General features: G+C 32.9%; 6 protein-coding genes and 2 long non-coding RNA genes across 9 annotated transcripts; 7 read left to right on the top strand and 1 right to left on the bottom strand.

The window, feature by feature from the left end:
* Nucleotides 1-9,817: 9,817 nt before the first annotated feature.
* On the top strand, nt 9,818-13,115 carry LOC146993330 (uncharacterized). Its single transcript, XM_085808228.1, has 4 exons — nt 9,818-9,933; nt 10,689-10,796; nt 11,305-11,492; nt 12,592-13,115. Exons 1-4 carry the CDS (start codon nt 9,887-9,889, stop codon nt 13,113-13,115), a joined length of 867 nt encoding a protein of 288 aa, XP_085664354.1. The 5' UTR covers nt 9,818-9,886.
* A 67,602-nt stretch (nt 13,116-80,717) lies between these two features.
* LOC146993329 (peroxynitrite isomerase THAP4-like) lies at nt 80,718-83,765 on the top strand. 2 transcript variants are annotated; one of them, XM_085807406.1, is made up of 5 exons: nt 80,718-80,880; nt 81,652-81,813; nt 82,508-82,570; nt 82,843-82,908; nt 83,407-83,765. In XM_085807406.1, the coding sequence occupies exons 1-5, from the start codon at nt 80,728-80,730 to the stop codon at nt 83,482-83,484; spliced, it is 522 nt and encodes a 173-aa protein (XP_085663532.1). In that variant the 5' UTR covers nt 80,718-80,727; the 3' UTR covers nt 83,485-83,765. The 2 variants fall into 2 exon arrangements, with proteins under 2 accessions (XP_085663532.1, XP_085663531.1); XM_085807405.1 differs by having other exon boundaries at nt 82,843-83,765.
* Nucleotides 83,766-90,136: 6,371 nt separating this feature from the next.
* LOC118201514 (uncharacterized) lies at nt 90,137-111,469 on the top strand. The gene is made up of 2 exons (XR_004760262.2): nt 90,137-90,484; nt 105,215-111,469. It is a non-coding gene; the product is annotated as an uncharacterized LOC118201514 (long non-coding RNA).
* On the bottom strand, nt 101,503-213,667 carry LOC146993328 (uncharacterized). The gene is made up of 3 exons (XR_015038749.1): nt 213,121-213,667; nt 190,334-190,500; nt 101,503-101,931 (listed from the first exon to the last, which is right to left on the bottom strand). It is a non-coding gene; the product is annotated as an uncharacterized LOC146993328 (long non-coding RNA).
* Nucleotides 213,668-267,909: 54,242 nt separating this feature from the next.
* On the top strand, nt 267,910-270,036 carry LOC118201959 (uncharacterized). The gene is made up of 3 exons (XM_035374111.2): nt 267,910-268,829; nt 268,932-269,060; nt 269,168-270,036. The coding sequence occupies exons 1-3, from the start codon at nt 268,797-268,799 to the stop codon at nt 269,747-269,749; spliced, it is 744 nt and encodes a 247-aa protein (XP_035230002.2). The 5' UTR covers nt 267,910-268,796; the 3' UTR covers nt 269,750-270,036.
* Nucleotides 270,037-272,920: 2,884 nt separating this feature from the next.
* Nucleotides 272,921-273,541, top strand: LOC146993327 (uncharacterized protein F54H12.2-like). Its single transcript, XM_085808227.1, has one exon. The coding sequence runs from the start codon at nt 272,921-272,923 to the stop codon at nt 273,539-273,541; it is 621 nt and encodes a 206-aa protein (XP_085664353.1).
* A 4,015-nt stretch (nt 273,542-277,556) lies between these two features.
* Nucleotides 277,557-278,390, top strand: LOC146993326 (uncharacterized protein F54H12.2-like). Its single transcript, XM_085808225.1, has one exon. The coding sequence runs from the start codon at nt 277,557-277,559 to the stop codon at nt 278,388-278,390; it is 834 nt and encodes a 277-aa protein (XP_085664351.1).
* Nucleotides 278,391-282,480: 4,090 nt separating this feature from the next.
* LOC146993325 (uncharacterized protein F54H12.2-like) lies at nt 282,481-283,314 on the top strand. Its single transcript, XM_085808224.1, has one exon. It carries the CDS (start codon nt 282,481-282,483, stop codon nt 283,312-283,314), a length of 834 nt encoding a protein of 277 aa, XP_085664350.1.
* Nucleotides 283,315-288,358: the final 5,044 nt, after the last annotated feature.

Genomic DNA, 288,358 nt, shown 5'->3' with positions numbered 1-288,358 from the left:
ACTGAAAGAATCAACAAGAACTTTATATTTAATTGCTTTTGATTTTTATAAGTCTGGAAAAATACTCCAATAGAAAAGACATTTTATCAAACTCTTTCCTTAATGAAGTATTCATCCAGTATTTTTATTATGAGCACACAATTACAAAAAACAAGAAATTTAAGATATAGAAATAATATTTACATAATTAGATTTGCTGTTACATAAAAAAATCATATAACTATAGATGATTTTATTATGAAAAAAAAAAAAAAACTAAAAATCTGTTTGAACACTAAATTAAAATTTTCCCACAAAAGTGCACACAAGTACAGCATTTGTTCCCCCTCCCAAGTTTGCAAAATTTATTAAATATATTCAGGATTAAATGAAGCATCAATTCAAATAAATACACGAACTAAAACATTTTTTCAATTTTCCCATTATATCTTAATAATTTCTTTACTTTAATTCATTAGAAATTGGCTTCTTTATTTTTTTGAATATGTGTCGTCTTCAGAAGAAGCAACATAATCAGCAACTTTACTTGCAACATTTAAAATTTCACCCTTAATAAGATCCATTTCATTCACCAATGGTTTAGAAATTTTATTTCTTCTAGTTTTGGGTTTCTGTTTTGTAGGGGGGGAAAACATGTTTGGCTTTTTATGCTCATAGTTTGACATGTTGGTGAAGGCAGTTTTAAAAACTGGCACATCTAGCTGAGAATTTAAAAAAGTGCTTAAATCATTTAATATTCTGTTTGTTTTAACTATAGCATTATTTTGAGTCACAGGATCTAGTTATCTTATTTGACTGTTAACCTTCTAAAACCGGGCCGAAATTCTCATAATATAGCCTTCAGACCGGCACGATCCGAAACAGTTTTGCCCCCTCTTTGACATTTTCCTAATGAGAAAAGTCGTTAGTTCCCCTCCATGGATGAAGTAAAATTTACATGTTTGTCAACGCTTACGTTCCATGGTAGAGGGGTTGCTAGATTTGCAATTTTTTCAATGATTATTTTGCTTTCATTTAAATGAAGTTATAAATAAATATGCAGTACTGGATGCATATCCAGTGCACACTTTATTTAGAACAAAATGTATGCAATGTTTATATTTCACTCACTATTTCTAATCAATCTCAAATAATTTGTGAATTTTTTAACTTTGTTTTCACTCTTCATTTATATTCGCGTATTTTCGTATTAGAAATTAGAAAGCGAGAACAAAATTTAACAAAATATAGTAAATACGGACTAGATTTGTAAGTCTGCAGGCTGGAATGCGATTTTTAATAACATATTTTCATTAATAAAATAATGGTAATGACTAATTTAATGAAATAATAATAAAAATATTTATTACCATTAGATGATTAGAATGAGATTCAATACAATTAGATTTTGAGATGAACTTACAGCAATAATAAAGCTTTACATAACAATAACAGAGATTTAAATCTGCTTTTTTCGATAATTTTGTTGTTATAATATAAAAATCAAAATCCGAGATACATTGGTTGCGTTTAATAATTTAAATTTAACAAATATTACATTGGACTATCAGGCAAAGAAGGTACAGTCAAAAGTCGTTAATCCGGACTCATCGGGACTTCGGCGATTCCGGATTATCGATTTTTCCGGATTATAGATCATCAGTTTAAATCTCGTAAGATGGCACGCAGAAATTCTAAAATTAAAAATATGAAACCTTAATTTATGAAATAAAGAACAATTACAATCTAAAGGGTATCAAAATTTACAAAAAAAAAAAAAAAAAAAAAAAAAAAAGCTTAATATTTATTTGTTTACTAAACATTTCTTTCAATGTAAGTTGTTTTAACCCTTTCACAACCAGTTTTTTCTTTTAAAAAAAAAAAGATAAATTAGGGGTTTATTAGGTAAAATAAAGTAGAAATAGCAATATTCTGCCCAATTATAAGCAAAAATTTACTGTAAGGGCCATTTTGGAGGTGGGACATATGTGTCCCACTGGTCTTTTTAGTTGGGACACGTGTCCCATTGGGGTTGAAGTGACAATATAAAACATAGTGAAAAGTTCAGTTTTCTAGTTCTAAATGAATTTCACAATACTTTTGAAACAGTTTTATCAGAAAACACCTACCTACACAGCATTATTTATGAAATTTCTATGTATGGTACATTGCAAAACAGTTTTTACATAGTGCAATTTTACACATGGCGCAAACAGTTTTTGTTCGGGTTTCTTTATTTTGTTTGGCACAGTGGGCACATCTTCTTCTTGTTGGCCCTTCTAATGGCAAATGATCTCCAACATTCAACATCAGTTTTGTTGCATTTGACGGTCGACCTGATTTCTTCCTCTTGACAATTGCATTTTCTTTGCCATGAGCAATCATTAATTCGGCTAGGGGGACAATGTACTGCAAGACAGGTATTTTCCTATGTTTGGTTTCTTGAAACAATATGTGTGCATTCACAACAGCTGTCATCAAAAGTTTATAAAATACTTTTTTCCACCATTTTGTAGATCTTCTGTCAAAATCATATAGGCATATCTTTTGATCAGACAAATCTACTCCTCCCATAAATCTGTTATAGTCGGCAATAGCGGTAGGACAATTTGTCATTACTTTTTCTCCATCTTTCTGCTTGCGTTTTACTTGTATGACATCAGGTCCGTGGCAATTACTCAGAATCAGAACTTCCTTTGAATCTTGCCATCTTGCTGCAAGAGTTCCTCTTCTATTCTGGAGAAATTCTGAATCACCTTTTTGAAGTTTTTCGTCAGAGAATTTTGGCATGTCTTTTCTACGAGAAATACAAGTACCAACAGAAGGAAAGGATATGTTATCCAATAAGTTTACACTTGTAAAAAATCTATCAAATGTAAGTGTAACATCTGGGTTACGTATTGTTGAGGAAAGTTTTAGAACAACTCTTTCTCCAAGTATTGTACCCTCATGATCTGTATTATCCATGTCTTTGCCAGAATATATATTGAAGTCATAGGTGTAGCCCGTAGCAGCATCACATCTCTCCCACACTTTGATTCCCCGTTTTATTGGCTTTAGGGGTAAATACTGCTTTAGGCTAGAACGACCTTTGAATTTAGCCATGGATTCATCGATGCTTTGAAAGGGACTATCTTCGCGAGCTTGCATAAATGTCCTTTTGAAACATGCCACCACTTCATCCATATAATATGTCTTTGGAGCATTCGCATCTTTTTCTGGATCATTGAAGTACATTTTTGCAAAGAGCAATAGGCATCTGTTACGGGAAATCGCATTTTTGATAGCTTCGTTTCCCAATGAAGAATTGCTGGACCAATAATCTGAAAAGTTCGGTACTTGATTATACGACATGACAAGCATAACTCCCAACACAAGCATAATTTCTGAAGGGTCTGTGTCAGGAATATCTACTTTTTTTTCATGTCTCAGTATTTCAAGGCGCTGGTTGGTACATTGAGAAATAAAAATAAGAAGACTTCGTGGAAATACACATGAGAAACATTCTAATTCATTAGAGGATCTGTTGATTTTGGCCAGTATTGCAGTTGGACGGTCTTTAGATACATGGAGCCGTGGCTCAAAATTTGGACCAACATTTGACCAAATGACAGGATCAGTAGGTTTTGAAATAGTTTTTTTTTTATGTTTATTTTTTGCCTTGCACTTATATTTTGATACCTGCTCCGCTTCATCGGGTGAGAAATCATCAGAGTCCGAGTCAACGGAGGGTTCTGATGAATGCTCAAGACATGACAGCTTTCGTTTCGGTGCCCTTGATGTTCCTGAATTTTCTCTCAATTCTTCACAGCTATCACTGTCTGAGGAACTAGGGACATATTCCTTGTCTATATCTGAATCGTCCAATTCATCACTTGAATCCGGTTCATTCAATAATTTAATTATTTCTTCCTTTGTCAATCCCTTCCTGCGATTCATGATATTGCTATGCCTAAAAATACAGAAATGACCACTTTGAGAATGAGGCATAGATATATTTCAATAACCACTGGGACAATAATGTCCCAATAAAACAGACCATTGGGACATATATGTCCCATAATATTATTTTTTTTTCAAAATCTACAATGAAAATTCACTTACTTCAAATAAACTGCTTGATATGGCAAAAATAGACGAAAATCACATACAACGAAAACAGCACGTGTGTCCACTCATGTATCTTCACCTAAAATGGCTGCCAGAATGTCCAAACTTTCCCGCTTGTCAAAACTGTTATGATAAAACAAAGAGCTCACAGGGCACTAGTGTCATCTATCGAGAAAAAATTACACTAAAAGGTAGATGTAATCACAGGAAACCAGTGGGACACTCGCGGCAATAAATTTTACGCTTGTTTTCCCATTGGGTGATTTGGAAACATTTGCGGGACATATATGTCCCGGTGGGGCCGAAAGGGTTAAGTTGCTTCGTTTTATGTGATAATACTTTCTCTTTAATTCTATAAACAGACACAATTTCTTGTTCAGTTACAAAGTTCCGCTGTTAAAGTCCCGTTAATTGTTGTGCCGAGAATACCGACTAACTTGTCAATCGAAATTTTTTCGTTTCCACTAACCTCTCTGTCACATTCTTCATGTCTTTATCCATATTTTGCAGCAATTCCACTTTTTGTTTGATGGACATTGAAACATACTTTCGTTTTGTACGATCCTTTGGGAGCTCCAGAATCGGAAATTCTATTTGGCATAATCGAAAGTTCAAGTTTACTTTTATAAAATTGCTCTTACAGCCTGCAAAAAATAATAAGCTGGATCCAATTCGAAGATTAAGGAACAACGCAATCATCAACATTAACTGAAATAGATAATTAGATAATTTTAGATTATACCGTCCATTATACATAAAACACGCACGCGAAAACGTATTCTGCGCTTGTGCACACACATATGCGCAGTGGTAAAAGGTCTTACGCGCACGCGTAAACGCCTATGCGCATGCGTCAACATGGCGCATGCGCAGAAAGTTTTTAGCTTTGAGGTCTGGATTATAGATCATTCCGGATTATGGGTGTCCGAATTAACGACTTTTGACTGTATATCTTTAACGAGAATTTTTCTTTGTAAAATTGGCTTTTGTTTATGTTAGCAGAGAAAAAAATCCGTGACTTATACATGCAATCATCAAAAGAATTTTGGGAAGTTTTAAATGTTCATGAAGAATTAATTATACGTCAATTTCTTTTCATAGGTAGAAATTTCGTCTAAAACCATCGTTATATCCAAAAGTTGAAGTCTATTTCATTTTCAACGAATATTCTATTTGCACATAATATATTTTCTAATTTATTTTAGAAAGAGTAATCTTTCACCTTTTCAAAATAATAAGGAAATATTGGGTGTTGACACAATGTAGTAAATCTGTTTTTCATATTTCTTCCAGTAATGAAAACGATTACCATGGAATATTTTCAAAGCAAAATTAAGAAAACCGTTTACGCCAAATTTTGCATAAAGTATCTTCTCATGTATTTTTTTATTTAAAGTTTGGAATTTTCTCTTTGAAAATATAAAAATCATGAAGAGCAAAATTAATTCATGAGAAATAACTCTGAAATACAATAATTCCATCATAATATGAAATAGTGGAGAAAAGTGCAATACAGTTTATTTATTCACAAATAATCCCCTCATATGCGTAATTTATGTACTGTCAATTGAGAAATATAGGTTAGTAAATTAAACCGATTATTTCAATACTTTTCCTTTATCAATATCAGTAGAGCTTTATTCAGTAGAGCGGTAAAGGTGGCTGAACACTTGTAGCTCGCTTGAGTTTAAATCCCGGATAAATAGTTGGATTCACGGTTTTTGTGTAACGTAAATGCAAGCCAGCTTCTCTTAGAAAGTCCTCTGCGAAGGCATAACTCCCCTTATACAGGTAATTGTTGTGTGCTTTGATGTAATTCAGTAAGCGAACAAAATTAATCCAATCAATACCAAAGAACGGGTTGATTACATGTGAAGTTTTCCACCAGGAACGTAAATGCGAGCAATTTTCTCTTAAAAAGGTTTACAGGAAAGCATCCATCCCCTTAAGCAGATAGCATTCGCGTGCTTTTCCGTAATCCAATCCTAATTTTCATACATTTAATAGTAAGTTGACATACACCTTATTACAGACAAAATAACAACCTCTTTTAAAGATATTTTTTTATCAACTTGTCTGAATTCCCTTTATCTCTTGAGGAGTATAAGAATTTCAGCAAATAAAACTGGCCGAAATTTTATAAAATGTAACTGATGTTTTGATTCAATTTAGAAGTAACGTGAACTTTATTGATATTTAAATACTTTTTGGCAGATCTCATCCTAGAAGAGGGTCTAAAGATAAATTGATTTTAATTTACAATCAATGAAAATCATTGAAAGCAATCACTGAATGAATGAAAATCACAAAAACTAGTATGCATACAATTGTCTCTTATTTATCTCCTGATAAATCAGACAAAATTGCCTGCATAAAAGAAGCACTTTGAAAGAGTTAACAGTTCTTAAGGGTTTTATGCACTCCACAAAAAAATGTCAAAATAAAATCTTATTATTCATAAGTATGAAAAGGAAGTAAATGATAAAAGTGGTTTTACCTATTTTCTAGAAGGGCATTAAATCTAAAATATTAATCTATTCTTATTTGTTATGATTAAAAAACATTAAATATGGTAAGCTTAAAGAGCGTGCAAAATCGCTGACGTTTTAATTATAGCAAAAGTCAGTACTAAAAAATTTACCATTAAAATTATAAGACAGATTGAGAAAGAGATGGCCTCTACTTAATTTTCAAGTACATTGGCACGAGACGAAACCTGCGGTTTTTGCCAAAATGATAAGAAGAGGGAAATAATGCGTAGCCAGCGGCTACTCTGAGCAGCGACAATGGACCACCCAAAGATCTACAGATAGGCGATTCTCTAAAATGGGGAGGGCATGGATGGTACGACAGTTATACCAATGCCGGCATCTGAGAAAGTCATTCTCCTGGTACAACTGCTGTACCAGCCGGCTTCGAGAGGTTAATCTTCTGAATTAATTCAACAGATTTATTAATCTGAGAACTAGGTGTGCTTTGAATAAGAGTATGGATTTTTGAACTGCCTTAGTGAATAAATATTTGAAACAGTGTGTACAATAATGGTGCTTCCAACTCACATTCTCTACTTGAAATTTTTGATTTGGTATCAAATTTAGGTTCACACAAACTACTCTGCCCGACTTTTATTTTTTGCACAAGACATGTGTTTGCATATGACATTCCTAATTACAAAATATAAGCAGTTGCAACTTACATTGTGAATACAAATTTCACAAGATATGCATTGCATGACTGTATCTGTGCCCATTTACTTTGTTTTAATATCGCTGACTCTTCTGTGTGTATTTTGTGCTTAACTGAACAAGATATGACCACTGCTGATACTGACAAATGCTCCACAATCATTTTCATTGCCTTGTTGAAAAATACTGGAAAGCATACAGCCTGATGACCTAGTGGCCAAAAGACTGGCCACTAGGCTATTTGATAAATTAAAAATAAAAATAAAGTTCTTAAAACTATTGCCTATTTGAATAATGCTTATAATTTTCAGCAAAATCATATGCAAATTTGAAAATATTTTAAATTCATTTTTAAACATTTCTTGAAGACCAATTTCCTGTATTATGAGTTAACATTCTTCTTGACGTCTTGTGTAATTCAAGTGTGAAGAATCACAATATTAAAATAATATCACTCCTAAATTTTTATAAAGCAAATCTTGCAATAAACTAATATGTTTTTAATTTTTTAAATTGATTTTCCAAATTGACAAAGACATCAAAGTTGTATCAGCTAAATTGTTCTAGTATCATATGGAAAATTAAATTTCCATATGGAAAATATATATAACTTTTTTTTTTTACTTTCCATTTTTATAATTTTTAAATGAGAATTATTTTAAGGTTTTCCAAAACCTTTTTGCTTTAATGTAATGTTATTTGAAAACAAGTTAACTTTCTAAACTTTATTAATTTTAGACGAAATTTTAAAAGTGCTATTTTCAAGACTAATACCAAGGTTGGTTGATTACAAACGTATACTAATAAGATTGGTAACATTTTACATTTATAGTATAATCGCAAAATATCATATACTGCAAATACATACACAAAAATTACTTTGCGAATAATCTAAATTTATGCCAAAACTGTAGAATTCTTTTCTTCCGGTTACTTCTAATTTAATACAATTTTAATAATAATAGTAATAATATTAACGTATCACTAGCATTACAAGAGAAAAATCTGGCAATAGGCAACATCAGATGCCTTTCCTGTTAGATTATGTTGAGTCATCAGCACTTTCATTTCAGTAATGTTTTTCTGATGATATTAAACGAAAGTCATTAAGTCAAAGGATTTAAATAATTCCATTACTTGGCGAACACAAGTTTCACGATATACTTTCACGAAAGCTCAATTTTAATATGCTATGAAATCTTATGAGTTTTATTTTCTGATATTTAAGAACTAAGTCCTTCAGTGAAATTAAAAACCAGATTATCGATACTAAAATAACTTTCATCACCTCAAAAAATTAACAATTCTGCATTAACATACTGTCAATCTCTCTCCTGTCTTTTAACGATACCATTTCACGGAGCTTCCTTTCTGGTCTTTGTTTCTGGCGTGGCGTCAACCAAGAAACAAATTCATGCCAAATATGCTCGCCACAGTTGCCAGAAAAACACAGTGGAGCTTCCTTCATTTAACGCAGGCCGACGACAAACGCTGAGAGTTTACGGAAGTTAGCGGGTCTCATGTGACCGATGGCAACACTAAGAGGTTACCGTAATTTGCGCCAAAATTGAAAAATAAAGCCAAATGTAATTTTTCGAAGTAAGCAATACACGTTTTCGCCATTTTGCTTGCACGTGCTGCTGTGGGGGAAGCAAGGTGCGTAGTATTAGCGCTGATATTTTGTGTTTTAATTATCTTATTTTAGTTATGTGTTTGTCTAAGCAATCTGAAAAGATGAAAATACTCATAATCGGGGATTCTATGATTAAGATTAAGATTAAATATTTACAAGAATATTTGTCTGCGAATTTACCTGATTACGAAGTTGATTTTCGTTGCTTTCCAGGAGCTAGGATTGAAAGTTTGACACCTGAGATTGCCTTTATGAACAACAATTTTCATTTAGTTTTTGTCCACGTTGGTACCAATAATTCAAATGACGATTTAGATGAAATTCATCGTAAATATGGTTGTCTATATAAAGGAATTGAACGATTAAACCCGAAGGTCATTCTGTTTTCAGGTGTTCTCCCACGATGCCCGGATTTATATCGAGATTATAACACGTATCACCTACAAGAACTTAATAGGAAGATACTAAACATAAATTCAAGATTTCTCGCAACATACGAAGGTAAAGATGGGTTTTTCTTTTGCAGCTCTTTTGACTATTCTTAGAGTACTTGTTTATCCAGAGACGGTTTACACCTAAATCGGAGAGGTAATCAGCAGCTGGGGAAAATTTTTGTAAAAGATATCAGGATAAGTTTGACTGTTGCAGAGGTAAGTGCACCATTTTGTTCTACATCCCTTAGCTGTTTCCCAGCATTAACCAGTATTCCTTCTGTTCTGAGTACTCATTTGGGTAGTAATCAAAGAAGCTATAGTGAGAAGAAGTCAAGCTTCGACTGCACAGCAACGCCACGGAGAAAAACTTGAGTCTAAAATGTGTCTTTTTTGACAACTTTACAGGCGTAAATTCAGGTTCCCTGAAATTCATTCACGCATGCGCGCTAGAGCCAGAGAGGTTGTCAACAACATCGTAAAAGTCGTCATAGCGCGCCATATTGAACGCTAAGCACGAGGATTTCAGCAATTTTGAACATTTGGAAATGGAAAAAAATAATGAATCACGCTCTAGTGATCCTGCGTGTGAAAGGTACGTAAAAATATTTAATTCTTATACCTTTTCATAGTAGAATTATTTTTTAATTACCAGAGTTATGTTCAAATCCATTCCATAACATGGGATGGTAATCAAATATCATATGTAATGAACGATTATTAATTAAGTTGGCAAAAGTTTCATTGGAACATTTTATTAAAAAATTATAATTCCTACTGTTAAAGAAATCAGAAGTATTTCGAAAAATCTCTATCAAAGCTTCTTACGCAAAATTAGTATATTTGTATATAATTGCGAGGATAAAATCAAGCAATCATGGATGATTTACTGATTGCTAATGAACATTATTTCAGTTCTTCATATCCGATCTTTTCTGCAGTTATATGTAATGTATATTGCAACTTCTTCTATTTTCGTTTAACCAGGTATCAATTTTTTAGTTCATGATATTTTCTAATTCTGTACATTGAGCATTATTTATAATCAAAGAATCTTTATAATAAACTATTCACAGATATCAATTTTTTGCTACTAAGAACTGCAATCTTATCCCAATTTTTAATTATTTTTTAAATTAATTTTTTAATAATTTTTCCAGTTTTAAAAATAAAATTATTAAAGTAAATTAGCTGCATAATTCTGGTGTCATGATATTCATTGGCTCTTTTTTATTTTATTTCAACCTTGCAACTTAAATGTATTCTGTAAATTAATTATTAAATATCCATATTTCATTTTTATATTCTGTACTGATGTGATTTAAATCTTTATAATAATAATTCATTTAGGTTAAATGATCCTTCACCAAAGGCTTATGTGTGTTGTGTGGTGTGTAATGCCAATTCTTGGTATTTTCCTGAAAGAAAATTCTTTCGATTTCCTAAAAATCCAGAGAGGTAAAAATTTTATTTTTATTTTAAGTTATAAGTATTTAAAATGCATGAAAATAAGTACAGTATGACAGATGAAGAAATTTTTTTAACTTTCTGTTATTTAAAAAAATTATTCCTTTTCAAATGAAAACGTTATATTCATTAACATACTTTGTGTGATATTCAATATTGCCTTATCTGTTTAGCCTAATTCTATATACAATAGTAATAAAATATTTATGTAAATATTACAAAATCGTAGAAGCATTAGTTAAATATATGCATCAGCTAAAATGAATTTTTTCATAAGCAGAATGCTTAAAAATTTAACATTAGTATGAGTAAAATGCATAAATATTAAATTTTTTGTACATAAATTAGTACTTAAATGTTATCTACATGTCAAATTTCTGGAAAAACTAAAATATGTATTTGTTTTGCACAGTAATAAGTTACATTTTAAATGAATGCTTAAAACTAGTGTTCCCTGTGTAAAGTAGGTGTAAATTTCATGTTGTTTTAACTTTTATAGATCAGCACAATGGCTTGAAGCATGTAGAATTTACTTGATTGGACGTGACAAGGAAATATTAAAGAAGCCACCTTCTCTTTTATATCGAAGTCGTCTTTGTTCCGCACATTTTGAAGACAATGCATATTCCACAACTAAGAAGCATTTTTTGCATTTGAGTGCTAAACCAACAAAATTTGGTGAAACAGGTATGCATTAATTTCAAGTTTATATATTTCAAAAATTTTTAAAAATTTAACCTCTTATATATTGTACTGATCAACAACTTAGTATGTTATCTTAGAAAGAGAGTAGTCTGCTGTCTTTAAAAAGAGTGATAAATCTTTTTCTGAATGATAATTTAGTTTAATTTCCCACAGAAATTTCATTTCTTTACATAAATAATATAATTTATTTATTATAAAAGGACTCTTCTGCTGTTTCTTACATAGTCAATTTTGGTATGAGAGAATGTAAAGTAACCCTTTTTTAAAATCCATTAAATTTTCCTTAGTAAATCCTTTATGGATATAGCAGAATGTTCTTAGAATATGATATAGCAGAATATATTTACGCAAAGTATAATTTTAGGCTTTGAATCAGATTTACAAACTCAGGATAAATGAAATTAATGATAATTAAAAATAAAATTAAAACTTCGGCTAATCTTTGGAATATGGTAACTGGTAGTTTGGCGACATTTTGGTAAGGCGATAAAGTTTACTAGCTAGGACTTTAGCAGTGTACATGGATAAAGTCAAGAGTGTGCACAATGCCATTTTTGTGCAATTCTGGGATGTTTTTTTAAGTCAAAATAGATCGACGTATACATGGATGATACCGTGTATGTGCAATTCTTAACGCTGCAAGCAGTGGGCGATTCTGCACTTTCTCCCAATTTCGCACCTAATCTTCGTCATGATTAAGCACTTTTGTTCCATAAAAGTTCTAGCATAAGCGTAATTCGGCTAGCAAATTGTTGGAAAAAAATGTTGAGTAGTAAAAAAAAAAGCCTTTACTTTGTCAAAACAAAATGGCGTCCAAAAAAAAAACAACCAGCAGGTTGCTGTAGCAGGGTTGGTCGCCAAAAAATCGCCAAGTTACCATAATTCGAAGATTAACCAAAACTTCTTTTCTTAAAACTAAATGTCAAACCGTGTTAAAGGTTAGTTAAATATTTATTTGTTTAGAGATGAAATATTCATAAAATAATTAATTCATAATGATTATATGAATTATTATGCATTAGTCTTGTTGTATATGTATATATATATATAAATAAATATAAATTTTCTTTTTCCTTCCTAGCTGATGAGCTGTCCAGAAACGACAGAGTTGTAAATGTTCATCAGCTGTCTATGAAAATGTGCTCGAAATTGCAGCAGCATGCAATCAATATCGATGATAATTCAAGTCCTTTGGCACAAACAGATTCTGGCACTTCACAAACAGATTCTGGCTCTCTAGAACTTGGTTCACACCAGCACTCCATAGAACTAAATAATATCACCGAGACGCCAAAAAGATTAAAATGCAACAAAAATTTAACACCAAAATCTTTTAAAATAAGGCAGTTAAGTCATAAGCTGGCATATTTAAAGCGAAAACATTCAGCAAAAAGGAAAGCAAACAAAGCTGGAGTCGAAAAGGCACTCCAGCTGATTAGCTCATTAGTTAGTTCTGTAGTTTTCACTTTTATAAAATCACAAATAAAAGCATCAAATGTGTCAAAACATGGACGAAGATGGTCACTGATGGATAAAAATTTGTGCCTTCAGATCTATCTTAGTAGTCCAAAATCATATAATATAATCATATATATAATACACTGAAGGCTTTTTTGCATTTGCCCAGCAAGCCTACATTATTGAAAGCTGTATCTGGTATAAAAATGGAACCTGGATTTTCAGTTGCTGTGCTCAATGCCATAAAATTAGTTGCTAGCAAACTGAAAATCCATGACAGGTATTGCATCTTATCCTTCGATGAAATCACTTTAAAGCAAAGCTTATCTTATGATAAGAAAAGTGATTACATTGTTGGATTTGAAAACTATGGTTCCTACACTGAACTAAAAACGTTTCCCGAATATGCAACTCATGGTCTTGTTTTTATGGTCCGCGGGCTGTGTAAAAAGTGGAAACAGGTCATTGGCTATTTTTTTTTCTTCTCACACTATTCCAGGTTTTATGTTGTGTACTTTGGTCATGGAAGCCCTATCAAAATTATTTGATTGTGGTTTGATACCTGTGGCTGTTGTTTGTGATGGTGGTGCAAACAATGTAGTTTGTTACAAAAAATTTATGAAAGTCACAGAAGAAAGACCATATATTATATGTCAAGACAAAAAGGTATTCACACTTTTTGATGTGCCTCACCTTTTGAAGTGCTTGCGAAATAATTTTAGAAAGTATGATGTTAAATTTCAGGGTGGCAAAATTGCTAGTTGGAACCACATCGTATCTTTGTGGGAATTTGATCGTAAAATGCCTCACAGATGTGTTCCGAAATTAACAGACCGCCATGTAAATGTGGATTACCTTAGTGCTATGAGTGTAAAATTAGCAGCTCAGGTCTTCAGTCATTCTGTGGCTTCAGGCCTGTGTTACCTTAGTGCGCTAAATGGCTTACCCGCATCGGCTAGTCTTACAGCAGATTTCTGTTCAAACATAAATATTTTATTTGACAGTTTGAACAGTAGAACACTTAAGCACTCTAATCCTTTTCTTGCAGGAGTTACCAAGTCATCGATTCACTTTAATGTGTCGTTTCACCCAAGATGCCTTGGAAAATTTTTTCTCTGTTGTTAGACGCAGAGGTGGAAATAATGACCATCCAACTGCATATGATTTTCAACAGAGGATGAGAATACTAATGGCACAGAATATCATAAGCACAAGTAAGCTATCAAACTGTGAACCTGATAACGATACAGTTTTGATACCTACAGAGTTGCTGACAGTTATCGATAACACTGAGCCTGGAAATGGCAGTGATGTAAATGATATGGAAATTGACTTTGATGATCCCTTATTGGTAGCAAATGAAAATTCTGATACTAGTGCTTGTATTGCAAGTACATCATATGATGTATTTTCACAAAATTCAGCAGCTTATGTTGCTGGATATATTGCTGGAAGGGCATTGAAGCAATTTCCTTGCACTTTATGTAAGAATATTCTTCTTGTTGATAAATCTTTGGGTGAACACACTTACTATTTTAAAGAATTTGATGTAGTGAAAAATGGATTGTGTTACCCCTCACAACAGTTTACATTTACTGTTTGTGAGATGGGTGAAAAATTTGTAACTTTGTTTGATAAAATATGTAGCCAAAAAGATGTGAAATCCAAAATTATATCCCAACTGAAACTAATTGATCATGAATGGCTTACATGCCATTATCATGCAGTAAAAATGTGGGAATATATTGTCAGTTCATATGCTCAGCTTATGATATATTATAAGCTGAAAAGTATAAATAACAGCTTGAAAAACAGACGTAGAGGAAAGAAAGAAATTATTAAATTACACTAAAAAGTCTTATTTGTATATATTATATGTATTATTTGTAAGAAAAATATATTAATGTAAGGAGTATGTGTGAGAAGTTTTTGATTTTGTATTTTTGCTATATTACTATTTGTTGGATTTTAATGTTTTTGTAATGTAATGTAATTTGTTGAATTTTACAAAAGTTCATGTAATTTAATTCTCTCTCTCTCTGTATATATATGAAATTTCTATTTATGTATATATATATGAAATTTGAATTTATGTGTGTATCTTCAAATGTAACTTCAGTATCTAAACTGTCTCTAAGTACAGTGAAACCTCAGTTAACGAATATAGTTTGTTCCTAGAGGTCATCTGAAATCTTTGTAAACCAAACCTAATTCTCCTTTAGGAACTTCTGTAAAATATATTATTGATTCATTCCTTCGCCTCAGATGATTGCAGATTTTAAACTTTTGCATTGGTAACATTTGCACCAGTTTACAATTGAAAAACCAGTGCAAATCATTAAATCTAAACTAGAAAGAAACTAGTTCAGTAGTAGAGAAATATACATGTATAAAAAAGAGTTGGTGATATAATTACAAGATAATGAGAAATGAAAAGGGAAGAAATATTGTTATTAATCTTTAAAATGAAATAGAAATAAATCTTGCTGATAGAAAAAAGGGTTACTTTTACATTATACTCCCGCAAACTTAACAAATATCCTGAATTAATAGAAAATTACGAATTTTAAAAAAAAATGTATGTAAGAATTGCATTATATATAATTTTTTATTTAACATTATTTTACAAGGTAAATCGTCAGAAAAATTAAAAAAATTAACATTTATGTAATTTTTCTGTAGCAGTGAAAATATAAGTACCTACATAATAAGGACATTTGGCTAAATGGGTAAAAAAACTCAGTAAAATAAGGATTAAAAAAATAATCAGTGTTTTTGTTTTTAAATTTCAAAGAAAAAAAAAAATTGTGACACTGTTCAAAGCATGTTTTGTCTTTTTGGTACATGCATAGACTCACATTCCACGTTTCACACATGTATCTTCTATGAAGTTTCTTCCTTGTGCTACAAAATATACACTGCCTGGATCTAAATTTCACTGGTATATGTCCAGTGTTATTTAGTTTCTTTTCATCAGATGACATTTGTGGTTTTTTATGTTAATGGGGAGGGCTTTGGTACGGATCATTCGTTTCCCATTCATACTTATTTTATTCATATTTCATCCCAAAATATTCAGAAAATATTTTTAATTTAAATAAAACTTCAAGCGATTTCAATTTTTATTATAGCAAAGTATATTTACATTAAATTTAAACCACAGGAAATAATTTATAAAATCACAATACTAGCTTGGGGAGCAAGTGTGTTGAGGTCAGAGAAAACTCGCTGGTAAAAGATCAGTAATCAATCAATTTTCATTCAAAAATTTCGGAAAGAAGAAAAAAAAATTCGAAAATTGGTGGTTTCAGGGCACGACCACCGCGCGTCAAAGGATTTAGGCATTATATAGAAACAGAAAAGTCCTTAACTGTCAACTTCTTCAAAATTTCTGGTAATAATTTCTTCCAGATTGAATTCATTGTTTCATTATTTATGTATTACAAGGCTTTGTCCATGAAAACTGAATAATAGAGAATATTAAAACTGCTCATTTTTGTTAGAAGTGACCTCAAAACATGTAGGAAATTCATTTATTGATAGCTTGTATGTTTGTCTTTCGAGACGGTTCTTTTTTTTTGGTTAGGAAATTTGTTCATCGTGAAACATATTTGTAACCTGAGGTTCCACTATGCATTGAGCTGTGTTATGGTAATAAATTTTGACAATAACAATGTTTATTTTTTTTTTAATTTACATGTGAAAAAAATTCTGAATGCTGTATTTGCTAACATTGCATCCTGCTCTGTATTTTCTTCTCAAGTTTTTTTTTCAACGTATTTAGACACGTAATTTATAGCTATATACAAAGTATAGAGAGATAAAAAAGTGCATTATGTAACTTAAAAGAATACAGTAGACGCTGCTTATTGTGGTCATGGTTAATGTTATTAATTGGATATTGTCATCGATGTGGTGAAGTCTCACTCATTTGTATATGAAAACTTGGAAAATACTTTGTTTATTGTGTTCAACAATTTAGTTAATATGTTAAGATTCATACAGAATGGATTTTTAAAATTTAACATTGCCAAATTAGATTAAAATAGATTTTAAAAAATTGTCAGGTGACACAGAAATGTTGCGAAGTGTGAGATTAGGTTTCCAAACACCTTGATTTCAACTTTAGTCATTTATTTAAAATCGGGTTTAAAAAAACAACTTTAGTTTGACGTATCCTATGAGGAACTCTATTGATTTTAAGAACAATCACACATAAGTCCTTTCTTTTTCAGAAGCCACTCCCCCCCCAAAAAAAATCCTGTAAACACTGATGGCAAATAATGGTTGCATTTTTGCTTAATTTTACACTGGCAGTCTTCAAACAAAGGATGCATTTTTAATTTTAAGATTACGTGTACAGAAGCAGTAAAATAATATCCAGGAACATTATGAGCAGTTCACAAACACATTTTTGCATTTTCTAATTAAAATGCTATGAAAATACTTGTGTTCTTGATATTTTTTTATTAAATTAGTTAAATTCCATTTCCATTCCGAAGTGCTTTTTTAAAATTAATGTTATTATTCTGCTAATATTATGAAAAAATATGATCACATTAAGTGGCACCTACTATGCAGTGATTTGAAAGTAATATTTGTATGTCTTCTTTGGAAATGTAGTATTTTAATTATTGTTATACCTCTTCATGTGTTCTTTTAAAACTGCTAAATTAATCACTGAATAAATTATAAATAACCATTTGCTTATTACCTTATAAAGTTAGAATTATCTTAAGCAGTATTTCTCACAAATTCTAAAGCATGATGAACAGGCAAGTCTTTGAACTAATATGAAAATGTGCAGAGGTTTTCAGATAGTTTTTAAGTTACATTTTAGGATTGGTAAACAAAGAATAATCTTATCACATATCTTACTTCTTTTCCTTTCAATATGAAATACTTTGTGAAGTGCATAATAGGAAATTTATTGCTACAGTATCTCATTCTATACAAAAAGATTCCATTATTTGAGATTCTATAATAAAAATTTCCTTCTTTTACTAGTTATGCAAATCATTTGAAAATTATCTTAATACAAAATGCATACCAAGCCATTTGTTATGGGTAATATATTAAGATATTGTTTTCCATGTAGATGCTTTTATTTGTGATTTGATGAATGGAAATGCATTATACTGCTCAGACGCCTCAGTTGATGATTTTTCTCATACTCTTACAAATGTGCAGTTTTAAGATTCCTGCATTCAGCACGTTAAAAGATATATTTATTGACATTTTTATGAAAATTTGCAGCATTGCTGTAAGCATTGAATAATGGTGCTTTAACATCATGCATTATTATCATTGGTACAGAATGATTTAGTTTGCTTTTCTTTTTGTAAAATATATTTTCTTTTCAAATTTGCCACCCCCTCCTTTTTTGGGGGGAAAGCAAACAATGAATTTAATATGGAAAATAATCCCAAAATTTTCACATTCTCTCAAAACTGTTTTTAGTAGCCATAAGTGACAAATTCAGATTGTTTCCAAAACAATATTGACTGAATCTAAAATTTTCAGTCAGATATTGAATATTTCTTAAAGAACTAACATAGATTGTTTGTTATTATATAGAAGTTATTTTTTAACTATTATCTCTTAATCTCTAATATGTGCTCCTAAACATTGGGTATTACAGAGTTTATTATTTTATGAAAATTACTAATTTACAGAAATATAACCTGTGTGAGATCTAAGTATTTAAATTTCAGAATAATTTGATTTCTAAAAGATATATTATTGTTGTAGTTTCTGCCATTAAAGCTATGCTAAGAATGTATGGTAGTATACATTCTTAGCATAGCTTTAATGGTTTCTCTCCTTTTTTGTCTTTGCTGTTTTTTCTGTATGATAAATCTAAAATTTTATGTATCTCTAAAACAAAAATTTATGAATATTTTACCAAATTTTTTGTTTAAATAGTAGAAAAAAGAATTTCTAATAAAACACATAAATTACAATAAAATTTTAAAATGTATTATTCTTAAAAAACACGAAAATAATTTCATCTAATTATTGTTATACTGTGTTAATTGATATATCTTTAAAAGTTAGCTCAGAGAAAACTTATTTGAAACAAAAGAGGGAAAAAGTATCAGCGATTGTATGAAAAATCATACATTTGCTTGTTATATATTATGTTATAGTGATTTGATAATTGTGTATCTTAGTATGAAATTTTGTGTAAATAAATTTTTTAATATCTTAATTTATATGTGTTGTCTTTATTTCTTTCAAGCTGAATAAGCAAAAATCTTTAATAAAATTGTATTGAAGAGTGCATCATTTATTTATTTTAAAATTGCCAACGGTTGATATGTATTTCAGACTATTAAATATATAGCCTTTGTGTGCTTTGCCATATCTCAGTAATTCTGTCATATGCAATAACAAACGTTACATTTATTAAATTGCGTACATACGTACTACGTGGCATTTAAAATTAAATCATATTTTAAAGCCGTAATTAAACGAAGTATTAAACTAATAGTAACCATATATGTTATGAAATATTTAAGTATTAATATGAATAATTATGAAACAAAAAAGTGGATGTAAAATAAAAAATCATATACTGCAAAGCAAAATTTTCAAAAAAAAAAAAAAAAATAGTAAAAGCTAATTATCAAATAAAAGATTTACGCTTTCTGCTTCACGAGCGTTTAAAGTAAGATCGATTTTCCGCCTCGACTACACCCTGCGTGTTTGCTTCACCGCATACTGACTTGGATTCGAAATTTGCCTGAGGGCGAGCCAACTGGTTTACATTGTGTCTACGAGAGCTTGCCTTCTTTTCCCCTAGAGATTCTTTGGTAGTAATCTTGGGAATTCGTTGTTGACAGGTTATCTTCACGAGAAAAATGGGAGGAGTTACGAGATTCTCTGGGTTGCATGAAGATCTACTAATAACTTTCTCGCCAAGTAATTTGGCGTCATCGGCTCATTCTTATTTCTGGAACTGTGGTTGAAGAGTGGTCTGATTTTGATCCGTAAGTATGCTAAAATTCTACCATAAATTTTTAATACCTTGTTTTCCAAATTTACACATTTTGCTTGATTAATTTGAAGTTGTTTGTTTTTAGATGTGCGCAATGGCAAATTTCAGGTTATTCGTCAAATAACCAAGGTTTCTATTTCTCTGGTAAGTGTTTGCTTTATATCTTATATTTATTATTAAATATTAAAAGTAATTTTTGCATGCGTATATTTTTTCATGCTCATTTTCTGTTTTATGTGCTGGTAGATTTCTGGCCGATTACCGTGTTTTTAGATAAATGCACCATTTTCATTTAGGTCGTGTAGAGATTACTTTTTCCATTTTTTTTAAGTAACCACGAAAATTCTAACACATGTAAAAGCTCTACTAGTAAACTTTTGATTGAGAATATTTCAAGTAAATGTGCCATTTTTACTGAATTTGTGTAGAAGTTGCTCTTCGTTATGCCTTTTTTGAGCCAATATGTTAATTAGTTGTATTCTTTTAATGTGTTGTTTTGCAGATTAATGCAGTTTATTTGACAGATGTGCCATGCTGTTTGTTGAAAAATGCATTAGAACCAATGATGGTAAGATCTTGGCCTAGCAAATTGGTAAAATATTACCTGCTGTTAATTACTGAATCATATTGTAGGATAAAATCTGCTGTTTATGTATGAAAATTTGTACTTTATCTCTGATTATGTGGTATATGCCCAGAATTTCATTATTAATGATCGATTCATTAAAATTACTATTTTTAATTGTCTACTTTGTTTTGTGTTGCTGCTGCTCATTCTGCATCATTTTTTTTTTTTTTTTTGAGTAGATATAAAAATTAATTCTTGTTTTTTATTTTTTTTTCCATCCATGTCTCTTTTTATTGTGCTGGTAAATTTTTGAGAAAATTTCAAGTAAATGTGCCGTTTTTACTTAGTTTGCGTAAAAATTGTTCTTCTTTATGCCTCTTTTGAATAAATATGTCAATTCTTGTTTGTATTATTTAATATCTTGTTTTGCATATTAACACAGTTTATTTGACAGATTGAGATGCGATTTGTTGAGAATATTCATTAAAACTAATGCGGGTAAGTTCTTGGCCTAACAGATTGGTAAAAGATTTTCTGATCTTAATTACTGAATTTTTTATTATATTCTAGGATAAAATTCTGCCTTTTACGTGTGAAAATTTTTATTGTATCTGATTATGTGCCAAATTTAATGATTCAACAAAAATTCCATTTCTGTGTGTAGCTAGTTCGTTGTTGCTGTTCGTCATGCAGTTCTTTTGAATATGTATCAGTTTGAAAATTTATTCTTACATGTGTATTTTTCTCGTCCATTTTTGCTGTGCACTTTTCCTGTGAATATTATTTTTATTTAGTCTATATAGAATTTGCTCTTTCTATCTTTTTTGAATAAGTATGATAATTAGTTCTTGTTTGTGTTATTTTAATTCCCAACAATTCACTTTCGAATGTTTGTTTATTATAGAAGCTAATTTTACTTTTTGCTTGCAGTTTTTAACTCTGTACATTTTTATCCAGACATAAATAACATCTGCCTTTTCATTTCTAAACTTAAAATGTCGCAGTCGGGAAAAGGTTTCAATTTGAAAGGTAGTGGCTTTTCTAACTCCAAGAATTTCTCTTCAGAATTATAATTAACATAAGCTGTGCATTCTCTGCTAAGTATTTCATTTCTCGAAAAGCCTAGTAGACCTTTTAAATCGCAATTTTAATCTTTAATTTTTTGGATATAATTAAAAACGAATTCATTTGGAAGCAATTTAAAAAATAAAGGCATTAAAATATTTCTGTATAAATCAGTATGGTACTTTTCTGTTTCGCCGGCGCAAATCTCGCCAAGCGCACTTTATTGGCGACAACACATAATACACATAAAAATTGTCAAAAAATGTTAGTTCTAAGATTTTTTTTATTTTAAAGGCATAAACATTTTAATATCGTTTAAAGTTTTGTAAAAAAAGACAATAAATTTTTTAAAAAACATTAATTTAAGAATTTACTATGCTTTCATGGTACAACATCCTGATTCGCAGGTTCGTATCATGTGAACCCAAGTGATTTCATTTCACGTAATTCTTTGCTCAAACTACGCTACAAAAATCTTAATTCTCTCAATGATTCAGTAATTATCTACAATAATTTCAAGTTACATTTTAATATGGAATACAAGTTTAAATGCAAGTATTATTTCAGATCGTACGAATAGCTTACTTAAGAATTATGTAAAACCCAGTACTTTACTTCGCTAGTGCATTCTCATTAGAATTGATGAATTTAACCCTTGATTTTATCTTTTCTATATTTTCGCCTTCGCTGAGCTGTGTGATTGCATCCTAATTGACTTAAATACCGCGAATGGCATTAGGGCATGAAATTGAACTTTCTGGTAAAAATTCTATGTAATTGTATGCCAGTATTGAAAGAAACAGTGGCGTAGCCAGGGTGGGGCAAGAGGGGACATCTGTACCTGGGTGCAGCATCCAGGGGCACCAAATTAATGCTACGAAATTTTTTAATGAATGTTTTGCATTCTTGACACATAAAAAGGGGCGTAAATTCTTCAGTTGTCCCCAGGCGCTGGAATCCTAGCTACGCCACTGGAAAGAAACAATCAATCTGATAAAAAAAAAATGGCAGCGATATGTTTTGAAGATGAGCATAAAAGGTTACCAGCAGAGATATTTTGTTTGGCATCTGTTGTACCATTTTTGGCGACTTTATCACTTGTGCCGGCAAAATGGAAAAGTACCATCAGTATATTTTTAATGTTGCCACGCAGCGTAAAAGCATCTCTACTTTCTCCCAAAAGTCTTGCTATTTTTCAGATTTCAAGTTTGACTTCTGTGCCTTGTTTTGCAGGTTAACATGCTTTGTTTGATTGCATAGAAGTTAACTTTTCGTAAAAAGGCCTTAATTATAGTATCATTGGTAAATTCAAGTCTTAAACAGACCTTAACTACTGTTTGACCTTAACTACTGAATTCTGCTAATTATATGGGATATCTCCATAATTTAAATTTTCTCCTAGTAAGTCGATCAATTGGAACAAAATGTGAAATGAATTTATTAAAGAGTATGTCATTTGCTGTATTCATAAATTTCCAGCCATTTGTATCATTTAATAATTATTTGTTTTTAGTATAAAAAAAAAGTAGTACCAGATTAAATATGTTAGTGACATTTAAGTGTTGGTTTTGATTATCATGCAATACTGAAACTAAATTCAGAATTTCATTATTGACAAAAAAAAATCTTTTTTATATATTCTGGGTATGAATGTCTGAGCATGTGTGTAAATTTTTAGTCATTCTGGATTTTCTTTCGTTTGATTAATTCGTTAAACTTGCTGTTATTTGTAAAAGATTTTCCTATTGAACTTTACCTTTCATTTTAGTGACACAGGTGATAATAGATTTTTAACCCCCCAAAAATGAAAATTTCCAAGTGTGGCTAAAGAGAGTATGCTCAAGTTCATAAAATAACTTAGTTTTTCTTTATCATCACCTTTCTGTTCGAGAAGCTTTTCTGCAGCATACAGTGACCACCCCTTTTCTATTATAAGAATACAGTCAAAAGTCTTTAATCTAGACGTCCATAATCCGAAATGATCTATAATCTGGACCTCAAAGCTACAAACTTTCTGCGCATGCGCATATGCGTTTACGCATGCGCATATGCGTTTACGCATGCGCGTTTAATGTATAATGGACGGTAAAAGCTAAGCTAAAATTATTTAATTATCTATTTCAGTTAATGTTGCAGATTGTGTTGTTCCTTAATCTTCTAATTGGATCAGGCTTATTATTTTTTGTGGACTGTTAGAGCAATTTTATAAAAGTAAGCTTGAACTTTAGATTATGTCAAAAAGATTTCTGATTCTGGAGCTGTCAAAGAATCTACAAAGCAAAAGCATGTTTTGATGTCCATCAAACAAAAAGTGGAATTGCTACAATTCCTTACTAAATGTAGTATTTCATCTCAATGTACTCCGTTTTTGATATGATTTAAATCAAATTCCTCGTCATTATAAATATCACGAATACACATGCGTAATGTATGTCCACTATGCCTAATGTATTCTTTACGCATGTGCGCGTTGAAAGAAATGTTTAATAAAGTAAACAAATAATTTTTTATTGTATATTTTAATACCCTTTAGATCATAATTGCTCTTTATTTCATAAATTAAGTTTTCATATTTTTAATTTTATGTTTTCTTCATGCCACCTTACCAGATTTAAATTGATGATCTGTAATCCGGAATCGCCGAGGTCCCGACGAGTCTGGATTAAAGACTTTTGAGTATAGTAATTTTAGAAATTTACCTGTGGACTTTCTTTTAATAGATAACTAAAGCCAGTATGGAAATTAGGACATTTTGATATTGAAGAATAATTCATTGCTGCCTACTCTCCTTTTTTTAATTTTTAGTCTTAACAAAGGAAAATATTTCTCAGAATAAATGGAATGTATTTAATTAATTAAACTTAAATTAGGCAAATTCCATTCCCTCAATCTCTAATGATTTTCAGAATTTTTAAATTCTATTTCATTTGAATTGTACTTGTTACATTTTATTGACGTTATTAAATTTCATTTGGTCAGAGTTGTCTTAATCTGTAGTCATTTCAAAATTTTTATATGAAGATTTAAAAAATGGAATTAGCCAAAGAATATAAGAATTAAATGTTAATATATTTTAAAACAGAATTGAATTTCAAATAGTTCAAAAATCTAGTCCATGTAAATTTGAACTGAATTTTAATTTGATTTTTCTATTAATTCATTACATTTATTTAGGTGCCTAGAATGTGAACATGGTAAATAAAATGGCAAGTACCCATTCCTCAGTATATTTTGGTGGGGGAAAAACTTCTGAAATTTATGTTCAGTTTGTAGTAATATTATTCAGTTAACTTCATATTTGTTTAGGAATTTCACAGGGTGGGTGATCTTCTGTGCAAGATACTGAGAAAATTTTGATATTCTTTATGCTAAGAATAATTTCAAGAATTAATAAATTTCAGTTTTTTTATATGATAGACTGATTATTCAAAGTAATATACACCAAGGTCACCTTGGATGATCAAGAGCTTGTATCATACATGCATATTAACTGTTATAGGATAGCTATAGACTTTGGTCCTTCAAATTGTTTTATTAATATATATACAGTATTCAAAGAACTACAAAAGGGTGGAATGTAGTAAATAAAACATTTTTGCTTCTGATAGAAGTGTACAACTGACTGAAAAATGTAACAGCCATCATTAAAATTCAACATCATTTGAGAGATCTTTCTTAAGTATAGTACATACTTTTAAAAAATGAAACTGTATATATGAATTTTTGAAATAATGTAACATATTAAAAGAAGATAAATTATGTATTGAAGTGAATTATGCATTCAGTATTCCAATAAATTTTCCATTTTATACATTCTTAAATCAATATAAGAATTATCAGTATTTTAAAAATCATTAGTGTATGTGTTTTAGGAAAACTTTGGTTTAAATTCAGGCTTAGATACTAAGAGTTCTGTTTTATGAAGCATAAGTATCTAATATTTGTTTTGCAATTAAGTTGAACTCAAATCATTAAATGTGAATGACATAATAGAAAAAAAAAATCAGAGTTATTTTAATGACTGTAATGATGATATGTTATCTCTTATCACAGGAAAATACTTGGTATTTTATTTCAAGGAAAAAAAAACCAGCTGGGATGTTCTGTGGAGCAAGGTTTTTAAATTTTTAAATCCTGTTCCTAGAGCAGACTTGCTAGTTCTTGGTTGTAGGTAAAGTTCAAATGGTATTTTAAGAACCTGAGGTTTAAAAAAAGGGGGGAATAAATAAAGGTTTATTTTTTATAGAAAAATTCATTTATATTTCAGTTATATTTTGTGGCTATTCATTGAAAGAAATGTAAGCTTTTAAATATTAAGCTTTTTTTTCGTAAATTTTGATACGGATTAGATCATAATTGCTCTTTATTCCATAAATTACGGTTTCATATTTTTAATTGTATATTTTCTGCATGCCATCATACCAGATTTAAACTGATGATCTATAATCCGGAATCGCCAAAGTCCCGACGAGTCCGGATTACGGACTTTGTACTGTATAACAGACTTATAAAGGGCCCCATATCTCAAATAGCTTAGGACCTTATTAAGTCTAAATATGGTTCTGCATACTGTTAAGCACGAAGTTGGAAGCAAAATGGTTTATATATTTCTCGCTGCTCCTGGAATGGGAAATTTACCTTTGTAGGTTTTTTTTTTTTTTTTTTTTTTCCCCACCTACAACTCCCTACCAAAATGAATTTTCAAAATCCCGTTTTATATAAACGAGGTGGAACCAGTATTTAATAAGAAGTCTCAGGGAAAAATAATGACCACGTCAATTTTTTTTCTTCTACGGAAGTTACTTCCGTGGAAGAGGTTAGTAATGCATGTCTTCCTTTCTGGCCATGTCATTGCTTTAAGCTAAATCTTACTACGTTCAGCCGTATTGTTACGTGGCTGTTAGTATTCGCCAGTGAGGTTTAATTAAGGGCCAACTCTGTTAGTTATTTCTGTACAGCTTTTTCTAGTTTTTGGTTAGTTAGCATTAGTTTCTTATTTTCTATCTTAAGTTAAAGCCCAAGTGGAGACTTCATGTAAGCCCAGGATTGGCCAACTATAAATGGTCTCAAGTTAAATAAAAGGATATTTAAACCCTACTTTTGACTTGTCGCTCTAGACTTTTAGAAGTCAATGAATAGTCGCTACACAGTTCTCAAGTATTCTAGATACCAAAGGCAGCCAATTTTACTAGAATCTTGTATCATTTATAGTGGAAAATTATATAGATCAGTATATAACTATTATGAAAATTTGAAAGCATCTGCAAGAAAATTGGAATGCAAAATACATTCATGTTTTATCAGGATAATGATTCTAAACATGCAGCCCTAAATGTTCACATGTGGTTTTCATACAACTGTCCGGAAGTTATCACAACTTCTTCCTTCATTTAGTCTTCAGACTTAAATCAAATTGAACATGTATGAATGGAACAACAGTTACTCAAAAAATATAGATAAATGCATGTGAAAAGTATAACTTTAGCTTAAAGATATCTAACCATTATGAGTATTGAATGTCCCGTTATTTTATTAATTTATTTATTTATTTTATTGACTCTTTCTTCAAAGTATTCGAATACTTATATGAGTTCATTTTGAATATCTTTTTTTAACCAAAAACGCTTAGACTATTTTTTTTTTTTTTTTTTTTTTTTCAAAATAATGAACAGTAGTACATGTGAAAGAAAAGTCATTCTACTGATTATTATTAACTGATATTTGGAAATAAAATCAAAGAATGCAAGTGTTACAAAATTAATTTCATAGGTTTTATAATTTCATGAGTTAAAACTGATATTTTAAATTTAAAAATACAAAAACATGAATATTTCTTATTCAAAACATGTTTGTAAGTGCAAGTATATATGTTTAAATGGCTGGCAGTTACATAAGGCATAAGAGCTTTTAAAGACATACGATATGTTAGACTTCATATCTTAAAATAATTTGCATTAATGTCATAGTAGAAAGACAATTTGACTGCACTATATGTGATTTCTTTATGGTAATTAAAGAAAATTACACCACATGTGCTCTTTCCCACCTTTCCACCTTATTTTGCAAATAAATTGAGCAGAACGTAATTTTTTTGGCCATATGATACCTTCGGCTCTATCTAGTAATGCTGAAGTGGCACTTGTAGTAGTTCATTCAGGAGAAGGAAAATCTCGTAGAAGATTGAAGGGGGAAAATTGATCGCAATCAGGCATACTGGTGGTCCTGGTACGTACGATGAGACAACAGTTCAGTGATTCTTAACACAAGTTGATTTTTATGTTATAATGTACCCTGCTTGTAAACAAGATTTTTCTGGAGCACAAAATAAATATAACAGCACAGAAGGGCTATTAAGTCCCAGAAGTATGTTTTTCATTCAATCTTAGCCATTTGGTTAGGTGAACGGATCAACAGATTATCATGGAGAGAGAGGAGGCTTTCAGAAGGACCGAGGAATGGTGTTTAAATCATACTATAGAATTACGTCCATCTAATCTTATGCTTATTATGCAAAAACTAGAGGAAGAATATTACTCACTTAGAGATGTTCTCAATCAGTCCGAGGAATAATTAGCTTATCTTAATGATCTCAAAAATCAAATCGCAGCACTAAGCCAGTACGTTATTGAACTCAAACTGAGGATGAACCCACTAATTACTCCCAGCTACCATGGAAACTAATAAATCTACCAAATCTACTAACACTAAAATTAAACGTAAGAAAAACATAACGGATAAAGAAGGTTTTACTACACCTCGCATAACACATAAACGCACTCTTTCAAACGCAGAGGTTAATGAGCCAGCACAGAAAAACAAATTCCAGGTATTAAATCTCGAAGACAATATGGATTCTACTAACGAGCAAGGTGATTTTATCCCCCTCCCACTGTCCTAGCCGACTTTGCAGGCGACTGGGACAAATTAAAAGATGCTATTGAAAAAAAGTTACAAATCAAAAAATTCCGCGGAAATTTATCCGGTGGAACTCTTACCATCAGAGTTTACGACTCTGAACATTACAGAATGCTCACTGATTTTTTAGATAAACTTGAACTTCCCTACCATACTTTTAAAATGAACATCGAGAAACTGCCAAAGACTGCTGATATTGAACGTATCAAATCTGAAATAAAAGAAATGGAAATACCCATCCAAAAAAAACCGTTAAATCACTCATGTTATTGAGGGGAAAATTATCCATTTACCTGTATACTTAGCTGAATGCACCCGCAATAAAGAAGGTAAAGCTATATATGACATAAAGAAGTTAAGAGGACTCGACGTGTTCGTGGAAACCTTACAAATCTCGCCCTGGCCTCATGCAATGCTATAAGTGCCAGCGGTACGGGCATACACGGGATCGCCGCAAATACAAAGCATGCTGTTTAAAATGTGCAAAACCTCGCGAGACCTAAACTTGCTCCCAAACAAAAAATTATAAAGATAAACCTCCAGTCTGTGCCCTCTGCGGAGCAGATCACATTTCTTCTTTTAAAGGTTGCCCTGAGCACCCATTTAATATACAGAAACAGATTGAAGAAATTAAAGCCAAAATAGAAGCGACGAAGAATCAACTCCATTACGACAAAAACGAATTCCAGGCGCTCAATCCGAAGGAGATCCCTAAACGTAGTCCTGCCTGGCAACAATCATCCAGAGATGAAAACCAACCGAAAGGATCAAAAACTAGCCAATTAGGATTTTATGAGAGGTTAAAGTTACAAATTAAAGATTTCTTCTAAAAATTTAAAAATGCTAAAGGAATATTTGAAAAATTAGAGGTCGGCATGGCCGTCTTTGATTATCTGTCAAATATTGATTATGAATTTTAAGCCGATTCATAATATTCCTAATCTTATTTTAGCTACCAAAAGCTTTATAAAAATTAATTTCTTCAATGCTAACGGTATCCGTAAGCAACAACCTCAGCTCATCTCTTACCTCCAAAAATAACTCTTACAGGTCCTTAGGGGATGGATAAACATGTAGTGGTAAAGGCCTTTGGGTTGAACACCACTTAACGAATGATGATCTCCGATCTCCGACCTCCAAAAACATGACATTGATGTCATGTTAGTCAATGAAACACATCTTCGAGCTTGTGACAGATTCAGAATTCATGGCTATCAGAGAGGATATACCGCACAACAGAGGAGGCGAAAATGCTATCATAATTAAAAGCCATAATAAAGCCTCTAAATTATCAAAAAACGTAAAGTCAAGGCTTTGATAATATCTCAAATGAAGGGCTACAAGCACTGCCTATCACCAATATTTTCAACGCATGCATTCGTCACTGCTATTTTCCCTCTCAGTGGAAGCAATCAATAATTATTAACATCTTGAAACCTGGAAAAGACCTTAAATATGCCAAAAATTATAGACCCATCAGCCTGGTACCGGCTCTCTGCAAAGTTTTTGAACGTATCATCAGTACAAGACTTACCAAATTGGCATTGATAGGAACCAATTTGGTTTCCGAAAGGGACACTGTACTACTCATCAGATACTCCACCTGGTAGAATTTATCGCCCAAGAATTTAGAAAAAAGAATGGTGTAGCAGCATGCTTTCTCGATTTTGAGAAGGCTTACTCCACAAATTGTCAAATTTCCTTCTGCCTAATAGCTTCATTAAACTTACCTACTCTTATCTCTACTGTCGCACGTTTCAAGTAAAGATGTGGAGAAATTCTCTCATCAAGAAAGATTTTCCGAGGCGTCCCTCAAGGGTCTGTTTTAGGACCGAAATATTTTTATATTTTTATAAATGACATGCCTGTCCCACTACACTCAAGTATTTATAAATATGCGGACAATACAGTTATCTTAACCATCTCTAGAAATCCACAAAATGGTCTTGACAAATTCCAAATGCAAGCTAATCTAATCAACAAATACTGTGAAATTTGGAAAATTAAACTTAACGAAGATAAATGTTGGGTTGTTTTATATCGCAGATACAGAAAAAATCTTCCAGTTAATTCCAATATTAAAATAGATAATTCACCTGTTCCAGTAGCAAGCTCATATAAATACCTAGGAGTGTACGTCGACAAAGCTTTAAATTTCAAGGACCATATCCAGTATACCATCAATAAAGCTAATGCAGCATTTATGTCTCTTTACTCCCTGCTTGGAAGGAAATCTAAATTAAATCTGAATACTAAGAGAAATCTTTATATCACCCTCATCAGACCAATTCTACTCTATGCAGTTCCTGCATGGGCAACTGCCGGATAAACTGAACGCTAGAAAAGAAACGTCTTACCTAATAAGATTCTCCGTAGCATAGCAAATGCCCCTTGGTTTGTGCGGAACGCGCAAATCCAGAAGAATTTAAATATTCTCCCGATTCATGATCAAATACTAACTACAGCACACAACTTCTTTTAAAAACTGAAAAACTCACAATACCTAGCCATTAAAGAACCCACAGATAAAAGACCGCGAACTATACATCATAATGCATTATGGTGGTAGTGTACAGTGTATATCTTTTATTTCTACTTATTTTACGTATCTTATTACTCTTTATTACTCAAGATCAGTTTACGTTATGCACAAAGCTTATGGACTTTGATTGCAACTTATATTTCTTACTTATTATTTTCATTTAACCAAGAATTTATTTAGTACTGTGTAGTGTTTTAAAGCAAAGACTTTGCTTTCAGTGAAAATTTTAGTTCGCGGTCTTATGACGCCTTCACTCGCTATTGGCCACCTCGCATCACGTGGTGTTTACTGTGCAAGTTTAAAGAAATTAATTTTCTAACATGATTATTTAATTTTACTGTACCCAAATTGTGCTTCTGAAGAATAAGAACATTATTAAATCTTAAAATTCACCTTTTTTTTTTTTTTTTTTTTTTTTTTTGGGGGGGGGGGAACTCTACAGACTTATTTGGGCTACAATGAACCTCTGGTTGAGGCGATACCCCCATTTTAATGGATAATAAAGAGCGAAATAATGATATATTTCATTGGGGACTCGCATGCCATGGCTGAAGCCATGGCAGCGGTATTATAAATATAACAAACTTGCTAATACTTCACGGACATAATTGATGTTTTCTAAAATCAAAGTTTTTTAGGGTACTTGAAAAGAATCTTTATTTAACACGTGGGTGTGTAATCTTTATTTACCACAGTGCCACAGCAAAATCTGGTAAAATAGTCTGTCGGATCATTTTTTTTAATTCTAGTGGTTTCGTGTCTCCTTTATCCTAAAAATCAGTTCAGTACCTAATCTGAATATATTTTTATGAATATTTAATAAATAGGTAAACAAATAACAGGTTTAAAACAATAAATTTACTACATTTCAGTTCATTGTTTATTCTTTCAATAAACAACACAATCCCATTTAATTATAACTTCGTTGTTTTACTTCATAAATAATGATTACTTATTGCAGCAAAATCTATATTAAAATCAGATAATAATCTATGAAAAAATGCTTCCAGAAGCCGAAACCAAGAATACGAACAACTTTCTGAATGTAGAAATAATTTTAACCATATAAATTGATCCATTTGTGAAGCACCGATGACTCACACAGCTTTAAACAATACAAAATTTGAGTCACACTCGATGAGCATGGTTCCGAAAAGTAAGGCCGCTATGAATCATCGATGATGTACAAGGCAGTCAATGTGTTAAAGTGCATGTAAAAACTCAATTACTGAAATAAAATAATTTTTGAGCTAATCATGCATAGTTTAATATATGTACAGCTTAAAAAGAACAGTGTAAACTGTTTCATTTGACTTATGAATAATTTAGTGGACAGTTTTTCTATTACGCACATCGGTGCTACATAAACTGCCATAAAAATCAGCTAGAATAAGCTAATGTTTGGTCTTCATGACAGCTGGACGTGCTAGTCATGAGAACAGGCAAAGGCCAAATGCGATAATTCTTTATATCATGACCTGCATTCTCAAATATAATTTTTTAAAACTGTTTTCGATAATTCGAATAATGATATATACCAAGTTCGCAATGCCAAAAATGAAAAAAGTGGCAAGCATATTAAAAAAAAATGTGTTTAAGTTATAGCGATTTAAAAATCTGGTTAACTGATAAATGTACGAATTATTTAAAATTTATAAAAAGTATTGGCAGTCTGTTATTGAACAGTTACATTATTTATTATATTTGTGAGACGAAAATGCATAGTTTCTAGAGATTCTTAGATTCAATAACGGTAACTGTTAAAAGTTAGCTTTAAAAAAATATGGATATTGTCTTTAAATATGATTTAAAAAATGGCATAACATTTGCATCATATTCAAATATCACACGAAATAATTTTAAAAAAGTTTCCCTTTATTTAATTAACAGGGCATAACATGAAATCATTCACAAATATTCAAACGTGATGAAATCGTTCATCACCTTATTTGTGACGGAATAAAACAAAATGCAGTAAACTCTCTAGTTGCGTCCATCTCTGAAAAGAACAAAATATGTCTAAGACTAATATCGGTACTGAAAATCACTTTCGCACGAGATCGAAATCATATGGAACCTTGAGAAGTAGAGAGGATCACCTCAAAAACAGGTAAGATATACTGTTAATTTTGATACTGAATACTGTTAATTTTTAAAAAAGTTGAAATAACTTAATTTTTTAGAACTATCCTGAAACTGAAAGCGAAACTAACGATATATTATTTCAGTTAGCTATTGCGTTGTTTAGAATAAAGACATAAATATAGGAAAACTTCATTAATGTTTCTTAAACTTTCTATTTACACAGGAGTTCATCTGTCAAATTTATTGTAAATCACTTAAAATTGCTGAATATGAATTATTTTAAAATTACGCTATGAATATACATTTATAACAGAGAAAGGAATGTGACATTCCAAGTCATTTTATGTCTCATGATTATCAATAAAGCTCTAAATAAACATCGGTAAAATAAATTAACATCTCTCTAAGATCTAATATGAGGTATGGTCTTTTCTACAGCCAGACAGGTCGTGTATCGTGACGGCATACTAGACAGGACGCAGATGAAGAGCCCCTATGGCAGTCGGTCTCATTCCTGCAACAAGACAGTTTTCAACTCCAGGATGGTTCTTGGAGGGGGGGGAAATTGCCCTCTTAAGAGCGTCCCAGACATGCTTTATAGGGATATATTATTTCAGTTAGGTGTTGCGTTGTTTAGCCAGGTGGTAAATATCCTCACTTTCCAGGTTACTGTTGACCAGCTGAGCCCTATGTGGACGAGCTTTGTCATCCATTAACAGGAACACCGGACCAACTGCGCTCCTGAAACATACGATCTAAGATTGCCTCTCTATACCTCAGAGAAATCAGAAAGCCTTTGTCAAACACATGAAAGGGATGTGGGGCCGTTCAGCATAATACCTACCCAACTATTACACCTCCACAACCATAATGCTCCTTTCCCATGATGAGGGGAGGGATGGTATCGTGTTCCAGGCTCTTTCCAGATGCAGACACAATAAGAATCAATGGCCAGGCATATCTCGGCTCGTGTAAAAAGCACGCACTGAAGTCTGTGTATTGAAGTGAGCGGAACGCAAATAGCAGGTCTTTTTGCATACAGCCCTATCTCATGAAGCCTTCAGACAACTGTAAACCGTGAAACTCGGATTTCAGCGGCAGCATATAGCTCAGGTGAGAGTTGTGAATCTGTAGCAGTTCTGCGTCGCAGCGCAGAAAGAGGCAAATAGTGAGCTTCAATCGTCGTTTTGGATTTTGGTCGGCTTTGGACCTTGGTTGTGGATCTTGGTCGAACTTTTCAAAGTCCTGAAAATGTTTCCATAAATTGCTGACGACACTGGGTGTCACATTGAACTCTTTAACTACCTCCGCTTCTGATTGATCTGGCGACAATCTACCGTTAATCGCCGAGCGTGACTTTGAAACAGGCATGTAACTAACTGGTTTTTACCCGAATCTGGGGGAACTCTTCTAGGCCATTGGCTTTATATATACACACCGTAATCGGCAGAACTCTATAGCAAATTTTCCAACATGTAGATAGGTGATTTACTGTAAAGTGGTGCCAACTAGTGGTTATAGAACACATGAAATGGAGGGTTGAAAAAAATCCTCGAAGTCTCTGATATACACAGCAAAGGGGCAATGAAATAGGAATACAAATGAAGTGTAATATAATTTAGATATTAAAAAAGGAGATATCAAATATACACAAATATATACAGGTGCAATCACAATGCAGATTAATATCCAGTATTGTAATGAATTGTTGAAAACCCCTCGTGCGCTGACATTCTTTTCATGATCATAGCTCCGCAGATACGCACATGTACGATTACGTATTCGACTCTGAATATTTGCATAATTCTTTGGCGGCATAATTAGTACCTTAGATTCAAAACTTTTCTTAAAAATAAACATAATTTGCAAATTCTCTTAATTTTGCCCACGAGTGACTTAATGAAAAGTTCATTGAATTAAATTCAGTAATTTTTTTTAATTCTCTGTGCTATAGACATTAAGTTTGTCAATTAAGGATGCAAAAATATCATTTCAAACAATTAATAGTAATCAAAGTGTTACGTAATTCATGAAACTTTTCATTAAATCAGGATATTGTCAAGTCGAGGTTATTTTTACTTAATCATATTTTAGGAAAATGCTAAAACTTTAGTGTGTGTTTTCAAATTGCCCAGGTCTTTTATGCATGCAAATAAAAATATTGTTTTTCTTTTTTTATTTTAATATAAGATTAATTTTCATACACTTCAGATCAAATTAATAACATAAATTGTTAATTTAAAGTTGAAAACAGCATTCAAACTCTGGAGCTTAATGAAATGACAATTCTCTTTCAGTATTGTCAGTGTATGGTGTCTAAAACACAGGACTAGTCACCTGGTGAAGTACAGGTGACATAATTTTTAGAATTCAGGAAGTTACTTGATGGCAAAATCTTGAAGATATATAGATTACATTGGGAAGCCAGTCAGAACGTTCTCTTCCTTTTTTAAACCTGTTGCTACTGGACAAGGACCAAAATTCTTATGCATATATGACATGTTCTTGTATTGCCTTCTTTATAGATCTTAATAAATTTTAAAACAAATTGCAGTTATATTCCTTTGAAGACTACTATCTCTTAATTATTATAAAAATCAAAATGAAATAAAAATATAAAAAAGGATGCTCATTATTTTTGAAGTTTTCATGTGAAAGATAAATTAAATATTACACTACACTGAATTATAACTTCTGAAAACTGGCAATTACAGTCAAATGTCGTTAATTCGGACACCCATAATCCGGAATGATCTATAATCCGGACCTCAAAGCTAAAAACTTTCTTCGAATGCGTCGCGTTCACGCATGCGCATAAGCGTTTACGCGTGCGCGTAAGACCTTTACGATTGCAAATATACATGTGCGCATGCGCATAATACTTTTACGCATGCGCGTTTAATGTATAACGGACGGTATAAGCTAAAATTATCTAATTATCTATTTCAGTTAATGTTGCAGATTGCGTTGTTCTTTAATCTTCGAATTGGATCTGGCTTATTATTTTTTGCAGACTGTTAGAGCAATTTTATAAAAGTAAGCTTGAACTTCCAATTATGTCAAATAAAATTTCCAATATATATTTACTAATATGTAAAGGATCTACAAAGCGAAAGTATGTTTCGAAATCCATTAAACAGAAAGTGGAATTGCTGCAAAAAATGGATAAAGACGTATCCTTTGATTATCTAATCATTCCCAAATATGTTTATCAATTTCACGCTGCTCTGCGGGGAAAGGAAACGACAAGGCGCGAATGAATTGGAAGTTAATCTGTTAGCACTAATTTATCTTCAGGGCATATGTTTTTATTTTATTTGGCTTATAATTCTTTACTAAATGTAGTATTTCATCTCGATGTACTCGGTCTTTGATATGATTTAAATCAAGTTCCTCGTCATTATAATTCGCTTCCGATAGTGAAGAAAGTGACTCAGAGGTTATTGAAAACGAAAAAATTTCGATTGACAAATTAGTCGGTATTCTCGACACAGCAATTATAGGACTTGAACAGCGGAACTTTGCAATTAAAAAAGAAATTATGTCTATTTAATAGAATTAAAGAGAAAGTATTATCACATGAAACGAGGCAAATTAAACAACTTACGTTGAAAGAAATGTTTAATAAAGTAAACAAATAAATATTTAGCTTTTTTTTTTTTTTTTTTTTTTTTTTTTTTGTAAATTTTGATACCTTTTAGATCATAATTGCTCTTTATATCATAAATTACGGTTTCATATTTTTAATTTTATAATTTCTGCATGCCATCTTACCAGATTTAAACTGATGATCTATAATCCGGAATCGCCGAAGTCCCAACGAGTCCGGATTAACGACTTTTGACTGTATTATGCAGCAAGGATGATAAATACTTAACATAACAAAGTGTAGCCCAATGAAGATTCAAGAAAAAGATTAAGAAATGCTCATGTTTTTTATTACATTGTTCCTTAAGCTAAAAAAAAATTTAGAACGACCGCGAGTGATTTGTTTTCTCATAAGCTCAAGATTTGATTATCTCTGAAAACAATCATCTTGCAGAGGTAAAATGGCAGTATCGAATTAAAAATTCTAGTGAATCCAAAGTAAAATGAAATAAGTTTTGTACACACACTGCAGTTAAAAAAAAAAAGAGTTGTGGTTGGATAAAAATGCACTTGAGTTACATATGCGGCATTAAACTGACATTTCAAGTTTAATAATTAAATGCAAAAACAAATTTAGATGGAAAAATCAAAATTTTATGCATGCATACACACACACAGGGGGGAGGGTAAAGATGAAACTTATTTGTTTATTTTTATTAACAACAATTTATCCTTGCACTCTAATACATAAGAATTATAACTATCTCTGCCATATATTTACTAAATGGAAAAAAATGAATAAAAGTTTAGATTAGGATATTTGAATACAGCAAAGAACACGAGGGCTATCTACCTCCCCTAAGGAAAAATGGCTCACATTTACATTACACGCAGGAAAAATCATACAGCCAGTACTTTCACCTATGATCAAACTTCCAGCATTCAGCAGTCTTAACTACTCAGCTACGTGTGGAACTAAATCAATAATCAGAATTAATATTTAGATATTCTATGACTTGAACCTAAGTATAATATATAGTGTTCATTAAAATGTTTTAAATAAATCTAATATATATATAAAAAAAAAAAACTTTAATGTGTCATTTACTGATATTTTATGTATGAAATATATGTCTTTTAGAAAAATTTTAATTGCTTAGATAAGGAGAAGTCTTTTGAGTAAAAAAAATCAGTATGTTGGGGTTCTCCATCCACACATTAATAGTTCAAAGCACATTGAAATCATTAGAAATGGGCTAGCCGTAAAGGTGGCTTTGTGGTTTTTCTGGATCCTAAATAGAATACCAGCCATAAAGGTAAATTTTTATCTTTAGATAGTTAAGTCACTGTGTGCTTTTTATAATCATTAAATGTTATTTTACAGAAATTTAGTTCAGTTATCTAATTTGTGATTATATTGCTCAAATGTGTAAAGCTTAGTTAAAATTTTGATGTAAGCACAATATCAAGATACCACACTATCTTGAACTTTTAATTATATCAGTCTTTGGAAGTTTTAAGGTATTTATTTTTTAAATGTGTGAGTAGTAAACTAATACATATCCATGTCATAATACATTTTAAGCTAATAATGAAATGCAAGATCATCACAAAGAAATTGGATTATTTTTATAATTTAACTCAGAAACATGAAATCATTATTTAGCATTTTAATGTACATTTTTGAATAAGAAACTTGACTGTACACAGATCTGATGCTTTTTTAGAATGAATTATAAATAATTAAGGACATCAGCATCTCCTCAGCTGGAAATGGAACCAAAATTAACGAAATCATAGCACTAACAATTCTGTTATTAAATCAGCTATTAAATAGCAAATATAATTACTAATTTTTCAATAATTTAAAGTGATTATAAAAATATTTCCCATTATAATATAAATGTTTCTCCCTACAAAATGGCAAAAGCATTAAAATTATTGACTAGCTTTTGAACAATTAAGTACTATGTGACGTCCTTAGATTATTTTGAAGCAGGAAGTGTGAAAAATGTGCAATGTTCTCACAGGAACCCTGGAACTCTCGAATATGCATCGAGTCTGTTTTCAATTACACCATGAAGACATGTGGAAGGACAGGAGAAAATACTTTATTTTATAATTATCTTACAAGTAAATGATCAACAAACATTTTGAAAGGAACAGAATACATCTACAAAGAATATATCAGGACAAACTGGTAATATTTGAGTTGATCTTCATTACTAAAATAACCTTAAAATACAAGTTCTAGTAACCCAGTAGAAACATAAAATCATTATTTACCATCTTAATGTACATTTTTTTAAAAAGAAAATTAACTATACAAAGACCTAATGCTTCCTTAGAATGGATTATAAATAGCTAAGGATGTCAGCATTTTCTCGCCTAGCACAGGAACCCATAAATTCAAGAAATCAGTGTTACCTACTCTGCTATTAATTCAGTTGCACGTTAAAGTTTTAATCTTTAATTTGCACAGATTTAATCAATATATATACTAATTTTTCAATAACTGGAATAAAATCTTTAAATCTGTTTATTTTTGTATTTCTTATATCAAGTGCCCAGAAAATATCCAGTATGATCATTATGTATTAGTTTCTATACTATATTAACTTATTAGTTGTATTTTGCTGTTTAACTTGAAGAGAAAAATTAAAAAATTAAAATAAATGATAATTAGCTTTTAGTTGCCTTTCATTTTTTAATTAATCTCAAATCAAACATAGTTCAGTTTGCTTTATAAATGAAGCTAGCTATTCAACAGAAAATTCTTCAGCAAAGCATGTGAGTGCTATTTGTCAAAAGGGAGGAGTGCTTTTGTGGAGGACTTTCTAGAGAAAACTGGTTGGTATCCAAGTTACACATTGGAAATTTGCAAAAATGCTTATGTAGCCAACCCTTCCAATTGGAATCCAACTCAGGTCAAACTATTAGTATTCAGTAACTTTACTGCTTGGCCACTGATGGGATCCAAATCAAACATATGTTTAATTATTAAAATGAGCTATTGAACAGAAAATTCTAAAAGAAACGATAATTACTTATCCAAAACAAAAGTAACATAAATTTATCCAAACCATTTTTTAATTTGCTAATTAAAGGAGATTTAAACAGTTTATTTATAATTTGAAACCATGCAATATGATTTCTTAATTTTTTACAAAGTTTAACCATATACAACATGATACACCATTTACTTATTATTAACTAGTTGTATGAGGTGCATAGAAATTTGATGAAAATCTCAATTACAAAGTATAATTTATATATCACAATGACAAGTTTACATAAGTAACTTGAATCAAGGATATTTTGTCGTTGCATATCTGTTACAATATAAAAACAGATCAAATTAAATTAAGATAAATTAAAATTATTAAACATTTATTATTATACTTGTTTTGTGTTATAAAAACCTCCTGAAATCGGTGTAGAGTAATAGCTATTCTGATCATACACAATTTACGAATTTTATTTGAGAAAAGATAACGTAAGTTCAAAATTATAAAAGATCTAACTATGAGATGTTAGAAAATAAAATTAGGACTAATATTTTGAAACTGCATTTGTTCAAAGATTAATAATCATGCTTAATATCGAAAGACTTTTGATGATCCTGATAAAAACTTAATTCAGGAAATACTGAAAAATTATTTCAGTGACACGAATTATTGTTATAGTATTAAGTGATTAAAAAATATTTCAGAGTATACTGTAAATGCTTCTCCTTATAATATAGCGTTTAATACGTTAAAGCATTAAAATTAGTGATTAGCTTATGGAAAATTTCTGTCTGCATACGAACAACAACGAACAAAAAATTAAAAAATATTTCAGAGTATACTGTAAATGCTTCTCCTTATAATATAGCGTTTAATACGTTAAAGCATTAAAATTAGTGATTAGCTTATGGAAAATTTCTGTCTGCATACGAACAACAACGAACAAAAAATTTCAGTAAAGAACAAAGAAAATGCGCGAAGATCCCAAAATCACGACAAATTGGCGATATTTCAGTTGCTCTTCATTACTATGACAAACATAAAGTACTTCTTCTAGTAACCCGGAGCCAAAACTCTTCATTTGAACGCCTGTGTGATTGACATTCATTATAACCAATGAGAGGGTTCCATTTAGTGGGAGGAGCGAGAAGAGGTCCGGTTAATAACGTGTCCCATACTGGGATTAGTATTCAAAACAGAGCTAGTAAAACAATCATGCTTTAAAACATCTGAATAAAGCGGTTTAGAAGAAGAAACATGGCACAAAAAATCTCTAGAATTACAAACTCGAACACTGGAAACTAAAGAATGTTTCACAACATCTGAAAAGAGTGGTTTGGAAACAAAAGCGTCCCAGTATTCCGAGTTTATCATTTTCCACTTCGTGAATATTCACTTGGCACTAGTGTAAATTTTTTGGATCCACCTCCTAAACCACTTTATATTAGTATATTACTTACTCAGATGTTTTAAAACATGGATTTTCTAAACTTTTCAGCTAGTTATATCTTTCGTCACAGCTCCCAGATGCTTTTTCATTCTACATACCTTTGTATTTGCTTCAGCTTCGCCTAGTAGGCGCGGCGTTACACGCCCATTTTTGCAATCATATATACCAACGCCTAAAGGCATTTTTTCAAAAGCGGTGGTTAAAGCAGCAGAGGCTGCTAATTGCCTCCTAACCATTCAAAAGACAAGGCAAGACAAGTATGATTTTGGATAGCAGTTCCAGTGTTTTGGATATATTGGATTTTCCAGCTCTCGAATGTACTGTCCACACTACATCAGGTGTTTTAAATTCTACTGGATCTCAACTTCCTGATACTGCAGCTATTTCTGAACTTCCTGGAAATTCAGTGTCTAATTCTCAACCTGCAGGCTCTTCGGATTCCAATTCATCATCATCTCATCTTGGTATCAGTTTCAATTCTTGTACTTCCATGTCGAATTTTCCAGTTTTTAAGGGTTCATTTGTTTGCTCTGATTCAGATTTGCAGAAGGCTACTCTATCTGTATCTAAATTTTCTTTTATGTCGTTAGTCACTTCTCAGCCTACTGGCTTTTGAGGCTCTGTTTCATCTACTCAGCTTGTTACCAATTCCAATACTTGCCCATCAGTTGTTGGTTCTTGTGCAAATTTTAATTCTTACCATCCATATTTTCATTTTAACAAGTTTTCTATTCTTAAAAATTATTCAGAATGTTCTAACATTAAGTTTGGGGGTGCAAATGATTCTAATCAGGGTGAAAGTAATGTACAGAAATCTGAAAATGGGTATGTTGAAGAAAACTGCAAAGTTATTACCTCTGTTAACCCAAATATAAAGACTATAATTTGTCCATGTTGTAAGAAAGATTTCTCTTGTAAAGAAACTTTATCAAGACACAAATGTAACTGTAAAATTTTAAATAAGGATAATTTATGTACTACCATAAAGAATGATGAAATAGAAAATAAATATCCAAGAACGTGCGAGGTATGCATGAAGTCATATGCTTCAAGACAGTCATTTTTTAATCATAAAAAAAGGTGTAAATCTGTGTCTTCTGAAATTGATTTAAAATCATATATTTGTGACAACTGTGAAATAGACTGTAAAACCTGCAGTAACCTTTTTCATCATAAGAAGTTTTGCTGTTCTAAAAATAATTTAAATATTCGTAAACCGTGTGTTTTTCCTGATTGCAAGGCATCCTTCCAGTTTATTAGTGATCATAATAAACATTTGGCTGAATTTCACAATTCTGAGATGGATGTGAAGGAGCTTACATTTTCATCAATGGTGGAGTTTCAGCTGTGGTTAGAATGTCATTCTAAGGAAACATTCAGTTCTTTAAGAAGTGTTCTGGGAGTAAACGTAAAGTTAATAAAGCATACCATTATTATTGTTGTCACTTCACTGTAACACAAAAAAAAAACCAGTGCCAATTTCAAGTAGAAAAAATCTTAAAGGTTCTTTACCATTAGGCTTCAGATGTCCATCCAGAATTTTAGTTTCTGAGGAACAAGATCTTGCGACAGCTATTTTTTATTCAGGTCACAATCATGAGCTGTCGTTTGAAAATACCAAATTTCAACAGCTTAGTCAGAATTGTCATGATCAAATCAAAACTTATGCTCAGTTAGGTGTTTCCACCGATCAAATTCAAGAATTTATCTGAGATGGAAGTGGATCACGTGATAATAGAGAGAGCTTAAGTATTAAAGATAATTTTGTAACATGTAGGACTATAAATTACTATGTAAAGCGTGTAATGATTTCTTCTCTTAGTGATGATTCACTTTCTGTTGCTGCCATAGTTAAGAAACTTAGGCATGAATCATATGACCCTATTCTTATTTACAAACCTCAAGGAAAACCAACATTGTATGGTCCGAAAGGCCTTGACAGACTGTCTTTTGCACTAGGATTGCAGACAAAGGAGCAAAAAGAAATGATGATTAAAGGTTGTAGCAGGATTTTATGTATAGATTCTGCTCACAAAACAAATCAGTATGATTTTTATTTGCTAAATTTAATTGTCCCAGATGAATTTGGTAGTGGTTACCCCGTAGCACATTTTATTTCAAATCAGTTGGATCAGGATACGATGTACAATTTATTTCTTAGTATCAAATGTGTAATACCTGAGCTTAATATTAATTGTTTAATGACAGATGATGATAAAACTACACATCCTGCATTTGAAAAACCATTTGGTCCAGGTTATAAACATATACTATGTAAATGGCATGTACATCGTGCATGGCAACGTAGTTTATTTCGAATGGTTTCAAGTCAAAAACTTAGGGATGAAATTTATTTTAATTTAGTTATATTGCTTGAAGAAACTAATTCTTTATTTATTTCTATGATGGATAATTTCCTTCAAAAGTTTCGAGCTGTTGCACCATCGTTTGTAAATTATTTTGAGGAGTATTATTATTGCCGAGCAAGTCTGTGGTCAATGGCATACAGAAACTTCCCTCATGCATTCACAGATACTAACATGTATTGCGAGTCATTTCACAATAAATTGAAAACTATGTACTTAAAACGTAAATTTAACAGACGCCTCGATAATTTAATTAATGTGCTTTTAAAAATTGAAGAAGATATTTACAGGGCTTATAAGTATAAAGTTGAAATTAACTGTAAAGAGAGCATCTACCAGCCAACTTATAATAAATGACATGAATCTGGAATGAAAATACCTGATAGTGATGTAACAGAAACACATCCTTGTTTGTGGTCTATAAAATCACAGACACGTAAAAATATTCAATATACAGTTAAGCGGTTGCATGAACTATGTTCCGAAACAGATCATTGTTATTCAAAGTGTATTAACCTCTACTGTCTAAATCTGTGTTATCATTTATATAATTGTAATTGTCCAGACTTCAGCACACTATGTAAACACGTACATAAAATACACTCAATTATATGCAGGCAACCAAGTCTTTCTGTAATTGCAACAGATATCCTTAAAGCAGAAAACTCCTCCCCTCTAGAATTGATTAAAAAATCTAATGCTATTTTAGATACTGTTGTGTGTAACACTGAACCTAAAATTAACACTTGTAAGACTTTAATGTCTGAATTATTAGTTATGTTGTCGCATCCAACAATCCAAAAGATATTAATACCTAGTATAACAAAGAATTTAAAAGATATGGTTTCTAATTGTAAAGGTGCAATAAAATCAAACCATTTGACAGATTTTTCTGATAAAATGCCATTTACTCAGGTTGCTCCAAATTTAAAATTATCACGTCAAACTCTGTTTCGTACAACATCTGTGAAAGGTATAAAACGTAAAATTCTAAATTATCCCGATACTTATAATAAAAAAAATGTCAAGGAAGGTTTGTTAGGGTTATCAAATAATATTAATGTGAATGATCATAAATCATCACAGAATACCACAATTAAGGTTAAGGGTAGCAGTTTACTTAAATATAATTCTTTTACCTCTGAGCTTAATGTATCCGATATTTCAGAATGTGTTCTGCGAGCTGGGGAAACACTTCTAACATTTCTCGATATAAAATCTCTTGATCCTTATATTTCAAATGAAGAAATTTTAGCCCTGAAGGCTGTAAATAATAATTTTCAGCTTGGCTGGCTTAGTGACAATATTATTGATGCTTTTTTTTTTACCATTCTTCATAATACTTCTTCCATAGCTGCCAGATGTTACCATACACCATTTTTTCAGTCAGGTAATAAAACTCAAAATGTATGGAAAAAAGCTGATTGGTTGATCTTTACAATATGGTAACTGGTAGTTTGGCGACATTTTGGAGGCAATAAAGGTTACTACCTGGCACTTTGGTAATAATGTGAGCAGTACTCAGTTCCGATTACGCATTATTTTGTGTGGGGGAAATGAGAGATCATGGGATATGTCATGTGATATTAATGGACGAATTACGGTTCTTTAATCGGAAAAGGGGGGAAATCGGGAAAAAATCTGGAAATTTTGTATTTCGCTTTATTCTGTGTTGTGTGAAACAGTGTTCGTGAATTTTTGGATCCCATGGCCGTAACTAAAGTGAATTCGAAATGGGTATTTATGTATGTATTAATTTAATGTATGTGCTCATTTATATTTTAAGTAGTGTTTTTGAATTTAATTATATTTTAATTAAATGATAGTTATTTTGTGAATTTTATGTTTGTAGGAATTTGGTATACGTTTTAGTTGAAGTAAACGTGCATGGAAATAATTTAAATATCTGACACTAAGTATTTGTAATGGTTGCGGTATGAATTCGTTGGTGACGTGTATAATGTAACAGATGATTTAGAGGTAAAAGTTTTTGGATATATTATTTATTTTATATGTGGAAATGTTCATTACTTTTTCGCGATCAGGTAATTTATATATGTTCTTTTTACCGGGTTTAAAGATTAAGAAAATTGTCATGTATTTTCGTGAAATTTTTCTAATTTATGAGAAAAAAGCAGTGTACATGGATATAGTGAAGAGTGTGCGCAATGCCATTTTTGTGCAATTCTGGGATGTCTTTTTAAGTAAAAATAAGTCAGCGTGTACATGGTTTATGTGTATGTGTTATTTTGAAAAACGCGTAAGGAGTGTATGGTATTGTGCACTTTTTCCCAATTTTGCAGTGAATATTTGTCATGATTAAGCAGTTTTGTTTGATAAAATTTCTAGCATAAGTGTAATTCGGCTAGTAGATTGTTGGAAGAAGTGTTCAGTAGATAAAAAGAAAAGAAACATGTCTTTACTTCGTGAAGACAAAATGGCGGCGGGAAAAAAAAATAGAGGGTTGCTGTAGGAGAGTTGGTCGCCAAAAAAACGCCAAGTTACCATAATGTAAAGATCAACTAGCTGATTTTGCATCTGTTGATTTCTTTTTTATTCCAGCTCTTATCAGTAATAATCATTGGGTTTTACTTGTTGCAAAGATTAAAGATAGAATGTTTCAGTTTTATGATCCATTTAATGCCGTTCAAAATTCTGTGTATTCATTAATTCATTTGTGGCAAAGTATCCTTAATAATGTTTTAGATATATGTGATAAATGGTATTGTTCGTTTCCCAATCACGCTATTCAGAATGATGGCATGAGTTGTGCAGTATTCATTTGTTATTATGCCTATCAGATTAGCAGAAATTTAGATGTTAAACAGGCTTTCAATTCATATGAATTTAGGAAGTTTATTTTTACACAATTAGGTGGAGAGATTGTGAAAATATAGATGTTAAATATATAATTCATTTGTTTTAAATATTTAATTTTTGTTTTCTGACCTATTGATATGGCATTAAACTCAGATAGGTAGTATTTTATCTTGTGTTTCCTGTGCCCTAAGCTTTTTTATATATTTTACTGTCGTAACTTGTAAATTCAAAGACTGCATTTAGTATGAATTTTCTTTTTTCTTGCTTTAAACCTTGAATTGAGTGTTTGTAAAATTTAATTCCGAAATGTATTTCCCGTATTAAATTGGTCTTGTCTTGTTATTTTTAGTAACACTTGATGGTACTTAGCTTCAAAATTGGCTGTTTAAAGCCTTGTAACATAGTTTTTATATAGGCCTTAAATTATCATTTTTCTTTCAACTAGCTGATATAATTTTCTTTGAATGTTCAGAATTGACGTTACCAAAAGAGCAGCTATGTAAAAATGTTAGTTTAGGGGAACCAGCATGGTAACGAGCTTGCACAGTACCTCTTGGGTGGCATGGAAACCTGTGTATTTTTATATTGTCTAAATGGATTTGAAAAAAAAAAAAAATTTAAGTATTCTTTATAGTTAATGCTTAAGTTAGATTTTCACAATGTGTTATGTGTTAAAATACTGTTTTTATGCTTTTCTAGTACTTTAACCTTTTAACAGTGACGGGAGGATAAAAGCACCAAAAATAAACCCACTGCGGTTATTGCCTATGCGACAAAAGTAAATTCTTCTAGCTATTGCCTATGATCTAAAGTGATACTTCGGTTCCTTTGCAAAGTAGTATAAACACAAAGTAAAGATCCAATTGTAATTCAAAAAGTAAAAACTCAAAATATATGAAATACTAATTAAGAAAATTAGAAAATGGTGAAAGCTTAACTTGATTCAAAGTTAAAAGTTTATATGTATGTAGAATAAAGTTTAAGCTATCTCAAAACATATTAGAAAAAAATACTACAAAAAATGTTGAAAAACAAAAACTACTACTAAGCAGCGGTAAATGGGAAAATGCAAGGCGACGCTGCTTAGCTGTAGTTTTTTTTTTTTTCGGGGGGGGGGGGTAGTATATTTTCTAATGTGTTTTGAGATAGCTTAAACATTATTCTACATATTAACTTTTAAGTTTAAATCAAGTTAAGCTTTCTAATTTTCTTAACTATTATTTCATATATTTTATGTTTTTACTTTTTGAATTAGAATTGAATCTTTACTTTGTGTGAACCAAAGTATCACTTTAGCTCATAGGCAATAACTAGAAGAATTTACTTTTTAAATTTTACTTACATAAATATATTTAATGTACATGTAAAATTTCTTTTTCATATATTCTTAATGTTAAATTTTCATTTTTGTCTTATGAGAATATGTTTTTGTACACTTGTTTTTACAAAGTTTGCATTGTTTTTAAACAATCAAAGGCAGAAGTGTCATAAAGCAATTTTTTCAGGTAAGAAAATAAAACTTGCTCTTATAAGAATTATATATTCTGATTTGAAGATTGCATTTCAAGTTTGATAGAATGACCAGTTTCTGTTTTTTTATGAGCAATTTGAATAATTTTACTAAACAGCTTTTTAAATCTTGATTTTTACTGGAGAAAAAGACGAAACTCTTTCACATCTATTAATTATAAAAGTCAACTAATTTCTGGTCAGGACAATAATTACTTGGTTTGTTGATTGCACTTTGCTTTTAATTCCATTTTAAATATGTTAATGAGTAAATTCATTCCTTTTAATAGAATTCTATTTTTATTTTTCAAAGAAGAAAATGTATTCAATAATCCCCCTGAGAAAATTCGTAATATCTCAATTTAATTTTTATTATTAATAATATTGGGAGAGTCAACGGTGGTCCTAAACTGACTGAGTAGTCTTAATTTTTCACTTGTCAGATATACTTTCTTTACTCATTAGCAGATGTTATTTCGTTGACATTTTTAAATTAAGACAAGTTGTGAATCAACTCTATTATTTATAGCTATATATCAGAAGTGCATATACTAGTTTCAAATTTTCTGTTTTAAATGAACCATTAAAACCCAGCAGGTAATCGAATATATGTTTATCAGTAGCTATCTGTAGAGTGAAACAGTAACTGCCAGCAGTGTGAAGCTAAAACACAACTTTTAAATGTTTTAATTTTAATAAAATACAATAAGGTATTCGTATTTTCATAGAGTTGGGGATTATCATCAAGATAAAAAATTTGGCAATTAGGGCATTAATGTTTTAGAGCTTAGGATAAAAATGCAGATTTAAAATAGTTAATTTTCATGGTGTTTCAAATGGAGCAAATGTAGATTGTATTTATAAAACTACCTTTTAATACATTTTTGAATTTGCCACAAGAAGACATGCAGCTTCTCTTAAATGATCACAAGATAAACTATTTCGTATTTCAAAATTTCACAAAGGACATTATATGACCTGTAATGCAAAAGGATATTGTCTGATTTTGACTTAGCAAGAAAGGAAGGTAAGAAAACAGTTATAAAGCAATTCAAGAAAGGGCCAGCTTACCAAAAATTTTAGTTCAAGGAATTCGACTTTCAAAAAGGATGACTCTTAGTTTGTAATAAGTACTATTTTCACAATAAAAACTTCTTAATATTCAGTTAATTGATTAAAAAAAAAGCATACGACTGCTGTCACAAACATCCTGAGGGTAGTTGACCCTATCAGTTTCACCTGTGGCTAAGTGAATAAAACAGCTCTAAACTTTTATCACTTAACAAAGGTTTGAATGCTGGCAAAGAGGCTAGTTTCACACTGCTTTTATAGCTTTGCTCATACTGTGTATGTAAATATGAGCCAGTCTTTATGAAGTCCTCCATGCTGTGACGAATTCAGAAGGCAAGAGGTAGTGTAAATAAATTTATTGGGGTTCTTTCTAGGCTATATGCAAAAATAAATAAACTCACTGTAGGGTAAGGGGGGGGAGAACTATAACAACCAGATATTGTGAATAAAGTTTCCATTTAGCACTGATTCTAGATGAAAGCTCTTGTTTCAAAATAATTCAAGACGAGGCTGTGTAGAATTAATCGTCTCTCCAAGTCAGTGGTTCCCGGACTGAGTTGGATGCTGTCTGGTAAGGTAACGCAAGCCCAGCTACCTCACTGTAAACTCTTGGCAGAGATACTAATGTCACTCTAGGCAGAGTGAAATAAAATTTGCGCATGGCCAAGCTGGAAAAACCAAGATAAGATTTCTCTCTTCACTTACTGTAACTTACTCTCACTCCTCTAAAACTGTGTTCCGTGATTTTGTTCCAGTTGTCCTGAGCATGTTGAAAAAATATTGAGGATCCTCATTTGTTCGTAATTTTAAAAGTGCCTCTTGACTGGCAAGAGAACCTTGATTAAAAACCGGATATAATGAAGACAGCCTGGGGACTCAAACCAGGTGGTCTGAGACAACACACCTATAAACTGATGAAAGGGAACAGAACAATGTCTCCCTTTAGACAACTATAAGAGGAACAAAAACTTGAGTTTGTTTTATGGCTGCTGGTCACTTTCTTTCTGAGAATTCGTTAAGAAATGCTCTGTCCATGGGAACTTTCAAAGCCGCCATTCTTTTTCTCAGAATGTTGTGGTGGTCGATACAATAGCTTAAGCTGTTACAATGCCCTGTTCTGTTAATCAATTAAACATTAACTTTTGCAAAGTTCGAACATAGATAGAATTTTTTTTAACAGATCAGTGCATATTTTGCTGATTGGAGATTTTTCTCTCTGGGAGCTATAGAAAAAGTTATTCTTTTAATCAAAATCCTCAATGTCTTGGAGTCAGTCTTCATCTTATTTTGAAAAATTCCATAAGTGGAAGAATGTATATTGGATCAGTTTTTAAGCTAATAAATCAGTTCATGTATACATAGGGTATGAAGAAATATGCTCTGTGTAAGTAAACTGAAAGCATTTTTCCAAATAACTTTAAAATAAGAATCGTAAAAAAATGCTTCTTGAAGTGTTACATAGCAATAGGTAAAGAAGAAATATTAAGAATTATTTCCTTCAAGATTGAGCCAACTTGAATAAAATGTAAAATTATTTACTTCCAGGCATTCTTCCTTTCAAAATAAATCTGAGCATGTAACTTAAGTGAAGATTGAAATATCAAAAAATTCAGTACATAAATGAAATAAAATTTGTATATTCAGTAAGCATCAGGGATGTAATTTTTAAGCTTTCTCTTTTATGTAGGCAACAAAAAAAATCTATCCCTAACTAAAATATTTTGTGAAAATAATTAAATTTCAATGAAATGGTAAAATTTGGTTTAACTGCAGTAATTAAGTTTGTATGATTTTATTGCTATTTTATTTGCACATTTACTAAAAATTTGTATATTCAGTAATCATCAGGGATGCAATTTTTAAGATTTCTCTTTTATCTATCCCTAACTAAGGAACAAAAAAATCTATCCCTAACTAAAGGAATATGTGAAAATGATAATAAAATTTCAGTGAAATGGTAAAAATCGGTTTAACTGCAGTAATTAAGTTTATGATTTTATTGCTATTTCATTAGCACATTTACTACTATAATAATACATATTTTGACTCTCGTATATATTACACAGTAAGAGATGGACTATGAAATGCTTGGGATATGCAAATTCTTGATAAATAAAATTTCCGGATAATAATATATAAAATGCAATTGGCAAAAAGTCCTGTTAATGGAGAAAGAAATTTCAGGTCTAATACTATAAAAACTGTCTTCTTATTTGTTATCAGCTTCTAATCAAAAGCCTACAATTAATTATGTAACGTTTAAAAAAAACTTCACACATAAATTTGTATGTATTTGCTATGCTTTTCGCATATGAAATTAAAATATCTTCTTATTAAATGTCATCATGAAAATTAAAGGAGATGTTGCCAAATTTGCACCATTCATTCCAGTGGGAGCTTAAAGAAAGTGGCCAATTTTTATTTAATATCATGATTCAAGTTAAGGATATAGCATATCAAAAACTTAAATTTTGTATGATAATTTTGCACTTTGTATCACCATTGTTCATTCATTTTTCCCAGTTTAATGTCATAAATTATAATTAATCCGATGCTAAAGTCTTTCATTAAATTTTGCTTGTTTTCACCTTTTTCAAAACTTAATTATTTTGTTTTTTATATGTTGAAGGATCTTCCAATTTTGCAGTCAAGTTCTGGCAAAGATTTTCAGTCAGTAGATGGATAATTAATCAAAATAGATACAATATTAATTTCCTGTCACACTAAAAGATGTTTAGAAATTGTTACCTATAGCCTATTCAACTTGAGGACCAATTTAATGAAAAATCTGTTAGTAAAACAGGTGAAAACAATTTCTGATAGAACACCTGTGTTCAAGTGCACTTCCAAATTCCACTCTATGCAGTGACCTTGGTCCTTTTTGCTCACCACAAGAAATCTATGTTCCCCTCTAGTAGTAACAAAGGACTTCTAATGGGAACTGAACTGTGTAACTTCCCACAACTGGTGAGAAGAATCAGAGCCAACAATAAGGACTATTATAGTTACTGTTAGCCTTGGGTGAGGCCTATTCTCTGGAGGAATTCTTAGAACAGTATGATGGATATAACAGTGGGGAAGAGGGAATGTAAGAAAGGTGTGTAAATGTAAATCTGTTCACAATTTAGAAGTTATCAGTAGGGTTTCTGGAGGCCTGTCCCTGCTTTATATGTCACTTAAATTTTCTGAAATTAAAAATTTTCCAGTTAGTTGATAGTCCAGCTTTTACTGTATTTTAACATTTAAGTGTTATGGATATATAATATTGCTGTATTTAATAATTATTTAAGTAAACTATATTCATAAGTGTGTCACTGGCTGCTATCCACATAGGTATTTGTTGCAGGGGCAAGTATCACAATGGGATTTGTCCAGTGGTCTTTTATCCGGAAACCTATTTTAACTTGTTCTGGAATTTTCAAATATATTTTAGGAAATGACTGAAAAGAATTAAGCATAATTTCCTGCTTTTTATATGAAAACCAGATTTTTTGTTTTTTCGGTAACTTATTGGGAATTTCTTCTTGTATGACTGGTTTCATAAAGGCTGATTACATACAAAATATACAGATGATTGATGAATTAGATATTAATGAAGTTTTTAATGTAACAGGATATTTAATCTTGATTGTGCTGTTATTAAGGATTTAAATTTTGTGTAACATTAAAAGTGAAATTATAAATTTAAGTTTTATTGTCTTTATGTAACATATTTTTTTTATGCTTTAAAACACTTTTTTTTTGTTGAAATAATTTTTTTTTTTTTTTTTTTTTTTTTTTTTTAGTTGCATGGTAGCTGAATGATCTCTTATATGGATGGATGCCATGCCAGTATAAGAAGAGATTAAGTCCCAATGGCAATTGTTTTTGTGATTGACTGTGCAATATATTTGTAAAGCTTTCAGAAAATAATTGCTTTTAGGACATATAAAAATATGTTCCCCATATAGAATTTAAAGAACATCTGGTAAAGTTACATTTGAATTCTTGTTAATTGTTAAAAAAGCAGATGGTATATTTCACAGAAGATGGATGATGTTTCACTTGTTTTTATTCCAGATTTCTGTTATTTTCAAATATTAAAATATTTGAAATAATATATTTAAACTAAATATTCTTCAGATTTAAGAAATGTGGCCAGCACATCTCTAACCATTTTGAGACGTGGAATTGACAGAATAGAAACGAGCTTTAAGTGAACTATCAGTATCTAGTTGATAATTTATAAATGAAATCTAATTAATTTGTTAACTTTATGGCTCAGTCTTAATTATAAACACTAGTCATTTTTTAGTATTCATTCCTCCCATCAAATATAAAAAAAAAATTATACATGAAGTCATCCTGTGGTCATATATGGTTTCGGATTCACAAATCAATGACTTAATCATATATTTTTTTAAATCTTTAGAATTCTCAATATAGTGTCAACTATGTCAGTCCATTTCTTTCTATAGTTGCTAAATTGTATCCTTAAAAATAACACATAACAGTAACATTTGGTGGAAGCATTTTTATTGGAAAAGTGAAATAAATATGAAATTATGGACTAAGGCTAATACATTTAATTGCTTCATAATGAATTTATTCTCATAGCATTTAGCACAATTCCAAAATACATTTAACGCTTATAAATATAATATGTTGTTCTCAATCACGTACCTATTTTAAATACCAAATTTCAGAAGTTTCACTTGTCTTTTTACAAAAGCTTGTTCCAAGTGTTAAAAGTATCACTTCCAGTGTATTAATATTAAGAAAAATCTAGTTGTTCCCATTGATATAAAAGTCTTAAATGCCAAAACTGGAAAGTAAGAAAATGCAGATTTGATAAGTATGGAGAAAAACTGTAAAATTAAAAAAGATATGAATGGGTGCATTAAATACAAAGTAGTGGTTTTTGCTTATTATTAAAGCAAAAAGCATTACTTTGTATTTAATGCACCCATTCATATCTTTTTTTTACTTTATATCTTTTTGTATACTAAGTTCCAATACAGCTTGCAAAAGAATTTTTTTCCATTAAAAGAAAAAAAAAGATAAGACCGGATTTTAACCATATTTAGGCATAAAACTCTTGAAGCAGTTCTAATTGAAAAGTTAAATATAATGGGAAAAGAAACTTTATTTAAAAAATTCCATAATTTAGAGCTTAATCTTACTAAGCATGCTACCTATAAATATTTATATTCATTATTTGTAAAGAAATTATAAGTAATTTTATGATCATTATATGTACTATTCTTCTGTATCTAAAATTCAATTTTTTTTTAATTTTATTTTTCTGTAGAAATCAGAATTCAGAAACCTAAATATATGATTTATGGATTCTAATTTTCTCTATGATTATTTGTGATTTAAAATATTTGCATCAATAATGTTTTAGTAAATTTTGATATTTCTGCTTTAATAAAAGGAAAATTTCTAATAAAATATGCATATAATTTATAAGATTTTTATTTATTCAATTTTATATAGAGAGATATTTTAAGCTAATCTAATTAATGGATTACAATTAATGATTTAATTAAAAATTAATAAATGGGTAATAAAAATATGCTTTATATGCACATTTTCAAATTTGTAAAAATGTCATTCACACATTGACTGCTGACAAGTTTTGCTCTTGGTTGGAGTATAAGTAGTGTAAACAGGCCTTATGAGCTTCAAGCAAAGTACCACTTCTAGTTGTCCAATTTTGCCCAAAATCTAATCAACTTTTTATGTACGAATGTAGAAAGCTTAAATATGGAAAATGGGAATTTTTGGGAGTTCCAGCAAGCGTTATTGTTGATGAAAAAATTTTCACACACAAACAGACATCATTCTAAAAACAGCTGAAACATGTTGTTGAGTTCCCTAATTCGCGCTTTTTCGTGGAAAACATGATTTAGAACAGCGAAAAAAAGGTTGTAAAGCCCTTTAGAAAGGCACGATCCAAATCACTTTTCTGCCCTCCTTTATTACTGTTCCCTAATGAGAAGAGTCATTATAGGGGCCCACCAGCGGCCGAGCGCTAACGCCGCTGAACACTGGTTGTTCGGTCCGAGGCTCGAATCCCGCGAACGGGCTGGCTGCATGGGCGTTTTCGTGGTTTTCCTTATGTGTAACGTGTGTACGAGCTAGTTTCCCATAAAAAGTCCTCCATGAAGGCATCCCTCCCTTAAGGCAGATAGCCCTCGAGTGCTTTGCCGTAATCTAATAAACCAAACCATTATAGTGGTTATTTGTGCCCTCCTCATGAAAGTAGTAAAATTTACAGAATGAAAAACATTCTAAAATTTTGTAACATCAGTTTGACACCTGAAGAGATATGTAGCTAGCCACTGCTCAGAAAAATAAAATGTAAGTGAAATATAAACGCATAAGCATAGGGCCCGTACGCACTTGGGGCTATAGGGCGTATGCACTTGAGGTTACGCATGTGTTGATCAGCGGACACATGCGTTAAGACGGCCTTGGCATAACTACACTGAAGTGCAAAATTAAGAAAATTTGCAAATTATGTCTATTTTTACAAAAAGTATTGAACCAAAGATACTAATTATGGCTCTAAAGAATTATGATGAAACATGTCGAATATAAAGCGTACGCATATCTGCGGAGGGTATCTAGGCCGCACGAAGGGTTTTCGGCGATTTGTGTACTTGTACTTCTTCACAACATTTGCTGTGTTTCTCGCAAGAGTGGGGGTAAATTTTATGACGTATCAGGTAAAATTAGTAGCCAAGAATGTATAGATGATGGAATAAGGGGGGGATTATCAATAGATTGGAGATAGGACAGTCAAAAGCGCAGATGGCTGCAATGTAAGGTCCAGTGTCATTTGCAATTTCCGGAAGTAGTTTCAGTACAATGGATCTATATCGTTCCTATTTTATATGCACTTCCGAGAAGTACACAATGGATCTATATCAAGAAGACCTGGACAAGGTCCACAAACATTTCAAACGATGAAAGAATCATAATTTAGCACATTCAGGGTGGCGACACTGGGGCACTGATTCTTAGCGTATCTTTATCTGGAGAGAGTATGCAACAAGATACCACCCCCTCTTCATCAGAAAAAAGATCATTATGGTTGTGGAAGTGTAATGGTTTGAACAGGCATTATGTTGAATAGCCACACACCCTGCATGTGTTTGACAAATGCTTCCAGACTATTACAAGGTACAGCATGGAGGTAGGAAAGGGAGGAGGGGCCATTCCGTGCTAGAAGTGAAGCACTGCTTTGAAGCTTGGGTCACCAGACGGGGTGTTCTTTGTTTACATTATGAAGCTCGCTTGACAAGATTCTGATAGTATTTCGACACACGACAGTTCCATAGAAATCGAAAAAGGGACACTCTCGCATGAAAGAAACATTCATAGTGTGATGGATAATAGTAATTTGTATAGTTTACTGACATTTACACAAAAATCACATCTTGGTTATTTTTCGATAACTAACAACAGCGATTTTGATTATGAATTTGTTTTATAATTATTCTAAGCTGTTGCACTACAAAAATATAAATTTTAAGAAAATTGCTAAAAGAGATCTGCCAAAATTTATTTTCTAGAAGATTTGAAAAGTTTGAAACTTGATGGCTAAACGTAAATATAAAATTATGTATGTTAAAATATTTGTAATTAGGCACATAGGTCAGATTAAGTTTTTATTAAATAGAGTAACGCATGCAAGGGCTATCTGCCTAAAGAGAGAGATTCCATCGTGGAGGAATTTTGAAGAAAAACTGACCGTTGAGTGGGTATTAGAAATAATACTTATAATTTTCATTCAAATTATATTCATATATATTTTTTATGTAAAACTTTCGGGTGTATGCTAAATTAGAGTAAATTACTTTACACGAAAAATATAGTGAATGCACAGAAATTAAAGATTTGCACATGCCGGAAATGATAAATAGGAAATATGTATGGGTATTTATGCATGTGCTTGCAAAAAGCATGTATCTGCCTTTGACAAAATACTTAAATATTCATTAAATTATTTATAAATGTATTTGAAATGAAGAATTTATTCACTTATAAACAACTGTGAAAGTACTGTGAAGAAATCTAATGATTAAATGTATCTAATTTATAATGATTATAAATGTTATCTAAATATATAATAACCTTAATATTGAATTGTAAACATAAATTGAAATCCTGTTGACAAATACGTTATAAAACTATTTAAGCAAGAATTGTTCGTATTGGAAAGCAATCTGTTAAAAGGTATTGTAAAGTAAATGCTATGAGATGCGCACTTAAGAACGTAATAAAGAGTTTTGGAATATGTATTGTTGAAATGAAGGTTAAAAAAAAATCTGATAAGTATAATTAAAAGAGTTATTCCCTTTACATTTTATAATAACTCAGTTACAAGTTTTAAATAATACTTAAAAAAAAAAAAAAAAAAAAAAAAAAAAAAACTTATTTTACTCCCTTTCAGAAATGTTCAGAGAAAGTCAAATACTATTTAATACCAATTTAATTATTAGGAATTAGCGAAATACTTATTTAAAGTATTTCGCTTATTCCTAATAATTCTCTAATTTAAAATGAACCGAATAGAGCATTAATTATAAATTGACTTACATTTTTCGATTTAAAAGAAGCCAAAAAATCATGTCATATTTAAGAAAGTATTTTAGGAAGAAGCTCTATAAATAGAAAAGAAATAATGCATAATTTTAATATTAATAGTACAATAAACTTTGATCTTAATTTTTGTACCTTAACCGAATGAAATCGAATTACCTTAATTTTTTTTTCTTATGTAATTAACGAAAACTTGTGAAAATATTTCATTCAAATTAAACCATTCTGAGAAAACTGTCCTGTGAAAAGTATAGCATTTAATTCCGTTCAGAATGAAATGTTGTTTAAAAATATGTTGTTTTCACATACTTAGGACTCTGAAGTGTTGTAGAAAAAGAAAATATATACATTTATATGTATATTTGCGACGTAATTACAAAATATTTACACCCGAACGCGTCAAATCCCATAGAACTCAATGGTAAATGACCCAATGTTTTGGTCACCACGTAGGGATCGCCGGTGCTTCAGAGCAGGGTACGGAGAAACTTGTTTAGGGCGACTCCATCTTACTTCCTACCTCCATGAGGTACAGAGAGACCTTAGAGCTCTCTTTTCGACTTTCCAGGAGCGCAGTTGGTGGTGGGTTCCCTTTAATAAACGATAACGGTCGTCTATAAAGGGCTCAGCTAGTCAACCATTACTTGTAAAGTAAAGTAAGTATATTTGTCAACATAGACTGGCCAGCTAGATGTCCTCACCTTAATCCTATAAAACATGTCTTCGACGACGCTTTTGGTAGTCCAGTTTAATCTCGCCATTTCCCCCTCCAAGAACTAAAGCGAAGTTGAAAACTGCCTTGCTGCAGAAGTGGGATCGCCTGACACAGGGATTCCTTAACTGCCTCATGTCCAGTATGGCGTCACCTTGCGCGACCTGTCTGGCTGTGAGAGGGACACATAGCCCATATTACACTTATTTTTAGTTCGATGTCACAACGTGGATTTTCGACATCCTTGCATCGTGAACTTTATTGACAATCGCGCATATATGATATGATTTTTGAATAATACATCTCTTTCTCTGTTATAAATGTATATTCTTAGCAAATTTCGTTAAAATCTGCTCATTAATTTTCAGAAGTTCATTGCTAGTTGCCTAAAATATGGATACTTTTGTGGAGGAACCCACCAGCGAAAGAGTGGTAAGATCGCTGAACACTGGTAGGTCAACCGGAGTTAAAATTCAGGCGAACATGAAAGGTTTCATGGCTTTCCTCATATAAAACGTGAATGTGTGCCTGCTTTCCTTAGGAAGTCTTCTACGATGGCATGTCTTCCCACACAGATAGTCCTCGAATTTCTTTAATTAATTAATTTAACTTTTAAGTTCGTCGAAGACTTCGAGAGAAAGCGGCTTAATAAATCACGTTAGACACGAGGGAAAAGCAACAAGCTGCAATTTCGAGTTTTGACTTCCCAGCAGCTACACTGACTACCAATAAGTATTTGGACACCTGTGATAGAAAAGAAAAAATAATTTTATTCAAAATCAATAATTGGTAGAGCCTCCACGAGAGGTAATTACAGCGTGGACCCTCCAGGGCATACTTTTCACAAGTCTTTGTATGACAGCTAGTGGTATATTCTTCCACTCGGCTTGGAGAAGACATAGAAGTTCCTTCGCCAATTTTGCACGGGTAGTGCACCCCTGAATTCGGCGATGCAACTCGTCCCAGAGGTTTTCGATAGGGTTCAGGTCTGGACTCTTGGCAGGCCAGTCCATTCGATGAACTCCATTGGCACCATACCAAGCCTTGGTTAACGTCGAAACATGACAACTGGCATTGTCGTCCTGAAAGTAACAGGGGTCCAACCCGTAAAACTGCCACAACGTAGGAAGCACATTATCATCCAAAATAGTGCAGTAGGCATCGGAGTTGAGCTTACCATGAATGGGGACCAAGGGTCCCAGCCCATACCAGGAGAAACACCTCCAGACCATAATTCCACCTCCGCCGAACTTGACTGTTGGCACAATGCATTCTGGCAGGAGACGATCTCCAGGTAGACGCCAGACCCAGACCCTGCCATCCGAACGGTAAAGGGTGAACCTTGATTCGTCACTCCAAAGAACCCGTTTCCACTGATCTACGGTCCAATTTCGATGTGCTTTGCACCACATTAACCGAACAGCGCAGTTGGACTTTGTGATCAAAGGCTTATGGGCAGCATCACGACCATTAAAACCAAGCAAATGTGCTTCCTTACGGATGGTATTCACTGAAACAATACCCCCGGATGCCTGTAGAAACTCCTCGCGGATGAGGGACATTGGTTGGGTGTGGTTCTTCCGAATTTCTCTGGACAGCACTCGTCGGTCTCTATCTTCCAGTTTCGTTGGTCTGCCGACTCGGGGCACATTCCGACAATCATCGCACACCTTGCACTTCTTAATCACATAGGCCACTGTCGATGTACTTCAGATCATTAGATATGTCCCTTAAAGATCGGCCACATTTGTGATACCCGATAATTATACCTTTCTCGAAATCAGAGAGCTCCGAACTGCGAGCCATCTTGCACGCGACTAAAGCCGATGCTGTTTCCTACACGATATATACCTGCGGAGTCCGTGACGTACCTTAGGACCGCAGATATCATCATTTGCATAGGTGTCCAAATACTTATTGGTAGTCAGTGTATAACCACTAGATTATGCATATGAATCAACATGAAAATGTCAAGCTTATTTTTCCAGCGTAGAGTTGTCATCCCATTTGTGAAACGCACTGTTCGTTTCTCCTCTATTCAGATATTTTTTCCCTTATATCATTTTGGATATGCTTCCTATACAGAATAATAGTTCAATATGCATTTGTTTTATTTTCATTTAATAAATTTAAAAAAAAGTTTGGGGGATGAAAAGAAATTACCCATCAATAATTTATGGCCTTTGTTTTTAAGTGCCACTCCTTTCTTTCACGACATTATAAGATACCAACAAAATGCTTCGTAACTTGCCCAGAAATATTATCAGTAAATTTGCCAGCATACTTAACGCCTGTTTCACACTAAATTACTTTCCTGATCTCTGCTATCAAGCAAAGACCTTTCTTCTCCCCAAACCTGACGGATATCGACCTATCAGTCTGTTATCCAGCCTAGGAAAAATTTAGGAACGAATTATACTTACAAGAATCGAGCCATATTTTTCATCTTTTACCTAACGATCAATAAGGCTTCAGAAAAAATCTTAGCATGACTTGCCAACTCGTGAGAATTGTTGAATTCGTCGGATCTGCATTTCACAATAAGTGTTGCGCTCCTTATGCTGGACGTGGCAAAAGCATTTGACCGCCTCTGCCATGAGAGGCTCATCTTCAAGCTTATCAAACTAGGACTTCCTAGAGAACTTATTCTTCTGATCTTCTCCTTTTTGCAAAACTGTACATTCTTCGTTGCACAAGGAAATGAAAAGTCAACTCCAAGACCTATAAGATCCAGTATCCCACAAGGCAGTATCCTTGGTTCTGAGCTTTACCGCCGAATTTCGTGTTTTTTTAGGGATGCATGCCGCTCCAAATCTGCAAGAGTAACGATGATTTTCGCCAGCTAAACGCTTTTACTTACTGCTCAACAACGGCCTGTATTCCCTCAAAGCACACATATTCCATTACAAAATCTCTTTATTTCATCCCCTCTATATGCCTTTCATTTTTGGCTGATATTTTTTAATCACTTTGTATATGTGTATGTTTGTATAAGATAAAAATTCTATTTTTATTTCAGGCCCTTTAATTTTTAATATGGAAATTCTTCCTTTTTGAATTGCGTTATATACCAGGCTCTGTTTTATTTCAAATAAAATTTAAGAAGTAAACATTATTTGCCGATAGCTTTGAGGGAACGCTTTGATGATTAAAAATGTCTTATTGCAACATAATCTCTCTCCAAAAATTCAAAATATTTTAAAATGCGGCAAACTCTTCCAAGCCCGCATCTGTTAACATAATTAGTACCTAATTTACCTGCTGAAATCTACATGTGTGTGCAAATTAAATGCCCATCACTTGAAACTGTACGTTGCTAAAAACGAAGGATCAAATATTTCGAATCATAAATTCGTCACAATCAAGAATAACGCCATAATAAAAAAAACTGAATGATTTTTTTTAAAGTACAAATTTGGTAAATTACTTTAGAAGTTCCAAAAACTCTTGATTTGGAAAATTATTTTTCGTCCTATCTAACGGTACAAAAATCGAAATTCTGCACTGTTTAAAACAAGGACATGAGAAAAATACATTACCCAACATTGGAAAATGCAGCACTAAGCAGGACAGGCCTAAAAATTACGCAAATTTCAGCGTAGACGCACCTCACCGAATTATGCGAATGATGTGAGATGTGCAGCTCTCCAACGGACGTTGAAAAAGATATAAGGGAAGGAACCTGCAGAATGTTCGACTTTAGTGCCGTTATTTCTGCTAGAGAAATCATCGTACAAAATCTGTTGTTATCTTAGAGGACGCGTCTAATAGCACAGAATGCCAGGCCGTCAACGGAGGCAGTTACAGCAGAATTTAAGAGGGGCATGGTGATCGGACTGAGAAAGGCAGGTTGGTCCATACGGCAAATCTCAGCTGACACACACCTTGATGCGTCCACAGTACCAGCTGTGGCAACGATGGTTGGAACAAGGAAATGTCCCAAGTTCGACGGGTGCCGGTGCAGCCAGAGTGACGTCAGCACGTATGGACCGACGCATTCGACGACAGGAGGTGGTGCACTGGCAAGTCACTTCTACTTCCATTCTGCAGCATGTTCAAGACAACCTGCATGCTCCAATATCGACCAGAGCTATTTGCCGTCGATTGGTGGCTATTGGCCTGCATTCGTGGCGTCCGCTAAGAAACTGCAATTGACCCCACATCATACACTCCAACGTCTGCAATGGTGCCGTGCTCGAGCGATGTGGACGACGGAATGGCACAAAGGTCGTGTTCTCAGGATGAGACAAGCTTCTGTTTCTCCAATGATAGTCTCCGCGTACGAGTGTGGCGTCGATGTGGAGACAGGTTCAATCCCGGCAGCAATTGTGGAACGCTCCACTGCGCGACATCATGGTTTGGGGGCCAACTGCTTACGATTCCAGGTCACCTCTAGTTAGTATTCAAGGCACTATGACGGCCCAATGATACGTGGATCATGTGCTGCGGCTGCTGACACTTCTGTACCTCAGGGAGTGGCCAATGCCCTCTATCAGCAGTACAACGCCCGACCACACACTGCTCGCATGAGCCAACGTATTCTGGAAGGTATCTTTTTGTTAGTCAAATTGCGCTTTGCGACGCTGTCAACAGGCTCACAGGCCACAGAACAACCCTCTTTTCGGCCTGTGTTATTGAAGTAAATCCACTTTTCATCACAAGTGACGATCCGGTCCAGAATTTTGCCATTGCGTTGATATTCGAGCAGATTAGTGCAGGCCCGAACACGTATATCCTTATCCTTTTTAGACAGTTCATGTGGCACCCAGCGATTGAACTTATACGTCAAGTTTATGCGATGTATAGCGCGGCTAATGGATATGGGACTAACGTCTAACTCCTTAGTAAGCTCTCGATGAGTTCTATACTGATTTTCTTCTACAAGTTCTCGCAAGCGGGCCTCATCAACGTCAGTAGGCCTGCCAGAGCGCTCTGCTTTTGAGCCCAGTCCTTATTTTTGAACTTTCGGTTCCAAACCTTCACAGTGTCATATGTTACGACATTAGTACCTAAAGGTGTAGCACATGATTTGGTGACATTTTGTAGCTGATTTTTTGAAACAGAATTGGAAGTAAATGATGGTTCTAATCTGGTAGCGTGATAGTTCTATTTCAGACACCTTGTACTTAATAGTAACGAAAATTTTTCACAAATTTCACAACACAGTGTATAGGCTAGTTCTCCCGCCTTATTAGCATGCATTCGCAGTTTAGTGGTCAGCACGCTGGGCGCGTATTCCATAGGTCAGTGGTTCGATTACCGGCGAAGGTGTTGCTGATTTTTAACTTCTCCTGCTCCCAAAACATACCTAATATCTCTACAGTGGCGCCCGAACTAAAAGGGTGGTTGATGATGATTCTCCACACCCAGGATTTGGCGATTGGGTTAAGATGGCATGCAGAAGTTATAAAATTAAAAATATGAAACCGTAATTTATGAAATAAAGAACAATTATGATCTAAAGGGTATCAATATTTACAAAAAAAAAAAAAAAAAAAAGCTTAATATTTATTTGTTTACTTTATTAAACATTTCTTTCAATGTAAGTTGTTTAAGTTGCTTCGTTTTATGTGATAATACTTTCTCTTTAATTCTATAAACAGACATAACTTCTTGTTCAGTTACAAAGTTCCGCTGTTCAAGTCCCGTAATTGCTGTGTCGAGAATACCGACTAATTTGTCAATTGAAATTTTTTCGTTTTCAATAACCTCTGTGTCACTTTCTTCACTATCGGAAGCGAATTATAATGAGGAGGAATTTGATTTAAATCATATCAAAGACGAAGTACATCGAGATAAAATACTACATTTAGTAAGGAATTATAAGACAAATAAAATAAAAACATCTGCCCTGAAGATAAGGATAGTGCTGACAGATCAACTTCCAATTCATTGCGCGCCGTGTCGTTTCCCTTCCCCCGCAGAGCAGCGTGAAATTGATAAACATATTTCGGAATGATTAGATAATCAAAGGATATGCCTTTATCCACTTTTTGCAGCAATTCCACTTTTGGTTTAATGAACTTCGAAACATACTTTCGCTTTGTAGATTCTTTACATATTAGTAAATATATATCGGAAATTCTATTTGACATAATCGAAAGTTCAAGCTTACTTTTATAAAATTGCTGTAACAGTCTGCAAAAAATAATAAGCCGGATCCAATTCGAAGATTAAGGAACAACGCAATCTGCAACATTACCTGAATTAGATAATTTCAGCTTAGCTTATACCGTCCGTTATACATTAAACGCGCTTGCGTAAACGTATTATGCGCATGCGCACACGCATATTCGCAGCCGCAAAGGTTTTACATAACCTTTACGGTCAAAGCGACGCATGCGCAGAAAGTTGAGGTCCGGATTATGGGTGTCCGAATTAACGACTTTTGACTGTATATAAAATTGCATAATTAGTACAGCATTTTTTACATTGCTATCTATTCTGTTTCTTTGATATTTGCTATTTTTTAAACATTTCTCAGTTTATAAATATAGATCATTAATTGTAACATAATTTTTCTGAATATATAAAGCTATGATTGAACATATTATAAGTGTTAGAATGTTGTGATTTGAAATATTTATCTTCAATGAATATGAAAGCGTATAAATATCATTCATTTCAATAAACATAGGGGTATGCCTCTGCTTAAGGCAAAAAAATATCTACGTAATGCTCTACTTAGTTAGAGTCAGCATTGCAATATATGTTTTAAAAATTCCTCAGTGTAACCTCAAAAATATGTATTGATATTTATAATTATAAAAACACATAATTTCTAGACCTTTCACCAGAAAACGTTGTGGTATTATTTCCAATTCAATCAGTTCTTATGATTCAGAGAATGTAAAGAGATAATATAAAAATCAGCTCTGTGCTTCAAATCCCTAATGCATTATTTATGGAATTCCTAAATGTATTCTTTTCATGTGGTATCTATTGTCATGACTTTGAGCACACATGTTTGGGACAAGAATATTTGCATCTGATAAATGTTTGTTAATATAAATATTCAGTTTAAATTGAATTTTCAGAATATATTTTCATATGTGAAATTTTCAGAAATTTTTATACATGGAACATACCTTCATCCACATTAAGAAACCTTATAATGTATTTTGCTTATATCATTTAATGACTATTATCTAAAAATATGTCGCATTACTTAGCATTCCTGACTGCATAACTTTTCTTCTGTTTTATCTTCTCAGAAACAAAATAAATCATTATATTTTAATGCTTTTCTGCATAAATTATTTTCTTTTATTTAGTCCCAGAAATAAAATAAACCAACTTACTATAATGTTTTTTTCTGAAATAATTTAAAGTAGTCTTTTAGATATTTTCAGTAACAATTTGGATATAAAAGTTCAGCTGAACTTTGGGAAGTGGCCATTACATGTTTTGCTATGCTTTTGTACACTAAAGCCTACATTTAATAATTTTATTGCATCGAATCTACTGTCTCTTATTTTAGATTACAAGTGAATCATTTCTTATGGGATTCACGATTAGGCCTTTTCAACACTAGATTTTTTTTCCACTTGTTGTAATCTCAAATTTTCATTTCTAAATGTTAGGTTAGGTTATTTAACTATGGCAAAGCCTTGAGGGCTATCTGCCTAAGGGGAGGGATGCCTTTGTGGAGGACTTTCTAAGGGAAACTGGCTCGTATACACGTTACACATGGGTAAAACCACGAAAACGGGCATGCAGCCAACCCATTTGCGGGATTCGAACCTTGGACCGAACTACCAGTGTTCAGCGACTTTACCGCTCGGCCGCTGGTGGGCCCCTATTTCAAAATAATGTCATCTGGTGTGACCGCACAGATTCTAGTGCCAGCTCTCATGAGGTTTCAGGTGGTTTTTAGACGTCTTTTATTTCTTTTCAGAGGCAGATGTAAATGCTCCAAGTCCTTATATGCATCATAAGAGAGTGATTTTTTATTACTGAAAAACAGCTAAAACAGAAGCAAAATGCATGGTTTTTTCTTCACTATGATTAATTAATTATGATCTCCATTGTTCAAGTCCCTGATGCAATGATTTGGTGAATATTTTCTAAAATAAAATAATTATCCCCTTTCTCTAGGAGATCTTTCAGTTCTTTGGCATCACTTACAGAAGGATTCTATCTTATCACATCAATGTTGAAGTACATTACTCAATTTCTTTTATGAAGAGAAAAATGCTAAAGCAATGCAATTATTGCTCTCATTATTACTAATGTCAAAATTACTAGGATAACACGTCCTGATTTTGGTGGGACAATCCTGCTTTTTGGAGGACTATCCCGTGCCCCACAGATTTTTAAAAATGTCCCGCTTTTTTAGAAAACATCTGCATTTCTTATTCTAAATGTACTGTTAAAATATATTACCTATTATTTATTAATTATTATAGTAAATATAAAGAAATAAAAAATACATAAATAAAAAAAACACATAAAATGTATGCAGAGTACACTAAAATAGGCGATGTAACGAGTTAGATTTACTCGGTGGTGTTCGATCATTGTCGTTACGTCTCGTCAAGGAATATCTATTGTTAATGAAGGAACAGCTAGCATTAGCTCAAGGGCTATTTGCTTTCCACACTATAAACCACAATCAAAGTTTCAGATCAATTGATTGTACATCGTAAATGAACAAAACATTGTACGACAAAAAATTTGCAGAAGCAATGACAAAAACTGAAGCAATTATTTGTAATGTTTTTCACTATATTTGTTTTCACAATTGCAGAAACAATTAGATTTTAAATGCACATTTATATCCATATATTATGATGCTTCCAACCACAAAAATTTAAAATTATTTTCCACAGTTGTTAAACTTTTTGATCTAGAAACAGAAATTAAAATTAGAATATTGGATTTTATTTCACTGCCGGGTGAAACTTCAGAAATAATTTTTGATTCAATAAGTACTACTTTAAAAAATAATAATTTGAACTAGAAAATCATTGCCTATTATGAGGATAACACTAATGCAAATTTTGGTGGAAAAGCTAGAAGAAGCATCAATAACGATTTTATGAACTTAATGAACATTTGAACCACAAAATTATTAGAGTAGCTTGTTGGAAAGAAGGAATGGAAGACACTCAGATGTATCCCCAGGGGTGTTCTCTATCAAAATTTGGATGGCTGCAGCATTAGCGCAGTGGAATTATACCTGTATGACCAACAGTTTAATTCGCATATTCCACCACACGATGAAATGATGCTTGGTACTGAATTTGGAAAGAAATGAAGGACAGAAGATATGCTTCTAGTTCCATATAATTTGATATTAGTCTAACACTGACATACAGTGTGTTCATTTTAAAGCAGGTAAGAAACAAAATCATTATTTCAGTCTTGTATCTCTATTATTACAGTTGTTTTAAAGGGAGAATCAAGTAATAGAAAATAAAATAAAAAATAGAAATGCAAAACTCAAATAATGATTTTTTAAAATGATCTGTCTTATAATAAATGCACTGTGTTATGAATAACACAACATATTGCATTACACTTTACTCATATCTCATCACAAGCAACTTCAGTCCCGTCTTCCCTAGGATACTATGTTCAGCTGTTTCTTTGTAATATACATGTCAACAACCTTATATTTATGTTAGAAGATAGGGATGTAAATGTATTGATGTATGCTGAAAATTTGGTGACATGGTCTTCCATCCTCAAAAAAGGTACACAGAAATAGTTAATTAAATGATGTCATGAAGACTTGAGTACTTGGTGCCAATTAAATAACATGCATAAAAACAGAAAAGCCTGCCTGTATAACTTTTGTATTGAGTCACAAGCCTTTTGACTTGGAGTTCTATATAATAATATCCATGTGCCTCAATATTAAACTTTTAACTAAATGGGAATTGTCTTAAATAGAAATTTGTCTTGGAATTAATGGATTGGAGGAATTATCATTGAAATAATTGTTTCTAAACTTTTAACTACATGGTAATTGTCTTAAATAGGAATTGGTCTTGGAATTAATGGGTGGAGGAACTAACGTTAAGGATAAATAATTTTTTCAATGTAATTAAACAGGAGTAAGGTGGGGATATGCGACTTCCACTTTATTTACAACTTACAAACCTACTTACTGTTATGAAATATTCCAGCACTCAATTAATAACTGCCTTTGAGGATTTGAAGAACAATTTGGAACAAATGCAAAATCAGATTCTTCGCCTTGACTGGCATTGAAAAAAACAACCCTAAGAGTTACTTTTATACTGAACTGGACAATTGTGCATGTCTCATGAGATACAAATTTCCAACTCAAGTTTCAACAACATTCTTAGACTTTCATAGATGTCTCAGATAAACTTTGAGCCACAAAGCTTAAAATTCAGCAGGGTTTTGTTTAATTTACATTGAGGGAAAAACTCAAGGATTTTGATGATTTACTAGACTGGTGCCCTTGTGAAGAAACAATAGTTGTGTTTTGATTAGCAGTGGAATATCATTGCTGGGCTGTCCACATGAGTAAGACTGGAATTTTTAATAGTCTTGATTATCTCTGCCATTCTGGCTTTATGGATAGTGATCACTTCCTTCTTTGTCCTGCTCTAACAAAGAATTCTCTACTTAAACATAATTGGGAAGCTCGAAATAACATGAGACTTTTTTCACACTATTTTAAACTTTAGTAATTTAAATTTAGCATTTTAAACTTTAGTAATTTAAATTCTGGCTTGGCTATTGAATTCTAATTTTATGCTTATATGCTATATTTTAATATTGTTTTATCACCTAAGGACAAATTTTCAAAGGTTTTTCTTTTTAAGTATATAGTTTACGAAATTTAACTCATCCTAAAATATGATTTCAACTAACAAGGAATAAATAACATTTTTATGACTTGAGTATCAAGTATAATAACTGAAATACAAATATTTCTTATTTGTAACATATTTTACTTGTATTCACTATCAAACATGCCAAACTTGAATAACACTGAATCTTGAAGGATCTTAATATCCAGTGCTGTAAGCCTGAATACAGATGATACTGTAAGCAGCTTCTGTTTTATTACTTGATAAATACAAAGTTCTAAGATTGAAAACGAGGGAAAAAAAAAAAAAAAAAAAAAGATTAAAAACCTAGGAATTGAAATACCACAACACATAAGGTAGAGTTAAATAAGCACGTAACTAAAAAAATAAGAAAACTGTAGCATGTTTTTCTTTAGTTCTACTACTTTAATACATTTTATTACCTGTTACAACAAGTTTGATTGTTATGGCATTTGGATTTACAAAGTAGATCAGCTGATTTGCACAAACAGATGTTCGTAGTACACTTTTTTTAACAGCTGCATTTTCTAAGTCCTTGTCCCCCAACTAAAAATTTTTTTTTTTTTTTTTACTATTTCACATACACTTACTTCTTCTATACCAACTTCTTCAATGTTCAAAAAATTTTTCTTTACAAAAAATAAACTGCTTTCCTGTTTACAACGATTTTAATTTACCGAACTTACTATCAAAAACATAAAAACTCATCATCTTAAATATCTCTAATAACGGCTATTATTGATTTTGGATCCATTTTTTATCTATCAATATCAGGTACTTTTATTTTAACATTTTTCCAAAAGTAGGTTTCGGAAAGTTTTTAGTAGACACAGTCTTCATCTTCTTTGCCTGCTTCTGAAGTCCTTCCTTAACTGTCTCTCGAAACACTTTCACATTTTGAGTTTTCTTGATAATTGCACCCGTTGTGTCAGATCATATATCTGGTTCTTTCATTTCAATTCAAACTTTAGTATCTGCTTCCATTGTTATGTCTGATTATTTTTCATATGCATTATTATTATCTTGCAAGTCTAAATCAACTGTTGATTCGAGATTAGTTTTCCCATTTTCTGTATTAACCACACATTCATTAGTAATACATACTTATAACTTTTTTCTAAATTCTGTTCAGTGGTCATGTTACTAATCAAATTATGTGGCAAAACTGAGTTAGCAAGTCCTAGCTTCATAAGACAACTTTGCAGGACATCACAGGATAGCTTCATTAAGATGAACATTTGAATCCCTCCTGATATGCTTTGTTTTTTATTTTTGAACAAATTTTAATCCTTCTGACCAATTTCCTATCTTATTTGTTTCCAACATGTTCTCAACATCTTGGTTCACCCGTTCGACAGAACTTTGCGACTGACTGTGTCTCGGTTTTCAGTGAGCTATTTTTATATCACTCCACATTTCACATAAACTGTTTATGATTTGATTTGGTTGCAAAATTCCCTCCTATTATCAGAATGAAGAATGCTCAGGGCTCCAAAAGCTAGGAAAATATCCAGAAAGTGATATGCTACTTCAACAATTCTTTTACTGTGTAAACTTCGGAGTAGGACAAATTGTGTAAGATGATCTTGATGCACTCAAATGAATTTCATATCATGATCAGTATTGGACTGCATATCTATTAGGTTGACTTGGCATTGAGAATTCATTTCACTATGCACAACTGATTTAATTACAATTCCATCTTTCACAGTTTTTTGTTTCTTCTGACATGGTTTGCATAGTCTTAAATATGTGAAAATAGGTTCTACTGTTACATTCTTGTACTTGCGATTCAGTTCTTTAATCATGCAAGTTCTTTCAACATGGCCATTTGCAATATGAGTGCTGTGTTGAAGACTTCATCAGTTGTAACATAATATAGGATTTTTGCAAATAGTGATATTATAAGTTTGTCCTTTCCTCCAATTAGAATACGACAGCGTTTCAACCTTCTGTAATGAACTGTTTGTTTCTCCATCACATATTTCTCACTTGTTAAATAAAAGCAGTTATCAGGCTTATTTTTTACAAATTCAGACAAAATGTCATAATCTTTTTCTGCATAACATCACTCATTTCCCATCAGCAAAATAAAAAAAGCAAAGTATGTAAAAATGGAAACAAACTTCAGGGAAAGTGCAGAATCACCCCTGCTTAGCGCATTTCTCAAAATCGCCAACTTGAAAATAACAAGTCTAAGAATTGCACAAACTCAGTGTCCATGTACACAACGACCTATTTTTGCTTAAAATAACATCAGAGAATTACACAAACTTGGCACTACGCACTCCCTTGACTTTGTCCATGTGAACATCGATAAGTGGGCGATTCTGCACTTGCGCCCAAACTTCTTCTTTTTTAGATCGTAGCTGCTTACACTTGTTTAAATTATGTCCAAGTTAGACTGCGAATGGTGCAAATAAGGAGAGGCAGGAACAGAAAAGTGTCATGACGGAATTTGTGTGCGGAGGCTTATTCAAGGTTGATTTAAATCCCTTGTTTCAGGATTTTACCAGAAGGCATTGGTAACTCCTCGGTTTTACCTCAAAGGCTGAAGTGGAATCATATTAAAGCATACTTCGAGCTTTTAACAAGCTACTTTGGTAAAAGCTAGGTTTTACTGGTAAAACCTAGGATTTACCAGACTTTAGGATCTTACAGTAACATATCTCCATTCATACTGCGTATAATATTTTACTTGTAAAATGTATACGATTCTCTTATATTCTTATATATATTGATTCAAATAATGAATAAAACTTAAATGCAATAATGAAAAACAAGTGCAAATGATTTTTTAAAAAGTACGTAGCTTTTTCATAATATTTATTAAATTATAAAATGAACAAATATAATTTTTCACAATTTTTATTTATTAAATTATTAAATTAACAAATATAATTTTTCACAATTTTTATTTATTAAATTATAAAATGAACAAATATCATTATTTCACAATTCACAAAATTACACATATATACAATAGTTAATATGTATTATTAGTAAACTTCCTTTTACTTACTGTTTATTCCTAACCTACTTTTTTTTTTCTTTATTACAGATACTTTAATAATCCCATTAAAATATTCTCGTGCTTTCATGAAAAGCAGTATTCAGCAGAATTACTAGATTTTATTTTAAATGATGTTATGATCATCAGTTATGTTATGATCATGTTATCAAAAACAGCAGTAATATTAAAGAATATGAAGATTTAAAAATTCTTAGGGTTTAATCCTAGTATCCGGTGCACACGGGATTTGGCTACTTTTGGCGACTTTGTGATGAGCAGAAAAACGCGACATATACGATGAGTAGTAAACAGGTCATTCAAAGAATATATATGGTTATACATAATATATACTATATAGACGTTCTTTGGATCATTTTTGGTGTTGGCGATAATTTTCAAAATCGCGCCAAGGCTGCACCGTATACTAGCGGCTCAAAACAGGGATGGCTGTGAGCGGCTCCTTACGGAAGGCCTGTTATGCGCATGCTCACGGACACAGTGAAATGTATTTATTTTCAAATGATCATTGGGCTACTACATTTGGCTATTATGCGCCACTTGGCGTTGTTTCTATCAATTATCGGAAAATTCGAATGTGAGAGTGGTTCCTTTTTCACTTTATATATAAATAATATTTTTCACGCATATGATAACTGTTTTAAATGTTGAAAATGAAAGATCTGCTATTTAGACAGAGTTCATTGCGAACAATGAAAACTGAACAGTTAAATATTAAAATTCTTTCCGTGAAAACATTCACGTTCAGCTTCTGAGCCATCACTAGGCAGAAGAGACATTTTTCGAATATTATGATAGTGCTTCTGAGAACAAAATAAGAGAAATTCCTGTCATAAAAATAAATATTTTGGGTTCTAGTTTCCCTAAGAAAGGTCCTCCATGGAAGCATCCCTTCCCTTAGGCAGATAGTCCATATGTAGTTAACCTAACCTGAAAGTAATAATTTTATTATGGATTGATTTGAAGACATCTTTAACAAACTAAAAAAAAAAAAAAAAAAAAACCTACAAATTTCAGAATTTTTAACCATAATCATATTTATTTAGTTTTGGAATAATTATTTGAGTATTTTCCATTCATATATAAATAACTTTAATGCTCATGTAGATTACAAAAAAATATTTTCCTAAATTTTAAAATGTTCTATGGGAATCAAAGCTATTACATTTAAAGAGGTTTGCTAGTTTAATTGAGAATGATGAAATGTGTGCTAGCTACCTAACAGAAGGAATACCTTCACTGAGAACTAAGGGATTAGGATTATTTGGATTATGGAAAAGTATTTTACAGATATCTGCCTTAAGGAGGAATGCCTCACGACCAACAATAGAAACTTCCACAGAAGCTCTAGGGTTATATCAGAATCTCCTTCTAAACAAACCTTCCAACTTTATTACTGAAATTCATTGTTACATAATATAGTAAAATTAACTTTCTTACATCAGATTTCAACCGCTTTATATACCTATTATGCAGTCATTTTATTTCTATTGTTATATTATTTATGCCCCATTTTAGAGAATTTTAAAAATGCAAATTAAAAAAAAATAATAATGAAATAGTGGCAATACATGTTTACTGACTTTCGTAAATGTTTCTCTTATGTAGTGTGATTAATTGAGTATGACGTACTTCTTCATTTATACTTTCATCACCTATAAATTTAGATTTTAGAAGTATTAAATGTTTAAACATTATTTGTAATAAGATGTTCTTAAACGAGTTTTGTAGTTCTTAAACAAGTTTTGTGATTTCATAAAGTAAGAAAATTGCACAAATCAAAAATAAATTTTTATTTTACTAAAAAATCAATTATACCGCAGAAAAATTTCATATAGTATTCTAACACTTGAAAAATAAGGAAATGTAAGAACTCAATAACAAGTTTTAATAGAATGGTATAAAGAAAAGTACATAATAAATTACAAAAAGGGAAAAAAGAAAATTATCTTGCAGTTTCGGATACAAAAATTTTATCATAAAATGTTTTTACTTGATTTTCAGCTACACCGCATACTAATAATAGTATCAAGTAATAAATTTCTTCAGTTTCATTTTCAAATAAACTGACTTAAATCAAACATCTGAATGTTAGACATATAATTTGAAAAGATTCTCTCTTTTTTTTTTTTTCTTTTTTTGCATATAACCATAACTTGATTTTTAATGCTGAGAACAAGCATAAAAGATCTAAATTATATATCCTAAGTTGTTATACGATTACACTTAGATAAAGCAAACTTTGTAATACTAAAGACATAGTTTTTAAGGTTTGAAATAATTTTCAAAGCAAAAACTTCAAACATCCAACTTCTAACACAAATGCGAAACACTTTATATTAGCTCTACATACAATAGTAATAAATAATTACCTAAGTTTGAAATATTTTTTCATGAATATAAATAAAGAGGTATTTAATGATGTCATTTTCAGGAACAACATGCATGAATAGATTCACATAAACTCTACATTAAATAATAGCTACATTATTTGAAAGAGTATTAATGCTATTAGTCAATATCCAAAACACTTTCTTCAAAATTAGAAAAACTCCATATATTAGAATCAAACTTGTGATTAAATTCACATCAATTATGCATTTGGACATGGCAGATACAATCTGAAAAGGGCCTAATTGATTTAAGTGAATAACCGCAGCCTTGTGTCAAATGATATAAAAACCCTTTACATTCAAATTTTGTCAGAATCATACAACATTTTTTATAATAATTCTATTTACATCAGAGTTCCATTATTACCTACATTTGAAATTACCAACATATTTATAAATAAGGAGGATAACAGTTTTCTGATTTTATTCTCAGAAACATAATGTGCATGAATAGATTCATATACGGCGAATCTTGAACACACTAATTTAAAGAACCTTAATGCCATTAACTAATTTCCAAAAAATTTTCTTCAATACAGCAAAAAATCATGAAACACTCAGATCAAAGCAGAATCAAATTTGTGATTGAATTCACATAAATCATGCATTTGAACATAGCACATACAATTTGAAAAGAAACGACATTCTTTCGACTGCTATAAAGGCCCTTATATCCAGATTTTACCCGAATCATGAAACATTTTTCAAAAGTTATTATTACTTGTATTAGAAATATACCTTCATGAATATAAATAAGCAAGCAATCTTTTTTTTTTTTTTTTTTTTTTACTTCACTCTTAGAAACATCATGTAAATAAATAAATTTTTATTAACAAACATTTTAAACTATAAATATACTACTTTGAGGGATTTTTAATTCTATAAAATTATAACAAAAACACTCTTTTTCAGTAGCGAAAAGCATTTTAAACACCACGATTTTACAATAATTACATATATGATTAAGTTGACATTAACTAATTATTTTAAATTAGACATAAACTTTTGAAAAGGGCCTTATGACTTAAGTAAATAACTGCAGTATGTATTTTTATAGATACAAAGGACTTAAATAACTAGATTTTCATTTAAAAATACGGTACAATTCCGTTATAGGGACCGCAAAAAATCACCAAAACTATTGTTGATGCCAAAATAATTATAGTAACCTTAACTCAAGAAAAGCATAATAATAAAAAATAACTATCTAAGAGTATTATTTTAATTTAGATGAAAGTTTACTTTCACTAATACTTTACACTTTATTATTATAATTTAATATAAACAAACGGCTAATTGTAACTGTAAGAAAGCATTATTGTAACTAACTATCTAAGATTATTAATTTAAGTTGATGGAAGGTTAGCTTCATATATTACACTTTTTTGTTAATTTAATTTATTAAAAAAAAAAGGGTTAAAAATAAGTGAAATTAAACGGGAGGCATAAAATTTTTATGATCCTGCAACATCGCAAAAAAAGATTTCAGCTATTTTTTTTTTTTGCAAATGTCTATACATAAACTCGGACAAATGAGAATTGAAATGTGCCCCAATGGTGTTTATTACGGCATTTAGCGCTGCCCCACAGTCGCTGTATTGTTTGCGTATGGTCCCCGTTTCGGGGTCCACAAAATTCTAGTTGTGGTTGACAGTAAAATGTTCAATGCCGGCATATCGCAGTTCATCCAACTTATATGATTTCTAGTAGTCAGTATAAATAATGCTTCCTTCTGTGACATTTTCCTTTATGATGTTCGAACATCAGTGGCCGAGCGATAAAGTCGCTGAACACTGGTAGTTCGGTCTGAGGTTTGAATCCCACAAACGGGCTGGCTGTATGGACAATTTAATAGTTTTCTCTATGTGTAACGTGTATACAAGCCAGTTTCCCTTAGAAAGTCCTCCACGTAGGCCTCTCTTCCCTTAGGGAGATAGCCCTCGAGGCTTTGCTCTAATCACATAAACCAAACCAAACCTTTATGATGTTCCATAAGGTTTTCACCGATCGATCTGGAATAGCGACTAAAACATTCTTTTGATTCTCTGCACAATCCACCAAAAACCCATTGTGGCAGAAGAAGACGTCCAATGTTATTCTTGTTTATACTGAAAAGGCTTTTGTCTGCTTCATAATTTTTTCCACATCCGCCGAATTTCAACTTAGGCTGAGAAATTAAAGCTATGGCACACACCTCACGCATATCTTCCAGTCTACAGTTATATTGTGGTTCATCTTCAGTTGGAGTTCACAAAATTCAATAGATGTCATCTCTTGATACTAAAAATAGGTGAGCCTGCCTATCAGTTATAAGGAAGGGGATTTTTGTTCCTTCGATCCAATATCTGACTTCTTTCCTTTCTTCAGAATACAGGTTCATTCCTGCACCTCCATTTTGCTATTGAGTTACCGCTAAAGCATAATTTCATCTCGTGGTTTTTCGATCATAATATTCTATAGTGAATGATGTCTTTTCTTTGGAAAAATTATATTGCAGACATTTTGTCATTGGGCAATTCCCAAATTGTTAGATCCATATCATAATCAAAAAAGAATAAAAAAAAAATAAACCAGTATTCCAATGGCGACTTACAAATATTCCCCCCCCCAACAGCGGGCCTTCAGCTTGGCCACAACTAAGGCCAGGTGGTGGTCACTTTATTATGGAGGCACCTAATAAACCAATAGGGGTGTGCGGAAAAATCTATGAAGGAACCAGCAGTTATAACCATGCCTTCTCCGGAATTTGAGCCTAGGCCTTGTTGTATCGCAGTCAGCTTCCCTAATCAATATATCGTGTGGGCGGTGACTTACAAATATAGAACTATTTAAATTTACGTGGTGTGAAATCGCCGCTTTCGTTAGATTTTGCGCATATATTTTTGCTGCAATTTGCTACGGCCCCTATAATGGAATTATACCACAAAATAGTACTTTTATTTGAATCGTGATGTTTTATACGATAAATAACACCAAGATTGAAAAATTCTTAAGCATACAAGTCTTGCACAATGAAAATATTTAAATTACCTTTGCAAACCTAACTTAACATACTATGTCACTTTATGTTTCTCTTTATATAAGTAATGTACAATTTTCATTATTTATAATATAATAAATTATGTTGATTTAGGGCCACTTTAACCCTGCAAGAAGTATAAATGTATACTTAAAACAAACAGTTTAAGAAATTGTGATTTTAAACATAGCATTAAGAAAATATCATCCAAATATAAAAAAAAGTTGCTTTTTACTGATTCTTGAATTTTTTCAGTTTCGTTTCATTTCTTTCAAGTGAATTTGAAGGAATGTTTTGAACATAATTGTTCAAACATATATTTAGAAATCCTAACGACACTCATGTTTATTATCTTGTACAGCAAATTACATTTACAGCATCTTTTATTAATACACACATACTATATTACAAAAATAACTGAGATGAGCCTCAGTTATTTTTGTAAGAAGCTGATGGTGTAGATGAAATGCTTTTCGTACTTTTCAGATATAATAGTCTGGAAAAGTAAACATGCAACTGATATCAATGCCACCATATTTTCTGCTGGGTCTTTGAAACCTCCCAAATTTTACAGTATCAATATATACATAATTTGTTTCCACTAATGTTCCATTTTTTCCGCCAAGATGCAGAAATCTATGCAAACACTTTAGTTAGTTTCAATATTACTTGCACAATAAACAGCAATTGTATGTGAAAACTTCTGCAACAGTGTCTGAAACTGCAACCAATTTCACCGACCATTGGAAATAATTTCATTGATTAATACTTTTATGAACTTCTTTTACATCTGAAACTTCTGTAATAAACTGTTTTAGAGAGATGTATCGATAGGAATTAGAATAAAGCTGAAGAATAGACTTCAATTAAATTTTTTTTTCTTTTATATTCCAGGATTTGCTGTACTGAAATATAGTAACTGCCTTCAGACATCTGATGAAAATCTGTACTCAAATTTGTGAGTTTGAAATTTACACGTTAAAATTAATTTTGACCTAATTACTAAAAGTTCTTAATTCTATCGATGATAGCATATATAGTGTGAAAAAGAGCAAAAAATATTTACTGGCGTAAACATTTGAAATGACTTTTTTTTATTATCGTTGTTATTAATCTCACTGATAACACCTACGCTAATTCAAATGAAAGGCGAAACGCTGGCGAGAAATTACAATATGTTTACCATCATTTGTTGGCAATAAAAAGAAACGGCGCATGCGCAGTTCGTTCAAAAGATTTTCTCATAGGGAGCCGTTCACAGCCATCCCTGTTTTGAGCCGCTAGTGCGTCACCATCGAGATAGATAAGGCCTGCGCTCTGAAACGAAACTGGCTTGTGACGTCACGGTTAAGGGACCCTCAGCAAACTTTTTGTTGGCTTTTATAAGTTGTAATTTTTTATTCATTATGTTTTAAGAATTGAATTTATGTTTACTTTTGACATCTGAAGCATCATCCCTTGTAATAATTACTAACACTAGTAATATAAAAATTGTCAGCAAAATTTATGATTATTTATTTTAATTGGAAACTAATTTTATATGAAATAACTGTCCTATGGGGTTAAAATCATAACACTTATTTCATTACATAATATGTAGAATATCAAATGCAGAGTAAATTTGATTCTTGACAGAGTACTGTGTTCTTAAATTTAAATATCAATGTTTTTTGCAAATCAATAAATATCATTTTATCATGAAGAAACTTAAATGCATATGTTTAGCTAATATAGCTTCTGTTCACTTTTATATATGTTATTATCATGCAATCAGTTTGTTTAAAATTTGTTATGCAATATAAATCTTTCTGAGAATGATAGAAAAGTTTCTAAGTAATGTATATAAGATTCATATTAAGGTAATTAAATTGCGAAACTGCAAAATGAAATTTTAAAAATACACAGTAATTGAAAAAGCAGTAGTAATTGAATTCATATGTAGACATACTTGTTTCCATTGTATTTCAATTCAATGCAATTTTAAAAACAATTTTTTTAATTATCTTTTAAATTACAATCTTTAATTTGAGTACGTGGCAGCACCAAAAGCTATGTAAGTTAAGTTAAAAAAATTGCTTACATTATACAGAAAAGTTTTGAACATGATGTTAGGATTTATGTTTTCTTTTCATGTGGATATTAATAGAAAAAGTATTTTCAGAACAGAGGTAACGCTTATAGTTAAATAGGTATGATGTAAATATTTGCAAGAAATTTCAGTTTCTAAAAGTTTTTTAAGTATTTCGTATATTTTAAAAATATTTTCAAAAAAATTGTGTATAACTTTATTTAAAAAAACTTTTGGCCTGTCTTATTTGGAATTTTAATATTGATTGTCTTCAGAGCTATGTAATAAACATTATCTCAATTTAACTACAGATTCTGTCGAATAATTATGTAGCATTAAGAGGAAAACATTAACTGTAATACAGATGAACATACAATATGTAAGTAAGAAATAATTTTAAGACTACACTATTTAGTAATTTATTACATTCAGAAAAATTTTCTGACTGATATAAGGCATTTAAATGTTAGTCTAAATATTAAGTAGTCTCTTGCATTCGTTTGATGTTTTATAATCCTGCTACATTAATATGATAGATATAAAAAATATGCAATAATTATAAAATGAGAGATAACATGTGTTCCCACTGGCAAACATTTTGTTAAAGTAGTGGGTGAAACAAAAAAATTTGATGCGGTGATGAGAATCAACGAGAGACACAAAGACAGTGCAGAAAAATCAAAGTAAAAATTTTAGCTACTTGAATTTTAAAACCAATTTTTCTTCAAAGAAATTATTTGCTTTTAAAAGCACCACACCATTCTCAAATAATTTTGTTTTGAAAATAAATACTAACGAAAGAAAATGAAAATATTTCATATTCGTATAAGCTTTGTAAAACATTATATTGCCGCTTGTAATTTTGTTTTAGACTGATTTTATAGTATGAGATACCAATTTCATAGAATAGGTTTAGAAAAACGGGTGTTTAGCAAGGAAGCTAAACTGCGCGAAGACCGGTCCCCTAACAGTGACGTAGTAACTCAGCGCGCAGGCCTTATCTATCTCGATGGTGACGGCTAAGGCTACTATAAAGGGGAGCTGAATCATCATCCATTTTGAAGCTAACTTGTTGGTATTCGCTATTGGATTAGCACTGATTTCTTGACAGATTTGTGGATCGATTTCGACCTAATTTTCAGAAAAATGGGTGGTTGTGCTGCACCAAATTGTTCGAATCAGTCTAAAAATAACTTTAGGATGTTTCGTTTCCCTAGAAATGAAGAAAGACGAAGAAAATGGATAGTTAATTCTCGTCGAGATCAATGGATCCCGGGCCCAGGAGCGTATCTTTGTGAGGTAAGTTCAGCTTCGTATTTTTCCATAGAATGTTAGAAAAATTACTCTTCTTGGTACTTTAAAATATTTATTTTCATTTAACTGTCACTTATTGACGATCAACTGATTTTATAAGTACAAAATCAACTGCGGAATGTGTATGTGTTTGTGCAGTAAAATATCGTTGTTTCTTTTGTTATCGTGAAAAGTTTATACCGTTTGTAAAATTTGTATCATACATTTCATGTAAACTTTGTGCTCAGTTAGAAATGTGATGTGCCTTTTTCTTTTCTTTAATTTTACTGTACGATTGGTGATTTAAAGTAGCATTCTATGTTTTGATTCTGATGTATTGTCGCCAAATCGGATAGTTGGCGCCAATGTTAAAAACTGGATGGTATGATCCAAATAATAAATGATTTTGTTTTTTCTTTATAGTAAGATAAATATATTCTGTATTTTTAGACATTTTTAAGAAGTTAAATATTAATTTAAATATTCGATGAATCGTTTTGATCCCATTATTATCCTTTATTGTAGTAGTAAATCTTAATGTTGTATTTTTAACTATAGGTACTTTAAATTTATTTTTAGTGTGTAAGCAGGAAATATGTTTTAAGTAGTTTTACAAACATGATTACTTTTTAAAAATTTTGTTCTATTTTCATAAAAAAATTTAAATTTATCAGAAAATTACATTCTTAAATTATTATAATATATGTAACTGTAATTTAATACTAGTGCTTTTGATTTTAATGTTAAATTTCATGCATGCTTTTGTTAAATATGCAGGTACATTTTGAAGAAAATCAATTTGAATGCTCTAGGCAAGATGGGCGTAAAAAACGCAAGCCCAATGCTGTGCCAACTCTTTTCACTGTGCCTAATCCCCCACAGCGTCTAAAAGGCATTGGTTTACCAAAGCACCGTTCAGTTACATCCAATTTTTGTAATGTATGTTTTTTATTTTTATGGTTTTTCATAAAAAAATATGTTTTTATTACAAATGGACTAAATTGCTTTATAAAAGAATCAAAATATTGAAATTAAGGCATTATGTGATAAAGCTGTAATTACAGTCCCTAAGATTAGATTAAAAAATTAAAATTTTGCTGTTGTTATATATATAATTATGTACTTTATTATAATCATATATTGAAAATTAAGCATAAAACCTCAATTTGATGTAGTTTTTGGATAAAGTTTTTGTAGTTTTTCGAGGACGGTCACACATGGGTCTGGTTTCTTCAAATTTGCTCCTAAAAGAAAGAAACCGGTATCTGATTGCCTTCAAAGTCAAAAGAGTTTAAATCAAAATTTGTATTAAACTAAAGTTGCTTTTTTGCTTAATTTTAAATTCCAGATAAATAGAGAGAAATATGTATGGAGTAAGTAAAAGAAATAATATTGAAATTAATAACTTTAATCTTGAGTAATACAATAATATAGTTATAATACATTGATTTAAATGTATATTTTAATGTCTTATATGTCTTGTCTGAATGTTGTTATTTTTTGTTTAAAGATTTACAAAACTTATTAGGATTATTTATATTATTTATTATTAAAATTACATTAAGTATATTTTATTTATCAGCATTTTCAGGTATCCTTACTTATATGTGTTTCATAATTTTTGCATCTTCAGGGTGGCTTGCTGCACGGTTTACCTTTATCAACTGAAGCGATTTCTGTTGCTGAACCATCTGTTGTAAGTCTTCATTTGAACAGTTATTAAATATTTAGTATTATAAACTTTTTCTAAAAAGTATTAACACTGTTTCTAAAATTAAAAAATATATTAACGTAATATTTACTTATGTTTAAGAAGTATGAATGCTATGAACAGTCCAATGTATTTATGCTTTTTTATAAGTTGAGTTACTTTGAAAATGGTAATGATTATTTGTATTTATTTTTATCCGATCAGAGTTTATAATTTCTTTCACTTCCACATATTTCATATATTATATTTTCTTTTAGGTTCATTTGCCACAACCTTCAGCTTCATATTTTGGAGAAATAAATTTTGCTGCCGAAGTATCTGATGTAAATTGCCATTTTGCACTTCTAAAAAATTTTAATAGTTTTTTAACATCTATTCGTAAACTGTACTATGTTTTTTTAAATGTTTCCATCTTCATAATCATGCACTTTATTTCATTTCACCAGTGGTTGCAAATGTGTACATTACAGTACATCTCAGGTGTGTTTGCAACAACATTTAGCATTACCTTCTGATTAAATAACAGCTGCTAGTAAAGAATCTATTCTATGTTTTCATTTGAGCAGCTATTAAATGTCATATGTTTTACATATATTAATGAATTTTTATACGATTTCTGAAATATGAAATTGTTTGTCTTATGGTTGCTAAACAGCTGTACTATATCTGGCTGTTGTGCTATGGAATTATTTTTGAATTTTGAGTGTTAACAATTTATTATCTATTTATGAATTATAAAATGTTATGTAAAATAATTATTTCTTAAAATGAATGTAGTTTATATTATCTGTATTTCTAAATTTCTTATATATATATTTCAGGTTTGTTTGCAAGAACAAGCTTCAACTTCATCTTGTGATAAAATGCCATCTATTTGTGAAGGATCTCATGTAAGATAATTAGTGTATTATTAAATTGCTTGCTTATAGAAAACGTTTCTATTAACTTTTGGGGGGGGGGTAAAAGGAATGTAATTAATTTCATCAGCATTTACAAATTCTTTGTGTACATTTCAGGTTTGTTTGCAAGAACAGCCTTTAGCCTCATTTTTCAATGAAATACCATCTATTTGTGAAGGCTCTGATGTAAGTTGATAACTAATGTATAATTAAATCACTTTTTTGTATGCATTTAAAATGTTCTATAAAGTAATTTTTTGGTAAAAGGAATGTAATTAATTTCATCAATAGTTGCAAATTCTCTATGTAAATTTCAGTTTTGTTTGCAAAAACAACCTTTAGATTCATCTTGCAACCAAATTGTAATTAATTTTAATTAATTTCATCAGCATTTGTGAAGGCTGTGATATAAGTTGATAATTTGTGTTATTAAATTGCTCATGATTATGGAGATAATCGATCCCTTGAAAAGCTGGAAATAAATTTTAAAAATCTATTTTTAAGTGAAATAAATTTTAAATATTAGAAAATAAAACAAAAATAATCTAGAAAATGCTGAAAACAATAGAGTCAAATTTAAAAACCCACCACAGTATAGGAAAAGAGACCTGGAACTTGCATTTTTATTTTGTGGATTTATTATCTGTTTAAGTTTGACATTTAATCCAAAGGGGCTTTGTCCCTGAAGGACTATTGTTTTCGTTTTGTATTGAAACACTATAAACGGCTGCATCACTTTTCAAATTGTTGCCACCAAATGTTATCACCCTGAACTATATTTAAAGAAATTATATAGTGAAGAATCTGCATAAATGCATGTATGTTTTTTGCATTCTGATAAAACAACGGTACCTAGAGCCATCAAATTTTGAATGACTTAATTCTACTGTGAACATGGACATCTGGAAGACCGAATTTGAAATTCGGAATTTGTTTTAATATATATTTTATATGTTGTAAAACTTTAACGAATTTTTGATTAACAAACTTGAGGATTTCAAAGCGAGCAATGGCAATGTTGTACAGAAAAGACACTTTTATCTCCAGCGTGTGAGACAATGAATCGGGAATTCTGAAGATATGTTCATTTTAAAATTACCTTGCAATATTGCTGTTGAACTGAATTTTATAGTTTAAGTGTGAAAAACTTGATATTTAATAAATAAAGGTAAAACACAAAATGTTAAAAAAAGGCCCCTTTGGGTGTAATTTAAAATCTGAAACCTTTCAGATCTTTTTTGTTTGTTTGTTGTGTTCCCCCCCCTTCTTTGATGATTATTCATATAGATTTTTTCTTTATTCCAGGATGTTCTTTTAAGGAATTTTATAAAACAGCAGACTGAATTGATCTCGCTTCTGCAATGCCAGAACAAAATATTACTGAAAGAACTTACAGCAACCAAAAAAAATGAAATTAATGTTTTAAAAAAATGGCATAGCACTGAAATTCAACTTCATGACCTTCAAGTACAGCATGAGGAATTGCTGAAAGGAGTGAAAACATTTCTTTCAGATGAACAAATAGCAATGTTGAAAATTCCTCGTAGAAGCATTGCAAAATGGTCTAATGAGGGAATAATAAAAGGCCTCAAAGTTAGATTTGCCTTGGGCAAGCATGGTTATAATTACTTGCACAGAATAGGTTTTCCGTGCCTTCATACAGCACTTTAAATAAAAGACTTCAAGGTCTTGAAATGAATTTTGGAGTCATCAGTGAGATGATTGAACCTTTGAAAATTAAAGGAGAAAAAATGAATGCTAGTGATAAAGACTGTATTTTATCATTGGATGAAATGGAGATTTCTGGCAATCCTGATTTTGATATTTCAAAACATAAATTTATTGGTAAATGTACATTAGGAAATCAAAAGGGTGCAGGAAATCACTATTTAGTTATTTTACTAAGAGGTTTGAAGCTGAAATGGAAGCAAGTGGTTGCCCATGAGATAACTGGACATGTAACAGGATGCCAGCTCAAACAACTTGTTGTCAATGTTATCGAAGCTGTCAATTCTGTTGGATTTAATGTTGTTGGTATTGTTAGCGATATGGCAGCAGTAAATAGAAGCCTGTGGAATTCTTTGGGAATATCTGTTTCTCGAAGCCAAACAAATAATTTCACTACTGAAATTAAGGGCAAAATTATTTATGTATTTGCAGATGTGCCACATCTTTTAAAAAATCTCTGGTCTGCAACTCTTAATCATAGTATAAAACTGCCCAGTTATGTTTGCAATAAAGAAAATTTGGTTACTTTGCATGTATCTGCAGGATTTATAAAAGATATCTGGATTACTGAAACAAACCAAAATTGTGGTTTGAGAACTATGCATCATCTCAGCAAAGAAGACCTCTTCCCCTCACATTTTGATAAAATGAATGTTGCTTCTGCTGTGAGGTTTTTTCCAATTAAAACAGCTGTGGGATTGGAGAAGGCAGTAGCTTTAAAAGAGATCAGCCCTAATGCTCTTACAACAGCATGGTGGATAAGATTTATATGTCAGTGGTTTCAAATGCTATCCTCTAGATGTAGAAAGAACTCAATTTCTGTGACAAATAAAAGCAAAAAAATTGAGTTACTTTTTGAATTTATTAATGTTATACAGCTTATAGAAATTGGTAAAGGGTGGAAACCATTACATACTGGTTTGATTCTTTCTGCTTTATCAGCCATACAGTTAGCAGAGGCATGTTTTCTGAATGATTTTCAGTTTATTTTGACGAGCAGATTGACACAAGATGCTCTAGAAAATGTATTTTCTCAGATACGCAGAAAAGCTGGTTTGAGGCCAAGTGCTTTGCAAGCTGTGAAAGCATTAAAGCTTATCTGTTTATCTCAGTTTATATCTGACATTAAGAACTCCAGTTATGCTACTGATTCAGATATTTACTTATTAAACTATGCGAACGATGAATTTGAATTTCTGAAGGAGAAAAAAAGCTTTAGAGCCTGTTACCATACCAGAAGTTTCTGATGTATCTCTACAGAATCTCACCCTTAGTGAGGAAAATAACGTCTGTTATATTGCAGGAGCTGCAATATATTCTGTTTTGAAAAATGCTTGTAATTCATGCTCACAGTTTCTCTTAGTTTGTGAGCAAAATACTCCTTCCATTGATGAAAATAAGCAGTACATAATTAATTTTGCAAATTTAGGTGGGCTTAAATGTCCTTCTCCAGAAATTTTTAAATTGTGCCTTCTGTGTGAAAAAATAATTCAAAATTTTCGAGACTAAATAATACATGGAAATGTAACTATGGATGTGGAATTTGTTAATATGATTTGTAAGAAAGCAGGCGAGGTAAATATTCTCTCCTGTTGCAATATCAAAACAAAGATAATAAAATATTATTTGACTGCCCGTGGAATTGGTCCCAAGAAGCTTCTTCAAAATAAAAGGCAGCAGCGGCAAAGTTTTGCATCTCCTGCTTTTAAAAGGAAGAAAGTAAACTAGAATCTAATCAAGAGTTTAAGAAGTTTTTGCTGTTCAATTCTGTCTGTAAAAAAGTAGAGTAGTTGTCACTGAAAAATTGCTGTTTGTCTCTTCGAATAATAATTAGGCCCACCAACAGCTGAATGGTTAAAGTTACTGAATGCTGGGAGTTCCATCTTCTGTTCTATTTCCGAACAGGCTGGCTGCATGATTGGTTTTTTTGTGGTTTTTTCCCATGTGTAATGTGAATACAAGCCAGTTCTCCTTAGAAAGTCCTCTACAATAGAAGATCTCATAGTCAGCTAAATCGGATTTACTTTTGTGTGACCTTAAATGAGGCATCAATTGTGAATCTGTTTTGGCATGTTATTAGGAATTTTAAATGAAACATTTATTGCTGTTGTGAAAGAATGATCAACTGATGTTTACCTTACTAATTAATGTCTTATAGTATTGTAATGGCTTGCAGGATTTTTCATAACGGGATGTTGCATATGTTTTACTCTCCTTTTTTACCAAATAAATAGAGTATGTTCCTAATCAGACATTTCTTCTTTTGTACCAGGGTTATATAGTATGATGTGATAATTTGGATTTGTTTATAGAATACATAACAGTATTTTTTGACATTCTAATAGAACCAGTGTATTTTATTTATTTACTTATTGCTTTAAAACAGATTTTGAATCAAGGCTTACTTCCCACCCCCTTTGGGTATGCACATAAAACATGTTTAAGCTATATTTATAATATATCAATGAGATACAGTGGATGGACAAAAATATGGAAACACCTTGTGAAATGCATGTTTGAAAAGAAAGATTGATTTTAATGAAATGTAGGTGGCGCTGGCGTTTTTGACTACTGACGCCACCTATACAACTTCGTAAATTTGCTAAACAGTTCAGTTGTTGTCGGAGTACTGTTATGTGAGGTTGTCATTGCATTATGTCAGAGTTAACAGACTTCGAATGTGGGCAAATTGTTGGAGCACGTATGGTAGGTGCTTCCGTAAGCAAGGTAGCCGAGGTGTTTAGTGTTTCAAGAGGTACTGTATCGAAGATTTATTCCGCATATTTGAAAAGCGGAAAAACATCATCTGCTAAATCACAGGGCGGACGAAAGTGTGTCCTGAGTGATCGTGACAGACGATCATTAAGGGCAATTGTGACGAAAAATAAGAAGACCACAGCTGCAAAAGTTACTGCTGAAATGAATGTTGTGTTACCGAACCCTGTGAGTACCAAAACAATTAGAAGGGAGCTTCATAAACAGGGAATTGCTGGCCGTGCTGCAATTGAGAAGCCACTCATCAGTGACGCTAATGCCCGTAACAGGAAAAGGTGGTGTTTAAGTCATAAAGCCTGGACTATAGAGCAGTGGAAGCGAGTAATATGGTCTGACGAGTCTTCTTTCACATTGTTTCCCACTTCTAGCCAAGTTTACGTCTGGAGAACGCCATCTCAAGCCTATAATACAGACTGTTTGTTGCCAAGAGTGAAACATGGCGGGGGTTCTGTTCTGGTTTGGGCAGCAATATCATGGTTCTCTGCTAGCCCCAAATGAACTGTGTCAGGGCACATGACTGCCAAGACTTATGTGAACATTTTGGCCGATCAAGTTCATCCCATGGTACAAACTTTGTTCCCCGATGGTGATGGTGTCTTCCAAGACGACAAAGCCCCTGTTCACACAGCTCACATTGTCCAGGACTGGTTTTCTGAGCACGAGGATGAGTTGTCCCATCTCCCCTGGCCACCACAGTCACCAGACCTGAATATTATCGAACCTTTGTGGTCTTAGGTTAGCTCCTTTAATGGAAAAAGAACAAAATAAAAATGATATACCTTGAAAACAAGAATACTATGTGAATAGTGTTGGCTAAAATTTATTCAGATGGTTTTTTGCATTTATTCAAACATCTCCGCATATAAATGAGAATTAATTATATTATATTAGTTTTAAAAGTAAAACTAATATAAGATCATTCTATATAAAGCTGTTTGATGTATAATGGAAAAAATTCAATTACTGCAGTATGTTTTAATAAAATTTGAATATAATAGACTGAATTGCACTACATTAGACCAAAAAGCAAAACATTTTTATTTATTTATCTTTATTTTCACTATATGTGTTTGTCATATGTTTGTTACTAGAGGACTTATTTTATAGATTTGAAGCTAAATAATATTTTTATGTTTTTACTTATGCAAATTAATTAATAAAAAGAACTGTGATTTAAGTATTGTCTTTGCTGTGATATAGATTGAATCTTATTATGTTATGGAATTATCATTTAAATATTCAGATATGTGTAATATTAAGAGCATATGTATGTAAGTATAATTTTCCAAGTATAATAAAAAGTAACCATCAACAACAAATAAACTTATAAGTAAATAGTATCTGTAAATTCTGTATGTAAAGGTATTATTTTTATTTTTATTTATTTGTGTGTGTATTATTTTAATATTGTTTACAGCTAAATAAAGTACAAAAAAAAAAAAAAAAAATTAATGGAAATTTTTACTCTATTAAATCTATGAATCCCACAGTCATCTGAGCATTGAAGTAATTTTTATAGCATTCTGCACTTCATTCTAAAAGCATTATAATTTAAAGGTGTATATCTTGAATCAGTATTTAAAATCATAAAGTGTTTAGCAGCTTTTTCTGGAAACACACACAAAATAACATTTTTAACAAATTTGCTACAGTAATAGACGTTTGATTCCATGTGGGCAAAATTCAAATAACATATTAAAAATAAAAAACAAAAATTAAAGATTAAACCTTATCCTAAATTAATGGAGGTTGAGGGATTTCCCTCAACCATATTAAGAATGTGGTTGAGGGAAAGCTCTTGTCAAAAAATACATTTTGAGATAAATAACATTATGCGTGTATTTAAAAGAAAAAATTGAAAATTCAATAAAGGAATTCAAAAAGAAAGCATTTTTAACTAAAAATACAAATTTGAAATATGATATGTGAAAATGTTTTAGAAACTTTTAAAATAACTTGAATCATACGAGAAATTTGGCAATTAAAAAAAAAAAAAATACGAGAAAGAATCTGTACTGCAGACAAAAGAAGGGGAAAAAGCCACACATCTTTATACGAGTGCAGAAAAAAGCTGAAATTCGGATTCTCTAGAATGTTAAATTTTAGCGGACAGCGCTAAAGAGCCAAAGTTGCCGCTCCACACCGAAATTGCAACCCTAAAGCTTAGATTCAAAATGGCTGACGAGTCAGCCTGTATCTCTAGTAGCTCTAGTGACGGCTAGTGTCGCATAATTGTAACGGACTTCGATAAGTGGACATTCCCAGTATGACCGCCAAGGAGATCGTTTTATCCAATCAAAGCAAACCGCAAAAGGAAAGGTCTTGTAGGCTTTGTAAACATGCATAAAATTAACGAAAATTTGAATTCTGTGCGTTGTCTCAGTTGAAAGTGGTAAATATTATGTTTATAAAGATAGATGAGGTGTTAGGATGGCAGGTTTTGTATAAGAAATATAAGAAAGTTCAGTGTTCGTTTCATGTGAGAACAAATCGTTTGGTACGGAAGTTTAATTTCCTTTAGTAAATACTTGATTACAGTTTATCTGACGCTGTAAATATTTGTCTAGTATTTGTGTGTATTGTAAATCGATAAACTCTTTGCGATCAGAATTAATTTTATGACTGTTAAACTTCCTTTTGCATTGCCAATTCGCTAGTGACTAAAAATATTAAATGCTACAGTGTGAAGTATTCAAATTAAAATTCGTGCAATGACTTCAAATTTTGTATTTTTTATATTCGTGACTGCCTGTACTGTACTTTTGGCATTTTGCAGTCTGCCATTAAAAATGAAGCGCTTTGAATTCGAGATATAACTCTGATAGGTGGCTAAACCAGCAGTGTATATACATATAATTTTTTTCATTATATGTATGTAGTATGTAGTATCTTAAGAAATAAAGCAATTGCAATAATAGTTCAGTTTCTGCTAAATAGCGCATGATTTGTTAAGTAAGAACTCTGCCATTCAAACACATATGTGACCAATTATGTTGTACGGTATAATTAATGATTCATGACTGGTTCTTATGCATATGATAGTGTTGCTGAAATTCAATTTATAGCATGGTACAAAAAAAATTCTTAATTATGCAAATACACAAAAAAGTTGAGAATTTATTCATGCTTCGAATTATTAAAATTTCATTCGTTTTGCTGACATAATGCATGCACACAGTATGAAGTAGTCAAGATGTTATTTGATTTTCACATTAGGAATGAATTCATACAAAAAGTTAATTTTACTTTTAGTGTGTGTTTTGGTATAGTTTAAATGCACAGTATTCAGTAATCTTTTAAAATTTCAAGTGTGAAAAGTCATGTAAATGATTTTTTTGTGTGTGAAATTTTAAATGGATAATTTTTAAATTTTGTGATATAGTTGTTGTGGTATTTAGAAATTATTATATTGACTGAGGCTTATGAATTGCTGAACATATCCATTGCTTATGAAACAGATCTATTTGCATTTTTACAGCGTTTGAACTACTTTTAATTATTTAATTAATTAATTTGCTATAACACTATATTATCAATTAAGCATGAACTAAAACTGAATGGGTATGGAGCAGCCCTTTTTTTAATCCTTATGTTTTTAATTCTTGCAAAAATTCCAAAATTTTGTTCTCCTCAAGTGTGATACAGTAGCTGTTAAAGTAAGTAACTATAATTTAACTATAACTGTCTGAATAAGGGAAAGTGAATCAAAATATGATTTTAATCTGAAAGCTCTATAGCTCTGCTTGATATCCGTAGAAAGTGTGATGGGCTTTAATATAATCAGGAATATGAATAATACCTGTTTATGAAAGATCTAAGATAATTGTTTATGAAAGATGTTATGAAATAATGAAAATTCTATTTATATCTTTTATTTATTTATTTTTTTTTTCTAAGCATACTGAAGAGAACTCAGGGTTGATCTTTACATTATGGTAACTTGGCGATTTTTTGGCGAAAATTTGGCGACCAACTCTCCTACAGCAACCCTCTATTTTTTTTCCCCGCCGCCATTTTGTCTTCACGAAGTAAAGACATGTTTCTTTTCTTTTTATCTCCTGAACACTTCTTCCAACAATCTACTAGCCGAATTACACTTATGCTAGAAATTTTATCAAACAAAACTGCTTAATCATGACAAATATTCACTGCAAAATTAGGAAAAACTGCACAATACCATTCTCCTTATGCATTTTTCAAAATAACACATACACATAAACCATGTACACGCCGACTTATTTTTACTTAAAAAAACATCCCAGAATTGCACAAAAATGGTATTGCACACACTCTTCACTATATCCATGTACACTGCTTTTTTCTCATAAATTAGAAAAATTTCACGAAAATACATGACAATTTTCTTGATCTTTAAACCCGGTAAAAAGAACATATATGAAATTACCTGATCGTGAAAAAGTATTTACCCTTTACAAATATGAACATTTCCACATATAAAATAAATAAAATATTCAAAAACTTTTACCTCTAAATCATCTATTATATTATAAACGTCACCAACGAATTCATACCGCAACCATTACAAATACTTAGTGTCAGATATTTAAATTATTTCCATGCACGTTTACTTCAATTAAAACGTATACCAAATTCCTACAAACATAAAATTCACAAAATAACTATCATTTCATTAAAATATAATTAAATTCAAAAACACTACTTAAAATATAAATGAGCACATACATTAAATTAATAAAAATTACCTTACAATCCTAATTACTTTAAACTAAATCATTGCTAATAACAATTTTCCCAATAATACCAAATTCCTTTCCACCTTACATTTACAACAATGCATAAAAATAATATCCTCAAATAATTAAAAATACTAACTTACCTAATCTTCTTCAGAATCTTGATTACGTGGCGGATACACTTTTCTTACTTCTGTTTCAGAATCTTTAAAATCATACTTATCTTTCAAAGCAAGATACCAGGTAAAATAAATAACATAATAAAACATCTTTATTTCTCTCTCGCACAACCTTAAAAAACATTTATTACTATCCTTTTCAATACCACTAAATACCCATTTCGAATTCACTTTAGTTACGGCCATGGGATCCAAAAATTCACAAACACTATTTCACACAACACAGAATAAAGCCAAATACAAAATTGCCAGATTTTTTCCCGATTAAAGAACAGTAATTCGTCCATTAATATCACATAACGTATCCCATGATCTCTCATTTCCCTCACACAAAATAATGCGTAATCAGAACTGAATACTACTCACATTCTTAACAAAGTCTAACTAACCTAATCTTCTTCCGAATCTTCCTTACATGGTGGATACACTTTTATTATGGATTCAATAAAATTACTGAACGATTTTTTTTCCGAATTTGATAAAAAAAAAAAATTCTCTTTATCACATCTACAATTCACTTTAGACAGCGCCATACAATCCCAAAATTATTCAACCCTACTTCACACAACACACAATGAAGCTTAATACAAAATAATATACATCCACAGATACTTGTCCAAATTCCCCCCTTTTCCGATTAAAGAACCGTAATTCGTCCATTAATATCACATGACATATCCCATGATCTCTCATTTCCCCCACACAAAATAATGCGTAATCGGAACTGAGTACTGCTCACATTATTACCAAAGTCCCAGGTAGTAACCTTTATCGCCTCCAAAATGTCGCCAAACTACCAGTTACCATATTGTAAAGATCAACCGAACTCAGTAAATGTGAATACCACAAAAAATGGCAGTAACAATTCAAAGCTTGAATGTGCAGTTCAGAGGTAGCAACCATTCCTTTAATGTTCCCCCAGTTTTATTTCATTGCTGTTCCCAATTTGCACATTATAGCATTACAACAATTATTATCTTTGTCTTTGCACTGTTTGCACATATAATTTTCCATGTATTTATTACTATTTTATCTAATTTCTATTATATTTTTAAAAAGTGAAGTTAGCAAAAAGCCGTAGTGGTCACTAAGAAAATCGCTAGCTTGAATACTTGCTTCGGTATGAAATTTAGTCAAGATCCATCCCTGGAAATTTCAAATGTGATTAAAAATTGTCTCCCTGTTCACTATGTCTTTGGAACAGTTTTGTTGGGGGGGGCATTAGGAGTCCCATGCAAATTTAATAAAAAGGAAATGAAGTATTTTTAAGCCAGTTAATTTATGTTTGCTATTTTTATGCTTAAAACCTTTTTTTATCCCCTCTTACAGTAACTTTTACTTAACCATATTTAAAAGTAACTTACATATGCTTAATGATGTGCTTTTCCTCCTGGTTTTAATATGTATATACTAACCATCTTGTTTAACAAGCAAAATCTAACTTGTTATCTTGCATTTTCTGATAAATTTATACTGAATACTTTTTTTCCCTGCCTAACAGTAAGTTTCATCCAACCATCATTGCTAAAACCATTGTTGATTAGCCATTGGCAAGTAAAAAATTCACTGTTTATTAAAATAACAGTTCTTGATCAAGTGTGTATACATTTATCTTAAATAAATCCATGATATTTTTCTTCATCAGTGTAATGCGATTGTATGAAAACATTTTCTTTGTTTTAAAGTACCTTAATCTGAAGTTTCTCTTGTAACAGATTTTGATGCTCTTTCTTTGAAAGAAAGATCTGTGTAAATTTCATAATTCAGACATAAACATTTATTAATATTCTGTTTTAAATTTTTTTTTCTTCTTTTTTGAATAGAATTTGTCTTCAGAAAATAGAATTCCACTGGTAGACAGACTTTTTCTTCTGTCATTTTTTAAGTAAAATTTTCAATTTCGGATATTTAAATTTTGTCATTCTCTATCCATATCTGTGGTCTATATTGGTGCATTGATCTATTGAGATGACATTGCCGCAAAATCTACTGTTTCGGTCCCTTATCTGCATTTGCATCATAAAAATCTCATTCTTAATGACTTAATAAATTCAGTTATTACATCAAGTCCTGTTTGAACTGGTTTGATTAGATTTTAGGAATGAATTGATGACATATTTCTTTCAATTAGCATTTATTATTGAAATCTTTTTTTTTTTTTTCTTTTATCAAAAAATATTTGTTACAGTGCAAGCCCAAAATCTGGACATTTGATAACTGAAATGATCTGTTTTCTGGATGTCCCATGAAACTTTTTTTTTGAGAAATTTTCTTATTTTTCCCAGTGTAGAAATGGATAATGATACTCAAGAAAAAGCTGGTGTACTGTAAATCAATTTTGCTTCCAATTAGCTGAGATTTCTTTTGTTGAGTCATAATCTGCATCAATATTGAATCATGTTTTCGTTATTAAATAAATACCTGCTAGATAGTCAATAGAGTTTTTGTTTTAGACCTTTGAATAGTTGTGTGTATGGGGAATTATATTTTTCTATTTTATCAAACCATGTACCCAATAAATGAAGCCTGAAGCATCTTGTTTGTTTGGAGTGGGGTGGTGGGTTGTGTAAGACATACTGGTTTTCTTCTATTAGCGTAACAGAAAAGAATTAAATTCCAATGAACTTAAGCTGAGCTATAATATAAAATCTACTGCATTGCTAGGTCATGAGAGGGTATAGCATGATAGTCATGAACTTGAAGGTTTGTGGATATTGCAATAAAAAGTGAAGTATTTTGATTAGTGAAATATGTCAGACATGCTAAATAATGATGATATAATTGAAGTCTTTTACTGTGATTCCAGTGCTCCAGTTTCCAATTGATTAATGGACGACAAAATCTGTAGTATGAGTTTAAATCCAATAAATATCTCCATTTTGGATTTGAGCCACATTTTAAAATTTTCTAAGGTGGTTGTTCAAACAGTCTTTCTCTGTGCTGAATGTCATTTCTAAAAGAAGTAAGGTATGTTTATCTTTTCGCAAAGCATAACAGTAAAGAAAATGAAGGAAAACTGTGATTGCATAAAAAACTTGGTTGCATCAGGAAAAAAGATGAAGTAAATTAATGGTGTTTGTCTTTGAAGAAATGTGCAAAAAAACGGGGGAGGGGGGATGTTCCAAGGATTGAAAAAATAGAGAATTTTCTGGTTAATGGAATATTTAAAACCCTAAATATGAATGATGTTATTGAAGTCTTCTTTAATGATGGCAATATCTCAATCATAGTTAATTAATGTGCAATGAAATCTGTGGTATAATTTTAAATTCAGAAAATATTACTGCCAATAATGAAAAAGTGTGAGGAGATAGTTGAGAACAAAAAGATTTCAGTTGGCTGTTCAATGGAAATCTGAGTACAGAAATTGCTGGATATAAAATGTTCAACTTTATAAATTGAACAAGATGTCATTCCTTTATAAAAATAAAATATAATCATAAAAATCTAAAGTCTATAAACAGGATAAAATGTACAAAAATTACATATTGAAAGAAATGTTTAATGAAATAAAATAAATACTAACATTTTTTTTTTTTAACTTGTGTATTTTGACAAATGAAAAGTATTAGTTTGTCAAGAACTAATGGTATTCTAATAACTGGTGACCGTCCGGGCTGTGTCTATAACAACAGGTAGCCTACCTTGTATTTGCTTTAAGTTATGAGTGTGAATCATTGAATCGTCTGATATGCCCACCTGACGATAAGACCCTCAGGCAGATTTGTTAATCCTGCTATGATGTCAATACTCTTACAATAGAATATCTATAGGAATCTTCTTAAATAAATAATCATACTAAATACGATAGGAGCAACATTAGGAATACTTTTCCATTACCTTACTGAATTGTGATGCCGATAAGTCAAAAATGGGACAAATTTTTGGCCATGTCTTTTTGAGAGATATCAGAACAATATTTGTGTGAATGAAAAATAGGAATGGTTATCAGTGCTGTTTTACATTTGATTATAATAGTGAAGTGATGACTATTGACAAATGTGAAATAGAACTGCTTTAGTTGACACATGCCAAATAGGATCACTTGAACTGCTTTTTTAATGCATTTACAATGACAACCATTAAGGACTGTGATAAGTTCTCTTCAGGAATACATTAGTGAATTCGTCTGGTGATATTGCATAATTTAATATAATCTGATAATGTAATAAAAATAAGTGCAGTGATACCTCGATATAAATCCTCTCTCTCTTCTTTGGTTGCGAAATTTTTAGTTTGATGTATGGCATTTGTTTGTAGTACAACTATTAAAACCATGCACATCACAATCACTTACTTCCTTCGGGAACTACTCTGATATGCGCCCTTAAGTCGCCAAATTTCTCGTCAAACATTTTTGCCGAGAAACTTCACGCTGCCATATTACTATCTAAATTTTTTGTCTACATTTCGAACTTTAAGCCTAAAATGTCTCCAAATACGCAGTTTTCGCACATGCAAAAAACACGCTTTGAACACACAATTTAAGCTAAAAATCTGAAATAAAATAAATATATGCCTTTTTCAAACAGCAGAAATACTAATTTCATTCCGCCTTTAATATGCCGCCACGTAATCACTATCGTATTTATATGACAGCCAGGCACACTATTTAGAAAATTCATACTATGGTTCACAAATAAATAAAATCACAAATCCCTACTTCTATCATGCACAGCCATTAAAAATAATCTCCCAGACCCTCTTTCCACACCTCCAAATACCCACTGCCCCTCAACAGGATGATCACGATGATATTTCCTTTTGCCGAACTTCAATTTAACAACATCCACCGTTTTATCTTTTCCCCCTATCTTTGTGAACCAACAAGCTTCAGCGAAAGATTTTTCAACGTCAACAGATTTTGCGCGATTGCGTGCCATACAACATGCAATCGTGCCAAAAACCAGCGCAGAACACATATCGCCACATTTGGTGAAATTAGGGTGTATATCAGAGTTGTACCTTCTTTCGAGACATTGCTGCAATAAGCCATGAGCATTGTTATGCTTCTTGCTACTATTCAGTTAACGACCCCACTCCATAACTGAATTTTCAAGTAAATTTTTCACTTAAATGTTTCATAAATTCATCAACAATGATTTTTCAAAGTTACTAAGAAGAATCAGGCAATGAAGAAATTTTTTAGGATTATACAATGAAGAAAAATTTCTTCATTGCTTGATTGTGCATTTGCGAATATGTATGTGGCTAGTTTGAATTTTATTGCTGTTGTACTTTTCTTTAGATTTGATATATCTTTAAGAATTCCAAATATTTTTCCTATTCCAGTACATTAAAATTTCTGTAGTATAGATTACCAGAAAATAGTCATTTTCTGCATTTCGTTCTCTCTTACCTTGATGGCATTTTAGTAAACTTAAGTATTGTCAGCTCTAATTACATATGAAAATGCTGATTTATAATTCAGTTATTATTTGTGACTATTTTAATGGAGTTGTCGACATTTATAACTCTCTGTTATTTTTCATATTGTTGACAATTTGTGTCAGGTAACAAATTTTGAAAAATAACGCTCATGCTTTGGAAATGCTTTCAAGCATTTTACTTTGGATAGGATTTGGGATTAGAGTAAACCTAAGAGCTTTCTTATAAAATGAATTCTAAAGGAAATTGTCTCATATTTACATTATTGACAGGAAAAGTGGTGGTTTTGCCGTGACTATGAATTCTAAATAAAATTGTCTCATATTTACATAGTACACAAGAGAAATTGTGTTTGACCACATGAAAGGAAAAAAAAATTCTAAACATCAAATAAAGCAGTTTTAAACTAAGCGACAGGAAAAATGTTCCTTTGAAGCTAATTGAAGACCTCATTCGTTCATCATTGAATCTTTGTTGAATCATTTTCTCTCAATACCGAAGAATATGAACATGTCAAACAGATTATTAGAAATGTTACTGATTTTGCAGATCAACTTAATATACAAAGTAAAGGAAAAGAAAAGACTGGATAAAATCAGTGTTCCAACTCATACAAAATACAAATACAGATATATATTAAAACATGACATATTATACTAAAAACTTATTACATGCTAGAAATAATCCCTATCTCATTCATCTGGAAAATAGAAATAAGGGCAAAGTTTTGAAAACAGATATGTTAAAAATGTATGGCTCTTTTTTCCAAGACAAGATAATAGGAAATTACACTTGGTATATGGAATTATCATCCTACTGATCAAAATAGCTGAAAAGGTACTTTTCCATTTTTTTCTTTTGCTTATACCTTTGGTTCCAAGTACTAGACTTCCTCCTCCCTCCCCGAAACACATTTTGTTTTTGTTCTACTATATGCATAACTCAATAGACATTAATTCTTGACATAATAAATAAATTATTTAGACAGTAGTAATGAAAGGAATATGTGATCCAGCTAACTGTGTTTGTATACCTTCTTCCTAGCATAAACGAAGCCTGCATAACCATTTCAGCTTCAATTCACATTTTAATTTCATAGGGTATTTATTCATGCACAGTCTTTCATGAAGATGTAGGGGAAGGTGGAAGGGCGTACCCAAAAACACAAGGACAACATTAGTTGTTTTGAAAAAAATGAAAAATTAAATTTTTCTTCGGAAACAAAGGACCAAAAAGTTATTTATGCAGAATGTCTGTTCTCTGCCTTTTTACTGGAGCACAACCTGCCACTATGCCACAGCTGAAAGAGGGGCAGCTTCTTTGCCAATAAATGTGGATGAACACGTTGATATTTATTATTATCTTGAAAGGAGTTCTAAAAGGAAGGAAAAATTGAAACAGTTCCAACAGCTGCATAACAGCAGTTTACAATTAGAAAACTTGGATGAAGTTATAAAATCAGCTAGGATTGACACCCTGTGGAGTTTAATTGGAAAACTGAAAGATGCTTATGGAATTTTAAAATATAGTGAACTGTCTAGAATTATGTTGGCCATCTTGACAGTTTCCCATAGTAATGCAGAGTGTGAGAGGATTTTCAGTGTTGCGAAACCGAGGACTAAATTTAGATCTAATATGATTACACATTAGAAATGTGATGACACATGTAATGTTCATGAAATTTCCAATGTGATGACACATTAGAAAAACTTGTATTAGCAAAAGCAGGCCTACGTGGCAATTGCTATGAACAAAATTATGAAGTTTCTTTATTAAAGAAAGCAAAATCTGCCACTGTTTATAACATTTGTACGAAAACTTATTAAAGTGTTTTTTTGTTTTCTTAAACGATGCAAGTAATAAAAATGTTTTTTATGTGTAAGGTATTTTTGTGTTGCTTGCATTTAAGAATTACAGTCAAAAGTCGTTAATTCGGACACCCATAATCCGGACCTCAAAGCTAAAAACTTTCTGCGCATGCGCCGCGTTGGCACATGCGTTTACGCGTGCGTGTAAGACCTTTACGACTGCGCGTGTGCGCAAGCGCAGAATACGTTTTCATGTGCACGGTTAATGTTTAACGGACGGTATAAGCTAAAATTATCTATTTCAGTTAATGTTGATGATTGCGTTGTTCCTTAATCTTCGAACTGGATCCGGCTTATTACTTTTTTCAGACTAAGAGCAATTTTATAAAAGTAAACTTGAACTTTCGATTATGTCAAATAGAATTTCTGATGCTGGAGCTCCCAAAGGATCTACAAAACGAAAGTATGTTTCGATGTCCATCAAACAAAAAGTGGAATTGCTGCAAAAAATGGATAAAGATATGAAGAAGGTGACAGAGAGGTTAGTGAAAACGAAAAAATTTCGATTGACAAGTTAGGCGGTATTCTCAGCACAGCAATTACGGGACTTGAACAGCGGAACTTTGTAACTGAGCAAGAAATTATGTTAGTTTATAGAATTAAAGAGAAAGTATTATCACATAAAACGAAGCAACTTAAACAACTTACATTGAAAGAAATGTTTAATAAAGTAAACAAATAAATATTAAGCCTTTTTTTTTTGTAAATTTTGATACCCTTTAGGTCATAATTGTTCTTTATTTCATAAATTACGGTTTCATATTTTTAATTTTAGAATTTCTGCATGCCATTTTATGAGATTTAAACTGATGATCTATAATTCGGAATCGCCGAAGTCCCGACGAGTCCGGATTAATGACATTTGACTGTAGTTACTATTTAAAGTTAATTCATTATTAAAAACTATATTTTCATCATTAAAAAAGTCTTTTTAACATTGTGAAAAATCTCCTGATTTTTGAGTGTCATAGGTTGGCAAGTATGCTTTATAAACCGGTGTGGAAACCATTAAACAAACTTCGTGGTGATCCCACATGCTGCCATGTGTTGTTTGACTGTTGTTCTGATGCCATTTACAATATATTTACTAGTTTGTAGACTGCTGGATGTGAATCACTTGTTATGGCTTCATCCAAAACTTCTTCAGAAATCACTTCCAAGAGATGGTTGATTTTGACGCAGTCTCCATTTTAGACTGCCATCTACTGCATTCTCACCATGAACTTACAAATGTTGTGATAACCTGCAGCTTTCCACAGACTTTTACACTAATCATTTGATGTGTTCCTTATCGCTCTCAATTTAAGTCATTAAATACTTCTTTGGTCAAAGAGTTAGTTACTGCAGCTTCATCTGTAATATAAGTTGTCCAGTTGCAGTTTATATCTCGCAAATAGGTAGAATTTTCACACACAGCCATTAACATGTTTGAGACCTGTGATATAAATCTAGTCTTATTAGTTTGTCTCCTTGAAGTTTTGTACCTTTGATTTTGATCTTTGTATTTTTGCATTAGTATCTCTTTTAAAATCTTAATTATATATAATTTGATCAACTTTGGTCTAATGATTTTTAACTATCATGTGTAAAGGCTCAGGGCTGTGATAATAAAAGTAACTCTGGAACAAATATCAAATTTCAGCCTCTTAATTTTTTCCCTTTCTTTTTTAATAATAATTAAAACAAGATCAAACAATTTTCATTTATGTACTAAAAACCATATTAAAACATTGCTTAGGTCAGAGCTTTTATAGGCATCCCATCTGTTTAACAAACTCCATCACAAAAGTAGCCCTAAAAATAGAGAAACATCAAAATTATCACAAGATCATGCTGCAATAGAGACTTCCCTTTTAATCTACCATAAATCTAAATATTAGTTCTTAAAAGAAAAGCAATAAAAGGAGTTAAACTTGGGCAAGTCATTCATTGGGATATTAGCTGGTGAAGCAGACAGACCACCTGCAAAAGAACCAATCTTGGTTGTGTTTTAATGTGGTTTTTAAGATATAAGCCAAGACTACTTTATCTTATTTTAATTTTAACTGTATGTGCTTTTTGATTCTTCAATATATCTTCTGTATCCCTCTGAAAATAATTGTAATGTTTTATATATGTATATTTTGTTCCTTTCTCATTTTCTCTATTTAAGGCAAGTGCTGCACATCTTCAGCATGGCTGTGATGATTGTTTCCATAGTAAAAATTTCAATATCATATTCATGTGTATTACTTTGTCACAATGAAAATTAAGTCTCCAACTCCATGGTTGGTTTGTTTTTAAACTGAAATTCATTGGCAAAATTCTATTTTCTTAATCCATTATTTAATATTGCCAATTTTAATTAATTTTCTGTATGTAATCCCCTGTAAATATTACACATAAGTGTGTACCTTCATTTTATTCACCCCCTAAAAAATTGTCATAGCTGCAACTTTCTAGGTTTTACAGGAAATTTCCAGTTTCTCATCACATCTCCCAATTTTTAACATTTAGTCTTCGTTAAGGAAAGTGTCATTTAGCAATAAATGAAGTTATTGAATTAATGAAACTTTAAATTGTGCAAATTCCATCCTCTGACCCCAAGTTATTTTCAGCACAACTTATTTATTAAATTTTATGGGATCTGATGTATCTTCACATTTGTAGAAGTTTTTAAAGAGATTCAACCAGTATTTAATCAGTTAAAAAAATAGTCTTCTTTGCTATAGCAGCCATGGGATAGAATCGTCAGTCAACCAAGATATCTCGCCAAAATCTGGCTGCTTGTTCTTATACCTTGCTGCAAGATTGTATGGAACATGCACTGGCTGCATGTTCTATACCTCGCCACGTAATTCTGTGGTAGCACCACATTCCGTTTTTCCTCTTGCAGTGTGTTCTTACATTATTCATTTTTGAAGAGGTTTCAAATTTGCATTGTTTGTTTAAAAAAACATAGTCATTGCTTTTTTTTTTTTCCTATGTGTGTGTGAATATGACGTTAGCAATTTTTAATTTACCTAGTGATGAGGTGGATTCCATATAATTTTTTCAAGAAAGAGGTCTTTTACCTCTTTCTTGAAAAGATAATACAGAATGAGTATGCAAAAATGGTTACAACATGAAACTTTATGTTAACGATAAAACCATTTGGAGGTGCATTGTTAAAAACTGTAGAAAGAAGAAAGGGCTGCATGTTGCAAATTGGTTCAGCAGTTCCAGAACATCGTACGTCACTGCTATTAAATTTATCCATTCTTCGTAGAGTAGTTGATGTCCTTGAAATGTAACAATGAGCTTAATATGTGTAAAATGCTGCAGTTGATTGGAACAATTATATGTGATAAACTAATAATAAGGATTAGGATTTTAAAAACATTCTTATGAAACAACTTGGGAAAATTGTTATTACAGTCAAAAGTCGTTAATTCGGACACCCGTAATCCGGAATGATCTATAATCTGGACCTCAAAGCTAAAAACTTTCTGCGCATGCACCGCGTTGACACATGTGCATAGGCGTTTACGCGTGCGCCTAAGTCCTTTACGACTGCGCATATGCGTGTGCGCAAGCACAGAATACGTTTTCGCATGCGCATTTAATGTATAACAGACGGTATAAGCTAAAATTATCTATTTCAGTTAATGTTGATGATTGCGTTGTTCCTTAATCTTCGAACTGAATCCGGCTTATTACTTTTTTCAGACTGTAAGAGCAATTTTATAAAAGTAAACTTGAACTTTCGATCATGTCAAATAGAATTTCCGATGCTGGAGCTCCCAAAGGATCTACAAAACGAAAGTATGTTTCGATGTCCATCAAACAAAAAGTGGAATTGCTGTAAAAAATGGATAAAGACATGAAGAAGGTGACAGAGATTTTAGTGAAAACGAAAAAATTTCGATTGACAAGTTAGTTGGTATTCTCGGCACAGCAATTACGGGACTTGAACAGCGAAACTTTGTAACTGAACAAGAAGTTATGTCTGTTTATAGAATTAAAGAGAAAGTATTATCACATAAAACGAAGCAACTTAAACAACTTACATTGAATGAAATGTTTAATGAAGTAAACAAATAAATATTAAGCTTTTTTTTTTTTGTAAATATTGATACCCTTTAGATCATAATTGTTCTTTATTTCATAAATTACGGTTTCATATTTTTAATTTTAGAATTTCTGCATGCCATCTTACGCGATTTAAACTGATCTATAATCCGGAATCGCCGAAGTCCTGATGAGTCCGGATTAACGACTTTTGACTGTATTATATATTGTGTTGTTTATTTGTACATTTGCACTTCACAAGTTTGGCGTAAGTGTAGCTGAGATCTTGGCGCAAATCTAAATTCTTCATATGTGGTTGGGGGCCACTATAGCAAAGGAGTACCGAAAGATATTTGTATCTAATTTTGCTTTACATCAATGCATGATATTCAGTTTATCCTGAATCGCCAGAACTTTATGTACATTAATTTATTTTCATCTTGTTTAAATGTAGTTTTGATGAGTAAAAGCTTTCCTTCACTATTCAGGATTTTCTCCATATAAAAAAATAAGAAAATCATAGAATGAAATTAGCCGAAGAACATAAAACTTTCAATATTTAAAGTATTAATATATTTTATGTAAAATTATATTTTTGTTTAATTAATGCGATTACTTGAATCATGCTGTGGAATTCTGAAATGGGTCACTATGCAAAATTAAAACTTCTGGAAACTCAATTTTTTTCACAGGAGACCTCCTGAGTTTTCTTCATACTTCAAGTTGACAGGTGTAGTATGTTAATATGCCTTGATATCATGTTTATAGAATTTTTGTTAACATTTTGTGTCACAAAAGCAAAATAACAAAAAAAAAAAAAAAACTTTCATTTAGAATTTTAGCTATATTTTATTTTCTCTCTTGAATTTCTGGATGTATGTATATAAATATATTGTAGATGTATACACATATATATGCATGTATATGTATATTTCTACAAATAAATATTTTTGTTTCCTCGCCTGAGTATTGAATAAAGTGAATTCAATTTCATACAGACAAAGCAATATTTGAAGTAAATTTTTTTCTTCTTGGTTGACAACAACAGAAATCCTGAGGCCAGCTTAACGTCAAAAAAGAACTACAGAGCATCGGCCATGACCTAGAATACAAGCTGCAACTGTTATTCTTATAATGACTGCATATTTCATTTTTGCTCACATCTTAAAGACGGAATGCAAAAGCTGTTGAGTCTCAGAGCCATAAATTTAGAAACAGCATGTGGAACTTACCATCTGCAATATGACTATTTGTTTAAAAGTTTATTGCTCATACCACTTAGCACTCTATATGTTTAAAAAGAGTTCTTTTTGTATGCAGCTATTATGTTAATCAGCATGTTTTGTAACAGATATTTAATGCAAAGCAGAGTAATGAAGTCTGAAACCAGACTTGGTTTTAATCTTGATACATCAAGGGTTAATAACTAATTTCTTGTTGAGAAAGTACTTAAAGTTAATTAAAATCTGTAAAATGTACAAAAAAAAAAAAAAAAAAAAATTACTTTGCAAGTCTTTTTTTTCATTATTTAAGAAGGTAGAAATTATGTAATGTTATTTGTCATATGCTTTTGGTAAATAATATTGTAATATGAAAATATAACAATGATAAGGTACTTTCTTATCTATACCCGTGGCAAAAGGTCCTGAGAAAGTATTCATTATGCAAAGCAGTATGCCGCCAAAATAGTTATGTAGCAGCCCATGATATTGCAAAAAAGTATTCATGTGGCAACCTAGGTATGCATGTAGTACATGTCTATTTTGGATGGCATGCAACACTCAAGTTGTATGAATAGCAAATTTGTGCAGTTCCCTAATTTTGTTTTTAAGCAAAAACAGATTGTTGTGTATATGGGGAGACAGTGCAAAAAAATGTCTTATTACCGATGTTTTTTCATGCTTTTTTAATTTGATTCATTGCTCTTGTATGCAGTGTGCAATCATTATAAAAATCAAAGTTTTTTGTGCATTAGCTTGGTGAAAAATTAGTCACCAGTAAGTTTGCTAATACTCTCTAAAGTTGACAATGAGTTTGCAACCTTTTGATGGGGATGTAGATAGTAAGAAAGTACGAATAATAGTCTGAAAAGTGTTTTGTATTTCTTGAGGGAAATTATGTATACGTAATATACATATGTTGTGAATTTAGTTGCATCTGTGTTTTTTCTGTTGTATTTTAGTCATGACTTAAAAAGGGGTAAGTAGATATTTAATAACACTTTTTTTCTCATTCAAAATTATTACCCAATTTTGGTGATACATTTGCCAGATCTGTGGCAGCAAGTAAGTTTTTTTTTAATATATATTTTTTTGTTTATGTATTTATTTTTATTGTTTTTAGTATAATTGATTGATGAGATTTTAGTGTAATACTGAAATAATAACTCTTGTCACATCCATAATAGTAAGGAAAATGTCGAAAGTGGAAACCCTTTTACTAATTTTAACAGGTATGCAATTAGGAAGGTATGATCCAAATACAAATTGAATTTAGAAATTTTTCATTTAATGAGCTAACTTTCCTGTTTGTTTTATTTTCATTTCTTCTGCCTTGGCTTCCTTTTGTCTACAAGGCTGGCCAAGGGAGAAGGAAGTCATTGGCAATATTTCCAACCCAATTTTGATATAGTGGAAATTAAAATTTTTGGCAGATGAAGATTTCAGTGCATAGGCATTTAGAGTTTTGAACATTTCATGAAATACAAGACAGTGTAATTTTAATATTTGATACTTTCTAATTACTACTGATTTTATACTAATTGAATTGGAATCTCAATACATGTTAGCTAAAACACATGTGAATAATTAAGAGAGATAGAAATTGTGCAAACTTTTTTATAAAGCTACATGCAAAAAATGAGGGTTTTAAAGATTTCTTGTTCTTCATCAAGCAGTTGTTATTAATCATTATTGAGAGTTTTTCATAATTTTAATGGCTGGAATATTTAATTTTTAGTGTCATATATAGAAACATCAAAACATTAAAAATGAAATTAAATAAAAAAATTAGAAAACATTAAAAATGTTATCTTTTTGTTGAAACACATGTTTGAATGTCAGAAGAACTGGGGGGGGGCAACTGAAGAATTTTTACATGTTTCAAATCTTGCTTAAATTCCCTTTTTCTGGATAAAAGCTGATTTGGGCCTACCTAATTATTAGGAGGTGGTTATTTTATGAAAATGTGCTAGGAAAAGAATTTATATTCAGTCTGAGATATCTAGTTTTAGGTGCCTTTGAAGAAAAAATAATAATGAAAACCTGTTAAGTGTACTAGGCATGAAAGACCAGCAGATGAGCATTTGATGTCTTTAGGCAAAGAAAGTTCAAGTGTCATTCTATGTATTATATAAATTAATTAATAATATTCTATGTATTATTTCTTAAGCTAACCTCCTGTGGATGATTTTGATCTTCTATGAATATTCTTTGTTCTTCCTTGCACAGCATGACTGTTGGTGAAGAATTGTACTTTCAGAAATATTGTACTTTTTCAGAGATAGTTGTCTTGGAGAAATTATTGTCATGAAATGTTTTGCTGTCTGTTTATTTATAATATTAAAATAATTTTATTTAATTTTAAATTAAAGAATATTTAGCCAGACTTTAAAAATTAGGTGGTTTATGATCTGTCTTTTCTTTATTTATGAATAACACATGGCTTCATACTTTGATAACCCTAGGTGATTGCCTAGTCATAAAATTGCAGCTTTAAGTGTGCTATTTCACCACATCAGGGGCTATGAAAAGCATTCTGTTAGGATCTGCATGGATGCTGCTGTTGTGTACTGTCACAACTAGCGTTTTTTGGTACCACAGAATATTGCAACAAATGCTGTGTATAAAGGTTGACTAATAACATGTCATGCTGCCTTTGATTGTGCAATAAAATTGTGTATTATATCTCTGTTGCCTTTGTTATTTCCATTTCTTATTGGGTATGTTTTATAGTGGATCTTGTTTGTTTAAATCAGTTTGATTAAAAGTAACTGCAGGTAGCTTAAAAACAATATAATAGAACAGATAGTTTGTGAAAGAAAATGATTTGATTTCACATGGATAGTGGACATTGTTTTAGTAGATTCCAAACCCCAAAGAATATTCAAGAACTTGAATCTTCACTTGTCACTCATGTCTTTCAAATGCTAACCCGAGAACAGGGCTGGCACTAGACTTTTTGCCACCTGGTGCAAACTCTGCAATTGCAAAATTCTGCCACCCATTTTCTTTCCAAATTCTAAAAATTTTGCCACCCCTTGCATTTGCACTGGTTGCACAAACTGGCCTTGCTTGAGAAGTCATCAAACATTTTAACACAAAACTTTGGGGGGAAAATTTAATTGATACCCAGTAAAAGCATCGATTAAAAAAAGAACACGTCTGTTTCAGTGTCTATGAATACCTATCAGTAGAATCATCTCATAACAGCCCAAACTGTTTATTTTGTTGAGGAAATTTAGCATTCCGTGTTTAATGTTTATCTGCATTAAACTTTGAAATAATCCATCGCTTTCTGTACTTACATTATTTTAAAAAATCGTGGAAAATGAAAACATTTGAACTTGAATATTTTTTGTCAAACTGTATTGGGAAAGTGAACCTCAAAATTCAAGAGTTTTAACTGTGTACTTCATTTATCAAATTTGTTTTGTACCATTTTAAATAAATATAATTATATTAAAAAAATTATATCCAAAAGTTTGTTTTTTGTGAAATGGAAATTTCACATTTTATTTTAAATAAAAACTCTTAATGTTACATAAAAAAAAAAAAAAAAAAAAAAAAAAAAATTCACCCTTGTTATTGTTTGATTTTTCTTCTTTGAAGGATTCATAGGATTTGGGAATCTTTAAAGATCCGAGCTTAAGAAAATTTAGGATTTATTCCACCATTAGTTTTAAGTCAATATGTAATATTTAGTAAGATCATAATAAGTAAATTTATTAAAAATTTTAGGATAGCAAAAAATGCAATGCAGATTATCAGATGAGGTTATAGAACAAATGAAAATATTAAAAGGGAGGAGGAGAAGAAAGGGGGGAAGTAAAACTGCAAAAAAACATGCCAATAAAATCAATGTATTTTAATGTAACTTTAAAGTTTTTACTGTTATGTATGTTCTGTGGCTTTAAGTGCTATTTTACTGAAATTTGATATAAACTTATTTAATTGTGAACTTTTTAGCTTAAGGATGTTTTTATCATAGAGAACAGTGTTAACTTGAACAGCTCTAAATTTTAAAATTCTTGTTATTTAAAATTATACTCATTATTTAGATTAATGGTCTAGTTTTAACTCTTCCTTTTAATACTAGAAACATGGCATCCAATGGATTTTATTGCCTGCTCTTCATCTCCATTCTCCCTTTGGCCATGGAAATGGTAAGAACAGTCAACTTTGTTCTTCCAATAAATTTTAGTTTTGTGTTTATTTTTTACACACTACACTAAGCTTTTCTTGTAGGTATAACTACTCTAGTTTTTCCTATACAAATACTGCATTTTTTTAACATTAGTATTTATGGTTTTGTATTTTATTACTTGACATTTAGGTTCATTGCTGATTTTGCCTTTCTCTCTGTTAGCAATTCTAGCATCCTCTATGGCTTTCTTTTCTGTCTTTAAAAGTATCATGCTGTTTTTAAATTTAAATTCCCAATATTTTTATAGCAGCAGCTTTTTATTGGTATATTTGTGAGTTGCTATTAGTACTAAAACTAAAAGGATAAAGAATAAAATTGTGAATGAACTGAGCACCTTTATTAAGACTATATTATGCAAAGATTTACTGTCGAGGACATAATTTTATTTCTCTCTCTCTCGATTTATTTCATGTACTTAGAGAAATAATAAGACTGTCAATAAGATATAGAATGAGAGGTTTAGAGGATACTAGCAGTTGAATATAAATGCTGGGAAGCAATACAAGATCCTGTTATTTTTGATAATTGGAAAATGTTTTTCTTTTTAACTCATGATGTGTCATATATCATATACATTTTTGATTGCATATGGTTTATGAAATAAGAGAAGCTTGGTGGAGAATTTCAGTATCTTGTAAGTCTTTTCTTAGATATTTCTTGTGCATAAAGTGAAATCAAAATAAAGATGAGAGTTAATCATACTACAGGCAGAACAGCAACTAAGATTTTGGCTGTTAAATTTTTGTGATAGATTTCTTATATCAGAGAGTCTAAAATTGCATTTGTTTTTTGAAAAAAAACAATTTGCAACAAGGCTGAATTTTATTTTAGAGAAGTTCTTACTGTGCACATTATAATAAATATAAACCGAGTGAGAAAACATTTTATTTTCTTAATTATAGTGCATAATAACTGCGAGATATGTAATTGTATAAAATAGTTGTAATAAATCTGTATAAAAGATTGAAATAAAAAAGTGATGGTGTAAATAATTTGTAAAGATAAATTACTATCTTCCCCTCCCCCCGTCTGAAAATAGTATGTGAATTTTTTCTTTTAAAAAAAAGAAAAACTGAATAAAAGAGTTTTGTTTTTAAAAAAACAGCATTCTTTGGATTGCTGAAGTGCTTAATGGCTGTGTAAGTAAATCACTGAATTTTGAAATGAAAAATGTTTAATTTATCGGTATAATTAGTTGTGCTGTGACAAACTTAATCAAACACTTCGATTAGATTTTTAGAAGCAATAATTATGTATTTAACTAAAGTAATATTTTTGAAATCGGGCCTTTTCTCCCATTTTGCCAGTGCATTTTCCTTTTATTCGAATATCTAAATTTTTCTTTGTAATTTCAGTTTACTTTATCTGTTTCAGAAAACAATTTCCCCCCCCTTTTCTCTTTTGATCATTTTCTTTTTCTATCTCTTGGGCATAAGGTATGTGTGCATTAAATCTAAATTTTTACTTATTATTTATTTTTAACTTTGTTTATTTATTAACTGTTAAATTTAAAGAACAGTAATATCTTAAAAATAAGTTATAGTGTTCATATGCATGGATATCATAATACTGTGTTCGGTTTATAGAAATGCTGGTTTATGTTATGGTATTTTTCTCAGTAGTGCTTCTGATGATTGGCTACTTAAGGTAAGTAAGTTAATTAGATAAATAGCTGTGTAATTGTAGTTAACTACACTATATTTAAGCAGACATCTGGAATATGTGAGGTTTCTATTCTACTTTGAGGTATGTTATTTTAAAATATTTACTTGTTGTTGGAATAAAGTAATAAATTAATTTTTTTACATAATTCTTTGTTACTTGTAATAATCTATGTGTAATAATTTTACATTAAAATTCCACTGATTATGTAAAATAATTTGAATGATTATTGCTTTTTGTATTTAATATGTAAGATGGGTAATTTTATTTGTATAGTAACAAAAGTCCAAAAAGTTCAAAGTATATTTATCAAAGTATAATTTTATGGGTAGTAACTTTTTTTAAAAATTACTCTATATTTTTTCTTGTAAATTTACTTTTATGGGCGCTATTTTGTATTTTATAAAAGTTAATATATTTTGGAATTCTGATAATTCAGTCATTAACGGAATGTCAGATTATCAAGATTAACTAATTTTTTTAAAGTTCTATTTATCTTACTTAACAGTAATGTATTACTGTAATTTTAAAGATACCATATTTGAATTTTTATTTAAAGTTTGATTATAAAAATGTGAGGTGCTTTGACATTTGAATTGCTTAAAGCCATAAGCATTGCAGAGACATGTTATTCATAATGTTCATTTTTGAAAAAAGTATAAATAAATTAAAATTTGAAAACCTGATAGCTTTATGGATCATCAGCTATATATCTTTAACAATACTTCATTATTTGTAAATAAAAAAAACCTTTGTTTAACACAGTATCTAAAGCAACCTTATTTCAGTAACTAATTTTTCTTGTACAACACTGCCTCTCATCTACAAATCATACCAAACACTACATGTAATGTGATGTTTGTATGCTATGTATGTATTTATAGTATCATGCACAGTTTCAAGAGGTCACAAAAATAATTATGTTTTTTTCTCAGCATGCTATATAAGCGATGAAATATCAGCCCGATGATCGTAATTTCCTTGGGAAAATAGTATCAAAGCAGTTTGAATTGTTGCATTCCACTTAGTGCCAGTTATTTACTCAGAAACTGTTTATGTATTTAAGTTGTTAAAAAAATAGGCTGCGGACTATCTGAACATAATTGCAGTTGAGTTGCACCCTTCCTTACATGACATCGGTCTTCCCAACTGGAAATGGTTCCAGCAATACAACGCCCCATGTCACAAGGTTCGAATTGTGTTTATGTTGTTCGAGGAACATAAGGATGAATTCCAGTTCATGTCTTGACCACTTAACTCGCCAGTTCTTAACCTGATGGCCACATTTGGGATGTCATGGAGCAGCAGCTCAGAGCTGAAACACCACCATGTCGGAATATCTCAACTTTGTGTGACCGCTGCTTAGATATTTGTTACAACATGTCTCTTGTCTCTATTCGTCTACCAAGAACTTGTGGCATCCATGCCAAGGTGAGTTGCAGCTGTTTTGCTGGCCAAAGTTCGCACATGGTATTGAGTAGCTGATCGTAATGGTTTGGCTCTTCAATGTAGCTGAGTATGAAAAAAATGTCCAAAGGATAGTTTACAGCCAATTTTGGTCTTCATGAATTTAATAGATTACCTTTTGGTTTGAAAAATTCTCCAGCTGGTTTTCGAAGAAACCATAGACAAATTTTAAATAAACCATCTCCTATATATATGTGTGTGTGCGTATTGTTACAGATTTTGTAAATATGTAAATAATTTAGTAGAGTTATGTGAAATTGTAGTACAGTCAAAAGTCGTTAATTCGGACACCCATAATCCGGACCTCAAAGCTACAAACTTTCTGCGCACACATCGCGTTGACGCATGCGCATAGGCGTTTACGTGTGCGCGTAAGACCTTTACGGCTGCGAGTATGCCTGTGCGCATAAACATAATAGGTTTATGCATGCGCGTTTAATGTATAACGAACAGTATAAGCTAAGCTAAAATTATCTAATGCAGTTAATGTTGCAGATTGCGTTGTTCCTTAATCTTCGAATTGGATATGGCTTATTATTTTTTGCAGACTGTTAGAGCAATTTTATAAAAGTAAGCTTAAACTTTCGATTATGTCAAATAGAATTTGCGATATATATTTACTAATATGTAAAGGATCTACAAAGCGAAAGTATGTTTCGAAGTCTATTGAACAAAAAGTGGAATTGCTGCAAAAAATGGATATAGGCATATCCTTTGTTTATCTAACCATTCCGAAATCTGTTTATCAATTTCACGCTACTCTGCGGGTGGAGGGAAACGATGCGGCGCGCAATGAATTGGAAGTTGATCTGTCAGCACTATCCTTATCTTCAGGGCAGATGTTTTTATTTTATTTGGCTTATAATTTCTTACTAAATGTAGTATTTCATCTCGATGTACTCCGTCTTTGATATGATTTAAATCAAGTTCCTCATCATTATAATTTGCTTCTGATAGTGAAGAAAGTGACACAGAGGTTATTGAAAATGAAAAAATTTCGATTGACAAATTAGTTGGTATTCTCGACGCAGCAATTATAGGGCTTGAACAGCGGAACTTTGTAACTAAACAAGAAATTATGTCTGTTTAATAGAATTAAAGAGAAAGTATTATCACATGAAACGAAGCAACATAAATAACTTACATTGAAAGAAATGTTTAATAAAGTAAACAAATAAATATTAAGCTTTTTTTTTTTGTAAATTTTGATACCCTTTAGATTATAATTGTTCTTTATTTCATAAATTATGGTTTCATATTTTAAATTTTATAATTTCTGCATGCCATCTTACCAGATTTAAACTGATGATCTATAATCCAGAATATCCGAAGCCCCGACGAGTCCGGATTAACGACTTTTGACTGTATTTATTATTTGTATAACATAATATGAAACGCTAGAAAAAGCTTAATCTCTGCCAGTAAATTACAGGGCAAGTCTATTTAACTGAGGTAAATGGCTGTCTCACTAAATTGGAGAGATATTGCAGTGTGCGATAATTTTGGCGGTTAATTTTTGTCTCGAATTTTGGTGAGAAATCGCCAGGTTGCCAAACTTCGCAACCATTTTGCAACATTTTTGTTTGGTCCTTGTATAACTGTAATTGATATACTGTGATTGAATAAATGTAATTGATTCCTATATGCAACTGTAACCGTATCCTGCCCTCATATGCCTTCCAGTAATTTCAAGAAGGGAAAAGTACCAGAGATTTCTCGTTTGCTGGGAGAAAACTTTATAAGACTGGAAAGAGCGTTCGTTTCCTCAGTGGTTAGTTCAGAGTGACTTTGGGATATTGAGAGATATCCATGAGAGCTTCGCCTTTTAGATGCATTTGCATTGCATTGTGTTTATTGTTCTTAGTAGTTTAGAGTGCAATTAGTGATTGTGCTTTTTGGTACTGACAAGAGCTGTACGAGTGCTTTCGTGGAAAGTTCCAAAACTGTAAATTGTTTCTTTTGGTAAAATATAAATTTTATCAAGCTACCATCGGTTCTGTTTGCATTCAGTGTATTACGAACCCATATGTATGCAACAATCCTGATTTAATACAAATGTTAGAGTGGGAAAATGTAAACCAAACTCGGAAAGATACGACATATAATCGGTAAAACTGTACAATCTGTGCAACTCTAGGCCCCAAGGTATGCAGGTTATCGGAATTCTACTGCATTTCAAAATATGAGTATAAAATATTTACTTGATATTTCTTCTTTGGTAGTACTAAATAAAACATTATTATCAGTTAGAAATAACTTGTCAGCAACAGTTGGAATACATGTACTTAAATTATCAGAATTCTATTGTATATGAATTTAAATGGCTTTGGTTAATACTTGTATTGTACTTTTAAATTATTAAGTGAAGAAATAAATTTATATTTACCGTTTACTGTATGTTGCATGTAATTAATGTTGTTTTCTGTTTCTGTTCATGTTACTGATTGTTAAAAAACATAATTAATTGAGATTTGAAAATTTAATATCTTTCCAAACCATTAAGCATAATTTAAAAAAAAAATTCTCTTTTAATTGCACATTTTCCATGGGAAATGTTATACTTAGTACCTGAAAAACACGAACTGAATAAAATATAGTATGGAGCTAAACATTTCCAAGTACCAACGATTTTATTAAAGGGGCAGCAAATTTACCAAAACTTAGTCTTACAAATTTTTGGATTTTAATATCGTATTTTATTCCTTTCTTGGGGTTTTCATCCACAGAGAACCCGTTGGCGCCGTTGCATTCTTACTCGCCAAGCTCGAGGTTCATCGACCATGAGCTGAGCCATAAACGTGATTTTTAGTGCATGTAAATTCAAGTTAGCAGATAAAACAATATATTAAGCATATGGTAGTAAAAATTCACAGATAATATGCATGTAGATGTAAGACTAAAGGGTTAAACGTGATATACGAAAATAAATTTGTATTAAATTCAAGTTAGCACAGAAAAGAATATATTATTAAGCATAAGACAATATATAAGCATTTATAACGGAAATAAAAATTCATTTAAAAATATAAATTAGTATTAATATACTGAAATTAACCGGTTAAACGTGATATATGAAAAAAATTTGTCTTAAATTCCAGTTAACACAGAAAACAATATATTCCTTACACCAGCAGTTGTTTGCTAATTTTGATGACCATGGTGATGCATCAAACTATTCTGTCATCTTAGATAATCAATATTTTTTTATTTCAATTTAATCATCTATTTATGCCACACCTGCCATCCTCTGAAAGGTTATTGTTAGAAAAGCATTAACAATATATTATCTTGTTAAAATTTTACGCCATAAAAATTGCTTTATTCTCATAATTTTAGATGACAATAACCAATAATAAAAATAAAAGCATTACTTAATTATTTAAAATGCACATGCACATTTTTGCGGTCTACGAAAACAAATTATTTTAGACTCATGGTTAGAGCTGGAAACTTCATGGTTAGAGCTGTTAATAATTAAGAACACTACGTAAACAGCCGTGTTACAAATTAGCATTCTTCCCTCCTTTCATCCCGAACCAAGAACCGGCATTTATCTACAAAAATATTTCTATCTATTCGTTGTTAAAAAATTCAGAAAAAATAATAATAAATAAGAGAAGAATAATATAAATCTGCAAATGCGAACAATGACAGTCTTAATTCAACAAAAAAAACGCAAGAGGAATGGTTGCAAACTTCGAACAAGCGAATGGGATAAATTCGAAGGGTTACCAAATTAGAACTATTATCGCCAAAGTTGGCGATGTTTACATTTACCGGGTTCTCTGCGGAAGTGCTTCCCTTTCTTGAATTAAGAACATGTGTTTGCTAAATTTTCATGCTTTTAAGCGGAACCTTACAAAATTCAGTTACTTGACTTCATTCAAAAAAAGGAAAGAAAAATCAATCAAATATCGAGTCATTTATTCGACAAAATGTACATTATTTTAAAATGCTAACATTTTTAGAATTCTTGCAGTTGAAATAAGGTCTGTCTAAGGAAAGGAGGTGCTTTTGTGGAGAACTTTTTAAGTATTAAAATCTTATTCATCTCTGAAAAGTATTTTGATTAGTGCAGTAATGTGAATATGTATCATTAAACTAGAAGAGAAACACGCTAATGTGACAATCAAAATCATAAAAAACAACCTTGTATTTAGCGTAAGTATAATGAAACACTCAATCGATTTCAAGGGCAGCTAAAGGTCCCTCCTCATCAGGAGAAAGAAATACCTAGAAAGAAGAAAATAAAGGAGAAGGAGTCTGAGAAACATGTGGTCCTTATCAGCACTGCAAGTGGTTATAACTGGATTTTTAAGCCAGTTGCACTGGCTGCCTACTTTTACTGAGCCAGGCTATCTGATCAAGCATAAAGGACAAGAAAAATTAGCGAAGTTAAAATAGGGAGCGAGGGACAAATGCACCTTCACGTTCAAAATCTGAACTTCAAATAATGGAAAGTAACCACTGAACGGATTTTTATACCCTCTGGTAGTACCAAACGCAAGGAGGTAACGCCATCTATCGGCAAAAATAACTGAATTAAGATAGTAGAATTTTAAAGGCATTAGGAAGGACTGGATTGGACTTCAAATCATTAACTAAACCTGCTAAATCTTTGTGAATGTGAAAAGCCTCAAGAAAATCCAATTCACCTATGGATGAAGCCTTTGGGAAAATTTTTGCAGACCCAAAGTCAAAATTATGGTTAAATGTCCAACTATGATACGCTATTGAAGACTTGTTAATTTCGCCTTTTCTGACATAAGATTCATGTTCCTTGATACGAAACTTCAACGCTCTTTTTGTTTGGCCAATATATCTTAAACCACACTGACACGATATACTATAAATTCCCCAAGAATTCAAGACAGAAACGCAATCTTATAGAATCGAAGGGTGAATTTTATTAATAGGGGAGAAACCGACTTGAAAATTGAATTTCTGGAGAATCCGTGCAATTTTATAGCTAACAGAAGGATAAAATGGAAGCATGACAAGGTCATTAATATTATTTCTAACAGTGGAATGTCTTTGATGGGAATCTGAAAATTTTTTAACGGCTTTATCAATAATCACGGGAGAAAATCCACGGTCAATCGCAACTGCTCTCAAATAATTAAGTTCATTGGTAAGCAAAGATTCAGAGGAACAAACTTTAAGCGCGCAGAATACATAATAGTAAAAAGAAGCCATTTTTTGCTTAACAGGGTGGCATGACTTGGCATGGGGTGGTAAACAAACTGCAAAGGGCTTACGGTACACAGTGGTGCTAAAATCAGTTTCATTGTGGATTATAAGAATATCAAGGAAGGGGAGAGAATTGTTGGATTCAATTTCAAGAGTGAATTGGATGGCTGGATCAATTGAATTCATAATAGATAGAATCTCGGATAAATCCTCTTTATAACCGTCAAAAAGTGCGAAAGGGTCGTCAACATACCAAATCCAAAGACGAAAAGATAGTTTATCAAATAATTTCATCTCAAAATAGTACATATAAATGTCAGCAAGTACCAGACTGAGAGGATTACCCATAGCGAATCCTTCAACTTGACGAAGATATGCATTTTGGAAAACAAAGTGGGTTTGACTTAGAGAAACTTTAGTAAGCGAAACCAACTCATTAATTTCAGTATGTGTGAAGTGAAATTCTTGAAGCCTAGTTTCAAGACAATTTAGTGCTCCTTCGACCGGAACATTAGTAAACAGTGATTTGACATCAAATGAAACTATAATGGAACGAAGTGGAGAAATATTTTAAAGTTTATCAATGACTTCAACAGAATTTTTTACAGTGTGAATATTGTTAGCAAGTAGAGGAGAAAATCTGGAAACTAAATATTTGGCCAAAGGATATGAAGCAGTACCTATGTTGGAAACAATTGGTCGAAAAGGAATACCGGTTTTGTAGACTTTTGGAAGAGCATAAAGCCTAGCGCAATTAGTAATAGGTGGAATAAGAGATTTCTTCAACTGAGTTGGCAGAATGTGGGAAGATTTGATAGCACTTTTAACTTTCGTGAGGTCCGAAGTTGAAGGATCTTTAGGGATCGAGCAGTATGGGCCTTCATTTATCAGTTTAGAGACTCCAGTAATATATGTGTGTTTGTTCATAACAACGATCTGTCTACCCCTATCAGCTTTAGAGATAATGATATTAGTATCGGAATGAATTTCACGTAAGATCTCATTTTCCTTTTTGCTAAGATTTGAACCCAAAGATTTGTTGTTAAAATTAACGTTATGAGTAATTAGGTGGCGGATTGTATCCTTCTGCGTTTCCGAAATTTTGGAGAATTTAAAGGCTTTCTCTATAGAGGCGATGATTGAGGAATTGAAAAGTTCTTTCGAAGGATCAGTTAAAAGTATTAAAATATAATTTCAACTTTTCAAAGACATCTAAACCTTCAATTCCTCAAATCATCGCCCCTATAGAGAAAGCCTTTAAATTCTCCAAAATTTCAGAAACGCAGAAGGATACAATCCGCCACCTAATTACTCATAACATTAATTTTAATAACAAATCTTTGGGTTCGAATCTTAGCAAAAAGGAAAATGAGATCTTACGTGAAATTCATTCTAAGCTGATAAGGGCGGACAGATCGTTGTTATGGACAAACACACATATATTACTGGAGTCTCTAAACTGATAAATGAAGGCCCATACTGCTCGATCCCTAAAGATCCTTCAACTTCGGACCTCACGAAAGTTAAAAGTGCTATCAAATCTTCCCACATTCTGCCAACTCAGTTGAAGAAATCTCTTATTCCACCTATTACTAATTGCGCTAGGCTTTATGCTCTTCCAAAAGTCTACAAAACCGGTATTCCTTTTCGACCAATTGTTTCCAACATAGGTACTGCTTCATATCCTTTGGCCAAATATTTAGTTTCCAGATTTTCTCCTCTACTTGCTAACAATATTCACACTAGAAAATTCTGTTGAAGTCATTGATAAACTTTAAAATATTTCTTCACTTCGTTCCATTATGGTTTCATTTGATGTCAAATCACTGTTTACTAATGTTCCGGTCGAAGGAGCACTAAATTGTCTTGAAACTAGGCTTCAAGAATTTCACTTCACACATACTGAAATTAATGAGTTGGTTTCGCTTACTAAAGTTTCTCTAAGTCAAACCCACTTTGTTTTCCAAAATGCATATCTTCGTCAAGTTGAAGGATTCGCTATGGGTAATCCTCTCAGTCCGGTACTTGCTGACATTTATATGCACTATTTTGAGATGAAATTATTTGATAAACTATCTTTTCGTCTTTGGATTTGGTATGTTGACGACCCTTTCGCACTTTTTGACGGTTATAAAGAGGATTTATCCGAGATTCTATCTATTATGAATTCAATTGATCCAGCCATCCAATTCACTCTTGAAATTGAATCCAACAATTCTCTCCCCTTCCTTGATATTCTTATAATCCACAATGAAACTGATTTTAGCACCACTGTGTACCGTAAGCCCTTTGCAGTTTGTTTACCACCCCATGCCAAGTCATGCCACCCTGTTAAGCAAAAAATGGCTTCTTTTTACTATTATGTATTCTGCGCGCTTAAAGTTTGTTCCTCTGAATCTTTGCTTACCAATGAACTTAATTATTTGAGAGCAGTTGCGATTGACCGTGGATTTTCTCCCGTGATTATTGATAAAGCCGTTAAAAAATTTTCAGATTCCCATCAAAGACATTCCACTGTTAGAAATAATATTAATGACCTTGTCATGCTTCCATTTTATCCTTCTGTTAGCTATAAAATTGCACGGATTCTCCAGAAATTCAATTTTCAAGTCGGTTTCTCCCCTATTAATAAAATTCACCCTTCGATTCTATAAGATTGCGTTTCTGTCTTGAATTCTTGGGGAATTTATAGTATATCGTGTCAGTGTGGTTTAAGATATATTGGCCAAACAAAAAGAGCGTTGAAGTTTCGTATCAAGGAACATGAATCTTATGTCAGAAAAGGCGAAATTAACAAGTCTTCAATAGCGTATCATAGTTGGACATTTAACCATAATTTTGACTTTGGGTCTGCAAAAATTTTCCCAAAGGCTTCATCCATAGGTGAATTGGATTTTCTTGAGGCTTTTCACATTCACAAAGATTTAGCAGGTTTAGTTAATGATTTGAAGTCCAATCCAGTCCTTCCTAATGCCTTTAAAATTCTACTATCTTAATTCAGTTATTTTTGCCAATAGATGGTGTTACCTCCTCGCGTTTGGTACTACCAGAGGGTATAAAAATCCGTTCAGTGGTTGCTTTCCATTATTTGAAGTTCAGATTTTGAGCGTGAAGGTGCATTTGCCCCTCGCTCCCTATTTTAACTTCGCTAATTTTTCTTGTCCTTTATGCTTGATCAGATAGCCTGGCTCAGTAAAAGTAGGCGGCCAGTGCAACTCTGATTAAAAATCCAGTTATAACCACGTGCAGTGCTGATAAGGACCACGTGTTTCTGAGACTCCTTCTCCTTTATTTTCTTCTTCCTAGGTATTTGTTTCTCCTGATGAGGAGGGACCTTTAGCAGCCCTCGAAATCGATTGAGTGTTTCATTATACTTACGCTAAATACAAGGTTGTTTTTACGATTTTAAATGTATCATTAAGTCTGAATAGGAACATAAAGATAAATGCTGCTTAATAAATATACGAAAGCTTTTGTCCGTTATTTTAAATAACGTTTATATTTCAGCTTCACAACTCAGCTTAAAATATATATTTTATTATAAGTGTGTAGGATTTACAGGGTTACTAGATATCATTCTTGAGAAAAAGAAAGCTATTAAAAAAAAAAGGCCACAAAAAGAAATTTTAAAAATATTTTAAAAACATTTTCTGCCTTATGTACATATTGTTTTATGCTTAAATGTAACTGAAATAACTCCAGTTATTCATTCATATATTAATGAAAAGTTACTGTCAAAAGTTTATTTTATATTGTCATTTTTGTCTAAAACTGACTGAAGTAACTGCATTTTATATAATATTTCTTTTTCTGTTTTAAAAATTTAATTCCACAATTTGTTAATTTTCAAACACTCATGCAAGTGTTATTTTAACAAATTAAAAACCATCATCAGTATTAAACCTCTGGCATGGTTCTTATAAAATTTGTGTGTGGAAAACAAACATGAAGCCTAGAAATGTGTAGAATTATTGCATAATATCAGCTTATTTGAATTTTGCCATAATTTAAATTTCACATACTGGGAAACTTCCTTTCTGTATAAATAATAGTTTTCTTAATTTTTTAAATGAATGATTTTCCTCATGACTAGTTGTTTAAATCCAAGAAATTACTAAATTTTTAAAATTAGGTAACTGAAAGAGCATTTACCCAGATAATGTTGTGACTGTGCCAAAGGCTTGTTGTTATAGGAACACACATGATTTACACCTTTCAGGTCATACTTCGACCTGGAAGGTAAAAGTCACGTTTGTTGTCATTCGAAAATAAATGCAAATTCCTTGTGGAAAAAAAGAGTAGTGGTAGGTAACGATTTGCAGGGTTCAAAGGAAGGGAAAAGCAAGCCTCAAACCTACAATATATAGTATCCCATATTTCATTCTTAGCGCGTTGCTTCAGTGCTATGGTGTCATCACTTTAAGCTTGTTCAGCAAACTGAAAAAGTATCTGTTCTTTTCTGAAGCTAGTGATAAACTTTCCTGTAAATAAGTCTTTTTTAAATACCAACTCCGTTACACCACCCTTGTGGAACTTAAACCAATAGTCTTTGACTTCAGAGGTCGTTGCTTTATGCTTTAGGCAGCAAGAGGTTATAAAAGCAAACTTAAATTGGTGCAGGTTTTTTAAGTAAAATTCAAAATATAGGACTTCGAAATCTATCGTTATTTTCTCGCAGTAAAAGCTATCTCATTTGTGGTTGATATTTGTTGTTAGTTACTTTAAATAAACTTCAGAATTTTCTTTTAAATAGTTCATTAAATTACTGTATTAACTTAATACATTTTTTATTATCAAAATTTTTTTATTGAAATTATTCCATTTGATTTCATATTTTACTAAAAAAGAACTTTTCAAAGCATATTCACTTAAAGTTTCTGGTAGAACTGGACATTTGAAACAACATATCTAAAACTGATGCAGAAAGTTGAAGTTGAGTCAACTTGCGCGGTCTATAGTCACCCAGAAAATGCTGTCTCTCAACTCGTTTCTGGATTTGTTACCACTTTAAGCACTGATGTGAATTTCCCTTTGCATGTTAGCTTCTTGATAGACATTTCAGGTACTGGTAGAGTCACTCTGTCCTCTCAGCAGATCGACTGATTAAGTCTTGATGCTGTGCCAAAGAACTTCTAGGATTAAGAAGGAAAACTTCGCTAGAGCAGAATGGCTCCGTAAAACATGAAGTTTACTATCCATCCATCCATAAAACCTTCTTGAGAATGCGTGGAATAGCTATCCAGTGAAGGTCACATTTGTTAAGAGTGAATGTTCTGTTATACCATTTTTGCCCCATGTTGACTTGAATCAAATCAGTGATCCATGCAATTAGATTAATTAATGAATTATTTACTTTTAGTAACAAAATCTACGAAAATCTGAGTTTAAATTATCGTGAAAAGTTTTGTTAAAGAATGAATCTTGTAAGTTCATTGGTTTTGTACTGTATCCCTTAATTTCATGTACACCTGGCGATTTGATGACGAGAATTTTTCCCTCCATGAATTAGTGGCATAGTAGTCAAACTGCTTTACATTACATGTATGGAAACTTTCCTTCTTTTACATACATGTTCCTTGGCTGTACCCTGCCATGGCTCGATAATTTCTGCCAACTTCTTCCAATGGCAGCATATCTCAGACCCAAATGTTGAGCGATTCTTCAGTTTAACCATCCTGTTTCTTTTAGGCTGATTTGACATATGCTCATATTGCTCTCGAACCTGTTTGCGAGACACTGTGAGCAAAGCAGTCGAAGTGAGTAGACAGAATGAAATCCTAATAAAAGTTATGCCCTAAAATTCAAATTTCTTGTGTTTTTATGCACCATCTGGAGGTTTAGTTGCGATGAACTTTCTGACCCAAGTTTAATATCATGGTCATGAAATCCATTTCAGAGGTCATCTTGTAGTTTACATTTGCTTATTGTTTCAATACGAATGGTATCACTAAGCAACTAAAATGTACATTTGGATTGGTTTTAATATAGGTTTGTTTAAAAATTTATTGAGGCTCAAAAGGAATAAAAAGAGGACTTGTATTTGATTAAATCTGATATTTCTGCTTTCATGTCTAAATTAAGCTTTTCGTATACAAATGCAATTGAAGACGTGAAGAATTTTATCAGTTTTCAAATCGTTTTTGCTGGAAAAAAATGTCAAGCACATTCTGATATAATCTTAACACTTAGAGGAACTTCATGATTATAATGTCAACAAACGTTTAAGGTGTTCTTTAACATGAAAATTCTTGATTGGATCAATAATAAAAATGTCATTAAATCAACTTATTAACAGATGAAAATTTAAATTCACAAAAATATGGTTATCAAGGCTTTTAGCTACAAAAGCGAATGCTGTTAGTTGATTCAGAATTATGGGCAATGGTAACAATAAAAAATTCTGTTACAGTGGCAAAGTGCTTCACATTCTCTTTCTGTCTTCTGTGCCTTTACAGAATTAATGCATGTCGGGCCCTAAATGGGATTCTCTACAGAACTGGTGAGAGTAAGGTAAATTATTTTCTGTTGAAAGCCAGAATACCAACAAAGTAACAAAAGAAGTGTACAAAAAATTCTTTATTGCATTTCTTTCCTCTTATTTAGTTGAAAAAGAATTTAAAGAGATCATAATTTTTTTATGACAAAGAGAAATAAACTGCGAGTAATTGAGCTCGGTATTTTAATTTAACATAAAAAGCAGAGCCAAAGACAGAAAAAATATCAGCATCACACAACCAAACTTCTCATAACAACTAGTATTTTGATTTGATGCTGTGTATATCTTTGTTATTTTGTTTTAATACACAACATAAAAGCGAAACCTCATTAATTAAGTCATTTTTTAATATTATTTCACTGTATGTATTTCTTCCTTATTTTATTTTGACGAACCAACCATACCAGGCTCAGATTTCTCATTAAAAACGAATTTTTAATATTTTTGTTTATTCCATGCAATTCTTTGTTTTTTCATTCATCTTGTGTTTCTAGCTATTTCATTTCTAATCTGTTAAATATTTAAAAAGTATGTATATAATTATTCTTAGAAGTATTTTTGTACAGAGTATTAGGTTTCCAAAAGGTAGCACCGGGGGGGGACTTAAGAGGAAACTGAGCTAAAAAATGTTGAAAACGTATGATTTGAATAAGAGAATAATACTTGCAATATCTCAGAACAATGTAATGAGCTGAATTACTTTAGACAGGGACATTATTCTTGGAGTTTATTATAATATTGACAAATATATATGAATGAAAAAAGTGGTGTGATAAAATTTCTTTTTTGTTAACAATGATTAATTGCATGCAGAAAAGTAATTTACATTTAATTTTATTGACACAAGTTGTATCCAGTCCTTATTTATCTTTTTTAAACAGTTATGGGATTAAATTTGTATCATTAAACACATGTCTATTTATGCATTTCCAAATTTTGAAAAAACAATTCTAATCTTTTATTCCAAAAGTTTTACAAGCATTGATTTGATTAATAGCTTCCCTCTGCGGCCAATACAAGGACATTTTGTGTTATTGTTAGGATGTGAATTTAAGATGACATTTTTTTACACAAAAAACCGTAGATTTTGAAAAGTGGACAGCTTAATATTTGTTATTTCTTCAAATTTGTGCTTGCATTCATTTCATTAAACAAGAAAAGGTAGAAGCATTTTTCAAAGACCTGCAAAATCTAGGTATAAAATTAGTATTACAAAATGTTATCTAAAAATCTGACAATATTCACAATTTAGAAATGGAAAATTTTATTCTTTAAGTGCACTGCAAACTGCAGCATATTGTCACGAATTCATGAAGCTATAACAAATAAGGGGGGAAAGACATTCTGTCTATGTTTCTGGGGGATAAAATGTTTTTAGTAGATAATTACTTTTTCTTCAAAACTCTTAACAATGAATTAGGACACTAAGAACTTCGTTTCATCTGCCGGAGTTTAAAGCAATAATATGTTTAAAATGCTGGCTTTACAAAAAATATTTTTTTTCATACAAAGTAATTTCAAGAATAAAAATGGCAAGACACTGATAGTTTAACCGCATTTGATTTCTACCGCTTGACCAGGCTAGAAACGTAAAAGTGTCGTAGTTTTTCTCCCTTGTAACCTTAATATAGGCCAGTTTCACGTATAAAATTCTCCATGAAAATCTGTCATTGTTTTTTTTTTTTTTTTTAAATTCATTGGTGGCCAAATTAGAGAGACTGACAAACACTGAGAATTCATCCTAGAGTAAGTTCTCTGCGAGCAGTTTGGCCACTTGGAATTTTCCGTATGTATAACATGAAAATGAGTCAGTTTGCAGTAAAAAGCTTTCCATGAAAACATGACAGTTATTGTCTTATGCTGATAGCCTTCGTGTGCTCTGCAATTTATCAAACACTCAATTTCCTTGAATGAAAAAAGTGGTGTAAAAAAATGGCTTCATGGAAGCTAAGCATCTCAATCTTAAATAGGGTACCTTAATCAAAATTTGGTTTTCAATTAAACATCAAATCGGATCCGCATTCGCCTTCTCTCTCATTATGATAGTTATTTATTAATTCAATGAACTATACATAATAAAAGTTGTTCAATATGTGTTAAGTAATATATAAGACAATGTTCATCAAAACATCGATCGTGAGCAACCTGTATGTTGCTGCATCCTTCATAGTAGCTCACTTAGAACATTTTCTTTTTAATTTAATATTAAAAATCAATATGATAATTACATTATTTAGGAACTTCAGATCGTAAGTTGCAAGTCAGGTGGTAAAAAACTCTGTAGCCAAAAAAGAAATCTCGCTTCTATATTGTTAAGACATGTCTCAGTTTAGTTTTCTTCTCAAAAGCTTTAGTTTCATTATGTTTGTAATTTTATTGCGATATTAACTTCTATTTTAATTTCTTGTCTTGATGAAAATATGGAAGTTTCAGTCATCATCGAGACTAAAAGGGAAAAAACATTTAAATCCTATAAAGGCTATAAATATTGAATTCAACATAGAAATTAGGAAAATGTAGTTTGTTGGATTTGCATGAAAGAAAGGACTAAAAGGCGCATTTAAGACCAAAGTTGAAATCAATTTAGAGGAAAAACTTCATTCATTCAACCGACATAGCTCATTTTTTAGTTTAAAAAAAAAAAAAAAAAAAAAAAAAAAAATTGTAGCAAGAGCAAAAGAAAATATCCTCCCCCCCCTTTTTTTTTTCAGCAAAAGAAGAAAATATTCCAGTTTCCCAAATTAATAGTGAAGAAGTAGAAAAAGTGTACACTCAAAGAATTTGAATTGCACAGTTCTTAAGATTTAAAACTGCGCTACATAATTCTAGCCAAAGTATTGAAGGACACGCTCGAGAAATTACTTGTAGAGAAGATTTAGAAATTCCAAGCAATTATTTATTAATGATGGATTCTAGTTTTAAGCTCTTGTTATTGATGATTTAAAGAAGGCCGAGTTTTGGCTTTTTAAATAAGAAACAATAAAAAGCGGCCACATTTTCTTTCTGGATGATACTTTTAAAGCTGTTCAAAACTCTTTAGCACATCCAATGAGATGAATGTTGTTCCTGTGCTGTTTCGCTTATTCTTCGATAACCGAAAGCAAACTTACGAAAGGTTATTTTTTAAATTAAAAATTCCATTGTTGGCTGGGATCCTGAAGAAAATGTGATGGATTTTGAAGTTTCGGTCGTAATTAGGCTAAAGAAGCTTTTCTCTCCATGGAAGTAAAGGACTGCAGTTTTCAAGTATATCAGTATTTCTGGAGAAAGATACAAGATTTGGTACTTGTTAATGAATATAGGCACAGTCAGGGCCGGATTAAGACTTTTATGCCTGTTTCTTCCCATCCTTTTTCTTTCGTCTTAGTTTATTTGCACCGTACATTCCATACTAAAGCTATCAATGGGAATTTTTTTTTTTTTTCTTTTGGTGCACTCTTGAATACCTAAGCACCTTTTTTTAATACCCATTTTCCTTGATGCCCTAAGCATGTGGTTATTTCCCTTAATGCTTAAGCCAGCTCTGAGCACAATGAAGGAATTAGAACCGTGATTTTTGCTTAAAAAAATTCTTACCCCATTGCCGGTAGCCCATCGTCGGGACCCCAGTTGTCCTCATTTTGATGGCTGTCTATCCCCTCCTGATACCCCTTCATCCAAATCATGGAGGTAGAAATTCTTACCTAATTCTATCTTTTTAGAAGTGATTTGGATCATGGAGGTAGAAATTCTTACCTTCCATGATCCAAATCATTTCTAATTCCCCCTCCCGCCGGAACGTGGAAGTTATCTCTATGGCAGCACCTGCTTCCCCTTTGTTCAGAAGACTACTCTGCGTTTTTTTGCAGGTTAAAATGCTCTGTGCTTCAATTTTTCTTACTATTTTTTTCGTAAAATATTCTACATAACAGTACTCGGTGGAGTAGCGAGCGTAACTAGCACCCCTTCCCCGAAAAAAAAAAAAAAAAAAAACACATTGATATGATGAAAATCTTGTTTGGAGACCATTTGGCGCCCTTCTGCGAGCGAGCGGCACCCGGGGCATCATACACCCCCTTGCCACACCACTGTCAGTACTTCGTGAAAAACGGTATTTTCTATCGTACTATCATATATTTATTTAAGTATTGCTAAACTCGATAAACGTGTGCTTTATTCTAAAATCTCATATTATTGATACCTGCCTACCTACCTATTTAAAGTACTTTTATGACTTTACGAAATAAATTAGGATTATACGACGTTTGTTTAATCCATTTATTAACAATTTACTCATTATATCTCAATGATGAATACTTTGAAAATGTCAAAGACATAACTTTCTGTTGAGGCAAATGTTGAAACCGATTCTGCAGTTTAAACGGGTGAATTTTTGTTTGAGACGAATTTGTATGATACAGCTGAGTACTTTTCCAATTCAGTTATGAATAAATCCTAAATAGACAATAGTTTCAATTTTAAGGAAATGTATTGCTACAGCTTTATCCAGTGACAGGCGAATTGTGATTTAGATGTAATGTATTGGTTTTTTTCATTCAGGTGAAATTTGATGAACTCCTAATTATGATCATAATTTGTAGAAGCTAATGATTAATCTGAGTGTAGCATCTGACATGCTCTCACAGATTATGGTAGTGTTACTGCGACATAAATAAATATATTTTATTTTCCTTCTTAGAAAGTATTACCTTTTCAATGCTACCTTACCTGCTGTTAAGTATAAAAAAGTTGTCTGAAAATATTCTTGAAATCATTTTTAGCAGTGCAATTTTAATTCATTTAACGTATGTTTTGGAGAATTTTGACATCAAAATATGACTTTGCCATTTCATTTCACAAATTAAAGATCTAGATTTTCTACTTAAAGCTAATGCTGGAATTTTTTCGATTCAGTCGTATCGATACCTGTTGAGCTTTTATTTAAACGTGTGAAGAATTATCGCATCCTCTGTGCATGCCTTTATGGTGTAAGTGGTTAGCATGCCCAGCTAGCAATTAAAAAATACGAAGTTTAAATCTTTATGGGAAAAGTTAACTTTCTAGTTTCCAGCTCCAAAAAATTTAATAGTCTCCACAGTCGCGATTGAATTAAAATGTGGATGATTATTTCTCATTACCTAGATTTGGTCAAATGTGCTTTTTCTGAGCCAGCCCTTATATGGGGAAGAATGTAAGAATTTGCTGCATTCCCCCTTGCGTGGTGTAAGTGGTTAGCACATCTAGAAGATTCGTTTGATAGTGAGCGACTCGAATCCCTGTAGCAGCACAGCTGATTTTGCATATTTCCTTCCGAAATGTTTTATAATGTCTTCAAGCGTACTGTAATGATATAATTCCTGAAACTACATTTACTATAAATTTTATTCATGCACTTTATAAAAAAAAAATTCTTGAATGTCACTTAAGTAAAAATTTAATGTCGTTGGAATTTCACATTATTAATATTTTAAGCTAAAGGGCTAATTTAATGAACATGTTCATTTGTTCTTTCAACTAGCCACCTAATATAATTATTTTTTTAAGTAAGAAAATATATATAATGATTTTCACAGACCAGGTAGTATAATTTCATTGTCCAGCTGGTAACTAATAATAATAGATGAAGAACTGCATTTATTGCTTTTAAATCGCTTAGTTTGTTAATCAAAAATAGATACATAAAATTTGAAAGATACCTTACGCATTGCCGAATGGCAACACACTGGCGCGTTAAACAAAATATGTGTAAATCTCTAATAAATCAGACTGGATCGCAGTTAAAGTAATAAACAGAGGAGCGTTCTTCCACACAACATTTATTCACGAACACCAAAGACGAACTGATACATATACATAATTGACATCACAGTTTCTTTTTACAAACAAACACTACCGCCATCTATTGGCGATCTATGGATACACAATCCTAAACTTAACACTCCCCCCCATGCATCCGTAACGGATGCATCAATTTTACTGAACTTCAAGATTATAAAGTCTTTCAATCTGTCTTCTAACAACACCCTTATCCAACTGAATCTCACAAGATCTAATTCTATCATCTCTTCCATGAAATAATTCCTTAATCCTACCTATCTTCCAGTTACAGCGTTTCACATTATCTTCTCGTACAAATACAACATCATTAATTTTAAACACGGGAGAATTCTTTGGAGTTTTTGAAAACATGACTGATCTTAATTCTAACAAATATTCTTTATAAAACCTTTTCCAAAAATGCTCTAATATTAATTGCCTATGCTTCCATCTTTTAATCAACTGTGATCTTGTAGATTCTAGTTTAGATTCAGGTGAATGTAAAACAGTCAATCTAGATCCAGTTATAAAATGAGATGGTGAAAGAGAATCAGGTTCATTTGGTTCATTGTATACATACGTTATAGGTCTAGAATTAATAACAGCTTCAACTTCAACTAAGACAGTATGCAGTTCTTCATAATATAAAGAAGCTTTACCTAAGATACGTTTTAAACAAGTTTTTACAGATCTTACCAAACGTTCCCAGAATCCGCCCCACCAAGGAGCACCTTCTACAATAAATTTCCATTCAAACCCATTTTTACCAAGGAAATTTAGAACCTTTTCATCTTTACATAATTTATACAAATATTTTAATTCACGATCAGCAGTCTTAAAGGTTTTAGCATTATCAGAATATATAACTCTACAAATACCCCTGCGTGCAAAAAATCTACGTAAGGCTTGAATGAAACACTCTGCACTTAAATTTGATAACAATTCTAAATGGACTCCTCGTGTCACTGCACAGGTAAACAATGAAATATACACTTTTGTACCATCCTTTAAATACAAAGGGCCAGCGAAATCTATGCCACTTACCTCAAATGGTTGAGCTTTCTCCACTCGGTCAGCTGGAAGAGGAGCCGATATCTCGTGTCCAGCTTTAGCATTATATTTTTTACAAAATCTACAATCATGTAACACAGATTTTACAAAACGTCTAGCTTTTAAAATCCAAAATTTCCCTCTTACTTGCACTAAAGTTTCATTTACATCACTATGAAGTACCTTTTCATGACAATTCAAAACAATTAAACGAGAAAAATAATTATTTGGTAATATTATAGGCTGAATTTCATCGACATCTAATGATGATTTCACTAATCTACTTCCAACTCTTAAACAACCCTTTTCATCCATTACTGGATTTAACCCAAACAAATTGGAATTATGAGACAATGATTTTTTACATTTAACATCATTCAACTCTTCAAAAAAATACTCACCTTGTGATAAGATAATCCAATAACACATAGCATTACATATTTCATTTTTGGTCACAGGACCAATCACTCTATTCTGTGACTTTAAATTATTAATGAATCTAAATACATATGACGTGACTCTTAAAAGTTTACCTAAGTCACTAAAGTTTTCTATTTTTAACACAGGTTGTAGAGGTTGAACACTGCTAGTAACTTGAATCACAACTCTTTCTTCAGCACTATCTACTATGTTACAATGCTCGTTCACTTTAGGCCAATTTATTTCATCTTGATGAAGCCATGGAGGTCCATGCCACCACACTTGATCTACTACAAGATCACTCACTTTAACACCACGTGTAATTTTATCGGCTGGATTATCTGAGCCAGGACAATGATGCCACATGCTCGGAGATGTTTTGTCTTGAATTTCAGACACTCGATTTTGTACGAATGTTTTCCATCGCCGTAGTGAGTTTTTTATCCAATGAAGCACAATAAGAGAATCTGTCCATAAATGAATCTTAGCTTGAGGAAAATGCACACGGACTGTAGTTACAAGTCTTGCACCTAACACTGCTGCCATGAGCTCGAGTCTTGGTAAAGATAATTTTTTCAGGGGAGCCACTCTGCTCTTGGCTATCACTAAACTTGTTCCACAATATTTTAAGCTACGGAATTTCACGTACACTGCTGCTCCGTAAGCACTTTGAGATGAATCACAAAAACAATGTAGTTCCAGTGTTTCAGGCGTTTCATCAACATCACGAAAATACCACCGAGGTATCTGGATATTAGGTAGATCACATAGTTGCCTATACCATTTATTCCACTTGTCTTGCAATTCTGGTGGGATAATTTCATCCCAATCAACACCTTTCAGCCATAAATCCTGAAACAGAACTTTTGCTTGAATAACATATGGAGCAAGAAACCCAACAGGATCGAAGATTTTTGAAGCAGCTTTTAAAACACAGCGTTTTGTTTGGTCATTTGACTGGATGAAATCAATAATGTCTTGTGCATTAAAACAGAAGATATCCTTAATTGTATCCCATTGAAGTCCAAGAATCTTTGAGGGGGAATCACAGTCGGGCAATTTAAAGTTAACGAAGTTGTCACTTGATTTATACTGGTTTTTTACAGTATCCGAATTAGAATTCCATTTGGTCAAAGTCATTGATGCCTTTTTCATTATATCATTGGCTTCATGATATATCTGTATAGCTTCCTCCTCCGTATCTGATCCACAAATAAAATCGTCAACATACATGAAGTTTTCTAACATTTCTACAGTTCTGGGATGGATGTCTTCAAATTTCTTTATATGATGCTTAATGCAAGCGCTCAGCAAAAATGGACTTGATTTTGCTCCAAAAATTACACGACACATCCGATAAACTTGAATTCTCAGATCGTTCAAACTTGAATTCTCATCAATCCACAAAATTCGCATTGAATCTCGATCTTCAGGTGCAATAGAAATTTGTAAAAACGCTTTCTCAATATCTGACGTAAATGCAATTTGATGAAGTCGAAAATTTATTAAAACTTTCAAAAGTTCAGGAAGAAGATTTGGTCCTTGTAGTAAATTATCATTTAGAGATTCATGATTTTTTTCCTTTGAAGATGCATCATAAACAATGCGAAGCTTTGTAGAATTATGATCTTCACGGATGACAGCACGGTGAGGTATGTAGTAAGTTCGTCTCCCAGATGGAGTACCAAGATCGACCTTTTCTATGATTTCTTCCTTAAGCTGATAGTCAATCACTTCTTTATAATGCGCATAAAAGTTCAAGTTTGATTTAAATTGTTCGATCAGATTTAAAAATCGTCTTTCAGCATTCTTAAAATTGTCTCTTAAAGTCACATTCTGATCTTTCCATGGAAGTATCTATTACCCTTTTGTGTAATCGAGTTGTTAAATATTTGCATGGCCATTTCATTTTGTTCTTCGTCAGAAATATTTTGAATTCCTATAGATTCAATATCCCAAAACGATTCGACGCTTTTTAGAAGTTTCTCTTCTACACTTACGTTTAAACACGCATCATGGATTTGAAAGTCTGATGAAGGAAATTTGCCTTGTATACACCACCCAAACAAGGTTTTCATAGCTACGGCATTTCTGTTTATCCTTTTTATTTCTTCGCTTGCTATTTTCCACATAATGTCCGCGCCGATTAAAATGGAAATATGACTCATTCCATCGGCGCCACCACAGTCTGTCAAAGTGATGCCGAATGCTTGGAGGTTGGATTTGATTTCTACATCTGGTACTCGTATATCGGCATTTGTTATGACTGGTACTTCAATGACTTTGAGATTTATGGATTTTTCAGGGTCATTAATATTTCGGAGCGTAAGTTCAACTTTCTTTCGACGCCAATGTTTCCCGTTCTTTTCACCGGAGGTATGCAGATTTAAAACAGTTTCTCCTTTCACTGGTAACTGTAATTTTCTTGATAAATCTTCTCGAATTGCAGAGATTTGGCTACCGCCGTCAAGAAGACATCTCACAATACAATTCTTATTTCTGCCCTCAGCCACAGCATACACCGTTTGAAGCATAATATTAGATCCAGTTTTGGCAGAAGAATTTTGAACAATTTCCGCCGATGTTTCGGTTTCCTTATTTTTTACACTGGAGACAGCTGATGTGGGATTTACACACACACTTTCATGATGTTTACCGCGGCACTTTTTGCAGGAAAACTGTTTGTTCTTACAGTTGATAGCTAAATGTTTACATCCAAAACACATAAAACATTTTCCTGTACGTTTCAAAATGTTGCGTTTCTCATCAGCGTTCACCTCAGTACATTTATATTTCGTATGATCTTCTTTGTCACAAAATATACATTTATATCCAATTGTTGATAAAGCTGAAGCAGTCGGAACTTTCGGTTTATAATTAGGATAAACTTTCGTGCGTTGTTCATTTTGACGAAAGTATGGTTTCTGATTCGTTTTCGCAGAGTTCATTAAACTTGCAGCTTCTCGACAGTTAACTTCCTTTTTTAAGAATTCTATAAGTTCCTTTATATCAAATCCTGCTTCTATATTTCGACTTCGATTAAATTCCAAATTTAATTCCTCTGGAAATTTCTGCAAAATGATAGGACAGAGAATATTTCCATAACTTCCAGAAGTAACGTTTAACGATTCTAAACTTCGAATGTTGACTTCGCATTCATCGTACAGCTTACGCAGTGCTTTAACATTTGAAATGTTTCCCACTGGTTGAAGGGATAATAATTTATTCATATGCGAAGTGATAACAACATCTTGTCTTCCAAAACGTTCTTTCAATATTTCTACTGCGGAATCATAATTCTGGTCACTTAAAGCGAAACCGGAAATGGCAGCTAAAGCATTACCTCCAAGTAAGGATTTTAGGTACGCAAATTTTTCAGTTTTTCTCAATCCACTATGATTATGAATTGTATTTTCGAACTGGTTCCAGAAGTCTAACCATTTACACGAATCTCCGTAATAAGTTCCGATTTGCAGACGTGGTAACTTCACTGGTTTTGTTTCAACTGGAAGTGCAACATTAGCCGTTTCGTTCTGATGAACTGTTCTAGAAGATTCCGAATTCTTCTTCAAAAATCGTTGCATTCTTCCTCTCCATATAATAGTTTTATCCTGGTATTCTTGACTTAAGGTAACTTCATTTTCAATCTCCTCCGAAGTTACTTTCGTTTCTATTTCTGAATCTAAACTTTTCAGTTCATTGATTTTCTCAATTAACTGTTCATATAAATCCTCGATTATCTCAATTTTCTCATTTAGCGGAATATTATTTGCTAAATTCGATTCGACTTTGGTTATCAGTTTCGTAGTTAATTGTCTAACAACCGATCGTTTCTTTTTCAAATTTTCAAGAACGCCCTCCATTTTCGAAATATTCAGTCTGTCGATTTTCTGGTTCGTAATAATCCCGGTTTGCAGGCACCATAAACAAAATATGTGTAAATCTCTAATAAATCAGACTGGATCGCAGTTAAAGTAATAAACAGAGGAGCGTTCTTCCACACAACATTTATTCACGAACACCAAAGACGAACTGATACATATACATAATTGACATCACAGTTTCTTTTTACAAACAAACACTACCGCCATCTATTGGCGATCTATGGATACACAATCCTAAATTTAACACGCGTGAAAGGTAAAAATGCTTTATTTCGGAAAGTGACAGCACATTTCTTTTAAACCGCTGAATCTGTTGATTAAATTTGAAAGACAAAAATCTTACACTTTGCCAAGTAGAATCACAATTCTTTTAAATCACTGGGTTTTCTGATTAATTTTGAAACATAAATGTGTTACGCTTTGTCGACACATTGCTTTTAAATCACTAAGTTTTTTAATCAAAAGTTTATTCAGTTCACATAAAACATAAATTAATGATAATAATTAGAAAAAATTTAAATTCCGTCGTCGAGATGCACATGTTCGGGTGGAGAACTAATTTGTGTGCTCAAAATTTGTCTGCTGTAGATGTCACAGTTTTTCTACAATGTGAAGAACATACATACATGCATAGAGATGTTTCGTTATTTAAAAACAGAGATTGACATTTACTCTTGCAAAGCAACTGACGGTCACAAATTTGGTGATTGTAATTTGAAATAATTTCTAACATTTTTTCTGAATTTAAAGTATTATATAGTTTTGAAGGTAACTTTTAAGAATATTAATTTGAACCTAAAGCTGCAGAAATACTTTTAAATTTAGGACTTGAAATTAAACTTATTTCCTGAAATTGGGAAAGTAGTTAAAGGGTTATGACTTCTGATACTCTAAAAATGTAAATTTTCTTTGCATATTTTATTAAGATCCCTTTTCTGGAGCTACTGCATTAAACCTAATTCATGAATAATAACATGGAATAATTATTCATATTGGCTCATCATCATGTTGTACATATCTCGATAAAAAGACATTGCATGAAAATATAAAAAATTTTCCATAGCAAGGATTTTAAAGTTATTATTAAGAGTTTACAAAAAAAAAAAAAAAAAAAAAAAAAAATAGTATTCGTCTAGCAATCCCCCCCCCCCAGTGAGTGACTAAATTACGATATTCAGAACTGTTACATTTTTACTAATCAAATTGTATACTCCCCTCCCTTCAATAAGCATCTAAAATACCCATTCCCGAAATGTTACTCTGCACTAATCCCGTTTGACATTAAAAAAACAGAAGACGGGAATGAAAGGTAATATCTTATTATTGCGTTAATTTAAGCATAATTTTGTGTATGTAGAAGTTTAATTTATTAAAATAATGATGTTATTACACTTATTTTGTTATCATGAGGAGCAGATGCACTTTTATTAGTGCTAATGATCTAAAATTGTGTATAATATGTAAATAAATAAATACCTAAATTAAGATTTAAATATTTCTGCTAAAAAAGAGCATTTTGCAGCTGTAATGAGTTGTGCAAAGTTAAGCAGTGTTTGAAAGATTCATATGCAAAGATATGACATGAAACTAAAAATAAACCATTAACTTCATTTGCATATATTGCCGATGTTACATTTCATCACCTACACTTCTAAGTGAATGCAATAGCTAACAACATCGATATAGTTTTCTAAGAACATTTCGTTGTTTAATAATTTTTCTTTTAATAGTTTTAATTTTTCATTTAATGCTATTTCAAAATTGATCTCTGCGGTGCATTGCAGCTAAATAGCATCAGTATCATTAATTCATTTTCTAATTGTTTTTGCAGCGTTTTACCTTCCAAAATACAACACATTGATTAAAAAAAACAAGGAAAGTATTTTAACAAACATGAGTCGAAATTTATTTGAAAAGTAATTTACTAATAATTGTATCGATCAATATAAACTATTAATTTGAGAATAGAGGTTGGAAAAGGTACACAGAGGAAGAGAAAACTACCTCCTCGATCCAACCAATTCCCTCTGCGGCACAAGGGGCTGAGATTAGCAGGACAGAAAAAAAACACAAGTGTCTAGCCCCTCAGATGCTAGTTTCCTCCTGATTCCTCCCTGATCATTTGCGCAGGTTCACGCGCAGCATGTTTATGTCAGGGAGCTCGGCATGCAGAAAGGAATCAGCTGGCACCGACGCCATGCCGTCAAGTTACGAAAGTGCTGCGCATTACTCAGTGCAAATTAATTTCTTTTATTAATTTTTATACAGTATTTTTCTTTTTAAGTCGGATACATATTTACATGTTGATATTGATTTTTGGTTGTTTCTCATTTTCTATCAAATAATATATTATTTTGATTTGTGTATAAAAGAATTACTGATATTTATTCATTCATTCATTCATCTATACATCATCGCCCAAAGCTATTACAGATGCAGATATCAAAAGCTAGGAGCTCATTTCTTGTCTACTGAAGGCGTCATTTAAGAAGAGATTTTTAAAATTCGGCACCCAATGGGGGGTAGGGCAAAAAATGTTTTTAAGTTTTTTCATATAAGGAAGAAACAGATGTACACGAGAGTCTTGCTTTAAAATGTATGGAACATGAATACTTAAAAACCAGTTTCAGAAGTTCGACCCCCTCCAAGGACCCTTACCCTTGAGAATTCGGCCCCCAAGGGGGTAGGGGGTTGTGGTAATACAATTTTTATTAAGGTAGCACAATAATTGAGACAGATCGTAATAATCATAACAATAGAATAGAATAAATATTATTTTGTCTTTCATTGTTATGGGTTACCAGACTGGCAGCATTGTAATAGGCAAGTCGCCACAGGGGCAAAACATGTTTTCACATATTTCTTCACACTTTAGATATCCGTAAGATTCAGTGGTGGATGAGGCTGGTGCGGTTATGGGCTGATCAAGAAATTCGAACAATCGAATTGACACAGATGACTCGGCGAGATAGCCCTGCGAGGGAGGGTATGTACGTAGAATTAATACTTTCTCTGAAAAGTATATCTTCCAATGGTATACAAAATGCAGATACGACAAATGGCAAAATCTGTTCTGGATAAAATATCAACTTTTAGAATAATTTTGTCTGCTCGTGTATATTTGAAAATATTTCAGTATACTGAGCCAGTAATGAAATATTTGCAGACTAAAGGATTAGATTACACGCTAGCACATAATATAGTTAGGGAGGCTGCAAGCTCTTTAAAAGCCATCTCTAGAAACTTCAATTTAACATTTAATGCATCAAAATTGTTTGCAACGGATTACAATAATAAACTAGAAAGGCTGGGTTGTGATATAAAAGAAGAGCTACCTGTTAGAAGATACCAAAAGTGAAACAATTAGACGATGAAGAATCGGCCGACTATAATTTAAATTGCTCTATCAAACAAGTTATTGTCTTTACTTTTATATTGGATAACGCCATTTAATCGATGAATAGTAGGTTTAAAGGGCATAGGAAGTTGTATGAAGACATATCACTTCTCGATCCCCAAAACATTTCGAAGCCATTGTCGCCGAACACATTCGACTATTTTTCTATATTATTAGGGCATTATGCAGGTGTAACAGCTGGTTAAAATTCTTAAGGATGAATATCAGGACCTAGTAATTAAATGTGAAATAATAAAAAATTCAACTGAAAATCATTATTCTGAATCTAATATTGAGTTAGAAAGAGAAAAAGCTCTATCAATTCATGAGCATTCGTCCACTCATCCAAAGCTAAATGCAATTTCTTGTGTGCATATAAATTACTCTTGAAATATAATTTATGTAGTATTGTGTATGCCAATGTCTTTTTTGCTCATACGTTTGTACTCGCCCTATCTATAACGATGAATGTGAAATAACTTTTTCAAAATAAAAAATTGTAAAAAGTAGATTAAGGAGTGCAATGAAGCAAGCTAATTTGAAGTCATTACTATCGATGAACATAGAAAAGCAAAAATTAAAGATATGGAGGAAATATTTGCCCAGGCACATGGAATTAAAAAATCTTTAAATGGCTAATTATGAATCAGTGGCTGTTTTGTTTATATAATATTTAGTCACTGTTATTTATTGTTTGTAGTTTATTTGAATATATATATATCTGAATAAAGTGTTACTTTTCTGTAAAGGTAACACTTTATTCGGATATTCCGTCAAAACCGCTGCTGTGCATTGAACCGTATGTGGACGAGCATTATCATGCAGGAGCACAAAACCTGCAGTAAGCATTCCATGCCTCTTGTTTCAAATGGCGCATCACAATTTCCACAGTGTTTCACAGTAACGGTAAGCATTTACTGGTTCACCACGTGGAAAGAACTCAATGAGCAGAATGCCCTTCTTGTCCCAGGACACTGTGCACATCACTCTGCGTACCGATTGCGTCTGTTTGAATTTCGTCCCGACTGGAGATCCACTATGCTGCCAATGCATTGACTGCTGCTTGTTTTCTGCGGTGAAGTGCAGAATCCAAGTCTGATTGCCCGTGCCGATCCCATCGAGGAACGTGTCGTCGTCATCGTGATACCGTTACAGAAATGTCAGTGCTGCTCCTAAGCGTTCAATTTTGTGTTCAGATGTCGGGTTTTTCGGCACCCACCTGGCACACAATTTTTTGAACAGCAGGTGCTTAGTGACAATCTCTTGCAACAAGGATTGTGATATCTGCAGAAAATGGCTGCTCAGCTTCGTAATCGTGAAGCGACGGTTCTCCATCACAAGCTGCAGCACAAGCTCAACAAGATCATCATTGATGAGGGACTGTTTGCCACTGCACTCTTCATTATGAGCACTTTGACGACCTTCTGAAAACTGCCAACACCAACGATGCATCATCTGCTTTACTCATGATGTTTGTCCCATAGACCTGACAATTAATTTCAATTGGCGCAGTACTTGCATTCAAGAACTTTATCACTGACTCAACCTCGCAGGCGACAGGAGAAGGAATAAGAGCTTCCATCTCGGACCACTGCAACCACACTACTGGCACAAACTAAAAATAACCACATTAAGGGGAAAAAATTCCAAGTTTTGCACCTTTTGACTAACGCGTACCATCTAAACAAAAACTGAAAAAATTTAGTACCACCACTACATTTCACAACGATTATTTTTCAGTTTTCTAATAAAAGTATTAAAAAATATATTTTGCCATTTGCACAACCTATTGGCCATTTGTATTATATATGCGCACATAAAAAATTTTAGATTAAAATTTGTTATTATGTTAATTATCAAAATTTAAGTTATAATACTTTAATTCTAAAATTTAGTGTGAAATTTGGGCCTGTTTAAGGCATATAAATTTCTTCATGTCTGGTGTGATTTCACTTAGCTTTGAACGTAAATTAGGATCCACTTTTAATTTTGTTCTGTATTTATTTTTCAAATATATCATGGAAGAAAATCCTTGTTCACGCAAATAGGTTGTGCAAAAAAGGCAATAAATATTTCATAGCTTTATTTATTTTAAATGCCTTCAATTTTTTTCCCCCCAAAAGTTAACAAATGTGTTATTTTTGAAATCTTCAGTTAGAGTTCAATCACAGGAAATTTCTATCAACTGTTCTTTTTCTTCACGAGAGAAAATTTTAGGTACATTTGAACAAAATGGATTTCTAATCCAATTTATTTTTCATAATCCTTGGGAACATTTTTTGGAACAATCCATTTTTTGGTCTAACACTCGCAAGTTTATGCGATCTGAGCTTTGTTCAAGGTCAATAGCCGCTCATAAACTTTAACAAAATAATGAATTTTTATTTTCACAAACGTAGCTATAGACAACAAAATTTGTCATAAATGATGCTTTTAAAAGGAGTAATAGAAATGGATGTTTTATTTAATAGGAAATAAAAATAAGTTCCTACACTAAGATAATAGTATCGCATTAATTCTTTTGAAATTGATCGATTTATTAGCATGTCTATACTTTATTTGCCACCATTTCCGGACTCGTAGTGCTCTATTTTCAGTTAGAATATTTTTTTACGTCGATTTGCTGTTTCTAACAGCAGGTATTTTGTCTTCTTGTTCTTTTGTATTCCTTATATTTGTATGCGATTTGAGAATATCGTCGTTTGTTTTTGAAGAAGTCGTAATATTGTGAAAATGTAATAAACAAACCCAATTTTCAGAATGGAAAAATGACTAGGATTGATTACGCGAAAAAGTGATGATTTGCAGGTGATGAATTCAGGATAATCTACTAGCACTAAGAATATTGAAAAGAAAAGAAAAATTGTTTATATAAAATAAAGTTATTTAATGTTCGGGTTTACTTGAAATAAAGATGAAATGGACCCTAAACTCAACGTGCGGTTTGTGGTGAATTACTATTCAATCAAAGTAAGAAACCATTGTTCTTAAAAGACATCTTGAATCTATGTATGCCGATTTAAAGGATAAATCTGAAGAATATTTTAAGAGGAAATTATCGGACTTCAAAAATAGTAAACAAGTAATGAAAGGTTTTGTAACCTTCAAGTCAAAAAGCTTTGGAAGCTAGTTACCTAGTAAGCCTAAGAATTGCCAAGACTGGGCGGGCTTACACTTTTGAGGAAAACCTTATATTACCAGCAGTTTAACATTTATTCGTTTTAACATTATTCAACGAAAAAGTGAATAATGAACTTAATAATATTCCGTTATCAAATGATACAATAAGTCGACGAATCGTGAAATGGCAAATTCCATAAAAGAGACGTTTATTCAAAAAATAAAACACAGGGAGTATTTCGCATTGCAGTTGGATATAACGAACTTTGTTCAATTATTAGTTTACATACGTTTCGAATAAGTTAAACGAATTCCCGAAGAGTATTTATTTTGTGAATCGCTTCATGATAGAGCAACTGCAAATGACATTTTCAAAGTAATTTGACAATTTTATGTCTGAGAATCATATTCCTTCAGGGGCGTAGCTAGAGGGGGGGCATCTGTCCCCGGGCGCAGGATCCAAGGGGCGGCAAACTGATGTTACGACATTTTAGAATTAAATGTTTTCCATCCTTGGCAAGCAGAAGGGGGCACGAAATCTTCACTTCTCCCTGGGCGCTGAAAACCCTAGCTACAACTCTGTATTCCTTGGAAGAAGTGCATTCCCGTATGGCAGCGGTTCTCAACCTTTTGATTAATCCGTAACATCTAATTGAAAAACTTTGTAGAGACATTAGGTTAATTGGAAGCCGAAGAGATAAAAAAATGAGCAATCGCCTTCGTTGGCAATCCAACCACGGACCTCTGGAATACCGGCACAGCGTGCAGAGCCACTACACCACGAAAGCACGCTAGGATGGCGGGAGAAATACATTATATACCCTCCCTTTTAAAGAGCGATTGGGGGTTTTTTAGGGGACCCAATCGCCAAATCCTTGGTGAGGAGAATCATCATCCAACACCACTTTAGTTCGAGCGCCACTGTAGAGACATTAGGTTAATTGAAAGACGGAGAGATGAAAAATGAGCAATCGCCTTCGCTGGGAATCGAACCACGGACCTCTGAAATACCGGCTCAGTATGCTGACCACTACACCACGAAGGCACGCAGGTAAGGTGGGGGGGAAATACCTTATAACTTCAGTACCACTACAACATTTTACAATGATTATTTTTCAGTTTCTCAACAGAAATATTAAAAAATATATACATTTTGTCATTTGCACAATGTATTGGCTATTTGTAACAAATATATACACATAAAAAATATTAGATTAAAAACTGGTTACTGTTTTAAATTATCAAAATTTAAGTTATAATACTTTAATTCTAAGATTTAGTGCGAAACTTGGGCCTGTTTTATGGCAGATCAATTTCTTTACGTCTGGTTTTATTTTACTTAGTTTTAACTGTAAATTAGGATCGCCTTTTAATTTTGTTCTGTGTTTATTTTTCAGATATAACATGGAAGAAATGCTTTTAATTTTTTTTAAAAGTTTCACCCAAACGTTAACAAGTGTGTTATTTTCGAAATCTTCAGTTAGAGTTCGATCATAGGAAATTTCTATCAATTGTTCTTTTTCTTCACGAATAAAATTTCAGGTACATTTTGAACAAAAGGGATTTCGAATGCAATTTTCTTTTTCATAATCTTGGGGAAAATACATGTTGAAATTATTTATTAATGAAAAACTATGATTTTTTAAAGTCGGATGCTAATTCTTTTATTTTCAAATTAGTTTCGGTTAGAAAACTTTCTAAAAGTGGTAAAAAACTTAAAATATTATTTTCCAAATTTTTTATTATTAGCTCGAGTTTTTTTATCATTGCATTTATTTTATATATGATGGTAAACAAATTAACACTTTGTCCTTGTAATCCTAAATTTAATTCATTTAACATTTCAAAACTATCAGCTAAATATGCTAAACAAGACAATGATAATTAACTAAATAAGAATTTTTCAATTCAAATTTTGAATCACTGAGGAAAAATTGTATTTCTAATTGAAATTCAGAAAGACCGTTCAAAACTTTGCCTCGGTAACCACCTTACTTCGAAATCTAATAAAAGCGTTTCCTGTTCACTGCCCATCTCGTGGCATAAAATCGTAAATATTCTTGAATTGAAAGCTCGACTTTTATAAAAACAATTTTCACAGCTTGATTGAAATCGATTTTTAGGTTTTCGGAGATTGTTTTGAATAAAGTTAGTTTCATGTGAGACTCTTTATTTGAGAAATAACACTGGAATGTTTACCTGTTTAAACCCGAGCTCTGTCACTGCAAACGGCAACGCACTTATTCGAAGGAATATAACTCTCAGAGATAAAATTGTCCATTACTTTGAAAATTTCATTTGCATTTGTTCTATCATGAAGAGATTGACAAAATACATATTCTTCGGCAATTCGTTTATCGTCTTCGAAACGTGTGTAAACTAATAATTGGACAAAGTTCGTTGTATCGGTACTTTCCCCCAATTCCAATGCGAAATACATAGTATGTTTTACTTTTTGAATAAGTGTCTGTTTTATGGAATTTGCCATTTCATGAACTTGTCGACTTACTACATCATTTGATAACGGAATATTATTTATTAAGTTCATTATTCGCTTTTTCGTTGAATAATGTTAAAACGATATCTTTAGCTGCTGGTAATATAAGGTTTTCCTCAAAAGTGTAAGCCTGCCCAGTCTTGATAATTCTTGGGCTTACTAGGTAACTAGCTTCCAAAGCTTTTTGACTTGAAGTTACAAAACCTTTCATTACTTGTTTACTTTTTTACACTCCGATAATTTCCTACTAAAATATTCTTAAGATTTATCTTTTAAATTGGCATGCTTAGATTCAAAATGTCTTTTAAGAAAAGATGGTTTCATACTTTGATTGAATAAAAATTCGCCACAAACCGCACATTGAGTTTAGGGTCCATTTCATCTTTATTCCAAGTAAACCCGAACGATAAATAACTTTATTTTATATAAACAATTTTTCTTTTCTTTTCAATATTCTTAGTGCTAGTAGATTATCCTGAATTCATCACCTGCAAATCATCACTTTTTCGCGTAATCAATCCTAGTCATTTTTCCATTCTGAAAATTGGGTTTGTTTATTACATTTTCACAATATTACGACATTGAGTTTAGGGTCCATTTCATCTCCATTCCAAGTAATACATAACTTTCATTATATTTTCTTTAAGCAATTATTCTTTTCTTTTCAATATTCTTAATGCTAATATATTGTCCTGGGTCCATCAGCTATGAATCGTCACTTTTCCACTTAGTCAATCCTGGCCATTTTTTTTATTATTATTTTGAAAAATCTATGTTTTATTATTTTTTTACAAATATTTAAGTGCACATTACATTACGAGTTCTTCAAAAACAAACGACTATATTTTCAAATCGAGAAGAACACTAAAATACTAATGCAAACGTACACTGTTACGAATGGGATAAGCACTAATTATACAAATACTGTGTACATGTGATACACTGTGGGCAATGTGTTCGTATATAACAAATACTGAAGATACGAATTTCAAGAATATTACTTATGATACGTAAAGAATATAAAGCAAAAATTATTCTTATTGAAAACAGAGCAATATGAGCAAAAAAATGGTGGCAGCATGAAATGTAGACATGCTGATAAATCGGCCATCTCTTGAATTAATGAAATACTATTATGTTTTTATAAGAGGTTATTTTTATTTTCTATTAGATACAACATCCATTTCTAGTCCTCTTTTTAAAAACATCAATTATGACAAATTTTGTTATGTCTATGGCTAAAAGATTATTTTTAAAATTAAAAAGGTTTGTTTTGCTGTGATAAAAATAGGTCTGTGAGCGGCTATAGACCTTGAACAAAGCTGAAATCGCATAAATTTAGGAGTGTTAGAGAAAATAAAAACCTACATAGTATATTGAGTTATTTAATTTTTGAATTTAAAAGTTAAAAATACTTTGTTTCTTTGTGTACCACCTATTTTTCTCTCGTGTACTACCGGTTGAGAATCGCTTGTCTAGATGCTTTCATCGAAAGATGACTCCACTAGTGTATCGACATGTTTGAACACTATTTAAGTTACTTGTTAATTCACCTCTGCAGCTGAAATTTATTTCATATTATGATTTTTGTAGATCCTAATAGGGAGCAACTGATAATGTTGAATATTGAATGTAACACTCTCCTTAATGACAGAAATCATGTCATTGGCGTTATCTGTAGTAGTACGTACTATCAGACTTTGATTACCACATAGAGCCAGAAAGTCTGGACCAGCCATACTTTAGCCATACATAATCCCAATAACATCCTAGAATTCCTCATAAACCTATTTTTATCTCTTAGGAGCGAACAATGTTAACTGTGGGGAAAAGTCTTGAAAGAATGCTATGTCCCTAAGACTATCGTATCCTGAGCAAAGGTATAAGCAGTAGAAACTATTAACAATGTTTAATTATTGCCATCTAAAAGTGAAACTACTTACGTCTAAATTATTGTTGTTCTTAAGTGTGAAAATAATTCGAAACTAATGTTTTTCTTGCAGAAGTTGAAACACGGAGTTAGTTGGCTTGAAATTTAGCTTATGTAATTAAACACCTATAACACGGGGGGGGGGGACCTTCTGGAAAATACAAATTACCAATATTGTTTGAGCAAAGTATAACGTTTCCTGAAGGAGTAAGAGCAGTATACTTAAGGATGCTGGTTAAAACAAGTTTTCAAGTCATTTGGCTCTACGTCTTTTCGTTAACAAAGCGCTCAACGTGCTACATGCACTAATTATGCAAATACTATGTACATGTGATACACTGTGGGTAATGTGTTGCGTATATAACAAATACTGAAGATACGGTTTCCAAGAATTTACTTATGATACGTACTGTTGCGTGGCAGATACAGTTTATACATGCGTAGATGACATTAGTTCACACTGTTATTCTAATTCTGAGTTAAAAAGAAAACATTTCCGAATTGTAGACAGAAGAACTACGCATTAGGCATTTCGGGCATAAGTATTGTAATGTGAACATATAGTACAACACTAAAGGTAACATAAAAGACGTCGCTAAAGCATATAAACAGATTCATGTGCATAACACTATTATAAGCACTGAGACATACAGATTCTATGCAAAAAGCATTTTAGGCATTAGTGCTATGTAGTAAACATATACTACAATAGTTATATGACAGAATTACCTGTATTCAGAACATTCTGAACGACGTGATGGAATAGTATGTATTACAGCCGCTTTGTTAGAATGTACCTTGCGACATGTGTTTGGAAACACTTCCCGCAAGTATTGAAAAAGTACTTATTACTTACATTATATTTAGAGCGAATGTGTAACTGTCTTGTTAGGATGTCTTTCAGCTTATAACGATAGAACTTTTTGTAACGTTTTCTATCATGTATCTTAAAAGTACATGCTACTCGCATTCAATTTAGAACGAATATATAACCATGTTGTTAGTATGAGTTTCTCAGCATGCAAATGTTAGTACTTTCCAGAATGTTTTTAGCATGCAGTTTGAAAAGTTAGTATTTCCTCACGTTCTATTTAGTTATTTTGTTATCCACGGCCGGCTCCAGAGCCGGTGCGGGCCCACTGCACGGCAAATTAGGAAGGTGGGGTGTATTGAGAATACGGCAAAGCACACTAGGGCTATCTGCCTAAGGGAAGGGATGCCTTCGTGGAGGACTTTCTAAGGGAAACTGGCTCGTATACACGTTACACATGGGAAACCCCACGAAAACGCCCATGCAGTCAGCCCATTCGCGGGATTCGAACCTCGGGCCGAACTACCAGTGTTAAGCGATTTTACCGCTCGGCCGCTGGTGGGCTCAAATTAGGAAGGAACCGGGCGTCAAAAAGCTTAACGCTGGAGCTGATTATTTTGATTATGGCGAAGCCGTCGAGAGCTTAAATATAAAATTGGTGATTTTATCATTTTGCGAATTGCTGTGATTGTTTTGATAAATTTAACGGGGTTTTTGTGAGATATCGTGAAAATGAAATTGTTTCTGTGAATGTCGAATAAATCCGCGAATTTCGGAGTTTTCATATAGTTTATGTCTTATGTTGGGTTGGGTTTTATATTCAAACAAAATACTATTTTCAATAAGAATTTACATGAAAAGTGAATTGCAAAATAACACTGTTCAGAAACTAACTTATTTATTTATTTATTTATTTAAGAAGAGGGGTATTTTAAAAAATATTTTCAGAATAACAGAGAAAGTCATTTGCCGAATCTATCCGAAGTCGCCTTCCATTGTCTATCAAAGCCAATAAATTATTACTATACTGAATGATACTACACTGATGATGTTATATGATTTATATTTAATTTAAAGAATTGGATTGATTATTGCGTTTCATTTTAAAAGTATATGCATATATATATATATATAATGATTTTAAAATGCGTAGGTAAAGGCACTGGAACTGTTAGCAGCTTATTGCGTAGATGGCTGAGAGGACCGTAGTGGCTGAAGGTAAGGTTGAGTGGGAAAGCATGATGACGCATTTAGCACAAATGAGCTTGAAGAATCACAATCTTTATTCATTTTTGTTTTACGTATATCAAAGCATCCTTTTGCAGACAAGATATTATAATTATATTTGAATACAATAAGTTCCATTTTGAAGTACGACTTCATCTTAAGCAAGTAAGTGGCAGCAGCATGGATGAGAAGCGTCTTGCCAGCAGGAGAACGCAGCAGTTCAAAGGAAGAAGGGAGGAAGTTGATAGTTTCAGTTCGAGTTAGAGAAACTTTTGGTTTACAATTAATTTGATTGGACAAGATATATCTGCATTAAAACGTTACGTAACATAGAAAAATCTAGAATTTGAGAGAATAGATGAATTTAGGGAAAGAGCACCAAATTTAGGATCGTTAATTTTGAGGTCGCCAATTATTTTTAAAGCAGCTATCGTATTTTCTTATATCATATATATATATACTAAACAAATATTGATTATATTATCTCCTAGTATTAATTTTAGTGGAAGTATCAAAAAAGAGTGAACTCATAGGTAGGAAGTTTAATTCCGAAAATTGTTTTAAAGTAACTTGAATATTCAAGTTACTTTAAAACAATTGTTACTTGTTGTTTACAATTCAAATTATTTTAAACAACGTTTGCATCAAATGTTTTACGGGGACTTGAAGTAAATCATGAATAACTTTCACCATCAAATCGATGGTAGCTTTCACCTTCGAGCATGTTAATATAAATTTTCAGTAAATTTTTTCAGACTTCTAGTCGCATTTGTGTTTAAAGGACACACTCGTGAGTGGTAAACTGCTAAAAGTCTACCAGAATTTTTATATAATTTCTATTTATTTTTACACTTATCACTTTAAATATTAATCATTTACAGAAGTGTTCCAAAGGAAAACCTTAAAAAGGCAATAAAATTCTGAAAAGGTAGGTTAGGTTATTTGAATATAACAAAGCACACCAAGGCTATTTGGCTTAATAAAGGGAGGAACGCTAATCAGGAAAGGCAATCATGCTGCTAGATTTTTCCCCTGAGTTCAAACCTGGCTGAGATATCAGCAATCAACGAACGGAATTCAGAGTTTTTTTGTAAGGGAGTCAAACATTTTGCGTTTTATTTTTCATAATAAGTATAACATTCCTCTAAATATAAATGTAGGGACTGAAAGTATATGTATAAAAAGTTAGATTTCATAATTTTCTCAACAAATAGTTTACTTAAATTTTAAAATGTAAAAATAGGAATATTTGCATCAGTTTATAACATTTAAATAAAAACACGAAAATAAATGTCGGGTTCTTAATTGTCCTGCTGAAAGTGATCTTTTGCATCAAAGAGCATCTCGGCGCTTAATTTCTAAAACTGGAAGTGTCGGAGTCCTATGGAAAGTCGTTAGGAACAAGGAACAAAAATCAATAAAAGAAAAGCTAATAAAACAATTAATAAAAATAATAAGATAATTAAAATCGAAATTCGATACAATAAAAAATGCAATAAACGAAAATTTAATAATTTAAGTTAAATTAATGATAAAGATTTAAATTCTAAAATACTAGATTTCGTCTTATTTAGAGATCCGCTGGGGGTTGTAGTTTGACTTAAAATCTAAGAAATAGCTGGGTAGGGCTCCTGTCAAATTTAAGCCATGAATATATAGTAATTAATCATTTCAAGGGATGATAGAAACAAAGATAATTATTTTTGCTGTACACCAATAAAAAAAGTAAAACAGTTTAAGCGTCAGTAATGAGAATAGAGAGAAGGCTAGAAAGAGTAGGGAAGATAATTTTAAAGGAAGAGTGTAGGTATAAACGAAGCAAAATTCTTCACGGAAAAGAGTTAAATACTTTCTGACCGCGACCTCTTGCCTAAGTAATTCTAGCCGGTCTCCGGTGAACTCTTTTGCAATTAAAATTCTGGAGTATCGCAGTAATAAATGAGTATATGTGATCGGCAACGATACTGAAGTGAGTTGTGGTGCTGAGGGCTTTTCTAGACATATCAAGTAAAATATGCCCCTGACTATAATTTCACAGCGATTAGCTTGAAGACTTGCCATCAGGCAAGAGGATCTATGAATTAATTCTGTTTGCTCCATACTCAGATTTTAGCATCTGCATAATGAAGCAGAAAATGAGATATATCGAATGAAGCAATTGTTTTGCAGTCGCCAGGCATCCAACTTTTGTTTTCCTAAGACCACAGGAACTTTGATTTTCTCTTTACATCATTGATAGCTTAGATATCCTTCATAGCCTTTCCATTGCAAAATCCGCCGCGTTGTGCGCTTGGGTATGCTTTGGGATTTACTTGAATTTTACTGAGCTGTAACTTGTCATGTTGTTACCCTTCTGGTGCTGTGGACGGTTTGTGCCAACCGCCTTTAACCTCTTTCGGTTACCAGGATTTTAGAACCAGAATTGTTTTTATTGTTTAAAATGTTTTTTGTTACTCTGTAAACACTCGAGATACTGTTGCACGTGTAAAGCTTTTAGAACATAAGCCTTTTTCAGGTATGTTAAAAACGAGTCTCTTGTAATTACAGAACATACATCGTTCGGAGTCATTCCAATCGTTTTTACCCTTTTCCACACTAACCGAAGTAATTATTTCTTATCAAGCTGCATACAATGTCCAACTATTAAGAATTCAATAAAATCTAGCCGATTTTGATATTCTTTCCTTGTATTTAAACATCTAAATAATACTTCCAAGCATTTAAGATTCTCCGTTTCGACAAGAATAGCGTTAAAGTTTTTTTTTTTTTTTTTTCCTGTTTTTACAAACAGTGTTGCCACTAAAACTATATAAGTCATCGCCTGAAACAAAAATTTAAATAGCATCCGTGGAGTTGTAAATACATGTAATCGATTTTTGACAAACTTCCAACCTTTTACGAGAAAACTAATCAAAACACAAATATACTCAATGCAGATAAAAATTAAATATAAAATGAAAATGAGGAATGATAATTTTACATGAAATACGTATATCGATTTCTGACACCAACCGTTACGTCACTGTAAGTTATTAACAAATTGGTCAGTCTTTAAAAAAGGGGTTGCGTTTGTAATATTCTGGCCTCTCAGTGTATGTATTAACTAACTGCGAAAAAAATTGGGAATGTTAAATGACCTGTAAATGGATTTTGGATCAGAGAATGCATAATCTATATGCCTATCGAAGTGAATTTCTTTTTACTCTTTTTTATTTCAAGTACGTTTATTTTAAGAATAAAAAAATAATAAATGATGAGAAATCCAGTTTAAAAAGGATTTACTCAGAGAAGTTTCAATTAATTCCAGGCCTTACAAAACAGCTGGCTCTCTATTCTAGGTCTAGTTATTTATTCATTCATCTCACTTGAATGGTACGTTATGTTATCAGTACACCGCCTTACTCCTTTAATCAGTCTGGCTAACTCTGCAAAGTGTTGTCATTTTGCACAGGAAAAGAATTGCAATGTATTTTTTCAAAACGAAGAGTATATAGCTTGTAGGAAACAGCGCGATTTAAAAACAATATACGCAATTTGTAATAATATAGTATAGCGCAACAAGCTAAGAAGGAAATAAACTGCTACTGAAATTTAGTCCTTAAAGAAAAGTCAAATGCAAAAATAGGTCAATGTAAATTACTCGTTCGTTTTGGTATAAACTACGGAGAGAGAAGTCTCGCAATCTCGCCCTCCTTGACGATTACATGAAGGAATGGAACCCTAAGGATGAATTGAGAATTATGGTTCAAATGGTATCTCCGTTTCGGGTTGAATCCGGAATAAAATTATCAGAGCTGAATTAGGAAAAGGCTGATATGAGACACTTGCCATCAGCGGGCGAGAGGATAAGACCGCTGAATACTGATAGTTCGACCCTAATTCAAATCCCAACGAACAGTCTGGCTGCACGGCCTTTTTCCGTGATTTTCCTTCACGTGTAACAGTCCAGTCAGTTTGCCTTAGAAATATTTCCAAAGGTATTCCTGCCCTTAAATAAGTAGACTTGGTGTGCTTTGCAATAATCTGATAAATGTACTCCAATAGAATCCAGAATTTTGAGGCTAATCAAAAAGTAGATCTAGTAAATCTTAGTAAATAGTAGTAATATAATCTTAGTAACTAATCTAAGTAGATGTTAGTAAATTCTTATACAGCTCCTCGATTCGCTTTCTTGAAGAACGATTTACTTCTAAATACTCGACCATGAAAGGTGAATTTTCTAAAAATTTTCCTCACGGTGTCAGACATTTTAAATTTTCGCTGTTCTTCTAAAATGAATTTTACTTCACTGGTTTTAGAATTTCAAAGAATCTATATCTTACCATCTATCTCATTTTACGTTCAGTGAAACACCCTGAATAACAATTTCGATGTGTGTTTTCAATTATATTTGCTTTTCGATATTTCAAAATTATTCAAAATTTTTGCCGCCCCGACGGTATAGTGGCTAGGGGAGCCGCCTGCGATACCGAAGTTTCCGGCTTCGAATCCCGGAGAGAGCATGAATGTATACTGTCTCCCTCATAGGAGGTAACGGTTGCCGCGTGTTAGGTGCCTCCAGAATAAAATGGCCACCACTTTCGGTCTTAGGAATGGCCAATGCTAGAAAGGTAAGTACCCGCCTTGCAAAAAAAAAAAAAAAAAAAAAAAAAAAGAATTATGAATAATAGATTTACTAGAATTCAGCAACTCACTTTCACTGACTTTTTTTATCGTTCTAGGGGGAAATGATAAATTTTCGACTATCATGCTATAACTCACGTTTTTATCCATTGATGTGCGAATAAGTTGCGAATTCATTCTTGGAATGAAAGTTTTGTTTACAGCGGAGTTTAAAAGAAAACCCCACTAAATATGACTATTTATCAGATCCTCCTGAATGCTCCAATACTTCTTTTAACTAGTACTTTTCTCTTAGCACATTATATGTAATATTTTGTAATTAATATATTTAAGCTTTAAAGATTTTGTTTAGTTCAAACGTAATTTTTATGTTGTGCATAAAAATGCCGTTCAAGAAATATTTTATAATGTGCGTAAAACAATAAATTACTAAAAGTTGCTCATGTCCTAATACTCTTTCTTTTTTTTCTTTTTTTTTTTTTTTCTTTTTTTTTTTTTCTATAGTTGTAGGTAAGCCCCCTACACATCCATGGCAGTTAACTTGTTCCGCTGTAGTCCTCGTGTGTTTTGTCACTTTCCAGTAAACCTAACCTAATTTAACTTTCCGATAAAACCGAGAGACTTGGGATTCCTCTGTTTCGTGATAAATCTCTCGATTTTTTAATTTATACGATTTCAGATCATCTCTTTCAAATGTAATTCTGGAAAAATTGTTGATGACCAAATGTCCAAGGAAGAGGAAAAGCTATGAAGAAAGTTTTCATGGAAAATTCTTAAAAAATTGCTAAAGCAACGGTTTTGTCATCTCTTAATGAAATTTATACGAAACAATTACTTTTTTGTCCCAAATGATTTTCAGTCTAATTTTTCTGATTCGATCTAACCTATTTAATACATTAGAGAGATTTTTAAAGCATTTTGCGAAAACTTAATAATTAAGCATTTGGGTTCAGTTTTTTTCTCTTAAACTGTAAATAATTCATTGGTAAGTTTATTCTAAGATTTTGAACACGTAAATTATTAATTTTATTTTCCTCGTGTATGCGTACTTTTTATAAGTAAAAAATTTTTCTTCCTTTAAGAAAACAACCAAACAGAATGAAATTAGTCGAAAACACATTGCCGTGTCATGATTGATCTCAAAGTGGCCTGAAGATATGATTCATGGCTCAAACTGTTTTCGCAGTTCTTTAGAGGTCGAAAACAAGTTCAAAGCTTGGAAACGCCACCAATCCAAAGTAAACGAAATTAGAGCTGCTATTGTGTCAGCATGGCTTAGGTATTTGAATACAGCGAAGCATACAAGGGCTATCTGGCTAAGGAGAGAGATGCCATCGTGGACAATTTTCTGGAGAAAACTGTCTTGTATTCACATTATACATTGGAACAGCCATGAAAACAAACCATGCAGCAAGCTCGTTCACCTTGATCAAATTCCCAGTATTCAGTGGTCTTCTTACCACTCTATGGGCTAGTATTTCTCAGGAAAGATTTCATACTTGTTGAGCCTATGCCAGAAGAATATAGGCAGTGATCAAAATTAAAAGCGTTTAAATGCATTATTAGGGGTGTTTCAAATATTTTGGCTACAGTATGTAAGTTAAATTTTAAAATAAATAATAATGCACATTAGGAAGTGCATATCTTTGACGTTAATTGAAAAGGATCTTTTTAAGTTATAGCGAACTTCTGATATGGATCTCCAAATTGTTCTTCAAACAAGGCATTTAAATTCTGAAAAAGAATGAAATTAATTGATTATTTTATAGCTTCAAAACTGTGACAAACTAACATTTATGGCTAAAATTTTTGAGAGATAACAAGGTACCTTTACCTTTTTCGAGGAGTATTTTAGAAGCACATAAAATGAGAGCTAAAATCGTACAAAATAAAACTTAAATCGAAATAATTATGTAACTTGTTAGTGCACATTAATATTCTAAAATCACGGGAAAAAGGTGTTATTTTGAAAAAAAAAAAAAAAAAAAAAAAAAAAAAATGTAAAAATACAATCCATATATTAATCTATGTAAAATACATTCTATGTTAGATAGAATCTGTGTTATATTGTAGATGGGGTATTTCTAGATTGGGCTATGTTAAGAATAAAATTATTGAACCTTTCCTTCTAAGGTTGAGAATAAAACTGTCAAAGCTGAGATAGGAAGGGTCTGAATTGTCCCTAAGGCCCCGCTAAGAGGGTCGAAAATTCTAGAAGTCTATTATATTTGCAGATGAACTTAAATTTTGTTTTTCTTCCGCAATGGAAAGAAAGTGTAGCGCAAATCCAATGCTGAGTTTGAACTGACAGATTTTATCCTGCCCCGCAGCAAAACGTGATGGGGACCAGATATCTAGGGCTTTAGAGCTCATGGCGATGAAAACTTGTATTAAATACAGACCGCCGCCAAAATTGCTTAATTATTTGATTTTACTTTTTCACTCTTTCCCACGCATCTATAGTAACCACGGGGTGCAAATCAAGATTAGTATCGACACCCTGGGCACTGGAGTTCATTTATTACACCTGAAATCTCACCTGTTTCTCACTTGAAATTTAGGAGATAAGGATGCACAATACGCATTTTGGCTTCTAGTCCAGTTCTGACCCTTACTATCTTCAGAGGGCAGCCGAGAATATAACGGTATTATTGGTACTTTACTTCTTGTCTAACTGGATTTGTTCATCTCATGCTGGGGAGGATAGAAAAGGCTTTGTGTCTACTCCAGAAGGAATTTATTACTGACATTCTTCTGAGAGGATGTCCCTCTCCTTTGAACACATACTGTTCAGCTTGCGGTTAAATGTAGCCTTTAACAATCTTTTTTCATTGCCCTTTCTTAATTTTTCCACCGAGTCGCAGTGTGATTGTTTGTAACGGAAAGGATTTTCACAGAAAAAATAGAGGAAATATCGCCTCTATGAATAGCAACCCGCTTTAGTTATCCAAAGAGTTGTTTACCACTTTGCTTCAATTTTACAAAACTAGGAATGCTAACAATTTATGCAGAGTAAGTATTTTAAATATATGATTCTTCCTATTTTAGTTTGTTAGTCAACCTATTTTAGCTTGCTATATATGATTCTTCCTATTTAGAAAACTCTAATAAATGGAAAGTCGGACAGAATGGAAGAAATTTCTTAACATCGCAGTTTGCTTTGCTTTGCGACTCCTGTGTTTGTTCCTCCTTAAGGAAAATTATCTTCGGAAAACTTGCGGAGATTAGGAAATCCATAATTCTTAAATGCTGTAAAATGAAATTAATTTCGAAAATATCGTAATATATTATAATCAGGATTCTGCTGTATTAAGAAAGCGTTAGTACATATTCCAGGTATATTTCACTTACATAATTTTATATTAACATCAGGGGGAAAAGAAAAAAAAAAAAGTTATAAAAATTAACTAACTTGATGGCGAAGATTTCTCTCTTACATACTAAGTACATAAATTTGTATAAAAAAAAATTGGGTCAGACATAAACGAAGAGTGTAAAATCCTTTAATTGATGGCTTCTTAAAAAGAATTGACAAAATGAAGTGCCAGATTTGCATTAATAGTAATATGAAAGGTAATATGTTCTATGACATGGAAAATTTCTAAGTGAAAGGGCGGAGTATAATGAATGTTGTTAATTAAGTGAAAATATTTCTTTTAAATATTATAAAAAAGTTACCTTAACAGTGTTCTAAAAATGCATCGGATTTTTGGAAACTAAGAATCCCGAATATGTACGAATGTACCGTATTCGCTCAAAAATAAGACTCTCTCGAACATAAGGCTTTCTTTACATTTTAGAATAAATTTTAAGAAATAAAAATGCTGGTGAATAGTTATTTTGTTTTGCAGTTAATCCCGGGAAAAGAATCTTTATTATTTTTCCCTCAGAATTTCCGTAAAAGAATTATCATTATAATCAAAGATAAAAGTGATATTGTTACCTATTTGTTTTCAGGCTATTATCAGTTGAATGCAAGCCTGAAGTCGCTCATCTAGACGTTGCCTAATATAATTAGTGGTAGTTATACATTTATATATTATCGGTAATTACATGTTCGATTTATTTTATATTTAAAGAGTATGATTGTGTTGTGGCTAATCTGAACAAGCCCACGAATTTTTTCACGGAAAACAGAGTAAGATTGCATCTGTCGTTGGCAGGAGCCCTAGGCCCTCGTGATAGTACAGATTTACAAAATTCATGACTTCTCGGGATTCGAATCCAGGACCTTCAGGCCGACAGTCAACGTTGTTAAGTTTAGGATTGTGTATCCATAGATCGCCAATAGATGGCGGTAGTGTTTGTTTGTAAAAAGAAACTGATGCCAATTGTGTATATGTATCAGTTCGTCTTTGGTGTTCGTGAATAAATGTTGTGTGGAAGAACGCTCCTCTGTTTATTACTTTAACTGCGATCCAGTCTGATTTATTAGAGATTTACACATATTTTGTTTAAACGTGATTAACCAATATACGTTCAGGGCGGGGAGTGTAATTCTTCTGTGAATTATGGTAATTAAACTTCTTCCTCTCATTCTGCAATTTCGCCTGCCAAAATACCATTTATAAGGCTATACCCAATTTTAGAACAAAATTATAGGAGAAAAAGGTCTTGTTTTCAAGTAAATACGATAATAAATAATGTCCCGAATATGAGGTTGTCTCTCATACAAGACGATTAAAGAGTGCAGTAGACATTTTTATCAATACTGGCATCATACTACTATCATTAAAAATTTGCATTTCGGTGTTTTGATAATTACCGGCAATACTCGTGAAAACGTGTCATTGATCTTCAGGAATTCGCGAACTCGTTTTGTAATTATTGCAACCCATAAAATTCCCACAGATCATTTTTCCTTCTATTTTTCAAAAATTTATATTCAGTACAACGGAAAAAGATTTTGACGAGGCTGTAAATTCCACCATTAGATGCCGGAGGCTCTCAAACGGATTTCGGGGTATAGACTTTTGAAAGACGATGTCTGTCTTTTTTTTTTTTTTTTTTTTAATCAAAGGATAGTAGTAATATTATATAAATAGGAAAAGATCTTTATAACACATACGTATTGTTCTGTACCTAAAAGGCTCAAGGTCAAACTTCGTATCGTCAGGTTAATTTCGTAGGTTGTAGACTAGTTCAGCTTTTGATAATTGTCTTTGAAGGAATTTTATTTACTTTTAATATTTGAATGACAATAAATATTCCCTGTTGTTGTTTTATCTCGGTACAAATATTTTCAATCCGTTTAAGCTGATTCATAATAGTATTAGCGATTACTTTTTCGGAGATATTACTAAACCAGTCTGTGAGCTTAACGATATGAAAATTGAATTATCTCCATTTGACACAGAATCCAATTTCTTGGAGACTCCAAATGCTAAGATCCAGATAATCCACTATAAGCTGATCTGTGTCGGTCTTGTACAATTGGAGACATTTTGGGTAGATGTTGCTGCTCTCAATGACGTTTAAACTTTCAAAAGTTATAATATCAACATATCAGTAGATGAAAGAACGTTTTTTTAAATCATTATATTAATTATTATTGCGCGAAGAAACTGCAATTCGTTAAAAAAATGGTACAAGTTGCCGATTTGCTACGAGATTGCCGATTTACTATTCTTACCCATTGGGATGCCTATTCTTTAAATAAAGACTAGTTTGAAACTTGAAATAATGCGAAATTGAGATATAATTTTCAACTACTAAAAATCAGAAAAAAAGCTTGTAGAAAGCTCTTGTAGATTTCTTCAAGAGGTAGTGTAGTATGAAGATTTTCGAAGTCATAACAATTGATATTAATAATATCAAGCTCTTTAAAAGCCTTAATAATCGGTAAGTTTTTGTTAATGATCCAGACGTAATGGAAGTTTGCTTTCTCAAACATTATCGAAAAACCTTCTTCAGTTATAGCGAAAAAGGAAAGCAGTAAAAATTCTTGTTATGGTTTCTGGTACAATTAGCTATAAATCTGAATTTTATTGTTCTCTTATGAAATTTTTGAAGTGCATATAAGTTAGCAAATCAAAAAGTCTGCAAACAGTTAGCAAAACGTACTCAACTTTTGGTGATATACAACCCCATAAAGAATAATTGGTATACCAATCATCTGCACATGATTTGAAAAGATTTTAGAATAGGATATATGATTCTGTACAACAAAAGTTTAAAAACTAATCGACTTCACACTTATATTAATGTATATGCCACAATTTTCTACGTTAAGGATATAACTCAGGCTTACAACCAACCCACGTTATGCAATCATGATATAAGAGCACTAGCTAAATACATTTTGTAAAATAATGCACACTCAATGAATCCATATTATATGTTACAGAATGCATTAAATGTACAGGTACATTTTTACACAAATTTAAATATGTGTTATTGATAATTTATAAAACTTATTAATTTTCGGTGACATTTATGTGTAACACGAAATATTTCTCATAAAGCTATCAAAAGATAAAGTAGCAATACAATTTTCAAGATGTAATTTTTTCACAAGTATTATTTCCGAGCAACCTTTTACACATATACCTTATTAATTCTTATGTAGAAAGTTCTTCACGAAGGCATCCTCATAGGCAGACATCCTTCTTGTGCTTTGCCATATTCTATTAAATGAACAAACATCCACTTCTATGTTAATTTTTAATTCCAAGTACCTTGCGACATTTAATATCTTCTAGTTTCCTTTTATTCAAAGTCCGATGTTGATTAATTCTCTATTGCAATGCATACTGCTTTGTTCTGTTACTTTTCCCCCACGGAACGAAGGATAAGGTAGACTTCCCTCGTTTCATGCAGATTCTTCGTCTCTTTCCAACTTACTCTTGGCTTGGTTTCGAACCCAGGCGAACGGGCTGGCTACTTGTTTCGGCATGCATAACATGAATACGAGCCCATTTGCGTCAGGAAATATTCCACGAAGACATCCGTTCTCATAGGCAGATAGCTCCGGTAGCTTTATTTGCCATTGGTCTTCATGTAAATATGAGATTTTTGAGTATTAATGCAAATCATTGTTCAGCAGCAGCGTGCCAGCTCTCAGTGATTGGCTATTTTCCAGATGTTATTTTGATCCAGAAACCGTATTATGCGAATCAGAATAGTTTCCTGTGAGGTGGAGATCGGTGCACGCGGAGGGGGGGGGGTAGTTCAGCAATCGTGATTATAAATGAAGATATTGACGTTATTGTAGACTATGTGTCTGATATACTAATCGCCATTACTATAAATGATAGTACCAGTTCTTACGGCCTAATTTGTGTTTACTTCTTGCCATCGGAGAATTTGCATGGTTATCTTATGATTTTAGAGGAATATATAAAGAAATATGAATTGTTTTTAATATTTGGTGATTTTAATGCGAAATATTTTAATTGGGGAGCGAAAATTAACGATGATCGGGGTGTTTTAGTCAATGATTTTATTTTATTGAACAATTTGATTTTATTTAATAGATTTGATTCAGTACCGACTTTCTTTTCTTCGGTGGAAGAAGGTTATACAGATTTGATTATTGGTTCACCTGGAATTGATATCAATGCCTATGAAATGGAAGTTTTGGAGATCGAGAGTCTGAGTGATCATAGATATTTAGCTCTGAATAGTAAACAAGTCTGTGATTTTGGGGAGACACAAATTAGATACTCTAATAGTTCAAGAAGAGTTCAGAACTTTTGTCGAAAGATTAAAAATGAGGTTTTTCGATTGCACAGGAAGTTGATCTTGATTGATGGTGAAAAGGGTTTGAATGATTTGGTAGACGAGTTAGAATGCATTATAAAAGAAAGAGGTGATAAATCTTTTACAATTAAACATAAGAAATATCCTCTTTCTGATTGGTGGACTGAAGATTTGGAAAGAAGTAAAAGAAGAGTTAGAGCATTGAGGAAGAGTACTCAGGTTGTTACAGTTTCTGAGACTGTCAAAATTGTGAGGAAAATATTGTATAAAAGAGAATTGGCCCGGTATAAGAAGCAGATTAAGCATGTTAAGTATGAAAGTAGAATGAATTGTTTTATTAATACTGCGAAATATTATGATGGCTTCTTTAAGGTAGCAACCAATAAATTGAAGACTCGTCAGATTTACTGTAGAAAGGATTGTAATCAGATGGAAAATGCTCAGGAGCTTTCAGCTGGAATTATTGAAGAAATTTTGGATTTAGAGGAGGAAGACGATAGTCGGGAAAGTGAAGATATTGTGGATTTTAATTTTTGGAAGGAATTTTTGACTTTGTGTAATGAGGCCGATGGTGATTTTACAGAAGATGAAGTCAGGTCAGGAGTGAAGAGACTTAAGAACAAAAGTGCTCCGGGCATTGATAATATAACTTCTTTTATGTTAAAGAGTTTGTTCTTAAATTTTACAGGATTTTATTTATTACTGTATAATGAATGTCTTAAATTATGTGTATTTCCGCGATCGCGGAAAGTCGCCAAAATTATTCTTATACCAAAAGAGAGTAAGAAATATCGTCCAATTTGTCTTCTTAAGACACATGCGAAAGTCTTAAACATCTTGATCTCAAATAGATTGAATCGCTTTGTTGTTAAGAGAAGTCTGATATCCGATAATCAATTTGGATTTAAGAGGGGCTTTTCTGCAGATGATGTTTTGTTTGAACTCAGTACTTATATTAGAGAAAGAAGAATAGATGACCATGTCGTTGTGGTATCTTTTGATATCAACAAGGCATTTGATTCGGTGGATTGGCCCTCCCTCCTGCGTGCACTTTCGTGACTTGGAATTCCTCGTGATTGCTATTGTATGATTATAAACTATTTTCAGAATAGGACGATTGGTTTTTCAGTAAGATCTGATCTGGATAGCTATAGTTACTTCAAGATAAAAAAAGGATGCCCACAGGGGTCGAATAGCTCTCCGCTGCTCTGGAACCTGATTATTAACGATTTATTACATAAGGAGTTACCTACTAATGCGAAATTTATATGCTGTGCTTGGCGTTTGAATATAAAATTGAAATTAAATATTACCAAAACTAAGGCTATGTTCTTCTCGCGGGGAGGTAAACATACTAGATATCCCAGATTGCGATATAAAGGTGAGAAGGTAAAAATAGAAAGGAATTTAAAGTTCCTTGGAGTTATTTTTGATGATAAGTTATCGTTTAAGGATCATTTTTATATGGTCCATAAAAAAAACGGATACTATTTTATAAGAGATCCTTCTCTGGTGAGATTTTAGCCATTAAGAGTAGGACTATGAAACAAATTTATGAATGTGTTATTGTTCCTATTATAATGTACGGTGTTGGAGCTTGGGGTTCTAGGGCGGCGGAGTTGCTGAGACTAAGGAACAAATTGAATTCTATCCAGAGAGGCTGGCTGCTGGCAATCACAAGACTTTTTAGAACTGCTCCTACGGAAATTGCTAAATATACTTGCGGGCATTCCGCCCATCTCGTTGTCCTATGACTTTTATTATAAAAAGTTTTTAATGAGATCAAATAAGTTTGACTTTTATACATACACAGATGATATTGTTTTTAACGCTGCTTTTTACATTTTTAATTCTCATCTTTTACATCCAAGGGAAAGAAGATCAATTACTTTTAATAGATGCATTCCTGTATTTAATGATATTGATGTCTATACGGATGGCTCGGGGTTGGAGGGAAAAATTGGCTTTGAATTTGTAGTGTTCTACCATGGACTGGAGATTGAACATGCGAAGTTTAAATTAGAAAAATATAATTTGGTGTATCAAGCCGAACTGATTGCTGTACAAAAAGCCTTGGAGTGGCTTGTAAGAAATCTAAATGAATCACATATAATTACAATACATTCTGATTGTATGTCAGTTCTTCAAGCACTCTCTGACCCCGAGCAGCAAAATTTAAATGTTCAAATTATTAAAAAAATTGGTGATACAACTGGCGGTAAGGCATCAATTGAATTTTAATTGGGCCCATATCGGTTGTTTGGATAATGAGAGGGTGGATGTCTTAGCAAAGGAGGCAACAATGAGTAATGATATTAAAACTGTCGATGTACAAGCCTCCAGGAGAAGATGCATTAACATTATAAAGTGTGACATTGTAGATAAATGGTGGACTCAATGGGAAAACTCTGCAAAAAATAATATGTTCGTGAAGATTTTTGTTCCTAAGGAAAATATGAATATTAGCAATGACATTGACTTGAATCAGTTAATTACAGGTCATGGAAGATTTCCCTTTTATCTGAAAAGATTCCATGTTCAAGATAATGATTTATGTAAAGTATGTACAAAAGTAGGAGACAATGTCCACTTTATTACAGAATGTAAGTTAACCAGATGCATTGATGGAGCAAACATAGATTTCATGAAAAATGGTTTACTTAAGGCAAGAGGAATAGCACATAAGATTATGAAGATTATTAATAACAATAAAGAAGCCATTAGCATTGTGTGATTCGTGTGTTTGTATAGTTGTGTGGTGATTTTTGTACTGGCGTAGCTCGTATAGGGTCATAGGGCAAACTTTGTTTTGCAAGGTGGACCGGGCTGCGCCCTAAGCTCATAAGCTCCGGTAGCTTTGCCATATTCAAATAACTTAACCTAACCCTTCCGCCATACTGTCATTCATGTTGCAGATTCCATGAACTGAAGTTGCATTTGGAGTTAATGGCAACATGTCCGGAGCTATCAGAATTGTGTGTGAATAATGTCAGTCTGCTATCTCCGGCATGGAAGAAACTAGATGTATTTCATCGAAACTGATGCATGAATAATAATAGAACCTCCTTAAAATATAGGCTGTACAACAATTACTTTTGCCGATAATTACGATTGTCTATTGAGTACTCTGAATGAAATTATAAGTTACTGCAGTTTTTACTCTGCAATCAAACAAAAAGTGCCCATCGACCGATTTACAAAACTGGTGGCCGGGGCAAAGCCTCTTAAAAAGCCTTCTCCCTTTCTAATGTTTTGAACATGGTAGATACCACTGACGGGAATTAAATTAGGTATTTCTTGACATAATTTAATTATATAATATATTTGCATTGAAAGTTATTCAGGACATACTCATCAATGGTCGAGTGGCTAAGACCTTTAAACACTGGCAGTTCGACTTGCGTTCAAATCCCGGTGAACGGGCTATCTGCAAACGCATCTCCGTGGTTTTCCTAATGTTTTAACACAATCCAGTTTTCTTTCGAAAGCCCTCTACGGGGACATTCTTTCTCTTAGACGGATCTTGTGCACTTTGCAAAAATCAAATAATACAATCCACTCCTATTTAGGCAGATACATTTAACCTTTTTGTGCGTTTTATTTTCTTTTGCGAAGCTATCTCTCTCCTTATGCAGGTAACTATGAATAGCGTGCTTTGCAGTAATCTAAAGAAATCAAACCATTATAAACAAAATTGCAAGGTATTTTCTGCCTCCTAAGCACATGCCTTCCTTGTGGAAGCACTTCCAGCTGGCAATCGGGATGTCCGGAATTCGAATCCTGGCGAAGTCATTGCAGATTTCTTTGCTTCATTGCTTCGAAATAAAATGCCTAATGCCTGTACAGTGGCACCCAAACTAAAGTGTGGTGGACGATAATTCTTTACCGCCAGGGTTTGACTATTGGACTCCACATTTCCAGTCGCCCTTTAAGTGAGACTTCTGAGACAAGAGTCTTCAAGACAGGTCAGTCTTTTGGTGAGACTGAGACAAGAATCTTCAGATTGTTAGGCCATTAAATATTTTTATCGCATAAGCTAAAATTTCAGATTTAAATTTAAACCTTCAAAAGTGTCGTTATTTTAGTACGGTTAAACGGTTAATTGGGTGCCGGTTACAAGAGATTTTGCTGTATTTTGGTAAATACGATAATTCTCTTCACAAGGAATGTGTTTCAGGTGTTTTAGGATTTAAAAATGAAATTTAAACTAGCTACTGAAAACGCTATAAAGAAGTAAATTAATTCAACTCATATTAAGTTGCTAACTAAATTTTATTGAAGTAGAGATTCTTTCCCTGTTGCCCACCAGTTGCCGATCGGCAATACTGGTAGTTAGACCAGATTCGAATCCCAGTGAACTGGCTGGATGCATGAGTTTTCGAAGTTTTTCTACGCTTAAACGTGACTTCGAACCAATTTCCTTTAGAAGGTCCTCAACGAAGGCATCTTTCTCCTTATGCAAATAGATCTTGTTTACTTTGTTATACTTCAAATGACCTTAACCCTGTTCCTTTCCCTGGTTCCTGAAACATTACACAAGGAAAATTTAAATTATATTGCTGCTGATGTAATTTTTTATAGCTTGATGGGTAATTGTTGTCATGCTATGAATTTTACTGAAAGCTAATAAATTTTATCATGTATTCATACTACTTATTTTTGTGTAAGACCTTACTTTTGCATTTGTTACGTAAGACCTTCTGAATGCATATTTTTCTCCAAGACAAGCTTGAAATTAAAAGTACGTAAGAAATATTGGATTGCTATTCATTAAGTAGATTATCATTTAAGCTCTCCTAGTAACTTCGAAAATTGTGTGATATAATTAATATATTATTTCAAAATACATTTTATGCCAATTATTTTTAAAAGCGTTGGAAACAGAAGCTTATACTTTAGCTTTGAAAACGTGAGCACATCATGTGTTTGATCTCCATCATTTATTCTTTAAGGGTCTATAATAAAATGCGAAATTTAGCATTTTACACAGGTCCTCTAAAACAGGATTATATTTATCTCGAGTGTTTACGGCTTCTAAACGAAAATTATCAGTATAGATTGTAGAGTCATTAGGTTAATTGGAAGCAGAAAAGATGAAAAATATGCAACCGCCTTCGCCGGGAATCTAACCACGGACCTCTGGAATACCGGCCCAGCTTGCTACCGTTACACCACGAAGGCACGCTAGGAAAGTACCTTATATACTCCCCTTCTTAAAGGGCGACTACGGTTTTAGGGGACCTTGTCGCCAAATCCTGGGTGCGGAGAATCATCAACCACAACCCTTTTTTTAGTTGGGGCGAAACTTGTAGAGTCATTAGGTTAATTGGAAGCCGAAAAGATGAAAAATATGCAACCGCCTTCGCCGGGAATCGAACCACGGACCTCTGGAATAGCGGCCCAGCGTGCAGAACCAGTACACCACGAAGGACGCTAGAAAAGTGGGAGAAATACCTCTATACTCCCCTTTTTAAAGGGCGACTAGGGTTTTAGGGGACCTAGTCGCCAAATCCTGGGTGTGGAGAATCATCATCCACAACCCTTTTAGTTCGGGCGCCACTTGTAGTAGAGTCATTAAGTTAATTGGAAGCAGAAAAGATGAAAAATATGCAACCGCCTTCGCCGGGAATCGAACCACGGACCTCTGGAACACCGGTCCAGAGTGCTACCGTTACACCACGAAGGCACGCTAGGGAAGTGGGAGAAATACCTTATAAGGCAACTTGTTGTAAAAAATTAATGTTTTTGGTCAGTTGAATACTGTGAACTTTCTTGAAAACCGACTGCCTAACGGTTCCAGTCGATTTTGATTTTCCGTGGAGGTAGTTGTTTTAGACAGGTGATACTCAATATAGATGTTTTTTAATGGTCTCAGAAATACTAATGACTTTCACTGGTAAGAAACTAGAGATTTTTGTTTATTAGCGTACATAAACAATATAGTCATTGTAAAATGTGGTATTTTTGGTAAAGAGGGATATTAATTCACATTTTGCAATAATAAATTAATAAACGTATTTAATAATTGTAGGCTACACCACATTTCACTATAAGAAATAAAGCTAGGAATGACGAGTGGGGGAAAAAAAAAAAAAAAAAAAAAACAGTTGAGCATCTCCCCCATTGGTAACATAAATAAGAATCTGTTTTCCTTACATTGATTCCTTTACAGGATATTGTTTTCCTGTTTATTTTCAGTGACATTTTTTTTTTTTTTTTTCTTTTAGAATTTTATGATATGGATGTTAAGACAATTAACCAACACGAAGTAGTTGGATATATGTTTATCAGAGGTGAAATATAGACACAAGCGATATAAGCACATTAATGGTAAGTGATATGACTTTTTGAAACTATTTCTTTGAAAGGTATTTTTAGAATACCACTTCTTAAAAGACCATACTTAGGCATGTCAGTGCGAAGCAAAGAACTGAGATGATGCCTGTGAAATAGATAGAAACGTATAATTTTATACCCACTTTAAATCATATGCACTAAAAATGAATTTATGTTTTTATCAGGATATTACCATAATCGTCATAAAATCTAAAATAGGCAAGCATAATTTTCCTTTTTTCTATCAAAATGATGTTTGCAGAGATGTAAAAATCACAAATGCAATACATTAAATTTAACATCTAACATCTGGTATGTGTTTTAAAAATTAATACTTGAAGTGGTTAAGTAAAAGTAAAAAACAAAATATTATTAGGAAAAAAGGTATGAGAAATTAAGGATCTAGAAATATGAAACAGAAAAGCTTTTCTGGTTTAACCTTCGGCTATAAATTTATCATCAAACAGGTTAGCTGCACGGATAGCTTCAAAGAAGTGCATGGGAAAAACCAGTTCGAGCCTCTCCTCTCCTTCCTTCCTCCATGGTTAGATCATGGGGGTAGGAAAGGGAGGAGGGGCCATTCCGCGCTAGAAGTGAAGCACTGCTTTGAAGCTTGGGTCACCAGACTGGGTGTTTTTTTGTTTACATTCAGAAGCTCGCTTGACAAAATTCTGATAGTATTTCGACACACGACAGTTCCATAGAAATCGAAAAAGGGACACTCTCGCATGAAAGAAACATTCACAGTGTGATGGATAATAGCAATTTGTATAGTTTACTGACATTTACACAAAAATCACATCTTGGTTATTTTTCGATAAATAACAACAGCGATTTTGATTATGAATTTGTTTTATAAAATTCTAAGCTGTTGCACTACAAAAATATAGATTTTAAGAAAATTGCTAAAAGAGATCTGCCAAAATTTATTTTCTAGAAGATTTGAAAAGTTTGAAACTTGATGGCTAAATGTAAATATAAAATTATGTATGTTAAAATATTTGTAATTAGGCACATAGGTCAGATTAAGTTTTTATTAAATAGAGTAACGCATGCAAGGGCTATCTGCCTAAAGAGAGAGATGCCATCGTGGAGGAATTTTGAAGAAAAACTGTCCTTTGAGTGGGTATTAAAAATAATACTTATAATTTTCATTCAAATTATATTCATATATATATATATTATGTAAAACTTTCGGGTGTATGCTAAATTAGTGTAAATTACTTTACACGAAAAATATAGTGAATGCACAGAAATTAAAGATTTGCACATGCCGGAAATGATAAATAGGAAATATGTATGCATGTGTATTTATGCATGTGCTTGCAAAAAGCATGTATCTGCCTTTGACAAAATACTTAAATATTCATTAAATTATTTATAAATGTATTTGAAATGAAGAATTTATTCACTTATAAACAACTGTGATAGTACTGTGAAGAAATTTAATGATTAAATGTATCTAATTTATAATGATTATAAATGTTATCTAAATATATAATAACCTTAATATTGAATTGTAAACATAAATTGAAATCCTGTTGACAAATACGTTATAAAACTATTTAAGCAAGAATTGTTCGTATTGGAAAGCAATCTGTTAAAAGGTATTGTAAAGCAAATGCTATGAGATGCCCACTTAAGAACGTAATAAAGTTTTGGAATATGTATTGTTGAAATGAAGGGTAAAAAAAAAATCTGATAAGTATAATTAAAAGAATTATTCCCTTTACATTTTATAATAACTCAGTTACAAGTTTTAAATAATACTTAAAAAAAAAAAAAAAAAAAAAAAAAAAAAAACTTATTTTATTTCCTTTCAGAAATGTTCAGAGAAAGTCAAATACTATTTTCCTAATAATTCTCTAATTTAAAATGAACCGAATAGAGCATTAATTATAAATTGACTTACATTTTTCGATTTAAAAGAGGCCAAAAAATCATGTCATATTTAAGAAAGTATTTTAGGAAGAAGCTCTATAAATAGAAAAGAAATAATGCATAATTTTAATATTAATAATACAATAAACTTTGATCTTAATTTTTATACCTTAACCGAATAAAATCGAATTACCTTATTTTTTTTTTTCTAATGTAATTAACGAAAACTTGTGTAAATATTTCATTCAAATTAAACCATTCTGAGAAAACTGTCCTGTGAAAAGTATAGCATTTAATTCCGTTCAGAATGAAATGTTGTTTAAAAATATGTTGTTTTCACATACTTAGGACTCTGAAGTGTTGTAGAAAAAGAAAATATATACATTTATATGTATATTTGCGACGTAATTACAAAATATTTACACCCGAACGCGTCAAATCCCATAGAACTCAATGGTAAATGACCCAATGTTTTGGTCACCACGTAGGGATCGCCGGTGCTTCAGAGCAGGGTACGGAGAAACTTGTTTAGGGCGACTCCTTCTTACTTCCTACCTCCATGGGTTAGATGAGTTTTCCCCCAGATGAGTCTTTATTTAGCATTTAGATTTTCTGTAGCTTTGATTGATTTAATCTCAGGTGTTAATGTCCTTAGCAGGAATCGATTCGATATCTAGCATCCAGGAATATCATTCACTAGGCATGCAAAAAGAAAAGAAATGGAAAGGCAAGCAGATTTTTTGTCCATTTTTGTTTTATGCACTTTTAGCATGAACAACTGTTTGTAATATTTATAAAAAAAAAAGTACATGCATAGCTATTGGGCTCCCACCAGCGACAAAGGCCCCTGAACACTAGCACTTCAGTCCCGGGTTCACGTTCCGATGAACAGGCTGGCTGCAAGGGCGTTTTCGTGTTTTCCCCATGTGTAACGTGGGTACGAGCCAAGTTTCCCTTGAAAAGTCCTCTACGGGGCATCTCTTCCCTTTTCGTGTAATGCCTAATGGCGGAGCATGTAATAAATAAAGACATACATCTAAAGAGCTGAATTCCGTAACTTGTCAGTGCTCCCTGGTTCGTTATAAATATTCAAATTTGTGTTGAGCTTAAAAAAAAACTCTCATATAAATTCTCATCAATGTGCATGATTTTATTCTGTCAGCCTCTCACCGGGTTTTTCAAAATTCCGAGTAGAATATGCTCTACTTCCAAGTTTGACCGAGAATGACTCGATAGTTGGTTTTGTTTTTCAAAGTTCATTCATATGCTGTTTACTATAATATTTCGTGTTAAAGAACTTTTCTCTAAAGAACTTCTGTTCTGATTTTGGTAATCGCTTAACGCTTACGCGCAAATTTTTCTTCAATTAACCAGTGAAAGCAGTACTTGTCAGTCTCACAACACTAATAGCTGTATTTCTTTCTTAACGCTTATGCGCAAATTTTTCTTCAATTAACCAGTGAAAGCAGTACTTGTCAGTCTCACAACACTAATAGCTGTATTTCTTTCTTAACGCTTATGCGCAAATTTTTCTTCAATTAACCACTGAAAGCAGTACTTGTCAGTCTCACAACACTAATAGCTGTATTTCTTTCTCGCCAGTTGTCTTATTTATGTCACATATGGGAAAAAAAATAAAAATATCCCTTTCGGCCAAACCCGTTCGCAAAAAATCACGTTATCACTATTCAGCAGTGACGTTATCAGTTTGGATACGAACGAGGAATACCAAGAACAAATGCTTCTGGGAATCGTACCCAGTGTATATCAATAACTTCCCCCTTATTATCAGTAAGTTAATGAACAATGGTTTATCAATAACTCTCTCCCTTATTATCAGTAAGTTAATGAACAATGGTTTATCTTTTGCTTATACATTAAATAACTTGAAATGCATATCAACACTAATTGTCTCTAATTACAAGCGTAGTGCAGATTTGCTCCGCTGTACGGGAATAGAACATTGTAATGAAGCGGTCCTAAGGGGAACTGGCGTAGAGTTGTACGGTTTTCCTTATTTTGCATAACAAATTTATTTTAAGTTTGATACCTGTACTGAACTTCTCAACTTCCCCTCACATTCTCTCGCCAGTATGTAAATTTAAAGTTAAGTGAAGTGCGTATTTAAACGGGTAAATCTCTGAATTTATTCAGAGCCAAAATCTCTAATATTAACTTAGACCCCCAATTCTATATGGAAAATCATTAAAAACTTGAAGAAGCCTTGAATCCAAAATCGGCCCCTCAAGGATGCACAAAGATTAGTCTATTCAAACTCTGAGAAGGCAGATCTTTTTGCCAACCACCTTTCTGAACAGTTCAAACCCAACACCCAGCCGTCTAATCAGGAATCGGAAAATGAAATTGCCAATTTTGTGGAAAAGTGGATTATGTCGCCGGCTCCTTGCAATACTCCCAAATTTGCTTCTCAACTGAAAATTAAAAATATTATTAGATCGCTTAATCGGAAGAAAGCACCTGGGATTGATTGCATTAATAACAAAATGCTGATTAATATACCTGACAGTTTTATTAGTAAGATTACCAGCATCCTGAATGTCTGCCTGCAAAATTCGTACTTTCCCAACTCATGGAAACACGCACTTATTTTCCTAATTCAAAAACCCGGAAAACCACATGATAAACCTTCAAGCTACCGACTCATAAGCTTATTGTCTGCTCTCAGTAAAATTCTAGAAAGAATTATCTATAATCGCATTAAGGATTACCTCAGCGTAATAACTTCAAACATGTGGGTTCCGTAAGGAACTGTCCATAACAACACAACTTGTGAGAATCACAGAATTCATCGGAAGCGCGCTGCACAATAAAATGGGTACTGCCATCCTGACGCTAGAAGTGGTCAGAGCTTTTGACTGCGTCTGGCGTACAGTTTATGGCTTTCGTCTATGGATGCCATTTTTGGCTTGCTGCAGATAAAACGATGATAGCTTATCTCGATGATTTTTAACATTTTTATTTCACACTAGAAAAATGTATATATTTTAACACACGCTAATATTGTTTTCACCTGCTAATATTGTTTTTTTCTTCATTATTTATCTCATGTATGTTATCCACGTTATATCTGGTCATCAGGGCGTCAAGTAGAGTTTCTGATCATTCTTGGTGGTTTTAACTTTCTTGGCTTTCTTTTTGGGAGATTTGATAAAAACTTCTTTTCTAAATTTCTGCGATTTCGATGATCTAAAAGATTTGTTCAAATCCGTGTCGTCATCTTCCGTAGTATTCGAAAGTGTCCTAAAGAAGGACATATTTTAGTGTACCCGAGGGTACCTGCAAACCAGGACTTAAAAGAGAAGGGCCAGCTCATAGAGCTTTTCCCCCTGAAACAGGCAGTGGGGAGTGATGACGTAGCTATGATGACACTGAGCGCGGAGATGCAATTGACAACATAGAAATTAGCGTTTTAAATCTGAAGAACCAGCGTTTAAAATGAGCTGTGTGTGAAAGATACCTATAATTTGGAAGAGACAATGTTACTGCAGTATGCATTTTACACTGAACATTACAAAATTTAATAGTACTTATTCAATTTTAAAATAATAGATAAAATGCGCTACTCTTAGCATAAAGTTCCTTTTTTTATTTGCAGAGATTTTTTTTTTCTTTAAATGCCTGTTTGTTTCTAATCATTTCTTTATCTGCATGTTAACTAAGAGAACTGTACTACTGCTTCTAAGATAACTATAATAACAGCTATTTAAAATTAATCAAAAAACAATCTTAAATTAGCATGGTTTTCAAAATTTCTGCTAATCTAAGTTTGAGTTTCAGCCTAGTTGTAAATTTTACATTGGCATATTTTTCTCCCGATTCAATATAATAACATATATTTTTTAAAAAATAATTTTGTAACTTAGGCTTACGTCAATATTACATTTAAATAAATGCATTAAGTTTGTTATCTTAATTTACACAAAACAACTTTAATGTTATACTATTATATTTTATTTAAATGCTAAGCTAGCACAAAATCGAATCAATAATAACACAGGATACAATAAAAATAACTTTAACAATAACTTAAATTAGTTCTCATTTGAAATATGCTTTACGCTGTTAACTTCTAAAATGTCATCTAGAAATATTTCAAATCAAAACATATTATATATGCTTACTTGTACAGTCACAGTGCAACTACAAGTTGTTGAAATATTATTTATTGGCTACCACATTCGAAACAATTCACATTTTTTGCCTTTTGGGTTGCTTTTCTTTGGGAAAAAACATATCAGCGCCGGCGCAAGGTTATCCGGCGCCCGCCTGCAAAATAGCTGATGTCGCCCCCCCTTTTTTTCTAAATTTTTGTATAGGAGAAGAAAATTTTGAAGAAAGCATTTGTTGAAATTGATTTTAACAATTTATTGAGAATAATTTATTTTTCTGCATTTTATATTTACAAATTTTTCTATAATTTCTTTTCCATCTATTTCTTGACAGATTTCATTTTCAATGGCAATCAAAGCTAAATTTATGAGTCTTTCCTGCGATATACTTGAACGTAAATCTGTCTTGATCAATTTTAATTTGGAGAATGATCTTTCGCTACTAGCAACACTAACAGGAATGCTCAGTACGATCTTCAAGTTCGGGAAGCACAATTTATTTGACACAATTAAGTTCAAGATATCGAATGGGTCATTCATACCGGCTGTAAAAATGTCTTTCGAAGCTACTATTTCGTCATAGAGTTCTTCTGCGTTAATATCTTTATTGTCATCACACTGTAACAATTTTTCTAATTTATCACATTTTATTTTGAAATTTGCGTTATCGATTTCTGATAAATTACCCAGGAAACTAAAATTATCGCAGTGATTTTTCATTGCATCATATCTTTCGTTTAATGATGTCCAAGCAGTATCCAAAATTCTAAAAAAGATTCCTAAAATTTATTCCTAAAATTCAAAATATTAAGTTGTAAAAATTAATTTCACTTGACTTTTGTGTTTGAAATAAAAAGTGACATAAATATATGTCGATCGCCCTCGCTTGTGGCGTCACAAATCGATGGAGGAGGCCTGTAGATATCTAGTTGTCCTTGGGTGTAGCCCCAGAAGCCAACTTAATATTAAAAATCTAATAAAGATTCTCAACGTTTAATGAAAATAACTGAATATAAAACTTCAGTTCTTTACTTCGGCCATCTCAGCTGACGTGCCTAGGGTACTGCGATACTGCGATATACTGTATTGTACTGGGTTTCTATTGCCGGAGCAATACTTCCCAGTCATGCAAGGAGTTCCATGCGGAGCCTGGTATTAGAAAATACCTGATTGAGTTTCCTCTGAGGGGAGAAATAACAGGGAGAAAAGGGGGTTACGGCGCAATTTTCGCCTGGGCTCAGGAGCTGACGCGAGCTATTTGTAACACTGGTCCAACCAAGAACAAGTCCAGAGTAATTACTCCAAAGTCCGTAATTCATTCATTCATTCATTACAAATTATGCCGAAATATTGCATTTGATGCAACGTGTCCGGCTCATGACAAGTACGCCCAAAGGGCACATGACATAAAAGTGTCTGGACCGAGTGATAGGAGGCAATAGGAAATGAAATAAAAAGGGGGTGACCACATGACGCCACAAGCAGAGAATCGAACTTAAAGCCCAAGACCAGGAGAGGCAGCAATGTGTGGAGTGTCAGAGTTAAAGTTGTTCATGATAGGTATGCTTCGAAAAAACATGATATATTAGCAAAATACAATTTTTATTACATAAGATAAATGCAATAAGTGAGCATATACAATACTAAATACAAAAGAATACGAGTTATAATACGAAAATTTATGTACAATATATACAAAAAAGATGAAGTTGCATGAATGACTGTTTAAGTAGGAAAATTAGTGTCCCTGGTAAGGAAGGCCGCTAATGGTCTGATTTTGATATCTTCAGGAAACGCAGTGTAGTCGAAAACTTTAAAGTAATTCATGTACGAGCAATTTCTCGCCTTATCAAAAAATTTCCGATTTGCATTATGGAGGAAATTCTCGATATTCTCTATTTTTAAATCTCTGTGTAGAGTTTCATTGGAAACATAAAAATGAGCATTCGTGATTTGCCTTAAAAATTTGTTTTGAATGATCTGTAATTTCTTGATTTCATTTTTCGAATAAGTCGCCCAGGCTGGAGACGCGTATGAAAAGATAGGCCGAATGATGGCAGTATAAATATGTCTTTTTCTTCGTAGGTCAAGTTTTGAATTTTTTCCGATTAATGGAATAAGATCTCTGATAGCCGCAACTGTTTTGCCTCTTACTTTTTGGATGTGGTCTTTCCATGTGAATTTATTGTTTAATACAACACCAAGGTATGTAGCTTTGTTCACAAGCGGAACTTCGACATTAAAGATTTTAAGTTTGTTTACAAATGGACTTCTAGAGTGCCTTTTCCCAATAATTATAAGCTGGGATTTTTGTGCATTGATGGCTATGCGCCATTTCGTGCACCACTGCTCAATTTCTGGAATTTTATCCTGCAATTTAGAAATGGCAAGTTCTTGATTGTGAGACTTGTATGCAAGCGCCGTGTCATCGGCGTAACATCCTAAATAAAAATTAGGGTCTGTGCATATTTTAGGGAAATCAGCAACATAAAATATAAAAAGAATTGGTCCCAAAATTGATCCTTGAGCTACACCAGCATTGAGTCTTCTGGGATCAGAGTTGTCGTTACCAATATTGACAAAGAATTTTCTGTGTTTAATAAAAGAATAAATGAGTAATATAAGGTCTCTGTGAAAATCCAAGGATATAAGCTTGAGAATAAGCCCCTCATGCCAGACGCGGTCAAAAGCTTTCGCCACGTCTAGCATGAGTAAGGCGACACTCTGATGTTTGAAAAGTGCAGAACCGATGTATTCACATAGTCGGACAAGCTGCTTGGTCGTAGACAATTTCTTACGGAAGCCAAACTGTTCAGGAGGTATCTTATCCATGTAAGGCTCGATTCTCTTATAGATAACACGTCCGTAGATTTTGCCCAGACCGGGCAGTAAGCTAATTGGTCTGTAACCCTCCGGGGAGGTAGCATTTTTACCAGGCTTGGGTAATAAAATTACTTTAGCAGTTTTCCATTTATCGGGGAAATAATTATTTTCAAGACAGGCATTTAAAATGCTGACATATTTCGTGATAACATTAATAGGCATGTTTTTGATAGCGACGTTGGTGATGTTATCAAAACCGGGAGCTTTTCTATTCTTCATTCTTTTGATAATCTCCTTAACTTCATTAGGTGAAGTATAATTAGTCTTGTTTTTGGGTCCCGGGCCATTAATCCAGTCTTGAATAAAATATCTAGTGTCATATGAAAATAAAGGGTCGCTTGGATCTTGGTTAAGAACAAATTGTTTTTCTAAAAAGTCAGCCATTACATTGGCTTTGTCTTTATTAGTGACGGCTATAATATTATCACCGTAAATTGGTTTATTGTTCGGCTTTTTGCCTCGAAGATTCCTTGCAAAAGACCAGAATGCATTATTCGGCTCATTGAATGTTTCAATTTCCAAGACTCATCTCTGTGTTTATAAATCCTTTTCTTTATTTCTCTGTTCAGTTTATTTAACTCTTTTTTGATTCTAGGATCCCAGGCAATATGCCATCTTTTAAAGTCCGTAAGATGCTCGTAGCAGGGATAAATAGAAGGGCTAGGTCATTCCTTTGTTCGACTCCTCGCCGACGCGAGCCTCATGGAGGGGAGGAACCGGAAATAATCTGACGTGTCTCTGTTGCACCTGCTCTGATTTCGCTCCTTTAAAACTGTAGTTTCATTCAGTTGCGAGACGATTTTCTGGAGATCGCATATCCCAAATTAATTTTAAGCATACATATTTGTTTTCTAATAATGCAAATATTTAAAATAATTTGTATATATATATATAGTTTTAGTCAGTTTTCCTTTTAAATTCTATATTTAAAGTATCCCTTATGTAATATGGCTTCTTGTGCTGTAGCAACGTGCCGTAACACATATAGAAATACGAAAGGAAGAGATATTGTATTTCATGCTTTCCCCAAGGACAATTTGCTTTTGACAAAAGAATGGATACATAAATGTCAAAGACAGGTTTCTATTAATGTGAAAAACGCAAGAATTTGCAGCGAACATTTTCTGTGCAGTGATTATGAAGATGAAATGAGAAATTGCTTGCTTGGATTGCCGCAAAAGAAACTGTTAAAATGCAATGCTGTGCCGAAAGTAAAATTTATCGTGTGCAGTAAACGAAATAACACCAAGAAATCGGAGACATTTGAAAAGAAAACTAATGCAGAGTGCTTTTGAAAGACTACACGAATTAAGCCCAAAGAAAATTTATTTTGAGGCCCAGAACGAAATTAAAGCTGACAATAATAAATCAAATGTGAATGATTTTTAAATAAAACTCACAAATGACAATGCCCTATGTGACAATATCCCTGAGTGCCCTAAGTGTAAAGATAAACAAGAATGTATTGATAATTTGAAGAACAAAATAATATCCTTAGAAAATTGTAATAAAATATTGAAAAATAGAGAAGAGAAAAATTTTAGAATGTTTGCTCAGCGACAAAGAAGGTGGACGACATCTAGAAAGAAATTTGTATCGGAAAATTAGAAATTAAAATCCCAAACAGCGAAATTTAGGAAAAAACAGAACAGTTCGGAGAATTTGGAAAAACGTGTAAAGCATATTTTTTCAAAGACGCAGAATAACGCATTGCTAGAAAAGAAGGAAAAAATCAGGTGGACTAGTGAAGATATTTCACGTTGCATTGTCATAAGAGCTCTGTCATCTAAAAGCTACGATTTTTGGAAAGAAAAAATGGAAATTCCTTTACCTAGCACTAGCACATTAAAGAGATGATGCGCTAAATTTTTCATGTAGTGCAGGAATTCAGAGTGATGTTCTTGCTGTAATGAAAGAAAGATGCCAATATTTGAATTCTGTAGAAAAAATATGCGTTCTCAGTTTCGACGAAATGCACATAGATTCTAAACTCTGCTATGACTCTAAACTGGACCAAATTCTCGGTCCTTTTCAAAAGGTGCAGTTTGTTTTAATCAGAGGTCTCATTTCGCAGTGGAAACAACCAATATTTTCTGATTTTAACACTCCAATGAAGAAAGAACTTCTTTTTTCACTCATAAGACATATTCAATCATCTGGAGTAGAAGTGAAAGCAATAGTGTCTGATTTAAAAGGATCTACTACTTTGTGGAAAGAGTTACAAATTTCGATTAATAGTTCTCAGTTTCCAAATCCAGTATTCCAAACGAAAAAGATATGGGTTTTTGCAGATTTAGCGCACTGCCTCAAATTACTGAGAAACCACTTTTTAGATAAAGGATTTGTTTTAGAAGATGGAACTGTTTTAAATGTTGATATTATTAAAGAGGTTTTAAATAAAGATTCAGGAGAAATTAAATTGTATCACAAACTAAAACCAAATTATTTAATGGTCAAGGGAAACGAGAGACAAAAAGTCGCTTCAGCGAAAACATTATTTTCAAGAACTACAGCAAAAGGTATACTCCACCTCACAGGAAATTAAAAAGCATCCGACTTCTTTGAGTTAATCGACAATTTTTTCGATATTATGAATAGTACCAAAACATACCCTCCTTCAGATAAAATACTTAAATCAGCATTTGGATTAAATGAACATCATGAAAAACAAATTCAAGTTTTGGAATTAATGAAGAAAGCCACTGGTGGATTAAGAGTTCAGGGAAAAGCCAACTTACTGCCTTTCCAAAAAGGAATAATAATTTCAATAACTTCTCGTTTTGGCCTACACCAGGATTTGAAATCATCGTATGATGCTAAATATATTTTAACCTCTAGATTAACTCAGGATACACTTGAAAGTCTCTTTAGTCAGATTCGAGGGCTTGGTAGGTTTAATGACCATCCATCACCTAGTGAAGTTATACGCCGCTTAAAGCAATTAATACTCGCTAATAAGCTGCCAAATTTATCTTCAAAAGTATGCATGACTAAAGAAAGCAGAAATATTGATTCATATTTAACATCCGAAATACTTGAAAGGGCTTTGAAAACTGAGGAGGAAGATGCTTTTCCATTAAATACTATTGATGATTTGGATTTGGATTTCAGAGAGGAACCTTCTCCTATGGCTTGGGAATTAGAATTGAATTCCGACAGACAATTTTCGACAGCCGAAAAAAAAGCATTAACATATGTTGCAGGTTATATTGCCTATCGCGTGCGAGACAAAGACCCATCATTGGGAACAATATCTAAAAATAGTGCTGATGAACCAATATTTAATTCAGAATGGATTAAATTATTGTCCTTAGGAGGTTTGACTACACCTTCTCATTCATGGATGAATACAGTTTATGAGGTCGAAAACATATTTTGTGCAGTTCATGGTACAACTTACTATAAAGGGAAGCATGTAATTGGCTCTTTAATTAATAAGCTGGAGAAAGATTATCCTAAAGTTAACAGAGAAGCAATTCGTTTATTTTGCAGAGTGAGAACTTTTATTAGAATACGTTTCTTAAATAGAAATGCGTATGTTTTTTCCCAAAGAAAAGCAACCCAAAAGGAAAAAAAAAAAAAAAAAAAAAAAAAAAAAAAAAAAATGGATGGATTGCTTCGAATGTGGCAGACAATAAATAATGCTTCAACAACTTGTAGTTGCATTGCGACTGTACAAGTAAGCATATATAATATGTTTTGATTTGAAATATTTATAGATGGCATTTTAGAAGTTAATAGCGTAAAGCATATTTCAAATGAGAACTAATTCTGTTAAGTTATTGTTACAGTTATTTTTATTGTATCCTCTGTTATTATTGATACGATTTTGTGCTAGCTTAGCATTCTAGATAAAATATATATAAAGTATAATATTAAAGTAATTGGCATAAGAAGACCTGCCCCCTTAACCCCCACTTTTGAAAAATTAAATAATTATTTTAGGTACTGTGAGTAAAGTTGTTTTGTCTGAATTAAGATAACAATCTTACATGTATTTATTTAAATGAAATATTGATGTAAGCCTAAGTTACAAAATTATTTTTTAAAAAATATATGTTATTATATTGAATCGGGAGAAAAATATGCCAATGTAAAATTTACAATTAGGCTGAAACTCAAACTTAGATTAGCAGAAATTTTGCCATTTATAAGCATACATGTTTAAAACTATGCCAATTTAAGGTTGTTTTTTGATTAATTTTAAATAGCTGTTATTATAGTTATCTTAGAAGCAGTAGTACAGTTCTCTTAGTTAACATGCAGATAAAGAAATGATTAGAAACAAACAGGCATTTAAAGAAAAAAAAAATCTCTGCAAATAAAAAAAGGAACTTTATGCTAAGAGTAGCGCATTTTATCTATTATTTTAAAATTGAATAAGTACTATTAAATTTTGTAATGTTCAGTGTAAAATGCATACTGCAGTAACATTGTCTCTTCCAAATTATAGCTATCTTTCACACACAGCTCATTTTAAACGCTGGTTCTTCAAATTTAAAACGCTAATTTTTATGTTGTCAATTGCATCTCCGCGCTCAGTGGCATCATTGCTACGTCATCACTTCTCACTGCCTGTTTCAGGGGGAAACGCTCTATGGGCTAGCCCTTCTCTTTAGTCCTGGCTTGTAGCCTGCTGGCACTTCACTGTGATTGGTCGAAATCTAGATTGGAATCCTTGTCAGAAAAGATGATGTGGAAAGATGCACACGGAGCGTCAGCATGGAGTACTGACGAGTAACACTTAATTATTGGCATGCCGAATTGAGTGTGCAGCATAAGGTCGGATGAGCAAATCGTCCGGGATGATTTCGTAGCTCAGAATATACTCAAAGTTAGCTGTACTGTTGGTCTTTGCTTTCCTGAAAAAGTTTCCATTTATCTTGGATATAGTCCTTGATATAATCAATATGAAGGTCGCGATGTAAATCTTCATTTCTAATATAGTATGGGGCGTTAGTGATGGTTCTCAGGATCTTATTTTGCAGAACTTGGAGCCGATGAATTTCACTTGCCTTAGCACTTGCCCAGGCCGAGGAGGCATATATGATAACAGGCCTGACAATTGCAGTGTAAAGCCTTCTTTTGCGTGCAAGGTTTAATCCAGAGTCCTTAGAAAGTAGAGGGTAAAGCTTTTTCACAATGCCGTACGCTTTTCCACACACACTGTTTACGTGTGTATTCCAGGTAAACGATCGATTTAAAATGACTCCTAGGTATTTTGCCGTACTTACAGTAGGGACTGTTTTCCCGAAGAATGTAACATTACAGGTGAGGGGGTCTGTGGTTTTGAATTTTCTGATAACTAAAACTTTTGACTTCTCCGGGTTGATCTGAATTTTCCATCGTTGACACCATGCTTCAATATTAGGAATAATCTGCTGAATCTTTTCCAAGGCGTGGTTTGGTCGTCTGGACTTCGCGATGATGGCGGTGTCATCCGCGTAGCATGCTAACATAATATTAGGGTCTTGAATTTTGGAAAGTCATTTACGTATAAAATATAAAATATTGGTTCAAGGATACTTCCTTGTGGGACACCAGTGTAAATTTGATGTGGGTTTGAACTGGAATCTCCTTGCCGCACTGAAAAAGTTCCGGAGTTCAAAAATGAGCTGAGGATGAAAATAATTTCCCGTGGAAAATTCAAATTGATGAGCTTAAAAATAAGTCCTCTATGCCAGACGCGGTCAAATGCGCCTAGGGTAAGGTCCTCAAGCGGCTTTTTATATGCCTTTTGTCTTTCTGTACAAAAGCGTGCGCGAACCATGGACCTATAAGAGATAGACTAACCCAGTAGGCGGAGCGCGCGTCACCGACATGTTGGCAAGAAAGAGTAGGGACGATCTGTTTAACTTTAACACTGAAACCTATGGCGTTTGTATCACATAACTCTTTTTAATTATTAAATGGGATATATTGTATAGTGATGAGAATATGAAAGCCACAGTTTTTTCGAAATAGGATTTAATCTATCTCATTAAAGCACTTTTTAACTGCATTTCGCGCATTTTTTTCCGCGTAATTCTTGTACAAACATCTTTACTTTGGTAAAACGGTAAAAATTCTAAGCACAAAATTTATGAACTTAATTTTGCGTAAAAATAAAGTAAAATTAAATAAGATTGATAGTACGTGCTTGATGCTTTGAAATAAATAAGGTAAAATTAAACAAGATCTGATATTTTTTTTAAATTTTATTATTATTTTTTTTTAATTTAATGAACATTTTCAGGCAATGAGTTTCCAAACTATAATAACATTACAAAAACATCATATTTATTTAATTATGTGATCATTAAGTTATTAACATTAAAGTGGATTAGTTACTTTAATAATTCACAAAATTCAGAGCATAAAATTTTCTGAGCGTAATGAAGGGAAAAAAAAGATAAAATAAAATCTAGAAGTACTCAGATTTTATATTACGCCCAAAAGGAACCTTTATTTAAAGTTTTGTGTGTTATCTATATTTATTGAATATCATGTTCTTCGTACATTCAACCACATACATTTGAATACAGCATATCTTTAGAATTTCCGCACTGGAGATAAAACTGTTATTTTCCGTACGGTGCTCGCTCGCTTTGAACTCGTTGAGTTTGTTAATCAAAAATTCGCTAAAGTTTTACAAAATATGAAATAGATTAAAACAAATTCGAAATTCGGCCGTCCAGATTCCGCTTCGAAACTAACAGCCTTTCTAGGCTACCACCGCTTTGGGCTAACAAATTAAATTAACAGTAAATAAAAAAATGTTATACAGAACTAAAAATAAATTTTACAAAATAATCGCTATAAAATACAAGCAAAATTAATTAGTACGGTTAAATACAATTTTAATATTAGAATTAAATGTATAAAAAAACTTTTAAGGAGTCAAAAGTGTTTATCACTGTGATGTATTATGAAATATAATTGAAATAAAATTCCTTTATAGAAATTATGCTATAATACTCATCTATAATTTAAAAAAAGCAGCACAATTTAGAATTTTAAACAAAACTTTCAAAAATTCGTTTTTAAATATTTTAGTACTTTTTACTTATTTGCATCAATAAAAGCATAAAAATTGCAAGAGAAAATTGCTTGTTTGAAATTTTCTATTAGTTCAGATTTAAAATATGTTTTTATAAAGGAAGTAGTTACAAATTTCCTTACAACATAGGAAATGCTAAAAAATTATCCAGCCCTGAAACCATGAAATAGCTTTATAATTATTTGGAACGTTAATTATGCTTGATAAATATGCTAAATTTTTAAAAATCAATCTCAATTTCAAAAATAAAAGTATGTAGAAATTCTAATTTGTGAAATGAGGCGTCACAACCAGCTTTTTCTTGACAATTATACACGCTGCAATAGGCAACCAATGTTAAATTTCTGCAAGTCGTCCCTACTCCTCCGGATGTGATCAAGGTGACAGCCAGCAGGGCCTCAGACGAGGGAGAAAACCCGTTTGTGTTTGTCTATTTCTTATAAGGTCCATGGCGCGAACACACCATAATTGGGGAGTCTAGTCATTAAATAAATTGTATAAATGTTGAGAATTTGGACTTAGACTATAAACACCGGCAACCTCCTCCCCCCCCCCGAAATAGAAAATAATCTCTCTATACAAGTGTCCAGATAGCGAAATATCCAGCTATCTGTCGAAAACCGAAATTACCGGTATTACATCAGCACCCACATTACAATAACAATAGCTCACTAGTTTATAAAATAATATGATCGGTGATAAAAATATAACAACCTGGCAACTAGGTACCTAATCGCCTTTTATAAATTGCCGTGCCGTACACTTAGTACACCAGCTAGTGTGCTCCTGTCTGCCTCGAGTATTGCTGATTACTTGAACGATGAATATCTATCGTATTGTTTAAGGCGTCTTAGGGTAGGTTTCAGTTTTTATCTTGCTTACATTCTTCTGCGTGTTTGGACAACTGAAAACTATACATCAGCGTAAGTTTTTAATAACCATGGAGTTTAATACTGTGCTATAACTACTATTTCTTTAACTATAGGTATATTAAAAATCAATAACCAGGATGAGTAAGAAGGAAACGAAAGGCACATATATTTAAATATGATTGTAGGCAAATGGTAATAATATTACAACTCACTTATGTAGTAATTCTTGAATACTTTGTAAAGTTTTTTTTGGGGGGGGGAGGGAAAAAGCACACTGGTCCGCGAAATTTTTTCGTAGGTTTTACCGGTGAAAAAAGGTTGAGAAGCACTGCTCTATAGAGTTTTGCGTTTTTGTCCATGCAAAATCTTGCCCTCCCCTCCAACTCCCGTGAAGAAAATGAAAAGTTGGTGCCTGTGTTCATTCTTACATATGGCAAAATGGCAAATTTTCCCTGATAGAAAGGGCTAATCCGTTCCCCCCTTCCCGTCCTCACAGAAATTTTCAAGGAAAAAAACCCGTATTTCACTGTATACAATTTAAATAAAAATATAATATAAACGATAAAATAAGGATAAATAGAAATTATATTAAGTAAAATAAAATAAGAACGTACTTCATCAAATGGACTTTTCTTTTCCAATAGTAGTAAGGTTATTGTGCATCGAAAATTTTCTTCGCCAACCACTCAGTGACTCAGTAAATACGAAAATGGAATATTCCTGACGATTGACGGATGGGTGACAAGGCATTGATGGATGAGCTGGAGGGGAAAGGTGGGGAGGGGCAATACCTTCTGTTAGGAGGTGTTGGGAGGGGGCGCGGACTCCCATGGTCCCTGTCCTGTGTAAGCATTCAAGGAACATTCCCCGATAAATGCACGTTCTTTTGCATTAAAAAAAAAAAATGCTCTGTGTCGTTCGCTGGTCGGCGCCCGCCTGCAAAGAAGGCCTTGCGGGCCCGCTTCCGCCGGCCCTGAAACATATGCATTTCTATTTAAGAAACGTATTCTTCAGAGCTCTTATGACAATGCAACGTGAAATATCTTCACTAGTCCACCTGATTTTTTCCTTCTCTTCTAGCAATGCGTTAATCTGCGTCTTTGTAAAAATATGCTTTAGACGTTTTTCCAAATTCTCCGATCTGTGCTGTTTTTTCCTAAATTTCGCTGTTTGAGATTTTAATTTCTGAATTTCCAGTACAAATTTCTTTCTAGATATCGTCCACCTTCTTTGTCGCTGAGCAAACATTCTATAAAATTTTTCTTTTCTCTATTTTTCAATATTTTATTACAATTTTCTAAGGATATTATTTTGTTCTTCATATTATCAATACATTCTTGTTTATCTTTACACTTAGGTCATTCAGAGATATTGTAACTTAGGTGTGGTGTGGTGTATTTAATTATGGCAAAGCACACTAGGGCTGTCTGCCTAAGGGGAGAGATGCCTTCGTGGAGGACTTTCTAAGGGAAACTGGCTCGTATACACGTTACACATGGGAAAAACCACGAAAACACCCATGCAGCCAGTCCGTTCGCGGGATTCGAACCTCGGACCGAACTACCAGTGTTCAGCGACTTTACCGCTCGGCCGCTGGTGGGCCTATTGTGACTTAGGGCATTGTCACTTGTGAATTTTATTTCAAAATCATTCACATTTGATTTATTATTGTCAGCTTCAATTTCGTTCTCGGCCTCAGAATAAATTAATTCGTGTAGTCTTTCAAAAGCACTCTGTATTAGTTTTCTTTTCAAATGTCTCCGATTTCTTGATGTTATTTCGTTTACTGTACACGATAAATTTACTTTCGCACAGTATTGCATTTCAACAGTTTCTTTTGCGGCAATCCAAGCAAGCGATTTCTCATGTCATCTTCATAATCACCGCACAGAAAATGTTCGCCGCAAATTCTTGCTTTTTTCACATTAATAGAATCCTGTCTTCAACATTTATGTATCCATTCTTTCGACAAAAGCAAATTGTCCTTTGGGTAAGCATGAAATACAATATCTCTTCCTTTCGTATTTCTATAAGTGTTACGGCACGTTGCTACAGCACAAGAAGCCATATTACATAAAGGATAATTTAAATATAGAATTTAAAAGGAAAACTGAAATAAAAGACATTAAAAAAAATCTTGGCCTTGGAACAGCAGATCATTTAGACTTTTTTAAGTAAAAGAACTGATGAATATTTGGTTTCTTGACTGAATGCTTCATTTTCTGCAGTGGAGTTGACATTTTATTTCTGCCATTCCAGTTAGAAAATTTATTCTTTTTCAGCAAATGTTGCCTGGGAGCTGCACATGGTATAGAAAACTGACTAAAATTATATATATAAATACAGAAATTATTAAATATTTGCATTATTAGAAAACAAATATGTATGATTAAAATTAATTTGGGATATGCGACCTCCAGAAAATCGTCTCGCAATTGAATGAAACTACAGATTTTAAACGCGCGAAATCAGAGCAGGTGCAACACAGATACGTCAGATTACTTTCAGTTTACCCAGGGCCGCCGCTAGGGTGATGGCCGCCTGTGTGCCCACATAATTTTCGCCACCCCCCCTTCTCTAGAGTACAAAATGATGATCGTTGGAATGGAATACAATTTATGTAAATTTCTACCTTTTTCCAAAGAATAATTTTTCAACAAATTTGTCTTAAAAATATTTGTTTTCAATTATAAAACTTCAAAACTCAATGTCTTAATATAAAATAGAGATAATTTTTAACGAAATCGTTTTAAAAATATAAAGAAAAATTAGTAAAATTGTGGGAACTAAATCAAACGGATTTTTTAAAAAAACTTACCTTATAATGGTGAAAAAAAGAACCTGGGAGCTTTAAAACACTTCTCAAATTGTTTTTAGGATAAAAGTTAAAATTGCACTCTCCGAGATTTTGTTTCCGAAAATTTTTTTAACACACTATTAAGGTCTATGGTATCGCACAATTCGTGTTCAATAGAAAGAGTTGCCAAAGCCGATAATCTTTCCTGACTCATGGATGATCTAAGATAGTTTTTTATGAACTTGAGCTTGGAGAATGATCGTTCTCCAGTTGCAACAGTGACCGGTAAGATCAAGAAAATTCTAATTAGTACGGTTAAATTGGGAAAAGATGACGATAAATTATTTTCTAGTATGTATTCAAGAATTCCAATTGTATTCATATTAGTTTTAAGATGGGGTTGCATAGCTTTAATTTCTTTGAATAATTCGGCCCGTTAATGTCGCTATGATTTAGCTTCTTGTCTGACAAGGCTAGTTCCGCTTCGGCACAGTTCATTGTCTTTAAGGTCGCCATATTCGGGTATATTATATAAAATTTTAAAGATGTTAATATGTTGGTATAATAATTGAAATCTCTCATTTATAGCCCCAATTGTTGCATCCAAAATTTTAAAGTAAAAGTTGACTTTAAAAGAGCTCTCTGGATCTAAAATGCTTTCATTCTCGTGTTCGTAATCAAAATTTCTTTTTCTTCTTCCAATGCGTTTTGCTGCTGGATGAAGAAATTCTGCTTCTAGTTCAACTTCGGCAGCAATTTGTTTTGCAGCATCCATAAATATTTTGAAATGTTCGTCACATCTTATTTAAACAAAGTAGTCTTTTAAATTTGCTAGGGCTTCGGCTGAAGATTTAATGTTTAATTTTGGACTTTGTAAAAGTTTACTCACTACGTTGACTTTATTAAGAATTGCATGCCAGATTATTGTTGAAAATATAAATTTAAAGGTACTGATTTTTTTACCCAGTGACTTTGCCAAAGTTCTCCTAGTTATATCCCTAGTTGCATCATCTTTTCCAATCCAATTGCTTTCGCTCGCACTTGGTTTCAACTACACAGAGTTATTACCAAAAGTTCAGAGTTGCCAAAGGCCAATCACGGTAGTAAAATAAAAGAGATGTACTTTATGTACATCTGTCACCCGGAGGCGTAAAAAACTTTCAGAGCTTGGGACTGGCATTCCTGGTCGTGGTGGCAAATGTTGCATTCAAAAATAACAAAAGTCGTAATTATAAAACACAGAAAAAAGCTGAAAACTATTTACATAAATACAACTACCAAGACGGGTTGTGATGTATGGTGCGGGGTCTTTTGACCACATATTCAACAGTAGGGTCATAATCGCACAGGCTTCTAATAGAAGCGTAGGAAGAGGTTCTAAGGCTTTCAAAGAAATTATGTGAAGTGATCACAATTTGTTCATGCATGGCCTTCACATTCAGATCCTCCTGAATTTGAGAGTTCCTCACCAACCACGGTGAGTTCACAATCGCTCTAAGTATTTTATTTGTTATTATGTCTAGTTTAGCACGCTCAGTCTTGTTAGTTGTCGCCCATGCTGGCACTGCGTATAACATAATCGGTCTGATTAAGGACAGATACAGTGTTCTTTTGATTTTTATCGATAAGTTATACTTCCTGCCAATCAAGCTGTAAAGGGCACAGAACGCAGCATTCACTTTTTCCGCTGTAACCTGGTATTTAAAGGTGAGCTTGCTATCTATAATAACTCCTAAATACTTATAGGAGTCAGCCATCGGAACTGTATCGTTTTAAATTTTGATATCAGTATTAACAATTACATTCTGCCTGTAGCGTCTGTAAAGCACAACACAGCATTTACTAGAATTTAAATTGATTTTCCAATCCTCGCACCATTTCGTAACGATATTTACTTTGAATTGCAGTGTTTCCATTGCAAGAGGCGGGCTGACAGAATCCGTAAGTACGACCGTGTCGTCGGCGTATTTTAGAATCTTGGAATCCAAGGGATTTGGGAGGTCATTTATAAATATATTGAAAAGACAGGGAGCGAGGACTGCTCCTTGCGGGACACCACTGTAGGAAATTGCATTTCCACACTTTACTTGGAATGTTCTACGGTAAAGATATGAGATCATAAGTTGAATAAAGCTGACCGGGAGCAGGAAATTGCTGAGCTTATGGATAAGCATCTTTTAATTCTGCTAGAGCATCATATATTTCACCTAATTTAAGTGGTTTTAAGTGGTGTGATTGCTTCTATACGACTTTCCCATCTTGTATCTAATAATGGCTTTAATGTAAGTTTCGGAATATGCGCTAATAAAATACTCCATCTATAATTTGATGCTGAGAAATAAACGTACAATTCCTGAATTAAGTAAAAAAGAAAAGCACTGTTTCGAAGCTTACTTTAGCAGCGTCGTTCACAACAAGATTTAAACTGTGAGCTATACAAGGAATAAAAAATGCACGGGGACAAGCGTCCAAAATTTTTTTCTGTAGTCCTCGCATATTAGCCCCATTGTCATAACCTTGTCCACGTAAATTATTCATATCCAGTTTTAGCTCTTGAAGGTTTTTTACTATAAATTCATATAATCCTTAACCAGTTGTATCTGTAATTGGGCAGAATCCCAAGAAATGTTCATAAATCTTAACTGGTGGGACGCAAGGAACACATCGAATTATAACAGTTATTTGTTCAGTATGTGAAATATCTGGGGTACAATCTAAAATTATAGAAAAATATTTTGCCTGTCGTATTCTGTCTAATATTTGTTCTTGTATAGTTGTTGCCAATAACTTAATCATTTCGTTTTGGTGTTCCCAACCTAGATAGTGAGGCGCATTTTTGTAATTTTTGGATTGTATTCTACGTAAATGTTCGGAAAGAACTGCGTCAAATTTGGAAATCATTTGAGTCAATTGAAGGAAATTTCCATTATCTGGCTGAAACAGTTTTTGTGGAACCCCTAAAGGCCAAGCACTGACGAGATAAATATCTGACAATAAGCATCAATCTTTCAGTAACGGCACGCCAATGATTTTTTTCCAGTTCGTATAATCGCTGATTGGACGAGTCGATTGTCGTACCCTTTTTCGGTGCTACACTCAAATCATGCATTTGTTTAGTATATTTAATGTGGATTAATCTGCTCTCATGCCTTTTCAAGATTAAAGATAACTGTTGCCAATCGTTCACTCCTTCTTGACCATATATACGCTACTTTTTCTCTGTGACATTGGTGCAAAATAGTTTACATGGAGCACAGAAAACACTACTTAAAGATAAAGAATATAATAGCCAAGGACGGTGGATTTTTTCACCATTGCTTAAAGTACGGTAAAAATATGACTCTGAAAATTTTTTATTTTGCTCATCTCTGGGAAATGCTATGTTTTGAACTTGACTTGGGAAATTTTCAATTATATATTGTACCTGACTGTGGGTTAGGTTTATAGGCCATTTACGAGGATCGTCAGAAACTAGGCAAAGAGCGTCGTCTTTTTCTAAAGATTTAAAAGTAGTTAAAGCATCCATGTCCTTACCTGTTTCAGTTGTCAGCTCTACGTTTTCCTTCTCCCATTCTTCCCTTTTCTCTTTTTCGTGATTATCAACATCATGATTTTTTTCAGCAAATGAAATGTCTTTCCCTGCTTCCCAGCACACTACAGATTCATCTCTTAGGCACCCGGTACCCACAGAAGTTGATGCACTAAAATTTACAATATTTACATTGTCATTATTACTTACATTTCTTGAAATTTCTGTTGTTGAATTGTCACTTATAATATCACTATTATCACTTCCAGTTTTCAAATATTTTTCTAAGGCACCGCTTTGTTGTTGCTGTTCTTCAAGCCTAGCTTTCCTCTTTTGTTTATATTGATAACCTGACAATCTTTTAGTTTTTCTGGCAGACATTTTTAAGGGTCGAAAATGAAAACCTAAATAGTAGTATACAAAACTGCACTGAATCTACGCACGTTTTTGGTAAAAAGTATGTAAGTATCAATGTAACAAAACGGTAACACTTTTTAAAGTACAAAGTACAAAAAGTCAGTATATTCATTAAAATATAACATCTTCACATCGCACACGCAAAATCGGCAAAACTATGCGATCGCACGGGGTTGTTTAAACTAAAATTAAAATTTGTTACCTCACACTTGCAGTGGTCTATTCTTCGCATCTACTACAAATTTACAACGCAACTGTAAGAAAATTAAGGCGCAGCTAAATATATCTGCGCATGCGCTTGTTGATGTCTCCTTTTCGTCTGTCGAGTCAAAGAACATGTATTGTTAAGAAGGAAAGCTTCGCAGCAGCAGGAGTGGCTCTCTCCGAACGAAAAGAGACACAACTGCGCATGCGTGAAATATCTGTCGCCAAAAAGCCCCAAAGCTCGAAGCTGATGTCGAAGTTCGAACAGGTTCGACGGTCACGTTTATCAAGAGTGCTATCAAGTTGTGTGACTCATGGAGGTAGGAAGTAAGAAGGATTCGCCCTAAACAAGTTTCTCCGTACCCTGCTCTGAAGCACCGGCGATCCCTACGTGGTGACCAAAACATTGGGTCATTTACCATTGAGTTCTATGGGATTTGACGCGTTCGGGTGTAAATATTTTGTAATTACGTCGCAAATATACATATAAATGTATATATTTTCTTTTTCTACAACACTTCAGAGTCCTAAGTATGTGAAAACAACATATTTTTAAACAACATTTCATTCTGAACGGAATTAAATGCTATACTTTTCTCAGAATGGTTTAATTTGAATGAAATATTTTCACAAGTTTTCGTTAATTACATTAGAAAAAAAATTAAGGTAATTCGATTTTATTCGGTTAAGGTACAAAAATTAAGATCAAAGTTTATTGTATTATTAATATTAAAATTATGCATTATTTCTTTTCTATTTATAGAGCTTCTTCCTAAAATACTTTCTTAAATATGACATGATTTTTTGGCCTCTTTTAAATCGAAAAATGTAAGTCAATTTATAATTAATGCTCTATTCGGTTCATTTTAAATTAGAGAATTATTAGGAAAATAGTATTTGACTTTCTCTGAACATTTCTGAAAGGGAATAAAATAAGTGGTTTTTTTTTTTTTTTTTTTTTTTTTTTTAAGTATTATTTAAAACTTGTAACTGAGTTATTATAAAATGTAAAGGGAATAATTCTTTTAATTATACTTATCAGATTTTTTTCTTTTTACCCTTCATTTCAACAATACATATTCCAAAACTCTTTATTACGTTCTTAAGTGGGCATCTCATAGCATTTGCTTTACAATACCTTTTAACAGATTGCTTTCCAATACGAACAATTCTTGCTTAAGTAGTTTTATAACTTATTTGTCAACAGGATTTCAATTTATGTTTACAATTCAATATTAAGGTTATTATATATTTAGATAACATTTATAATCATTATAAATTAGATACATTTAATCATTAGATTTTTGCACCGTACTATCACAGTTGTTTATAAGTGAATAAATTCTTCATTTCAAATACATTTATAAATAATTTAATGAATATTTAAGTATTTTGTCAAAGGCAGATACATGCTTTTTGCAAGCACATGCATAAATACCCATACATATTTCCTATTTATCGTTTCCGGCATGTGCAAATCTTTAATTTCTGTGCATTCACTATATTTTTCGTGTAAAGTAATTTACTCTAATTTAGCATACACCCGAAAGTTTTACATAAAAAATATATATGAATGTAATTTGAATGAAAATTATAAGTATTATTTTTAATACCCACTCAAAGGTCAGTTTTTCTTCAAAATTTCCCCACGATGGCATCTCTCTCTTTAGGCAGATAGCCCTTGCATGCGTTACTCTATTTAATAAAAACTTAATCTGACCTATGTGCCTAATTACAAATATTTTAACATGCATAATTTTATATTTACATTTAGCCATCAAGTTTCAAACTTTTCAAGTCTTCTAGAAAATAAATTTTGGCAGACCTCTTTTAGCAATTTTCTTAAAATCTATATTTTTGTAGTGCAACAGCTTAGAATTTTATAAAACAAATTCATAATCAAAATCGCTGTTGTTATTTATCGAAAAATAACCAAGATGTGATTTTTGTGTAAATGTCAGTAAACTATACAAATTGCTATTATCCATCACACTGTGAATGTTTCTTTCATGCGAGAGTGTCCCTTTTTCGATTTCTATGGAACTGTCGTGTGTCGAAATACTATCAGAATTTTGTAAAACGAGCTTCTGAATGTAAACAAAAAACAACCCGTCTGGTGACCCAAGCTTCAAAGCAGTGCTTCACTTCTAGCGCGGAATGGCCCCTCCTCCCTTTCTTACCTCCATGGTGTGACTCTCCAATTTTTTTTTACTACATATTGACAGATATAAAATCAGACATCAAACCGCGATATGGATAACACAAGTTCAACTAGTAAAGCAAAAAAGCACGAAAATTCGAGTTTAAATTATCGCAAAAAGTCAAAGAACGATTCATCTTAACCCGTGTTCCTCAATTTCTTGTACACGGGCGGAGGTGGAAAATCTTGGTCAGGTACATCACAAATCCCTTGGCGAATTGTTCCTCTTCTTTCTAGCGGCATAGAAGACAAACTGGTTTACATTACGTGTATGGAGCATGGAGGTAGGGACTTCCTACCTCCATTCTTCTTACTTCCTACCTCCATGGTATGGAGCCTTTCCTTCTTTACTTAGACTTTCTTTGGTCGAGTCTCTAGGAGGGGGGGGGGAAGAACGCCCTCCTCGTATAGGGGGAGTGCCATCTGTTTGCCACAGCAAGTATTAACCAACAATTGGTTATTTTCAGGAACTAATAACCCCAATTATTAGTTTGGTCCGCTGTAATATTTTTCAGTCATCAATTCTTTGCTGCATCGGCGTATATTCCATAACCCAATAAAGAACAAAATTTGACGACTCAAGTGTTTATTTCCTTATGTTGTTACAATACTGTAATACAATACAAATTTGCGAAGACATAAGTTCGGCTTATTTTCGTTATTAAAGCTTGATGAGTTTATGTTTTGGAAGATTTATTTTCAATAAAACTCGGTGAGTTATGATTTTTTGCTTAAAAATCGGCGGTCCGTGGCCGCCTCTCATAATCGGCCGCCTGTGTGTTTTGAACACACCGGACACATGGTAGCGGCGGCCCTGAACCCCCTTCATGAGGCTCGCGTCGGCGAGGAGTCGAACAAAAGAATGACCTAGCTCCGTGATTCCCAACGTCGGGCCCACGCCCCACAAGGGGGCAATGCGACTGTTAAGGGGCATTTTGAAAATGGACTCGTCCAGAGTTTAAGGTGATAAAGGACGTTCTAAATATGTTTCATGAAGTCAAAATTTTTCGAAATTTCATTTTTTATTCCCCAAAATAAAGAAAAATGTAAGTGATGTATACGTAAAAAAAGTTTTTAAATTGCGGTGCATTTTAAATATTTTATAAAGAATTCTCGCTGTAGACATGGACATTTAAATGCTTTTAAAGGCATTTAAATAACTGACACATTATGCTTTCCAGACGTTTCTCGCACATTTCAGCCAACGAATTTATTTTATTTTTTACTATAGGAATGGCAGCAGCAGCTGCTTTCAGCTATGTTTATATTGATCTTACATTTATTTTTTTCAGCCCTTAGTGAAATGAGGGGTGCAAGCAAGAAAAAAATGTTCGACGGTATTCGGAGGCATATTTAAAATTTGGTTTCATACCTGGTCCATTAAACGGTCAACTTTTGTCTTTTATGCCAATAATGCCTGACCAACAAATCAATGAAACTAGGTCGTCTTGAGGCACATTTGAAAGCGAAACATAATGCTGATATTAATTCAGATTTTGAATTATTTTCACACTTTAAGAAATAATTATGCATTATTTCTTTTCTATTTATAGAGCTTCTTCCTAAAATACTTTCTTAAATATGACATGATTTTTTGGCCTCTTTTAAATCGAAAAATGTAAGTCAATTTATAATTAATGCTCTATTCGGTTCATTTTAAATTAGAGAATTATTAGGAAAATAGTATTTGACTTTCTCTGAACATTTCTGAAAAGGAATAAAATAAGTGTTTTTTTTTTTTTTTTTTTTTTTTTTTTTTTTTTTTTTTTTAAAGTATTATTTAAAACTTGTAACTGAGTTATTATAAAATGTAAAGGGAATAATTCTTTTAATTATACTTATCAGATTTTTTTCTTTTTACCCTTCATTTCAACAATACATATTCCAAAACTCTTTATTACGTTCTTAAGTGGGCATCTCATAGCATTTGCTTTACAATACCTTTTAACAGATTGCTTTCCAATACGAACAATACAATTAAAGAAAATAGAAGAAAATAAAAGGATTTGAAAAAAGAGTAATATTAAAGTCTCTATTTACTGCTCATAATGCAAATGTTAATCGTCCTCTTGAGGCTATTATCAAATTTCATTACTCATCGCTTAATCTGGGAAAAGCCGTACTATAGGGAAGAATTGAATCAAACCATCAATATCAGCATTGAAAACTGTTCTAGAAAAAGATGACAATGACGTTAAAGTTATGCCACTAAATAAAAATACTATTTGCAGAAGAAAGATTAAATGAGGATATTGAAACACGACTTGTTGAAAAGCTGAAAAAAAAAAAATTTCGGTACAAATGGGATGAACCAACTTGGAGAGACAGTGAGGCCGTACTCGTAACTTATGTAAGATATATTCATAAGTGGGATTTTGCCGAAGAAATGTTCTTCTGTAAATCATTAGAAAGCACCACTACCTCCTAAAATATTTATAGTAAGCTACAAAATTACTTAGATATAAAAAATATGGGTGTACTCCAACTGCGCTAATGAACCCCCCCCGGGTCGAGCTATAGTCCAACTGCGCCAATCAAAATTTCTTTGCCCTGCTGCCTACAGGGTTACAATTTAACTTTTCGAAGCCAATAGTAGCCAAGAGGAAAACAAAAATAAATAAATAGAATTACATATCACAAGAACAAGTTAAAAATATTTAACAAGCAGGCTAATTACTTGAATAACAGTAACAAATGCGAGAGCTAACAAAGAAAATAAAAGGTATTGGTGAACATACATATTAGCATTACAAACATCTTTCATTTATTATAACAATATCATAAATTAAATAATTATAAAGCATACAAATTATATTTTTAATAAATTACATCAATAATAGTCAAGATGTCTGAACTAGACTGGAAAATTTAATAGAGTGCAAAAAATTATTCCATAGCCAAGTGTGTTAAAGTGTGCTAAAAATATTTTTTGTTAATTAAAGTAATTATGTAAATGCTTGCAGAAATTAAATTTAGTTAAATTTAAAAAAAGCTTAGCATGAAATCTATTATAACAACATTACTATGCATTTGGAGCACTGACGTATAAATTCTAAATAAATTAAAATTATTATGCTAAGAAGTTTTTCTAAAATTTATATAGAAGAAAGGAATAAGATAAACAATACTGCAAATTAATATAATCAATCAGGCCTCTCAATAAATAAAAGTTTATTTTTTAACCAAAAATTAAAAATTGGGATGCAAAAGTTTGAGTAATATACTTGGAAATATCTGAATATAATTAATTAGAAATGTATAATTAAATTAATAACAAGCTAATTAACAATAACCTTAAGCTTAATTTCATTCAATCTAAAACAAGCAATCGATCAGGCATCCGCATAACTGAAATTTTAAGGCTATTTTACGTAGATTTGCGTATAAAATAAAAGTTGCACTTATGAAACAAGTCAATAATGTACTGATAGTCAACAGGAATTAAAATACAGTGGTTAAAAATATAACTACTTGTCAGAAAGTATGCAAAGTTGCCATGGCTAGAGAAATTGAATGATTATAGAAAATTCATAAAGTTAAGCGCTACAGTGTGAAAAGAAAATTTTGGAATAAACACGTTAAGTAAATTAGATGGAGAAATAATCCTTAATTTATTGATATCCATATAAACTCTATGCTTTTGGGAAAATGTTACATATAATTTGCACCGAGGTATCAATCACCGAAACCGAGTTAATTTCTTTCCTTATTTTTTCTTATTAGAGGGATTTGTAAAAAGATACGCTAAGGTAAAGGTGAAAATTTTTGCAATATTTTTAAAGAATAAATTAAAAAAGTATTTTTACGCTACATTTTTACACAGTAAATAAGTACAAAAAAAAGAAAGAGCTGGGGGATCACTGGGACTAGAAACTCGGGTCGAACTACCAATGTTTAGTCACTTTTCCGCAAGACCCTTTGAAATTAGGCTGAACAATATATTAAAGAAAATAGAAGATACAGCACACATAAGAACAAGAGTGGGCTGAATTAGAGATTTACATGTTTAGTGAATGAGTTAAATTTACCTGTATGCCATTATGAAATATTAGGAATGTAGCATAAAAGCATGAGTGAAGAAGGCAATGGCAATCTAAATCATTTTAATCTAAATGTATATCGTTATCAGTATCTGCTATTAATTTCATTACTGCTGAAAAAATTATAAATGAATTACATTATAAATCACATGAACTCGTTGCATTATAAATTAAAACAGTTAGAAATATTATTAGCGTGATTCAGCGACGATCTTTGTTAACAAATCATTTCAAATAATTAATTTTACAAATAATTCAACCTGAAACTAGGTTAGAAAATAAGCTGCATGCTGAAGATTAAGCTTTACCAATGTGTTAGAAACATCTTCTGTTAACTAGAGTTTTGATGCAAGAATTTGTAAAAATTATCATTTAAATATAAATTGGCATAAATACAATACAAAGTATATAAATTCTACATACATGAAAACTTGAGTACAGTGCAACAATATGTGAAAAAGGAATGGATTAAAAGGGAACTGAAAATCCCAGGATATGAATATAAGGGAGTTTATTTATTTATTTTTTTATTGTTAATTATGAAAATTCTGCTGACGCTCATAATTATTAATTTATTAATTAAATGTGTATTAGAAATTAAATGTATGCCAAAGTACATCAGGTGGAAAACAGAATAAATATTTAAACGTTTCTAGTATTAAAATATATTTTTTAGCGCACGCCAGACTTTAAATTAATATTTGTTTTACATGCACAATTTTTACAATATTGATAAACGAAAATAAAGGCTTGAAGTCTCAATAGAATGTCACATTAATGGCGATAAACGACTTTTTGTAACACCCAATCTTCTTGGAAAGAAATGGGGGACAGGAAACGTCGCGCAGTTCGTGGATTAGAAAAGAGGGGGACGGGGATTTTCGATCAAATTTGGCGCAGTTCGTACCCTACCAAAAATATACCAATAAAAAATATAATACATCTTGTACTGCGGATGGTGCTCCTAATATGATGGCTGAAAAATAAAATAAAGCAGGGAGTAAGAAAAATGGTTGCTTAAAATTGATTAAAGAGGAGAATCTAGAAATGCTTCTTGTGCATTGAGATATTCATAGAGAAAACCTGGTAGCTAAAAACAATTCGCCTGTTCTAAATGAAATACTAAATTCAGTTATAAAGTGTATCAATGTTATTAAAGCTAGGGCCAAATGTGAACGTCTTTTTAAGTTATTTTATGAAGAACAAATTGAAGATTATATGAGACTTGTACTTCACACTGAAGTAAGAAGGCTGTCGAAAGGGAACTGCTTGGAAAGATTTATGGAACTATTTGATACTCTTAGTTATTTTATAAGCGACAAGCCTGAAATGAAAAATCCGTTAATGGATGATAACAAGGCAATTGTGGGTTATTTAGCCGATATCTGTGAAAAATTAAATATATTAAATAAACAACTTAAAGGAGCAAATAAAACTTAGGCTAGGTTATTTTAATTACGGCAAAGCCTCTAGGGCTATCTGCCTAAGGGGAGCTATGCCTTCGTGGAGGACTTTCGAAGGAAAACTGGCTCGTATGCACGTTACACATGGGAAAAACTACAAAACACCCATGCAGCCAGCCCGTTCGCGGGATTTGAACCTCGGACCAAACTACCAGTGTTCAGCGACTTAACTGCTCGGGCGCTGGTGGATGTCGATGCAAAAGGAAGATATTTGGTTTCATTGTCTTTGTTGAATTATGTCAGGCATATACTATTTACCAAAAAAATTTTGAAAAGTCTCATTGGCTTCAAAAATGTGACGTGACTACCGTTATACTTGTTATTGTCGATCATCTGAAAATTTTATCGGCTGATTTAAAAGATTTTGTAACTTAAAACAAATTGATTTCCCAACTTGGATGATGCAGCCAATGCATCATCCAAGGATTTGGCTGATATTTCAAATATGTAGTAAAAAGAAGAACTCGCAGAAATGCAAAATGCTGAGTCAATTAAAACTTTATTGAATATAAAAGGAGCGATGACATAGCTTTGTGAGGAAACCAGAATCAGATATCCAAATGCAACAAAATTTGCAAGAGAACTATTGTTACCGTTTCCATCTTCATATTTTGCTGAATGCGGATTTAGTGCCATAAATGATTTGCTGCTTAAAAAAAAAAAAAAAATAATAAAAATTAATAATACTTAAAATGAAAAACTTTCACTAAAATGAGTTTTTTTCTTGAATTTCAGTTCTCCACGTTTTTAAAGTTCACTTACTGTGTTTGCTCATAAAATTTCGTAGTCATTTCTTCCTAAAAGCTATCATTCAAGTTTCTTTCGTGAACATTTCAATTTTTAAATATTAAATATCATGTATATGCTACGAGGAGCTTAAAAATTTTTGAGAGGATTAGATGGGGCATAGCACAAAAAAGGTTGGGAAACACTGACCTAGCCCTTCTATTTAGCCCTGCCTGCAAACGTTAGAATTTTTTAAGCAAAATTACCATCCGTCTACTAGACTGGGACAGCCTACGTGATAAAAAGCAATTGCCCATCTTGCAGCTCGTAAGTGAGTGAAAATCGTGCTATCACAACTAGGTATCAACTACGAATGAGTTTTGACCTATAGCTCAAGTTGGGCCGAAGGCCGCTCGTTTTTAGTTAAATAATCAAAGGTACGCTTAGCACCACGCCCACAGGCGACACTACAGCACTACTTTTTAAGCAATATTACCGTCCGTCTATTAGACTAGGCCAGCCTCTATTAGACTAGGACAGCCTCCATGATAGACAACAGATGGATTTTAGCAGTTTTAAGTGACTTAAAAAAGAAAAATATTCTTTAGCATTGAATGAAAACGGATAGTGGTGGATAGGTACTTCTTGCACTTGCAATCAAATTATTGGTTAAAACTCATCACGCAATGCGCAAAAGCGTGGCGATGATTAGATTCCTGCCACAGCACACTCAATATTGAAAAAAGATGCTAACTTGGCCAGAATCTTACTGCGAGAACGGATTTGTGGACCTGTTTTTAGAATAAGACTCAAAATGAAATTACATGATGATCTCCTGCTAAATTACATGAAGGGTTACCTGTAGTATTAATATATGTAACATTAATATACTAATTATATGTAATATTAGTAATCAAGTGAATGTTTAAATTATTTTACAAGAATCTTTAGGTAATTAAGTTTTCATGTGTGTTCTTACTATCTAGTTTCTGAATATCCTCTTTCTGCCGCTCGTACTAGTAACGCCCCTTTGGGCGGGTGATAACGCCCAAATTTGGAAGCTAAACTTTAGAGCGACATTAGTTTAATAATTTAAAAAGATAATTGTCATTAAAATAAAATATAAGGTATTTCCATCACTTGATTTAAATGAAAAAGAAAGGAACACAAAAATGATTCATTTCCATTGCCTGATTGTGGGCAGGGTCCATTGAGGGGTACACTTTATAGGCGGGCATAAAAGCTTGAATAGCCCCGCCCCATTAGTTCGGTTATGCGAGTTCTTGCTTCATTAGGTACATATAGTAAACCGGGATACACAATTAATAGAAACTAAGAGTAATTATGGCATAAACCAAAGTGTAGAATCTATTCATAAACAACATACTATATGTATAAAGTCGAATGTGTTTCAGCTTCTTAACATCAGCTCCTCCCCCAACTGGCGAAAACTTCGAAAGACTGGCGATTTTCTTTACCTGCATTTGGCGAAATTTTCCGAAAAAATCCTAAAATGACATTTTCCTTAGCATTCCTTACATTTGCTTTTAACCCGCGAGCACACGCACCGATCCGACGAACACGAGAACACGCGCCAGGTATGTCATACCCGAATAAAAAAATTGTAAATAAAAATCTGCCGAAAAAAATTAATCGGTTTTTTAAAAGAAATTAAAATGTAAAACCAACTTAATACTTCATTTTAGACAAAATAGGAAACAATAAGGTGAGGAAAAATTATTTACTTACAATTTTTATGAACATTGTTTATAAAATGAGGTTATATGTTCCATACATATACTTTAGCTACAATTTTCACAAATGAATCTAGTCTTTCTATCTTTTTTCTTGGAGCACTCTGTACACCTCTTGTAAGTCATTTGAGGTTTTTTGGAGGGCGGTCCATTGTTAACATGTTCATCGGTGGTCAGTGTTCGTCCAGAATCAGGAACCACAGATGCTCGTCGTCGTTCATTTCGAACATTTTCTATTAGCTGCATCCCTAAGGCTTTGAGAAAAGTACTCTTCCCGTTCACGTGTGAAATTTTCTCGTATTGAATAAATATAAATATTTGTATTGTCAACTACATGTTTTAACATATCTTCATCGATAAGCAATGACAAGGACTCTAAAGGTGTTGAGACGTCTTTAGAATACTTTGTATTTCCAGAGAGTTTAGTTATAATATTTTGGTGCCAATTCTAACATTAGTCTGGAATTTATTTTTGTTCCATTTTACTCCATTTTTTCCCAACATAGAACTCATTGCTACATTCCAGAGTTTCATTTTCTGTTTCTGTATCTGAATCACTACTCTATATGGATGAATCATGATTACTAATTATATTCTTCATCATCAACATCTTCCTCTTCTTCACTAAATGAATCCTCATCAGAAGAAACTGTTTCAAGGAGATTTCTCAATCTTTTCATCTCTTCATCATAAGGAATATACGGCGCCATGCGTACAACTCAAGAAAAACTTATACTAAAAGCTTGAAAACGAGTAGGGTGAAGTGACTTACTGAGAAACGCCAGTACACGCGCGGGTATGACATGCCCGAACAATGCTGGTCCTAAAAAACTGTTGCACTTGCCACCTCAGGAATTTCCCCCATTTAAGTATGTGACCTTGAACTCAACTACACTAAGTTTCATCCTTTTATGAAAGAATAGGTGAGAAATATACAAAAAGAAAAATGTACATGGGTATGACATACCCGCCGCGTGTGCTCGCGGGTTAATAAATTTATTCTCTTCATCATTGTTTAACAAAAATAAATAAATAAAAACCTTTTTTTGAAAGAACTATTAGGGGTATCAAAATAATGTATTTTATACCTCTATTAACTTTCACTGGAATCAAAATTTTGTTTACACTGTGAAAAAAAGTAATTCGTATATTGGATAGCTACAATTTTGTATGATGTTCAACCTTTTATACAAATGAATTATTTTGCATTTGATAAAACAATTTAGGGATTTTTTATTTTCGTTAAACTGGTCAACTTAGCACAGCACATTAATGTACCTGACTTCAATATCAATATTTAGAATTTATTGCATATTTCCTTTTAAATTAACCATATCTAAAAAACATTATTCGTTGTTTTGCTTAAGTACCTATTATGAACTTTCCTTCTCAGTTATGCAATACATATCATAATAAATAGCTTTTTCACTTGTAACCTATCAGGATTCTGCCTATCAACAGTCAAGTGGAGAACACTGCTGAACTCTGTTTGATATGAGTTCAAAACCTGGCAAATTGGTTGTTTGCAAAGCCTTTTTTATGTTTTTTGTTATGTATAACATGTATCTAAGACAGTTTCCCTTAGAAAGCTCTCCACAAAAGCAGCTTTCTTCGTAGACATATAGCCATCATGTACTTTGCCATATTCAGACCGACTGTTAGAACCCTATATTTACACATACTTGGTGGCATGCGAAAGACTGTGAATTTCAGAAAAAAAGACTTTCTCTTTCCCCTTAAACACTGAAGTATTATGCAAACTACAGTATTTTGTAAACATAAGTCTTTTAGTACTCATACTTTCACATTAGTTTCAAATATTATTTAATGTTGCACATGGCTGCATCTGTGATAATGAAACCGGTTTATAGAGCATTTGAATTGAAAAGTAAGGTATCTGGTGATTGACGGCAATTATACAGTAATAGGCAAGGTTTCTTAGTAGTATATTAATACAGATCTATCAAATAATTAATATGATAATAGTGTCTTATAAATAGTAACTCTTAAAATCAGTACAAGAATTCTCTGCTATGTTTATCTGTTTGCATTTCTTTATGCATCATTTCAATTGATCTTTAGACATCTGTTTATTTTCATAATTGTCTATGCCTGAAATTAACTATCAATCTTTTTCCAAGCAAACCAGTTACTCTGGAATTTGTCCAGACCTAGGCTATATTCAAAATTGTTGAGCTTTATTACTTTTTACTATACTATAAAGCAGAAGTTGCTTTAGAACAGAATTTTTTTTGAAATAACGTCTATTTTTTTGTGTAGGGAATCAGATCAGCTCAATTTTTATGCAGAATTTCTGCTGAAATATAAGGCTAAGAACAAAATTAGCATTATGTAAATCACATGCAGATAATGTTCACTGATCTTCTTTGTTTTCCAATGCATACATTTTCACTCGATGAATAAGATGTTCATCTAAATATTATCTCATTTGTAGGAGAGAGAGAGAAGGGTATTTCCTCTGCTTTTTTTTTCTTTTTAATTAATTTGGTATCTGTAATTTTGAAATTTTACATTTTTGCAGAAACTCAAAAGACCTTTTATTCACAAGCAATTTATTTGCAAATGAAAGCTTTGTAAAAAAAACAAATTATTTAAGTGACACTTTTCTACCTCATCATCAAGCAGCATTTCTTAAACTGTGGGTCATAACTCCAAAAGAGGTTGCAAAAATTTATTTCAGGTGCACGAATTAAAGGAAACAATAGTTGCAATCCCTTTATTGTATTTAATTTATTGCATTTTCTATTCAGCAAAATTAAAAAATCATAATACTAGTTAAGTTGAGCTGTAAATTATATTTATATATGGAAAAATACCACTAAGTGCATCATAATACCGTTATTACAATCCCATTTCAGCATATAACTTATTTCAGAATCAAAATATGCCACAAATGCACAGGTACATAACATCTTGTGCCACACAGGCTTGTCAAGAAAAAGGTTGGAGCCACTGTATTTGCTGTAGTGATAACTCTTTTCCAGTATAATGAGTTATATCTCTTTTATCATAACAAGTGCGTGCATCAGAAGAGCAACAATATATAGTATTTTACTGTGTTACTCAAATAAGTGGTATTTATTTGAAAAATTATTAATAGTGATGTTGCTATTTATATTTTAGGTTAAAATTATTTTTTATTTATGGATAAATGGTTGAACTTAAGGAAACAAAATGTAATAACAAAAATGGCAATGCTACAAGTTCTGTTCAAGCAAGATCTTGTAATCGAAAGGATGGACCTACGATGCAAAACAAAAGTATGATGAGATATTTTCTCCAATTTGGTTTAATTTTCAACAATTGTGCTGCTAATGAACAATTTCTTTGTTGAATTTGCAATAACATTTTAGCGAATTAGAGTACGAAACCATCAAAATGAGAAAAGCATCTCAACTCCAAGCATCCTACATATGTCAACAAACTAAAAGAATATATTGAACAACTGCTAAAATCTTGAAATAAAGGAAAATGATATTGTGAGAAATTTATGACTGTTACTAAAAAACATTTATTCATGTTACATGAAGTTTTATATCTGATTGCTTAAAATAAAAAGTCATGCACCATTACAAAAGATCTTGTATTAAAATTAATTAAACTATTAAAATGGTAAAAATATTTTACAGAAGTAAATATGGTGATGGAATTCGAAAATTCCTGGATCAGGCGATATCGTCACCAATAGAATTACTGAAATTAATGACAACAAATCTGAACAACCCAATATTAGACTTAAAAAAGCCTCAAATTTACAATTCATTTGGATGAAACAACTGATATTCAAAAATTAGCCCAGTTGTCAATGTATGTCAGCTACATTCATAAAGAAAGGTTTGATGAAGAATTGTTATATTTTTTTTTTTGGTCCTTTGGAAAAACATACAAGAGGAGAAGAGATACATAGTAAAGATGATTAAGTTTTTAACGACTGAAGGTTTAGAACTGAGAAAAATTTATTGAAGTATTTGCAGATGGTGCAAACATTAAAATTGGTAAATCATTTGTTAAAACTGCTGGTAATGATCATGTAACTGTTGCCCACTGCATAATCCAACATAAGGCCATTGCACGAAAAAAAAAAAAAAAAAAAAAGGTTTGAGCACTGTGTCTTAATGTCAAAATTATCACTTTTATTAACAGCCATTTAGTTTCAAATCTGTAAAGATGTAGACTCTGAATAGAAAAATTTATTACTACACACAGAAGATGTCAAGATGGTTTAAGAATATTATTGTTATGAAAAGGTGAAATTATTATACTTTTAACCAAAAGAAAATCTGCTCTTCTTGGTCATCTTCAGAATGATTTATGATTATGAAAGCTGTATTTTTCGTCAGATATTTTTGAGAAACTAGATGATCTCAACTTGTCTGTTTGTGCAAAATCAGCAGTATATTTGCTCTGAATGATTAAATTGGTATTAAATATATCAACGTTTGGAAGAATAGGATGGACAACAATTCATTTGAAATGTTTTTTGCTACTTTTAATTTATAATTGTAAAAAATAACTGTAAAACATTAATTGCAAAAAGTATTATTCATCAATTAAGAACCTAAGAAACATAGTTTTGCAAATATATTATATCGAATTTTGCTTTCAAAATGCTATCTTGGACTCAAAAACCATTTTTGATTGACATTAATGTGATTAATCTTCTGGCATATAAAGCCGAACAGAATTTTGCCAATCTGTTGAGTGATTCAAAGAGGTCTTGAATGAAAAAGTTTAAGGAGCACTGTCATCAAGGATTAATTTGCCTTATATGTTGTGTGTACAGTTATACAGAGGAAATCGAATGTCCTTACATATATACTTAAAAATAAAACCACTTATGAGATTATTGTTTCATTAAATATATCTAGTTATAAGACATAACTCGTAACAAGAAAGCCACAACATTTTTAGAGAAATAAGGTACCTGAAAAGAAAATAAGTATATTCTCTTTTGTTAAGCACTACTAATTTTGACAATTATGAATACTGAAAGTATCAAAAATAGTTGGTAGCTTACTAAACATCTATCTTAAGAAAAATGTATAGCTTATATTAGCTTTCTCTAAATGTGCTATTGGTTACCACACTTTCAGAAATGTTTGATGATTTGATCATTTATACGGTTAGTCACAAAAGTCTGCGTACAGACTAAATTTTAAATTAAAAAAACACTTAAAGCATAGAAAAATGTATTTTAATCATTGCATTTTTTTTTCTTCTATTAGCTAAAATTGTAAGCTTAAATAAATAGTAAATAATATCAGTGTAATACTTTTTACATTTTTTCAAAAATATATTTTGTCAAAAAAAACTCAGAAATTTCCTCCAATAAGTCTGCGTACACTTTCAAAAAAAAAAAAAAAAAAAAAAGAAAAAAAGAAAAAAAAAAGAAAATATAAGTTTTTTACATTACTTCAATACTTTGTAGGATATCCTTTATTCTTCAAAACAGCTTGCAGACGTCTGGGCATTGACTGAACTAGTTTTTCAGTGTCATCCGACGTAAATTTCGCCCATTCTTCCTGCAATTTACTAATTAGCTTATTTCGCGACATAATATTGTGTTTTCAAATTCGTTTCTCCAATTTTGCCCACAAATGTTCGATTGGATTGAGGTCTGGTGACTGTGGAGGAGTATGCAACTGTCTTGGAGTGTGATAGAGGAGATATTCCTCCCCAATTTTAGCTGTATGTTTCGGGTCGTTGTCTTGTTGGAAAATAAAGGTATTAGAAAGGTTTAAATTTCGGGCACTGTCTCGTAGATTTTTCTTCAGAATATCCAGATAAACATACTTATCCATGACATACACCCCCCCCATCACACCGCCAACTCCATGTTTGACAGTTGGATTTACATTTCTCAGATTCAGAGTTGTTCCTGGTTTTCTCCATACAATAGGCCGGCCATTAACTTAAATACTGTAAATTTACTTTCATCTGACCAAATTACATTGTTCCAGAAGTCCTGCGAAGAGTTTAAATATGTTTTGGCAAAAGCAATTCTTTTCTTTCTATTTGTCTCGGAAATGTATGGCTTAGACCTAGGTTTGCGTCCATGATAATCGGACTTTCGCAGCACTTTTCGTATAGTTTCAGGAGCAATTTCCTTGTTGCTAGTTAAAAAAATGTCTTTTGCAATGCTTGCAGCAGAAAGTTTAGGATTTTGTTTAATTCGTAAAGGAATTTTTCTTTCTTCTCTCTGCGTTAGCTTCTTCGGTCTCCCACATCTTGGTTTTACAGCAAGACTACCAGTGTCAAGATAGTTTTGAATAACTCTTTGCACACTAGAAAATGGTTTTCCAATGGTTTTACCAATATAATGAAGAGTTTTACCTTCATCTCTCAATTTGATAATTAGCTGTCTCGTAACTAAAGGAATTTCTTTATTGGTTGTCATTTTCGTCAAAGAAAATCGAAATAGCAACTTCCAATCAACGTGAAATTTGCTTCGGAAGTCAATGACCTTGAAAGTGCAACCTTCTTTGCATTCTCAAGTTTGAAGTTTAAAAGTTAGATAAGAAATCCCCCGCCTCCTTTGTGTTGTACGCAAACTTTATTGGCTTTGATTTCTGGCTACTTATCTTTTAAAAATTAGTGTGGATAAATTATTAGATATGAAAATATTACAGTTAAATAATTTCAAAGTCCCTTATTGAAACTAAATATTTAAAAAATAAAACTTTAAGAAACTACCCTTTTCGCACCTTAAAATTTGGATTTGATATTACTTTTCTTGATGTAAGCAGACTTTATTGACTAACTGTATATATTACCAGATTTTGAAACAAAAGAAAACCTTGGTTTTATTTGACAAGAATTGTTAATTTCTATTCGAATGATTGGCAGTAATTTTTCTCAGGGCTTTTCCTCCTGAAATATTACCTTAAAATCAATTATTTGATATCATTGTTTTCCCATGAAAAGTTACTTTAAATCTCATTATTTAATAACATTGTTTTTTTATCACTTGCTTAATATGTACTTACTTTTAATAGAAGAGATTTTGCATATTACAATAACAGCTAGCTTTTTTATAATCTGAAATGAAACTGCTTGTTAAGTGTAGTCATAAACTACAGTGGAAAAATTTTGATTAAGGAGTAAACTAAGCTGTTATACAATTCCTAGTAGTTTGAAGGATATGAAAATTTGATAAAGAGAATTAATTTGTACTTTCTTGATGCAAAATTAATTGTCAAATGAATTGTATTTTGTGGCATACATATACTAATTTAAACCTTTTATATGTAACTAATTGTAATTGTAGTGATGCAAATCGCAAAAATTTACATTATTATATGCATATCAGTTTAAAATCTAACAAATTTGACCTCGATATTCTAAAGGCATTTAAAATTCCCAAAGTGAATCACAGCTCATTTCTTGTTAGAAATCTTGAGAACAACCATCTGTTGATCATCCAGCTGCATTATATTGGTGGCATAACTAGGAGTTGACATGTGTCCCCAGGCACAGCATCCAGGGAGTGCCAAACTGTTATTCTCCATTGCATCTTGGAAAACAGGAAGGACCATTAAATCTTCAGTTGTTCCAAGGCATTGAAAACCTTACTTACACTTCTAATATCAATGAGAAATAATAACTGAACTTATGATATTGGCTAAATACATTACAACTTTGAAATAAACTCACTTGAAAGATAAAATAATGCTATAAAAGTTTAGATGTCAGTAGTGACAAAAAGTGGTTTCTTACTGCACAGTTTAATCTCAAATTTGAGATTCCCTCACCCAAAGTATATCAGATGAAGTGATTAAATAATGCTACAAAAACTGAAGCCTTGAACAGCTTAGTGTTGATAAAAAGACTAATGAATTGTGGTATTCCTATTGCAGAGTTTAATATCAAATTTGAAAGTCTTTTTTATTTATTTAATTTTGGTTAGCTAGAAAATATTTAAGTATAATTTCTATATAAACGTTTTATAAAGTGCTTGAAGAAAACCTTTTAACAGCATTAACCATTAAACAAAGGTAGCCAACTCTTATAAATATGACTTGTTGGTGCTTCAGGCATTGAACCCTAGGGTTTTCACTTGTCGGTGGGGTGCTCTTGGCCAGTGTCATATAAAAAACAAAGCGCTCTGTGAATCAAATGCATTGCATTTGATAGAAAATACAAGAACCAGTCAAATTACCCCTCAATCAAAGGGATGGTGGACATAACGGTGTCCAAGGCTGGTCAGAAATGGGAGATTAAATAAACAGTTATTGCTGAGATGATTAATACATTACTACAGAAATTTAAATGATATAAATAAATTGCATAGAGGCAGTACGCTGATGTTACATAGATAAAAGGTATATAAATAGAACTGAAATTAAGGCATGAAATAGTTGTACTTACAGGAATTTTAAATAGCCAAATACTGTTAATACTTCACAATGCAGAAATAATAAGTATAAATCCAAAATGACTGCCTTTAGATGCATGGTAGAATAAACAATATAATAGTTACATGAAGGCGGAGCAACTCACGATGAGTGTTAAACAAAATTAAGAAAGCGAAAAAATAAGGAAAAGCAAACTGCAGATTTCACAAAATCAATATTTAGTATTGTGGTGAATTGTTCTAGGCCTTTTGTAAGGATGGTCAATGGTAGGATTGTAGTTATCAAGATTTTTAATATGTTCATAACTGGAATTTTGAATCTTTTGAAAGAAATTGTGAGAAGCAGCCTAAATATAATCCATTGCTTTTTCAATTCATAAATGCACGTTGTTTTGTCATTTTCTGACAAACCATGGAGCATTAGTAATGGGAGTAAGAATTTTGTTTTGCAAAACAACTATTTTCATTCTATGACTTTTAGAGGTAGTCGCCCATACAGGTACCACATAGAAAAGAACTGGTTGAGATCCAATATCAAGTATATGTGTCAAGTATAGCAGCACTGACTATGGAGTATTTTGTGCTTTTGGTATTTAGAAATATGTCCTGTACTGATAAACAGAAGCCATATAAAGTTGATAGCAATAAATATTTTTAATTACCCTTGTTTAACAATCTTGTACATAAAACAACATTGAGATCAAGTAAAATTGCTTGTATAAAAAATTTTAAATGCCATTTTGAATGCATAATTTTATAAAACATTTATCCTCAAATTCTCAAGTTTAAAATGTAATAAAAGTTAAAGAGAATTATATGGTTTCCATGTAAAGTGACCAAAATCATTTTTCGATCACTCTATAGATATAAATGCTACTGCTCTGCTTCTCAAGGAAATGCATGCTTTCCTATTGTTTCCTCTTATCTTGATAACATATTAATGCACTGTAGCATAACATGTTAAAATGCATGTAATAGGAAAGTGGTTGATTTTTGATAATAAACATTCAGTGAGTGACTTTTGATAGTAAACATTCAGAATTGAGTGCTTTGAATTGCATGCCCCCCATAAAACACTATAAAAATACTGTATATAGGATATAAAGATTAAAAAACCCAGTTATAATTTTTGTGACAATTTTAGAAGGTATAATTTTATCTCCTGGAACTTGCATATGCATAATAGCTTCCCAAAAATTACAGAACTAACCTCTAGAATTTATTTTAAGATCCTAAAAATAGAGAGAATAATTATTATATGATGTATATATAAAATTAGTGAGCGACTTCTAAATTTGATTACTTTTTAGATGGAGAACTATTTGTTTTTGGAATAATTTTATTTACTGACAGAATAAGTAATGAACAAAAAATATATCAAATGTTATCAGACTGCTTCTGTGTATAGTTGGCATAAAAATCAATATTTAAATACTGCAATATTCAAATATGACTAATTCCAACATAATCGCATTTTAACAGAAATAATTTCTGGATTGGAATAGATGAATTTACATACTAAGTTTAAGGTTTGTCATTGATTGTGATAGTTCAGCTGCATTTGTTTTAACTTTCAAACTGAGTAGAAAATTGAATGATTTGCATTTTTAGCTCTTTTTTATGTATGTATGCATATTTTTCCTTAAATGAAAATAAATAAATTTGTTGTAGCTCATAAACCTTGCCAAATCAGGAAGAATTAGGTAAGTTACTTATTATACACTTTAATTACCAAGTACAATTATCTATGTGTGTGTGTATTAGCTGTGACTATTAGGTGTCAAATAATCAGTCACTGTAAAAAAACTGCTCAATCATTAACTAAATTATAACCAGAAATATATTACCTAACCAAACTTACATGACATAAATGTCAAATTATATTAATCTGACTAATTTTCTTTCAGCCTTGGTGATTAATACCAAAATTCACTAGTACTTTCTAGGTAAGTTAGTTTCATCTGTTGAGTTATTTCCTCACTATAAAAATATGCGTTATAAAGTGTATATTCAAGCATTGAAGATATACATCTGACTTTTTTTTTTGAAAGACTAGCTTACAATCACTTATAGACATGGGCTTTTTCAAATTACTTATTTTAAGGTGTTTCAGGTTATTTAAGGTATTTTAAGCAGTTGGCTTCTTTTAGTAAAATAAGTTACAAACTTTTTTACTTTGTTTACTGTCGAATAACCTCTAAGAAATAATAAACGAAAGCAACAGTCCAATATTGGATCAAGTTATAGTAACATCAGTTTCTTCCAAGGAACGAATTAACGTATAAAACCCGCGACTTTCATAAACACATTTGTCAAAAAATGGATCTGGATCGTAAATTTAAAGTCTGGCCTCTACTACAAAGAGTAATCACCAGTAGATATCTTGGCTCTTGGGCTTTTACTTTATTTATTTATTTATTATTATTATTTTTCAATCAAAGGCACACTGTCTTGTGGATTCATACTGCAGCTATGTTCCCAACACAGCAACCCATCGTGTCAGTGCGTCGACATTCCCACTGCTTGGCGACATTCGCGCTCATATATCTGAGTTTGAGTCGCCAACAGCCAATCATCCGAAACCGCCCTTTCACACTGACATGATATTCTGGAAAATTAATTATATAGTATACTTTCTTCCAAAAATTTGTTTTAAAAATCTTGAATTTAGAAAGTATAGCTAAAAGATTTATTATTTGTGTTCAAAAGCTATCACTTGATCTGTAACAAGTCTCCTCCCAAGAAGGCATGTTTATTTTCCCCACCCATTTTTGGTGGAGGTCAGTTGAGAACTTAGAGGATCATCTTCATTAAATACGCTTCAATTGACAGCATGAATAATAATTTTTAAAATCTAAAATTTGTTTGCTTGATGTAATATACTTTTATTTATATTAGTTCAAACTCTTTACAAATTCTCAAGCATCTGATATTATGAATGACATACTTTTTATAAATGATTTTAGATACATGTTTCGTTATTATATTTGGACATTTTTTGTTGTTTATCAATTTGTGGATAAAATTTTTCCCAGATGCATACAACACGTTGCCCAGAATGAATGTTTATTACATTTATGTTATGTATCCACATTTATTCAGAATAAATTTTATTTTACTGGCGATGGTAACGATCATAATTTTTGTAATAATATGAAGAAACTGAAATGATATTAGAATATAGTTTCTGGATTAAAAACATCGCCTAGCCTTTTAAATTCAAATAACGCATTTGTTTGTATGATGAACATATTGGAAAAAATAAATTCAAAATTTTAAGTCTGTTAAAAACTATATGGTGAACTAAAATTTCATTTTGGATTAATTGTCAAGCATTACTTTTCAAAAATGCTCAGCTAATCTCACATTTTTATTTGCATTTTGTGACATTAAGTACAATACACTGCACAAACGTTATTGACTAACAAGAAAGCATTTACTCATATTTTAATAATCGTCTCGATAATGTTAAATATCAGATAATATATAAACATGTTGAAAACCATTCAGAATTTTAAGTTTATTAAAACTATTTGGAAATAGCATAATATAACAGAAAACTCCAGTCTCATGTAATACATACACTATCTATGTAAGGTAACAACATTATATACCTGATGACGAACATTTCCCTCATCGATTATCATCGTTCTCCATAAAATTTAATTCTTATAATTTTACGTAGATATCAACCACTTGCTGCTAGCCGCAAGTGGGCTTCTACGTTGTAGGTAGATATGCGATAGATCTACTAAAGGGATAATATTTATCTTCGGGAATCTAAACCCAATATTGATTTGTTTATTTTCGTAGCGGTTGCTAACTAAAAATAATGCGTGTGCTTGAGGTTGTTTGGAATATGCTTCCGGATCTTTTTTCTATCTGTTCGAACATTAATTTCGCACAGATAACAATATCATCTTTCAATAATGTTCTCATGCTTAAATTGGTCTTTATATTTATTTCACATGTTATTACTAAAAGCAAACACTGATAGCAATTTATTCGAGCTATCCCTATTTCGTGCTTGATCTGTACACGTTTAAAAAAAATGCTATTGGGTTTATTCGTGCCTTTCGCAGATTCAAATTTCGGTATATCGGAATAAAAAAAAGCTATCTGAACACAGATAAAAGAAACTAATATCTGCGAAAACGGCATTTGATATTACTCTATGTTTACATGCACATATATAAGTTTTATGGAGTTTTTTGGAAACTGATTGGTGTATTCTTTAAAAATTTTTAAAAACTATAAACTCAAGAAAACACTTTGAATTAACTAAGAAATCAAATCAATTTATAATGAGACATTTCGGGAAACTGAATAAAGTTGCAGTAATGTATGAAATAATGCATAGCTAACAGCAATTAATAATTTTCTTATTTGAATGCAAGGTTTATAAATATGACACGCTTTCATATGTATAGTATGACGTTATCGTATAGTTACGTATCAGTTTCACGCTATAAGATATCTTCTATAACAATTTCAATATGCGTGTTTCATGCTGAGTGATGCAATGTACAAATCTCATAATATCACTTTAGCATTTCATATAATGTCATCTGCTCTATTTGGCAAAATATCTAAATCTCATTTCATAATTTTAAGTGTTTTTTAACCTACGAATATTTATTTAGGAATTCTAATGTATGGAATTTCCATTGAATAGAAGCTCTAAAATTGTAGTTGAATGCTTTCTGTACCTCGCGTAGGGGGAGGAGTCTCACGTTCTGCCCACAGTTCTGTCCGGAAAATTCTCTTACTCACATGTACGCCAAATCGGCGATAAACGTAACAGAAATCAATTCACTCGGCTAAGGACAAACTTCATTAATCTTTAGTTAGTTTTACTGATGAACGGTTGTGTAATTGAATTTTCGCATAAGCTCAGTGAAGAATGTATAAAAATCACAAGAACTTTGTGGTAATGCCCAGTTCTTGATAAACAGTGGAAGCAGATTCAAGTTAGAAAACAACGGTTAATTTACAAAATTATATTGTGAAATAAATATCTGTAGAAAATTAGTAATTGTATTGCTCATCAAACTATAATATGGTGATGAACATTTTATACATAGCTAAATACAAAGTGGTTGAATTTATTATTATTGTTATTATTTTGCAGTATTTAAGTCGGTGATTTCTGTAACTTAGTAAACTCCAAATGTATTTTGTATTATGAAGTAACATGTTATGATATAAAATAATTTTAAAATATTAAATATTCTGCTTGCATGTTATGAAATAGGTTTAAAATTGCTATTAACCTGAACTCAAACTTGCATTAAAATGAATAACATATGTTTGAAAGATTTTTGAAATGATTGCTTATTATAGAATTTTTATTTAATGTTTGTTACAATCATCAACGTCACGAAGAAAGTTTGAGGGCATGATAAGTCAGTAATATATCTTAACTTTAATAAAACAGAAGTTATTTTTACTAAAGCATAACAATAGCAGTTAAACGACTCAAAGTAACTTCATGAAGAAAGTTTGCAAATATGGTTAATCAGATCATATATTGTACTAAAACCATCTAATTTCAATATATGCTTAATGAGTTTTCTGTTATAGAAATGAATGAAAAGTGTAATTTATTCATGTAATAGAAAAATGTAGTTATTCTAATACTCATTTTCATGTAGTATTAAAATTTCCTTTTTACTGTGAGTTGCACAATAATGATAAATAAAATAATGTTCTACAGTAACTTAAATAACACTTAGCATGTGTAACAACATTATTTTATTTATCGTCTAAATTTCATACTAATAATACACATAACTGTATCTCACTAAACTAGCATGTAGGTATTGACTGTAGTAATTTATATTTTGGGGGTATTAAAGCTATTAAAATGTACTATTTGGGGGTAGGTAATTTGAAATTTTTATAGATCAAACAAAGGTTACAAAGCATTCTAAGAATTTTAATATGAGTGCATTTGGCATTGAGATCATGTAAAATTACACTGTTTTGAAGGAAACAGGGAATGAATTTAGGCATTTGGTCAGCAGGGCTGGCAACTTCTTTTAATTAGCATTTTCTTAGCATTCCATATCAGCAAAAGTTAAAGTAAGATAGGTTGTACTCTAGTACAATAAGTTGTATTTTCACAAGCATTTTACAATATCATTTTAGCAGAAAATATATAGCCATAAATGTTCTGTTTAAATTCTGTGCAGTGTCCCTCACATGGGTTCACTTCAATGTAGTGTGAACACCTTATAGAAATGGTCAATGGACCAATCTTCATTTAATGGCCAAGCTGGTTAATTAAGTTTGTCTTTTCTTTGGGTGCGTTTTGCTGTGGTTAAACAGGGAAACTTGAGGCTGTGAATGCAGTTCCTCCAGTTTTTAGAATCAAGTAGTAGTAAAAGAGGTATAAACCATATCCCAGCTTAATGTACGTTTTATAATCTAGAGATCGCATAGCTAGAAAATTACACTGATTATCATAAATTAAGGAAAAATCACAAAAATAGTGATAACTCCCTCAAAAATAAGCCAAACAGTATAAAATTTGAATACGTTTGCCAAGTAAGAGTAGCTGAGTAAAACTGGAATATGCAAATTAGTGACACTGCACTCGGAATACGTCATCTGCGAGGAGCATAAAAATCCATGTTTGAGAGCAAGCCCAAAATCTCAGTGTGATAGTGACATCAGAAATCTGAGATAGCCAATTCGTTACAATGACCTCCAGGCATCATTTGCCTGCAGAACTACGATGGAGAGACACTGGGAGACTAGAAGTCAAACAGAAGTGTCCAGATGGCTATCTGTGAGTTCTTCTGTGGTTCATAGACTTTGGGGGCAATTTCAGACCACAGATTCGGTATCTAGGAGGTTCAGCTACGGTCGGCCAACTGCTACGACGAGCGCGCCGATGACCGATATTTGACATTATGTGCACGCAGGAATAGAACCGCTACTCCGACTCTTCTTAGATCCTCCCTTGCTGCAGCCACCGGAAGGTGCGTAGAACTGTGCGTAGAAGGTGATCTGTATGCGAGGCGACCAGCCATTTGCGTGCCGCTCACGTCACGCTATAGGAGGGACCGTTTGCAGTGGGCATGACAATATGTCCACTGGACGCCTGATCAATGGAGGACTGTTCTCTTTACGGATGAGTCCAGGTTTAGTTTGGAAAGCGATAGTAAGTGTTATTTGATATGAGAGAACCTGGAACCCGTTATTATCAGCAAAACATCCGTGAAAGAGATGCATACTAAAGAAGCAGTGTCTGTGTTTGGGATAGCATCTCTTTGGGTGGACGCACAGACCTCTAAGTCTTTCCAAGAGGAACCGTGAATGCTGAGGTTTATAGAGATGAGATCCTTGATGTTTATGTGCGCCCATATGTCTGGGCAATAGGTGATGCTTTCCTGTTACAGGACGACAACGCAAAACCACACAGGGCTCGCATCGTAGATGATTATCTTCAACAGGAAACAATAATGCGCATGGAGTGGCCAGTTGGATCCCCGGACTTGAATCATATTGAGCACGTTTGGGATGCTTTAGGTAGACGACTAGTTGCTCTCAATCCGCCCCCTCAGACTATTGCCGCGCTTGCAACTGCTTTGCAAGAACAATGGCTCTCGCTTGCTATGGAACTGAAAGACCGCATAATTGAAAGCATCACACATCCCTGCATGTGCTGTATTGCTTCTAGAGGCGATCAAATTCCATATTGAAGGTACTTTTCCTATAGCAAACTGACACCTTCGATTTGTTCGTTTTATACATGTGCTAATTTCTATACTACCATATTTGTCTGGTAATTTCTTTTTATGCTATTTGATACCTTACTATGTGTTGTATATTGTGGGTAAGTTTTATTAAATTCTATGTGTAACTTTTTCAGTAATCGTGATTTTCCCTTAATTTATGATAACCAGTGTAGTTAATAATGGTAATTGAAGACAAAACATTGAGGCGCATCTTTAAATAGCTTGCCTTCATGGAAAAGTTGGCTTGAATAATATGATACTCCTATCTTCTATTATTTGAAGCCATCTTTTAATAATGAGTTAAATTGTTTTGCTGGGAATTGCATTAAATTGTTTTGCAGTGTGCAGTATCTTATTAATGCTTTGTAAATGAGGTTATGTTTGTCTTAGTATGATAAACTGATCTGGTAGGATAAAATCACATAAGCACTTAAATTCCTTTTGAATTTTTACAATTAAGATATTACTTTTTTTTGTTTACAGATTTAAAGTCCAGTCATCCAAATGCTTGTTATTGTGCACCAGAAATGCAATTATTAACACCATTTACACTTATTTCATAATTATTACACATTATTATTATGTTCATTGTCTTCAATATGGTTGTGATTATGCTTTCTAACCGTTGGTTATAATGATTAAAATTCCAATTTTATTAATTGTAGAATAGGAATAAGGATTAAGCTACCTAACGAGGAATTCAGTTTTTTGATTCACATAAACAAAATTTAATTACACTGAATATATATATCAAATATTTAAATTAAGAATTTAGATTAAATGTATTTTTGCCTCCCTCCCTTCTTCTTTTGCATTATTACTGCAATAGTCTCTCTCTTCTCACTTACTCTTTCATCCTGTTAAGACGCTGCTGCAATCATCTATGTTCGCTTCTATCACTATAGTATCAAAATTGTTCTAGAAATATCAAAATTGTTCCAATTGCGCAATTGGAGTGCCAAGTGAATTGTGGCCACAAATGGGAATTTAAATAGATATGGAATTGCCATGCTCAACTGCTTCTATTTCAAAATGGATGGATGCTCTAAGTATCAAGTATCTACGCCATCAGCATTTCTACGCATCTACATCTTAGTGTTCTTACATCATTGCAGCTGAGGATGATGGTTCGGTAAAACCATTGAAACCAGTCCTGTGAAAATTTGAAAATATAACGCTGATTTTTGTTGTTTGTCTAACTTAATACTTCAATTATACATTAACTTTTCTTTCCATACTTTCATATTGTTTCTGGCATTCTCTTGATTTTCATTTGTGATGCTCTAATCGTTTTACTTTTTCCTACTGGTGTACTGGAAAAGAATAGTCCTCCCCCATTGAAAAAGTATGGTATACTGTATATTTAGTATCTAAATTCAGCCGGAGACCGATGAGCTATTTCTTAGTTTTTGTATGAAATTGTAAGTCCAGTCGGAGCACCAAATAAGATATTTTATTTATTAATTTGAATTTATTAAATTTTCATTTGTAACTTTATACTTATTTAGTTTGAATTATTAGTTCAAAGGAGCAATTTGACCAGAAGGGCTATTAATTTCGTTTTTGCATTTTGCGTCGATTCACTATAAATGTCGATTCACTTTTCAAATTGTTGCCACCAAATATTGTTGCCCTATGTTTTATTTAAAGAAATTAAATGAATTGGCATGAATTGAGGTGATGATGAGTATTTAGTCCTGTGGACTTTGACTCAGAATTTTGTAACCCTACGGGGTACGTCTTAGTGGTGAAATAAATCCACTTTAGTTTTAAAGTGGAAAATTTCTAGAGAGGATGATACTTTGATACTTTTCATACTTTTGATATGCCTGTTTCAGCAGGAATTATTTCCCGCTATTACAGGCACCTCAAATAACCCCGGTTAGAGGAGACATAACATACAGTGCTTCGCAGGAATACCTTGATAAGGGACTGCAGGAAGATTGTGTAGATGTGGCCCAGGCCAGTGTAAATGAAGAAGTCATACTTTGAAACTTCAAAAATTGGCTGGCAGAAGTTAGGAGTATTTATGGGGGATTCCGATAAATGTGGGTTGCATAGGGCCTTAAATTGATGTCAATTTCTAGGAGCTCGTACTTAAAATTGTCAGAATAATTTACCTCCGCGTTGGTGATGGCTTTCGTGAAAAAATTATTATTTAATTTATTGATGAATAACACCAGATTGTGGAATTTAAGGTCTCTGTGTAGCTGTTCATTGCGAACGAACCAGAGTGCTCCTGTGATTTTTCGTAAGTAGTTGTTTTGGAAAACCTGCAATTTATTTAATACGGAAGGGGGAACAGAGCACCATGCAGGGGAGGCATATGTAAGGATGAGTCTTAATATTGATGTGTAAATGTACTTCTTGCGAGCAAGATCCAGTGGTGAAGAGGCGTCAAGAAAGTTTCGGAGCTTCCTAGAGACTCCTATGGCTTTCCCGATGGTCATGGAAATGTGAGGACCCCATGTAAGCGAGCCGTTAAAACGAACTCCCAAGTATGTAGCCTCTCTGACTTTGGGCACCGTTTCATTAAAGAGGGTCAGATCTGCATCAGTGTTTTTTCTTCTATGCCGTCCTATCAGTAATAATTTAGATTTTGTGGCATTAATGGACGTCCTCCATTTGCGACACCATTCCTCTATCTCGTGTGTGTTTTGTATTCTGGTCATGGCACGCCGTGGATTAAGTGAACTGGAAAGAATGGCGGTGTCGTCCGCGTAGCAGGCGGTGATGCAGTTTGTATTTTCAATCATAGGGAAGTCCTTAACATATATAAGATAGAGAATAGGCCCAAGGATGCTTCCCTGCGGGACGCCGGCTTTAATTAATGTGTTTTCAGAATAAACATCGCCCTGCCTGACATAGAAGGGTCGATCACTTAGAAAGGAGTGAAGAATCAAAATCGTTTCCCTGGAGAGATCAAGGGAAGCAAGCTTGTAGATAAGTCCGTTATGCCAGACGCGGTCAAAGGCTTTTGCCACGTCCAGCATAAGGAAAGCAGTTGTCTGGTGCTTATGAATAGCTGCGCTTAAAAATTCAACGATTCTGACAAGCTGCATTGTGGTAGACAATCCTTTACGGAATCCAAACTGCTGGTTTGGAAGCGCGTTTAGGGCTGGCTGTAGTCTTTTGCAGATAATTCTCTCTAGGATCTTTCCCAGTGCAGGAAGCAAGCTGATTGGGCAAAACCCATCCATTCTTGTATTATCTTTTCCCGGTTTGGGAATTAAGATGACAACCGCTTGTTTCCACTCAGCTGGGAAATAGCATAGGTACAGGCAGGCGTTGTAAATTCTACACAGTTTGTTAATGAAATTACCAGGCAAATGTTTAATCATTGTATTAGAGATATTGTCCTTCCCAGGTGCTTTTCTATTATGAAGTTTAGCTATAATAGAGCTAACTTCTGTGGGAGAGGTAAAAACAGGGAGATTTTTGACACTGGGCTGGTTAATCCAATTATCGACAAACATGTTAATGTGACTAATGAAATTTCGGTCTGAAGGGGTCTCATTTGGAGTGAACTGCTTGGCGAAGTGGGTGGCAAAGGCTTTAGCTTTTTCTTCGTTGCTGTATTTGAATCCAGTGTCGTCCTGTAGAGGTTTGTTGCTTGTTTTTGTCGACTTCATTAAACGGAAGGACTTCCAGAATCCTCCGTCTTCCGCGTTTAATTTTTCAATTTTGTTATTCCAAAGTTTAGTCTGGTGGGAGTCAATTAACTTTTTAATATTGCGATTAAGTTTATTAATTTGCGATTTAATTGCTGGGTCACGTGAGTAGGCGAAGATCTTGCGGAGTCTATTTCGTGTTTGGCTAATTAATTTAATTTTTTGCGGAAGTTTGAAGTAATGTTTTTTATTAATAATTTCTGTAGTAGAATTTTGCAATGCCGTATCAATGCAGGTGGTGATACTTGTGATAGCCTGGTCGATATCATGCGTATTTTTAAGTTGCTCTGTTTTGGGGAGGTGATTGTTAATTTCAGATTTGAATTTTTCCCAATCAGTAATTTTGTAAGTGGTGCTTGCTTCAGGCCTGCCAATACCAAGGCGTGCCAGAACTGGCACGTGATCTGAAGAAAGATCATTGATTACTTCCGTAGTGATCGGTAAGTTATCAGATGTGAGGAAAAGATCCAGTATGTCTGGATATTGTCTTGGCTGGATATTGTCTGGATATTGTAGGCCGGAAAGTAAAATCTTCTGGAGGGTAAATGTAGTATGGGTAATTGAACAGGAAGTTTTGAAGGATATCACCGTTTTTATTTGTTTTGCGGCACCCCCAGCTAACATGCTTAGCATTAAGATCACCTCCGATTATGGTGGGAAAGGGATTATTTAGCAAATTCTGTAAGTGTTGATCTTGCAGCCTGATATCTGGAGTGTTGTAAATGGCGCATACAAGCATATTTCCTCAATTAGGGATCCGGACGACTACCCTAACTTCTTCAAACCCGTGAGAATTGTCAGAAGCGTAGAAGCAGGAATCCAAACTCCGCTTAACATAGATTACGGCACCTCCGCCTCTATGTCTGATCCTATCACAGCGATAACTGCGATAGTTAGCAATACTCAGGGAGTGCGATGGCGTAGCGTGTGTCTCAGTGATTAGTGCAATGTCTATGTTGTAGTGTGTGAGAAAGTCTTGCAGTTCGCTAATTTTGGTGATAATGTTCTGCGCATTCCATGTCATGATCGTCACTGGGGTCATTTTTACTAAGGACCTACGATCCATAATTTATCTTAGTATCGGGCCTCACTGTAGTTTGCTTTTCTGCCATGGCAGTTGTATTGTGTAGAAGAGCTATAAGGTCAGCAAGGTTCTTCATGACCTGCTGAGCGTCCGCTACAGCTTTCTGAATTTTCCCCGCGAAAATATCAGATTGAACAGCCTGGGCGTAGGATTTATTGACAATGACCCTTTCATCGAACTTGGGGGCATTGGGTTTCTGCTTTGGGAAGGCCTCACAACCCCTCCAGTTGCTGGTATGCTTCCCGAGACAGTTACAACATTTCGGCTCAGAATCTTTAGGTTACAGGCAATCCCGGCTTTCATGAGGGCCTGCACACTTACAGCAGCGAGGCGGGTGGTGACACGCCGCCTGCGCGTGATGGTACCTTTGACATCGAAAGCATTGTGTCGGCCCACGCCGACCACGATATCTTTCGACTTTAATGTGCAAGTACATTAGATATTTCAGATGATATATCTCATTGTTTTTAGGGGTCTTAGAAAGAGTGACCAGAAATGGGGGCATTTTAGCCCTATCTTTTCCTCTGCCCTTCATCAGTTGTTCCACTTTGAGCGCAGTGAAATCTTTTTCACTGAGTTTCTCCTGAATGTCCGTGGGTTTCGCATCAATGGGAAGATTTCTTATCACAACTTTGAGGTTCTTCTCCTCAGGGAGAAGGAACGAGTGATAAGAAAATTCTTTTTTGTCGAAAAGGGCAGTCATGCTTCGGAAGGTATCCGAATTTTTTGTGTGTATTTCATAGTTGCCTTCACCTTTCTTTTTCGCGGTGAAATCGGTCAGTTGTTCCTTTTCAAGCAGTTCAGTGAAAGATTTCCAGTTGTACTTGCATTCTCGAATGCAAATCGGCGGCATTTTCGCCGTCGTGTGCGGGAAAGTGAACTGACCCTCAGTTCGGGTTGCTCCAGTCTGAGTTTCACGAGCATCACTATCCATTGGCCCAACCGGGCACGTGACCTCATCCAAGATGTTGATTGGCCGAGCTACGCTTTCTGCGAAAGACATACTCGCGTGAGCTGACTTTTCAGTAGCCCCAATAGATGGCGCCACATTATCATGACTACTGGTAGCAACCTCGTGTGTTCGAGTGTTAGGGCCATCCATACTTATTGGTTGATGAAAGGCAGTGTCGATCACGGCAGACGAATCGCGTGGTTCTTCTTCCTGAGCGGCAGGATTCAGAAGTTTCTCTTCCTGAGGAACAGGATTCACAGATTGTTCTGTACCTTTTGGGTATATAGCCAGGGTACGGCGTTTCCCGTGCGTTCGCCTAGTTTTCCGGACAGATTTCTTAATTTCTGTGTAATTTCCATCATCCGAACTGTCCATGTCCAGTGGAGTTCCTTCTTCAGCAAAGGAAAATCTGTTAGCGACTGGAATATTGAATTCATTGTTGGGACTGAGCGGGCGTTTACTGCTAGTCCGCGTCTCATCCACTATCATAGATTCCGCAGCCAAGTTTGTCATAGATTGTCCAGGTTCCGGTTGGTTCCTAGCAAGTATATTTTCCTTAACGTCAGTGTTTTCAGATCTTTGGAGAGTCATTTTGTGGAGTGTGGCTCTGAAACCGCGAAGTACTCGTAGTTCCATACTCTCCTTATCAGTGAGTGGCTTGTCATCAGGTCTCACTTCGTACTCCTTGATTAGCACTCCGAGAAAGTCAAAGAGCTTTTCAATCATTGTTCAATAGGGAAAGAGCAGAGATCGTAGAAACAACAGACACGTGGCCGTGCTGTTAAGTTCGCTAGGCCTTTTTACGGTGCTCGTAGCCTGGGCCAAAGCACCAACCTACTATTAGCCCCTAACAGCAAAAGGAAGTACGCAAAATCAAGTGCAGGGAGAATCAAAGCGGGAGGCTGAAGTTCCTTCACGCTCCGCGTTGAACTCAGAATCACGCCCAAGGTCGTTCTTTCAGCAATGAGGAGGAAAGCGTCCGTCTAACTCGAGAGTCAGGGGTGAACTCCTAGAGAGGATGAATGAAGAATCTGCGTAAATGTTTCTTGCATTGTAAAAAAATAACGGTACCTAGAACCAAAAAATTTTGAATAACTTAATCTTCCACCGAATATGGGCATCTGGGAGCCCTAATTTGGAATTTATTTTATTATACATTTCGTACAGGGTGTCCCACAAAGGATCCCCTTTTTAAAATTAAATAATTCAAAAGCAAAGATTTATAAAAGAATGAAACAAAAGGTATATTTGTTGGAACAGCTGTAAAAACCTGATACAGAATTTTCACATTTAGTTGCAAAAGTTGCCAATAGGTGGCGCTGTACGCTGTATTACCAAGAAGGAGTCCCTATTTAAGAAAATTCCTAGAGATTCTTTGTACATATTTTACTGATTATTTTACTTTATTACCTTATTTTTATTCTATCCAATGTGTATATATTCCTCAATAAGCTATTTACAACTGCATATTTTCTGTCAACTGAGCACTACTGAGACTGATGAACTCTCTGCTAAGCCACGCCCAGTGCTCATAAATTTTGGACTTTGCAGCAGTTTCACGAACTGTTGGTGAAAAATTCTTTTGAAATCCATTGACTGGAACTCTTGCCCTTCACAGAAAAATATGTTTTCATTATTTGAATGACAAATATTTTTAAAAAACAAGTTTTCTCACAAGTTTTCCGCACCAGCCTATTGCGTGAACCCTCTAGCCATCACATGACATGGCTCCACTTTTGACTTTGTACGCTAATATTGTATATTTGTAAATACTCATATTTAACCAAGATTCAATTATGGAACTTCTATCTGAATAACTATATTTTATTTTTGACTTTCATCATTTCAACTTTTTTGCATATTTGCATCTGATTTGTATTTTACACCAACCCACGATGTTACACTCTTTAGTGGCAAAGTGCCACACTTTCCCTTATTTTCACATCTTGTCTCTGCGACACCTTTGTTCTGTTTTTAGTACTTCCAGGAACCCATATTAAACGACAACTGGCAAAAAGCCTGCAATCCACGCAGGCTAAGTCCAGTATAACAGCGGAAAATGGAATGGAATGGAATTCTTTGTCCCTGCTTGAGCTACACTCTGAGCGTGAAGGTGCTCTGTCCCCTCGCTCTTGCATTTTGATTACTTAGCGTTTTACTATCTTATTATACTAAAAAAGGTTGGTATTCATTGAACTATGTTCATCAGTTTGCCGTAAAAAGGCCTTGCGACGTACTGTTTTATTTATTTATTTACATTTCAAGAGGAGGAAGCGGTGCTTGAAGTTTCGTCGTGAAAGAGATTGTGCCTGCTACCGAATCCGATCTGACCACGTGTCTATATCATAGACCTTATAAGAAAAAGACCAACCCAAATGAGTTTTCAGCTTTATTTTTCACATCTTGTTTCTGTGACACCTTTTGCTGATGTTCTTACTTCCAGGATGCCATATTAGAAGACAACTGGCAAAAAGCCTGCAAATTCACGCCGGCTAGGCCCAGTATAACAGCGGTAAATGGAAATGGAAATGGGTTTTCTCTCTCGTCTGACACATTCCCGGCTGTCATCTTGATCACATCCGGAGGAGTAGGGACGACTTGCAGAAATTTAACAGTGTTTGCCTATTGCAGCGTGTATAATTGTCAAGAAAAAGCTGGTTGTAGCGCCTCATTTCAAAAATTAGAATTTCTCCATATTTTTATTTTTGAAACTGAGATTGATTTTTAAAAATTTAGCATATTTATCAAGCATAATTAGCGTTCCAAATAATTATTAAGCTATTGCATGCTTTCAGGGCTGGATATTGTTTTAGCGTTTCCTATGCTGTAAGGAAAATTGTAACTACTTCTTTTAGAAAATAACATTTTAAATCTCAACTAACAGAAAATTTCAAACAAGCAATTTTCTCTTGCAATTTTTTATGCATTTTATTGGTGATATAATCAAATAAATAATCGTTTTGTAATGTTATTATTGTTTTGAAAATCACTGCCTAAAAATGTTCATTAAATTTAAAAAAAAAATCTATCAGATCTTGTTGAATTTTACCTTATTTAAGTAAAAAATACTAAAATATTTAAAAACCAATTTTTGAAAGTTTTGTTTAAAATTCTAAATTGTGCTACTTTTTTAAAATTATAGATGAATATTATAGCACAATTTCTATAAAGGAATTTTATTTCAATTATATTTCATAATACATCATAGTGATAAACACTTTTGACTCCTTAAAAATTTTTATACATTTAATTCTAATTTTAAAATTGTATTTAACCGTAATAATTAATTTTGCTTGTATTTTATAGTGATTATTTTTAAAAATTTATTTTTAGTTCTGCATAAGATTTTTTTTATTTACTATTAATTTAATTTATTAGCTCGAAGCGGCATTTTGCGCTTTTTCACTATAAATGTCAGTGTCTCCTTGCAAATTATTGTTACCAAATATTATCGCCCTGTATTATATTTAAAGAAATTAAATAATGAAGAATTTGCATGAATACATGTATGTTTCTCGCACTGTGACAAAAACGACGGTATCTAGAGCCATAAAATTTGGAATAATGTAATCCTCCACCCGAACATGGGCATCTGGACGGTCGAATTTCGAATTTTTTTGAATCTATTTCATATTTTGTAAAACTTTAACGGATTTTTGATTAACAAACTCAACGAGTTCAAAGCGAACAATGGTAACACTGTACAGAAAATAACATTTTTATCTCCAGTGCGGAAATTCTAAAGATATATGCTGTTGTTAGAGCAACATTCACTTTACTATCTCACCACCAGATGGCAGCACTATGCAGGAAGCAGTCTATTCACAGTTTTGAATATGGCTTGCTTGCTAGCATGAAATTGTGGGAAATAATTATAATAAATTATAAAATAATGATTAATTAGAAAGGAAACATACTGGTTGATCGTAGATATTGCAAACTGATTTTTTAAAGTGTTTTTTGTAATTTTTGTTGTTTAGTTGATTGCCTAAGTTCCTAATTTTTCTCTTGTGTTTTTTTTTTTTAACTGCAATTCAACTGTAACCTGATGTACTGATAACCATCAAGGAGGTTAGAATAGAAGGAGGGAGTATAGATGGCTGCCTTCTATTCTTGTCGATGGGGGCTGGCGCTGCGATCACGAAAGCTGGAGGCAGTGTCTAAACATAGCTCCGAAATTTTTTAAATAACTGTTTCAGTAAATATTTTCAACTCTCTAAAAAAGTTTAATTCACCTTTCCTATGCAATGTCTCATTCATCAAATTGAAAAAGGAAACTTCGCTTCTTCGAAACTTCAGATGTTTTGTTAGCTGTTTACTACCAACACGAGAAATCCAAAAGAGGCCCTGACACGGAATATTCAGATAAGTAACATTCTGTTCTTTATACAATATATGTTTCTCTATCACTAGAGTGCAATTAAATTTCTTTATTTATTATTTTTCATAAGATTCTAGCATTATACAATAGTTAGTAATAGTAGCAAGTCATGTGGTTCTTTTATTCGTAACTATTCCGTAGAGACGCCACATTCCTTATCAGTAGACCGTTCTTATCAGCAATTCACACCCTTCGGAGGCCCCCCCCCTCTTCGTGGAATTTCTTGAGAGGGAAAAAATGGGGATCATTTGACCATCGATGAGTATAGATTGTGATTTTTGTAACTAAGATCCCCGACCTTTTTTTTTCAGGTATCAAACTTGGAATTATGATCAAATATAAATACAGAGTGACGGAATTTATTAAACTTGTACTATAATAAATTAATTTTATATTTAACTAATATTTAAGAAAAATAAACTGTATAATTTATTTTTGTTGATATGCTCTCACACTGTGTATGGATTTATGATTTTGTCAATTACTGTCTTTCTGAAATATACATGAATTTTTTGGGAACGGCAATAGTTAATGTTACTTTAGTTAAAATATTATGTACATCTCTGTGATGATATATGTCTTTTCTAGTTAGGTCTCAAGATAAGGGCATACACATTACCATGTAGGAATTCATTCATTTATTTTTTTTTTTTTATTAAACTTAGCTAAAGTTTGCTTCTTAGAGACACTAATTTTTGCAGATGAACTCCTTAACTACACTCATGGACACAATCGTATTTTAGGATATTTTCTACTTCTTTTCGTTTTCTTTCTCTAGGCCCTTTCTTTTTTTTTTTTTTTTTTCCTCTATTATTTTTGGGCCATTTATTTTAAATTTTATTTTGTCCCATCTTTTCTTTCTGGCCTTTTGAACTCGTAAAAAATGTACAAAGTTCCTTTTTACTCTCCTCAAATACGAAATTGCCCCTCTTTCTATATACCTTTCCTTCGCACCTATGCTTGATTTTTCGCCCATCGGTGCAGAAAGACTTAGCGGGTGCAAAACAAGACATCTGTCTACTTTGTGTTTCTGTCTGTCTTAGAATAGAAGGAGGGAGGGTTCGCAGTTTCCTCCACTATGGGGGATTGAAACTCCGCCGAACAAGCGGCGTCCATGTTTGTGACTTCAAAACATTGCATTACGGCAGTGACATGTACGTGTTTCTAAGCTGTTCCGTGCATTTATTTTCCAGTAAAATTATGTTAAATTTATAATGAAATCCCCCGCTATTGTTGAATTTTTGTTTTAAAGTAATAAAGATGATATCCATAATTTACTATGTACAGCAAATTGTTAAGAAATAGTTCGAAATCTAAATGCATGCGCATAACATTAAAGCCTTTAAAAATGATGTTTCTGCATATTTCACGAATTCGCTTAGGTTAGAAAATAAATCTTAATAAAATAAAACAGAATTCATTGATTTCAGTTTATGCGCATTTCATATTTATTAATCTCAAAGAAACTGCCTTTAATTAAGTTGAATTACAGAAATACACGTATATAAGTTTTTGGATACATCTTTCCACATGTTCAATTGTGTAAATATTTTACTTAATTTTATCACTATACTGCTCAGAAATTTGTAAGTTTATGCAAAAAATTTTTAACAACAGAACAGTTTATATTAACTTAAAAAAATGAATAATAATTAATATATAAAGAAAAGCATTGCTTTATTAACACATTTATTTAACACCTTTACAATTAACAAAAATAGTAACAATTGATTTCTTACTTTTCATGAAAGTTATAAAACGAATTAACTAAAACGTTCAAATTATACAATTTAAATCCTACCATATAGCATTGTATCTTAAGGAACGAAGATACCAGCTATAAACAGAAACATTAAAATGTATTTAATATATTTTGATTATAGTTATATTAAATAACCTATTTTAAGTCCTTTTTTCACATCTGGAAAGAAAACCACATGACATTGTGATATTTTTTGACATAGTTGTCATATTACATAAAAGAAAAAGAAAATTAAAACTTACGTGTGAAAAATAATGCCCGGAATTTTTTTCGAGAATCTATTTGTGCATCCATATGCAATACAAGCTGACGTGCTTCAAAAAGAAAAGAAAAAAATGTTGCAATGACAGACTTCCTTGCACAAGTCACGGTGATAACAGGAAGATGGCCGCCAAGCTTCACCGTTTGAGTTGAACCTTCCCTCCTTCTATTCTAACCTCCTTGATAACCATGTGCTCGACCGGCAGTGGAAATAAAGTGTGTGTTTTGTTCACGTGCTGTCTTTGATGAAATTATTATTATTCAAATGGGCTAAGTAATATCTTATTTTTTTTTATTCTCAATCCGTGGACATGTGAGCAAACGACGTGATATGCCCAAACATATTATTTTGCATAGCACTTGTGGGAAAAGCTGATACTTTCCAGAATGAGCTGAACGCGTGTAACTATATGTGGTGACCCTTAGGACTCTCTTCTGGAACATTTCGTTCATCATGCCTGACGTACAGCCTTCCATGGTCGAGGATAAGGCCGAGGCTAACAGAGTTAGCGTAAAGATACCTCCTTTCTGGGTCGACAAACCAGAAATCTGGTTCTACCAAGTTGAAGCCCAGTTCGCCATTAGCGGAATTACCAGCGAGGAGACGAAGTTCAATTACCTCGTGGCCCAGCTCGAACCACGATTTATTGAAAATATTTGGGACATAATAAAGGATGCCGGAACCAATAAATATTTTGCTGCTAAAGCGCGTTTGATGCAGACGTTTAAAGAAAGTGAAAATCTCAAAATCAAACGTCTCCTTACGGGGTTAGAACTGGGTGATATGAAACCCAGCCAACTACTGCGCAGAATGAGATCGCTCGGTGACACGGATGATATTTCCGACAAAGTGCTACGAACTCTTTGGCTTGAAAAAATGCCCGATGCCGTGAAACATGTGCTGATTGTAAGTGATGAGAACTTGGAAAAATTAGCTACGATGGCAGACAAAATATTAGAAATGCAACCACGAGCGGAACTTGAAAGTGTTAACAAGAATACCGTTCCTGTGGACGAGCTGTTAAATAAGATTTCTGCTTTAGAACTTCAAATAGCGAATATGACTGCCCGTAACTCCCGATCACGATATCGGAGTCCCAGTGGAAATCGCAGTACGAGTCGCAACAGATCTAGTAAAAGGTTCAACCCAAATGGTAAATACTGCTATTACCACTTCAAGTTTGGCGAGAAGTGCTTCCCAGAAAAGTGCAAAGAACCTTGCAGCTGGAAACAATCGGAAAACATGAACCAGCAGTAGAATCGGCGGCAAGTCCTGCTGCAATGAGTCCCGATTGCCGCAAATTCCGATTATTTGTGAAGGACAGAAAAACGGGTTTACGGTTTTTAGTAGATAGTGGTGCTGACGTATCTCTCATTCCAGCAAATTTAAAAGCTGAAAAACCTTGCTCCTACACATTGTATGCAGCTAATGGAACTGAAATTCCAACTTTTGGATTCAAAACTTTAACTCTTGATCTAGGACTACGACGGCAGTTCCAGTGGCCTTTTGTGGTAGCCAAGGTAAGTAAAGGGATTATTGGTGCTGACTTTTTAAATAGATTTCACCTTCTGATTGATATTCACAAAAAAAATTGATTGATGGTATTACCCGGTTATATGTCAACAGTGATATTTTGTCTATAACTGATGAGCACTGCATTAGCACTTTTGATCAGTCTTCAGAATTTTCTGATTTACTTCAATTATATCCAGATATCACAAAACCTAATATTTTGAGTACCTCTGTTAAGCATGGTGTCCAGCATTACATTACTACCAAAGGACCACCTGTTCACTCTCGTGCACGACAACTAGATCCTGCAAAATTGGCATTAGCCAAGCAGGAATTCCAATTTATGTTGAACAATAGTATAATTCGACCATCAAAATCTCAGTGGGCTAGTCCACTGCACCTAGTTAACAAGAAAGATGGCACGCTACGTCCCTGTGGTGATTATCGGCGATTAAACGAGCAAACTATTCCTGATCGATATCCCATCCCTCGAATAGAGGATTTCAACCTGATCTTGCAAAATAAAGTTATCTTTTCTAAAATTGATCTTGTCAAGGCTTATTATCAAATACCTATTGCGGAAGAAGATACGCCCAAAACTGCCATCATTATGCCATTTGGTTTACATGAATTCAATGTTATGAGTTTTGGCCTACGAAATGCCCCATCTACATTTCAACGTTTTATAAATGAGGTTTTTCATGGCCTGAACTTTTTATTTCCATATTTAGATGATGTGCTAGTGGCTTCCTCATCAAAAGAAGAACACAAAGAGCACCTTAAGTTAGTTTTTGAGAGGCTGAATGCTTATGGTCTTCGTATTAACATAGCAAAATCCATAATGGGTGTTGACCAAATAGAATTCTTGGGATACCTCATCACAGCCAAAGGATCACAACCTCTTCCTGCCAAAGTGCAAGTGATCTTGGATTACAAGTTACCAAAAACTTTGCATGACCTACGTACATTTCTAGGCATGTTGAATTTTTACCGCAGGTATTTGAAAGATGCTGCAAAAACGCAAGCACTGCTACATGAAATGCTGAAAGGTGCCAAAAAGAAAGACAGGAGGCCAGTTCCTTGGACAGATGATGCCATTAAACAATTTGAACAATGCAAAAGAGATCTAGCTGATGCTGCACTTCTGAGTTTCCCAACACCTGGACTTCCATTATCTCTGTACACAGATGCTTCAGATTGGGCTGTAGGCTCAGTATTACAGCAATATGAAGCTGGAAGTTGGAAGCCAATAGCCTTCTATTCCAAAAAATTAAACGAAACTCAAAAAGCGTACAGCACATATGATCGTGAGCTGTTAGGTGTGTACCTGTCCGTGAAACATTTTAAGTATATGTTGGAAGGCAGAGAATTTGTTATCCTGACAGATCACAAACCTTTAACATTTGCATTCAAACAGAAGAATGAAAAAGCTTCTCTAAGACAGCTACGTCAGCTTCAGTACATATCTCAATTCACCACAGACATCAAGCATGTTAGTGGGAAGGATAACACTGTCGCTGATGCTTTATCAAGAATCGAAGTAGTTTCTGCCATTGATTACGAGCAAATAGCTCAGGAACAGTGTACGGATAATGAATTTAAAGAATTGTGTACCAATAATACCTCATTGCATTTTAAGCCATATATCCTTTCGTCTGGAAAAACTTTATGGTGTGATGTGTCACAAAATAAAATTCGACCATACATCCCGCATAAGTTTCGAAGGATGATTTTCAATCAAATCCACAACTTGTCACATCCTGGCATAAAATCTACTGTCAAACAGGTAGCTGCCAGGTTTACGTGGCCAGGAATTAACAAACAAGTTAAGGAATGGGCTCAAGCATGTATAAATTGCCAAAAGGCTAAAGTGATTAGACACACTAAATCCAAATTTGCACAGTTTGAGGAACCAGATGTTAGATTTAGCGTCATACACATTGACATCGTTGGACAACTTCCACCATCAAATGGTCAAATGTATTGCTTAACCTGCATTGATAGGTTTACTTGTTGGATGGAAGCCATCCCTCTGCCAGACATTACTGCAGAAACAGTGAGTAAGGCCTTTTATGCAAACTGGATCTGTAAATTGGGTGTACCAAGCAAAATAATCAGACCAAGGGAGGCAGTTTGAATCCGAATTATTTCAGAATCTGGCCATATGTGGAGCCAAAGTTTGTCATACAACTCCTTACCACCCCCAGAGCAATGGAAAAGTCGAACGTTTCCACAGAACACTAAAAGCAGCTATTAAAGCTCATAACAGTGTAAAATGGACTGATGTCATACCAACGGTGCTTTTGGGATTGAGATCAGCGATAAGGGAGGATACAAACCACTCCATAGCACAAATGGTTTATGGGACAAACATTCGACTTCCTGGTGAGTTCTTTCATGTACCTACTTTAAAAATTGAACCTGATACCTTTGCAAGCAGGCTTCAGAAATACATGGACAGGTTGAAACCAATGAAAGTTCAGCATACAACAAAGCAGACTATCTTTGTTCATAAAGACCTCAGCTCCTGCTCTCATGTGTTTGTACGAATAGACAGAGTTAAAAAACCCCTGGAACCACCATACGATGGACCTTTTCTTGTAGTGCAGAGACACGAGAAATATTTTGGTGTGTCAATTAAGGGAAAGCAAGTCAACATCTCAATTGACAGGCTTAAGCCTGCCTACTTGTTGAGTACAAATATCAACTATGATAATACACCTGCAATGTCAGTGGGTGACAAAAATACTGAAAGCTCAAAGTCACAAATCCCTCAGGTCATAACTAATGATAATAAACAAACAATGACTAGTCGCTGTGGTAGAAAAATAAAGCTACCTGTACGGTTCCAAGATTAAGATCTGTATATATATCATTGAAAAGTAATCACTTTATTTTTTAAATCTAGAATAATGCCTTGAAAATTATTTTCATGAATAGGTAAACATGTTCTCAAAGCTTAAAGTATTTTTATTACTGTACCTTATTGATATTGCATTTTATACTAGTAATATGTAAACATCTCAATGGTTAAAGTATTTTCTATTGTATGTCATTGATATTGAATTCTTTACTAGGAGATTTTTAGAAACAAAGTTATTCTGATAATTTTTATTAATTTTAGTGATTTGTGATGTTTGCAAAAGTTAAACCATGTAGTATTGACTTTAGAATACACTTGACAGTTGTTTTACTGGTAGCAAACAAGATGTCAAATGTCGTTCTAGTTAATGCATTTTTTTTTTTCAGTTTCTATTAAATACTTATTGTGTGAAAAAGGGCAAGACTTTAGTTTCCCTTCATAATTTATGGTTTAAGAGCGTTTAATACCCTTTTCTCATGTCGATTTTTAATAACAGATGGCGCTACGAACGTTAAGCGATAAAGACTCAAATCTGTAAGACTACCTACAGCCTGGTTACTATGGCAACGACGCATCCCTTCCTCTGTACTCGTTTGGCGGGAAAGTGAGTAAGCCATAAAACACTTTAAACACATCCCCTCAATAAAAGACCTGCTGTCATTTCTTCCGTCTGTGACTCAGACTGCAGGGTATGTTTTGAACAGGAATAGAACTTTTCTACTTTTGTGTTGAATGAAAGATATCTGCGAGATACGTGCAGCAGTCGCTATTTCTTTTCGCAAAATTTGTTCATCACGCTTTTCAATGTTGCGTAATGTTTCATAATTTGCCGTTATTCTGCGGAAGAAAAATGTTTTTAAAAATACTAGATTTTTAAGCATTTCGGTAATTTCATCGCGACATAAAAATTATATATAAATGATTTTATACTTGATGATATGTGTATACATATATAGCATGCACATAATATTCCATTTACTCATCCATCCATAATATTTCATAAATTACCATCCATAATATTCCATAAATATGTGTTAGCACTTTCCAGAGCTTTATATATATTTTTTACTTGTATTATAAAATCGTATAACACTCCTAACTATTATTTTTTTACTTCAAAAGTGGATAAATCATTATAAAATTTTTCTAGTACACGGAGAAATGGTCTATGTATCCATACACATAAACGTAGTAAGAGATATTATTCTTGATTGAATATCTTTGGCAGCAATATCAAGATGCAACGAAAATTCGAAATCAATTAATAACATGCATTTTATTACAAAAAACACTAGCAGGACGTATTATTTGCACAAAAAACTTAGTTTGGAAATAATTTGCGGCACATTATCTGAGATCCGCTTTGAATGAAAACTACATAAAGTGTTATAATGAACAATCAGTTTCAAGATTTCGCTTGATACTGAAATGCATAAAATCAAATTGCGTTTATATGTTTCAGGTTTATAAAATACAGCTGATAATTGAAGGGGTATCAGGTTTATAAAGTACAAGCTGATAATACATGATAAGGGGAAAGAAATTCCTAAATTACAAAATTGAATATTATATTTTAGTAAAGTAAAATGATACATATTATAGATACATCCTAAAAAACGATAATATATATATATATATATATATATATATATAGTGCATATCATTGTATATCGTATATATATAATGTATTTATATGTATATCTACTCTTTTCCGGATATAACTGTAAGTACTGTGCTGGTTTATCATCTTCCTGTAGCGATGTATTTGGATTTGCTGTGTATGAATCTGTTTCACTAAACAGGAACAAACAGGAAACAGAATATTGAAAATTGAATTTGTTTTAAGCATTAATAATTTATATATGTTAGATTGACTAAAAAGAGTATATTCATGCATAACGTATAAATAAGCGAAGTGAATACTTTTTGGCAATCACCTTTCTAGGATGATCATTTTTGAAAATAACCAGTACTGTTGATAACATAAACACCGGTACGATCTATCTGCCTAAGGGAAAGGATGCTTTCGTGGAAGACTTTCTAAGGGAAATTGTCTCCTAGACACGTTACACAGGGTAAAACCACGAAAGCGCAACCAATCCCTTCGCGGGATTCGAAACTCGGACCGAACTACTAGTGTTCAGCTACTTTACCGCTTCGTGCCTCATTTCAGAACGGATTCGCTATATATGAAACAGAGCAATGTGCTGTTACCGTATTTAGCAGCCTGCCTTTTTCCTTGACCTACCATAAAAAAATAAAATAGCAAAATTATAACAGCGTTTCTAAAAAGATGCTTTGCGATATTCTCATTAAATCTTTATCCTTCTGCTCTACTAAAAACGAAGTACGATTATTTCAAATTCAAAATTTTATAACATTACTTTACAGAAAGTGACCTCATGTCTTCTAAAAATAAAACCCCACATCTGTTTCTACCCAAGCGGCTTACTTTCTAGACAAAGTAATTTCAGTGTAACGTACGTTCAGTTTTATCTAACTTTGAACGAAAAAAAACTATGTACATAACAAGCAAAGATATTAACAGCACGTAAATTTACTCAATTATATTGGATTACCAGAGGAGAAAAAAATAATCCGATGAGATAATTCTCTGAGAATTCATAAACCCTAAATTAAGAATAAATTTTATAAAATGTTTACTAATGAATACATGTATTTGCATAGTAAGTTTCCTTTTTTAAAAAATTTTCCATCTTTATCACGTTTATCGAAGTGTAGTATTTAACTTCACAATTATGCTCCGAAATTTCATTGCTGTAGATTGGATGATTACCAATATATAATCCTACTAGTAACCAGGGCCAGTATTAGAGATTTTTGCTGCTCTCTACAATATATGTGGCTCTTACTTCTGCCACGCGCCGCCAGTGGCTGAGTGGTTAAGAATATTGATTACTGGAAGTTCGACCTGGCTGCATGGTTTGTTTTCCTGTTGTGCAACATGAATACGAGCCAGTTTCCTTCAGCAATCAGGCTCACCCGAGGACGAGCGGTTAAATCGCTGAACACTGGTAGTTCCGACCTGGGTTCCAATCAAGGCGAACGGGCTGGCTACATGGGCGTTTTCATAATCTTCCCCGTGTGTAACGTGTATGGGGAGCTTTGCTATAAACTAAACTAAGCCTTCAGAAACTTCCTCCACGAAGGGCATCTGCTATCTGCCACCTCGTGGCTTTGCTATATTCAAAGAGCCTAACCCAATTCTAGCACTCAGTTCCTCTCTAAATTCTAGCGGGCGAGCGCTAAAGTCGCCTATTACTGGTAGTTCAACCTCGGCACATTATCTGAGTTCAGCTTTGAATGAAAACAACATAAAGTTTTATAATGAACGATTAGTTTAAAGATTTCACTTGATACTGAAATGCATAAAATCAAATTGCGTTTCTACATATCAGATTTATAAAGTACAGCTGATAAATGTAGGAATATCAGGTTCATAAAGTACAGCTGATAAATACATGAGAAGTGGGAAGGAATTCATAAATTACAGAATTTAATGGTTGTAACAAAAATTTTAAACACGAACGTTCTTCATAAAGTTATGAAAAACAAAAAGCAGTCAGTACCTTTAGTGCGGGTAGTAATCACTACCAAAAACCTATGCTTTTCTGCCAATTTTTTGGTAGTTTTTCAAAACCTTCGGCCCGGAAACTTGGTGGCCCGAGTTCAAACACAGGTACACCTCATTTCGGACGTCTTGCGCAGAAGTGAAGATAGGACCAGCAAGATGTAGCTGCAAGTGTGAAAAAAAGGTAGAAGTCCGAACGTGCGATGTCGGGGTTATATGGTGGGTGTGGTGAAAGATCCCTTTCGAGTCCGTACAGAGGCCAGCCGGTGAATGCAGACACGTATGGTATTATCTTGATGGAACGTTACCTTTCTGCGCCGGAACTCAATTCGACTCTTTTCCTTGATAGCAGCGTCAACATGCACTAGCATCTCGTTGTATCCTTTACTGTCAAGGGTTTTACCTTTTTCCATATACTATTTGTGATTAATACGACGGCAATCCCACCAAATACAAAAGAATGATCTTTTTGTTAGTCAAATTACGCTTTACGATGCTGCCGACGGACTCACGGGCGCAGATCAACTAAATTTTTGGCCTATGAAAAATTTTTGGTTGTTGAAATAAATTTATTTTTTAACACAAGTGACTATCTGGTTCAGAACTTTGTCTTTGCGTTGATATTCGAGAAGAATAGTACAGGCTCGAACACGTCTGACCTTATCTGCTTGAGTCAGCTTATGCGGGGCACAGCTGACGTTTATGTGATGCATAGTGCGACTAATAGAGAGATTCATTTTTATGGATAATACCACGGCAATCTCACCAGATCCAAAGCATGATCTTTTCGTTACTCAAATTACGCTTTGTGACGCTGCCGACAGGCTCACCGGGCGCAGACCAGCTCCCTTTTCGACCTGTATTGTTTGTGTAAACTTGTCTAATTTTGAACAAAAAAAAAAAAAAAAAAAAAAAAAAAACTATGTATATAACACGCAAAGATATTACAGAACATAAATTTACTCAATTTTATTGGATTACCAGAGGAGGAATAAATACTCAGATAACTCTCTTAGAATTCTTAAACGCTAAATTAAGAATAAATTAAAATTTTTACTAATAAATACAAGTATTTTAAATAATAAATTTTTCCAGCTCTACATATACCACGTTTATCGGAGTGTCGCATTTGACTTTACAATTAAGCTCCGAAATTTCGTTGCTGTAGATTGGATGATTACCAATATACTTACAATCCTACTAGTAAACAGGGCCACTATTAGGGATTTTTGCTACTCATTACATTATCTGTGGCTCCTACCACACGCCACCAGTGGCCGAGTGGTTAAGACTACTGAATACTGGAAGTTCGAACTGGTTTGGGTTCGATGCCAGACGAATCAGCTGGTTGCATTGTTTGTTTTCACCGCGTGTAATATGAATACAAGCCAGTTCACTTCAGCAATTAGGCCCTCCCGCGGTAGAGGAATTAAATCGCTGAACACTGGTAGTTCCGACCTGGATTCGAATCAAGGCTAACGGGCCGGCTGCATGGACGTTTTCATAATTTTCTCCATGTGTAACGTGTATGGGGAGCCAATTTCTCTAAGAAAGTTCAACATGAAGGCATCCTACTGTGCTTTGCCATAATAAACTAATCTAAGCCTTCAGAAAATTCCTCCACGAATGCCTGCCATCTTAAGGAGGTAACCCTCGTGGCTTTGCTGCATTCAAAGAGCCTAACGCAATTCTAGCAATCAGTTCCTCCCTAAATTCTAGCAAGCGAGCCGCCGAACACTGGTAGTTCATCCGGAGTTCAAGCCTCGATGAACGAATTGGATGCATGACCGATTTTGGTGTTTTCCAAATTCACCTGCTTTGGCGTAATCAAACTCTATAATTCTAAACAAACTGGCGTTCGGTTCGGCTGCAACGGCTCTAGCACCACGTTCCAAATTATAATTACAGTTCAACAAATAAATGTCTGGCGTATACATTCGAATAATCTAAGTAAAAAAAAAAAAAAAAAAAAGGCTTTTTAATTTCTTCCACAACCAAGCATGCATGCACATAAAGCGAATAAAGAAAAACTTATGGAGTGCAATAGGCTTCTAATCCATAACATATTTAGTTAGAGATCGCCATCATTGGGAGCTATAAATATGCTATATTGACGGGAGGGAGAAAATTTTACTTCCTGAGTGAGCTAATTCAGAACTAGTGTTATTTCATCTGTCATCTCAAATTTAGGATGCCAAGTTACGTGACTAAAAAAAACCTAGTATTTATATGAAGCTTGATAAAAATCAAAGTTTTGAAGACGGCATATGTGATCACGTTCGGTTGATTACCATTATGATCAGCAAATAACAACAGCAATTTACTGATGTCTTTCTTATTTTTATATTCAGATGTAGTTTTCAGGGCAACTAGAGAAAATTTATTAATTAATTTTATTATTTTTGATACTTTATACGTACGAAGATACATATTTGTAGGAAGAGAGATCTAAATAACATATTCGAACAAATAAAAATAAATCGTGACGTGAAGACCCTAGAGATACGGCTTCTGATTGCTTTTCAAATTTTTACCATATTAGTAACGATATAATCGAATAATCTTTCAAAGATTATTGTTTACCGATTTTAGGTAACAACTAGAAAACCTTTTTTCGAACTTATCCTCAAACAAGTTTGCTATTAGTAATGAATACTGCTGTATCATGAATCAGGTACGGCACTATGCATTTTGCTGACTTTGTACGCAATAAATTCTGTTGTCAAGTGCCCTTCCCCCAAAATTCTAAAATTTTATTGCTTGATGCTTCACTGAATTTTACAATTTTGCTGTACCTTAATTCTGCCGTACCGGCAGTGATCATGATTTCAAATCCCCCCTCCCCGAGATTTACTGTTATCTGAAAAACAGCTCACAAGTTGCTAAAAATAGCTATAAAACTGGTTCCACAGCTTTTAGCAACGGCCTCCCGCTGTGCATTTGGAAACTCAGCTTTTGAAAGAAAAGGAAGGGGAATAATTTCTCAGACTACAGTATAGATCAGGTTCTTGACTTAGTTTGAGCTACTGCAAAATGTTCTGAAGTACACTTTTTTCTGTTTCGGCAACATTCATCTTGAGAATTCAACACCTGTTCATTAGCCCTTAGTAATCGACAGAAATGCTTTTAGAAAGTAGTGGGTTCATTGATACCAACAAAATGGTTGGTATCAATGAACTGGGGATACGTTAGTTTCAGTTGTTGAGTTCAAATGAACCTTTCAAGTACTAAAATAGTCCCTTTGCATAATCGAAAGGATTTCATCTGAGAATAATTTTTCTACTTAAAAATGAGTTTTGCAGTACTTTTTAAATACTACTTGTATGTTTATTTTCGAAAATTTTCATAAATATTGTAATTAATTATTTCCAATTTTAATAACTCGCAGAAAAAACACAATTTTCAAGAAATTTTTTTATTATGGTTATTCAAACTTATACTAATATACAGCTTCTTTTATATTCCTTATACATTTGACACTGCATGCTTCAACCTGCATGTAAGTTTCTCTTCCTTAGTAACTCCTTACCCAGAGACGTCTCAATGAAAGCCAAATCATGCACAAAATTAACACCTGAAAAAAAAAATGATAAAATATTTTTAATACCATATTCTTGACAACAGAGTACATCACATACCCCCCCAAAAAAAATTGCAAGAAATACAAATTTCTAACAGAAAAATGCATTTTCAAACAGCTGAAATTGTTTCACAAATTAATAATGCAGATAGAAAATGTAACATATGGCACTATTGCCACTCAGTGCAATCTCTGCATATCCTAAATTCTGCTGGCTGATGTCTTCGTAAGTTCTGAACATTTTTTTGCCTCTAAATTCTGCTGCTCAGTGCCCTCTGCTAAATTATAAAATTTTGCTGTGCAGTATTCTCTAAATTCTAAAAATTTTGACTACCACTGGTTGCACAGGCCCTGATCAAAGCAAAGAGGCAAGATGCTACCTGCTATTGATAAACTGCATTATATATATCACAGATCTAAATAAATGTCAGTTTTATTTCCAAAACAGAATTATCTCACAGCTAAAGCATTGCCTTTGCAGAAAATCTTCTAAATGGAAATAGAATTGCTTCCACATTACATGTGCAGAATCCTAATAATTCATTATAAACATAGTTCCAAACCATAGATAGGCTTAGAACTCACATCAGTATTCTTCTTGGAAGTCTTCCTAAGGAAATGGTAGTATATTCAGGGAACATGTGGGCAAAATCATGACAGTATATCACAAGCCTAATTCTTGACCATACATACTAGAAAGATCACAGAAATTCCTCACAAGAAGCTAGATTCATATAACAAAATTTCACAATATTTAGAAACAATGAATATCTGGAAAAAATTGCATACCAATATAATAAGAACAGTTATGTTCAGCAATGATTTTGTACAATCAGCTAAGAAGATATCTTTATAAATAGATTATTGAACTGCAGCCAAATCCATAAGAAATATCTTTCACTAGAAGCAATTTCTTTCTGTAAAATTCTTAAAAATGTAGTATAATACACATGCAACATATGGCATATGGGAAAAAGCAAGGACATTATAATCACTAGCATAGTTTATACCCAAATGAGTTGAAGATGGTGCACTATGTGCTCACAGCTGATTATCACTAATGCAGATATATATCTACTAATATTTAGAAGATGATGTCAGATCAGAATTGCATGAGAAATAAATCAAAAAACATCAATCAGATGCAGGAAATTGGTTTCAATCTGAAATACAGCAATAAATGGAAGGAAAAGTCTTAAGACGTATCACTGAGAAGCCAAATGGCTAAACGGCAAATTCAAGTTAGAATTTTCAATAATTAATGTTGGTCAGATTAATTTGGAATAATTCTGCCTTCATATGTTTATTCACCTCGCCAAACTCTTTATTATTAAACAATATTTACAAAATATATGGAATTTATAACAAAAATTCTACAAATTAAAATACAGAGATTTCAAAATACAATGTTTGTACTGATACAATAAAGCTAAACAAAAATACTTATTCATACCCAGAAAACTCAAATATACAATTGTTATTCAGAAGAAATGCAGTAAACAAAAAAATAAACACGAGACTTATAAAAGATAAATATCATTTTCCTTTTCATAGATATATTGCATATACTTAATGATACATTTACATCCTTCAGCATTGTGAAGATAGTTTTCAAAAGTTTCAAGGAAAGTCTCTTTTAGAAGAAATTCACATTAATACATGATATGCATAGTATCAGCTGTTCTAGACCCACATAACGAATATCAACATTGAATTATGGCTGACATTACCAGCTCATTTGAAGTACTGCCTGTAATGGCACATGATTTTATGTGATTCATGACAGTACTGATTCGTGATGGAGGTGAGGTGAAAAGTAGAGATAACCGTGTATTACCAGAAGAAGAAATGCAGCCATGTATATTGACTAGAAGTGAATGAGTGAGCATGTTTAAAAAGTCTTAGCCTTTTGTTAAAGTACGCAGGGAAACAGGTCACATGACTAAGACACAATAACACGCCGAATAAATACTAATTCAGAAGTCAAACAACAAAAATCAGCGTTATATTTACAAAATTTTCACAGGACTAGTTTCGATGGTTTTACCGAACCATCATCTTCAGCTGCAAAACCGCAAATGAACAAGATAGGAAATAATGATTAGATAAGATAAGAAAGCCTGGACAAGAATAAGCAAGTGGCGCCATCTTTTGGCGAAACCAGAACTAAAACATAATTTCTCTAAAAGCCGAAGGCAAATTTGGATTGGAATTAGGATCGTTAACTAGAACAGAAAGATTTTTATGAATGTGAAATGCCTCTAGAAAATCCAGTTCTCCAATGGAAGATGTTTTTTGAATAATTTTGGCAGCAGAAAAATTGAAAGTGTGATTTTCGGACCAACAATGTTGAGCAACAGAAGTTGGACAAGAATTCTGTTAAATTGCAAGCTTGCCTTACTTCGGTCCGTGATAAGGGATACACGTCAACAATTGTCCAAAATTGAACATGAACTCTATAAGCTTCATCTGGAACTCGCTAAATCATATCCAAAATTCACTGCCCTTGAACAAAAGTCTTGGTCTAGAACGGAGAATGCAGTTAACCGTCATAAAAACATCCTTGCAGTTAAATTCGAAAAACTTCTTTTACAGTCTTCCAATTCAAGTAGTTCAAAAAATCTTCCCATTGTAAACATCAAGCCAATAGTTAATATTTCTAATGTTAGTCTTTCAGAAGAACAAGAGAGAATTCTAAAATATAATTTTAACTTCTCACAAACCTGTAAACCCTCGATTCCAAAGATTTTGGCTCCTATCGAAAAAGCTTTCAAGTTCAGTAAATTTTCAGATTCACAGAAAGAAATGATTAGGCATCTTATCGCTCATAATGTGAAATTTAACAATAAACCTTTGAAACCAAATCTAACTGCGAGAGAAAGAGCTACAATGCGTGAAATTCATTCTAACCCGGATATTATCATTTCAAAGGCCGACAAAGGTGGCCAGATAGTCGTCATGGATAAGAACACTTACATCGATGGTGCCACTAAACTCTTAAACAAAGGACCATATAATCCGATCCCTAAAGATCCTTCACCTTCGGACTTATCCAAAATAAAAACTGCGATCAAATCTTCGCAAAGTCTTCATCTAGTAATTTACTCATGGTTTCTTTTGATGTAAAATCATTATTCACCAATGTCCCAGTGGAGGGTGCATTAAGATGCCTAGAAACCAGACTTCGCGAATTTCATTTCTCTTGCATCGAAATTGATGAGCTAATTTCTCTCACTCAACTCTGTTTGAAACAAACACATTTTGTTTTCCAAAATAAATATTACAAGCAAACTGAGGGATTAGCCATGGGAAGCCCCCTCAGTCCCATCCTGGCTGATATCTACATGCATTATTATGAATCAAAATTGTTTGAAACTTTAAACTTCCCGGCATGGTTCCGCTACGTAGACGATACTTTTACCCTGTTTGAAGGTAATAAAGATGATTTAAATAAAGTTCTTTGAACAATGAATTCTATTGATCCTGCTATTCAGTTCACTTTTGAACTTGAGACTTGCAATTCTCTTCCGTTTCTCGACATTCTGGTCACACGTAACACATCCAACTTCAGTACTACAGTTTACCGTAAACCTTCATCGGTTTGCCATCCACCACACTTTAAATCATGTCATCCGACTAAACAAAAGTTAGCTTCATTTTATTCCTATGTTTTCCGTGCTCTTCAAGTTTGCTCCTCCAAACTAGCCCTTGATGAAGAACTAAATTATTTAAAAGCAATAGCTATTGACAGGGGCTTTTCACCCAACATTATTAATCAAGCAGTTAAAAAATTTTCATCTCAACACACTAAAAGCCACACTCTTATTTTAGGAGATTACAAAAATTTTGTTGTCATTCCCTTCTTTCCATCAATTAGCTATAAAGTTGCACATATTTTGCAGAAATTTAACTTTCGGGTTGTTTATTCTCCCATCAATAAAATTCCAACTTCTATACTCAAGGACCCCATTCCGGATATGAATTCCTGGGGTATTTATAAGATTCCTTGCCAGTGTGGTTTAATTTACATTGGCCAAACTAAGAGAGCCTTAAAATTTCGCATCAAAGAACATGAGGCATATGTTAGAAAAAAGGAAACACAGAAGTCTTCTGTTGCTCAACATTGTTGGTCCGAAAATCACACTTTCAATTTTTCTGCTGCCAAAATTATTCAAAAAACATCTTCCATTGGAGAACTGGATTTTCTAGAGGCATTTCACATTCATAAAAATCTTTCTGTTCTAGTTAACGATCCTAATTCCAATCCAAATTTGCCTTCGGCTTTTAGAGAAATTATGTTTTAGTTCTGGTTTCGCCAACAGATGGCGCCACTTGCTTATTCTTGTCGAGGCTTTCTTATCTTATCTAATCATTATTTCCTATCTTGTTCATTTGCGGTTTTGCAGCTGAAGATGATGGTTCGGTAAAACCATCGAAACTAGTCCTGTGAAAATTTTGTAAATATAACGCTGATTTTTGTTGTTTGACTTCTGAATTAGGTCACATGACTGTTTCCCTGCATACTCTACTTAGCGCATCAATTGGAAATTCATGCAGAGACATCTTGTTCATTGGCTGCTTGTGGATTCCAGCACAATCTTGCAGGAGATGTTTGAAGTAATCATGTGATTTGAAGAGATAGTCCTTTTGATTGATGGAGCTTATCTATTGGTTCTCCGAGGACATGTGATTGACGCTCTTCATTTGAAGGCTGCATGAAGAGAGGGTAACAGATATCTTGCCGTACAAATGCAGTAAAAACATAAAAATGAAGATGAAGAGTAATTACAAACTAAAATTTTTAATATACAGTGGCCCTTAAATTTTCTATAAATTTGTTATATCATTTTTAAATACTTACCTCATGAGAAAAAGTACTTCAAAAATTTTTATAATTAGCACGCATGAAAGTGACCTTTTAGTCAGCTATATGCTTTTTCCTTCAGGTGCTCTAACTGTCACCATTTCCAACATGACTCCCTTATTAATTATTACTTATTACTTAATTAATTATTACTTACTTATTACTAAATTAAATACTACCTTTAAAGAGGCAAAAAAAAAGAATTTTTTTTCCCTCTGAATTTTACAGAACTGTTGCTTCCATGCTCGCAGTGTCATCTGCTCGTGCAATATTAGTTAGTACTTTGTGTGCCGGAGGTTTCACATGAAGAGCCTCTACACCTGAGTATAAAATGTTCGTGTTCCAGTAAACACTGAATTCAGAGGGGCAAGAATAACTCTTTCAGGGTGGATACCTCAGTTACCAAATGGCTTTCTAAGGCTCTGTTCAAACCATTGTATAAATGTCATAATTCCCAACTAACAATGCTTCATAGTCAGACCTTGCTACGTCACAAAAACTAGTTTGGGCGTTAAGCTTGAAGTTTTCAAATTTGTGCCGACTTGATATAAGAGTCGGCCAATCAGAGCATATACAATCCTATTGAGAGAGAAAGCTGTAGACACATACATGCATGCACAAATTTAGCTTCTCTAATTGGCTATGGCTTAGACCCTCTCTCGCAGGTGTGAATGGAACTCCCACATTTTATGCCTTATGATTAAGCATCTATGACATTTATACCATCATCTGAACGGAGCCTTAGTATGGCATACTAAGAAGATGCAATGTCTTGTGGGGACAAGCAATTTATACTCCTAAGCCTAAAAAAAACTTGGAAAAAAAGATCACATGAATTAAATTTGTTGTCTAATTGCTCTAACTTGAGGCACTTTACGAGAGGAAAGCAAAGGTAGTAATCAGAATTATTTAAAAAATTTTATCCTTATATTTTTCTTAAAAATTCTGTAAAATAATAAAATTTTTGGCTTTCCTCAAAATAAATATATATGGAAAAAGTAATAGCCACATAATCACAGATTTGATTTTTTTATATTTTATTAACAAAATATAAATTATTAAAAATCTCTTTCATGAAGGGAATATAAAACATCATGAAAACAATGAAAAAGAAGCAATATTTAAAAAAGATAATAGGCTTATTAGTGAGGCTCCCATCAAAAGAATCGAACCCCAAAATATTTTCATTTGCTTCAGTGTCGCGTCTGAAAATTTCACTAATTTCAATGAATATATTTTTTAAAAAATCTTTTATTTACAAGTTCTTTCATGCAAAACGTCCAAATTTGATACAAATCAAATTCATCCCCCTCTTTTTGATAGCTATAATATTATATTTAACAGTTTTAATAGCTATCAGTATGTAAAGCACATAATGTAACACCATAAAAGAAAAACATAAATGATGACATTTTAATTTTGGCATAGAGAAATACATATTTACCCCAAAAAAGAGCTTGTATTTCTACCTTCTACGTCAGAGTCAATAACTGAAATGTCCAGATCAGAACTGAGAAGAAAAGAACCATAATTAGTTTAATTAAGATACAATAACACGCCGACCAAGTATTAATTTAGAAGTCAAGCAACAAAAATCAGCATCATATTTTGAAATATTCACTATTTGAAAACATAACGCTGATTTTGGTTGCTTGACTTCTAAATTAATACATAATTAGTGAACCATAATTACGTAACTGTAAGAGAATGAAAGAAATAAACTGCTATAACATAATTAAAAAAACATGAATAAATAAGTAATACATGCTGTATAACCGCAGTTTAGAAAAATTACAAAATGTGTTATTTATATCTATCTAAAATGGTACATTACATGATTTGTAAGAATAAATTACAGGGCTCTGCGAATGAAATTCCTTCCAATTAAAAAATGTAGGAATAAAGAAAATGCAGGAATTGCAAATGCAGAAATGAAAAAGGGATTATATTTTTTGCACAGAATCCAGATGACATATTTTTCAACATTTTAGAAATTTCACAGGAAGCATGCCAAATGTAGGACCTAGGACTACAACAATTATATGGATTTAATTCATCCATGCTCATAAACAAATGAAAAAAAAATTACAATAATCAAAACCACACAAATGTTATTTCTTTGTTCACTGAAATAATTGCATTCATGGAGTTTGGAAGCATCATTTATATATTCACGACAAGATTAACAATGTTTGCTGCTAATGAGTTACAATTGTTATAACAATAAGGTTTTTGACTTTATCTATGGTGTTTACTTACAGCTTGAAGCAATTCAAATAGCAAATCATGCAGTAATGAATACAAACATGAAAAAAGGAAGCTCCCACCTAAAATATTAGACCCCTAAAAGCAGAATATATTTTTTAAATGTTCAGACAATCTTCCTATGAGAAGAATTCCTTTGAGAAGTACACATCTGAACCACAATTCCCATTCTTGGCACTAGTATCAGTGGCGTAGCTAGGGTGGAGCAAAGGGGGACATCTGTACCTGGGCGCAGCATCCAAGGGGCGCCAAATTCATGCTACGAAATTTTTTAATAAAACGTTTTATATTCTTGGCGCAAATTCTTCAATTGTCCCCGGGCGCTGGAAACTCTAGCTACGCCCCTGACTAGTATCATCCATGAACCGGCAGGTTCCTTTCAAAGGGCGCCTGGACTGAAGAGTCCTATCCCTGTCGAAGCTGAGTCACTTTTCGAGCGTTGGGATCATAAGTGTGTTCCGGAAGAATGCTGATGGGCAGAAACATGTCCATAAGCAAAGTATAACATAGAGTCCAGTTGAAAGTGAGTTGATGACACATGCACTTGGGGAGAAGTATTCGGAGGCTAACTCCTAGGACGAAAGCCGAAGCGCTAAGTTGTAGGGTAGAAGGCGGCGTCGATGGGCGGAGAGAAGGCTTGAAAATCTTCAGGTCATGTGGTTGATATTGGCCAATGGTAGAAAAAGTTGGTATTTTTGGTAATAGAGCTGAGGGGTCTCATGCAAGCAGTGTATTATGTTCCAAAATCTAAGATATAATTTAAATTTTTTTTTTCTATTGTTTAGTTAAAGATGTTAGATTCCTCACATATGTTAAATAGAATTAAGAGTTTCTCCATGGGTGTATCTACTGATTTTAACTGGTCTAAATTATTTTTGAGAATAGAAAAAAATTTAAAGATGTTATTGTGGCCGAAAATATTATTAAGTTCTTTTAGTGTAGAAAAAATGTCAATGAAAATATTCGTGTTAGATGTAGTGTTGGTATTCTGGTTTCTAGTGTCTTGTGTGTTGTTGGATGTAACCTGTGCGTATGTTCTGCCTTGCGTGGATGTAGGTATATTTGAAGTGCTGTTGTTTTGAGTAAAAGTGTGATTTGGTGAATTATTTATGTTTCTGTTTTTGGGGAATTTCTCGCAACCGCGATAGGAAGTTGGATGGTTTTTGTGGCAGTTTGCGTAGGTAGGGTTGTCTATTTTTCCTTGTGTAGGGCAATCTGTGGTTTTATGTTGTTGTGCGCATTTAACACACCTAGGTAGAAAGAAACAATTGTCTGAAGAGTGGTTGAAACGTTGGCAATTATGGCATTGTGGTGTAATGTTTTTTTGATGTATTTTTCGACTGTAATGATGAACATACCTAGGTGTGTTTCACTGTAGATTTTATCAATGTTGGGTGTTTGCATAAGTTGGATCTGAAATAGTGGCATGGGTTGTTTGGTCTTGAATCTGGTGAGCTGAACTACTTTGTGTACTGTGTATCCGAGGTTTGTGAGTTCAGTGGAAATTTCATGTGTGTCTGTGGTGATGGGTAGGCCTCGGATAACTACTTTGACTGGGCGTTTGTGCTTAGGTGTAATGACATAATGTTCGATGTTATGTTTTTGTAGGTCTGTGGTGAGTTGTCTGTGGTCATCTGTTGTTGAGGGTAGTAATTTTAGGTATTCGCCACTTATTTTGCCGTAGAATGTAGCTTGAGTAAGTGTAGTGAGTTTTTTGATGTATTGGTTGTGTGTGGCGCCATCTGTCGGCTTAACCATAATCGGTGTAGGTGTGCTGTAGTTTGGGAGTCTTGTATCTGGTGATTATGAACTATTAATTTGTTGTGCAGGTTGTGTTGAATGAGTGTTAGGTTGCGAGAGTGCTGTAAAGCTGTTATGGGTGGGAATGGTGCTGGGTGGAATATTTTTAGGAACCTTAACTAGTATGGAATAGTAGGACTAGTATGGTTTACGCTCAAAATACACGGCAGATGTTTTCTAATTACCTGCATCCCAATATCAATTAAATTCAGCTTTTGGTGGAATTTACCATTTGTGACATATTTTTCAAAAACTACACTTCACAACATGCATACTTGACAAATACACAGAACCATAAATAAACAAGCAATAATATATATTTATATATAAATTTTAGTAAATGATCATAAAATTTTCCAACGCTAAAAGAAAGTTTTAACATCCAAGTAAATGACATAATAAAAAAAAGCAAGTTGAACAGCGAGCACATGAATGAAATGTGCATACATCTATAAAAATATACCATAGGTAACTGACAAAGCATTTCGTAACAAACATATGACTATAAAATTTCCTATAATACTATGTAATGATGGTGAATTCAATTTAGATCGCAAGAACATGCTCATACTTTTGAAAAGATTCAATTATTTCAGCAATTCCTTGTGAATTGGAATTTACCCTTTCAATATTTCCCAACAATTAGTGTGAATGGAGGAATAAATTGTTATAACAGGATTGAACAATTATTAGCATCCTCTCATACACACACACAGATACAAACAAAAAACACACAAAAAAAACTTACTTTGTAAAAAAAATCATCTGGGCAATGATTCTCCTTTGACACAGATGTAGTTGTATCAATAATTTCTGACCTTCAATTAAAAAAAAAAATACGCACATTTTACTTCGGAATTAACGTACTACGAAATCATAAACACGAGCTAGTCGATATAAAGAATAAATTATTTCTCACCTTTCGAAAACATCGGCTTGTTCGGAATCTTCCACATCTCGGGAATTTAATTCCATATTTATTTCTTGAGCTCGACGTTGTCAATGAATTTTGGATCTTTAATTAAAACGAGGATGTTTTTTTCGGTCTTCCTTGATTTTTTCGCATATTTTTTGCTAACTGACCACAGTACAAATAAATGTAAACAAAACGAGTGCGGAATAGCAATGCAATAGGGTTGCCGTAAACGTCATTCCGCTGACAGCTGACACTGTTTAGTGAAAACTGTGTATAAAGGAATATATGAAACGCTTCTAAATATTATTTAGAAAAAAATATGATTTATAACTGATATCAAAATCAATTACTTCGTGAAATTTTGCAGAAATAAGATTACAATGCTAAATTGTAACTCGTAGCGCCATCTATTGATGGCTTTCCAAACTACACATTAAAATTACGTATTTCAAACTAATTTTTTTAAAATATAATATTTAAGTAAATTTCATTCCAAACCTGATTCTAACATTTTGATTCCAAAACTCACCTATTGCTTTATATTTCTGCCAAATTTCACGCAACATAGTTTCTTAATTAGCGATTCTGCGTGTAAACAAATTTTTAGTATTGTATTGCTGCTGTAGTAGACCACCTTAATAAGTTATCTGCATATGTTCTATGTATCACAAATGAAAATTGAGCAATTTTTTTAAATAATTGATAAATTCTATATTATATCAAAATAATAGTTTTCATCACATTATATATTAGATAATTACCATATGATAGATAAAATAGTGATGTGTATTTATCATTTGCTATATGACTGTAATTGTTATATTCTATGCCTTATGAAGTATCGTAACTTAGTTACTGGTGAGGGAATGATGTTAGAACAACATTCACTTTACTATCTCACCAGCAGATGGCTGCACTATGCAAGAAGCAGTCTATTCACAGTTTTGAATATGGCTTGCCTGCTAGCATGAAATTGTGGGAAATAATTATAATAAATTATAAAATAATGATTAATTAGAAAGGAAAAATACTGGTTGATCGTAGATATTGCAAACTGATTTTTTAAAGTGTTTTTTGTAATTTTTGTTATTGTTTATTTGATTGCCTAAGTTCCTAATTTTTCTCTTGTGTTTTTTTTTTTAACTGCAATTCAACTGTAACCTGATGTACTGATAACCATGTGCTCGACCGGCAGTGGAAATAAATGGGCTGGCGCTGCGATCACGAAAGCTGGAGGCAGTGTCTAAACATAGCTCCGAAATTTTTTAAATAACTGTTTCAGTAAATATTTTCAACTCACTAAAAAAGTTTAATGCACCTTTCCTATGCAATGTCTCATTCATCAAATTGAAAAAGGAAACTTCGCTTCATCGAAACTTCAGGTGTTTTGTTAGCTGTTTACTATCAACACGAGAAATCCAAAAGAGGCCCTGACACGGAATATTCAGATAAGTAACATTCTGTTCTCTATACAATATATGTTTCTCTATCACTAGAGTGCAATTAAAATTTTTCATATATTATTTTTCATAAGATTCTAGCATTATACAATAGTTAGTAATAGTAGCAAGTCATGTGGTTCTTTTCTTCGTAACTATTCCATAGAGACACCACATTCCTTATCAGTAGTCCGTTCTTATCAGCAATTCACACCCTTCGGCGGCCCCCCCTCTTAGTGGCTTAGGAATTTCTTGAGAGGGAAAAAATGGGGATCTCTTGACCAACTATGAGTATAGATTGTGATTTTTGTAACTAAGATCCCCGACTTTTTTTTTTCAGGTCTCAAACTTAGAATTATGAGAAAATAAAAATACAGTGTGACGGAATTTGTTAAAGTTGTACTATAATAAATTACAATGGTTAAATTAATAAATTAATTTTATATTTAACTAATATTTAAGAAAAATAAACTGTGTAATTTATTTTTGCTGAAATGCTCTCACACTGTGTATGGATTTATGATTTTGTCAATTACTGTTTTTATGAAATATACATGAATTTTTTGGGAACGGTAATATTTAATGTTACTTTAGTTAAAATATTATGTACATCTCTGTGATGATATATGTCTTTTCTTGTTAGGTCTCAAGATAACGGCATACGCATTACCATGTAGGAATTCATTCATTCATTCATTTATTTTTTTTTTAACTTAGCTAAAGTTTGTTTCTTTAAGACACGAATTTTTGCAGATGAACTCCTTAACTACACTAATGGACACAATCGTATTTTAGGGTATTTTCTACTTCTTTTCCTTTTCTTTCTATAGGCCCTTTTTCCCCCCTCTATTATTTTTGGGCCATTTAATTTAAATTTTATTTTGTCCCATCTTTTCTTTCTGGCCTTTTGAACTCGTACAAAATGTACGAAGTTCCTTTTTACTCTCCTCAAATACGAAATTGCCCCTCTTTCTATATACCTTTCCTTCGCACCTATGCTTGATTTTTCGCCCATCGGTGCAGAAAGACTTAGCGGGTGCAAAACAAGACATCTGTCTACTTTGTCTGTCTGTCTGTCTGTCTTTTTCAGATGGCCGTATTTGCGCGAGACTGGCGCTGCGATCACGAAAGCTGGAGGCAGTGTCTAAACACAGCTCCGAAATTTTTTAAATAAGTGTTTCAAAAATGTTTTCAACTCTCTAAAATAGTTAAATGCACCTTTCCTATGTAATGTCTCATTCATCAAATTGAAAAAGGAAACTTCGCTTCTTGGAAACTTCAGGTGTTTTGTTAGCTGTTCACTATGAACACGAGAAATCCAAAAGAGGCCCTGACACGGAATATTCAGATAAGTAACATTCTGTTCTCTATAAAATATCTGTTTCTCTATCACTAGAGTGTCATTAAATTTGTTTATTTATTATTTTTCATAAGATTCTAACATTATACAATAGTTGGTAATAGTAGCAGGTCATGCGGTTCTTTTCTTCGTAACTATTCCGTAAAGACGCCACATTCCTTATCAGTAGTCCGTTCTTATCAGCAACTCACACCCTTCGGAGGCCCCCCTCTTTTCGTGCTTAGGAATTTCTTGTGAGGGAAAAATGGGGATCTCTTGATCATCGATGAGTATAGATTGTGATTTTTGTAACAAAGATCCCCGACTTTTTTTTTTCAGGTCTCAAACTTAGAATTATGAGCAAATAAAAATACAGTGACGGAATTTGTTCAACTTGTACTACAATAAATTTCAACGGTTAAATTAATAAATTAATTTTATATTTAACTAATATTTAAGAAAAATAAACTGTATAATTTATTTTTGCTGAAATGCTCTCACACTGTGTATGATGGATTTATAATTTTGTCAATCACTGTTTTTCGTTTTTCTGAAATATACATGAATTTTTTTGGGAACGGTAATATTTAATGTTACTTTAGTTAAAATATTATGTACATCTCTGTGATGATATATGTCTTTACCTACCATGTAGGAATTAATATTTTTTTTTTTTAACTTAGCTAAAGTTTGCTTCTTAAAGACACTAATTTTTGCAGATGAACTCCTTAACTACACTCATGGACACAATCGTATTTTAGGATATTTTCTACTTCTTTTCCTATTCTTTCTATAGGCCCTTTTTTTTCTCCTCTATTATTTTTGGGCCATTTATTTTAAATTTTATTTTGTCCCATCTTTTCTTTCTGGGGTTTTGAACTCGTAAAAAATGTACGAAGTTCCTTTTTACTCTCCTCAAATACGAAATTGCCCCTCTTTGTATATACCTTTCCTTCGCACCTATGCTTGATTTTTCGCCCATCGGTGCAGAAAGACTTAGCGGGTGCAAAACAAGACATCTGTCTGTCTGTCTGCAGTGGAAATAAAGTGTGTGTTTTGTTCACGTGCTGTCTTTGATGAAATTATTATTATTCAAATGGGCTAAGTAATATCTTATTTTTTTTATTCTCAATCCGTGGACATGTGAGCAAACGACGTGATATGCCCAAACAAATTATTTTGCATAGCACTTGTGGGAAAAGCTGATACTTTCCAGAATGAGCTGAACCAGTACCTCCTATAAACGAAGCCACGGCACGCCGCACACTACGTCACTAAAGTCGTCCTTATGTACAGAAAGCATGGTTGCCACATGAAACCACTCATCGCTGTTATTCCTTTAAGAGGAGAGAAAATGAAAAGTAGTTTTTATTTCCTTGCATAAGGCTTACTATATCGTTTGGTTTTAAATATATATATATGTGTGTGTGTGTGTGTGTGTGCAAATATATATATTCCGATTTGATTTCATCGACTGCATTTTCTAATTTCAAATACCTAACCTTACTTTCCTTATATATTTTTACGCTTAAAATAATAACAGTATAGTAAAGAAATTAATTCAACATACTTCAGATTAGTAGTAATAAATATATACTGAATATCTGGCTGATGCTGGTTTGCTTTCTGAAGAATATATATTTTATTAAATATTTTCTTTCTTAACAAAGAGGATAACGCATAATTAAGCAAGTTTACAGTTGATTAACACTAAAAATCCTTAAATTAATTTTAATCAATTTTTAACGGCATTTTCTGTTTCTCGTAAATACAAATTTACACATAATTGTTTAGTCATTTTCCGCTTTTTTTTCACTTCAGTGTGGGACTGAATTTCTTAACAGATGAGAAACCTGGAGAATGATTTGAAAAATACTATTTTTTAGCATCTATCAATATATATTCATTGGTAGTTTTAAAATATGGTAGCAAAACATTTCATATATTTAGGCATTTTAAATTAGATCATTATTTGAGAATACATAACTGCATCTTCCCCAATAATAAAAAAAAAGAAAAATTGTAAAAATTCAACAAACTTGACACTTGCTAGGAATTCAAAATTCTTATGTTTCATTCTTATTGTTAAATGTTTGTAACATCCCTTTTGTCTAATTATGTGCATATAATTTTTTTTGTAACTTGTAAATTTTTGTTCCTGAAAGCATTTCATTGTAACTTATTTGAGAATTTTTTAGCAAATGATAAATATGAAGTTTATATATGTACTTACTGGAATTTTTATCAGGGTAATCAGTAGGAACTTTTAAAACATCTAAATAGATCAAATGTCCTCAATTCTTAGAATTGAAAGAATAACAAGTTTTATGTATTTTCCTATTAGAAATGAAAATAAATATAGCCTGATTGTTAAGATGTAAAGTAAGATTTAAAATTTTCAAAATAATTCAGATTTTTATTAAAGGAAAGCAACACAATTAGGATGCAAAACATATAAAAAGGATTTTATTTATTTATTTTTTTTTTTTGGCCTGAATTTTTTGTACTAGTAAATTTATAACTGGAAGTAATAGGAAATGGCATTGCATACTACAGTGGGAAAAAGGGTGGGATGACTATTTATTTATGTAACTTGATGCTACTTATTTTTTATTACAGTTAAGTCTCTTTAATATCAAAATAGTTTAGTATAACTGCATGAAGCCTTACAGCTGGGAAGGATTAAAAATATTTTTTTACTCAATTTATTTTTGATAAGTTTTCCCCTGTATATGTACAACCACATCATTAGAAATTTTAATTCCAAAGTATTTCATTTTAGTTTTGACAGAATTTAGCACGTATTACAATGAAAATATTGTATAAGAATACAGTGAATTTCCTCCATAAAAATGCATGAATATCTATAAAAATGACTCGTATGGAATTGTAGGTAAAAACAAATTGTATTTATTTTCTTCTTACGGTGTAAAATTAATGTAATAAACATGTCTGTTTCAATTAAAATAATATTAAAAAATTGCAAGATACTGATTTCAAAATCTAAACAATAGTAATATTAATTGGCAAAGTATTTTATCTTCAAAAATCAATATTTCTCTAGTTTACAATAAATACACCTATTTTGCACAAAATGATATTATATAAGAGACTTAACAACTTTAGCACTTTACTGTCATAATTAGTTAACTATTACAAATGCTTTTTTTTTTGTGTGTGTGCATGCATTTTGAAAGAGTTGGTAAAGATTTCACAACACAAATAGAAAAAGCACTATTTTTTTATTTAACATACTATCTACATTCTGCAAAAAATATTCATTTAAATAAAATGAATTACAAGTTAAGTCTGAAGATAATAAGAAACAATAGATTAGTGTCACTATCTTATTTTATAAAGTTTACTAACTTATAAACATAGTATATGTCATTTCTGCTGTATGCATAAATTATTTTTTTAATGTTTTCAATTTCCGTTGCTTATTTAAATTGTTACTTAAAAGATTATCATTCAACTTTTTGCAGTAATTATTTAGAAAAATATTCGTTGATGCTTGTATGATGTTTTTCAAAATAATTTGAGGGTCATGAAGTTTAGGACAGTCATTCAACTCTAAAAAAAAATTTTCATGAAGTAAATTTAGAGTAATTTTACACACTGTAACTCGTGGATTTGCCGAAAATAAAAATTTTTGCTCATATTCATCTGAAATAAGTTTCTTAACAACAATAAAATTGTATATAACAGCATGTGAAATATCAGGATGAGGATACATAAGACCTCTATCAAAAACCTTAATCCATGAATGAATATTTTCATCGTTTTCTAAAGCTAACTCCTTATCAATAGTAATATTGGATTTACATACATCACATTTTAACTTTTTTAGCATACTATAACAGCAATATCCAGCTATATAAGTCAAAATAGGTACATCCAATTTTATGTCGTGTATATCACTATCTTCAACTGTTATTTCATCTGTGAATGTTTGTACATCAGTGTCATCAAAAGTTTGTTCTTCAGTGTCTTTAAAATCAGATACATGAAGAGGAATATTTCCAAATTTTGAAGAATTTATTAGGGTTGGTAATGTACTCTGAAGTCTTAATTTACCCTCTATTTCATAAACCTGTCTGATAGAAATATTATGGTTAGCTCCAGCCAGTTGCCTGTACTTACCAAATCTAGCCTCTAACATATCTGTTTGTATTTTTCCAAGTAAAAGGTATTTAAAACCCAACTCATTTATAAAATACCTTGATATCTCAATTAAAGCATACGTTGTATGGTATACTGCAAAGTGAGTTTCTTTGGTTAGGCAACCAGAGGTTAAATTCAAATTTTTCCAACTATCTAGCCAATTCAAAAAGTTATTCATAAAAACATATTTTTCATCATTTTCTGCCACAATGAAAGGTGTTTCAAATACATTATTTTTATGAACCCCTTTAAAAATAGATTTCACATTTACAATTGACCACCATGTGTTTATTATTTTAATAAAGTTTCCAGTTTCTTGGAAATTTATTATTTCTTTCTGCTGCCCAAAAGAAAATAATGCTTCAACAACATTATCATTAAAAATCTGCAATGCAAGCTTTACACTTTGTTTTTCTAAGTTAGTTGGATATAGAGCTTTTATTGACAGACCATAAGCATACTTTAATAACTTACCAGTTTCAGATTCATGTAATTTTTTAATACAGTCAAAAGTCGTTAATTCGGACCTCTTAACTAAAAACTTTCTGCGCATGCGCCGCGTTGACACATGCGCATAGGCGTTTACGCGTGCGCGTAAGACCTTTTACGACTGCGCATATGAGTGTGCGCAAGTGCAGAATACGTTTTCGCGCGCGCGTTTTATGTATAATGGAAGTATAAGCTAAAATTATCTAATTATCTATTTCAGTTAATGTTGATGATTGCGTTGTTCCTTAATTTTCGAATTGGATGCGGCTTATTATTTTTTGCAGACTGTAAGAGCAGTTTTATAAAAGTAAGCTTAAACTTTCGATTATATCAAATAGAATTTCCGATATATATTTGTTAATATGTAAAGGATCTAAAGCGAAAGTATGTTTTGAAATCCGAAATCTGTTTATCAATTTCACACTGCTCGGCGGGGGAAACGCGGCAGCGGGCGCGTCATAAATTGGAATTTGATCTGTCAGCACTATCCTTATCTTCAGGGCAGATGTTTTTATTTTATTTGGCTTATAATTCCTTACAAAATTAGTATTTCATCTCGATGTGCTCCGTCTTTGATATGATTTAAAACAAGTTCCTCGTCATTATAATTCGCTTCCGATAGCGAAGAAAGTAACAGAGGTTAGTGAAAACGAAAAAATTTCGATTCACAAATTAGTCGGTGTCCTCGACACAGCAATTATAGGACTTGAATAGCGGAACTTTGTAACTGAACAAGAAATTATGTCTGTTTAATAGAATTAAAGAGAAAGTATTATCACATGAAACGAAGCAAAACTTAAACAAGTTACATTGAAAGAAGTGTTTAATAAAGTAAACAAATAAATATTAAGCTTTTTCTTTTTGCAAATTTTAATACCCTTTAGATCATAATTGTTCTTTATTTCATAAATTACGGTTTCATATTTTTAATTTTAGAATTTCTGCATGCCATCTTATGAGATTTAAACTGATGATCTATAATCCGGAAAAAATCGATAATCCGGAATCGCCGAAGTCCCGACGAGTCCGGATTAACGACTTTTGACTGTACAAGAAAAAGATGCAGTTTCAATATGTGAAGCATCATCAAAACTTGGGAAAAACATACTCTGATTATTATTTTTTTGATTTATCCAGTTATTTCTAATGCATTTTAAAATATGCACTGTATCAATAATAAAAAACATTGGCCTAGATTTGTCAACAGGGTTTTGATAAACAATACTAACTTTAGGTGGTTCTGAAAACAGAGACATAGCCTTTTTATTAATCGAATTATTGTCAGTGACAATAGCAATAATTTTAAACTCAATATTTTCTAATCCCACAACAATTTTTTTAATATAAATATACAAATTATCCGCACTAAGTGTTTTCACCGGCAAAATATGTACAACATCCTTATAAACAGATAATAGGCTGCGAATCATGAAAACATATGCACTAGACGCAGCATTTTTGCAATTATATGCCATTCCACACAAATTACCACCTTTATAATCAAATGCTTGATTTAGATGAATTTCATCAATCATTAAAATAACAAGCAGATCTTTTTCTGATAGTTCTTGAAATTTAAATTTTATGTAGCTTAGGAACTTTTGGTTGTATTGTTCATTTATTGGATATATATTAAAATCTGAAAAAATTTTCTGAATGGTCCGTGGATGAGGCATAATAATATTTTCTGAATTTCGAATAAAATTATATGCATGTGGTGAAATTGTGTGAGTAAAGTGGAAAATATTAGAAAGTCTGCAGAATACCTATATTGTTGTTTTTCTGAATTCAAGTTTGATAGTTGCTCAAGGAGAAAATTTATTTCATTGTTTTTATATGGAATTTTCTCTTTTAAGATTGTCATTAATTCATTTACAATTTGTAAATAATTTTGAATACTGTCTTCAGATGAATCATTCGAGGCAAATAGGTCTAATTTCTCTAAAATACTTAAAAGATCTTTAAGGTTGTTAATTTTTGATGGGATTACATATTGCTTCAGTGATTTAATAGGTATATTTCTAATTGCTACAGATATATTCAAATTACAATCAATAAATAATGATTTTAGAATTCTTGGATGATTGTCATTAGAAATATTAAGAATCACAGTATGTATAGGCCTGTGTATAACTATCCAGTTATCTGGTAAATTCACAGTATTAAAACAAATTTTTAGTTCATCTAAATTATAAAACATTTGTTTTCGTTCATACTCTTCAGCTAAGCTACAGGCTAAGGCTTTTTCGAGTGCATCTTGTTCTCTTTTGAGTCTTTTATGCTCTGGTGATTCCCTTGATGAAACACTGGAACTAAGATGACTCGGACCATCAGGAAACAGACTTGGAATTGCACCATTATTTAAACGAGGATATGACAATGGTATAATGATCTTCTTTCCAGTTTTCTCATCAAAGAATTCAGTTTGCCTCAGAACATCCTCTTGCTTGAAGTGAAGTTCACACACCTTTTAATATGAAAAAGAACAAATAAATAAACATGCATCAAAAGGTTAAACAATTATAAAATCGTAAGCATTCGCCATCCTTTAAATACACGCACAGTCTAATAAGGGTTTTATTGTATTTTTATTTAATCATGGCAAAGCACTCAAGAGCTATCTGCTTAAGGGAAGGGTTACCGTTGTGGAAAACGTTCATCATTTAATTTCTTTAAAAATAATACAGGGCGATAATGTTTGGATGGTAACAATTTGAAGAGATATAGCCATTTAAAGTGCACAACGCAAAAAAGTGATGCAGCCATTTAGAGTGAATAATGCAAAATCTTAAAACAAAACTATTAACTCTTTTGGGCTAAAAAGAGCCATGGATGCTGTCATAAAGTTTTGAAAAGTGCAAATAATTAGCACATGTTTGTTGTCATATGTCAAATGCATATAACATAAGTAATATTTAATTGATACATCCTCAGGTAACATACAATTGCTCATGTAATATATAATTGCTACATCCTAAATATTTCTTTCTTCAGTTATTTGAAAACAACACTTGGTTATGGAATTACATTCAAAATGGTGATAATACAGTTATAAAAAGAATAAGATTAACCATCAGTTGATGGATAAGAATAAGATTAACCACATTCATTCGTACCATTCAAATATAAAGTTACTGGCTCTTTTTCTAAACATTTTTACAAATGATATGTTCACAACCAGAAGTACAAATTTACTTGTGTGCATGAATGTTTATATTTAAGAGCATAAAACATCATTAGTCATTAAAAAAATTCATTTTTCTTGAATTATTGAAAACAAGTATAAGTGCTAAAATATGATACACAAAGAAAAAAACAAGAATTTGTATATTTAACAGTTTATTTGCAGTAATTAAATATTTTAGGCTATTCTTATGTAATTTTGGAGTGAAATATTCACATTCATCAATCGTGTTTGACATTATATTACTGTGGAAGGCTCACTAGATTGCTTATTTTCCATATAATTTTCTTAACTTTTTTCAAAAATTTTAAAAGTTATATAACTTATTAATACAATGAAACATTTTCATATTCCACTGCAACAAGTATAAATAAACAAAACCCCTTATATAAGTGTTTTTAGATAAGAAATTAATGTAAATTTCAAGCCCACAAGAACTTACTGCCAGTAGCAAGTGAACCTCTGTAACAAGGTAGGTGTTATTGGCATAAGAAACTCGTACTTTTATAGATGTGTGTGTGTGCATGAAACAATTTAATAGGCTAATTAGGATTTATGCTAACATGTAGTGAAAACTAGTAAGCTTACAATCTTAGGCAATATTATTTGAACAAGACAGTTTAATTTAAACACCTTGTAACTTATTCCAGAAATTAAAATAATTACTGTCAAAACTAGTCCATTTATACGATTGTTTTCTTTTACATATATTTCATAATTTTTTTAAGGATTTTAGAATTAATAAAGTTTAGAACATTGCATAATTAGCATTAATTTCCTGTTCACATGAGTTACGAGCAAAATGCATTCTCAAATGCTCCTAGCATATACGAGGCATTGCATACATTCAGTTTTAAAAAGAAAAAAAATAAAAATAAAATAGGTGGAACGAGACTTATCTAAATCAAAAGAAATAGTATACCCAAACAGTTAAATACTTATATCTAAAACAACTTTAAATTAACGGCTTTAAAATTACGACTTGAAGCATTTTATATTTATCTACTTAAAGTTATAATATGAACTTTATAAGGTTGGTGGATTTTCTATTGACTAGTTATTGAGAAAAGGGTCCATTTTATAATCACTTTAAAATTCAGTATAAGCTCTGTATAACATAAATTTCTGAAAGATTAATCAATCCCAAATCAATGTGCGTGTTATAAAGATCCCGACGCCGAAAATATAAATTACTGAAAGAATTCATTAATAATACTCATTCATAATGGGATAAGAGAAATTTCTGCCTAGTAAATAAATATATAACTATGCTTGTATAGAAAGTAATTAAAACTTCGTTTTATTTTCTATGGTTGAATGCAATGGAACTTTAGTAAATTATTTCCCTTGCAATCAGAACTTTTTGTTTTCACATTTTCAAGTCATGTTTCTTTCAATGACATTAATCTTTCAGGAATTTTCTAATTTAAAAATGAAATGCATGCTTACCTTTGAATGTTTCGTAGGCTTGAATCCATCTTTTCGTTTGCAGTTCCAAATCCATTGTTTTCTCAGTTGTTCTTCCGTAGGAAAACTAAACACAGCCACCTTCGGGCCATTCTTATAATTTCCTTTGCATGTTGCAACACAGCATTTATGTGACATAATAAAAAATAAATAAAGTAATTTAAATGAAAAATGTTCTATTAGAGCACACTACACTTTCAAACAACAGTCAGTTCACTACGCTACGACACCGAAGTATATTCTTTCATTCTTTGCCGCGAGGAAGATGGTAGGAATGACGACTTAGATGACGTCAGACCGTTCAAGCAACCCTAGAGGCTTGGCTTCGTATATAGGAGGTACTGACCAGACCCACAAGGGCGCACGGAATCGTCGTGGCACAATTAATATCTGAATCGCCAAACAGCACCAACCCCGATACCTCCCGTGGGTACTGGGAGCCCCAACCAAGATTCCAAGTATCTATTTAAATTTTGAAAAATATGTACAGTAAGAAATTAAGAACTGAATTTCACAGAAGATGCTTTCACACTTACAGATTATGGAAACATATCCAGCATTTTGTTATACAATATGTTTATAAAGTATATTAAAATATTTCAAGAAATAGGTAAAATTTTTAACATTAAGAATATGATAAAGCATTTTAAGTAAAAATATAAATAAAGAAAAATAAGCAAAATAACTATGCTAAACTGGGTACTATATAAATTTAGTAAAATTATACAGTTCATTTATAAAGGCATTGGCATTTTCAATTCATAGTACTTTTCAGCCCATAGCAAATCAAAGTACAAATTCGCCAAGTTTATAAAATAGTTTGTTCATTTTCTGGTATAGATCAGGACTTTTTCCCGATATGTAAGAGTTTTATATAATATTTTGTATAATATTTTATATAATTTCATAGTTTATTGTTCATAACAGTTAATAGTATTATAGTTATATAGTCTGTTTAGAGATCCGTAGTAATAGTCAGTGGAAATAGTATAGGCGATTGAAAAACGATTTATAAATGGGTAGACAATTTATAGATATAGATATAGGCTTAAAACTCTCAGAATTTGAATCCAATTCCATAAATAGTAGTAGTTGTAGTTGTAGGCTCAGTAAGTTGCAGGACCAACTTAGACGGCGATACACGAAGAACTTCTTTAGGTTCAGAGTCAATGAGACTACGGATGGTGTCCTGAGGAATGGCTCTCCATTTCCTGTCAACTATTTGCCACAGTTCGTCTTCTGAACGCGGCAATGCCATGCCAGGGTCTGCAAATGGCGTCCAATCACATCCCAAATGTGTTCGATTGGTGAGAGATCAGGAGAGAACGGTGGTCATGGAAGCATCTGTACACTTCGCAAAGCACGTTGGCTGATACGAGTAGCGTGTGGTCAGGCGTTATCCTGCTGATAAAGGGCACTGGGTAAGGTAAGGGCCCTGAAGGTAAGGGAGTTTCACCGGCCTCAGCACATCAGCCACGTATCGTTGTGCCGTCACAGTGCTCTGTATACGAACTAGAGGTGACCTGAAATAGTACGCAATTGCACCCCAAACCATTATGCCGCGTTATCGCGTGGTGGGACGTTCCACACTTGCTGCCGGATTGGACCTGTCTCCACAATGACGCCACACTTGTACGCGGCGACTATCACTGGAGAAACAGAAGTGTGACTCATCTGAGAACACAATCCTGTGCCATTCCATCGTTCACGTCACTTGAGCCCGGTTCCATTGCAGACGTTGGCGTCTATAATGTGAAGTCAGTGGCAGTCTTCTTAATGGATGCCACGAGTGCAGGCCACTAACCACCAATCGACGACAAATGGTTCCGGTCGATTTGGGAAACTCCAGGGTGTTTTGAACATGCTGCAGAATGAAGGTAGATGGGGCTTGCGGGTGTCCACCGCTTGTCGGCTTATGCGTCGATCCATGCGTGCTGACATCACTCTGGCTGCAACCGGAACCCCTCGAACTTGCCACATTTCCTTGTTCCAACCATCGTCGCCACAGCCGGTGCATATGGACGCGTCCAGGTATCAGCTGAGATTTGCCGTATGGACCAACCTGCTCTTCTCAGTCCGATACCATGCTCCTCGTAAAATCGTCTGTCTGCTGGAACTGCCACCGTTGACGACCGCCTGCCATTCTGTGCTATTTCACACGTCCTCTGAGACAAGAACACATTACACGTTTTCTACAATGATTTCCGTAGCAGAAGTAGCGGCACGAAAACTGAACTTCTTCAGGTTTCTTCCGTTATATGTTCTTCAACGTGCGCTGAAGAGCTGGGCATTTCACATCATTCGCATAACTCGGTGACGTGCGTCTGCCCTGAAATTTGCATAATTTTCGGGCCACTCCTTCTTAGTGTTGCATTTTCAATGTCGGATAGTGCATATTTTGTAGATGCTTCATTCAGCAGAGAGCTGAAGTGATTAATATGACTTTGTACTAATGTATGAATCCTGCTAAAAATGTTTTCATCAAATGGTAGATACTTGTTTTAAAAAGAAATTACATAAGCATGTTGATTCATACTTTTGTAATGTGTAATTCTCATGACTGTATTGTTATTTTAAATTTTACCTGAATTTTTGGACATTAATAATAAATGATTCAAGGAAAAAAATCAACTGTGATGTGAATTTCGATTAACTAAGAAAATAAATGATGAAAGTGATATCATTTGAAAATGTTTTTAATTAAAACTTGACATATTTATTTTATTTTCAATGTAATTGAATTTAATCTAAATTTTACTAAGATCTTAAGATCGGATGTTATACCCGTAGGCCAAATCCCCGTAAAAACCCACATACAGAAACCCATACAACTGTACGGGTACCCGTAGGCCAAATCCCCGTAAAAACCCATAGAAAAAAAACCCGTACGGCTGTGCAGGTACCCGTAGGCCAAATCCCTATAAAAACCGATAAAAAGAAACCCGTACAGCTGTACAGGTACCCATAGGCCAAATATCCATAAAAACTCATAGAAAGAAACCTGCACAGCTGTACGGGTACCCGTAGACCAAATACCCGTAAAAAACCTGTAAACAGAAACCCGTACTACTGTCCGGATACGAGTAGGCCAAATCTCTGTAGAAACCTGTAGAACTGTAGACTCTATAAACGAAATCCCAGTAAAAATCTATAGCCAGAAATCAGAACTTTATGCATATCCATTGGCCAAATCTCCATTAAAAAATGGATATTCCGTAGGTCTATGCCTCGTAAAAACCAGTAGACAAAAGCACGTACACCTATACAGGCACCCATAGGCCAAATCCTATAAAAACCACTACACAAAAATCCACAGACCAAAAAGGGTACCTCTTGGAAAAATCGCTGCACAAAACAATACACAAAAACCTATAAACAAAACCAATAGAATTATATCATAGTGGAGTAACCATATTTAGAATCGTACATAGAATAAATCCATATACAGAATCCCTATGAAAACAATACACAAAAATAGAACTATAGATCAAATTTCCATAAAAACATAAACCAGCAGAAGTACATAATTAGCACTGATGAAATGTACAGAACTAAATGGCAGAGAGTAGAACTAAATGTAGAGTAATTTTAAATAAAATTCAATGCGAATAAATAAAATTTTTAAAATATCTAGAAGCCTACAAGCCCCTGTCCTTCTCAATGCACGTCAATATCTATAAACATATTACAAAATATTTGTATAAATTCTCTTTACAAAATTTTAAACTCCCTTTATATACTTTTGAAAATAAAATGAATGGAAAGATAATAATCAAAGTTATGATTCACAACCATCGAATGATATATGTACATATACATATGTAAGAAAAATAAAGAATATGCAAAAGATTAAATTAGCAGCATAAAATTAATTTTCCTCCTCTATTCTAAAAATAGTAATCTCTCTGCACTGTATCATTTCGAGATTAATTCATGTCATATGACTCTTACATAATTTGATGTTGTGAAAGGAACTAAAACTTAAACAGCCAATAATAATTTTACAGCAGTATTAATTATCAAATAAAAATGCATCGAGAACCAAAATTAATTCGGTCTGAATTCAGATTTCACCCTTAACATAACGTATTTGCTTTCTCCGCTTTGGCCTAGCTGGATTACAGTCTGTCTACTCCTTGTTTTTTACTACACATTTATCAAAAATGTAAATTTTTGGAATAAGCATAAATAATGTGCCAACTTGTATGTGGCTGCAACATATTTGCTGAAAGAAAAGTTGAATTAAATCTACCTCGACTGCCAAATTTCTTATTCATCGTGGATGAGTATCAACATCTCTAAGCCATGAAAATTCTTGCTGTTATATTACGGATTCAGCTGCTTGTATTCGACTACAGAATCTATTACATATATATACATATCATTTGATGGTTGCGAATCATTACTTTGACTGTATATATATTATTGATTTGATTTTTAAATCCATAGCTTAATAGTTTTCCTCGCGCGCTGTTTAAATTTTAGCTGTTGACTGCACGAGTGAAATTGATAGAACTCTCGCCACTTTGTTTTATGAGAGAAGATGTAAGATGATATAAATATAATATTAATAGATGTAAGACGTTATAGTAGTCATATTAATAGATGTACGATGATGTAGATCTTGTATTAATAGATAACGGTGTTATAGATGCTGTATTAATAGATGAACGACCTTATAGAGATATTAATGTTTCATTAAACGTGTTTTGTTTGAATATGAATTGTGATTTCGAGACTAAAGAACCCACAAAATTGGTGTCAGAATCGGGATCAAATTACAAGCAACAAATAGAGGAATATGAAGCAATATTGGATGAAAGAAGAAATACTTCTGTTAATAGTGAAATCGATGCATCAACTGCTCGAAATTTCAACGACTCTTCTTTTGCCGCTGTTGATGAAGATCATGAGCTAAAACAAAATATTAGTAAGTCATCAGTTCAATTTCCTTTTTCACAGTTTTCAAATGCGTATATAAATTTTAATGATATTGAAAGCTTGATTTCTAAATTTGATGGTAATCCGTATAATTCGGTTGACAAATTTATTGAAGACTTTGAGGATGTGTCTAATTTGTTAAAACTAAATGAATTACAGAAACTGATATTCGCCAAAAGATCTTTAATTGGTAAAGCAAAATTATTTATTGAAAGTGAAATGAAAATTAATTCGTGGAATGCACTTAAGGCTTTATTAATAAATGAATATGGTGTTCAGTATAACTCTGCTCAGTTACACGAATTATTATCAAAACGTAAAGTGCAGGAAAAAGAATCGCTATATGAATATTTTTTGGTAATTAAAACTATGTGTTCTAAAGGTAATATTAGTAGTAAGCGCGGGTAACCGTGCAGTCAAAGGATGCCGCCATGACGTAATAGAACAATGGGTGACGCAACGGGGGGCATGGCCTCCGCCATCTTGGATTTCCCCGGAAGTGACGGCACCGGCGCCATCTTGGATCACGTGACAACCGGAAGTGACGTAGATAGATGGGATGACGTAATCGTGTTGAGTTTCGTTTTTATGCTGTGGCAACGATTATTTTTTTTATTTTTTGTGGTAACGAGCTCTTACATCACGTGCTTGGAATGACATCATCAGTTTAGACGTGCTTTTACAAAATGGCATTGGGAGGATGACATCACCTATTCCTGTTTGGGCATGTTATTTTTCAAAATGGCGTCTGCCTTATTACATCTTTATGTGCTTCCGCTTAGGCGAACGAATACATTTTTCTGTGGACCAATCAGATTCTCTGAATAATGGACCAACCGCCTCTTAGCCAATTAGCATTCAGATGAAATAAAGAGTTCCTACCTGATATAGAGTTGTCACGAGAAACGTTCAGCATTTCTTTCCCTGCTCTCGCCTTGAGTGTACGCACATTTTTTGCTTGGACGATCCTTGGTATTTTCTTCGTCGGACTTTTATCTGTTTCTTCTCCGCTTCGAATATGGATCAGCTAGGAAACAACAACGCTGCAGAGGTAAGTTACTTTTCGAAAACATACTATTTTTTAGAGCGTTAATCTTTTAAAAATTTATTTGTGAAAGTGCAATGTGGGCTTAATTTGCCTTTTATTTTTCAGATGGAAAATCTATTGGAGAAAGAATCCATGCCTTTGAATGATAAAGTGTTGAGCCATGATGTTCCAAGAGAATCAGATAGCTCTTGTGCCAAAAGAAAAGCAGAAGAACCATCCCATTTCGAGAAAAAAGTACGTATTTACAAAAAGCTTATAAACTTTTTTTTATTTTATGTTACCTCATTTTTATGTATGTTCTTTTATCTGCCAACCGACTTACCATTTTTTTTCCTTTTCAGCGCAAAGGACTCTTTACCGAAGAGGCTATTCCAAAGGAACTCACTCACATGGGAAACAATGTCTTTGTGGGACCCAGCATTTACAAGGGAAAAGTGACTGTGCACATCCGAGAGTATGCCAAATATGGTAAATCTTACTATCCGACAAGACGAGGAGTAAACTTTGAGCCATGGTGTTTGAATGTTCTCGTAAACATCATGACAGTGGAGGAACCAGACCTGCTGACACTCAATCTGGAGTTACCCAAGAACTTTGTAGTTACATATAAAGATGACCACTTCACTTTGACTCAACTCTGCCCTGGAAGAGAGGAAAAAAGTAGCCTCAGCATTACGACTACGCAGTGGGAAGAACTGCTAACAAATTTTAGCCGTATCAGTGACATTGTCACCAACCTCGTTTATAAAAACATGAACTTTTGTGAAGCTTATGAAAGCGTATCCGACGAACCTATTAGTGAGGAAACTCTTCCAGAATCCTTCTATCTTTCTATGGGAAAAGCATGCCTTCAAACTGAAGCAAGGAGAAGAGCTTCTTCAGCAGCAAGGAGAACTAAAACATCCCAAGCTCATAGACTGTGAAGAACTCGCTGTTCATAAAACAGAAACTGTGAATTCACTTGCTGTGAGATTACATCCTATAGACATTGCCAGATAATTTTATGGAAATATTTGGGGTGAAGAACCCTATTTAATGTTATTGAAACCTGCTCACTATATCACCAAGGACTTTTTAAAATCTGTATGTTTAACTGATGTATTAAACGAAGTAAGAGAAACTTTTTGTCCAACAAACTTAGAACAGTATGGTGCCTTTGGTACTGAATATTATGAATATTTGTAAAAATAGATGCTCAATAAAATGTTATTTTATTTTACAATGGCCTCATTCTTTGATTCAGACAATCTTTAAATGAAAAAAAAAAAGGTATAGTATTGTATTTGTTGCATATAGTTTTTATTTAGTACGAACTTATCGATTAGAGAGAATATAAATATGGTTGTTCGTAAACATATATATCATTACTTGTTCAACCTTTAAGTTGTTATGTTTATTTTCTTTCTTGTTTATGTCATATTTATAAAATCTTTATATAGGCGAGTTATTATTTTCCTGTTAAACATATATAAATGAATATCAGTGTACGTTTTGATCATAATAATTGTTGCAATGAACTCAGCTCTAGCTCAGACCTATCGGGAACCTCAGGTCCCCGCGAGTTTCGGGGGTGTTGCTGCTTTACATCGTACTTTAAAAGGTCGCGTGAAAACAAAAGACATACAGAAATGGTTGCAAACCAAAGATTCTTTACACAAACCCGTGCGACACAAATTTCTCAGAAACAGAGTCATCGTCGGAGGCTTAAACGAGCAATTTCAATCTGATTTAGTAGATATGCAATCCCTGTCCTCTTTCAATGACGGATACAAATATTTACTGACTTGTATAGATATCCTTTCTAAATATGCCTGGGCTATTCCTCTCAAAGATAAAACATCGGTGTCTATCAAATCTGCTTTCGAAAAGATATTTTCGGAACGTACACCCGAATCTTTGCAAACAGATGCCGGGAAAGAGTTCACGAATAAGCAAGTTCAAGATTTTTTGAAAAAGAAAAACATTCAATTTTTTACGACACATAATGCAACCAAAGCTTCTGTCGTGGAAAGATTTAATCGCACCCTTAAAACTAAAATGTGGAAATACTTTACTGAAATGAATACACGAAAATATATTGATGTTATAGATCAATTAATATCCAGTTATAACAATACATGGCATCGAAGTATTAAGATGGAACCCTCATCGGTTACATTACAAAATGAAGAAAAAATCTGGAAAACATTGTACGATCAGAAATCAGTACAAAACCCTATTTCTTCAGATTTAAAGATTGGAGACACGGTGCGCATCAGCCGAGCAAAAATGCTGTTCGAGAAAGGATATGAACAAAACTGGACAAGAGAAATTTTTACAATCTATAAAATTATTCGGAGGACTCCTGTCGTCTACAAACTGAAAGATTTAGCAGGAGAAGTCATACAAGGGACCTTTTACCTTTTACAAACAAGAACTTCAAAAAGTTTCCGACTCTGGTTATTACCCCGTAGAAAAAGTTTTGAAAAAGAGGAAACGTCGAGAGAAAGTGGAATATTTTGTGAAATTTCAGGGGTGCCCCGAAAACTTCAATGCTTGGGTAGAAGATGTTAGGATGCTATAAAAGGCCCGTACATTCTGCTTACCTCTCATTTGAAGAAACATGTCTTTCTTTATCACAGTGATCAGCGACAGCTCCATGCGCTTTTTCCCAGACAACAAAATATCGCAATTTACCACTCAGCTTCCTACGCCGATTGATTTAAATAATCAGTGGGAATTATCTGTTGTGGACTTTATTTACCCTCACACGTGGTATAACGTCCGAAAAGACAACAATTTATTTGGATTTGATTTAGGAGATGGAAAACTGGAAGGGAGAAGAGTTCCTCCAGGATGTTATGAAACGATACCAGATTTATTAAAAGCCATGAAAATACCCTCTCATAAAAATAAGATTGAATTCAGTTATCATCCTGTCACGAAAAAAGTGACCATTAAGACCGACGAAAACTGCAAAGTCATTCTTCATGAAGGATTAGCTGAACTTTTAGGATTCGAGCCTGGTGTTTACAAAGGATTGGAGCAAAGTCCTTTTGTAGCCGATGCAAAAGCCTCTTTTCCTGTCATGTATGTATATTGTGATCTCGTAGAGCCTCAAATCATTGGAGATGTACAAGCTCCGTTGCTAAAAATTGCCACGGTGGAAGGAAATGATGGGGATATCATAAACGCTCATTATCCCAGACCCTTTTACCTGCCAGTTATCCGTCAGCAGTTTCAGACTATACATATTGACATAAGACTTCACTCTGGAGATTTAGTGCCGTTCGAAAGAGGCAAAGTATTTCTTGTATTGCATTTTCGCCTCAGACAAATTCTATAAAAGAAGCCTTCACTTGCAAATTGATTTCATTTGAATTGTGTATGCAAGAATAGAAGCATCAAAATGAGAGTGCCTTATATGTGTTGTACGAAAAAATTTGAAGATTATTATGCAGCTCAAACTGGAAATGGATTACCTTACTATCAAGGAACCATTTTACAGAAATGTTATGGAATTGGTGGATTTTTTGCAAAACTGTTTCGCAGTGCCATGCCTTTTTTGATGAGGGGGGCAAAGACAGTGGGAAAAGAAGCTTTACGGACTGGAACACAGATTGCGAACGACGTATTGTCGGGCGAAAATTTTAATGTGTCCCTCAAAACCAGATCTAAAGAAGCTGGAAAAAAAATAGCGAGGAAAGCAGTTCAGAAAGCAGACGAGATGATCGGTCATGGAAGGTTTAAAAGGAAGCCCAAAAACCCCAAACGCTTCATTTCGTCTAAAGCCAGGAAGGTGCAACGACGTGATATTTTTTACTCGTAATGGCTTTTCTGTTAAAAGATTCTCCAGAATGCGCAAAATCCGAATTGGATTTATTTTCGTTACCTCCCACTCAAACAGTGATAGAAAAAGATCAGTGGGTTGAATTTCATCCATTAGCCAATGTGTCGGAAGGAAGTCCTGTTGAATTCAATGTTTCTGGAAGGGAGACGAATACTTTGACTTATCACAGACACAACTCTATGTGAAGGTGAAAATTTTAAAAAATGATGGCAAGCCAATCACGGCTGAAAGTAAAGTGGGACCTGTCAATCTCTTTTTACATTCTATGTTTTCTCAAGTGGATATTAGCTTAAATGAAAGACTCGTTTCCACCAGTAATAACACTTATCCCTACAGAGCCATGATAGAAAAATTACTGAATCATGGATTTGATACGAAAACTTCGCAACTTTCATCAGAATTGTTTTTCAAAGATACAGCAGGACGTATGAATGTTTTTGATATTCAAGATACTCAGCCGAATGAAGGATTCAACCAACGAGTAGAATTGTTTAAACTGAGTGCCTCAGTCGATATGATTGGCCGGTTGCATTTGGATATGTTTCATCAAGAAAGACTTTTGCTGAATATGGTGGATATGAAGATTAAACTCATACGCAGCAAACCCGAATTTTGTTTACTGGGAGATGGTGAATTTAAAGTCGTACTCGAACATGCTTCTTTGTTTGTAAGAAAAGTGAGAGTTAGCCCTGGTGTTGTGCTAGGACATGCAAAAAGCCTAGAAAAATCAACAGCCAAATATCCCATTCAAAGAGTACTATGCAAAGCCTATTCCATTCCCACTGGAAATATGATTTTTATTCAAGATAACATTTTCATAGGCCAAATGCCTAATCGTATTGTGGTGACTTGCGTCGATAATTATGATCTTCAATGGAAACTATAAAAAGTCTCCTTTTGAATTCAAGCATTATAATATGAACTTTATCGGCGTTTATGTAGATGGTCAACCGGTACCTCATAATCCTCTTCAGCCTAATTTTGAGAAAAACCATTTTATACGAGCTTATCAGAATTTATTTACAAATGCAGACGACCGAGGACTTTACCTTTCAAGATCAGAATTTTCAAAGGGATATTCCTTATTTCGCTTCGACCTGTCACCTGATCTTTGTGATGGCTCTCATTTAAATCTAATTCGACACAGCAACTTAAGATTAGAAATAAAATTTGACAGTCCTCTAGAACAAACTGTTACCTTATTAGTGTATGCTGAATTTGAAAATTTGATAGAAATTAATAAAGCTCGAAATATTCTGTATGATTTTGGAAACTGATGAATTCATCACAGATTCATCAAATCTTATCTCGAGATCCTATTTCTTCGAGATATTATGCGGGTATTTTCCCATCTGACAAAATACCTGTGATTCAAAATTTTCCTTGTGCACTGGTGCTGAATACGGACAAACATGATGAAAAAGGAACTCATTGGCTAGCTGTCTACCTTGCAGATCAACAGGCTCTTGAATTTTTCGACTCTTATGGACTCCCTCCTGAAGTATATGGAGAAGATATCGCATCCTTTGTCATGAAATATCGTCATGTTCGCTGGAACAAGATTTCGCTTCAAAGTTTAACTTCTAATGTCTGTGGACAATATTGTATTTATTTTATTATTAAACGATGTCAAGGACTTTGTATGGAACTCATTGTATCACTGTTAACCGGAAAGAATTATGATTTCCGAATATTTCAATTTTTCAAGAAAAGATATGGTGTAAACATGATTTTTAAAAAATAAAGTTGTTTTAATTTGAAAAATTGTGTCTTGTATTTCTTTTGTGTTGTTTCTACATATATTTAAACAAAACTCGTGTAACAACAATTTAGATAACACATTTTGGGGTATAAAAGGGCTCTCCATACACAGTGTGAGCACAGTCTGTTAAACATCACGAACATGGAAAGACAAAAAATTGTTGTTGTTATTTTAGTTTTGTGGATTTTTTCAAGTATGGCCCTCCTAATTTGGACTCATCTCCAATGGACATCTAAACAAGATTTCAACTGTTTTCAAAATAAAACAACACATGACATTTATAAAATTTATCAAAAGATTGATTCAATAGGTTTTATCAAGTGCCACGAGTTTTCCAATTTTTATTTAAATCACACACATTGCTGAGAAACAATTTGTGAATGCGTTCAAAGCTCTTTAAATGTTTTCAAAAATCACTGTTTGGAATTTACGAAAAATATTGTGGATTCAAGGAGCGAATGTCTTCTGATATCCAATATACTTAAAGGCTGTTTAGAGATTTTCTGTAAAGTTTAAAAGTCAATATTTTCTTGTTCCTGTCATTTACAAAAATGGAACTGCCCAAGTTCGTACATCCTTCTACTTGTCTTCTGAGCGGACCTACCGGTTCGGGTAAAACGGTTTTTGTGAAGAAATTGATAGATTATATAATGTTCCATCCCCTGCCGACCAATATTATTTATTGCTACGGAAGTTATCAACCTCTTTTTAATTCCATGAAAAATGTAAATTTTGAAGAAGGATTACCATTTAACCTGCAGACTCTCCAAAATGCTTTAATTATCATAGACGATTTAATGTCTGAATTAGCAAGTGATACTCGCTTAAGGAAACTTTTTACAAAAGGAAGTCATCACCGAAACCTTTCAGTCATTTTTATAACGCAAAATTTTTTTCACCAAGGCAAGGAGATGAGAAATATTCATTTAAATTCCCATTACCTTGTCCTATACAAAAATCCTCGAGATAAAAGTCAAATTATGCATTTAGCTAGACAAATGTTCCCCGGAAAAGTAAAGGCCTTTCAAGAAATTTTTCAGGATGCTACTTCAACTCCATTTAGCTACTTGTTGATTGATTTACGACCTGAAACAAGTGAAACGTTTCGCCTTCGTACAGGTATCTTTCCTGGGGATAAATACTATGTTTATCAGCCTCGTTAATTCATTTCAGTTTGAGACGTCGAATGGCTTATCAGGTTCAGTGTTTCTCCTTGTTTGCTTTGGGAACATTCAAAAACCTGACTCGGAACAGGGAGCTTACTAAAGTTGTGTTCAATAAATGTGGGAAGTAGACAAGATACACAGGAAGGGTATACGAAACCCTTTATTTTCTCACTCTTTACAATGATTTCCGGACTTCGGAATACAGAGACCAACCACTTGTGGTGTGAACGTAAGAATATAAAAATATTAACTAAACTCTAACTTAACTTTGGAATAACAAACAAGGGCCTACGTGGAAGATTGGCCGTATATTAACAGGAAGCCGTATGCAGTACAGAGAACTGTTAACACTACAATACGTTTAAAATTATTACGAGGATTAAACCTCTGGCCTGGAAGGCAACCAGCAACCGAGTAAAAACTGCTAAGGCAAGCGGCCTGCTTCTACTAACTCCTTCCTCTCTCTCGCTTGGCAAAAAGCCACAATTTAAGTACTTGGCGTTCACCAGACAAATTTGCATAAATAAGTTAAAGCTTTTAATTCTGACCGGAAGTGGAAAATAAGAAGTGATAGTAAAGATTTAAAATAAAATAAACGTTAGTAAAACTTAAGATCCTTACAAGCCAGAGTTAATTAGTTTGAAACTGAGGTCTAAAACGACCTTGTTGAAAACTTTTAGCTCTAGAATCTAACGCGAGGCCAATCTTTTACAAACATTTCTCAGTAGAAACTAGAAATTTTAAAAAAAATTTGTTTTTACAATATCAGCTCCATGGACAATTACTTTTCATCTGTACTGCATCTAAACAGGAGCTTTTAGTTGAAATCTGGTTCCTTCCAGAGATCTGGAAGGAAAACTAGTTTAATGAAATGTTACACAATTAAATGGCAAGTCACATGAATATTTATATTTCTCCTAACATTCTTATTTCATTCATGACTTTTATTTAATTATCTCTCCCCGTGCTCTCTGACATGTGTTGTAAAAGAAAACACCAAACACGAATGTGTTTATGTATACGTGTTCAACACTGCCGCCTACAATCAAAACACTAACGTGTTAAAATTCAACATAACAAGACCTCGTAACACACCTTATCTTCGTCTCTAAACCCTGAGGTACTATTCTGAAAGTGGCTAACTCTGAAGTGTAGCGTCAGAGAGCCTAACTACATTCATTCAACCTTTAACACATATTCGCAATAATTTTCTCTTTTTTTCAGTCACACGAATAAGTTTAAAAATTTTTGGCATTACTTTCACTTTTACCATATCACAGTATTTCTTAACATTTAAAATAACAGTTCACATTGTATATAAGAACATATTAACATGCCGTTAATTTTACGCAATTTAAAACATACATTAGTAGTACATTGTTAACTTCTATTCTTTTCCAAGCAAGTGCCAATTCTTCTACATTGAAATACTACATTTCAAAAGTCTTTCAGACTAAAACTTCTTTCTTGCCAGAATGTTTTAAATAAAATTTATACAATAACTTTTACAATATTCAAGTATTTACACATTCCTATTATACATCAACTTTAGTTTTACTCGCGAGTAATTGAAAAACATAATACCAAAATAGGTAACAACTCATTTCTCGCCTTTTTGGCGATAAAGGTAGACCTCACATGAGGTAAAACGTCTTGAAATCTGCCACTTGCAGTAAGAATGAAAGATTAACTTAAGTTTGCAAAGTAACATAAAATTTTACTTATCTTTGTGATATTCGGACATTCTTTTCTCTGCCCAGTCCTGGAAGGTAGCTAAGATTCGTGTTTGATTTATCCTCCTTCTTGTGCGGGCTCGGCCTTCAGTGCCTTCCTCTAGGAGCTTTCTTTTTCCTCCAGTTCGATCACCCTTGAATACCTTCTTTTTGGCCTCTGCCTGTGGTCTTGGCCGTTTGATGGCCGCTGGTCTTTTGACCGCTGGCCGCTGGTCAACGACGTGATATTTTCGACTCGTAATGGCTTTCCTGTTAAAAGAATCTTCAGAATGCGCAAAATCCGAATTGGATTTATTTTCGTTACCTCCCACTCAAACAGTGATAGAAAGAGGTCAGTGGGTTGAATTTCATCCATTAGCCAATGTGTCAGAAGGAAGTCCTGTTGAATTCAATGTTTCTGGAAGCGGAGACGAATACTTTGACTTATCACAGACACAACTCTATGTGAAGGTGAAAATTTTAAAAAATGATGGCAAGCCAATCACGGCTGAAAGTAAAGTGGGACCTGTCAATCTCTTTTTACATTCTATGTTTTCTCAAGGGGATATTAGCTTAAATGAAAGACTCGTTTCCACCAGTAATAACACTTATCCCTACAGAGCCATGATAGAAAAATTACTGAATCATGGATTTGATACGAAAACTTCGCAACTTTCATCAGAATTGTTTTTTAAAGATACAGCAGGACGTATGAATGTTTTTGATATTCAAGATACTCAGCCGAATGAAGGATTCAACCAACGAGTAGAATTGTTTAAACTGAGTGCCTCAGTCGATATGATTGGCCGGTTGCATTTGGATATGTTTCATCAAGAAAGACTTTTGCTGAATATGGTGGATATGAAGATTAAACTCATACCCAGCAAACCCGAATTTTGTTTCCTGGGAGATGGTGAATTTAAAGTCGTACTCGAACATGCTTCTTTGTTTGTAAGAAAAGTGAGAGTTAGCCCTGGTGTTGTGCTTAGGACATGCAAAAAGCCTAGAAAAATCAACAGCCAAATATCCCATTCAAAGAGTACTATGCAAAGCCTATTCCATTCCCACTGGAAATATGACTTTTATTCAAGATAACATTTTCATAGGCCAAATGCCTAATCGTATTGTTGTGACTTGCGTCGATAATTATGCCTTCAATGGAAACTATAAAAAGTCTCCTTTTGAATTCAAGCATTATAATATGAACTTTATCGGCGTTTATGTAGATGGTCAACCGGTACCTCATAATCCTCTTCAGCCTAATTTTGAGAAAAACCATTTTATACGAGCTTATCAGAATTTATTTACAAATGCAGACGACCGAGGACTTTACCTTTCAAGATCAGAATTTTCAAAGGGATATTCCTTATTTCGCTTCGACCTGTCACCTGATCTTTGTGATGGCTCTCATTTAAATCTAATTCGACACAGCAACTTAAGATTAGAAATAAAATTTGACAGTCCTCTAGAACAAACTGTTACCTTATTAGTGTATGCTGAATTTGAAAATTTGATAGAAATCAATAAAGCTCGAAATATTCTGTATGATTTTGGAAACTGATGAATTCATCACAGATTCATCAAATCTTATCTCGAGATCCTATTTCTTCGAGATATTATGCGGGTATTTTCCCATCTGACAAAATACCTGTGATTCAAAATTTTCCTTGTGCACTGGTGCTGAATACGGACAAACATGATGAAAAAGGAACTCATTGGCTAGCTGTCTACCTTGCAGATCAACAGGCTCTTGAATTTTTCGACTCTTATGGACTCCCTCCTGAAGTATATGGAGAAGATATCGCATCCTTTGTCATGAAATATCGTCATGTTCGCTGGAACAAGATTTCGCTTCAAAGTTTAACTTCTAATGTCTGTGGACAATATTGTATTTATTTTATTATTAAACGATGTCAAGGACTTTGTATGGAACTCATTGTATCACTGTTAACCGGAAAGAATTATGATTTCCGAATATTTCAATTTGTCAAGAAAAGATATGGTGTAAACATGATTTTTAAGAAATAAAGTTGTTTTAATTTGAAAAATTGTGTCTTGTATTTCTTTTGTGTTGTTTCTACATATATTTAAACAAAACTCGTGTAATAACAATTTAGATAACACATTTTGGGGTATAAAAGGGCTCTCCATACACAGTGTGAGCACAGTCTGTTAAACATCACGAACATGGAAAGACAAAAAATTGTTGTTGTTATTTTAGTTTTGTGGATTTTTTCAAGTATGGCCCTCCTAATTTGGACTCATCTCCAATGGACATCTAAACAAGATTTCAACTGTTTTCAAAATAAAACAACACTTGACATTTATAAAATTTATCAAAATATTGATTCAATAGGTTTTATCAAGTGCCACGAGTTTTCCAATTTTTATTTAAATCACACACATTGCTGAGAAACAATTTGTGAATGCGTTCAAAGCTCTTTAAATGTTTTCAAAAATCACTGTTTGGAATTTACGAAAAATATTGTGGATTCAAGGAGCGAATGTCTTCTGATATCCAATATACTTAAAGGCTGTTTAGAGATTTTCTGTAAAGTTTAAAAGTCAATATTTTCTTGTTCCTGTCATTTACAAAAATGGAACTGCCCAAGTTCGTACATCCTTCTACTTGTCTTCTGAGCGGACCTACCGGTTCGGGTAAAACGGTTTTTGTGAAGAAATTGATAGATCATATAATGTTCCATCCCATGCCGACCAATATTATTTATTGCTACGGAAGTTATCAACCTCTTTTTAATTCCATGAAAAATGTAAATTTTGAAGAAGGATTACCATTTAACCTGCAGACTCTCCAAAATGCTTTAATTATCATAGACGATTTAATGTCTGAATTAGCAAGTGATACTCGCTTAAGGAAACTTTTTACAAAAGGAAGTCATCACCGAAACCTTTCAGTCATTTTTATAACGCAAAATTTTTTTCACCAAGGCAAGGAGATGAGAAATATTCATTTAAATTCCCATTACCTTGTCCTATACAAAAATCCTCGAGATAAAAGTCAAATTATGCATTTAGCTAGACAAATGTTCCCCGGAAAAGTAAAGGCCTTTCAAGAAATTTTTCAGGATGCTACTTCAACTCCATTTAGCTACTTGTTGATTGATTTACGACCTGAAACAAGTGAAACGTTTCGCCTTCGTACAGGTATCTTTCCTGGGGATAAATACTATGTTTATCAGCCTCGTTAATTCATTTCAGTTTGAGACGTCGAATGGCTTATCAGGTTCAGTGTTTCTCCTTGTTTGCTTTGGGAACATTCAAAAACCTGACTCGGAACAGGGAGCTTACTAAAGTTGTGTTCAATAAATGTGGGAAGTAGACAAGATACAGAGGAAAGGTATACGAAACCCTTTATTTTCTCACTATTTACAATGATTTCCGGACTTCGGAATACAGAGACCAACCACTTGTGGTGTGAACGTAAGAATATAAAAATATTAACTAAACACTAACTTAACTTTGGAATAACAAACAAGGGCCTACGTGGAAGATTGGCCGTATATTAACAGGAAGCCGTATGCAGTACAGAGAACTGTTAACACTACAATACGTTTAAAATTATTACGAGGATTAAACCTCTGGCCTGGAAGTCAACCAGCAACCGAGTAAAAACTGCTAAGGCAAGCGGCCTGCTTCTACTAACTCCTTCCTCTCTCTCGCTTGGCAAAAAGCCACAATTTAAGTACTTGGCGTTCACCAGACAAATTTGCATAAATAAGTTAAAGCTTTTAATTCTGACCGGAAGTGGAAAATAAGAAGTGATAGTAAAGATTTAAAATAAAATAAACGTTAGTAAAACTTAAGATCCTTACAAGCCAGAGTTAATTAGTTTGAAACTGAGGTCTAAAACGACCTTGTTGAAAACTTTTAGCTCTAGAATCTAACGCGAGGCCAATCTTTTACAAACATTTCTCACTAGAAACTAGAAATTTAAAAAAAAATTTGTTTTTACAATATCAGCTCCATGGACAATTACTTTTCATCTGTACTGCATCTAAACAGGAGCTTTTAGTTGAAATCTGGTTCCTTCCAGAGATCTGGAAGGAAAACTAGTTTAATGAAATGTTACACAATTAAATGGCAAGTCACATGAATATTTATATTTCTCCTAACATTCTTATTTCATTCATGACTTTTATTTAATTATCTCTCCCCGTGCTCTCTGACATGTGTTGTAAAAGAAAACACCAAACACGAATGTGTTTATGTATACGTGTTCAACACTGCCGCCTACAATCAAAACACTAACGTGTTAAAATTCAACATAACAAGACCTCGTAACACACCTTATCTTCGTCTCTAAACCCTGAGGTAGTATTCTGAAAGTGGCTAACTCTGAAGTGTAGCGTCAGAGAGCCTAACTACATTCATTCAACCTTTAACACATATTCGCAATAATTTTCTCTTTTTTTCAGTCACACGAATAAGTTTAAAAATTTTTGGCATTACTTTCACTTTTACCATATCACAATATTTCTTAACATTTAAAATAACAGTTCACATTGTATATAAGAACATATTAACATGCCGTTAATTTTACGCAATTTAAAACATACATTAGTAGTACATTGTTAACTTCTATTCTTTTCCAAGCAAGTGCCAATTCTTCTACATTGAAATACTACATTTCAAAAGTCTTTCAGACTAAAACTTCTTTCTTGCCAGAATGTTTTAAATAAAATTTATACAATAACTTTTACAATATTCAAGTATTTACACATTCCTATTATACATCAACTTTAGTTTTACTCGCGAGTAATTGAAAAACATAATACCAAAATAGGTAACAACTCATTTCTCGCCTTTTTGGCGATAAAGGTAGACCTCACATGAGGTAAAACGTCTTGAAATCTGCCACTTGCAGTAAGAATGAAAGATTAACTTAAGTTTGCAAAGTAACATAAAATTTTACTTATCTTTGTGATATTCGGACATTCTTTTCTCTGCCCAGTCCTGGAAGGTAGCTAAGATTCGTGTTTGATTTATCCTCCTTCTTGTGCGGGCTCGGCCTTCAGTGCCTTCCTCTAGGAGCTTTCTTTTCCCTCCAGTTCGATCACCCTTGAATACCTTCTTTTTCGCCTCTGCCTGTGGTCTTGGCCGTTTGATGGCCGCTGGTCTTTTGACCGCTGGCCGCTGGTCAACGACGTGATATTTTTGACTCGTAATGGCTTTTCTGTTAAAAGATTCTTCAGAATGCGCAAAATCCGAATTGGATTTATTTTCGTTACCTCCCACTCAAACAGTGATAGAAAAAGGTCAGTGGGTTGAATTTCATCCATTAGCCAATGTGTCAGAAGGAAGTCCTGTTGAATTCAATGTTTCTGGAAGCGGAGACGAATACTTTGACTTATCACAGACACAACTCTATGTGAAGGTGAAAATTTTAAAAAATGATGGCAAGCCAATCACGGCTGAAAGTAAAGTGGGACCTGTCAATCTCTTTTTACATTCTATGTTTTCTCAAGGGGATATTAGCTTAAATGAAAGACTCGTTTCCACCAGTAATAACACTTATCCCTACAGAGCCATGATAGAAAAATTACTGAATCATGGATTTGATACGAAAACTTCGCAACTTTCATCAGAATTGTTTTTTAAAGATACAGCAGGACGTATGAATGTTTTTGATATTCAAGATACTCAGCCGAATGAAGGATTCAACCAACGAGTAGAATTGTTTAAACTGAGTGCCTCAGTCGATATGATTGGCCGGTTGCATTTGGATATGTTTCATCAAGAAAGACTTTTGCTGAATATGGTGGATATGAAGATTAAACTCATACCCAGCAAACCCGAATTTTGTTTCCTGGGAGATGGTGAATTTAAAGTCGTACTCGAACATGCTTCTTTGTTTGTAAGAAAAGTGAGAGTTAGCCCTGGTGTTGTGCTTAGGACATGCAAAAAGCCTAGAAAAATCAACAGCCAAATATCCCATTCAAAGAGTACTATGCAAAGCCTATTCCATTCCCACTGGAAATATGACTTTTATTCAAGATAACATTTTCATAGGCCAAATGCCTAATCGTATTGTTGTGACTTGCGTCGATAATTATGCCTTCAATGGAAACTATAAAAAGTCTCCTTTTGAATTCAAGCATTATAATATGAACTTTATCGGCGTTTATGTAGATGGTCAACCGGTACCTCATAATTCTCTTCAGCCTAATTTTGAGAAAAACCATTTTATACGAGCTTATCAGAATTTATTTACAAATGCAGACGACCGAGGACTTTACCTTTCAAGATCAGAATTTTCAAAGGGATATTCCTTATTTCGCTTCGACCTGTCACCTGATCTTTGTGATGGCTCTCATTTAAATCTAATTCGACACAGCAACTTAAGATTAGAAATAAAATTTGACAGTCCTTTAGAACAAACTGTTACCTTATTAGTGTATGCTGAATTTGAAAATTTGATAGAAATCAATAAAGCTCGAAATATTCTGTATGATTTTGGAAACTGATGAATTCATCACAGATTCATCAAATCTTATCTCGAGATCCTATTTCTTCGAGATATTATGGGGGTATTTTCCCATCTGACAAAATACCTGTGATTCAAAATTTTCCCTGTGCACTGGTGCTGAATACGGACAAACATGATGAAAGAGGAACTCATTGGCTAGCTGTCTACCTTGCAGATCAACAGGCTCTTGAATTTTTCGACTCTTATGGACTCCCTCCTGAAGTATATGGAGAAGATATCGCATCCTTTGTCATGAAATATCGTCATGTTCGCTGGAACAAGATTTCGCTTCAAAGTTTAACTTCTAATGTCTGTGGACAATATTGTATTTATTTTATTATTAAACGATGTCAAGGACTTTGTATGGAACTCATTGTATCACTGTTAACCGGAAAGAATTATGATTTCCGAATATTTCAATTTGTCAAGAAAAGATATGGTGTAAACATGATTTTTAAGAAATAAAGTTGTTTTAATTTGAAAAATTGTGTCTTGTATTTCTTTTGTGTTGTTTCTACATATATTTAAACAAAACTCGTGTAACAACAATTTAGATAACACATTTTGGGGTATAAAAGGGCTCTCCATACACAGTGTGAGCACAGTCTGTTAAACATCACGAACATGGAAAGACAAAAAATTGTTGTTGTTATTTTAGTTTTGTGGATTTTTTCAAGTATGGCCCTCCTAATTTGGACTCATCTCCAATGGACATCTAAACAAGATTTCAACTGTTTTCAAAATAAAACAACACTTGACATTTATAAAATTTATCAAAAGATTGATTCAATAGGTTTTATCAAGTGCCACGAGTTTTCCAATTTTTATTTAAATCACACACATTGCTGAGAAACAATTTGTGAATGCGTTCAAAGCTCTTTAAATGTTTTCAAAAATCACTGTTTGGAATTTACGAAAAATATTGTGGATTCAAGGAGCGAATGTCTTCTGATATCCAATATACTTAAAGGCTGTTTAGAGATTTTCTGTAAAGTTTAAAAGTCAATATTTTCTTGTTCCTGTCATTTACAAAAATGGAACTGCCCAAGTTCGTACATCCTTCTACTTGTCTTCTGAGCGGACCTACCGGTTCGGGTAAAACGGTTTTTGTGAAGAAATTGATAGATCATATAATGTTCCATCCCATGCCGACCAATATTATTTATTGCTACGGAAGTTATCAACCTCTTTTTAATTCCATGAAAAATGTAAATTTTGAAGAAGGATTACCATTTAACCTGCAGACTCTCCAAAATGCTTTAATTATCATAGACGATTTAATGTCTGAATTAGCAAGTGATACTCGCTTAAGGAAACTTTTTACAAAAGGAAGTCATCACCGAAACCTTTCAGTCATTTTTATAACGCAAAATTTTTTTCACCAAGGCAAGGAGATGAGAAATATTCATTTAAATTCCCATTACCTTGTCCTATACAAAAATCCTCGAGATAAAAGTCAAATTATGCATTTAGCTAGACAAATGTTCCCCGGAAAAGTAAAGGCCTTTCAAGAAATTTTTCAGGATGCTACTTCAACTCCATTTAGCTACTTGTTGATTGATTTACGACCTGAAACAAGTGAAACGTTTCGCCTTCGTACAGGTATCTTTCCTGGGGATAAATACTATGTTTATCAGCCTCGTTAATTCATTTCAGTTTGAGACGTCGAATGGCTTATCAGGTTCAGTGTTTCTCCTTGTTTGCTTTGGGAACATTCAAAAACCTGACTCGGAACAGGGAGCTTACTAAAGTTGTGTTCAATAAATGTGGGAAGTAGACAAGATACACAGGAAGGGTATACGAAACCCTTTATTTTCTCACTCTTTACAATGATTTCCGGACTTCGGAATACAGAGACCAACCACTTGTGGTGTGAACGTAAGAATATAAAAATATTAACTAAACTCTAACTTAACTTTGGAATAACAAACAAGGGCCTACGTGGAAGATTGGCCGTATATTAACAGGAAGCCGTATGCAGTACAGAGAACTGTTAACACTACAATACGTTTAAAATTATTACGAGGATTAAACCTCTGGCCTGGAAGTCAACCAGCAACCGAGTAAAAACTGCTAAGGCAAGCGGCCTGCTTCTACTAACTCCTTCCTCTCTCTCGCTTGGCAAAAAGCCACAATTTAAGTACTTGGCGTTCACCAGACAAATTTGCATAAATAAGTTAAAGCTTTTAATTCTGACCGGAAGTGGAAAATAAGAAGTGATAGTAAAGATTTAAAATAAAATAAACGTTAGTAAAACTTAAGATCCTTACAAGCCAGAGTTAATTAGTTTGAAACTGAGGTCTAAAACGACCTTGTTGAAAACTTTTAGCTCTAGAATCTAACGCGAGGCCAATCTTTTACAAACATTTCTCACTAGAAACTAGAAATTTAAAAAAAAATTTGTTTTTACAATATCAGCTCCATGGACAATTACTTTTCATCTGTACTGCATCTAAACAGGAGCTTTTAGTTGAAATCTGGTTCCTTCCAGAGATCTGGAAGGAAAACTAGTTTAATGAAATGTTACACAATTAAATGGCAAGTCACATGAATATTTATATTTCTCCTAACATTCTTATTTCATTCATGACTTTTATTTAATTATCTCTCCCCGTGCTCTCTGACATGTGTTGTAAAAGAAAACACCAAACACGAATGTGTTTATGTATACGTGTTCAACACTGCCGCCTACAATCAAAACACTAACGTGTTAAAATTCAACATAACAAGACCTCGTAACACACCTTATCTTCGTCTCTAAACCCTGAGGTAGTATTCTGAAAGTGGCTAACTCTGAAGTGTAGCGTCAGAGAGCCTAACTACATTCATTCAACCTTTAACACATATTCGCAATAATTTTCTCTTTTTTTCAGTCACACGAATAAGTTTAAAAATTTTTGGCATTACTTTCACTTTTACCATATCACAATATTTCTTAACATTTAAAATAACAGTTCACATTGTATATAAGAACATATTAACATGCCGTTAATTTTACGCAATTTAAAACATACATTAGTAGTACATTGTTAACTTCTATTCTTTTCCAAGCAAGTGCCAATTCTTCTACATTGAAATACTACATTTCAAAAGTCTTTCAGACTAAAACTTCTTTCTTGCCAGAATGTTTTAAATAAAATTTATACAATAACTTTTACAATATTCAAGTATTTACACATTCCTATTATACATCAACTTTAGTTTTACTCGCGAGTAATTGAAAAACATAATACCAAAATAGGTAACAACTCATTTCTCGCCTTTTTGGCGATAAAGGTAGACCTCACATGAGGTAAAACGTCTTGAAATCTGCCACTTGCAGTAAGAATGAAAGATTAACTTAAGTTTGCAAAGTAACATAAAATTTTACTTATCTTTGTGATATTCGGACATTCTTTTCTCTGCCCAGTCCTGGAAGGTAGCTAAGATTCGTGTTTGATTTATCCTCCTTCTTGTGCGGGCTCGGCCTTCAGTGCCTTCCTCTAGGAGCTTTCTTTTCCCTCCAGTTCGATCACCCTTGAATACCTTCTTTTTCGCCTCTGCCTGTGGTCTTGGCCGTTTGATGGCCGCTGGTCTTTTGACCGCTGGCCGCTGGTCAACGACGTGATATTTTTGACTCGTAATGGCTTTTCTGTTAAAAGATTCTTCAGAATGCGCAAAATCCGAATTGGATTTATTTTCGTTACCTCCCACTCAAACAGTGATAGAAAAAGGTCAGTGGGTTTAATTTCATCCATTAGCCAATGTGTCAGAAGGAAGTCCTGTTGAATTCAATGTTTCTGGAAGCGGAGACGAATACTTTGACTTATCACAGACACAACTCTATGTGAAGGTGAAAATTTTAAAAAATGATGGCAAGCCAATCACGGCTGAAAGTAAAGTGGGACCTGTCAATCTCTTTTTACATTCTATGTTTTCTCAAGGGGATATTAGCTTAAATGAAAGACTCGTTTCCACCAGTAATAACACTTATCCCTACAGAGCCATGATAGAAAAATTACTGAATCATGGATTTGATACGAAAACTTCGCAACTTTCATCAGAATTGTTTTTTAAAGATACAGCAGGACGTATGAATGTTTTTGATATTCAAGATACTCAGCCGAATGAAGGATTCAACCAACGAGTAGAATTGTTTAAACTGAGTGCCTCAGTCGATATGATTGGCCGGTTGCATTTGGATATGTTTCATCAAGAAAGACTTTTGCTGAATATGGTGGATATGAAGATTAAACTCATACCCAGCAAACCCGAATTTTGTTTCCTGGGAGATGGTGAATTTAAAGTCGTACTCGAACATGCTTCTTTGTTTGTAAGAAAAGTGAGAGTTAGCCCTGGTGTTGTGCTTAGGACATGCAAAAAGCCTAGAAAAATCAACAGCCAAATATCCCATTCAAAGAGTACTATGCAAAGCCTATTCCATTCCCACTGGAAATATGACTTTTATTCAAGATAACATTTTCATAGGCCAAATGCCTAATCGTATTGTTGTGACTTGCGTCGATAATTATGCCTTCAATGGAAACTATAAAAAGTCTCCTTTTGAATTCAAGCATTATAATATGAACTTTATCGG

Source organism: Stegodyphus dumicola, chromosome X1 (assembly GCF_044657685.1).
Source record: "Stegodyphus dumicola isolate Sdum_Otavi_A_Nest chromosome X1, ASM4465768v1".
Classification (NCBI taxonomy): Eukaryota; Metazoa; Arthropoda; class Arachnida; order Araneae; family Eresidae; genus Stegodyphus; species Stegodyphus dumicola.
Note: the sequence above shows the minus strand (reverse complement) of the source record. Positions and strands in the feature narration are given on the sequence as shown.

What these genes read in the sequence shown, in the direction of transcription:
- LOC146993325 (XM_085808224.1), top strand. Translation starts at nt 282,481, where the DNA reads ATGGCTTTTCTGTTAAAAGATTCTTCAGAATGCGCAAAATCCGAATTG.
- LOC146993329 (XM_085807405.1), top strand. Translation starts at nt 80,728, where the DNA reads ATGGGTGGTTGTGCTGCACCAAATTGTTCGAATCAGTCTAAAAATAAC. An exon ending in CAGGAGCGTATCTTTGTGAG is followed by an intron (nt 80,881 to 81,651) that starts GTAAGTTCAGCT and finishes TTAAATATGCAG; the next exon opens with GTACATTTTGAAGAAAATCA. An exon ending in TTACATCCAATTTTTGTAAT is followed by an intron (nt 81,814 to 82,507) that starts GTATGTTTTTTA and finishes TTGCATCTTCAG; the next exon opens with GGTGGCTTGCTGCACGGTTT.
- LOC146993330 (XM_085808228.1), top strand. Translation starts at nt 9,887, where the DNA reads ATGGAAAAAAATAATGAATCACGCTCTAGTGATCCTGCGTGTGAAAG. An exon ending in TTTCCTAAAAATCCAGAGAG is followed by an intron (nt 10,797 to 11,304) that starts GTAAAAATTTTA and finishes TAACTTTTATAG; the next exon opens with ATCAGCACAATGGCTTGAAG. An exon ending in AACAAAATTTGGTGAAACAG is followed by an intron (nt 11,493 to 12,591) that starts GTATGCATTAAT and finishes TTTCCTTCCTAG; the next exon opens with CTGATGAGCTGTCCAGAAAC.
- LOC118201959 (XM_035374111.2), top strand. Translation starts at nt 268,797, where the DNA reads ATGGATCAGCTAGGAAACAACAACGCTGCAGAG. An exon ending in GAAACAACAACGCTGCAGAG is followed by an intron (nt 268,830 to 268,931) that starts GTAAGTTACTTT and finishes TTTATTTTTCAG; the next exon opens with ATGGAAAATCTATTGGAGAA. An exon ending in CATCCCATTTCGAGAAAAAA is followed by an intron (nt 269,061 to 269,167) that starts GTACGTATTTAC and finishes TTTCCTTTTCAG; the next exon opens with CGCAAAGGACTCTTTACCGA.
- LOC146993326 (XM_085808225.1), top strand. Translation starts at nt 277,557, where the DNA reads ATGGCTTTCCTGTTAAAAGAATCTTCAGAATGCGCAAAATCCGAATTG.
- LOC146993327 (XM_085808227.1), top strand. Translation starts at nt 272,921, where the DNA reads ATGTTTTCTCAAGTGGATATTAGCTTAAATGAAAGACTCGTTTCCACC.